The 233,928-nt window shown below is 48.9% G+C and overlaps 72 protein-coding genes and 2 non-coding genes across 74 annotated transcripts; 40 read left to right on the forward strand and 34 right to left on the reverse strand.

Moving 5' to 3' along the window:
* Positions 1–7,537: 7,537 nt before the first annotated feature.
* On the reverse strand, positions 7,538–9,015 carry BKA67DRAFT_574083 (uncharacterized protein; the record flags this gene model as incomplete). Its single annotated transcript, XM_046103403.1, has 3 exons — positions 8,422–9,015; positions 8,003–8,164; positions 7,538–7,950 (listed from the first exon to the last, which is right to left on the reverse strand). Coding segments are annotated over exons 1-3 (566 nt in total), but the record flags the coding sequence as incomplete, so codon positions are not given.
* Positions 9,016–9,290: 275 nt separating this feature from the next.
* On the reverse strand, positions 9,291–10,903 carry BKA67DRAFT_574084 (uncharacterized protein). The gene has a single exon (XM_046103404.1). It carries the CDS (start codon positions 10,550–10,552, stop codon positions 9,506–9,508), a length of 1,047 nt encoding a protein of 348 aa, XP_045954735.1. The 5' UTR covers positions 10,553–10,903; the 3' UTR covers positions 9,291–9,505.
* Positions 10,904–11,511: 608 nt separating this feature from the next.
* On the forward strand, positions 11,512–13,984 carry BKA67DRAFT_522865 (RNA ligase-domain-containing protein; the record flags this gene model as incomplete). Its single annotated transcript, XM_046098421.1, has 2 exons — positions 11,512–13,662; positions 13,745–13,984. The coding sequence occupies 2 exons, from the start codon at positions 11,512–11,514 to the stop codon at positions 13,982–13,984; spliced, it is 2,391 nt and encodes a 796-aa protein (XP_045954736.1).
* A 1,592-nt stretch (positions 13,985–15,576) lies between these two features.
* Positions 15,577–16,555, forward strand: BKA67DRAFT_538283 (uncharacterized protein; the record flags this gene model as incomplete). The annotated part of the gene is made up of 3 exons (XM_046100451.1): positions 15,577–15,707; positions 15,801–16,072; positions 16,134–16,555. The coding sequence occupies 3 exons, from the start codon at positions 15,577–15,579 to the stop codon at positions 16,553–16,555; spliced, it is 825 nt and encodes a 274-aa protein (XP_045954737.1).
* A 358-nt stretch (positions 16,556–16,913) lies between these two features.
* BKA67DRAFT_593917 (glycosyl transferase) lies at positions 16,914–18,169 on the reverse strand (the record flags this gene model as incomplete). Its single annotated transcript, XM_046104994.1, has 2 exons — positions 16,914–17,822; positions 17,876–18,169. The coding sequence occupies 2 exons, from the start codon at positions 18,167–18,169 to the stop codon at positions 16,914–16,916; spliced, it is 1,203 nt and encodes a 400-aa protein (XP_045954738.1).
* Positions 18,170–19,037: 868 nt separating this feature from the next.
* On the forward strand, positions 19,038–19,688 carry BKA67DRAFT_521809 (ankyrin repeat-containing protein; the record flags this gene model as incomplete). The annotated part of the gene is made up of 1 exon (XM_046098314.1): positions 19,038–19,688. The coding sequence occupies one exon, from the start codon at positions 19,038–19,040 to the stop codon at positions 19,686–19,688; it is 651 nt and encodes a 216-aa protein (XP_045954739.1).
* A 30-nt stretch (positions 19,689–19,718) lies between these two features.
* BKA67DRAFT_522070 (ribonuclease P 40kDa subunit) lies at positions 19,719–21,005 on the reverse strand (the record flags this gene model as incomplete). Its single annotated transcript, XM_046098340.1, has 5 exons — positions 19,719–20,215; positions 20,263–20,388; positions 20,445–20,549; positions 20,602–20,809; positions 20,862–21,005. The coding sequence occupies 5 exons, from the start codon at positions 21,003–21,005 to the stop codon at positions 19,719–19,721; spliced, it is 1,080 nt and encodes a 359-aa protein (XP_045954740.1).
* Positions 21,006–21,206: 201 nt separating this feature from the next.
* BKA67DRAFT_356940 (tRNA guanosine-2'-O-methyltransferase TRM11) lies at positions 21,207–23,133 on the forward strand. Its single transcript, XM_046096396.1, has 3 exons — positions 21,207–21,512; positions 21,563–22,407; positions 22,458–23,133. The coding sequence occupies exons 1-3, from the start codon at positions 21,399–21,401 to the stop codon at positions 22,855–22,857; spliced, it is 1,359 nt and encodes a 452-aa protein (XP_045954741.1). The 5' UTR covers positions 21,207–21,398; the 3' UTR covers positions 22,858–23,133.
* A 1,794-nt stretch (positions 23,134–24,927) lies between these two features.
* BKA67DRAFT_522976 (vacuolar import and degradation protein-domain-containing protein) lies at positions 24,928–25,949 on the forward strand (the record flags this gene model as incomplete). Its single annotated transcript, XM_046098427.1, has 4 exons — positions 24,928–25,125; positions 25,215–25,365; positions 25,453–25,813; positions 25,883–25,949. 4 exons carry the CDS (start codon positions 24,928–24,930, stop codon positions 25,947–25,949), a joined length of 777 nt encoding a protein of 258 aa, XP_045954742.1.
* Positions 25,950–26,558: 609 nt separating this feature from the next.
* On the reverse strand, positions 26,559–27,200 carry BKA67DRAFT_593922 (Mago nashi protein; the record flags this gene model as incomplete). The annotated part of the gene is made up of 3 exons (XM_046104995.1): positions 26,559–26,702; positions 26,777–27,062; positions 27,160–27,200. 3 exons carry the CDS (start codon positions 27,198–27,200, stop codon positions 26,559–26,561), a joined length of 471 nt encoding a protein of 156 aa, XP_045954743.1.
* Positions 27,201–28,438: 1,238 nt separating this feature from the next.
* On the forward strand, positions 28,439–31,672 carry BKA67DRAFT_522491 (adaptor protein; the record flags this gene model as incomplete). Its single annotated transcript, XM_046098376.1, has 6 exons — positions 28,439–28,528; positions 28,632–28,714; positions 28,788–28,858; positions 28,933–29,414; positions 29,476–31,471; positions 31,527–31,672. The coding sequence occupies 6 exons, from the start codon at positions 28,439–28,441 to the stop codon at positions 31,670–31,672; spliced, it is 2,868 nt and encodes a 955-aa protein (XP_045954744.1).
* Positions 31,673–31,951: 279 nt separating this feature from the next.
* Positions 31,952–34,276, forward strand: BKA67DRAFT_574105 (uncharacterized protein). The gene is made up of 4 exons (XM_046103405.1): positions 31,952–32,400; positions 32,636–32,681; positions 32,733–33,780; positions 33,828–34,276. Exons 1-4 carry the CDS (start codon positions 32,337–32,339, stop codon positions 34,017–34,019), a joined length of 1,350 nt encoding a protein of 449 aa, XP_045954745.1. The 5' UTR covers positions 31,952–32,336; the 3' UTR covers positions 34,020–34,276.
* Positions 34,277–34,393: 117 nt separating this feature from the next.
* Positions 34,394–35,839, reverse strand: BKA67DRAFT_538292 (uncharacterized protein; the record flags this gene model as incomplete). The annotated part of the gene is made up of 2 exons (XM_046100452.1): positions 34,394–35,409; positions 35,521–35,839. The coding sequence occupies 2 exons, from the start codon at positions 35,837–35,839 to the stop codon at positions 34,394–34,396; spliced, it is 1,335 nt and encodes a 444-aa protein (XP_045954746.1).
* Positions 35,840–38,124: 2,285 nt separating this feature from the next.
* BKA67DRAFT_593927 (fungal-specific transcription factor domain-containing protein) lies at positions 38,125–40,038 on the reverse strand (the record flags this gene model as incomplete). The annotated part of the gene is made up of 5 exons (XM_046104996.1): positions 38,125–38,562; positions 38,733–38,830; positions 38,892–39,284; positions 39,337–39,602; positions 39,659–40,038. The coding sequence occupies 5 exons, from the start codon at positions 40,036–40,038 to the stop codon at positions 38,125–38,127; spliced, it is 1,575 nt and encodes a 524-aa protein (XP_045954747.1).
* Positions 40,039–41,241: 1,203 nt separating this feature from the next.
* Positions 41,242–43,390, forward strand: BKA67DRAFT_522002 (general substrate transporter; the record flags this gene model as incomplete). Its single annotated transcript, XM_046098333.1, has 6 exons — positions 41,242–41,739; positions 41,888–41,925; positions 41,999–42,036; positions 42,079–42,253; positions 42,320–43,097; positions 43,247–43,390. The coding sequence occupies 6 exons, from the start codon at positions 41,242–41,244 to the stop codon at positions 43,388–43,390; spliced, it is 1,671 nt and encodes a 556-aa protein (XP_045954748.1).
* A 422-nt stretch (positions 43,391–43,812) lies between these two features.
* On the reverse strand, positions 43,813–45,342 carry BKA67DRAFT_522195 (uncharacterized protein; the record flags this gene model as incomplete). The annotated part of the gene is made up of 1 exon (XM_046098352.1): positions 43,813–45,342. The coding sequence occupies one exon, from the start codon at positions 45,340–45,342 to the stop codon at positions 43,813–43,815; it is 1,530 nt and encodes a 509-aa protein (XP_045954749.1).
* Positions 45,343–46,114: 772 nt separating this feature from the next.
* BKA67DRAFT_t131 lies at positions 46,115–46,198 on the forward strand. The gene has a single exon. It is a non-coding gene; the product is annotated as a tRNA-Ala (tRNA).
* Positions 46,199–46,994: 796 nt separating this feature from the next.
* On the forward strand, positions 46,995–48,198 carry BKA67DRAFT_522550 (Alpha/Beta hydrolase protein; the record flags this gene model as incomplete). The annotated part of the gene is made up of 4 exons (XM_046098380.1): positions 46,995–47,146; positions 47,203–47,388; positions 47,502–47,565; positions 47,641–48,198. The coding sequence occupies 4 exons, from the start codon at positions 46,995–46,997 to the stop codon at positions 48,196–48,198; spliced, it is 960 nt and encodes a 319-aa protein (XP_045954750.1).
* A 968-nt stretch (positions 48,199–49,166) lies between these two features.
* BKA67DRAFT_593931 (S-adenosyl-L-methionine-dependent methyltransferase) lies at positions 49,167–50,319 on the forward strand (the record flags this gene model as incomplete). The annotated part of the gene is made up of 2 exons (XM_046104997.1): positions 49,167–49,187; positions 49,396–50,319. The coding sequence occupies 2 exons, from the start codon at positions 49,167–49,169 to the stop codon at positions 50,317–50,319; spliced, it is 945 nt and encodes a 314-aa protein (XP_045954751.1).
* A 1,870-nt stretch (positions 50,320–52,189) lies between these two features.
* On the forward strand, positions 52,190–54,562 carry BKA67DRAFT_357503 (kinase-like domain-containing protein). The gene is made up of 3 exons (XM_046096398.1): positions 52,190–52,488; positions 52,584–52,900; positions 52,963–54,562. Exons 1-3 carry the CDS (start codon positions 52,382–52,384, stop codon positions 54,513–54,515), a joined length of 1,977 nt encoding a protein of 658 aa, XP_045954752.1. The 5' UTR covers positions 52,190–52,381; the 3' UTR covers positions 54,516–54,562.
* A 2,182-nt stretch (positions 54,563–56,744) lies between these two features.
* BKA67DRAFT_357676 (uncharacterized protein) lies at positions 56,745–58,447 on the reverse strand. Its single transcript, XM_046096400.1, has 5 exons — positions 58,104–58,447; positions 57,946–58,053; positions 57,508–57,889; positions 56,996–57,421; positions 56,745–56,783 (listed from the first exon to the last, which is right to left on the reverse strand). Exons 1-5 carry the CDS (start codon positions 58,268–58,270, stop codon positions 56,781–56,783), a joined length of 1,086 nt encoding a protein of 361 aa, XP_045954753.1. The 5' UTR covers positions 58,271–58,447; the 3' UTR covers positions 56,745–56,780.
* A 239-nt stretch (positions 58,448–58,686) lies between these two features.
* On the reverse strand, positions 58,687–59,699 carry BKA67DRAFT_357591 (uncharacterized protein). Its single transcript, XM_046096399.1, has 2 exons — positions 59,065–59,699; positions 58,687–58,785 (listed from the first exon to the last, which is right to left on the reverse strand). The coding sequence occupies exon 1, from the start codon at positions 59,567–59,569 to the stop codon at positions 59,150–59,152; it is 420 nt and encodes a 139-aa protein (XP_045954754.1). The 5' UTR covers positions 59,570–59,699; the 3' UTR covers positions 58,687–58,785; positions 59,065–59,149.
* A 7,164-nt stretch (positions 59,700–66,863) lies between these two features.
* On the forward strand, positions 66,864–73,174 carry BKA67DRAFT_648322 (proteasome stabiliser-domain-containing protein). The gene is made up of 3 exons (XM_046105982.1): positions 66,864–67,373; positions 67,434–67,480; positions 67,531–73,174. The coding sequence occupies exons 1-3, from the start codon at positions 67,209–67,211 to the stop codon at positions 72,767–72,769; spliced, it is 5,451 nt and encodes a 1,816-aa protein (XP_045954755.1). The 5' UTR covers positions 66,864–67,208; the 3' UTR covers positions 72,770–73,174.
* Positions 73,048–75,584, forward strand: BKA67DRAFT_593935 (uncharacterized protein; the record flags this gene model as incomplete). The annotated part of the gene is made up of 2 exons (XM_046104998.1): positions 73,048–73,054; positions 73,885–75,584. 2 exons carry the CDS (start codon positions 73,048–73,050, stop codon positions 75,582–75,584), a joined length of 1,707 nt encoding a protein of 568 aa, XP_045954756.1.
* Positions 75,585–76,341: 757 nt separating this feature from the next.
* BKA67DRAFT_661239 (uncharacterized protein) lies at positions 76,342–77,365 on the forward strand (the record flags this gene model as incomplete). Its single annotated transcript, XM_046107777.1, has 3 exons — positions 76,342–76,393; positions 76,469–76,836; positions 76,898–77,365. The coding sequence occupies 3 exons, from the start codon at positions 76,342–76,344 to the stop codon at positions 77,363–77,365; spliced, it is 888 nt and encodes a 295-aa protein (XP_045954757.1).
* Positions 77,366–80,586: 3,221 nt separating this feature from the next.
* Positions 80,587–84,032, forward strand: BKA67DRAFT_522596 (uncharacterized protein; the record flags this gene model as incomplete). The annotated part of the gene is made up of 6 exons (XM_046098385.1): positions 80,587–81,423; positions 81,576–82,402; positions 82,453–82,855; positions 83,117–83,387; positions 83,438–83,744; positions 83,792–84,032. 6 exons carry the CDS (start codon positions 80,587–80,589, stop codon positions 84,030–84,032), a joined length of 2,886 nt encoding a protein of 961 aa, XP_045954758.1.
* A 2,007-nt stretch (positions 84,033–86,039) lies between these two features.
* Positions 86,040–87,403, forward strand: BKA67DRAFT_593937 (concanavalin A-like lectin/glucanase; the record flags this gene model as incomplete). The annotated part of the gene is made up of 3 exons (XM_046104999.1): positions 86,040–87,096; positions 87,166–87,245; positions 87,365–87,403. 3 exons carry the CDS (start codon positions 86,040–86,042, stop codon positions 87,401–87,403), a joined length of 1,176 nt encoding a protein of 391 aa, XP_045954759.1.
* Positions 87,404–87,917: 514 nt separating this feature from the next.
* Positions 87,918–89,957, forward strand: BKA67DRAFT_574173 (mitochondrial cytochrome-like protein b2). Its single transcript, XM_046103406.1, has 3 exons — positions 87,918–88,167; positions 88,221–89,409; positions 89,461–89,957. Exons 1-3 carry the CDS (start codon positions 88,030–88,032, stop codon positions 89,604–89,606), a joined length of 1,473 nt encoding a protein of 490 aa, XP_045954760.1. The 5' UTR covers positions 87,918–88,029; the 3' UTR covers positions 89,607–89,957.
* Positions 89,958–90,329: 372 nt separating this feature from the next.
* On the reverse strand, positions 90,330–90,930 carry BKA67DRAFT_358081 (uncharacterized protein). Its single transcript, XM_046096401.1, has 2 exons — positions 90,730–90,930; positions 90,330–90,666 (listed from the first exon to the last, which is right to left on the reverse strand). The coding sequence occupies exons 1-2, from the start codon at positions 90,741–90,743 to the stop codon at positions 90,411–90,413; spliced, it is 270 nt and encodes an 89-aa protein (XP_045954761.1). The 5' UTR covers positions 90,744–90,930; the 3' UTR covers positions 90,330–90,410.
* Positions 90,931–92,769: 1,839 nt separating this feature from the next.
* On the forward strand, positions 92,770–93,675 carry BKA67DRAFT_661243 (uncharacterized protein; the record flags this gene model as incomplete). Its single annotated transcript, XM_046107778.1, has 1 exon — positions 92,770–93,675. The coding sequence occupies one exon, from the start codon at positions 92,770–92,772 to the stop codon at positions 93,673–93,675; it is 906 nt and encodes a 301-aa protein (XP_045954762.1).
* A 12-nt stretch (positions 93,676–93,687) lies between these two features.
* BKA67DRAFT_648327 (uncharacterized protein) lies at positions 93,688–95,898 on the forward strand (the record flags this gene model as incomplete). The annotated part of the gene is made up of 1 exon (XM_046105983.1): positions 93,688–95,898. One exon carries the CDS (start codon positions 93,688–93,690, stop codon positions 95,830–95,832), a length of 2,145 nt encoding a protein of 714 aa, XP_045954763.1. The 3' UTR covers positions 95,833–95,898.
* Positions 95,899–96,669: 771 nt separating this feature from the next.
* Positions 96,670–98,047, reverse strand: BKA67DRAFT_574178 (uncharacterized protein). Its single transcript, XM_046103407.1, has one exon. It carries the CDS (start codon positions 97,836–97,838, stop codon positions 96,912–96,914), a length of 927 nt encoding a protein of 308 aa, XP_045954764.1. The 5' UTR covers positions 97,839–98,047; the 3' UTR covers positions 96,670–96,911.
* A 2,867-nt stretch (positions 98,048–100,914) lies between these two features.
* BKA67DRAFT_496384 (mitochondrial import protein Pam17) lies at positions 100,915–101,436 on the forward strand (the record flags this gene model as incomplete). Its single annotated transcript, XM_046097034.1, has 2 exons — positions 100,915–101,260; positions 101,336–101,436. Coding segments are annotated over 2 exons (447 nt in total), but the record flags the coding sequence as incomplete, so codon positions are not given.
* A 131-nt stretch (positions 101,437–101,567) lies between these two features.
* Positions 101,568–103,535, reverse strand: BKA67DRAFT_574182 (ThiF family protein). The gene is made up of 2 exons (XM_046103408.1): positions 101,694–103,535; positions 101,568–101,589 (listed from the first exon to the last, which is right to left on the reverse strand). Exon 1 carries the CDS (start codon positions 103,249–103,251, stop codon positions 101,824–101,826), a length of 1,428 nt encoding a protein of 475 aa, XP_045954766.1. The 5' UTR covers positions 103,252–103,535; the 3' UTR covers positions 101,568–101,589; positions 101,694–101,823.
* Positions 103,471–104,455, forward strand: BKA67DRAFT_358453 (ribosome biogenesis protein SLX9-domain-containing protein). The gene is made up of 2 exons (XM_046096403.1): positions 103,471–103,692; positions 103,751–104,455. The coding sequence occupies exons 1-2, from the start codon at positions 103,690–103,692 to the stop codon at positions 104,357–104,359; spliced, it is 612 nt and encodes a 203-aa protein (XP_045954767.1). The 5' UTR covers positions 103,471–103,689; the 3' UTR covers positions 104,360–104,455.
* Positions 104,456–107,015: 2,560 nt separating this feature from the next.
* Positions 107,016–108,439, forward strand: BKA67DRAFT_358257 (uncharacterized protein). Its single transcript, XM_046096402.1, has 3 exons — positions 107,016–107,241; positions 107,301–107,350; positions 107,418–108,439. Exons 1-3 carry the CDS (start codon positions 107,220–107,222, stop codon positions 108,027–108,029), a joined length of 684 nt encoding a protein of 227 aa, XP_045954768.1. The 5' UTR covers positions 107,016–107,219; the 3' UTR covers positions 108,030–108,439.
* A 409-nt stretch (positions 108,440–108,848) lies between these two features.
* BKA67DRAFT_522405 (uncharacterized protein) lies at positions 108,849–110,215 on the reverse strand (the record flags this gene model as incomplete). The annotated part of the gene is made up of 2 exons (XM_046098370.1): positions 108,849–109,817; positions 109,874–110,215. The coding sequence occupies 2 exons, from the start codon at positions 110,213–110,215 to the stop codon at positions 108,849–108,851; spliced, it is 1,311 nt and encodes a 436-aa protein (XP_045954769.1).
* Positions 110,216–112,022: 1,807 nt separating this feature from the next.
* BKA67DRAFT_661251 (major facilitator superfamily domain-containing protein) lies at positions 112,023–113,697 on the forward strand (the record flags this gene model as incomplete). Its single annotated transcript, XM_046107779.1, has 3 exons — positions 112,023–112,306; positions 112,359–112,815; positions 112,870–113,697. 3 exons carry the CDS (start codon positions 112,023–112,025, stop codon positions 113,695–113,697), a joined length of 1,569 nt encoding a protein of 522 aa, XP_045954770.1.
* Positions 113,698–114,388: 691 nt separating this feature from the next.
* On the forward strand, positions 114,389–115,627 carry BKA67DRAFT_661252 (kinase-like domain-containing protein; the record flags this gene model as incomplete). Its single annotated transcript, XM_046107780.1, has 1 exon — positions 114,389–115,627. One exon carries the CDS (start codon positions 114,389–114,391, stop codon positions 115,625–115,627), a length of 1,239 nt encoding a protein of 412 aa, XP_045954771.1.
* Positions 115,628–116,768: 1,141 nt separating this feature from the next.
* On the forward strand, positions 116,769–117,608 carry BKA67DRAFT_648333 (uncharacterized protein; the record flags this gene model as incomplete). Its single annotated transcript, XM_046105984.1, has 3 exons — positions 116,769–116,912; positions 116,994–117,189; positions 117,263–117,608. The coding sequence occupies 3 exons, from the start codon at positions 116,769–116,771 to the stop codon at positions 117,388–117,390; spliced, it is 468 nt and encodes a 155-aa protein (XP_045954772.1). The 3' UTR covers positions 117,391–117,608.
* On the reverse strand, positions 117,179–120,283 carry BKA67DRAFT_693629 (uncharacterized protein). Its single transcript, XM_046109252.1, has 3 exons — positions 119,221–120,283; positions 118,576–119,168; positions 117,179–118,506 (listed from the first exon to the last, which is right to left on the reverse strand). Exons 1-3 carry the CDS (start codon positions 119,790–119,792, stop codon positions 117,677–117,679), a joined length of 1,995 nt encoding a protein of 664 aa, XP_045954773.1. The 5' UTR covers positions 119,793–120,283; the 3' UTR covers positions 117,179–117,676.
* A 2,846-nt stretch (positions 120,284–123,129) lies between these two features.
* BKA67DRAFT_358555 (uncharacterized protein) lies at positions 123,130–125,354 on the reverse strand. The gene is made up of 4 exons (XM_046096404.1): positions 124,419–125,354; positions 123,437–124,366; positions 123,253–123,385; positions 123,130–123,191 (listed from the first exon to the last, which is right to left on the reverse strand). The coding sequence occupies exons 1-3, from the start codon at positions 125,099–125,101 to the stop codon at positions 123,319–123,321; spliced, it is 1,680 nt and encodes a 559-aa protein (XP_045954774.1). The 5' UTR covers positions 125,102–125,354; the 3' UTR covers positions 123,130–123,191; positions 123,253–123,318.
* A 1,169-nt stretch (positions 125,355–126,523) lies between these two features.
* BKA67DRAFT_522322 (uncharacterized protein) lies at positions 126,524–127,495 on the reverse strand (the record flags this gene model as incomplete). The annotated part of the gene is made up of 1 exon (XM_046098363.1): positions 126,524–127,495. A coding segment is annotated over one exon (972 nt), but the record flags the coding sequence as incomplete, so codon positions are not given.
* Positions 127,496–127,871: 376 nt separating this feature from the next.
* On the reverse strand, positions 127,872–129,593 carry BKA67DRAFT_358636 (histone-lysine N-methyltransferase). The gene is made up of 2 exons (XM_046096406.1): positions 129,226–129,593; positions 127,872–129,087 (listed from the first exon to the last, which is right to left on the reverse strand). Exons 1-2 carry the CDS (start codon positions 129,268–129,270, stop codon positions 128,116–128,118), a joined length of 1,017 nt encoding a protein of 338 aa, XP_045954776.1. The 5' UTR covers positions 129,271–129,593; the 3' UTR covers positions 127,872–128,115.
* BKA67DRAFT_358591 (uncharacterized protein) lies at positions 129,556–131,085 on the reverse strand. The gene has a single exon (XM_046096405.1). It carries the CDS (start codon positions 130,895–130,897, stop codon positions 129,917–129,919), a length of 981 nt encoding a protein of 326 aa, XP_045954777.1. The 5' UTR covers positions 130,898–131,085; the 3' UTR covers positions 129,556–129,916.
* Positions 131,086–131,152: 67 nt separating this feature from the next.
* Positions 131,153–132,996, reverse strand: BKA67DRAFT_574220 (uncharacterized protein). The gene is made up of 4 exons (XM_046103409.1): positions 132,573–132,996; positions 132,385–132,520; positions 131,659–132,331; positions 131,153–131,607 (listed from the first exon to the last, which is right to left on the reverse strand). The coding sequence occupies exons 1-4, from the start codon at positions 132,594–132,596 to the stop codon at positions 131,274–131,276; spliced, it is 1,167 nt and encodes a 388-aa protein (XP_045954778.1). The 5' UTR covers positions 132,597–132,996; the 3' UTR covers positions 131,153–131,273.
* A 4,029-nt stretch (positions 132,997–137,025) lies between these two features.
* On the forward strand, positions 137,026–138,316 carry BKA67DRAFT_693634 (acid phosphatase precursor). Its single transcript, XM_046109253.1, has 2 exons — positions 137,026–137,354; positions 137,407–138,316. Exons 1-2 carry the CDS (start codon positions 137,210–137,212, stop codon positions 138,219–138,221), a joined length of 960 nt encoding a protein of 319 aa, XP_045954779.1. The 5' UTR covers positions 137,026–137,209; the 3' UTR covers positions 138,222–138,316.
* Positions 138,317–138,873: 557 nt separating this feature from the next.
* Positions 138,874–141,573, reverse strand: BKA67DRAFT_522700 (P-loop containing nucleoside triphosphate hydrolase protein; the record flags this gene model as incomplete). Its single annotated transcript, XM_046098401.1, has 3 exons — positions 138,874–139,956; positions 140,010–141,170; positions 141,226–141,573. 3 exons carry the CDS (start codon positions 141,571–141,573, stop codon positions 138,874–138,876), a joined length of 2,592 nt encoding a protein of 863 aa, XP_045954780.1.
* Positions 141,574–144,458: 2,885 nt separating this feature from the next.
* BKA67DRAFT_522821 (uncharacterized protein) lies at positions 144,459–146,293 on the forward strand (the record flags this gene model as incomplete). The annotated part of the gene is made up of 2 exons (XM_046098413.1): positions 144,459–145,242; positions 145,296–146,293. 2 exons carry the CDS (start codon positions 144,459–144,461, stop codon positions 146,291–146,293), a joined length of 1,782 nt encoding a protein of 593 aa, XP_045954781.1.
* Positions 146,294–149,778: 3,485 nt separating this feature from the next.
* On the reverse strand, positions 149,779–151,830 carry BKA67DRAFT_522830 (glycoside hydrolase family 31 protein; the record flags this gene model as incomplete). The annotated part of the gene is made up of 2 exons (XM_046098414.1): positions 149,779–150,896; positions 150,945–151,830. 2 exons carry the CDS (start codon positions 151,828–151,830, stop codon positions 149,779–149,781), a joined length of 2,004 nt encoding a protein of 667 aa, XP_045954782.1.
* Positions 151,831–154,859: 3,029 nt separating this feature from the next.
* On the forward strand, positions 154,860–154,945 carry BKA67DRAFT_t132. The gene has a single exon. It is a non-coding gene; the product is annotated as a tRNA-Arg (tRNA).
* Positions 154,946–158,476: 3,531 nt separating this feature from the next.
* BKA67DRAFT_522246 (chaperonin 10-like protein) lies at positions 158,477–159,610 on the reverse strand (the record flags this gene model as incomplete). The annotated part of the gene is made up of 2 exons (XM_046098355.1): positions 158,477–158,724; positions 158,848–159,610. 2 exons carry the CDS (start codon positions 159,608–159,610, stop codon positions 158,477–158,479), a joined length of 1,011 nt encoding a protein of 336 aa, XP_045954783.1.
* A 719-nt stretch (positions 159,611–160,329) lies between these two features.
* On the reverse strand, positions 160,330–160,701 carry BKA67DRAFT_538327 (uncharacterized protein; the record flags this gene model as incomplete). The annotated part of the gene is made up of 1 exon (XM_046100453.1): positions 160,330–160,701. The coding sequence occupies one exon, from the start codon at positions 160,699–160,701 to the stop codon at positions 160,330–160,332; it is 372 nt and encodes a 123-aa protein (XP_045954784.1).
* An 873-nt stretch (positions 160,702–161,574) lies between these two features.
* Positions 161,575–162,474, reverse strand: BKA67DRAFT_608753 (membrane-associated, eicosanoid/glutathione metabolism protein). The gene has a single exon (XM_046105374.1). The coding sequence runs from the start codon at positions 162,311–162,313 to the stop codon at positions 161,819–161,821; it is 495 nt and encodes a 164-aa protein (XP_045954785.1). The 5' UTR covers positions 162,314–162,474; the 3' UTR covers positions 161,575–161,818.
* A 2,847-nt stretch (positions 162,475–165,321) lies between these two features.
* Positions 165,322–166,670, reverse strand: BKA67DRAFT_358777 (uncharacterized protein). The gene is made up of 4 exons (XM_046096407.1): positions 166,473–166,670; positions 166,011–166,344; positions 165,412–165,958; position 165,322 (listed from the first exon to the last, which is right to left on the reverse strand). The coding sequence occupies exons 1-3, from the start codon at positions 166,477–166,479 to the stop codon at positions 165,658–165,660; spliced, it is 642 nt and encodes a 213-aa protein (XP_045954786.1). The 5' UTR covers positions 166,480–166,670; the 3' UTR covers position 165,322; positions 165,412–165,657.
* A 5,808-nt stretch (positions 166,671–172,478) lies between these two features.
* Positions 172,479–174,461, reverse strand: BKA67DRAFT_593954 (uracil permease; the record flags this gene model as incomplete). The annotated part of the gene is made up of 5 exons (XM_046105000.1): positions 172,479–172,681; positions 172,757–173,617; positions 173,693–174,097; positions 174,165–174,242; positions 174,323–174,461. 5 exons carry the CDS (start codon positions 174,459–174,461, stop codon positions 172,479–172,481), a joined length of 1,686 nt encoding a protein of 561 aa, XP_045954787.1.
* A 605-nt stretch (positions 174,462–175,066) lies between these two features.
* On the forward strand, positions 175,067–178,823 carry BKA67DRAFT_574267 (uncharacterized protein). Its single transcript, XM_046103410.1, has 3 exons — positions 175,067–176,781; positions 176,945–177,153; positions 177,219–178,823. The coding sequence occupies exons 1-3, from the start codon at positions 175,425–175,427 to the stop codon at positions 178,689–178,691; spliced, it is 3,039 nt and encodes a 1,012-aa protein (XP_045954788.1). The 5' UTR covers positions 175,067–175,424; the 3' UTR covers positions 178,692–178,823.
* A 1,045-nt stretch (positions 178,824–179,868) lies between these two features.
* On the reverse strand, positions 179,869–181,206 carry BKA67DRAFT_574269 (uncharacterized protein). Its single transcript, XM_046103411.1, has one exon. The coding sequence runs from the start codon at positions 180,836–180,838 to the stop codon at positions 180,050–180,052; it is 789 nt and encodes a 262-aa protein (XP_045954789.1). The 5' UTR covers positions 180,839–181,206; the 3' UTR covers positions 179,869–180,049.
* Positions 181,207–181,528: 322 nt separating this feature from the next.
* Positions 181,529–183,939, reverse strand: BKA67DRAFT_593957 (uncharacterized protein; the record flags this gene model as incomplete). The annotated part of the gene is made up of 6 exons (XM_046105001.1): positions 181,529–182,463; positions 182,515–182,712; positions 182,761–182,955; positions 183,004–183,259; positions 183,312–183,710; positions 183,763–183,939. 6 exons carry the CDS (start codon positions 183,937–183,939, stop codon positions 181,529–181,531), a joined length of 2,160 nt encoding a protein of 719 aa, XP_045954790.1.
* Positions 183,940–185,489: 1,550 nt separating this feature from the next.
* On the forward strand, positions 185,490–186,574 carry BKA67DRAFT_574272 (short chain dehydrogenase). Its single transcript, XM_046103412.1, has 3 exons — positions 185,490–185,955; positions 186,028–186,293; positions 186,346–186,574. The coding sequence occupies exons 1-3, from the start codon at positions 185,619–185,621 to the stop codon at positions 186,511–186,513; spliced, it is 771 nt and encodes a 256-aa protein (XP_045954791.1). The 5' UTR covers positions 185,490–185,618; the 3' UTR covers positions 186,514–186,574.
* A 249-nt stretch (positions 186,575–186,823) lies between these two features.
* Positions 186,824–188,520, reverse strand: BKA67DRAFT_522734 (major facilitator superfamily domain-containing protein; the record flags this gene model as incomplete). Its single annotated transcript, XM_046098407.1, has 6 exons — positions 186,824–187,038; positions 187,098–187,202; positions 187,249–187,910; positions 187,959–188,012; positions 188,067–188,412; positions 188,469–188,520. 6 exons carry the CDS (start codon positions 188,518–188,520, stop codon positions 186,824–186,826), a joined length of 1,434 nt encoding a protein of 477 aa, XP_045954792.1.
* BKA67DRAFT_574276 (uncharacterized protein) lies at positions 188,521–188,782 on the reverse strand. The gene has a single exon (XM_046103413.1). It carries the CDS (start codon positions 188,762–188,764, stop codon positions 188,594–188,596), a length of 171 nt encoding a protein of 56 aa, XP_045954793.1. The 5' UTR covers positions 188,765–188,782; the 3' UTR covers positions 188,521–188,593.
* Positions 188,783–192,119: 3,337 nt separating this feature from the next.
* BKA67DRAFT_593960 (uncharacterized protein) lies at positions 192,120–197,425 on the forward strand (the record flags this gene model as incomplete). The annotated part of the gene is made up of 9 exons (XM_046105002.1): positions 192,120–192,170; positions 192,276–193,773; positions 193,826–193,845; positions 194,004–194,138; positions 194,192–194,316; positions 194,365–195,379; positions 196,123–196,326; positions 196,381–196,521; positions 196,592–197,425. 9 exons carry the CDS (start codon positions 192,120–192,122, stop codon positions 197,423–197,425), a joined length of 4,023 nt encoding a protein of 1,340 aa, XP_045954794.1.
* A 286-nt stretch (positions 197,426–197,711) lies between these two features.
* Positions 197,712–198,374, reverse strand: BKA67DRAFT_538338 (uncharacterized protein; the record flags this gene model as incomplete). The annotated part of the gene is made up of 1 exon (XM_046100454.1): positions 197,712–198,374. One exon carries the CDS (start codon positions 198,372–198,374, stop codon positions 197,712–197,714), a length of 663 nt encoding a protein of 220 aa, XP_045954795.1.
* Positions 198,375–199,676: 1,302 nt separating this feature from the next.
* BKA67DRAFT_522132 (uncharacterized protein) lies at positions 199,677–200,931 on the forward strand (the record flags this gene model as incomplete). Its single annotated transcript, XM_046098349.1, has 7 exons — positions 199,677–199,724; positions 199,773–199,842; positions 199,897–199,920; positions 199,997–200,538; positions 200,590–200,646; positions 200,710–200,840; positions 200,901–200,931. 7 exons carry the CDS (start codon positions 199,677–199,679, stop codon positions 200,929–200,931), a joined length of 903 nt encoding a protein of 300 aa, XP_045954796.1.
* A 292-nt stretch (positions 200,932–201,223) lies between these two features.
* BKA67DRAFT_522408 (cytidine deaminase-like protein) lies at positions 201,224–201,835 on the forward strand (the record flags this gene model as incomplete). Its single annotated transcript, XM_046098372.1, has 3 exons — positions 201,224–201,579; positions 201,642–201,723; positions 201,779–201,835. 3 exons carry the CDS (start codon positions 201,224–201,226, stop codon positions 201,833–201,835), a joined length of 495 nt encoding a protein of 164 aa, XP_045954797.1.
* Positions 201,836–202,469: 634 nt separating this feature from the next.
* Positions 202,470–205,204, forward strand: BKA67DRAFT_574301 (ELMO/CED-12 family protein). The gene has a single exon (XM_046103414.1). It carries the CDS (start codon positions 202,797–202,799, stop codon positions 204,960–204,962), a length of 2,166 nt encoding a protein of 721 aa, XP_045954798.1. The 5' UTR covers positions 202,470–202,796; the 3' UTR covers positions 204,963–205,204.
* On the forward strand, positions 205,196–207,369 carry BKA67DRAFT_574303 (uncharacterized protein). Its single transcript, XM_046103415.1, has 2 exons — positions 205,196–205,629; positions 205,712–207,369. The coding sequence occupies exons 1-2, from the start codon at positions 205,539–205,541 to the stop codon at positions 206,986–206,988; spliced, it is 1,368 nt and encodes a 455-aa protein (XP_045954799.1). The 5' UTR covers positions 205,196–205,538; the 3' UTR covers positions 206,989–207,369.
* A 5,836-nt stretch (positions 207,370–213,205) lies between these two features.
* On the reverse strand, positions 213,206–215,887 carry BKA67DRAFT_522513 (uncharacterized protein; the record flags this gene model as incomplete). Its single annotated transcript, XM_046098377.1, has 1 exon — positions 213,206–215,887. One exon carries the CDS (start codon positions 215,885–215,887, stop codon positions 213,206–213,208), a length of 2,682 nt encoding a protein of 893 aa, XP_045954800.1.
* A 1,743-nt stretch (positions 215,888–217,630) lies between these two features.
* BKA67DRAFT_359560 (uncharacterized protein) lies at positions 217,631–218,115 on the reverse strand. Its single transcript, XM_046096411.1, has one exon. It carries the CDS (start codon positions 218,019–218,021, stop codon positions 217,683–217,685), a length of 339 nt encoding a protein of 112 aa, XP_045954801.1. The 5' UTR covers positions 218,022–218,115; the 3' UTR covers positions 217,631–217,682.
* A 2,775-nt stretch (positions 218,116–220,890) lies between these two features.
* On the forward strand, positions 220,891–222,012 carry BKA67DRAFT_359533 (uncharacterized protein). Its single transcript, XM_046096410.1, has 3 exons — positions 220,891–221,122; positions 221,192–221,337; positions 221,390–222,012. The coding sequence occupies exons 1-3, from the start codon at positions 221,071–221,073 to the stop codon at positions 221,528–221,530; spliced, it is 339 nt and encodes a 112-aa protein (XP_045954802.1). The 5' UTR covers positions 220,891–221,070; the 3' UTR covers positions 221,531–222,012.
* A 1-nt stretch (position 222,013) lies between these two features.
* Positions 222,014–223,786, forward strand: BKA67DRAFT_359429 (uncharacterized protein). The gene is made up of 2 exons (XM_046096409.1): positions 222,014–222,705; positions 222,760–223,786. Exons 1-2 carry the CDS (start codon positions 222,314–222,316, stop codon positions 223,424–223,426), a joined length of 1,059 nt encoding a protein of 352 aa, XP_045954803.1. The 5' UTR covers positions 222,014–222,313; the 3' UTR covers positions 223,427–223,786.
* A 1,070-nt stretch (positions 223,787–224,856) lies between these two features.
* On the forward strand, positions 224,857–227,969 carry BKA67DRAFT_521765 (PX domain-containing protein; the record flags this gene model as incomplete). Its single annotated transcript, XM_046098309.1, has 6 exons — positions 224,857–224,992; positions 225,063–225,292; positions 225,359–225,667; positions 225,718–226,110; positions 226,166–227,263; positions 227,319–227,969. The coding sequence occupies 6 exons, from the start codon at positions 224,857–224,859 to the stop codon at positions 227,967–227,969; spliced, it is 2,817 nt and encodes a 938-aa protein (XP_045954804.1).
* Positions 227,970–228,713: 744 nt separating this feature from the next.
* BKA67DRAFT_574343 (FAD binding domain-containing protein) lies at positions 228,714–231,493 on the forward strand. Its single transcript, XM_046103416.1, has 6 exons — positions 228,714–228,935; positions 229,031–229,085; positions 229,172–229,245; positions 229,337–229,665; positions 229,733–230,956; positions 231,008–231,493. Exons 1-6 carry the CDS (start codon positions 228,891–228,893, stop codon positions 231,225–231,227), a joined length of 1,947 nt encoding a protein of 648 aa, XP_045954805.1. The 5' UTR covers positions 228,714–228,890; the 3' UTR covers positions 231,228–231,493.
* The last annotated feature ends 2,435 nt before the right edge of the window (positions 231,494–233,928 follow it).

Genomic DNA, 233,928 nt, shown 5'->3' on the forward strand with positions numbered 1-233,928 from the left:
CTAGTTCTCGAATTTATTAACCGCTTCGGCTAAGATAAGCTCTTTATTAGCTATTACTTAGTTCTAGCCTTTTATCGTACGTATCCTTTAGTTACGGCTTCGCCGTTATTAAGGATTTATACCCTTTAAGCCCGGTAATTTAAACCTTTAAGCCTAGGTCCCCTTCGTAAAAGATCTTTATACCTTCCGTAACCTAAGCTAAGTCGATAGTTAAGTCCCTTTAGTTATATTTACTCCTTGTTACCTCCCCGTACAATGTTATTAACGTAAGTCGTTATTATTACGCTTACGTTATTACTTTTTTATTATACCTTAACTCTCGCCCGTGTATATCTTATAACGGGTGGTAAGTGTTAAAATCCCTTACAAGTAAGTGCTTTCCTTTAAAAGCGTCTTTGTTAAAGGGTTAACTTAGTTACTTATTTAATTCGGTAAGTAAATAGATTATATCATAACTAGTTTTAAGCCTTTTATAAGTATAATACATGCTTAGTCGTAACTTAACTAAGGGTATAATATTATTATATCGTATCTTTTATATACGTAAAGCGTTACTCGTCCGTTATTATATATTACTTTATAACTCGACTAAAATAAGTAGTAAATAATCCCGTTTTTTACTTATAATTCTTAAAACATAATAAAGTCGTTACTTCTTCCCTTATTTAACATTAATATTACGTTAAACTTTAATCTTATAATATTTTAATAAAAGGTTATAATTCTCATTATGTTATAAAAAGTAATGGTATTCGGCTATCTTTTACTATAATGGTTTATTAACGGAGCCGAGTTACGGACTATTCCCTTCGGGCGGCTTACTTCTTCGACCCGTTTACTAAGCGTCCGCGTTTCGATAATATTATAGTAAAGCCATCTTTACTTCTTAGCTAGCTTGTATAATCGGCTATAAGTAAAGAGTTAAACGGGGTAAGCCGTCCTTTACTTTACGATCCCTCGGTATAACTACGGACCTCGAACTAACGTAGTCGGTAAGTATACGCTCCGCCGCTCTTTTACGTTACTTAATCGCGGCTAAACAACTACGGTCCTACGTAAGGTATGGCCTTATATAGTTAATATAGCGTTTTGTTCCCTTTTCGCCCTTTTAAAGGCACCCTTTTTCCCCGTCTAAGTAAGCCGTGGTTATATAAATGTTATATCGTAATGTCTTTTTATAAAACCTTACGATATAGTCGTATTTATAATAACGGAAGTATTAACGTACCCGGAGCGTTATATCGTATAGTTCGTAGCTAAATACTAACGCTTTTTATATTAGCCCGTAATTATAAAGTTTCTTCGTTACCTTTACGTTATTTACGTAAAGGATTAAAGCTCCGTATAAGGCTTAAAGGGCTTTTAAAAGGCTCCTCTTCGCTTTAATAACGTAGTTATCCACTTCGTTAACTTCGAAGATATCCCGTAAAATCTTTGTTTTATTATAAGCTACCCGTAATAACTTTATTAAGATGCCTTTCGTTAATACCGTTACTTCCCGGCGAGTAAGTAATGCTTTTTCTCCGAAGGCGTTACTTACCTATTATTAGTTAGTAATGGCTGTTTAAATAATCCCGTATTTAAACATAATTACCGTATCGCCGTTATATAATTTACGGATTATTATTATATCGTTAACGTTACGAGCTTTATTTACTACTTTTAATACTTCGGTAATAGACTTATTCTTTAACTAGTCTCTTTAGATTCCTTTTATTACTACCTCTTTCTCGCGGCTTACCGGTATAATTACCGCTTACTTCCACGGGTCGACCCCGTTATATCTTAACTACGTACTCGTTACGACTTTAGCTTAAGTCGTATCCGTCGTGTTCTTCCTCTCCGTAAGGGCCACTTATACCGATTATACGGATTATAAGATCGCTTATTATAGCCCGGCTAAAGCTTTAATTATATCCTCTTTATTAACCATACGGCTCCTATCCTCGAGGGAGCGGAGCTAGTACTATCGGCCCATTAGTTCCGCTAATTCACCAGTCTTTTCGGGGGTAATTAAGCTAGTTATCATCGATTCGACAAGTTATAGTTCGCTGCCGGTAGCCTCATTCGCATTCGCTTCGCTGCTTTTTCGCTGTTTCTCCGTTACGCCCGCGCCATTCGGGGCGTGGGTGCTCTCGTTTACTTAAGGGTGGTGAAAACTCTAATCGAGTCCGCCCCGCCCTTCGTTAATTGCCATCGGCGCCGCCATCGCGTTACGCTTACGTCTCGACGTAAGTGCGCGATCGTAAATAACGGGAGTCGATAGTAAAGATTCGATTACCGTGCCCAGCGTGTTAATTAAACGCGATTTCGTAAAGTTACCGTTCTTTATGTAAAAATCGCTATTAAAGCATAATATATTAAAATAAATATTTTATATATATATAATAATATAACTATTAATAATAATTTATTATTTAATTCTTTTATTATATAAGTTTTTACAAATTAAATTCATATTATTTTACTAAATTTTTTAAAAATATTATAAAAATATTATTTATAATAATTAACATATTAATACGTTTTTCTTCTTATTTAACAGTGATTTAATTATAAAACTTATAAATAACATTAATTATATTTAATATAATATAAATAATTACTTTAATAAACTTTTTTTATTCGTTTTATATTAATATATAATTATATATCTTATAAGTATATAAAACTCGTTATATATTTTGGCTTATTTATAATTATTAATGTTTAGAATTAGTAAATTAAAAATGATTATAATTAACATTAAAACTAAGACTAAACGAGTTTTAGTCTTAATTAAATTAATTTTATTTAAGAAATTTATAATTAACTTAATATTAATGTTATTTATAATTATATTCTTAAGAAATCTTTTTCATTATTATAAAATATAAAACGTATATTTTATTTAATGTTAATTATTAAGTAATAATTCAAAATAAAATAACTAATTTAAAAGTTTAAATAATTATAATAAGTATATTAACACGGCATTTTATTAAGTGAGAAATTAGCGTTTAAACGTATATCTTACTATTAATATATAGTTAAAACTTATATAATTATCCGTTATATAGTTAATAAGAACTTTAATGTTCTTTATACTCTTTTCTTTACTTAAGCGGAACTCCTTTATAATAGTTTCGTTATTAAAGCTTTTTTACGTTTTATTTACTTTTACGGTTATTATAAATCCACTACGATTTATAATCCAAGTAATTATTAATTTAATGGATTAATAAGATTATTCTAGATTATTCTAAGGTATTTTCCTTAGTATATATAAAGAGATATCCTCGATATCTTTAAACGCTTTCTTTAAGTAAGCTTATAAATACATTTACTTATACTCTCTTTACTTTACCTCTAAGTATTACTTCGAATTAAGTGCTTCCGCCTAATTAACGTTATATAATATACATATAACCTTAAATAATAATTAAAAAGGAAAAGAGATAAAAATGCTTTTTATTATTATATTTTAAGTTTTAAGCTTTTCTCCTTTTATATAATTTTTATATTTCCTCGATAATTTTATTTTCTAATTTTTAATAAGGTTAACTATTTAATTATATTATAATTTATTATTTCCAGTTTAAAAATATTAACTTAGAAATAAAAAAGCACGTTTAATAAAGTTAAAATTTAGAATTACTAAATATTAACGACTTATAACTAATAAAAAAATATTTAATAAAGTATTATTTTAAAAAGATTAACGGATTTATTTATAAAAAAAAGTAGTTAATAATATAATATATAATAATTATATAAGTTAAATATAAATACTTTTTTAACATTTAAATATAAATTTAAATAATCTGTTAATTCTTTTCTAATCTAAATAAAATTATAATTTTAAAAGAGTTCTTTATTTAAAGTATTTAAGTTATTAGAATTATATTTAATATATAATTCGTCTTTATTTATCGTACTTTATAATAAAGATAATTCATTTTTAGTTTAATAAACTTAGTTTTAATAAATATAAATAAATATAAATAAATATAAATAAATATAAATAAATATAAATAAATAAATGTTACGCTTATTAAAATGTTAAAACTACTTATAATATAATTAATTTACTTATTAAATTAAATAAATACTTTAATTAACTAATTAATAAAGCTTTTATAAAGCGCTTTAAAAAAGAAGTATTTATTTATAAAGAATTTTAATACTTATTATTTATTATAATATATATATAACCGAGAGTTAAAATATAATAAAGAAATAATAATATAAATATATTAATAATAACTTATATTAATAATTCTTCGTAAAAAATAACAAAGAATATATATAATTAAAGAGCATTTAATTATTAACTTAACTTAAGTTAAAAAAGTATATATATCTTTTATAAAAGGGATTTAAGTTTAAAAATATTAAATTATAAAGCTTAAAAAGTATAAATATTTAATAATAATAAAGTTATAATTAAAAGGCTACGCTTAATAAAAGAATAAATTTAAATAATAATTAATAAAAAGCTTATTTAATTAAAACGGCGGGTAAATTCGAGAATTAATTAAGTAGTAAACTAATTAATTAATAAGTTATAAAAAATAATAAACTTAATAATATTAAAACAAATAATAAATTTTAATTATAAAGTCTTATAATAATATTTATAAGATTATTCTTAAATTTATATATTAATTTATATAATTTTCTTATAATGTCGTTTTAAATTAAAGGCTAATTAAACATTAAATAAAAGGTAATTATAATTAATATTATATTACTTTATCGAAATAACTTAATAAAAGGCCTTATAAAAATTATTATTAATAAAATATTAAAAGTTATAATAAGCTATTTTATAAGATTTTAATAAATATATTTAATAGGCCTTATTTTAATTACTTTAGTCGGCTTTTATATTATTAAATATTATTAATTTATAAATTAAATTAAATAATAATAATATTTAAATAAAGTAAAATAGTAATTTAAAAAATATTATTAATTAATAATAATTAATAATATTATTTAATATAATAAAAATGATTATAAAAAAAGTTATAACTTATAAAATTATAAAAGCGGTTAAAAAAGGGAATATTTCGTTTAATAATTAAATAAGTTATTATAAAAGTTAATTTATAAAACTAATTATATATATTATTAAAAATATAATATATATAATATAATATTATCGCGAAATAATATAATTATTATAATTATATATTAAAAAGGCTTTTAATATAGTTAATTATAATAAATTAATCGCGATTTTAAGTTAAAAAGGATTTTTAAAATAAATTAAAAAATAAATCGCGAGTTATATAAAAGAAAAGACAACTAAATTATACTTAAAAAACGCTTATATATAATAAAGAAAAAAACGGATTCTTCGTTATTAAAGGTTTTTTACTTTTATTTATATTATTTACATTTTATATTTTTATATTATATTAAAATTTAATAATAAATCACTTATTACTTATTATAATAAGGTTTATTAATAATATTAAATTACTTAACATTAATTATAATACGAAAATAACTTATAAACTTTTAAAAGTAATGTAAATAACTTATAAAAGCTAAACGATTATATATAAATTAAACTTCGCGCCCGAAAAGTACGACTTAATATATTTTATAAAGTTAAAACTTTATTAATGTTAAAAATTAACCTTAAAGATATAATTATAATATTAATTATATTAATATAATTCTTTAATATATAATTTAATAAAAAGTTAAATTAATACGTTTATATAAAAAAGGTAAAATTAAAGTTTATTATTTAAAAGCTACCCTTTATAAAGCTTATATAAATAACGTAAAGAACAAATTTCGTAAAAATAAAGCTTTTATACATTATAATAATATAAATAACGTTTATATATAAAGCGGTAACGTAATATATTATTAATAAAGGACTTATAAACTTAGTTTAAAACATTAATAAGCTTTTAAAATAAGTATTTACGAGCGATATATAACGCGTATAAAGTTATATAACGCGGTTATTAAAAGCCGAAATAATAATCTTATTACTCGACATTTATTTTAACGCTCGGGCGATTAAATTCGAGATATATATATATATATAAAGAAAATTAATATGTTATTATATATTATTTATAAAGAATAATGTAAATATTATAAAAAGAAAAGCTTATTAAATAAAGGAAATTATTATTACTTTACTTACACTTTATAATATACTTTATAAAGAAATATAAACAAGCGTTAAAATAAGCTAACCGTTTAAATTTAAGATAACCCTTTTTTAAACATTATAAATAATATATAAAAGGTATTAACGCCTTATAAAATAATTATTAATATAAAATATTAACTAACGAGGCGCTTATAATTAACCTTAACTAATACGAGAAATTAAAAAGGAAAAAAGTTATAATAACCTTTTTAAATATAAATTAAACGGATTAAACTTATAACGTTTTTATTTAAAATCGGCGCGTTTAAAGTTTATACGCCTTTATATTATTATTATAATAAAGCCTTTAAAATAATTAAATATATATTCCTTTATTATAAACTATATAAAAAGGCTTAAACACGCTTTAAAAACGTTATAATATTAATTAAGATAAATATACGTTACGACTTTACTAAAGTTATACTAGTTTTTTTTTTTTAAAAACAGCGAAGATTTTAATTAAATAACTTTTATAAGTAAAGAAAATATCTTTCGCGAGAAATAACTAGTCTTTTTAAAAGTAATTACGTTAATTAAATAAGAACTAACGTTATATTTTAAATATTATAATATAAACGTTATTAAAGCGTAAAGTATATAAAGTATACGGGTTTCGTTTAACCTTTAAAGTAAACACTTAGAAAATTAAATAAAAGTAATTAATTCTTTTAAACGTAAATTACTTATTATTTAATATTTATAAAATTAAATTTTAATTATATAAAAGTGTTTATTTACGTACTTAAGCTTTATATAACAAGCTTAGCTTAGCTTTAGCCTTAGTTATACACGTTACAAAGTATAGCTATTAATTATGTTAATGTAACTAACGTGTTGTCTGGGGAAGGTGTTATATAGAGCATGCCTAATTGCCTCTGTGGCATGAGCATATCCGATGCTATCGCTGGCTAAATGCCAGCGCCATGTGTTAGTCGAGCCCAATGATGGCTCGCACCGCACCTATGCACCGAGGGCCCTGTGGTTTCTAACAGGGCATTTCCAGGTCGACATCCACGAACCACGTTAGGACGCTCTGTCTAATGAACCTGAGTATCAAACGGAATGACCTAGAGATACCCCTGCAAATAATATCCCACTACATGAAGCAACGAACTGTGATAGTCAACGCGCATCTGAGGAAAACACCACGCAGGATGAGGAGGCTGTTGTCGCAAGAGCTGTCGAGCGGACCAGGATCTACGACATCACATTGAGACAATGGGCACCTTCAACTTGAATAACGAGAGCGGTGATATCATGCCTGTCAGCCGTCTGAAGAAGCCACTAGAGGTTAGCGACAGCATTGGGCAACACAGTCTTGTGAAAATGATCAAGGCATTGTAGTGCCTGAGCACTGAATCGTCAATGTTTCCGCAAATTACGCAAAGCGACTCCTAGGTCCCGTCTGCCCACGGCCTGCCTCATGTCAAGCAGACAGTAATCTTTTTGAATATGGGTACTGATGTATCTCAGTAGACAGGGACTCTCTATAGACCTATCGCCTCGGGTTTCAAATTTTGCCTGAAGATACACAAAGAACAAGACCCATGAAGATAAATTCCTTGGTTGTAGTTTGAATGATTTGGATATGAGCATTACCAATGTGCTGACTTCGAACACTTGGATATTAATTGTATCAACACGTAAGTAGATGGGACGCATAAATCACGACGTTGATGCCACTACCAACTAGTCTTAGGTTGGACTTGTACAGAGCCGAAACTGGCCACTACTCATCGTCCACGAATTTACTTGCCAACTGACCAAATATCGGTATTTCGTATCTACACTGCTGATTAGTGGCCACGTAGGTGACGCGATGAAAGATGAGCCCACCTATCAAGAGTATCCGCATCTCGATATGCTTTAAGTGCCATGAATGCTATAAGTGCCAGGTCCCCGAGGAAGATGACCCAGCTGAAGAAGGTCGACCATGAAAAGATGAGGTGAAGGATGAAAATGGCCGTGAAAAGTAGACTCGATTGCCAAGCATGGAACCTTGAATATCGCTGTTAGCCTTGGCCGGCTGAAACCCGCTGAAAGAACTATAAACCGATGGTGCAGAGCGCGCTTGCGCTGAGAGTACGGGGTGTGGTTCTTGACACACCCAGTCCATTCGTAATGCAAGCGGCGTGACCCTCCTATGAAGACGGCGCGGATCCAAATACGAGGGGAGGCACAAGTGTTTTGACAATCCAGTATCATCATCCGAAACGTGTTGATTCGTTTGGCTGATACGAGAGGTACAAACTCACCTGACGTAGTCACTCTTTCTTTCCAATATCAGCAGTATGACTGCACCAAGTGGCGGGAGGGCCAAATAGCTGACAGCAGCCTCATAGTCCAGCCTGACTCCCAAGCTCGTATCAAAGGCATCGACTCCAAAGCCGGCTTCGTTTCCGTAACCTGCTGCTCCGGCGCCGACTTGCGAATAGCCACCGGGCAAAGTAGGGGCCCACTGCCTCTGGGGTTGTGGGTGTTGTAAGGGCGGGGGGGATTTGAGGCCGGATCGCTGACGGTCGTATGATACACGGGGGCTAGGAGACTGCGCTGGCGAGAAGGGCCGCGAGTGCTCTGGTGGTGAGGACTGATAAGGTGCGAAGTCCATGGTGGGCTTGCTGCCAAGTTAGCCTTTGGCAGGTTGCAGGTCAGCAGCTTGTCTGCGCAGTGCAGGGCTTGTCGCAGGTTGTAGCCGATGAGGGAGAGACTGTCCGGGCGAAAAAGTGCGGTCAAGAAGCTGTTGAAGCTACTACTAATAATACAGGTGCCTCGTCCGTAGAGGCACAAAACAGACCAGGTAGAGACGTGGATTGCAGAGAAGGTAACTGCAGCATGCGACACGACAGTTCCTTGCGTGGATCACCCAAACCCGACCGACCATGCAGGGTCCTATTTTAGTGGGCAGGGAAGGTTACGGATCCGTCCTGTGCTGCTGTACCACTGTACGGGTCCGTCCGTAGACCCCCCGTGCATGATCATTTGTTGACTTGAACATGCTACCGTGACAGACATGGAAACTTGGTATAGAACCAGACCGAGTTGCCAAACATCAAGCAACGAGAGTTCACCAAGGAAACTCTAACCTGCCTTTTAGTTGTGCTTCAGTCATGCCAGAATATAATGTAACCGTTGCATTAGTCTAGCTCCGAGTTCCCGCTCCTAGGTACTGTTGGGTCTCTCTCTCAGCTCACATACCCTCATATTCCAAGTCGAATCCCGCAAAACAGTGTTTACATACTCTGCGTTTATGGAATACAAGTCCACGATGAAAATGTGGTATTTATACAGCTAGTTGTTTACAAGGAGCTTAATTTACACCATCGTACATACATGGCACTCTCAGCTCCCTTCCGCCTTGGCCTCACCATCTGCTGCCTTGTTGGGGTTCTGTTCCTCATCCAATTGAGTTCTGCGGCTCTCGAGCGCAAGCCACAATCCCTTGCTGTGGCCCTCCAACGCCGTGGTAAGACCCAAACCAGCACTCTGGAGCATAGACACCAGCTGGCTCCTCAGGCCATCCAGGCCACCCTCTATACCACCTACCCACTTGACACCGTCTTGATCGAATGCCTTGCCCTCGACACGCCCACCGATGAGAATCAGCTTCTGGAGGCCGGACTGGGTGATCGGGTCATGATAGCCGGGGTTCTTCTTCCTCGTGGGCGCAGGGAAGCTCGGCGCGCTGGGTGCGAGGATCCTGAGCGCCGCAGCCAGATGCGCCGGACTGACAGTTGGAATGGTGAGTGCGGCAACGGGGCCGATCAGCAGAGGGCTGATCTGAGCATATGTGCGGCTGGGGTCCTCCAAGTTGGCCTTCTTGATAGCTTCGTAGGCACTGCTCGAAAGATCATGTGTGTATGCGTTCGATTTGCCGGCGGCAGCTTCTGCATCGAAGAACTCGGTAACCTTGAAGGCAACGTCGAAGATGCGTGTGCGCAGAACGCTTAGCTCGATCGAGTCAACCGGATTGACAGGCAGAGTTCCATCAGGGCCAACGACGGGTGGAGGCACCTCAGCCAGAGCTTTCCGCAACTCTCGACGAACAGCGGACCATTCCACTGCTGTGAGGTTGTTGTGCTGGAAGAAGAGAATCAGGGGGGTCGATCGCAGTAAGGCTGTATAGGATCGAAGCAGTTGCGACTTGCGGGTCTCGGGGCGTCGTGCTGACGGAGGTTTCGTAGGCGGGATGTAGTCCTCGGGTAGTTGTAGGCGTCCCAAAGGTATGGGCGAGACTGCGGCGGCGTAACTTCTCGAAGGGACGCTGGTGTGTTGAGTACACGGAAGCGCGGCAGCGGCTGCTCTCGAGAGGGTTGACGAGGATTGTGGACGTATCGCCCTGCTCACGGCTCGCGCGGAGGAGCAATTGAGCCGTGCAGGCATTTTCATGAGTCTGCCGGTGTAGTGTGGAAGAAATACACCCGGATTCTCCTTCAAATCTGATTCCGAAGCAGTCTCAAAAGTCGATAGATCGCGAAGGCCTCAAAGCTCCGGATTTTTTGGATCCAGGCCCCGTGCTTTCATAGCGTCGTTTATGCATCTATTGCATAACTGGCCGCATACACTAGATAGCACCAGATACTGCCCCGTTTGTGCGCTAGCGCTGATGCTAACAAAGCCGACGCGTGACCTGCCTGTGACCTTCGACTTTCGACCTGTGACCTGCAAGGGCGATCAACATCAGGCAAATCGGACCTGATCTCATAGGGCTGCAATCGCCCAGGCAAATCAAATCGAGGGGTTCTTTTGAGAGCTCCAGCTGCAGCCAAATATTTTTATGTTGATTACCGTAGTAATATGCAAGTGAGACCATCTTCAACATCTGCCATTATTGCGACTGCCAAACCACACCTCTGCATTTTGATTTTACAGGTCTTGCTGCGACTCCCAGACAGCCGCCATCATTCTGATACCCAAAAAAATTTGGCCCTTCTGACTCATGCCGACCTCTGCCTATCACTAGGTTAGTCTAGTCCAGACTATTTTCAGTGCAACACAACTGACCAGCGTTCTATAAAGCACCGCCAACATATTGAGAGCACACAGAAGTCCCAGCTTCAGACCATCTCTTCATTCACGGCGAGCGGGGTACTCTGTCTTTTCGTATGTTTGCTTGCCGCCGACAACTGCAAGGCAAGTTTCAACGTCAAATTATCTGGGAAGCAGTAAACAAGACTGCAACTTCCAACTCAGTTCTGTCTCATCGCCACTACGACAGAACACCCAATTTGCCCACCTTGGCTGGCCTCATCCAAGGTCGTCATTACTCCTGCTTCGCCAGAGTTAATCAAATCACCTCCACTCAATCTCAATCCCAATCCCCAGCCAACATCACACAAAACCGCACCATGGCCGCCGAGACCAAGGCTCCGTTCGCGGAACAGGATCCTCAAGAGATCCAAACCCTCGTTGCTGGACTCAACGGCTCCATCAACAAAGGCAACAAGGGCTTCCGGGCCAAGAAAACCACTTTCAAAGTCCACGACTCACCCGATGGCATCACAGTAGACTCTTGGAGATTCCAGGATTGGGATTACAAGAAACCCAATCTGCCTACATATGCCCGCGGCTTGTTCACCACAAAGAACCGTCGAGGTCAGCATGAGATTGCCATCAGAGGCTACGACAAGTTCTTCAATGTCAACGAGACAAATGACACCAAGTGGCCAAACATCAGCTCCAGAACAAAGGGTCCTTACGAGCTTACACTCAAGGAGAATGGGTGCATCATCTTCATCGGAGGCCTAGAGGATGATACCTTGCTCGTCTGCAGCAAGCATTCCACCGGGCCACGAAGTGATGTCGAGTTGAGCCACTCCATGGCTGGCGAGAAGTGGGTTAACAGACAACTGCAGGCCATTGGAAAAACCAGAGCAGATCTCGCACGCGAGCTGCGGACCAGGAATGTCACGGCCGTCGCAGAGCTCTGCGATGATGATTTTGAGGAGCACATTCTTGCTTACGGTCCGGAGAAGGCCGGTCTCTACCTCCATGGTATCAATATCAACATGCCAGAGTTTATGACTTACCCTAGCGATCACGTCCAAAAGTTTGCTGATGACTGGGGATTCAGGAAGGTGGGCTTACAGGTCTTCGATGACATGGACACTGTCCGCACTTTTCTTGAAGGCGTCGCAGAGACAGGCGCTCATGAGGGCCGTGATGTTGAGGGCTTCGTCATTCGATGCCAAATGTCTTATGACCCTCAGCGAACGCCATACAACGACTGGTTTTGGAAGTACAAGTTCGACGAGCCTTATTTGATGTATCGTCAATGGCGTGAGTGTACCAAAGCCTTAATTGCAGGCAGACCACCCAAGTACAAGAAGCACATCAAGATCACTGAGGAATACCTCCTATATGCTCGCAAGCGCCTCGCTCAGGATCATCAACTCGGGAAGCTCTACAACCAGAACCATGGAATCATCAAGTTGCGGGACGATTTCCTTGCCTACAAAAACATGAAAGGCTCTGACGCAGCAAATGTTGAAAATGACGGTCTCGACGATGGTGCTTTGGTGACTGACAGCGTTGTCATCGTCCCAATCGCCACTATTGGTTGCGGCAAGACCACCGTCGCAGTGGCACTGACGCATCTGTTCGGCTGGGCCCATGTGCAAAATGATAATATCACTGGCAAGGGCCGTCAGGCACAAATGGTCAAGCAAGTCATGCAGCTTCTCGCCGATGGCAACCCAGTCGTCGTCTCTGATCGCAATAACTCCGAACGTCGTGAAAGAGAGCAGATCATCAAGGACGTAAAGCTTCAGCATGCACAAGCACGTCTTGTTGCAATGAATTTTGCACATGGCGATATCGAAGAGGTCAGACGAGTGACACGTGATCGGGTTCTTGCTCGAGGTGATAACCACCAGACAATTCAAGCTGCTTCCGATGAGTCCAAGGTCACCAGCATCATGGAAAACTTCCTCCATCGTTTTCAGCCTTGTGATCCTGAAAAATCTCCCGACGACGGATTCGACTTGATAGTTGACCTCGACCCTGCTAAAACTAGTCGCGAGAATGTAGAGATCATGGTGAATGAGCTTCACCGCAAATACCCTCGCCTGGTTCCCGACATCCCGAGTGAAGAGGACATGGATGAGGCGGTGAAAGCCGCTATCGAGCACTATAAGCCCGACCTCCGACATACCATTCCCGACCGGGGCGGCAAGAATAAACAGAATGGTGGCCAACCTCAGCAGCAGCAGTCAAGGGCACAAAAGAAGAAGCCTCTGGAGTATATGTCTATTTCCGTGCCTGCAAAGGATGTGATTGATATCCTAGAAACCACTTTCAAGAACACCGATGCCGAAACATCCAGATTTTACAAGCAGCTTCAGCAGACCCGCCGCATCCAACCACAGTTTCACATAACCTTGATGCATCGTGCTGTCTCCAAGGATTATCCTGAGCGATGGGCTGAGTATTGCAAGCTTGAGGAGGAGAGTATAGCTCAGGGTGGCCGCATTGCCGAATGTGACGTTGAGCTTGAGAGGGTAAGCTCATTTGATTCTCATTTGTTATCTTGCGTTGTTCGTTCTCTCCACACGTGATTTTCAGTTTGCTAATTATTGTTAGGTTATTTTCGACGACAGAATCATGACTATTGTGGCTAGGATATCCGATCCGCAATGGGCGAGCGTCAATCAAGTAGCACATGTCACCATTGGCACTCGTGATCAAAGCGTTAAGCCCAAGGAGAGCAATGACGTGATAGCTCGATGGCTTCAGGAGGGCGCATCGAACGGAATCGGCGAGCGGGCCTTCGAGCCCAAGCCAGTCCTTAGAGGGGTGGTTCGTGGTGTACTGGCACGATAGGAAGCTTGCGAAAAGACTAACCATATCGACGGGAATAGGAGTAATAAGAGCTTCACTAACGATGAGGATCACACGACCCGCCAAGGAAGATTCTGAGCGGGCCGGCGCGCACGCTGAAGAAGGGGCGGCGGAATGGATGTAGGAGGTGCAAGGATCCCTGCCTACAAACTCGACCAGATGAAGACTACAAATAAACATTTGAGAAAAGTCTTCTTAGGGAACTAGCAAAACCTTGTAGCCAGAACATGGCAACATTGATTGTACTTGATTCAAGAGAAGCCATTGTGGCGCAAGCCCAGATAAGGGCAATGCCTTCGATCAAAATAAGGTCAGCCCGAGAACCCGTCAGCATATATTAGGTGTCAGAACCCATACAGATATTCAATGGGGGTTTGCAATATCGTTGTTCCTGGAACCATATGTTGGACGCTTCGATATGTTACAGGCTGCATGGGATATATTGAACAAACAGGTTAATCAGCTATCTATCTCCTGGTTGTCAAAGTGTATGTGCGTTTGCTGCCTCTTGGCGCATCAGAATTGTACTCTTGGGTATTTCCCACATAGTTCTATCCCAGCAGAGTAGGCAATTGGGGTGGCTTGGTGCCATATGTGCATTGTCGATACAATGCGCTGCCGAGTATAATTTCTTGGTTCAAAATCGACGACCCAAGAAAGTTTCGCCAAATATTGCCACTGCTGTACTTCTGATCCTCGGCATTATATAATATATGATATGTGGGAGACCTGCTCCCAATATGACTAATTTGAAAAGGTGCGCATGGTAATGAAGAGAAAGACAACACGATTCAAGCTCGTCTTGCTGACAACGTTCTCGCGCATGCACAACCCATGATTAGCTCGCTTGAGGCGTACGCTGCGCCAATCGGCATCAGCGGCAGCTATGAGAACCTGGTCACTCTTTTGATGCCGAGCTGCAATCTAGCAGAGTCATTTTCTAGACTCTAATGATGCCACATCCGCGTGAGATAATACCCTGTACTTGCCCAAGCTCCGACGGGGTGCTTTTGTTGAGTTGAATGCAAGCTGCCGTCCCCAGATTGTATCTCCCAATGAAGTGAGTGGTTGCCTACGTTGTTTTGCGCAGTTCTCTTCAATTGGTAGACGTTGGAATCGTGAGTTCAACAAAGGACAGCCAAACTATCCACAGACCTGCTTGAAGTTGTCTCGGAAGACTGAGTTGCAAGATGCCAAATAATCTAGGGCAAATACGGACAACTCGCTAACATCAAGGGGTGAAGTAGCTCGTCGTATTATCCGAAGACTTCATCGTCTTGCATATCCAGCAGGAGGAGCCCGACACCTGACAACTCTCACGGCGACCCTGGCAGGAAAGCAATCATTAATTGGATAGAACAGCCAGTATACAGATCTTCCGCTTCCGACCCGTTACGACACAAGAACAAAGCCCAATCCGCAGTCGCCGACTACCACTCTGTGTTCGGGATCTCGAAAAGCTACAGGTAGCTATCATGTATAAAAATACGTCACAACGAATGACATCGCCGCACACGCCAGAGCCGGATTGCTTCCACAGTTTCGAGGGGCAACGTCAGCTTCTACTCAACGACATGGAAGATTACCCATCCGAATATTTGATGCACCTTGCTTGTCCCTTTCCTAGACACGAACCGGAGAAGCATCAGTTCTTCAGAGGAAGCTGTACGGAAGGATGGGGGTTCGAGAGCTTGAGGCTATTGATGTAAGCCTTTACTGCAATCTCTCGACAGCATGTGTCTTAACCGACTTTGCGTTGTCTGGCCCCTTTGATATGTTCTAACTCGGGGTGCTCCAGGGAACATCTCCGGCACGATCATAGCCTCGACTTCGGATGCCCGGTGTGTAAAGAGCGGTTTCGAGACAAAAGACACGCGAAGACTCATAAAGATAGTTCCTGTGAGGCTAAGAACCTCGCCGCCAACAAGCCTGTGTGGATGAGCCAAGCCCAAAACAGAGAGTTCGTCAAGCTAAACTTCAACAAGAGTAAGGTTTCGGTAGAGACTGCCTGGGATATGATCTGCGTGGCTTTATGGGGGCGGAACCACAAGGCCGAAATCCCTGGGATGTGTGAGTGTTGGCTCAAGCCTTTTCACAACGATGTGACCAAGACAATACTGATTTCATCTAGACCACGTGCCGGGCTTCTTTCAATCTCGTCTGATCTACTGCTCGAATGCGCGTGATCCTCACCTGGACCGTCAATTCAGGCAGGTCCAGCGCCTCACTGGTGCAGATATATCCTTACCTGAGACTTTGATGGATGCTTCGTTTTCGGGCGGGTCTATCTACTCCAATAAGCCTCTCACTGCTCTTGCTTCTAGCAAACCTTCAACATTAGACTCTGGCATCGGGATGGGGGAAGATGCGGACGAACGAAAGAATACCACCCAAGGTGGCACCTCAGCGGAAACAGCGTATCCGCCAAGTCCTGGTTTGTATTTACCACGGATGAATGGTTCGCCGCCCCTCGATGACACGGGCTTTCACAGCCTTGGCTATAGCAATCAAGCCGTGCTATCTTTACCATACGATAAGGACTTGTGGCTATGATGGAGGTAACGAGATCGCGTTACTACCTCAACGTATCAGACCTTAAGGACTCACGTGTACTCCACAGGCTGATCAACCATGTCCGCATAAGATTGAACTTGAAGCGAGGTTGGGGTGTATATTGCAGTAGCCCAGATCGGCAGCAGGCAGCCGCTCGGAGAATCGAAGACTAAGGTTGTTTATACTAACATGAAAAGATGGAAACTTGCATCGAGTATCGACCCATATTTCTCTGATATATATCCGTTGGCGTAACCGTCCTCGCTTTTTCCATGCCATGCAAATCGCAAGATGTTTCTATACCTCAGCACCAGACAAAAGTACAGACTATAAAGCTTTCCAAAATAAATCAACAAGATCAGGCTGTGGTGAAGCTATTTGTCACGTCTACAAAATTTTCCCACTGCTTCCAAGCCTCGCCACTCTTGATGGCCCAGCGAGCTCGTCTGACGCCCTCTTTCCAGCGACCGTTTCCGGGGCCGCGTTCCGTGATGACATTGCCATCATCACCAGAGCCCATGTCGCTCGTTTCCGCCTCACAAATACCGCTAGTAACAAAGAGGGCAGCTGTATTAATGAGGACAAACTCCAAGATGGGATCGTCATCAGGCATTTCATTGGCCAGGATCTTCCTCAGAATTTCTGCGTTTTGGTGGGGTTCTTTCCCAGGCGAAACTGTACTCAGTGGATGTCTTGAAAGACCGAAATCCTCTGGGGAAAGTGTAAAGTGCTCAATCTCGACAATCCCATCTGCACGCTCCACCAACTGCCAGCATAGGGACTCTCCGGCGCACGAGACCTCATCCAGCTGTTCTACACCGCACACAATGAGGCCCTTCTTGCAGCCCGAGATGCGAAGTGCCTCGGAAAATACAGGACCCATATCGTCACGTGCGACGCCTAACATGCGAACCTCAATGGCATCGTGGAGAGGGTTGGCCAGGGGCCCAAGCAGATTGAAGATCGTTCGCCAGCCAAGTTCCTTGCGGATAGGAGCCACGTGCTTCATTCCTGGGTGGAATACAGGTGCGAAGAGGAAGGCATAGTTAGTCCTCTCGTAGACTTGGGCAATAGTTTGTGGCGTTATCCGAGCCAGCGGAGCGGACCGTGGGGTCATACACATGAGTAAGTCAGCTGATCCTGACTTGGAGGTTGAGGCACGGTTGCCGTGCTTGCCCATTTGCAAAAGCGTAGAAGCCAGGATGGACGAAGTGGTTGAGATATTGAAGGTGTTATGCGAGTCACCACCGGTGCCTACAATGTCACACTGCATGTCCGTCAGCTCTCGAGCATGCTACAGCGAAAGGGGGGGGGGCTTACGAGACCGCCATAGTAGCGGCCTTCTTTCCTTCCCTTTCTCTCGATAACCTCGTTGAGAGTTTTAAAATCAATAGGCGCCGATGCGTTGCGCATAGCAGCTGAAGCCTCAGCCAAGACATCTGCTCTACGGTCCCACCCAGTAAAATGCAAGGCTGTGAGTAGTGAACCCGACTGCACTGGGCTGAGATTGTTGGTGAAAATCAAGGCAATGGCATCGGCGATCTCCCTTGCCGTAACTTTTGCCGCTGATGGATCTGGCCAGAGCCTCTGTAGCAATGGACGGATATCGACCATGACCGGCTGGTCCTGGACCAAAACGCCTGCAGGTTGTGGCAATGTCCCAGCCATATCGACGCTGTGACGCTGTCTACGTGGACTGGCACTTGGAACGATTGCTCTACGTGGTTTGAGGTTGCCCAGTTGAGTTTATGAATCCATGCAATTATTTGCGAATGCTTGTGCAGATGAGTCACCAAGGAGGTGAGCCTATAAGGAAGGGAAAAAAGAAGGAGAAGAAGAAGAAGAACAAGAAGAAATGCCCCCAAAAAAGGGTAGATATGAGAGATGCAATGATGGACAGAGGGCTTTGGATCTTATACGGGGGTTTGGGGCGATTGGATCCCGTTGTACCTATGCGGCGGCACTTGTGTTATGGGAAGGTGTTTGGTGGGCTGGGAGCGAGTGAGAAGTAGTAAGCTCCAGATTACTATGCTCTGAATTCAATTCAGTTCAGGTCCGCCAGGTATAATAAGCTGCACCCAAAGCCACCAGGTGGCCAGGCCGCAGGAGCGCGGCTGTCTGGTGGGATGGGAGTCATAGCCCACTAAGATCGCGGGGGACTCCAAGGTTGGTTAGTGCATTGGGGCGGTAAAAGCTGGCATTTCAGGGTCTGATCCGTACGGATTACAGTACATGATAAACTCAGGGCTGCGGAATTCTAGCCGCTCGGCGGGGTCGGCGAGGCGAGTGTATCGTCGTCGGCGGGGCAATCTTTTTGGCAATTTCTACAGTACGGATCCAGTGGCATAACTGCGTCATTCGGTCAAGATTGCGTACGATAAATAATACCTTAGACTAGTATTTTACGTACTCTGCGCGTCCCGGATCAACCAACATCTTCGTCCATCATCTTGTGACGTACTCAACGCAGAATTCTCCAAGCATGGCAAGCAACCCCCATCTCCTTGCAGCCGACAACCCGCTGGCTTTGATGACTCTGCTTCGCGAAAACCCCTCCATAGCATCTGCCCAGGACGAGCACGGCTATTCCCTTGTCCATGCCGCCGCCAGCTACAACCATCTCGAACTTCTTCGAGCCCTGATTCGCGAATTCAAAGTCGATGTCAACCTGCGCGACGAGGACCAAGAAACGGCACTGTTTGTTGTCGAGACACATGCGGCTGCCAAGGTCCTTGTCGAGGAGCTACACGTCGACCTCCTGGCGCGGAACGAGGAGGGCCAAACCGCAAGCGACAAGATTGCCGACGAGGCAGACTTCCCTGAGGTCGCTCAGTACCTAAAGGCAGTTGAAGTTACCCGCCATGGCAGGCTACCGAATGGGTCTAGTGTGCACGGGGAATCAGAGGCAGTGCCACCGCTGCCAGAGGGTTTGAGTGTGTCCGTCGGCATTATGGCACCACCGGAAGACAATGAACCTGAGGTCGATACCGAATTCAGAAGACGCATCGAGCAGTTGGCTGAGCGGGACGATTTTCATACGGAAGCTGGCCAAGCCGAGTTGCGGCAACTCGTCCAAGATGCTATCGGTGATCAAAACTTGGATGATCGTCAGGTCCGGCAGAGACAGGCCTGAAGCCTTCAATCAGCTGAGAACACCCCGATCTCATTCATGTCCGTGGATGTCCCATAGAAGGTATTCTCCTGGCATATCCGGTGGCCTCAGTAAGGTGCATTCCGTGCTCTCTCCTCTGACCCCCTTTCTGAAGGATGTGACGCTCAATGAAAACCATGAACGCGAAGATATAGAAAGAATGATCCCCGCCAAGGCCTGTCTCGTCCAGCCCGGCGCTATAAACCCCTGCCAGCTAACCTTGCATAACGTGGCTTGCTCCAGAGTCCCCATCCCCCCCCCCATCGAGTATCGCGACAAGAAGGGATCAATGCTGTCTCCAGTGTAGACCCGTGGGCTTTGTAGCCTCAAGAGCGAGAGCCATTCGTAAACCTCTGTCGCAAACTCGTCCAGGGCTGGCTGACCTTGCTCTGCGAGGGCTTCTGCTGGCATATTCAGAGATGGAGTATTTGCCCTCAACTCCTCCACGAGGAAAGGTGCCGAGGTGTACTTGACAGGGGAAAATCTGAGCAGAGGATCGGGATCAGGGGCTGTGACCGCGTCAGAGATGAACCGTCACGAAACGGACGCAACCTACTACTAGATTGACGATGAAATAGCCACGTGATAGGTTTGTCAAAAACTCTGTCACATGCTCTTAACAACTGGTCGTATCCCTTCTTTCCTGGAAAGTTTGCCTTATTTCGTAAATCATATTCGACAACTGCGTGACTGTCAGTGACCTTGATACCCATGGTTCGTCTTTGGTCGGGAACCCACTCCACCTCGGTTGAAGACCCCGTTTCCCCCTAACCCCATGAGGTTTCCCATTCTGGAGGCCACCTCTTTCGTATGACTCCTTTTCGAGGAACATGGTAAGCGTGCCTGTTTCTGTTGTCAAATAAATGCCCTGGTACTGTTGTGTAGGACGACCTACCATCTTTCAAAGCGAACACATTGTCTTGAGCCGTGCTGCCCTCTGAAAGCATTATGATATTTCCCACTTTAATGTACTGTGTGAAGAATTCTCCATCCAGGATATCACCAAGCTTCATGATCACACGGTGGTATGTGGGTGAATATGCTTCCTGCGCAAGTTTCATCCTGAATTTCTCTGCTGCCTCTTGGGGAAGAATGAGATCAACCTATTGTAGCATCAGCATCGCCATTTCTGACGAGAAAACTGGAATGATTTACTTTGTGGATGAAGTCCTGTTCAAGTAGTGTGCTCCATGGCTTTCCCTTGGCCGGCAACTGTTCTGGATCCGGGTGCGCCATTGTGCCGTGCGTAAAGAAGCATTTCGACGACTGATAAACGCTGGGCGTTGGAAAGGACATCATCTTGGATTGTAGGTCAGCCTACACAGAGGCGACTCCTGAGTGGAAGATCGGGCGTTGGTGTATAAAAGTTTCGAGTTGACACTCTATTTTCTGAACGCAGAAGAAGGGTAAGATTATGCACTAAAGCGGAGTTGATGCTTCTACCGTGGCTGGGCATTTATTGGCCCACAACATAACACACTCTGCAAGTGCAATCCGATTTAGGAAAATTGACGGGTGCCAGCAACATCTTCGGTGTATTCCATATTTGCTGCTGGTATCGTTTCGCTTCCTGCATGGCTCATTGATTTCCTGCGTCAGCACCAAGTCAGGTTCCCATCGAGCAGACGAGTATCTATTTCATTCTTTACCAGAAGTCCAAGTGACACTACCACCCTTGCCCAACGTTGTAACATGGAGTACCTTATCCGCTTTAGTCAGTCGCATGAAACTTTTCGGCTGCCTGAGATCCAGGCCCTTGCAGAGCTGGGTAAATTTGACATGAAAGTCATTCACTATGATCTGGAGGCAAGTAGATAAACAAGTCATGCCACGTTTACACAACTAATCCCTTTTAGTCACCTTTTTGTGTTGTCGAGTTGCCTTCAGAAGAGGCTGCTCGCTTTCTCATGAGCCGATCCATATTGGCGCAAAGCATACATGAGCACTGGGGCACCGGAAATACTGTAGCAGAGCTGCACGAGGATATCAAGCGGCGCACATCGCAGCTTTGGACAAAGTATAAGACATGCAGCTTCAAGTTCTTTCTGGATGCGTATCAAGGCACGCGGTCAAACGTAAAGAGACGCGAGCTCTTTGAATCGCTGGCATTTCTGGAATTTGAAGGCGAAATTAAAATGAAAGACTACGAGCAGGAGTTTTCTCTTTTTGAGCAGTGGGATTTCCAAGCTGTTACAAGGAACCTTCCAGCTCCAATGAAAATACACTTCGGGCGCTTTATCACCAAGTCAGTCAGAGATTTAATCGTCAGATTGGATCTCAAGAAGAGAGCCTACATTTCAACGACTTCCATGGATAGCGAGCTAGCTCTAGTTTCGGCAAACATGGCATTAGCTGGACCGGGAAAACTCTTCTACGACCCTTTCGTTGGTACTGGAAGTTTCCCCATCGCCTGCGCCCAGTTCGGGGCGCTTGCTTGGGGTAGCGACATCGACGGACGTAGCATCCGAGGAGAAAGCGTGAAGAAGAGTTTGAGGGGTAACTTCAAGCAATATGGGCTGGAGCATCTGATGGGAGAAATGTTTGCCTGCGACTTGACCAACACACCGGTCCGTCAAGCGAGAATTCTCGACGGAATCATCGCAGATCCACCATATGGTGTCCGGGAGGGCCTCAAGGTACTTGGTGTCCGCGATCCTGTGAAGTATCACTATGTCATAGAGAAGGGAAAGGCCTTCTATAAGTGAGCCGGTATCCGGGCTCGTATTATTAAACCTGACTAACTGAAGCTAGGGATGAGGACTTCGTGCCGCCAAAGAAGCCATACAGCTTCAACGCAATGCTCGACGACATACTACAGTTCGCGACAGACAGGCTTGTCGATGATGGGCGGCTCTCCTTCTGGATGCCTACAGCCAACGATGCTGACCAGGCTATCGGCGTACCCGTGCACCCATGCATGGACATCGTATCGGTTTGCGTGCAAGTTTTCAACAAATGGTCACGCAGGTTGATCACATACCGTCGCCTGCCGGACTCAGAGGTTGACGCTACAGCTTTGGCACAAAGGCAAGAGCGCGTGCAAGCGAATGGCGTCACTGCCGATGAGCTCAACGATTTCCGCCGACACTACTTCAATGCTTTCCGCAGTCAAGCTCCAGCTGACGCAACGTCAGAAGCAACGCCTAATTGAGGTTTTTACATGCCGTCTTGGCAGGCGTAGCAAATCCGACTGTATCCTGATTGACACCGCTCGGTCCGAGTCGCTGAGATAACAGGACGACAAGTGCGGAGTGACTCCCTCGTGCCGCATATGAACCGACGTCGACTGTTCAAGCTCGCAGATGTTGTGCAAGCCCGAAAGCTTCGTTCTTGATACGCGATTAGTAATTCGTGTGGCACCTATTGTGATCGAGGATATCAAGCGGTAACTATAGTCGTTGATATATCGAGGCACAGTGTTTTGACCATTAAGCTTCGCCATCACAGGCTAGCGCTCTGCTCCCGACAATGCATCATGCGGAAGTCTATAACCATGTGCCACGCTACCCTTGGGGACGAGTTTCGCGACCATTTTTGTTGACTGTTGTTGGTCGATTTCATTTGAATTGAATCGGATGCCTCCAACGACATCGGTAGGCGCTTCGATTCACACGAATCCAACAACGAATTGAGGTGGTCATGGGGCGGAATGTGCGGACGTCAATGCTGCACGGATCAGTTCATTGAGATGACCTCAGGATCATGGATATTTGGCAGTCCATCAGAGACAAGAGTATATATTTCTCTTCATCCGAGCCATCCAAACTTGCGAAGCCCTTCGTCGTTGTTAGGATGGTGAATGGCATGGCCCACTGCACTGCGCTGCTGCTTTACATGCATTGCAAAGCCCGAGTATTGATCGCTAGTTGTGAGTTACAATGAGAATGTGTGATAATATCGTTCTCTTCGCCCTAGGGAGCCTCGATCAACGCCTTTTCTCTTTGGAGGAAATGATGAAGCTGGAATTTGGGCATGATGCATCGAAGTGAACCCGTCAATGTTTCGTGGCTGAAATCATGCATGATTAAAAGCACATTGTATGGCAATACACAGATAGTGTGCAGACTTGTACAGTTGCTTCAGTGGTCGTCTGCCCCAAAAGTGGCACCTCATGCTAAGGAATCCGCAGTCGTGCCCCAGCGAATCAAACTTCTGAGACCACAACGTCAGAAGCGACTGACGTGACTCTAGAAAGCGCCTCTCGGCCCCCCTCTCCCCCACGAAGGTCAAGCGTCATACCCTGCAGCTACTTGAATCATTCCTCCTTTGACCCTTCATACCTGGGGTCTCTCTCTAACCGGTCTCAGCTAAGCACTGCTGCTGCTGCTGCTGCTGCATGCTGGGTTCTTGCTCTCATGATAGATGGACCCATACACTCAATCATCTTCCTCATTTCTGGAATGAAGAGCGCATCTTGACGACAGAACTTGCTGCTAAACGAAACGAGTCGTGTTCTTGTCAGTACCGAACTCTGCCGATCAACCACGTCCCATCAACCCACTATAGAGTTTTCCTACTTCACTTGACTGGCGACGGCCCGCTTGTCATTGCCTGCTTGATTGACCCTGAACAAGCCAAGTTCAGGAGCACGACCTCGTTCCCATTGACCCGTACCAAGCAGCGACCGATCGCGCATTGTCAAAACCTCAATCGACACGACTTTTTATTATTATTATTTTTGATTTGTTTTTATTTAAACACTTTAACCCCCTATCAAATCGGCTGCAATAAGTTTGCTTTTGCATCAGTTGCATCTTCTTCTTGATTGTCGTTGCTGTCTGAGAAGCGGTCAACTGGATCGATCCCAGCAACTGTATTAAGCTTTCAACGCCTAACGCGCCTATCGCGTGCTGCTGTACCGCAACTCATTCGATATCCATCGCTCATAACCAAAGTAACCATGCCGACCCCATCAAGCAATCCACCACCAGAGCTTCCTCGGTCGCATAGTTCTTCATGCCCAGAAGAATTGCGTGCATCGACGTCTGGTTGGCGATCCAACAATGATGGTTTGGAAGAGATGCATATAGACAGCGACTCGTCATCGCCGGAACCTGCCAGCGCTATGCCAGAGGCCTCAGCAGCCGTGACCGAAGACGTGGACATTGATACCAGATCAAATACTGAGTCACCTCGACCAATTTCCCGGAGCGGCAACCTGCTGAGGTCAACATCTGAAGAGACCGAAGTAGACGGCCCATCACAGCCGAGTAGTAAAACTATGGAAACAGACCGTGTCACACCAACCGACGACAAGGGTAAGCTGCGCAGTCTGTCGGATCGCAGCAGCTCGGCTTTCGACGTCATCTCGCCTGCCAGTGCACACCACGAAAAGACGGAGGATGTCGCATCGGCGAACGGCAGATTACATGACGATCTTCTTACGCCGTCCATGGGCTATGAATACTCCAATCTCAGAGTAGGTTATCTCCTAGCCCGCTCATTTTTATCCCTTCAGGGACAGGGTCTCGTTGATCTGCGGTAACAAAAGTGGCTTACGGGTAATAGCTGATCCCAACTACGACATCGTCCTTTCTAAGGCCGGGCAGTAAGTTCCATGGCACACAGCAATCAGAAAGACAGATATACGATGTGCAGGTCGAGATTAAATATGTTGATCTCAGGGAATCCTCCATGTGTGGATATCTGAAGATACAAGGTTAGTCAAGCTACACAACAGCCCCCTTGAGGGCTGCACAAGTCATGCCTTGCTTGCATGATCTCGAACTAACACATGCAACCCTAGGTCTCACGGAAGACAACCCGACACTCACAACGTTTTTTGAAGGCGAGATTATCGGCTCGAAATATGGTTTTATTACCAACCATGCGGACTGGGGCTCGACCGACAAGATCGACGTGTCGCATTGGAACAAATTTACCGCCTTCAGACCATACGCCAAGACGGTACGGAAAGGCGGGAATATCGCCATCCCCAACCTCGGGTCCAAAGACAACATATTCATGAGGTGGAAGGAGCGCTTTCTCGTGCCGGACCATCGCGTGAGGACCATCAACGGAGCCAGTTTCGAGGGTTTCTATTACATTTGTTTCAACCAGAAGCTGGGAACCATTAGTGGCATCTATTTCCATGCCAAGAGCGAAAAGTGAGTGAATGCAAACTTTGGCTAGCAAACGCCTGCATGACGATAGGAAAGGCTAACTTGGCATTCTAGATTCCAGCAATTAGAGTTGAAGCATGTTGAAGATCGGGGCTGTTTCGGAGCAATGGAATTTAGGTGAGTCGGCCAAAGAGTAAGCACTTGTACAAGCAGGTACCCAGAAAAGGATCAAGGACATGTGTTGCAGGAACCGATGTTTATTGTAAGGCCCAGGCCACGTGGACATGAATTATTCATTATTTGTCATGAGCAAGGAAGCATTGTTTGGTGAGAGATACCAACCGGGGCGTTTGTATGTACATTGCACATGATGGCCACGAGAGCTTGTGTGGTGGCGGTGCTTGGGCGGCTGGATCTCGTATACAGGCATAACATGGAACAAGGGACTGGGAGCATCGTAGTTTGATTCATGAATGGCGCTTTTCTTGGGCGCTCGGGGTATATTTTGTGCCCAAAAGGGCTATGGTACCCAGCTACAAATCAAAGTTCCAGGCCAAGCTGGATGAAGCTGGAGTGCAATCTGGCTCTCCAAGGCCCATGATTCTCAAAGTGGATAGACATAAGGCGCAACGGTCATGGCCATTCTCGTCGCACTACTATGCAGCGTCTTCCGTGAATGAGCCAGAGGACCCATCATTCCACGCCTGCCAGTCTCAACTGATTGATTTCGGGCTCGGTTTCTTGGCCAAGCAGCAAGGCCGACCAAATATTCGCATGGCCGGTTGAATGCTCATGAGATTGGCTTGATCTTGAAGTGCAGGGATGTGAGACTGAAGACAAGCGCCTTCAGATCTTGTACCAGGTAGTAGAAGACTCTCAGGCCTTCTGGGTCCGAAGACTCGGTGACATCGATTAGAGAGCCAATCTTTGCGGTCTGGGTTGTCCTGTGGTCAGCTCTCGATTCCACTTGATTTTCTGGATGGGCATGACGAGGTGTGGTGGACGTACCTCGAAGCTGATATGCTCGGTTCCGAATCGAATCTCGAGCTCCTGCCTTCCGTCCTTGTTCTTCTGTGGCCACTTTGCGTCGTCTTCCTTCATGATCTCGGAGCTCTTGACAATGCGCTTGATCTCGTCGACGACCAGACTCGAGACGCACATCTCCTTGCGGATCAGACTGTCATTTCGATAGTTGCTGTTGTTGGCATATCGTGCGACGGCTGAGCGACCGTCCCCGACGACGCGAAAGTCGAATTCCAGGAATTCGTGGCCGAAGCGACCGCTATGCCCCGAGCTGATGGTGGCAGTTAGTATTATCATTATTATTTTTATTATTATCATCATCATGTCTGCTCCATGTCGGACAAACGGGAGGACTAGAGAATTCATACTAGTATCGCAGATAGAACGGCTCGCCCGATGAGTTGGCCATGTTGGCGATCTTGTGGCACGAAGTTACAAGAATCGATCGAAGTGGAAAGGTTCGTGGTATTGTTATGATACGGTAGCGATGTTGGCGATGACGGGGAAGGCGCACCACAGGGCAAAGACAGGGCAAGACAAGACAAGACGAGGTACTTGGTACTGTATTGAACCCACTGATACCTATGTAGGTAGGTATTCGATAGAGCGATAAATGCCCACTACTGGCGGGGAGGGAAGGGGGAGCTCTGGGATGGCGGGGCAGAATCGGCCTTAGCGTTACCTATGCTACAGTCTTGGTAGTTATCTACTACCTACGTAACACACCTGAGCTGAGAAACATCCCCAAGAAAGCGGTCAAAGCTCCTACAAAGACCAAGACAGAGAGGATCGGATGGCCTTTGAGCCCAGCCTCGTGGCACTCATGCTTTGTCGTACATGGGAACGTATGCTGTAGGTGCATAATTGCTTTACTGCAGCTACTGTACCTATTACATGGTATGTAATCTGTACCCATCGGTGAGAGCTCCTTTCCGGAACCGGAGAAACCTCATCACATATTCTTTTCCGAGACGCCCCCCGGGCTAACTTAGTCCTAGGAGAGGGACAGCACATCCACATCTGATTGATATTGGAATGCGTGGCATGTCCATTAGTCTAAGGTTAATTAATGAGTGTGGTGGTTTGACTTGATGCTGGCCATTTGACTTGAATGTTCCAGCGCGCAATTGACCCGTCCCCTTCCCCTTCCCTTTCACCATCAACGTCAGTTTTCCCAGCGTTTATTGACCAACCCACCTTCTTTATTCATTGGAGTGCAAAGACGCATTGCATCCCTCCGGAAATATTAACTCGAAACTGGATCGAGTGAGAACTTCGGACCGCCAAAAGTCCACCACCTACCACCTACCGGTAGTAGATAGAGTAGAGAGGTGTTACTCTACGGGTACCTTGCGCATTCCCACCCATAGCTCCCCCCCGGATTTCAATTTCGATTTCGACTACGACTTCTGCTTTCGATTTATAGAACACGTGGACATAAGCTACGCAACACAGCACGACAAAACATCAAACACAACAAACAGCCAAGCCCATCTACCCTACCCCTACTCTACCCCTACGAGTTGGTCGCCTTCTCCTCAGAGCTTCAACGCTCACGGCGACGATCCCTAATACCCTACCCCGAGGAACGACCATCTGAAGTGCCATTGTGGACGCCGCCGTCGCCTACCGTCCCCTTCCAACACCATGGCGACCTTTCTCGAGAATGCATACAGCTTAGTCCACCAGGACAATGCTGCCGACATCCCCTCTCAGCAAGACCTCAAGAACCAGCTCGTACGTTTCCGACTCAACTTGTCACTTTCTACCCACGAACACGGGTAGAGCTGGGACTAGAACTGGAACTAGAGCTTGAACTCGGGCTGACCTCGTGCTCCAGGAAAAAGGAACGGACGAGAGCAAGGTGGACACCATGAAGCGCATCCTCACCATCATGCTGAACGGAGACTCGTTACCAGGACTGTAAGTTCTCCCCCATCAACCCCCCCCTCCTTGTGCGCGCAGTCTGTACTAATCCAATGTTATCTATATACAGCCTTATGCACATTATCCGTTTCGTTATGCCGTCCAAGTACAAACCCCTCAAGAAGCTCTTGTACTTTTATTGTAATCAACCCTCCCCCCAACACGAACTGCTTCCAAGTCATGTCATGGTGCAAAGAAGCTGACCCTGCAACCAGACGAGATCTGCCCCAAGCTGGACTCGCAAGGAAAGCTCAAGCAAGAAATGATCTTGGTCTGTAACGGCATCCGCAACGACTTGCAACACCCCAACGAGTACATCCGTGGAAACACCCTCAGATACCTGTGCAAGCTTCGCGAACCAGAGCTGATCGAGCCTCTCCTTTCCTCGGCACGATCCTGTCTGGAGCACCGACACGCATACGTCCGGAAGAATGCCGTCTTTGCCATTGCCTCCATCTACATCCACTCGCCCTCCCTCATTCCGGATGCTGCCGATTTGATTGCTACATTCCTCGAGGGCGAGAGCGACGCTACCTGCAAGCGCAATGCATTCTCTGCCCTCGCCAGCATAGATCACGACAAGGCATTGGCATACCTCAGCCAGGTCTTCGACGGAATCGCCAACTCGGAGGAGCTGCTGCAGCTGGTCGAGCTCGAGTTCATTCGTAAGGATGCTGTGCAGAATTCCCAGAACAAGGTATGCAGCCCTACGTGATGCAGGGACCCTGGCATGGTACGTTCGACTAACACGCTCACAGGCACGGTACCTGCGCCTCATCTTCGACCTCCTCGAGGCCAACACATCCACCGTCGTCTACGAGGCTGCTTCCTCCTTGACCGCTCTCACCTCAAACCCTGTCGCCGTCAAGGCTGCTGCTGCCAAGTTCATTGAGCTAAGCATCAAGGAGGCTGACAACAATGTCAAGCTCATCGTCCTCGACCGCGTCGACCAGCTGCGACAGAAGAATGAAGGTATACTGGACGACCTGACAATGGAAATGCTGCGTGTCTTGTCAAGCCCCGATATCGACGTAAGGAGGAAGGCCTTGAGCATTGCCCTGGACATGGTGTCAAGCAAAAATGTCGAGGAAGTCGTCCTGCTGCTCAAGAAGGAACTCTCCAAGACGGTTGACGAATCGTACGAGAAGAATGCCGAGTATCGTCAACTGCTCATCCATTCCATCCACCAGTGCGCCATCAAGTTCTCCGAGGTCGCGCCCTCCGCCGTCGAGCTTCTCATGGACTTCATCGCCGATTTCAGCAACACGACTGCTGTCGATGTCATCAACTTCGTCAAGGAGGTCGTCGAGAAGTTCCCCAAGTTGCGTCAGACCATCATTGAGAGGCTCGTTGCGACTCTCAGCGAGGTTCGTGCTGGCAAGGTTTACCGTGGCATCGTATGGATCATCGGTGAGTACTCCCTCGAGGAGAAGGATATCAGAAATGCCTGGAAGGGCATCCGTGCCAGCCTCGGCGAGATCCCCATCTTGGCCTCGGAACAACGACTGCTTGACGCTGGTGAGGAAGGGAAGGACGAAGAACAGGTCAACGGTCACTCGAAGCCCGCCCAACCCTCCGGATCGCGACGCGTCTTGGCCGACGGTACCTATGCTACAGAAACTGCTCTCACTAGCTCTGCAGCGGCGGCCGCTAAGCTAGAGGCCGTCAAGGCAGCGCAGAAGCCCCCGTTGAGGCAGCTGATCCTTGACGGTGACTACTACCTAGCTACTGTACTTGCAGCCACCCTTACAAAGCTAGTCATGCGCCACTCGGAGTTGTCCAAGGACACCGCCCGCTCCAACGCCCTGAAGGCCGAGGCCATGTTGATCTGCATTTCCATCATTCGTGTCGGTCAGTCTCAGTTCGTCAAAGCGCCAATCGACGAGGATTCCGTCGACCGTATCATGTCTTGTGTCAGGTCGTTGGCTGAGTTCCAGCAGAAGAAGGAGCTCGAGGCTGTGTATCTCGAGGACACGCGGAAAGCTTTCCGCGCCATGGTTCAAGTCGAGGAAAAGAAGCGTGCTGCGAAGGAGGCACATGAGAAGGCGAAATCCGCCATCCAGGTCGATGATGCTGTGCAAATCCGCCAACTTTCCAAGAAGAACCAGGGCGATGGTGCTGATCAGATTGAGCTGGATCTTGAGAAAGCCACCGGCGGCGATGCGCCCGCCGAGGATCTTTCCTCAAAGCTCAGTCGGGTTGTCCAACTCACCGGTTTCTCGGACCCCGTTTATGCCGAGGCATACGTCAAGGTTCATCAATTCGACATTGTCCTTGATGTTCTGCTGGTCAACCAAACCACCGAAACCCTGCAAAACCTCTCGGTCGAATTCGCTACCCTCGGCGACTTGAAGGTTGTTGAGCGGCCCACAACACAAAACCTCGGACCTCACGATTTCCATAATGTACAATGTACAATCAAGGTATCGTCCACAGATACTGGCGTTATCTTTGGCAACGTGGTGTATGACGGTGCTCACAGCACGGATACCAACGTCGTTATCCTGAACGATCTTCATGTCGATATCATGGACTACATTCAGCCAGCAACCTGCACAGAAACACAATTTAGGACCATGTGGACTGAGTTCGAATGGGAGAACAAGGTCAACATCAACTCGAAGGCCAAGACCTTGCGGGAGTTCCTGGACGAGCTCATGAAGTGCACAAACATGAATTGCTTGACACCTGAGGCCAGTCTGAAGGGCGACTGTCAGTTCCTCAGTGCCAACTTATATGCCAGAAGCGTATTTGGTAAGCCGACTCTCTGTACAAATTCAGGTGTGAGAAACGTATTAACAAATCATAGGTGAGGATGCTTTGGCAAACTTGAGTATTGAGAAGGAGGGCGAGGATGGGCCCATAACTGGTTTCGTCAGGATAAGAAGCAGGTCGCAAGGTCTAGCCTTGAGCCTGGGTAGCCTGAAGGGTTTGAACAAGATCGGCTCATCATAAGCGTAACTAGCAGTTTCGTGGTGTATAATGGCGAGTGAGCTTGCAAAATAGACACGATGTAATGAAGTATGGTAGAGAAGCAGCCACCATATAGTCAGCCGACCTAGCGTTTGGCACTGCTACCGATGTAGCTCATTTACGGGCAAATTCGAGACGGTAAAGCTAGCATAGACCACTGCGGAAAAGGGGCCACAAAAGCGTTTAGTTGCGGGCATACTGGTGTTTCCGACTTTGGGGTTGCTAGACCATTACAATGATTATATCCAAATATTCGAACATGGGTGGATTCAGCAAGCTATTTCTCGGTCTGAGGACTGCCAAATGATCACTTCATTGGATTGTAGTCCACCTTTCAGCCACAGGCTTATTCCAGTCAGTTGATCGCATTTGTGCCCATCTTCCCGTGGAAAATCTGAACTAGCTTTCTGGATGTTCTGGTGTCCACCAAGATATCTTGTTTTAAGAAGGACTGAAACCCCTACGATAGAGCATGAGTTGCGATTATAGGTCAAAGTAACATACTCGCGTTTGCAGAACCTCATGCGCTTGTTCCTTGCTCTTCGTGCATGCCGAAGTTTGCCCGGATAGGTCAACGTCATCCCATGGATACAGCGAAGGTCTTCTTCGACCATGTCGCCAGTACGTGCAGCATACCGAAGCAATTATGGAACATTCACAACGAAATCTTGTAGATCAAGGTCATTCGAGAACCAGATCAGGCGCCAGGCGTAAGTCCAACGTTATAGTTCTGGTCCTATTGACGACGTTGTCGCCAGACAATGCTTTCCATCTAGAGAGTGCCTTCCCTCACAAGTCAGCGGCTGCAGTCGTTCATTCCAGCGGCCGCCAAGGGAGGACGGCTTAGTTAAAGCACATTACCTATAGCGTTGTATGCTCTCTTGAGCATAACATTGCATGACATCTGAACGCAAGGAGAAGCTGCTAACATGTTCAAATTTCTAGCTACCCGACCTCGAACCTCCACCAAAGGTCCGCTAGAGGCGGATGAGTAGGTCCGTTCACGCTCCGTACAGTGTAGGTATGCTGACGTAGAGTACAGGGGCCCGCTATCATCGCCGTTGTCGCCAAGAGCGCCCGGAGCACTTCTCGTAGCATCGCGGCAAGCAAGTCCGAGGGCCAGTCCATCACTGACCAGGTCACCGGCTCGGTCGCCTGCACCGCCAGTGCCCGTCTCGTCCCGGGACTTCTCACACCTCCTACGCCCAGAGATTTTCCATCAACTCACACCTCTCTCTGTCCCAGCGCCGTTTCGCGACCCAAACAAGCAACCCTCCCCCGAGACACCTATCTCGGATTTGCTAGCACAGGGCCATTTCCGCGCGGCCGCCATCGCGAGTGTGCAAGCGCTCACCAGCAGTCCTGTATCAGCAACACAGGCGGCGGCCCACCCGCCTGTGGACCCTCACGACCACGAGCGCATCTTCTCGCTTTTGTACACGCGTCTCGCATGTCTCTGCTTGATCGACGCTGTACCGCTGGCGGCGCAGGAAGCGAAGGCACTGCAGGATCTTAATCAGGGCTTCTATCTTGACCCCATTGATGGATCGCACCTCATGCCATGGGAGCTACGTGTTTTGGCCATCCGGCTCCAGACGCTTGGATTTGGTGATCCGAGGCGTGCGGTCATGAGCTTTTATGACCTGGCACGGGAGGCAAGGTTTGAGATTGTAAGGGCAGGCAAGGCGCATGATCACTCAGCAAAGGAAGTGTGGAAGTCGAGACTTGGGGAGCTGGGGATCAGGGTTGCTGGGGCTTTGGTGGAGATGGATGATTTGGCAGGTGCGACAAGTCACTTGGCCAATCTGAAGGAGGAGTCGGGAGATGAACGTCTGGCCATGGCGAAGGCTCTTCTGTGGCTGCATCTTGGAGACGTGGATGCGGCGAGATGGTGTGTTAGAGATGGCAAGGCAGATCAGATATCGGAGAAGGTTGTGTCCGCACTCGCAGATATGGCAGACGGCGGGTACGAGACTGCTCTGGAAAAGTGGAGGGCTTTGAAGGATGATCTAGACGCCAATGGTGTTGAGGACGAGATGGTCGGCGTCAATCTAGCCGTATGCCTGCTCTATCTGGGCAGGATAGAGGAAGTGAGTAATCAATTCAACTCGCTAATGCCATGTGCTAATATATATAGGGACGTGGTATCTTGCACCGTTCAGTCTCAAATGGCCAGAGTTCACATACGCTCCTGTTCAATCTGAGCACGATGTACGAGTTGTGCACTGATAGGGCGAAGCAGTTGAAGATGTCTTTGGCTGAGCAGGTTGCTGCTATGGAAGCGACATCGCAAGGGTGGGAGAAGACCAATGCGGATTTCAAGCTCTAAAGATTAGATTTCATCTCTTCTTGACAAATTGTTTCACCAAATTACATTGGTGTTCTAGTCCTGATGGATTTGGTCCCCACTTACAATTATGAAGGATTGATTTCAATTGTTTCCAATTCCAATGGTAACATGCGAACACCTAAAATTAAGAGTCATAGTGGGAAATGGCTATTCTCGAGGTCCAGGATGTCAGAATAGAGTGGCATGAGCTAGATCTGTATCTCCGTGCATCGGAATTTTGTATCTTATCTTTTTATACCATATAAGACTTTGCGTATTTAATAGGCTACCACTATCAGAAATGATATAGCTTCGAACGAATCACCCGTAGAATCCCATTCTGTTCTAAGAGGCCCGTGTTGCCTTTGCCATTGTTATTCCAACAGTTCATCTTTCAGGTTCCCCTTTTCGTTGCCTGAAAATGTTGGTTTGTTCCCTTTTGCAGCAACACTCTCCTGCAGTCGAATCTGGTTCGTTTCCCATGCTACGCGGCCAACTTCCTTCCAGTTGCCCTTCACAAAATGACGGACCGTATCCTCTAGATACAAACCTGATTCGTCTTTCAGAGGTGTCTCTGGTCGAACACCGAAGCTGGTGTCATCCTCCATGATGATTTTCTTCATGGCGCTTGCAACACAGCCTCGAAATTGTGGCTGGATATCTGTGGGAATCGCTGTCTTTATCACGTCTCGCCAGAGACTTTCCCTTTGGCGCTGCTTCCTGAACTCAAGTATCCGATCTTCGTATACTCTTCTAACGCCAAACTGTCGGAAGGCTTCTTCTCTCGTATCTTCCCTTGACAGACCACGGTTTGCGAATCGATTTTGGTCTTGGCATTTGGGCAGGAATTCCTCGATCCATTTTCGGAAAAGAGGCCGCTGACGCATCCGCTGCCGATCATTCGACTTGAGGTTCTTTCCGCGGTAACCACCGCCGACTTCCTGGTTACCGCCATGGGCGGCAATGTCGTCATCTTCGGTGTGTGGCTTCACCCAGAAGAAACGCGACGTTGCAGCATATTCGAAGACTTCCTCCATGTTGGCAAAACTCACTTCCCATGCAGAACCCTCATATTTCAATCCGAGGAAATCCAGCACCTGACAGGGGTCACTTGTTAACAGAATTTTAGCTTTGTTCCTGTTTACGTTCTCGATCTCGGGAATCCGTAAGTACATGCCGACCTCGTCTACGGTCAGACCGTATGGCCGGATGGTGCTTCCTAGTAGGTTCCAGAGATCTCCATGTGCATGTTTGAAGAGAAACCACTCCAGATTCTGAAGAGATGGGCAGATGTGCACGTCGACTTGGATAAAACGCGGCTGGTCACCCTCAGCGTCAGCCACATCCGCGATTCCGTAGGGTAGAATCTTTGGCCACGGAATGGCGAACACTTTATCTCATGTCAGTACATTCAAAGAAACGGTCCATTAACATGAATCTGTTCATACCAGAGCCTTCATCTACAATCTGGAGAGTGCGCCTTTCGAGGGAGGTAACTTACTTGCCACACTATCTCTTTCCTGTATCTTACGCTCGGCTCCAAGTAGTGCTTGAATGGCCTCAAAGGGAGTCCCACCTTGCTGGAACCCAGGCATCCTTGGAGTAAACGAGTCCCCAAAGTACTCATGCTTCCCCATAGTAACAAAGATGTCAATGTCGCCGAAGTCACTTTTTCCCGGCCCCTCTATTGGGGTTGTAACCACGACAAAAAGCTCTCGCAAGAGTGTGTGGCAATTGTCGCGGACATGTTCGTAAATAACTCTGGGCATGCGTGGTGTGTGAAGAGGGGTAGGACCTTTTGTGAATGCCAGGCCACCCATCGTGCTTTTTTTCTTGTCGGATTGGCAGTAAACAGGAAACAGTCTGGCGGGAGCAAAAGAGGAGTTCTTGAAAATAAGTGCACTCTAACGCCGTGTTGGTATAGGAGGGAGGTTTGAAGAAGTGAAGACGAAAGCACTGCTGGCAACAACGGGTTGCTGGGCAGGGCAGTAAGGACGGCCTAGAAGTGCTTGGAAGCTCCTGCAAAGGTATGTCCTGCAACGACTTGGAAACAACCTGGCGCTAGGGCACCAAATGCTTATTGATCTTGATAAGTTTCGAACAGAACCTGTAATCCTGGGTAGCTTGGGTTGTACTGCATGTACTTACTTGCCTGCGTTGATATAATCAAGTCCAGATCCAAGCCACCAACAATGTGGAATTACGGAGTGGTTGAAAAGAGATGTCCTCCTAATGGCCAGTTAATGTATGGACTATTCAAATACCATGAATGATACATCAAGTAAAAGACACGAATGCTTGATATTGACTGTCCTGGCGTTCATAGAACTGTAAGATTCCAGTGAATGGAAAGGACCAGCTTAGGTTTTTTTTTCTTACTCACTGACTTGAAAACCCCCCGCAAACACTCAATAATGACGGAGCAATCTAGTAGAAGAAGCAAGCAACGAAATGAGGCTTGCTTGTTGGTAAACGGCAAACAGTGACTCATGCCTGAATTTGAGCATTCAACCGCTCCAAGTCTTGGCCGAAATAGAATAAGGAACGAACTAGATTCGACATAGATTAGCCCTAGACTAGTCTAACAACTTGGATAGCGAAAAAAAACTTTGTTGTATGAGAAGAGGCCGCCGTCAATCATTTCGAGGTTTGCGCCAGCCTCGCAGGTAATGAATTGTTGGCGGAACAGCAAGGTATAGATGACTACTGGCTCCGTTACTTGACTACCCCGCAGTCAAACACTTATATCACTATTCGGTGCACGACGATACGCAGACAGGGCAGTGCCTGACGAATGCAGAGCCATAGAATCCAGGTTACGAAAAAAAGAAACACTAACAATATCCAATTTCCCGGGGGCTGTACGTACTGAGATTAACATCTCGTCTTGAAGCAGGACTTGTTGCACAGCCTTTCACGCTACAGTCTTCTTGGAATTGGAAACCAAACCGGTAGATTTTGAATATAGAAACAATTTCAGACTGTAGTATCGTCCTCTGTGTTTTTTCTTTCTTTCTTTTCGCCATGCCACTTTAACCACACATGTATCCAAGGCTTGATGTTATGACTCGTCGCTTCCAGAGCATTTAACACGGCTTTGGGCCCATTGAAATATGTTTTGGGGTGTACTGATGAGATCCTAGACTAGTGGTAACAACCATCATGCTTCAGCATATCAATACCCGAGTTGGCAAAATTCTGTGCATCTCCTGTTTCAAAACCAAGCGACTCCTCTGCTTTCATGTTAGTACGGCACTCAGCAATGGCTACCTGAATACGTACTAGGGCTATTTGGTCTATCCTGCTCGCAATAGAGTACGTTTCATACTTCAGTCTTAGGCCTTATGGATGGTTCGAAATGCATGCTAGGAGACTTGCCGCTGAGTTCTAGTCGCAGCTTATCCTTCTGCTGTCTCTGGAAGCAAGTCTTCCGACGCGTTGCAGCCAGAAGTATTCCAGTTGAGACACCTAGCCCATACTACCAAAACAAACGCAGCGGATATTTTTGAACCCGGTCCGTAGGAAGGAGCGTTGATACTCATGTTTGTTAAATGTTCCATCCGCAATATCCGAGCCAGGGTTTTGGTACGAGGGCAGAATGGGACATCGAGCCGCCCAAGCAAAACCGCCACATCATCGCGTTGTCATATTGGTGGAATGAACGATCCAGAAAGTCTGGCCAAATCGATGACCCCAAAGCATCTTGTGGGGGGCGTTGGTGCCGTGCTACTATGGCGCCAAGTCTGCCATAGACGGTTGGAGAGAAGGCAGCGAAAAGCTCGCCTTGTAGAAGGAATATAACATGGAGAATCAATTTGAGTTTTCTGCTCGGAAAGGAATTTAGAACTTCATGCTCAAGCACACACATATACAAGGCCATCCTGTATTTTAGTTGCCTTCTTGTTACCTTGCAAACCCACATTTCTCCTGCACCAGGTCGTAAAACGAAGCCTAACGTTCTCCCGGTAGCAAACTCTCGGCATCCACGAAACGTTGTCTACTGAGAGTCCTCAATATGTCAATGTGACTCAACGTAGTAGTTCTTATGGCCTCACTTCAGTGAGAAGCGTAGCCATATCTGTCCCGCGATGACGTAACGGCTCTGCTATATGTTCTCAACAGGCAATGAAGACTGATACTGCTGTTCCTTGGAAAGCGACCATAGGGCTTCGTAATGGGGATCCGTTTCACGTGGTTCTGAATCCATATATGGAGCGAATTCTACAAGGAATCGCAATAGCCATTTGTCCAACACAAAGCTAGCCTTATTCCTCTTGAGGCACGTCTGGTGGAAAGCTCTTAGTCGACTCATAGCACTGTCGGCGCTGGACCAGTAAGGTCTCAGCTGTAATAGAATCTCGAAATTACGCTCTAATCGTATCCTGGACAGCCGGATTTGTATCTCGTCAGAAGAAAAGAGCAGAGTGTGAATCTGCACGGTTGACGCTATCACAATGACGTGAGCGACGGCTGCATAGAGCACCTCGCTGCCGGGTGTATCAAATGTTTGGTAAACCATCTCGCACAACTTTGCAGCATGATCCTTTATGCGACGAAACCATTAGTTACCGCTTTTAAATAGGGTGTTCGGAGCTGGATTTGCGCATTTCAGATATCTTCGGAGCATGAAGGGCCGATCAGGACAGTTTTTCAGCTCCTGAGATGGATGACTTTAAAAGGGGGGGGGGGGGGGGGGGGGAGTTGAATACTGACCTTGCATTTATCGGCATAGATATGTGAAGAGTTTACAGACCCAGTGGCTTCGGCGCCCAGGAATTGGTAGTAAAGCAGCTGTCCATAGTAGTAGTAGCCTGTTTTGAAACGATTAGAACTTGCTGCGCGAGAGCCAAAGCAGATGTTCGTTCCACAGACCTAGATACACGGCGGCGAAAACACGACCAAGACCGTGAGACGCAAACCAAGCGAAGTTTTCCGGGGTATCCCGCATGTTGTACGGCAGACTCACTACCCATCGCTCAAGTTCTAACGACAAGCATTGTATTCCAACTTCCAGTGTGGGACCTTCAAGCCGCTGTTCGACGCATTTCCTATTGAAGTCATTGACTTGTGCCAGAACTCTATTGAGCTTGATCATCTGTGAGAGAAGCGGCGACCCGAATGTGGCATCGCTTGCGTAGCTGCTGGGTAGTGATAGAAAAGGTATTTCGTCCATGGGTAGTGGAACGGAATGTAAATTGGGCATAACCCTCGGCAGCTTCACTGCTGTGGAAGACCATACATCCACCATGCAAATTGTCCACCATACTAAAGCACTGGTTAGTCAGTGATGACTGTAGTAACCATGTAAGCTACTCACTTCTAATATTTGTTTCCCTCTCTAGGGTGCTGGAGGCGGGTTTATTGGGAAAGTCCAGAGTCAACGCCATCCGACCGGCCAAGGTATAGTAAAGATTCTCCACGTCGGTATCTCCGTGTCCAGCGGCGTACCCGCCAAGCATAATACAAACTTGGCAAGTCCGTGTTGAAATGTCGCGGACATTGAGCAGACTTTCGCTGGCTGTCCGAAATGGTTCGCCGCGATCCCGCGGGTTGGAGCCTGCTAAGAGCTCATTGGACGAGAACCTGGCAGAGATGGTCAGATATTGATGGCAGACAACGTAAAAGATGTCCCATATTACCTTGCCGATAGCGCAAACATTGCCAAAAGCACGACGGGGGCTACTCGGTCGTTGGCTACGTCGTCCATAAGGCTTGGGCGGTGGAACAATGAATGGAACTGGTCATGGATATAATCAAAATATAGTGTTGCAAGCTCAAGCCTCAACGACATGGGAGGTAGCTGAACCTGTGGACCAGTAAAAGAAAGACCAATCAACTGATTTGGTGACATGGCTTGTTTTTCGTGGTTGGCCTCCTGAAGCCTCGCTTGGCGTCTGTGATAATATCCACCCTCAGGCGGTTCTTGCACGCATTGTAACCGACGTGATGCGCAGTACTCGCAAGCGGTAGCCCCATCGTTGGCCGGCCACGTACATCTTCTCCGACGTGCCCTATCCATGTGCCCTGTTAGTCATTTGTTCCTTCCAAAGGAATTCCTGAGACTACTCACCTACAGGCACCGCACTGCAGCAAACAGGGTTAGTGAGTGTCACTTCAAGATGGTTTTAGGGGCCCTTTGGGAGCGGTACGAAACAGCGACGAAGGGCCCAATGGCCTCTGATGAGCAATAAGCGCTCCTGAGACATGCTATAAAGGGCAGGGAATAAGTATAAAGATTGCTTACGGCTGAGGGTTTGCGCATCGATCAGGCTAGGCCCACCCCAATACCGGGTCGCCGGGTCCAGAGTTGTGCCGGATCTGGTTGGTCTATAGTGCGATTCACTAATCTGGGGAAGCCGGGAATGGCGAAATGGTGTAGCACAGTGCCTTGAATGCTGAGCTCTGTCCCAAAAGGTACACAACGCATCGGGAAACTCGAGATATTTGCCATGGTTGTAGGTGAGGGGCGGAAAACTGGGAGAATATAAGGGTCCTGGAAGCGAGTAAAGTGCGAGAATGTCGCTGGATACTACGAATCGTTTGCGTGAATGTCCAATACGATCTAACCTGAACATGGTAACTGCCCCGCTGCAGGGTCCAGATGGTGGAAGTCAAAACATTTTCACTATACCTCTGGAGATTTAGCGGCGGAATTTAGCGGGAAAGTTCAGCGACTTCCGCGATCCATGAGCCCACCGAGATATGTATTCTTATTCTTCTGGCCGATCGAGACAGTGCCTCTTCCAACGTTTGTTGTTTTCTTATGTCTCGACGCTTGCAATCTAATACTCCACAATCTTGGATTCCACGAGCATGGCTCGGATTTTAGTTCCCGAGCTAACGAGAACATCTGGGCATGCCACCATCTAGCTCCCCATGGGGGACTTACTCGTTGCCTACTCGGGATAGCTTAGCGGCTCCCCGCAGGGTCGGAGGCATTTCCTCTGTTGCGGCTCTCTCCGTCGAAACTTCGCCAGCCGAAATTTTTAGGACCGAAACTGATCATGCTCTAGATGATGCCCATCGGGACTCCTGCGGCCTGCTGAATGAATTTTGCATTGCCAACGACTACTTGTGCAGTGAGGTGGTGTGAACATGTTGATTATGCACAACGTTCGCCGTTCATTTTGATGGCCTTGTCTTGATCAGGAGCATATCTGCAGATATTGGTTGTCACTGTATAAGCATTTCAAAACATTAAATCGACAAACATTGCAAAGCCATGTCTAAGGACGACCCAGAGGCATCCAGGCAAGTAGCCTCGAGAGTCTGCTCCGTGGTGGGTGAAAAGCATGCCGTCGAGGAGACCAACACAGCCCTGAACAACGAACGAAAGATGGGTGTGATCCAGTCACTCCTATTCTGGAGAAAGGCTGTTGCTTTCTCCTTCTTCATCTCACTGGCTGTCATCATGGAAGGTTACGATACTTCTCTCATGAACAACTTCTTCCCTTTTCCTGCCTTCAAGAACAAATTCGGTGACGAAATTGATCCTGATGGTGGAATGCTCGTGTCTTCCAAGTGGCAGACAATCATCCTGAATGGTACACAGATTGGCTGTATCATCGGGCTGGTCATTAACGGATACATATCCGAGTGGCTAGGATACAAGAAGACGATGGTAGTCACAATGTTTGCCATGGTCGCCGCTGTGTTCATCCCGTTCTTCTCCACCAGTCTGGGTATGTACCTCGCAGGTGGCATCATACAAGGTCTCCCTGTAAGTAAATTTTGGAACTATTTTCTGCCCTTTTCAGCATGTCTATAGATCTTATACTGCCTATCCAGTTCTTTACCATTGCAGATAATACCCCCGAATAACCCCGATTCAAGAGGAACGAGGTAGTAGCTGACCCTAAATGATACAGTGGGGTGTCTTCCAGACACTTGCGGTTTCTTATGCTGCGTAAGTGATAGGCTCCTTTTACAGCATAACTCCAAAGGGCAACAGCCTAGTCAGACTAACCCGCCATATACAGAGATTTGTGTCCAACACATCTTCGAGGTAATGCAATGGGTCCTCCGTTTTCTCAATGACATGACCACTAACAACAGGTAGCATACATGACATCGTGGGTCAACCTGTGTTGGGTAGTTGGCGGATTGTTATCTACCGGCATACTCCGTGGGCTGCTCAACATTGACAGCGAATGGGGTTATCGAATTCCGTTTGCGCTCCAGTGGCTGTGGCCTATTCCTATCACTGTCGCAACCCTCTTGTGCCCTGAATCTCCGTGGGTTTTGCGTCTTCAGAAGTAGGACTTGTGTAGATTGGTTTTTTTGCTAATCACTACTTCTAGATGGTGGCTTGTGCGAAAGGGACGCATCAACGAGGCCAGAACTGCGATTCGCCAACTTACCAGCCCTATGCCTGGTATAGACTTCGATGTCGACGCGCACGTCGGGATGATGGTCACCACGGACCAGTTCGAAAGACAAGCACAATCGGGGACAAACTACTGGCATTGTTTTCAGGGTAGTGACCGACGCCGAACAGAAATATCTGCTATGGTTTGTATTACTCAAGCATTTTGCGGTGTTCCTTTCATGGCTTACGGCGTCCAATTTATGGAAAGAGCTGGCCTTGGCACAAATGCTGCATTTGACCTCAACGTGGTCCAGAGTTGCGTCGGATTCATAGGTTGCATAATTGCCTGGTGGGCGATGACATACTTCGGCCGAAGGCTTCTCTACTTGGCAGGTCTTTCGTCCATGCTCGTCATTCTTATAATCATCGGTTTCCTAGGCTTAGCTGCTGAGGCAAACTCGGGGGTGAGCTGGGCCGTAGGCGCTTTGATCATATTCATGCTTTTCCTTTTTCAGATGTCCCTGGGACCTACCTGCTACACCATCTTCGCCGAAATTCCCAGCACCCAGCTGCGTATAAAAACGGTGGTCCTCGCCCGAGCGAGCTATAACAGTGCTGTATTTATCAACAATGCCATCATGCCGAAGATTGTTGGTAAGAATGATTGGAACTGGGGAGCGAAGGGTGGCTTTTTCTGGGCGGGCATTGACTTGTTGTTCCTGGTGTGGACCTGGTTCCGACTGCCTGAATCCAAAGGACTAACATATACTGTAAGTGGTCCAAGATTGTTGTGTATTTGTTCTCGCGTTGTTGTCGAGAGAATGCGAATTCTAGTGGCTTGTATCCGCATTATTATGAAGACATAGCCACTGGAAAGGAGGAGAAGAAGAAGAAGAACTAACGTTTCCGCCGCGATCAGGAACTAGATCTGTTGTTCGAGCACGAAGTTGCCACCCGTCAATTTAGTCAGGCAAAGGCTGATTCCCTGAAGTCAGTATTGATAGGGGTTGCAGATCAGCAGGAGAAGAAATTGGACTTTCAACTGGTAGAGGTCAAGATTTGATGATACAACTGCTGGCTATGGTTCGGATCGAGGAGAAGTCGCGGACCTTACGGCAAATAACATGTTGCTACACAAAAGAGCAATTGCAATATGTGCCGTAGCCATTCTTGCTTGGACATACGCGTTTGATTTTGTAACTATCCCTATAACGAATTTCAGATGTACAGCATATGTGCTGCATATATCGAGTGGTTCCACTACCGCATTGGTGAGGAGAATATTAGGTTGTCCCTTCATGTAGTGGGTTGTCCTATGGAAAATCAATTTCAAATGGCGCTTGCTACTTGCATGTTCGAAGAATCAGGCACGAAAGTTGTTTTCGTTCTAACCCCTCGAAGCTTGTCAGTTTGTTCAGACCGCTAGCTATTTTCCAAACCCTTGCAACCATGACGGACTCAGGATGCGCTACTCAATCAGTGCAGTCATATCTTTCCAACATTATCAGCCCACCATTGCTTCCATCCGAGGACTTTCTTATCCGTTCTAGCCTCTTCAGCCGCGAAGACCATGGCATGGCTGCGAACAACCTCCTCCAAAGTGCACCCGATATATTCTGTTTGAGCTTTCTCTGCTGACCATCCATGGTTCTTGACACGGTCAACAGCCAAGATGAATTGTCTGGTCAAACCAACATCACCGCCACCATGCCCCAAGCTTTCTAGGTGCGGTTTGAACGACTTTGTTTCACCAGTTCGGAAATCTTCAATCGTGATCGTTTTTGAATCTGCGTATATCTCGCCTTCTGTTCCATATATATACGAATACCGGTCGCACTGCTTCTTGGTTTGGGCTATCATATGAAAGGTTGCCTGTTTCGAGCCTCTGGCGCCCAGGGAACCGGCACTTGCGGAGCCTGGTTGCAGGGGGTCGTCATCCCACGTTATCGTAACTACCTGTTCGTCGCAAACGTCATTGTCTGATTCCCATACACAGCGGCCGAACCAATTTCGCTTTTCGATCTCAGATTTTGGTGTAGAGTCATCATAGTCTTCTGCTAGCGCAGCAAGCAGGACTTCTTTGCGTCCACCCTCGTCAAAGCTCTCAATATCTGGCACGACAATGCTCACTGGCCAATGTGTGTTCCCGGTTTCAAGTCCTTGATGCATGGCACCCACATAGATACGCTTGCTCGAATACATACAGTCTTGTTCTATCGGGCAGCTCAAGCAGTTAGTGGCATGGCCCGCAGACTTCGGTTTCCTGTTCTTCTTGTAGAACTGCAGGGAGCCAGAAGACGACAAAGTCGATGGCAAATGCGGTGGAGCTCCGGAGCCTGGCGGCGGTGAGCACAGCAACCACAAGATTATGTCGATGTCATGACAGCTTTTTGTCAATAACGACGGTGCAGTGGTGGATTCCTTCCTCCAGTTGCCGCGCACATAACTGTGGGAGAAATGCCACCAACCCACGGGTTCCGTGTGAACAATGCTCAAAATATCACCAATGGCGTTCTCTTCCAGAAGCAGCTTCCGCAGCATCATATTGTGGGGGCTATAGCGTAGCACGTGTCCGATGGAGAACACCTTGTCCTTCTGGTATGGTGCCAAAGCTCGATACATATCGACACAATCAGCCAGGGTCGTCGCTAGTGGTTTTTCGCACATGATGTGCAGGCCGAGAGGTGCTAGAGCCACGACCACATCGTGGTGCATCTCGTCGAGAACACAAACAAAAGCGGCATCGACTCCCTCGGGAACAACCTCACCAGCTTTTTCTCTTTCTCGACGACTAGTCTCCCAGCCGATGAACTCCTGCCAACCTGCAAAGAGTGAACCTTCGGGTGCTTGCCTGGTGCCATGAATGAAGTTCCGGCCAAATTGATGCCGCTTGTACTGGTCAGGTTCGGCAATGGCAACTACAACACCATTGCTAGACGAAATGGTCGCTCTTGCGTAAGTACGTCCCCGCGATCCGGCGCCAATCACGAGTATCCTCGGCGGTCTTGCGGACATAGGTGGAGGGGGTGGAAGGAGCACCGCAGTACCATCGAGCTCCTGGGTTAAGTCTGTCGGCCCTTCATCAACAACATTATGGGGCGCCATGTTGGAGATGTGCAGACTGTTGAATACAGAGCATATATACCTAGGGAGGAGTTGAAATGCTACAGAAACTGTCTTGTCTCAGGCTCCAGGAGGGGGAAAAAACAAACGCTACCGTTCTGATGCTATCGTTCTGATGCTACGTAGCATGCGATATCAGACATTGAGCTGGCGTATCGGCGAGTTAGTAATTGGCACTAGCGTAGCCACCATTGGCTGGCGAACTTTCCAGGCACCTCATTTAGGTGCGAGATGATTGATATTGGAACAACTGATTGGTTTCGAATGGAGTCACAACCCGACAACCTTTGGAAATACCACTTTATTTTTATTTTTTACAGACCGTCGGTTTGTACACAAAACCGCGCCCGCTTACCCTATTTCAATACTGGCACTGCACGTAATGAGTGTGTTACGTCTTCTTGAAGCTTACTGCGACAGCTCGGCACTACGTTCCTTGGTGCACTAAAGCCTGTATGCCAACCACCAACGTAAAACGGTCCTCCGTCCCAAACCCACGAGGTGACACTGGGTTTACTTTACTTACAGAGTGGGTTCGGAATGCGTAGAAATAGCATTAGACGGAGGAATCAGACAGGCTCGGGCAAGTTCAATTATTCGTCCTGTCTTGAGTGGTGGTATATTATATAGTGCCCATTCCATTGAGCGCTCTTCAACTGTTGATGGGGATATAGCTCAGTGGTAGAGCGCTCGCTTTGCACTTCCAGTAACTTGCGAGAGGTCCAGATTTCGATCATCTGTATCTCCATTCTTTTGCTGATGTCGATCACACAAAGTCATGGCGGCTTTGGATCTCTTATATATCTTTTGCTAACTAAATTTTGGTGAATAGAGAACACCGGTGGCTCTGGCCGAACTAGAATAAAGGAGTGCGGGCAGTTCCTTGGGGACTAGAGTGACAGGCAGATCCGATTTTATGCCGGCGTGCTTTTTAGACAAAAAATACAACGGTGGGCCAGGCAAATGATTCAGGTCCGCAGATAGCAGTACATATACTGTAATCGGCTTGACATCTTCATTCGTCGTATTTATGAGAGAAATCGTTGCTGTTGTACAATTTAAAGAATTCCACGTCTTGACATACCACAGAGCAGCAAGTACGCTAGCTTCCGGTCCGGCGATCACCTACCAAATTCGGGTTCCTTAAACTTCGAGATCGTTCGTAGTGTACGAATTTCAAGGCAATATCTCACCAATTGATAGGAGAAAAGGCACTTTAAAAGTCCTGGGTGTTCATTGGCGGGACATTTGCGAGTGTTCGTTGCATCGGTCTTTCCGGTTTCCTGGTTCCAATGCCATGTAGCTAACCCGGCGTGGACACGGACTTCATGCCTCCGTGGCCGGGCAGTCTAGTCCACGATCGCCGGGTCGACATCCGACAGTTGTACGTTAATGAGCAGGCGAGCCGCAGGCCAAGAGGGACTGCTGTTTATAAGATGGTCCATCTGCGCTGGTATTGGTTTGATTTGTGAACACTTATACTTTGTCTGCAAACTTGCTGGAAGTAGCTCGCCATGGTCCAACTCAACTTGAAGGTCGGCTTAATGTCGCTTCTGGCTCTGGCGCCCGTAGGCCAGGCTGCGAATTTCACCTTAGTCACCGAAGACTTCGGACCAAATCCAAGGGGCGTCGGGTTTTATATATACGTGCCAGACCAGCTTGCTGCGAGCCCGCCAGTATTGGTCAATCCGCATTGGTATTGTAAACCCAACGTTCCAGTCAATCAAAACAACGGCTAATCCCAGCGTACAGGTGCCATGGTGCTGCCAATGATACCTACATTTACTCGCAGTACGCCAACCTGGCCGACCAACATGGTTTCATCGTCATATACCCCGATAGCCCGAATCTGGAGGACAAGTGCTGGGATGTATCATCCAATGAGACGTTAACTCATGACGGTGGTGGCGACAGTTTGGGCATTGTCAGCATGGTCCGGTGAGTAAATTCGCCTCGACCTGATGCTCTTTGGATGTGAAACACATGCCTGTCTGGCAACTGATGATCATGATCTCCCTCTGAAGATAGGAGTCTAATTGAAAACTTTATAGGTGGACATTGGATAAATATAACGGAGATGCAAGCCGGGTGTTCGTAACTGGGGTATCCTCGGGTGTAAGTACATTATGAGACAGCGGACTACCAAGTGCTGGGCAGTTTGAAGGCTCACAAATGCTGACTGGACTTGAGGCTATGATGACCAATGTCCTGCTCGGCGCCTATCCTGACGTCTTTGCGGCCGGCTCTGCTTGGGCAGGAGTTCCATTCGGCTGCTTTGCGGGCGATGGGTACGATGTTTGGAGCAACGCCTGTGCCACGGGGGAAATCACCCATACACCGGCTGAGTGGGCGTCTATCGTTCATGCCGCTTATCCAGGTTACAATGGCTGGCGGCCGAAATTCCAGCTGTTTCACGGCACGGTTGATCAGGTCCTCAATTTCACGAACTTCGGGGAAGCCATCAAGGAATGGACAGCAGTTTTCGGACTGAGCGAACGGCCCACCGGCGTAACGTCTGACTGGCCCAAGACGGACTGGACGAGATACACGTATGGCAATGACTGGTTTGAGGCAACTAGTGCGCTGAATGTGACGCACGATATTGGTACCAACGAAACAGTGGTGATGGACTGGTTTGACCTTGGCTGTACGACTGGAGATTGCTTCAAATGGGGTAGAGGAGGCCCCTCTAACCGCACGGCGTATGCGAGCAAGCAGAACGGAAAGCATCATGTACGCCTCTCCTAAACGCCGCAGCCTAACCAACACCTCTACAAATGAAATGGCCATTGTAAGGCAGAAAGCGCTACTGGCATTACCCGAGTGATATGCTTGATTCCCATCCGTTGCTAGATCTTCATATTTTATTGTTATATTCTTGTAATTTAGGGGTACGGGTGGAGTTTAATGGTTACATGTCTGAATATGACACTCCGTGAATATAAAAGATGCGGGAACACAGGCTTTTACTTGGGTAACCTAGTTTGGTATCCCCGCTATACTGGTAGTAGGCACATAGGTATAGGTAGCTGTGGAGGCAAGAACAACAGATTGTCCGCTGCCTAAGTAACAATATATGTCTCGACCTCTGTAGAACTAAAACCACCAGCAAACCTAGCCATACTTGATGCATGCATGTAGCAAAATTTGCAGCAAGGGACGGCCACAAATGCTGCCTTCCAAATTCATTGACTGTTTCGGGGGATGCCACGGCTGTTAGCGTCATTGACATCGCTGAGCGAAGCCTAGGTCCAGGCCTAGGCCTCCCTATGCCGTTCGCAGGGTGCGGTGCTATGCGGGCTATGGGTGCTGTGCGGCCGCCATGACCGACTCTTCCGGACCAATGTACTCCGCAATGGGTAAAGTGAAATCACACACGAGCTGCGGGCTCCATCGAGGGCATGATTTCGAATTTGCTCTTGCATCTGCGGTCGCAATAACCTGGCAGATTCATCCATACCGGTGAAGGAGAGTTTGTGTGTCAAAAAAACACATCTCTCACCAAAGCAGTAATAAAACACAGTCAAGTGCGGGCCACCAAAGTTGGGAGGAAGACTTCCGTCCTCCTTCTCCCCGCCTGGTCATTACACGTTGTTTTTCTTTATCCCACAGTCTGCATACCAGCGGCATACCAGCGGCACACCAGCCACCAGCCAGCAGCCCAGCAGCCCAGCAGCCCAGCAGCACAGCCGCATGTAGCCCTCCCCGTCGACAAAATGCAGGAACAGCAAGCTCACGTGAGTTCCCGAAAGTCCGGAGCCTTTGTTGGGCAGGTTCGGAGTTGATTGATCCCAGGACCGCAAACCGTCCGCGGCCTCCGGACACTCTACTGCGGCAGCTTCGGCAGCATCAGCCAAGTCGCGAGAGTCGGGATCGAGTCACAGCTCCTTGAGCAACCGCAAACCAACTGGCTACACAATTCCCGACCCCGTGTCCGTCGAAGAGCACGGAAGGACATTCAATGGCTACCGCGAGGGGAAATATTTTCTTCCCAATGATGCAGCAGAACAAGAGCGCCTGGATCTTGCGCATGAGATGTGGCGACTCCTCCTGTTCGGTGATTTGTCGTGGGCTCCTTTCGCCGACGAACCAAGGCAGGTTCTCGATATTGGAACTGGTACCGGTATCTGGGCCATCGAGTTTGCACAACAGCATCCTGCATCACACGTAATTGGGACGGACATTAGCTTGATCCAGCCCCCCGAAGGGAGTATACCGTCCAATTGCACCTTTGAACGCGATGATGTGGAGGAGGAATGGGTCTTTGACCGTCTTTTCGACTACATACACCTTCGAGCTATGCTAACCTGTTTCAACAATCATGTCGGGGTCGTCCAGCGGATTTACGACAACCTGAAGCCAGGCGGCTGGGTGGAATATCAAGACTACGACCCGGAGGTATTCGGCAAGGATCAGGCTAACCAGCAAGCCTTGCTCAAGTCGCCGGTCTGGGAATGGTGTCAGCTTGTGTTCAAGGGCGCCGCGCGGTTCGGTCGTGATTTGATGGTCGCCCGTCGGTACAAGAAGTTTCTCATGGATGCAGGCTTCGTCGATGTCACGGAGAAGATAGTTCTGGCCCCGAATAAGCCATGGCCCGAAGATCCCAGGGAGCGTCGAATGGGCCAGTACATGCAAGCCAACAGCCTCGAGATGCTTGGTAGTGTGAGTGCCAAATTGTTACAAGGAGATGGCATGTCCGCGGAACAGGTCGATGACTTGATTTGCCGATGCCGCGAGTGCTTTCAGGGCAAAGAACTTCACCTCTACTCTCGAATGTACGTCGTCATGGGCCGGAAGCCTAGGGACGACGAGCTGGCAGCCAGATCCCCGGCCTCGGACCCAACAGCGGCAATGGCTCAGCACTTGTAGGGCTCTGTTCGCGACAGGCAGCCAGCGCACGCGGGGACCAATTCCGGAAACGCCCCAGATCATGTGGCATCCGGCGCGGTTGGACAGCATGTGGCTGACATGGGTGATGTAGAAAACCAGAAGACAGTGGCAGCAGCAACTGGAGATGCATTCCATTACAAGCGGATTTCGACTGCTTGCACATCTCTAGCGTCACCCAGTCAAATTGGATCCAGGACAGAAGCAAACACTGACCCAGTGGGGAACCCGCAACCTAGAGCACAGCACGACAAGCCTATGCACGTCACCCCGGACGAATCAGCACAAGTCATGACAGTGCCAGAGATGGAGGAGAAGATGAGTAATCTCGACATGAGAGACAAAGCAGAAGAATCGCATGGGTCAAACGAGCCCCAAGATTTACCAATACCATGAGAGAGAATACTCGGTGCAAACAAGGTTCAGAGAAACCCGGCAGGAAGCTGGCAGTGTGGCAGGTTCGGAGATGAGGGAGGAGATTGCCCGCAGTCCAGCGGCTGGCAGACCTCCGCAGCAGACTTACCAAGATTTGGTATACCGATACCTCAATGAGGAGAGGCTCAAGTCTCTACTATGCAAGAATGTGTGGTCTGACGGATTTTCCTAGTATACTTTCGGCATCATTTGTACATAGATTCACTGCCTTGGCCGTTCTGAGATTTGCCCATAATGAGAAATGCCCAGTATATGATGCAACACGAAGTACTTTGATTTGCTGTGTATAAATCTTGTGGTGTAGCAGTCATTGCTCAGGACGGGAAGTATATATAGATGTGATATCGATCCAAGGTTAGTCTACGACGGAGCTATGACATATGTATGCACATGATGTATCACCCCACTATGGGGGAGGAGGGGTAGTGGCTTCTGCGATCCTACAGTACTCAGTAACTACAGATTACAGTTATCCTGGGAGGCAAGTTGGCGCAAGAGTGTTGGTCAAGCTGACGTGAAGAGACAACAACAGTACATATCCCGTTTCTGGGCCGATCAGGTTGCAGAAAGGTTGCAGAAAGGTTGCATTGCATTGGATCTCGACCAATCAATAGGGTGGTCCTGCATCACACCGCGCCGGGCCCGGGCGGTGGATTGCATACAGCCCCTGGGCGTCACTCAGCTCTTGGACTAGTTCTTCCACAGCTCTCAGCTCTCAGGTTACTGTAGCTCTTAGCTCTTGGTGGTCAACCAACAAAATAGCAATAATAAATTTAGAATAAATAAATAAGACTAACAATAACAACAACAACAACAACAACAACAACACAGTTGCGGAAGGTGGATTAGACTGTGACCCCTCCCCTCCTGTCAAGCTCAACTGCTTGTCCGCAGCATCGACCTTTCCTTGCCGTGTGTATGTGCGCATGTGTGCATGTGTTGATAGTCGCCCATTCCCCGTTCCCCCAGACTCCCAAAGTTACGTTGCCCGACCTGCTGTGTGCCGTTTGCCTTGGCCTCGACGGTGCATTCCCCGGCGAACTCTGTTCCTCTCACTGTCCCATTCGTCCGGCCGTGTTTACCACGGTCAGTGGGTTGTACAGTATCCAGCGCCAGTATCGTGGTGTCCTGGTATTCCGCATCGCAGGGGAAACGCTGTCAGGAGTAACTGACTATTGGATTGACAAGCACCTCCCCGCTCCCGCCTGCAACTCAACCGTTTGATGTCCTCGACCGGAAGGCCGAACGAGTACCGCCAGCGCCTGCGAAGCTTTAATGCGTTACATTGCCCCGCGGGTCTTCAGAACTGCCCGAGGCCCTCCTCTTGCAAACGTGTCCCGATATCCTCGAGGCGCAATTAAGTCAACCCAACCCATTGGCTGCATCGGTAACTACACTATACTGTACCGGACCTGTTATTGGACTGGAGCAGGACGAGACAAGACAAGACGAGACAAGACGAGACGAGGACAGGACAGGACAGGACAAAACGACACCCTGGTCGGCGACAACGACCCCGCGCTGCCGCGATAACGAAAGACACGAGTAACGAGTAACGCATGACGAAGCACCCACGACGGCACGGCACGACACGACACGACTACCAAATATGGCGGACCGTGATTACGACGAGGGCAATGAGGCATTGGACCCCGAACTTCTTTACACGAAAGAGTATTGCATAGGAGGGGGCAGTTTCGGCAAGGTATACAAAGGGTATGTCATGAAATACCACGACATTGCAATCAATTCCTGGGCATGTGCTCATAGTTTGACGCGTGAGTGCTGACATTGACCTGCCCCTCCATCAGAGTCGAGAAGAAAAGCGGTCAGGCCGTAGCAATCAAGATCATCGATATCGAGAGCGCCGAGGACGAGGTCGAAGACATCATTCAAGAAATTGCCATCCTCTCCGAACTACAGTCGCCATACGTCACCAAGTACTACGGCTCCTATGCCAAAGGCGCCGAGCTGTGGATCGTCATGGAGTTCTGCTCCGGCGGGAGCTGCGCCGATCTCATGAAGCCTGGCCACATTGCCGAGGATTACATAGCCATCATCGTCAGGGAGCTGCTGCTGGGCCTCGAGTACCTTCATTGCGACAAGAAGCTCCATCGAGATGTCAAGGGTATAGCACCACCGCGCTCCTTTGCTGCCGCGTTCTACAAGACTAACCATGCACCTGCGTAGCCGCAAATGTCCTTCTCGGGTCCAATGGCCAGGTCAAATTGGCCGATTTTGGTGTCTCGGGCCAGCTCTCCGCCACCATGACCAAGAAGAACACCTTCGTCGGCACCCCTTTCTGGATGGCCCCAGAAGTCATCAAGCAGTCTGGCTATGATCACAAGGCCGACATATGGTCCCTGGGCATCACCGCCCTCGAGCTGGCCAACGGCGAACCCCCTTACGCCGATATCCATCCCATGAAGGTCTTATTCTTGATTCCCAAAAACCCACCCCCGCGCCTCGAGGGAAACTTTACAAAGGCCTTCAAGGACTTCATCGAGTCATGTCTGCAGCGCGACCCCAAGGAGAGACCCTCCGCCAGGGATCTTCTGAAGCATCCCTTCATCCGAAAAGCCAAGAAGACCTCGTACCTGACTGAGCTGATCGAGCGCCACAGCAGGTGGAGGGCTACCCACAAGTCAGAGGACGACGAGTCATTTGACGATGGAGACGACATACGCGAGCGAGAGCCCGTCAACGAAGACATGTGGGATTTCGGTACGGTGCGGCTTGTTGGCGATAGAGGTGGCATAATCAACCGTCCAGGGCTCAACCCCCTAGACGAGTCGACGAGGAACGCAAGGGCCTCGAGGCCGCTGGAAGGCGATTATGGTGAAAGACCCAGAAGCATATCTCCTACTAAGAACCAGGAGCTTGCCCATCCGTCTGCCAGGCCTACTACAGTCAAAGCGACTAACACCCCGTCCATTGGGACCGCACGGCAGACATCGCCACAGCGTAAACCCGTCCCCAGCATTGCCCCATCATCGCCAGCCAAGGTGCCCCTACCCGCCTCTCCGTCCAAGCAGTATGAAGACCCAAACACCCCGAGGCCCCCGAAGCAGATGCCCCCGCCGCCCCCCATGCAGTCGCCTGATTTCGACAGGCCGTTCAAGGAGCAATTGCAGCGAGACATGGGACAACTGAACATATCTCCCGTGACCCAACCTCAGTTTAATTCTCAGCAAGTCCTTACCCCTCGGGGTTCTCAGGCACATTTGCAACAGCGAGTTCCATCCAAGGCTGGACCCTTGGGCCTGCCGGAAATACCTCCTTTCCGAGGTGCACCCCCGCAACCGCTACTACAAAAAATAACAAACCAGCAAGCTGCTTATCAGCAAGCAGCCTTCCCATCCAAGGCACAGCCAAAGCAAGTTCCCCATGTACCCGAGTCCTTTCCGTCGCCCGCACCGTCCAATCCTAATGGCGAGCTCGATGCGCTCAACGATGTTATTTTTCCCGCACTAGAAGAGGCTCTGAAGCGGCGCCAAATACGGCTTCAGCAACTCTACCGCAATGAGAAAGTCGTTACGCCGCAACGACAGCGGGCTGAGGCAGCCCACGACAAGATCCGCAAGCATGTCTACAAACTAGCTAATGTTTGTAAGGAGATCGACCGCCTTGATAAGAGTGAACCTGTGGGCATGGGTCGCGAGGTCGGCACTTTCTTAGAGGGTCTGTTGGAAGAAATTCTTGTCAGAGTTGAGCCGCTGGACGAGGAGGATGTGGCGGAGTAGCGTGTGCGGACTGTGCTTTCTGTTCGATAGGAAACGAAACTCGGGGCGTTAGGGGAGCTATACATAAACAATGGGCGTTTGATGAGGAGTGGTATTATGGCCAAGCCCTGGTTTTCAAGTTTAAAGCGTTGGTTTGAGGCATACCCTCGAGGTGCATTATATATATACCCAAGTTCGATGAATAGAAATCTTGCGTGTTGGCTTCGACCCTTATAACCCTGATTGGCAAGTCTTTCCAAACATAAACACTATAATTCCAAGCTGGTGTGACGTTCCTCATGTGCTGGTAGTCACAGGTTTGTCGTAACGTCGATCTTGGCGACTTTAGCCACGCTGAGACGACTGCATGTCCCAACAGCCTGTATGGTGCTTGAGATGGAAATTAATGTGTGCTTGCAGGATATGAAATGTTCATCGACGAACCGAGTCACCCCCCCCTCTCCCCCCAAACTTGCATTTTAATTTTCCCATTTCCAAATTCGAATACAATGATTTACACACTATCATGGCCGTTCCTCACCATCAAAGGTAAATACAAAACCTGATCAGGCCGGAGCGTCGAACTTGATTTGAGCCTGAGAAGTATTGGCGATGTGGCTGCACAAGCATCGCGATGTCCTAATCTTCAAACAGGAAGAAAAAAAAACTCCCGAAAGTGGGGGAGAAAAAGACAATGCATCGGTACATTGTAAAAAGGTTGGCAATAGCTAAACTTGCCCTCGTCTGCTCATAGGATTCAGCCGCGGACCTTGTCTGCAGCTACATTGGGATCTGTTCCGTTTCTACTTGCTTGTCGTGCTTAACTTATGCTCGTCCATTTCTGTCGCCTTATTCACAGCGAGTACATAGCGCATATCAGCCCAAGCTAAAGAAGTTGCTCTACTCTTAATAATGTCCTAGCATGATTCGGGCTCGCTACTACTCACATGCTCTTCAGGGGCAGTTGTGTGTCGGTTGAGTCCATAATTATATCATACCACATGTTCACTGTTCGGTGCTTTTCTCAGCCCATTCATGGTCTCAAAATTGTCCTTCCTCATAAAACTTGAGCAAATACTTCTGAAGTCGGAGAATATCTCCCGTGGCCAGCACCGTTTGTTTTGGACGTATGATCGGTCCACTCGAAGTGAACTGACTGGCTATAATTGTAAACTTCGCTCTCGATTCGTTGCATGAGTTTGTAGGATATCATCAAGAAACACCAATCGGGCCATAGTAGGATTTCAGATGTCTGTGTTGAAATATGAACGAGTTGGGACGGTTCCACACTGTTGTCTCAGGCAACACTGGTTCAGTGATGGGACGATCGTGTGGTAGCAGAGGCAGCTTCAGATAATAGTGTCAGCAAGCTTTACGTTGTCGACCAGGCTCTATTGCGCCTACAGTCAGTCACCTATCTACACATGATATCATTTCCCTCTAGACACCTCCTAAAATCAACAAGCTTCAAGTACTCGCAACAGGGATCAGTTCATTAGGATTTCAACCTGGTCGGGGTTGGGAATTCAAACATTACACACAATACAACGGGCAAATGAGTACACAGCACGTCGTCGACAAGCCTTTGAGCATATATAAATGCTGGACTGGCTTGAAAGAGTTGTAGGTGCCAGGCTTCAAGGTTTGACACGGGATACATTTTATGTGACAGCGAAGAAAAGAAAAAGCAAAAGAAAGAAGCGATAAGCGAACTTCTCACAGTTCAGATTCATGTGCTATAGCTATGGGTGAAGAGACAACTTTTGTCGACGACCAATCATCATCCCTCGAACGCCTGAAGTGACACCATGGCAGCTTCAACTCAACCAAGAAAGAGAAGCAGTACTTAAGTCGTTTCTTTGGCCCATTCGCCGCAGACTGCCGAGACGCTGCTGCTATGTGGACATAGATAGACCAAGAATATGATGCACACGCCTGCGCCTAACTCTCGCAAATGACCTGGTCACATCAATCATATGACCTCATGCAAATGAACGCAACCGTAACCAGCGTCCTTCCCTCCACCATTCCGATGATCATGAAAAAATACCGAAAACAAGTGTTGGTACGTTTCTTTTTTTTTCTGCCAGATTCGCCAACGAAAGCAGGAACGGACAAGTTGTACCGAGCGCCAACACAACAGACGCAAATGAACGAAAGTAATGCAAGCATTATGCACCACTACAGAAGATACCAGAAAGCCGAAACCGAATGACGAACTTTAGAAGATGACCAACGACCCGAACACCAGAACGCTGGACGCCGGAATGCGATGCGAGAAAGCATTTACTATAATCAAGTTAGTCATTGGTCTTATGGTTGAAAAAGGAGGATATCGGGCTTACCTGAGGACCAAGTCCACCAGGGGGAGGGCCTTGATGACCACCATTCCCACCGAAACCAGGACCACCGAAGCCAGGGCCAGGGGGACCTGGAGGACCCGGAGGACCAGGAGGGAAGTAGTGGGGAGGCGGTGGAGCGGGGCGGTAAGGAGTACCTACACCAGAGTTGTTCTGCGAGCGGCCCCAGGAGAGACGGACGCGAGAGTTACCGATAGGGTAGCCCTGCATTTGATTGATAGCCATCTCGGCAGCGTGTCTGTGCACAAATTGCACGAACCCGCAACCCTTGCCAGGAGGAATCTTGACATAGGTGATTTCGCCGAAGCCCTGGAAGAATGAACGGAGCTCATCCTCAGTTACGTAGCCAGAGAGACCACCAACGAAGACGGTGGTGTTATTCGGGTCGGTGAATTGGTTCATCACCATTGGGTTGAAACCAGCTCCACCAGGCTGCTGTTGTTGGTAGCCACCGAAGGCCTGTGGTTGTTGTTGCTGTTGCTGCATCCACGGGGCGCCCATGCCCTGTGGGGGAACGGCGGCGGGTGGCATCATCTGCTGACCGCCGAATTGCTGAAATTGGCCACCCTGGTGGCTACTGAGAACTGTTAGTCACCAAGTTCGCAGGTTTCAGTTTATAATATTTACCGGTTCTTTGGGGTGGCTGGCGAGACTCGCATGGGTCTATTGCCGCAGTAAACACCTTGCATCTCTACGAGAGCACGTTGCTGGTCTTGTTCGTTGCTGAAACGTACGAAGCCGTAGCCGCGAGATTGACCAGTCTGCTGGTCGGTCATAATCTTGGCAGACTTGCACGACGGGAAGCGTGCCTGAAAAAGAGCAACCAGGACAAATTCATTGACTTCATGACCGAGATCGCCGACGAAAATGGAATACTCCGGACTGCGATCGTCACGACGATCGACTAGTCCACCACCAGAAGCCCAGTTCAAGCGGAAGACACGATCGGTGTTAGGAACTGGAGATCCATTGAGCTGCAGGGCCTTTGCAGCAGCCTCAGGGGTGGAAAACTCCACGAAACAATAGCCGGCGTTACTAGTTTGCATCAGAATATAAATTTTTTTTTCCAGAGGTTGAACAATGACACTCACCCGGAGTGGCGGTCGCGGATGATCTTCACCTGGACATTCTCGTTCATGCTGGACAGGAAAATCGAGCGGATGAACTGCTCGTCCATCCAACCGGCAAGTTCACCCATCCTGCAATACAGTTAGCTAATCATCACTCAATTAATGAAATAACAACGTACCAGAGAGTCTGGCGGGAGGCGTCGCCACCCTGGAAGCTACCGGCATTATCACCGCCGCCCTGTCCGTTAGGTGGCATTGGAGGCATGCCGCCTTGCGAACCACCATCACCTTGGGATCCGGAGCCGTTGGACGGCGGCTGTCCATTGAAAGGAGTGAAGTTATCCATGTTTATAACTGTAAAGTAATAAGTAAAAGTTTCAATAAAAATCGTGGTAAAATTAGATATTTCGTAAAATGACGAAGTTTTAGAGAACGATAAAAAATTATGAAATCAAGTTGTATAGGTAAGACAGTAATATTTGCTTATTCTTTCGAAGAAGCGGGTTCAAAACAACCCTTCGAGATAGAATCTCTAGATGTAGGAAGTTTGGAGATAATCATGTATACGGGCTTCAAGGAAGACTTACTAGCGAGTGGTAACTACTTCAGGCAGGTACGGATGAGAGACCGACGATTGAAAACCTGAAAATTCGGCGAACGAAGAAGGCCTTGTAGTGTGAGGAGAGGCCGCCGACAAGGACTTGTCTTAGTGTGTATTTTGGAAAGACCGACGACAAAGGTATTGGTGAAAGGTTATGGTGAGGAATCGTCGATTGCGTACGGTGAACAATGGCTTGTCTAGATGGCGGATCAATGACCTTGTTGTTTTGCGGAATATGCAGGCTGCAAGTCACAGAAATTCTATGAACAAAGGTTAGTTAATTTATTCACAGTTGCACCTGGTAGGAGTAAATTAAAAGCCTGTGTGTAATGAGTGAAGTTGGGTGGGGTGCATGAAAGTGATCAAGTTAACACTTGATATCTCAAGGGCAGGAATGAGCTCGAAAAGCTCCCCAAATGGAGCGCCTTTCGCAATCGAACCTGGACCATGAATTTGCAAGCAGCGCGCCACCGATTACACTATCCAACCGTTTATCGAACTTGGGATGATTTGTTGAGAAGAATGGAAGTATCGCCGACCATAAAAGCAATGCTCCTATCGCCGACCAAGGAAACGCTGTTGTTTCATCAATTGTGGTCTTATACACAATGCTTGTACAGTCGATTATTGACTTGTGATTATTTGTGGCGATTTGTTGAGCAGACATCTCGCCGGCCATGGTCTTCGTGGCAATGGTAAGCATCGAGGTTTTCTTATTGCAAACCAATATGTAAAGACCAGTGTCGAGTGAACAAAGATGAGACGCTTTGCGATATTTGAGTAGTTGCAGCTATTCATGGGGTTCATGTTCTCCTGTGGACCAGATATCTGCAAGCCCTTGGGATGAAATAAAAATGACCAGCCAGAATCTATAGTTGTTGACCATGGCCGATCGTTGTCATCATGATGTGTGTTGCAAATACGTGACGAGACAGATCCGTGACGAGACTGATCCGTGACGAGACTGATCCATAGACATTTGCGTGTCTGAAAGAAACCACGAGTGACCCCAAGTAGTTGTAAACTCAAGGTGACTGGGTTCATGGTTCTTGTGCGCAACGTTCTGCAGAAATCTCTTCTACCGGAAACAAACGGACCAAACAACCTGGCGTCGACTATGGTATCCCATTATAGCAACTTGAGCTAGCACGTAGGACCATGGCTACAGTGCCTAGAATTCTCCGGCATACCCCTGAGACTTCTGCACTCATGAATGTGTGCTAAACAGTGAATGTCGTACGTGCTATAAGCGACGTGGACCAAGCACGCCGAGATAAATGTTGGCAATTTGGTTGTGGTTGCGGTATGATTGAAATGGCTCGTGCACCAGTGGGGCCTTATTGTCGTGGCTGTATCAGCGCGCATGGTTTATGCAGTAATTTGCGTTCCATGTGCATTGTCGTAAAAGGTGGCGTGGCCAGATATGTAGCCGGTGGCATTATCTCTGAGTATTTCATTGCGTAGCTCATCTCTGCTACACGTCGGATTCGGCCATGAAATGGCGATCATGGAATATCCCAACTCGACACACGATGCCGTATAGCATGAGAAAGTATATAACTCTGACAGTGTGACACCACGCGAGACACAACATGAATGGCCTCAGGTTTTACGGTGTGCCGAGGCTGCGGACTGGCACGAAATACCATCTCTCCTGGGCCGCAACTTATTGATAGTGGCCTGACCATTGTGTATAATGGGTTGGTGACGGCGTAAAGGTCCAGCGATGTTCTTGAGATTCCAAGCACAATAGAGGGTTGACTAGGCTTTAATTGGGTGGGGTGGGGGAATCAATGGAATATGCCGAGACATGGAACTTACCAACTGATATCCAGATGCACAAACTAGAGCAACAACAAACGCCGACGCCCAAGATTCTTGTCTGCTTTCAGAATTGAATGCGAAATGAACACTAGAAACGAGTCTAAAGTTTTTCGATCTCAAGGACAGAATTGACTAGTGGCGTGTGAATGGAAACGTAAGGTCGTAGCGTAATCAAACTCGTAGTTCTCGAAATTCCGAACCTTGAGAACAGTCTTGTTAGCATTTCGAAGACTTGGAGCAGCTGCACTCTGCATGGAATTAGTCATTAGTCAAGATAGCGTTTGATCCTTGCATGGTGGTATGGAAAATGTGTGGTTAAGACCTTGCCACATTATCACTTCGGTCGCACAGTTTCTTGAGACTGAATACATCTCCGGTGTAGTCCAGACACGCGCGAAGCCCCTTAACAGTGCTTTTGTACCAGTCTCGATGAACAAACAAGGGCCACTGTTGTAGATGACCATTAAACGGGCCAGTGTGATTTGAGACTGCCGCCATTCCATAGAAGCGATACAGGCGGAAGTGCTGCCATACAAAACTTGGCCCGTTGCACCCCATGGAGCGCGACAAATAAGCCGGCAAAGTCGCAGTTGCCCACCAAGGAATTCAGGAATATCTGATTTGTTGTAAAAGTTACGTGTTTTCTCTGCATCGAAATCGAAACTTGCAGGCAATGCAGAAAAGAGCGTAAACCTTGCCATATATCTTCTTGGGTGGTGACAGAAATAGGGGATTGCTTGCATTGAGTATCCCAAAAGACCATATCTGCAGTGCTCTGTAGGATACTGCTGCATGCAACCTCCGTATGCTATACCCCATAGTGGCCTCTACTGCGACGGTGCAATTGGACGTCCTGGCGTGTAGCATGGTGCTCGGATACAATTCACATGGTCCTGATCTTGTCGCCAGAGGCTGATAAGAGCGGCCGCGAGGCAGGCCATGGTGAGAACCATCTCCAGTATCCTCACAATATCTCCCTTTACATCACCAGGACGTCCTGATCGCAATCGAAATGTGACTTATTAAACGTGATGGGAGGCGGGTTGAATGATCGTTCCTGTCCACCGGTCGCCATTGTTGGCTTAAGCGATAACAAAACGTCGTGTTTAACATGATTAAGCTTTGAGTTGTTGCTCAAGGCTTAAGCCACGGCCGAGGGCGAAGACAGATTGTTTCGTTCTCGATATTTCAATCGGTCGCAGCTGATCGCCAGTGATTGCCGATGTTGGTGGGTGGGATGCGATGCGGGGCATGACATCAATGTCGGCTTTCAGAAACGTCCAGTGAGGTGTAAATGCGTCTCGCGACATGCTGTACGCGGCGGCGTGCTCAATTGTCCACCAGTACAATTGTGTTTTCGAAGTAGTGATCGAAGAGGGAAGCTTGAGAACACAAGGTAGAGGATAGAGAGCTCCAAGCGGCTGCCAGCTCGCGGCCTGCCATGGAAGGGTGGGCGACATAACTCATATAATTCAGGCGTCGAAGCCAGTATTGTTGAATCATCAAACTCAAGATCAAGCGCTATCTCGACAATGCTGTAACTAGGCAAAGAAATACAACTTACTTATAATGACCGAGCGAATGCTGTTGGTCATACACAGACAGAAAGGCACCAGAGCAGAAAAGCACCGTTACACAAACACCTGCGAGACCCAAGCAGCACGAAATGGTTGACGTTCCTTCAAAACACCACACACTGAGTTACTCGTTATTCTTCGACAAGACCCCAAGCTGGCGTAGTGCGTTATTCGGGAGTGTAGTTGTGTAAAAGAGACCCGCAAGTCTGACGAAACTTTTTTGCAATTGCGCAAAGAAAATTGCGGGAGTCAACGGAGGAACCGGGTTACCGACAATGGACGTTTACGCGCACACAGAAAACACGAAAGGATGCTTCTTGCAAAACGCACGCAACGAATTCGAGCAGCGGACCGGCGGAAGGACTTGGTGTTGACAGAGGTTACAATTAGGGTTGGAGGAAAGGAAAAAGAGGAGAAGGAAGGGAGTGTGTGGGAAGAAACACAAGCAAGAAACAAAAGCAGAGGCAGACAACGATGGTGCCGACTTGGTTTGCGTGTGGTGTGGAAAAAAGATGAGAGAATGGGGTCGAGAGTGGAGGAGACGACTCTTGACTTTCCCTAAGGTAGACTCTGAACACTCTGCCCGGTCCTGCGAGCATCCAATTGGATCATCAGAGGGTCCGCAAAACTCTGAGCGCCGCTAAGACATCACTAACCTAGTACCAGCAAAAGCCTGGCAAAGACCCGGCGTCAGGCGAGGTATAGGCGTCAGGACTAAATGGCACAGGCGTAGGCCTAACAACACATGCTGCCTACAAGTACGGACTAAGAGAAAGGTGAATCCAACCAGAGTCCAGGTGAGGAGGTCTCCGGTGCAGTCTGTACATGCAGCTAGGAATGTACTGTAGGTAGGTACGAACTGCAATGACGACCATCCCTGCAACATGGAACTGTTGTCATAGGGCTCGATGCACGAGAAGAAAAAGTAAAGAAGGGGGGAGGGGGAATTGAAGGGAAAAAAGCGCCCCCGAAGCACCCGTCTCTTGCGGATGGATCCTGGCCTGGAAGCAGCAATCTAGGAGACTTCTCCCAGCCGCCTGGAAACCGAAGGAAGTAGGGTTTGAACTAACTCACGGTTCCCTGACCTGAGTTCAATCTTCCATAACTCTGTTATCATTACTATGGGAAAAGACACTGAAAGTGTCTGTCATCTTAAACGACAAAAGACGCCTGGACAAAAAGCTCAATCAATGCACTTGTCTGCATGTAATATGCGCGTACATATGCACATTGATCTACCGTATGCCAAGTAGGTACAGCGTGCTGCATGAAGCCGAACTTGTGAACAGCTCGCCCAGCAATTGCCCCAGGTAGTTTTAACCTTCTGACGTTTGCTTGAGACGGTAATGACAACATAAGAAGCACTGGCATGACCGGCTCAGAGTGGAGCAGTCACCAGAATAGCTTGCTTCAGAGTGGTTACATGGCCCAAAAAGCACTTCAGATACAAGTAGTATCTTTTGACTGCTTTTACAGTACGCAACCTCATGGGTCAGTACGACTCAATAAACCAGCCGTGCAAAGCAAAGGATAACTGGTAGCAGCAAGACGATAGACCATTTATTTTTATTTTAAATCGCATACTTATAACTTGTCTTGCGGTATGCATGATGGAAACTGCGCTGCAGCTCACTAGAGCTCGGGGCGTGGCTCCAGAGCTGCCGGGGCAAGTTGTCGCCGCGGCCCAAAGCCTAAGGAACTCGAAATACTCCATTTGGCAAAGCCAGAGAGTTCTAACCGTCAATCCCGCCGACGATGGGCGTTTTCGAGAATTGAACTAGGTATTGCAGCTGTGCCTGGAGCCCTGCTTCGAGCTTAGAGCACGAACAGGTACACGGCATGTAAATGCATGGCTGCAAAGGTACCGAGAACCACTAGAGCTCTGGTAAATTGGATATTGAGGCGCCGCCCCAAGTCTCACCTTACCTCGAACAAAGGTATCATACGGCCAGGTACCTGAAAGTTGGTGTCTATGAGGGAAGTTCGCAGCCTCACTTCAGAAGGTCGGCTCTTGGGGGGAGAGCGCTTCAAAAATTAAAGCCTTGAGTTCAAGCAACAGCGCTGAACCCTGGGAACCCAAGTGGGGGAGGGTTATGACTGAAAGGCGCGTCGCGTCATACTCGCTAACCTAGAGTCTGCTTCAAAGAGCTCTCCAACAATAGCGGTACGGGCGACACTGGGGCCAAGCTGGGTTTGCTTGCCAAATCTGCGCATATGTTCTTATGTGTTGGCCATGGGTGATGCGAAATTAGGGGAGAACTGGTTGCCCTGCAAGTCTCGGTTTGAAACGTGCTTTTTAGTAATAAAGCGTGCAATTCCGCTACAGCCCAAACATCAGGAGCACAGCCCTACGTCCCATAGATTGTGTTTTCTATTGCTTGGTGTGCGGCCTTGGAGTATTTGATACCTGTTCCGTCGAATGCTGATCACTAGATCCGCCCAGTAATCATGTTGATGCCATGGGCAAGGAAAACCACTTCTAATGATCAAGATTCTCTAATACGATGAAGAACATGGTTACTGAAGTTTAACTTCATCGTATTCGAGCAAACTACGACATGGTGAGCAACTCGTCGCATGAGAACCAAATAATTGGGTTCATACATTCCAAGATAACCACTTGATGCTAACCTTGAAAACAAATTGCAGATACCTTCGTGCCGCCAAGCCGTCGACAGAGATGGTATCAATACGGACTACGCGGCAAATTATGCCCAGGGCGAACAAGAAACGAAAGGAGCCGCGCTTACTTGCAAAAATGTCGCGTAAGATCTGACCGCAATGCGATCAATACGTGAAGCTCGCATGATACATACTTCGATCTCCCCAATTACCCACAGACGCAACCATGATTCATGCCTTTCTGATTCCACGTGCCAGGAAACTACGACGACGAATCCGGGAAGGAGGCTCGAATCGGAACGTTTGTGCTCGGCCCCAGGAAATGCGACGATCTGCAAAACCCCTGTCGGGCTGGGGTTTGGTTGGAGCTTTTCAGCTGCTTTGCTGACCATGAAAACGGAATTGCATCACGAATACTCACTGATCCGTGCGAAACCTTTCCTTGGTAACAACACTACTACTCCCGCTTAATCCAAAACCCATCGCTTTGTAGCTACTTAGTCATTGTGAGAATCTAGTTATGTATTCACGATGACACTGCATACACTAGGTCAACGAAGCACTGGATGGATGCCTTGGGAGTCCCTTTCAGCTTAGCTACAGTACAGCTCCGAGAGCTTGCCTACCGTCGCATCAAGCGGATTTCCAACTAGGGTATATCGAGGAGCACCTGCATTAGATCAAACGGGGTGTTAATATCATGTACAAGTATCTTCGAGCAAATCTTTTCCACAAAATTCTCCCATGTTCGCCCAAGCAGTAATCTCAACATCATGCAGGCTGCCACCAGGTCAATTATCAGAAAGCCCAAAGATCATTTAGATGTATACTCAAGATTGTGTTTTCATTAAACGATTAAGTCAAAAACACAAGATGGTGCAATGACTGATGGGGAAAAGTATGACGTATACTCCCATGAAAACCTATGCTTTCTTTGTGTTTACATCCATCTGGACTCCACACCTCTGATCGTGACTGATAGGTACAGAGAACGCTTTGAGATTACGATGCAGATTGGCGTTCAGAGAATTTCCCAATCCACCGATATGATTGAACAATGGTGTGCAGGAAAAAACATGCACTACACACCCGCCGTCAGATAGCGCGACTTTTCCCTGGAACCTGGTTTTCGGGTAACTGAATATTGGTCTTCTAATTAAGCAAATGGTTCTGCCGGCTATCCGAGCTCTATATAGCTAACGCTGTGGGAGTATTTGGCTGACTCGTGTTCACTCGACCAATTCAGGAATCGCAGGTCAGCTTTTCAAGTTGTTTTACTATGCAAAAATTTTACTATGCACTAGAAAGAAGCGACCCTCAATACCACTTGTATATCCCATCGCTCCACTGAGAAACAGACAAGGAAGATCAAGTCCGGATCTTGCATTCAGATAGTGCTCTCAGCATTGTGTGCGCCTGGGCGAAATCCTCTCTCAACATTACTCGACGTGTCTGAGGGGTAGGCCCAGATAGCTTGGCATTGCCCTTACAGTTCGATGATCCCTGGATCATTCGGATTTAAACGACCGGCATCTGCTGCAAACCTTCTAAGCTTTCATGTGCTTGTCAACATGAACGCATTCGAGTCAAAGCTCCCATTTTGCATATGCATTCCTCGAGCTTATATGCGAACTGCGTTTTAGGTAGATCACAATGCCCAGGTGGGGATATGCTCAAACGGTATGTACATCTATATGTACCGTACATCATGCTATCTAACCTTTACTGTGTAGTAAGACACAAGCCTAGCCGAAGCCCTGGGCAGGATCGAATCTCCTTGCCTCGTTTCGATGTCCCGAGAATCATTATGTTCTAAGCGCTGAAAATTTATATACATATCATGTGTAACACCAGATCTGAGAGGACTGTGGAAATGAAGTTATGTGCGTCAATGCAAACGATCTAGCACTCCCCTTCTAGTCTACGAGGGAATAGTAGACTCAAGGGGGCCTAGGTGTACCAACACACCACTATAAATAAAACTACATCGAGGGTTAAAGACCTTTGGGGCTTCGCGTAACCCAGTGAAGACTGACTCTATAATCGAAGTTATATATACACAAATTCCGGAGCACGTAAAACTCATAGCTGGTGGGTTTGCACCCACCTCAGCCAGGGGATGGTAAGATACCTACGTAATGTTAGAATAGCAAACGTCAAGGTTCGGAGGTCGGCAGCGGATTTATTGTTTGGCACGAGAGGTGTAGGTTAGTTGACATTGATAGCCATGAGGAACGATCTGCACACTCAGACAAGTGAGATTGAAATGGTTTGATAATTTTTGGCTGAGTGACTTTATTTAAAATAAAATAAATATTTTTTATACTAAAGTGATATCCATTTTACTTGCATCAACTATGGCTCACAATGTATTGCTAAAGCTATGATTTTGATGCCCCGCCCCCCGCCACAGGTGGCGGTCAATTGCTCAGGCACTTGCGACGACGCCATCAGCATCGACGTGGACCACTGCTGGCTGATTCGATGAAACCATACATCAAAACTGATACACGAGCCTACTTGGAATCGACACTCAAAGGCGATTCTCTGCGATAAGACCAATTTCAGCAACCACAATTCTTTCATTCGAAAATGTTGATACAGTAAATCATCGTCTTTGTGCCCACTACCAACCACTCACTACTTACGCCTGCTTTGTAATGGCATCCTCGACGGACGCGGCAGGCCAGAAGGCCGTCGCCACTATCCGTTACAAGATCGCAACGGCTTCAGGAGACGAAAACAAGCTCAGCGAAGTGCTCCAGTCCCAGCTGGTTCCTCTACTCGAAAAGGCTGGCAGTCCCCACAAGAGCGTTCGAGATGCAGTAGGTGTCACCGCCATGTCATAGTCCAATCGTTGAACCACGAACTAAACGTTCTGATAGGCATTTCAAGCGTACATAAGCGTGACTAAACTCATTCAGCCTCCAAGGTAGGGAACAAGACGCTTGTATACCGTCTCTATTCTAATCAGTGTGGCAGTGTCATTTTACCTGTCACTGCTCTACTCGAACAATACAAGAGGGCTGTTTCGCCAGTGGTGAAGCAGCTAGACCTTGGCTTGATCAAAAAGGGCCTACTTCGTTTAAATCAGCAGAAGCGCCGTGAACTCCTTCCTGTGGTGGCGCGCGGCATCTCGAAGGAGACCAATCCATTAAGCGCCTCCAATTTCTTCATCATTCTGCTGCGTCTTCTCCTAGAAATCAAGATTCCGCCCCGAGGAAGCAGAAACGACCTGGAATTTCGAGAATCTATCGGATTTTCTGATGCGCAAGATGCCAAGTACATCTCACAATGGCTGGGCAAACTATTCCTTCTGAGACAGGACATAGCTTTGTTGCCATCTACGAATCTTGAAAATGGTCTTCTGTCCAGTCCAGTCGGGTTGACCAGAGATGACATAGAATTCCTCCGGAGTAGCGACCCAAAGACCTGGAACCCTAAAGAGGCTGGCAGCCTTGGATTGCCAGAATGCAAGCTGAAAGCAGTGACACTCTTGGCAAGCGGTGCTTTTACTGAGGAAGAACGCTTTTTGCCGACTCTTCACGCTGCCGGGTTGGCGGACTCAAGAATTACCTCGGTTGCAGATGATGTTTTAAAGCGATCGAACGTGCAGTTGGAAGACCATGAAGTCGTCCAGACCCTGTTCCAAGCACACCTCAAGCTCCCCGCACCACACAGAATACAGATCCTTCGGATACTTTCCAAGTCAGTGGCTGCGTGCTCTATGAGAACCCAAGTTGTTGAAGCTGTCCGAGCTGATTTCCAGCTCACCTCTGGGGAGACTGCGGTAGTCACCGGTCTAGAAGCTTTGAGATTACACAAGGCCCTTCTGGCCTTCCTTGCATGGATTGCGAGGAATAGCTCAGGTCAATCAGCCAAGGATAGCGAGATGGGACCGAGTCTTGTCTTACTACTTAAAGACTACATTCTCAAACAGGGGTGGCCAAGCCCAATACCTGCGGCTAACCAATCGCAATACCAAGACGAACAACGATTACGTGCAAATGCCTACGAGACAATAGGCACATTGGCCAGAGGCAGTCAGTTCGAGCACAAAGCCAAAGATTCACTATTGAAATGGTTATTTGATTCACTTGTATCGGACCCGAGCTCAGATATCGTGGTTTATATCGAGAGCGCCCTGTCAAGCATGATGGACCTGTTCAAGTATAATAGCGAGGCTGAGCAGCGGGACCTTGAGATTGTTCTCCTCGAATTCATGACATTTCCGGATAGGCAAGGTATTCGAACAGCGAGACATGTCGCCACACGTTTTGCCAATAATTGTCTGCCATATAGTAACGTGAAGGCACGGTGGATTAACGTTCTGGCGCTCGGCAGCGGTGGCCTCGAACGCCGCGATGTTATGGAGGAGGGACAGAAAGGCTTAGATCCATGGTGGGCAACCAAACTCCATCCCGAGGAGGGCTTGACTCTGCCCAGCTGGGCGGAACTGGCAGACGTATTCTTCGATGCCCAACCCAAGGATCTCGGTGCTGATGACATGGTCATAGATCAGAAATCGGCTTACTCTTTGTTTACGAACGAAAGGTTAAAAGCGTTTCCTGTAGCGATCAAGTACGTCACGCGAATTGTTTTTTTGACTGGCTTGAACGAGTCGAGACCGGAGATCGACTGGGAGAGTCAGTTAGATAATCGGCTGGCAAACGATCTTCCCACGCATGCCTCACTGAGAAAATACATGGCTGAAGTTAATCATCAGTCCCTCCGAAGACTGCTAGATGCCGCATTCGACGGTCTTCGTGATCACCCAGATATTGGGGCCGAAGAGTGCATACAGTCAATAACAGACTTGTTGTCATTTTCACCAACTGGTGCTGTCATCACAAAAGTTGCGAACAGAGCACCGGAGCTTCTCGTGTTGGCCAAGTCTCACAATCAAAAGATTAGACAGTTGGCAGCCAAAACCTTTGGCATACTTGCGCCTTGGAGCAATCAAACACCATCGCTTATATCACAGCTTCGCAAGTTTTTGGAGTCATGTCCAGAACCCACGGCTTCTCAAGCTGCTGAGTACCAAGGTTCTTTAGCTTTCCTTGGCAGTTACTTTTCTCGAGCTGCCCTATATGGCAAAGTGCAGCCTGTAGATGCGTCCGAGCATGTGGACTACATCTTTGCGTTGTTTTCATCCATATTAAAAAGACCAGATCAAAGCATCAAGGACACAGCGCTTCTCACAGTCTCGCAGTTATGGGCTGCGAACATGGGGCTGCCTAGAACAGAAGAACTTTTTACGGAATATGCCGATGCTTTACAGACACTTGCAAAGGCGCACAACGAGAAAGCCATCACTGCGCTTGGAAGATTGGCGATACCTTCCGCTATCACAAACGATAATGTTGTAAAGGTGCTAGAGATCTTGTTCGGACTGTATGAGATCAAACGAACTGAGGTGCATTTTGCCACGGGCGAGGCGATTGCAGCAGCAATCGCACGTTGGGAGTCAGAATCTATGCAACTACGTCTTGATGTCGAACCGGTGGATTTGAATAGCACAGAAAGGCTAAGAGGCCTGGGTAAACGACCCGATCACATTTCCTCGACCCTTGAGAGGCTGATCACTGATTGCAAAACTACGAAGCCGTCCCTGCTCAAGGCTAGTGGTATTTGGCTCTTCTGTCTTATTCAGTATTGTTCTCACCTAGAGGAGGTTCAAACTCGGCTGCGAGAATGCCAGGTCGCATTCACCCGCCTTCTCAATGCAAGAGACGAGCTCGTGCAAGAAACTGCCTCCAGAGGTCTATCGCTAGTGTACGAAAAGGGTGACCCTTCCCTTAAAGGAGATCTAGTCAGAGATCTAGTGGCTACATTCACCGGGACTAAGACGCAACTCAAGGTTGACGATGACACAGAGCTTTTTGATGCTGGTGCTTTGCCCACTGGCGAAGGCAAATCCGTTACCTCCTACAAGGATATCATCAGCCTTGCCAACGAGGTGGGAGATCAGAGTCTAATTTACAAGTTCATGGCTCTTGCAACCAATGCGGCAACTTGGACAGCTCGCTCGGCCTTTGGGCGATTCGGATTGAGCAACATCTTGTCCGACGCTGAATTGGACCCAAAGATATATCCGAAACTATACCGCTATCGATTTGATCCCAACTCAAATGTCAGGCGGTCTATGGACGATATCTGGAAAGCCGTTGTCAAAGATCCAGTCTCGACGATTGATAAATACTTTGATGCCATCATGGCCGATCTCTTGAAAAGTATTCTCGATGGTCGGGAGTGGCGAGTAAGAGAGGCCAGCTGTGCTGCGATCGCAGAGTTGATTTATGGACAGCCTTTCCCGAAATATGAGAAATACTACACAGACATCTGGAAAGTGGCACTCAAAGTGCTTGATGACCAGAAGAGTAGCGTCAGGGCCGCTGCTCTGAAAATGTGCATGGGTCTGTCAAAGACGTTGGTGACGCAACTCACCGAGAATAATTCCTCTTCCTCTTCCAAAGCCATGATATCACAGGTTTTGCCCTTTCTGCTTTCGGAGAAGGGCATTGAGAATTCCGTCCAAGAAGTCAAGGTCCTGGCGATAACGACTGTCCTTGACGTGGTGAAGAATGGAGGAGACACTCTGAAACCTTTCATTCCTACAATCATCACGCATTGCCTTGGCTTGCTTGGAACCATTGAGCCAGAGGCCATCAACTATTACTATCAACGAGTCGGAGAACAAGATCGTGAGGAGCTGGATAAAATGCGCAGCAATGCAGCAACTCGTTCGCCGATGTTTGAGTGCATCTCGAACTGTCTACGCTTCGCTGACGAAAGTGTCATGAAGGAACTCGCACCTCAGCTGGCTCAAACAATCAGATCGGCGATTGGTATGCAGACCAAAGTCGGATGTAGCGAAGTCCTGGCCACACTAGCATTGCGGCACAGTATACTGCTACCCCCATACAACGCGACGTTTTTAAAAATAATGGAGGCCCAGGTTCTCGATCGAAATCACGAGGTCAGCAAAGCATATGCACGCAGCGCGGCATATCTGACCCGAACGGCCTCTGCGGAGACTCGTGACCGTTTCACTTTGAGACTCGCCGAACTGTACTACGCGGCCGAAGATGACAGTAGGCGACAGAAAATTGCAGATTCTGTCCTGGCAATTGCAAAGATATCGCCGGATGTGTTCATCGAATTGGAGTCTCAGTTGCTTCCATTTGCTTATCTTGCCAAGCACGACACGGACGATTATGTATCGGAAGAGTTCAATGCTGTCTGGGATCAACACGCGGGGGGTGGCCATACCGTGATGCGTTTTGTCGATGAAATTGTCAGGTTCGTCGCCAAAGCACTGGAAACTTCCAAGTGGGCGTTACAGCACGGTGGCGCACTTACCATTGCGTCTATGGTGTCGGCGCTCAGTAATGTAGTTGGTAAGGGTGGCCAGTTCGGCGAGGGAAATTTGCACAAGATCTGGCCGGTCCTGGAAAAGGCTCTCGCGCTCAAGACGTTCAAGGGCAAGGAGAAGCTGGTGACAGCTTATCCGACCTTTATCCAGCACAGCAGGAAGCTATGGAGCACAGATCCGGGTTTTGCGACCCAGACAAAGAAGATCGCGATTCGCGAAGCAAAGCGCAACAATGAAGAATACAGACCGCATGCTTTCGAGGCGTTGGCTGAGTTTGCTGCTGCGCGGGATGACGTGGACATGTACACCGAGGTTGTCGGGGTGGTTTCCGAGTATCTGAGTCCTGATGTCGATACCAGCCACAGCTTTACGGAGCTGGAGAGAAACACCACTGCCGCAGCACTCAAGGTGGTCATGACGGCCTATAGCAGGCCGAGGATGCAATCAGATTCCCCGGGTGTGCTTTTGGAGATTATCTCTTCCGTTGAAGACGCGAAGAAGGCACCAACAATGGCTAGAGACACCTTCTTCACATGCGCTACGGATTTGTTCAAGGCGGCAACTACCCCTGAGAGCAGCAAGGCCCCGGGTTCTAGCTCGACCGCGTCAAGATGGTTGACCGCACTCGTCGCGGAAAAAGACGTGGTCATGGTGGAGAACCAACGCACAGCTCGTGCAAAGGCACTGATCGCTTTTGCAGAGGCTTTGAACAGGGATGTTTTTGGTGCCGTTGAGCCGTCAACCGTGGTAGGGATGCGTGAAAAGATAGGCAATCTTATTGGAGAAGAGAGATCGTTGGATGTAGAGAAGTTGTTGAAGCAGGCTGTAGTGAAGTTGGACGGGTGATTGGACTGGTAGATTTCAGACTATAGAGCTCAGAGTCAAGTGGTCATGTAGCCTAGAGGCCACAGGAATCGGCGGCCCTGAGGGATCACAATGAACAGGTCTCTCTTGAAGATGCAACCAGCGTTCAGTCTCTTGTGCTGATAATTTTTTTTAATATATATTTGTCCTTCAGGAGGGTTGGATTCTAGACTCCTCTAAGAAGTACATGTACGGGTGAGCAAAAGACTATTTACATACAGGTGCAGCAAGCGAGTCGAAAGGCAACCATGAGCCCCCACATGGCGGGCATGGGGCGCTACATACGCGTAGGGCATCGGGAGTGTTGGGTGCCATTGAGGGGGCGGGGGGCGCTGTGCTCCAGTCCAGGCGTACATACAGTAGGTTAGGGAGGTAGGCAATAAATAGGTACCTTTCATGCTTAGCAACACGGTACAGTACATTCTGTAGCGAGTTTCAAGGTTGGGTTTTGGTTTTGGTCTTGGTTTTGGGTACGGAGTGCCCCCCGTACCTGACTGGTCCCAAAGGGTGGTTGCGTCACTGCATGCCGCCTAACTCAAGTTAGCACTACTGCGAGGAAAGGTCAAGTTTGTTCATTCGTCAGCGTGCTCCGGTGCTCTGCTCAGGGTGCATGAACTTGTGAACATGGAAAACATTTGCCTCAAGTTAATAATTATTGTGTCTGTGTCTGTGTCTGTGTCTTGAGGTCTTTTTGTACTCTCTAGATTCTCGAGCCAGTATTCGCCTTCTGATCGCAACGCGCCACACCGCACTGTTTTTCTTCTTCTGCAAGTTTCAACTCGATCGAGAAGCCACAATCTCAAAGCAGCGCAAACGGTCGCGGAAATCGCCTCTCGACTTTGTACCCCCACCAGATATCGCGATCAAAGCAATCGGTTGCAGGTGCTGCCCCTGCCTTTTTATTTTTATTTTTATTTTTATTTCTCTTTATCGACCCTCAAGCAACAGCTACAACTTCCGACTGCCTACTGTAGCAGCTCACTTTTGATCTCCGCCGAATATTACTATCGCTGGTCATTGCTACTTCCGTCCTTCTACACGCCACAGCCAACACCCTTGCCACGGCCGTATTTCCAACTTGCCCACCATGGATGAAGAGGTCACTCAGTTCATGGCCATTACGGGCGCCGAGGACGAGAGAGTAGCCCGAGGATATCTCGAGATCTCAAGCAACGATACCATGCAGGCCATCCAGCTCTATTTCGAGCAACCAGACCTGGCGGCGAGCTTCACAAACAGCCCAAACGCCGCCCCGCCCACAGCGCAGTCTTCTTCTGCAGCACCCTCCGCTCGATCGAGTCGACCTGGCAGGAGAGGTCCCTTGGGTCGCGAGGACACACGTGGCGTCATCACCATAGATTCCGATGACGACGATGACGTAAACATGCTCCAAGACGACGACGACGACCATGACGACGACCTCGACGTGGACGGTATCGCAGCCGTCGCACGGTCCGCCCAGGAAGAGGACGACGCAGCCATGGCCCGCCGGTTACAAGAAGAGATGTACGGTCAAGGGGCCGGTGCTGCTGAAGACGACGTCAGAGCACCTATGAGCCGGACTACGGAAACACTTGTTGCACCTGACCCCTCTTGGAGTCTGGACGACGACCGGGAAGCTGCCGTGCTGGACCAGATGCGTCGCAGGCGGCTGCCCCAAAGTAAGCCTCTGACTAACATGCAAGTCTCCTTGCTGCCATGGACTCACCGCGCTAATGTCGTACCCAAAGGTCAACCCAGAAATCCATTCAACCACCCCTCCGTATGGGACGCCCCCATCACCCCCGGCGTCGGCGCACCACCCGTCCCCATGGGCTCCCGACCCGGCGGAGCTCCCGGTCCCGCTGGCAGTATGCGCTCGCAAAGATTGGCTGACATGTTCCGACCCCCTTACGATATCATGTCGCACCTACCCTGGGAAGATGCCCGGCAAGAGGGCAAGGATGAGAAGAAGTGGATCATTGTCAACATCCAGGACTCCTCAGACTTCAACTCCCAGACTCTGAACCGAGATCATTGGAAGGACGACAACATTCGCGCTCTCTTGAAGGAACACTTTGTCTTCATGCAGTTCGACAAGGACGATGCACGGGGCCAGGAGTATCTCGGCCTTTACTTTTCCCAGCACGAGAACCAGGATAACTATCCGTACGTCGCCATCATCGACCCTCGCACCGGTGAGCAGGTCAAGTTATGGTCTGGCTTGCCTTTTCCGGACAAGGGCGAGTTCTACTCAGATCTTATCGAGTTCCTCGACAGATACAGCCTGGCCGCCAACAGCAAGAATCCTGTGCCCAAGGCAAAGCCGCAGACCAAGAAGGTCGATGTCGATCGCATGACCGAGGAGGAAATGCTCGAGATGGCCTTGCAGAACAGTATGGAGAATGGCACCACATCCAAGCCGAGTGTCGAGGATCCCGATGCCCTCACCAGGTCCGTTCCAGACCTTGGCAAGGGCAAGGGCAAAGATACCGCCGACGAGCCTGTCGACCATTCGCCCTTTGCCCAAATTTCTTCTCTTGTACCGCATGTGGAACCAGAAAGCAACCCTGCCACCACGACGCGTATCCAATTCAGACATCCAGCTGGTCGTGTCATCCGCAGGTTCGCAACTGCGGATACCGTCCGTCGCATCTACGAGTGGCTCAAGGCTGAACCACTGGACGGCAAGGACGGTGTGGCGTTCGAATTAAAAGCCCAGCCTGGCGGAGACCTGATCGAAAAGCTCGATTCCACCATTGAGCAAGCGGGACTGAAGAATGGAACTATTATGATCGAGTTTCTTGAGGACGAATGATAGAATACAATGATGGGGGCAAATCGTTCAGGGCAAGAGTACATGGCGTAATGGTTTTCACGAGATTTGGCACATGACTCTCTTGCGGGTCTGGCGACCACGGTTTGCATTTGAGCTGGAGTACATCCATAGATATCATCATTACGGGTGCGGCTTATCGCGACCTATACAGGCAGCCGAAAAGTCGGTTTTCAGAAGCATTTGGTCACCTGCCTCGGCTACTCAAGCCGTGTTGAAATGAAAAGGTTGTCGCGAGATGACATCCATGCCAACGAAATTCATAGCCTAGGGATCACGTGCATCCTAACATCATTTCTATTCGGTTTCCTAACCCACTGTTTAGCGGTCGACGCAACATATGCGTGTTACCATGGGCGACATAGTATGTAGGCTGATCTCCCGTGCCAAACGCAAAGGCGTCTGGGGCTCGGCAAGAACAGCAATTCCATGCCCAAAGTGTTCTATCTTCCGGTGCCGAAGCCGCAAAGGTTTAAACCAACCTCGATTATTGATTGGAAGTCCAGTCCGCACATTGCCGTGGGGACGTCCGTGGCGTTCGCGGGTGAGCTAGGCCACAAAACAATGCGCGGCTGACGAAGCTGGATATGGGACGTGTAATATCTTGAGATGGCTGCATGGCAACCTCTTTTTCTTTCCGCTTCTTCATTCTGGAAGGTTGCTCCTCTGTCGCCATCGTTTGCTTCCAATAGGACGTGTTATATTCCCAGGCTCAGAAAGCATCATTCACGTATCAAACATGGTACGTCATATAATACCATCAGCAGTACTCCTCAGTCTGGTAACTTCAGGTACGCATAGATTCCATGTCCAACTAGGGTCAGCTACACAAAACAAGCATGGGACTAATCAAGCATATTCCGCAGTCGACATCGCGTCTGCCCAAGGGCGCTGGGGTGATGACTATGATGGTGACGGACCAAACTACGGAGAATATTCTGGCTTTTATGGTGGTGGCAGCGATGATGGATTCGGCAGGCAGTTTGGAGATGGTGCTGATATAGACCCTGCAACGGCGGCAAGCTATCGTCTAATCCATGGGACACTGGCAGCTCTAGCTTTTGTCGGCATCTTCCCGGTCGGAGCTATCTTGATGAGAGTTGTCCCTGGACGATTTGTTTACCTGGTACATGGCATCACTCAGTTGGTGGCATATGTTGTCTACATCTGTGGTGCTGCGCTGGGCATTTATCTTGTGCGAATGGTCCGCATCCCACCCAATGGGAGAAGTCTGGTGAGCCAACTTTCTTGAGCAGCTTTTGGTAACCTCGGTTGGCTTACAAAATGATGACAAGCTCTCGATTCCAGAAGCAAATGCTCATCCAATAATCGGACTCGTCATTTTGGCAGTTCTCTTTTTCCAACCCATACTCGGTTGGGTCCACCATATACGGTACAGGCGTCTCGGCTGCCGGACCTGGTGGTCATACAGCCATATCTGGGTTGGTCGACTCGCCGTTGTGCTAGGCATCATCAACGGCGGCCTTGGTCTTGGGCTTGCTCAGGCCAATCGCTCAGCTATCATTGCGTACTCAGTCGTCGCGACCGTCATGTTCTTGCTCTGGACTATTGCTGCTGTGATCGGTGAGCGTAAAAGAGGAAGAGCGAGTGTCACGGCGGCGGCGAAGGCTCGCGATTCTGTTGATCGTGAGTCGCGGGCCAGAACGGACGGAAGTAGGGTGGAGCTGAGACCAATGAAGCCTACCCGTAGCAACCGACACAGCTCGGCATCTTCGAGGTCAACATCTTCAGCACGCATTTGAGTCTTACGTTCGAGCAAACTCAACACAGGACGATGCAAGCCACATCGTAGCATCGTCGCGGTGTCTTACGTTAGCGGGAAGGGGAGCCTTTCGTTATGATGTACAATAAGATTCGACCATTGCTCTTCGAATTCGGACAATGGAAAGATGTCATGTAATTCCGCTAGCTTTTTGTGTTGTACGAGCATGTGGATTGCCAAGGTGATTCAAACTTCTTGGTACTTGGCAAGCGTCACGCTTCTACTTCAAATGGGCGCGCATAGACATAAAACTATTAATGGATACGTACACAGATGGAAATGTGGTATTGTACACTGATATGACCAAGAAAAAAATGGTTTCCTGGGTGAAGCTTCGAAACATCTTGTCATGGCTTGTCCGCAACCATTCTCTTGGGCTGGATGTTTTAAAGAACTGCTTACAATCGCAACTCACGGAGCAACGCTACTCAACACACCCCTAGCTGTTCTCGGGCCCTTCAGCCCACTGTCTTTCGAGTTGAATCCTGGAGCTAGATCTTGGCCAAGGATGTGCACGATGTCTGGGGACAAGGAATGATCCACCAGAATTCTGTCACCATGGGGTCAAGGTCTTCCATGGGGTGCCTGAGAAACCCATATTTAAAGACAAGGTGAACTGCCCCCGCCAAACTTGGATTCGACTTCAGAAGAAGCGAGTTCTGGGTCGGAACCGCCACGCCAATCATCCAGATGGTCTAAAAAGACGCGCATAAATTCACCAAAAATATTTTCCCACGACAGTTTGACCGCAGATATGATACTCCCAAGCTGGCCAGGCATGGCTCGCTTCCGGTCCGTTCTTGGCAACCAATCGTCAGATACCAATATCGAGAAGAGAACGACGGATAATGCTTGTGAGACGGATCGCATAAACCATTATTATGCCCTCATCGAGCAAGCCGAACACAACGATGGCAATGACACCATGCCGAGATTGAGTTTCCAAAGCCTACACACCATCGAGCTTTCTCAAGCTCTAGGGTCGAGCCCGCCGATGAACAAGAACAAAAGATCTTGCTGCTTGTTGTCTTGGTTGCAAGCCTCAAAGGGGACAAGTGTGGTTCGATTATACAATTTTGGCCTGCCTGACCAGCGGCCGCAGCCTCGCCTGGTGGACGGGTACCATTGCCCTTGATTGCATTATCTATGACTCAAGATGCATGCCATCTTCTCGTACATGAGAGGTGATCATGAGATGCCAAGGGGCCGACCTGAGGGGTTAGCAGGCGGTTCCAGCGCACACTACCACAATTCACGGCCAGTTTATTAAAACAGTTTGGAAACGACAAATGCGGCATTGGGTGGTACGTAGGCACGCGCTTTACTGGAAGCGCCGTTCTAACCCATGCTTCAGCACACTGCCTCAGCTACGCAAACAAGCGGCCTGACAAAAGCTTGCCTGCGGTTGTGTCGTGCTGTGCGACTTGTGTACTGAAATGAAGCGCGGTTCAAGGCCGTCAGAACCCCTCGGGCCTTCCAGCTGATGGCCCAGCATCAAAGTTTTACCGGGGGGAGGGGGAATGCAAGGAAAGAGGAAAGAGTCGCAGCTTTCATATACCAGACTCATCAGGCGGTTCCCACCAGCCGTATTGGTGCTTTGGAAAATGCCGCAGATTCCAGAATTATGCATCAATGCATAGATGTTTTTCTTTTAGTATACATCCGCCGCGGCTCGCAGTCCTGCAGCAGTCCACCTTCCAGCCCATGTGGACTGTGGCCAGCAGGCGAACTCCAGACTGTCATGCCACGATCCGCGTTGCAGCCTTGAGAACGAATCAGCAGGCAAGTCAGATTCAACACATCGACCCTTGGTTACGACAGCTCGAGAAGGTCAAGCACAATACTGTGATTCGTTCACTTTCGTAGGCGGACCTGGCCGCTTTCAGTCACGGGCATTGCTTGGTAGTATGAACGATCGTTGAGCAGTATGTAAATTTGCCTGAAAAAAGAGGACGGAGGAGCATTCAAGATATGACATGTGTAGACCGAGCTGTTGTAGGTGTCGTTGACCTACATGACTAGTCTAGCCTAGAGTGCGGGAAAGAAGAAATAAAAGACAACAATGGGGGATATGAAAACGCCGTCCTTCACGATAAACGAAAACGGGCGGCAAAATTTGGACGCAATGATTTTGTGATGATATTGATAATGGTCGAAAACAAGAATATGCGGGGGATCTTTCTCTTGCGAGTATGGATACTCGATGCACAATCACTTTTAGGATATGCAGAAGGTCCCTAAGCCCAGTCGGGTACTCAACCCTCAAGGCCCGCAGCAAAATTAGCGGTACCTTACGAGGCTAAACGGTACCTTGGACACTATGAGTCAGCTGAAGCTCAGGGGTCTTCTATGTAGTGAAAAGCGTCTTCTGCATAGGGGCTCCGGTGTATATAGTACGTACTGTGGTACAGATTTAAACCTTCGGAGACCCGACCCTGGTCTACACACTTCACACATCTGGCAGACCTGGGCAAAGGTCTCCTCCTGCGTAGACGGAGGTGCGCGATGAGGGGCATGAGGCTCTGTGAGGGGCATGAGATAGAGGCCAGTGGGTGGGGTCATGATTACCCCAGATCCTCGACGCGACGCGTGCTTTTCCCCTTACCTAACCATTAGGGTAAATTGATTTTCGGCGCGTTGCAGCAGTACACCAATCATTGTCACCGCAGCTGAACAATCTCTCCTACATGTCTGATCACTTATGCTGCCGCTACAATCAATGCCGTAACCTAGCAGACCGATTCCACACCAGTATAACTGATGTGACATTGGCCGAGCCCCACATGCGCCAACACGTTGCATAGTTTTGGTCCTTTGATCGAACGGAACGGAACGGGACGAGCTGGCAAGGCCATATTCCTCGTCAAATCTGTGACCAATCTGGCGCATCCTTGTGACCCTCCTAGCATACCGTCGAATAGTTGCACCATGAATCAACATTGTTCGTCCGACTCGGCAATACCGCCGAGCAGCTCTGTGCCTTCTGTCAAGCCCGAGCCGCCACTGGATCATGTCTCACGCCTATCTTCGCTACCCACGGCGCCTGAACTGGCTCCAAGCCCACCGGTTCCTTCTTGCCCTCAGCTGAAGTCCGAGCCTGACCAAGATACGTCAAGTTCATCTGATGGCAATTGGTCAACATCGGGGGCCCAGGCTCCTGACGACGTCCTTCAACCCAAGCAACAGCTCTCCCACGAGAGTATGACACCGGCAGAGGCAAAACCAGAGCCTGTGGCTGATGAACCGAGCGATGGCTCCTCATATAACACGGACTCTGTGCAGCGAATAGTAGCAACTGGCACTCCGGAAGTTTTGGAGGCAGCGGTCCAAGTCGGTGTGGGACTACTTGACAACCTGACTGCTGCTTTGACTCTAGACAACGAGGATGTTAAGTCATGGGCCAAGTCCATCAAGGATCTCAAGGAACGCGCCAAGCCGACCAAGACTATCGTGGGCGTCGTTGGAAACACAGGTGCCGGCAAAAGCACTGTTATAAATGCTCTCATGGACGAGAATCGATTACTCCCTACCAACTGTATGAGAGCATGCACAGCATCCCCCACAGAGGTCTCGTACAACTACTCCCAAGATCCGAACGAGCTGTACCGTGCCGAGATCGAATTCATCTCGGCACAAGACTGGGAGCATGAGCTCGGCGTCTTGTTCAACGATCTCCTAGATGGCAACGGCGACGTTTCTCGTGACTGCACCAACAGTGACAGCGATGCCGGCGTGGCATACGCTAAGCTGAAAGCCGTATATCCCAATAAGACCAAGGAGATGTTGGCTGCAGGAACACCTGAGCGCTATGCCAAGGAACCCGCCGTGCGTGGGGTTTTGGGTAGTGTCAAGAAGCTCAAAGCCACGACAGCAGGTGACATCTTCCGCAGAATGCAACACTATGTCGATAGCAAGGAAAAGGAGCGAGGGGACAACAGTCGTCGGGACCTTCACATGGAGTACTGGCCTCTGATCAAAGTGGTCAGAATCTACACCAAAGCTGACGCACTGTCGACTGGGGCTGTCATTGTTGATCTCGTAAGTGGCCCACCTTTATTTATGCTACTACAATCTGCATGAGAGAAGGTTCTTCCAAGCAAGGGACGTCGTGATTTGCTACCAAACGTAGCTGTGTTTATATGCCTGTTGCGGCCTGGTATTGCGGACTTTTGACTAACATCTGTATGCAGCCCGGTGTCCAGGATTCAAACGCAGCTCGTGCGGCTGTCGCTGCTAACTACATGAAGCTGTGCACCGGGCTATGGATTGTGGCTCCAATCAACCGTGCTGTGGACGATAAAACAGCCAAGACGCTTCTGGGTGATACGTTCAAGCGCCAGCTGAAATACGATGGTACTTATTCGGCTGTTACTTTCATTTGCTCAAAAACCGACGACATAAACGTTGAGGAAGCCTCTTTGAGCCTGGGTATAGAGAACGAGATTTCCGAATCCTTTGACCGATCAGCCTACCTCAAGCGTTCTAAGCTGGATCTCAAACGAAAACTTGGCGACCTTCGAGACAAGAAGGCGGCCTATACTGATACAGTCGACCAGATCGAGACCAAGTGGGATGCTTGGGACGAGCTACGAGGCAAAGTCACTGATGGCCAGACAGTCTACGCACCAGTAGAGAAGCAGCACAGCAGGAAACGAAAGCGGCAGAGCAAGCCGTTGCCGACTAGGAAGAACTTGGCCTCATCTGACGTTGATGATGATTCCGAGCTCTCAGAATCGGACTGTAGTGACGAGGAAAACTCCCCGCCCGCTGAGAATCGTCTTCCACTGACTGAAGCTGACATTGATAAGACTCTTGCTTCTCTCAAAGCGCAGAAAAAGCAGATACGTGAGGATAAACGGACGCTGGAGAGTGAGATGCGCGAGATTCGCAAGGAAATGGACCGTTTCCAAGCGGAAAGCGATACGCTGCTTGGTGAAATGAGAGCCATATGTGTGAAGGGCCGAAACGACTATTCGAGAGGCGCAATCAAGCAAGACTTTGCAATGGGTATCAAAGAGTAAGTTGCGCCTCCTGTTCTGATAAATCTTGGCCTTAATTTCTGTGCAGGCTTGACCAGGAGAACGCAATCGAGGAAGACGAAACAACTTTCGATCCGGACCACGACCTCCGTGATTATGACGAAGTGGCCAACAGCCTACCTGTCTTTTGTGTTAGCAGTCGTGCATATCAGGCTATATGTGGCAGGTTCGAAAAAGAAAACATCAAAGCTAGCGACATTGGCTTTATGGAGGCAGAAGATACCGAGATTCCTCAGCTTCAGCGTCATGCGAAAAAACTGACTGAGGCGGGTCGTGCGAGCAATTGTCGTCGTTTCTTGAACGACTTCAGCCAACTGATCAATTCCATGAGGCTATGGGCTTCAAGTGACGATACACAATCTCATCTGACTGATGCCGAAAAACGTCGCGAGGAGACCTTCCTGCGCAAGTTACTTCAGGGACTGGAGGATGTAAGTCGCCACTCTCTTTCATACAGCCAAGATGTATACGCCTCACTGCACTGGTAGAGAGATGCGCCCGGATAATTTTGACTATTTCCTCATGGGCAATGAGTTTATTGAAAACAAGTGTTTCGATATGCGGGAGCGAATCTCGAAGTCATTCTAACCCAGACCTGAGGAAGGATGTGCTTCGTTGTGGTAGCTTTTTGACCGACTCATGGATTACCATACGATTCGATTTATGAGCACATGCTTATTCATGTTTGACAGGCATTTGAGAACTCGGTGAAAGATTCAATTACGTCGGTGAAGCAATCCTTGGACGAACATATTTTCGAGTCTTTCAATGCAACAATCCCGAGAGCTGTCCATGATGCGATCAACACAGCAAGCGGTTGGGGCGCACACCGGAGTATGGGCGGTATGTACTGGGCTACCTACAAAGCTACGGTAAGGCGCAACGGCGTCTACTCAGGTGCTTCCGGTCCACGGGACTTCAACCAGGAACTCTTCGATCCCATCTCCAGGGATCTTGCCACAGGTCAGAATTAGATGTCAAAGCCTCTTTCTCATTTACTAATGCGGACATAGGTTGGGAGCGAGCATTCCAACGGCGTCTGCCGATTATCTTGGAACAATTTGCAGCTAATTCCAAAGCTTTGCTGTCAAAGTTTCATCAAGCTGCTGTGGAACGGGCTCAACAACGACACACGAATGTTCATGGCGTAATGATGCTTTCGCAGCAGATTCTCGCTCATATCCGAACTTTGAGCGAGCTCCCGGCTACTCTCAAGGCTACTATTACTGACCTTCAGCGTGAGGCGAGTCGCGAATTTGTTCCTGTGATCATGGAGGCCATGCGTTATGCATATTATACATGTACGGAAGAAAGAGGTAAGTTTGACGGCGATTGAAACGGTACTGTACTTATGAAACCCTAGGAAGCGGGAGTTATGCTCGTATGAAGACTGCTATGGTGGCCCATGTTGAGACATCCAAACACACCATGTTCCGTCAAGCGTGTGACACAGTCAAAACTCACCTGGAGGCTATGTGCCGTGCCGTTCAGCGGCAGATGAATGAACACGTGGAGAACATTTTTGATATGGTATTCCGTGATTACACCACTGTCCTAGGTAAGCAACTCCACATAACGGATTTTATCTTACAAATTAAAAAATTCTGAATTCGAATTGGCTTGTGTATACTAATTGATATGACTAGTTGGAACCCGAGTCGATCGTCATGCCAAAATCACCTTGGAAGAACGAGCCATGCGTAGGCAGGTGAACAACGAGTTGAACCGCTTAGGATCCCTCTTCCGTGATCCTTTTCGAGCACACAAAGTCGGTCATCTGAGCCACAACCTTCAAAATGAGGCACTGGAGAATGAAATGAAGGGAACCGAAGAGGCTGCTGCTGACAAAAAATCAGTCAAAACGGGAACACCACCACCAGAGCCTAATCTGGATGATGAGGATGACCCTTTTGATTCTCCTAAACCTGTCAAGACGGAGACAGACAACGAAAACGGAGTCGTTGTATTGGAATCTACCCACTCACCATCAGAGACTCGATACAGATACTCGAGCGATGACGAAAAAGATGCAGCCCATCAGCTTCAGCTCGAGGCATTGCAGGCGGACCGCATGTCACAAGCGCCTGATGCAAATGCACAACATACGCCACGTGGTGACCAAGTCGTTAGTAAACATAAAAAAAGAAAGATAACGAGAGTAGATGACGACTTTCCAGATATCTTCGATATTCTCGAGGAGTAAGGTCGTTGCCAAGTGCAGATTATCTCATTTGGGATTGGATGTAAGACATGTACAAAAAGGGGGTACAAGCATTGGCAGTCTATATGTGTATCGATTGTCAAGTCGGGGAGCGTGATATACCATTTGCTTTTGTTGATGCTCATCACCCTCCTGTTCTATTTAATAGTAGCGCTGTATGTATAGGTGGTAATAGATTTTGCCCATTATTATTATATCTAGTGGAACAGATCATATCTGCAGCGTCGCACCAGTTTAAATCATTGATGGGATGCAATGCCCATTAGATACTTGTTTTAGAGCTTTTGGTAAGTCGTGGATCCGAGCGAAAATAATTAATAATATGTAGAAAAATAGGGTCGGAAATCAGGTCAAGAGCGGATTTCTCTCAGCCTGCAGACTTGTCTAACCTTATCCAACATTCCTTTAAGACTATCATGCGGGATTATTCTGTCTCATATCACTACCTAATCCTTTATAGCAGCTGCTACAGCTTATGGAGTATCACTAGGCAGTTTCTTAGCAATTTTGCGAAATGGAGCTAATCAAACTTGTAGTGCTAAACCACTAATATACTGCGCAGCACACTTAACATTCTAGGTCAGGGCTCTAATAGCAACATACCAGATCGAGATTCAAAGAAGTAGTCACACATACTAAATACCCATTCTTATCATACTTATTTCTAAAGTTCTCCTCCATGGGTTGAGTCTTGGCATCTGCCGAGATTAAAACTGGTTTCTTCACCCACGGTCGTTGGCTCGGCTGAATACTCGCTTCACTAATCGTTTGGCTCGCTTATTGTGTATATTGAACCACAAATGCCGGCGGCAAAGAACACAACTCTGGGCGGCACAATTTATCCGGCTTCGTGAGTAGTTTCAGACTTCCTTGAGTACTTCTTTACGACCTGATAATCAACCTAATCAAGCGCTACATTCCGTTTGAGCAATATGTGGGTGCACCGAGGATGCCTAGGATCGGCTTCGACCATCCCAGCACTACGTAGTCGCGTCACGGAGAGGAACATCCTATTCATCGACCAGAGAGGTTTCTATTAATGTCGGTATGTACGTTATGTGCCATTTCACCTTAAATGGCGGGCTTTTGCATTGTCCACTTATGGAGTCTCTTGTTTTTAGTCGCCATTGTGCTGTCCCCCTTCAGCTCCTACCTAGCTTTCTTCTTTTTTCTCTTTTCATGCTTGACCTTGATCTTCACTGGACTTCCCCCCTAGAAGAATCTCTACGTCACATATGATAAACATCATTGATGTGCTACAGGAAAAAGCGATAGGTCAATAGTCCTTAAGATCTTATAAGGCAGAGCTCAAAAGAGGCCGAATGTAGTTTTTAACAGCCCTCTCAATTTATTGTTCACACTTTACCAAAGCTATATTATAATCAGGCTTCGAGATGCAAATGCAGCCATTTCAGTGCGCATGGATTGCGCTGGTCGTCGGGTTTATGGTAATATCGTCTGCTTCTGGGGAGTTTCCTACCACAGTGGATGGGAAATGCAACTGCTACCTAACCAACACGACTAGCCAGAGCTTCTTTAGCAGTCACATGTTCTTCGATTTCCGGAACATGAAGCAATATGTCAACGTGACGCAGCCTCTTCAAGATCCTGCAGCAAACAATGAGGCTGGTGTGACGAGTCCATACTTTTCCACTCCTGCATGGAAGAGCTTCTGGGAGATTCAGAGTTGGAATAACAGTGCTAGGCTCGGTGGTGAATCTGGGAGCGACGCAGCTGTGCTGATGGTCAATTCGCCGAACAACATATACTTCGCGCCAAACAATGATACCAAGGCGTCATCAAAGACTTACCTTACACTGCGAACTATTCGGCATGATAATTTTCAATCAGCAGCAGAATTTGACTCGGTATCCGGAACTTATAAATATCTTAGCATGCGGATGCTTGCCAGAACTCGCGGCGCCAGTGGTGCTGTCACGGCGATGTTCACCTACCGTGGCGGTGATGCGAGTACCAACGTGCAAGAGGCAGATCTTGAGATTCGCACAAAGGATCCGGTCAACACAATTCAGTACACAAATCAGCCGACACTTTCTAACAGTACCGGATCGACCCAAAACATCACACTACCTGCGCACCTAGCATGGAGCGACTGGCAACATCACCGAATTGACTGGACGCCGGGGGCCAGCACCTGGTTTGTCAACGGGAAGCAGGTTTCTCGTATCACGGCGCAGACGCCCCGTGACCCAAGTCAAGTCCTTTTCAACGCCTGGAGCGATGGCGGCAGTTGGGCTGGTAGCATGGCTATCGGCTCGGAGGCATACCTACAAATTCAATGGATCGATATGGTGTTTAACAACACAGACGCCGGGAGCGTGGGAGTCAATCCGAACGCAGGACATGGCGGCCGTTGCTCGAACGTCTGTAGCATCGACCAGACAAAGACGATCGGCACTCCGGTGTTGATCTCGACTGATGCGAGAGGAGGTAACTACTCCATACGATCACAAAGCATTGTAGGGAGGCGAAGAACTTTTAGCGGCTGACCATGAATAGGGCAATCCTGTTCCGCTGCCAAATACGGACAATGCGCTGGACGAAATTGGAATGGTTGCATCAACTGCGCCCAGGGCTCGGTAACTACCCCTCGAATTCTTGAATTTTTGAATTTTCTTTTTGATTGTTTACAATAGCTGAGATGCTGGTCCCTTGTATTTGTTGTGCACACGCCAGATTACTGACGCCTGATACCTAGTGCAAATATCAGAACGACTGGTACTCCCAGTGCCTATAGTATGGAGAGATGGTTCGAAGTGGCTATTGTATTCGACGTGATTATTGCCAATATGGTCGGCTAAAATGGTGGGATACTTTACATGGGCTGGAGCAATTCTGGTCCGAAGTTTTATTTCATTTTAAATACACCATTTCATGATGGTTATGATTGGATTTTGAAAGCGATCCTAGCTGAACAAGCTTCCAAACGAGAAAGTTCAACAACAAAATAAAATGGTACTGTATACCATACCTATACTATGGTAGTGTGACTGGCCATGGCTCGGAAACAAGTTCCGCGAATATACGGGTTCCGGGATCTCACGCACGTCTCCCCGCCCCAATTCTTGACAATCAATCCGCAACAGGTCAGTGATTCACTGTGACTCTGTTGGCCCTAGCCTCTCAGCCTATCGGTTGACAAATTGACAGAGTCACGTCATTCCGACTGTTCCTAATTGACAAATGGTAATGGCGTAGGACAGCTGATACTTGACAATGCGGGGGATGACTCCGCACGACCGGCAATGACCCCGGACATTATGCTTGCATCTTTCAATCCGGAATGATAGTTGGACTGCTTGAATATAAACTGCCCTCTTGATATATTAAATCTGTAGAGTTAATAAAGCCTAACCGTTGACCATGGACGGGACTGAAGTAGCGAAACGTAACACAAGTGATTCGTGCTGGATCGTGCTCAACGCCGAAGTGTACGACGTGACATCCTATCTCGAGCAACACCCAGGCGGAGCAGCCATTATTTTGGCGCAAGGTGGAAAGGTGAGGGCCCCCGAAACTTGCATTGCTCATGCTCATCATCTGATTCGGCTCAGGATGCCACCGCAGAGTTCAGCAGGATCCATTCGCCGGATATCTTGCAATACTTGCCGGATGGGAGCCGCCTCGGCCCCATTGATGAGAAAACGCTCGGCGCGCTTAAACCACCACGAGACGAGTTGACCACAATTCCGTCAGGTAAAGAAGACAAAGTGCCTCACTTGTCAGGGTGTGTTGTCACCACCGACTTTGAACATGCCGCCAAGACTGTATTGCCCGCCCGGTCCTGGTCGTACGTCTCCTCGTACAGCAACTCTGGCCTGTCCATGGCAGGCAATCTGGATTCATGGTCGTCTGTTCGATTCCGTCCCCGTGTGTTGCGCAATGTGGAGAAGGTATCTACCGAGACCTCTATACTCGGCCACGCGTCTCCACTTCCATTCTATGTCTCGCCAATGGGTCTCCTTGGGCGGGCCCATGAAGATGCTGAACTCGGGCTGGTGAAGGGACTCGTACGCAGCGGTGTGCATGGGCTTATCAGCACAATGTCTACCCGGCCAACGGAAGACGTCGCTGGTGCCCTGGACGATGAGTTAAAGCAGGCGAGGGGCATCTCAAGGGACTTTCCGTCCTCGTCGCAGTTGCATTTCCAACTTTACACTAGTTCAAACCGTGAAACTACCATCAAGCTCATCAATCGAGTGAAGGCGGCCGGCTTCAGATCCCTCTGGGTAACTGTCGACACTCCCATTTTAGGCAAGCGTACGATAGATCGACGACAAATGGCAGAAGAGGCCTTGGCGCTTGGTTCGGAGCAGCAAGCATCTACTATTGGGCTCGGCATCCAGACCCACGTGCCAGCAAATCGAATCAACGCCGCACTAGAATGGGACGACCTAAAGTGGCTGAAGGAGGCTTGGGGCGGTCCACTGGTCTTGAAGGGGATTCAAAGTGCGGAGGATGCAAAGCTGGCAATGGAGTACGGATGTCACGGGATATTACTATCAAATCACGGTGGCCGGCAACTTCATTCCGCTCCTGATGCTCTCTCCACCCTGGTAGAGATCCGCCAGTACTGTCCCGAAGTCCTCGAGCATGTGGAAATTTTCGTCGATGGCGGCTTGAGAGACGGTGCCGACATACTCAAAGCTTTGTGCCTGGGTGCGAAAGCAGTTGGCATTGGCCGTCCATTCTTCTATGCTCTGTCTGCATACGGGACCCCCGGAGTTGAAAGATGCGTCGATAGTAAGTTTCCCTATCACCTATCGGGGCTATTCGTGCTAAGTGATGACGAAGTACTTGCTGAAGAATTGCGAACAACTATGGCCCTCACTGGTATCACCTCTCTTGATCAAGTGCATCCGAATATGGTCAATGCGAGTCGTCTATTGAGTGAGATGTGGCGACCTATAGATGTTCGGCCAATGAAGAGCCGCTTATAGTAAGTAGTTGGATGTTCTCCAACCCACTTAAATACGTCATCGAGTAGCTTTCCAGCATTACGACTTCTGCAGTATCATTCCAACTTCAATGTCCAGTATTTTTCAGTTATTAGAACGTTATGACGTTGAAACATTTGCCCTCCCAATGGAAACTTACGACTTCGGCGATGAGACCAGTCTATTCGCCAGCCATTGCACGTTTTAATACATGTTGTATTAAGCGATAATGTGTGAACAAGTTCCAGATGAGTCTTGCATGTTAGAAATTCTGTCTCATTGAGAGAAATCATGAGAACAATCTTTGAATGGAACCTCGGTTTGTATCACTAAAAGGACATGCTAATGACTGACTCCTGATGGCTGAACTATATCTATCCATCATAACATTTACTAGCCACTCCTTCGAATGCACACATGCGACTCAAGGCATATATTGGCTGCTGATAGGAAAAGATACACATGACTTTGTAGCAAGGATGCACAGTAACAACACCACGTGATTGCCCATCACATAAGGTATGATAATGACCAACAGTGCTCCATAATCAGGCAGGTATTACCATCCGGATATCCAAATCGATATTTTGCACCATTCTTCTTGTGGGAGCTTGGATATGATAGACACCCCATCTACAGCAGATAATGTAACACAAAAGCTTCTCCCCCAACATGAATCCCTGAAGCTGACAGAGTCTATCTGATTCTCCTTGCCAACCCTTTCCACCATATGTCTGCGCTGACACTCGACATCAACAAACCCCAGAATTAAATATGACAGCACGTACGAGATGTTGTATTTCAGACTCATCGTTGTCGCCACGGTGCTGTTGCTTTTCGTACATTGTCAGCAGCCAACCACAAGCTACAGCTGATAGCCGACACTGCCAAGATCTCGAGTTGGCAGCCGGCGCCAGGGACATGGGAAACCTCGCGTGGCGTGACAAAATCACGGACGATGGCGACGTTGCCACACGCACCGGTCTCGGTTTTGAGGACATTGAGTGTCAGATGGCCGTCGATGTTTAGGACTTTAAGTGGGCTACTGCATGGTTTGATTGCTCTAGTCAGTAGGTCATCAATGGCTCAACGACAAAGACCATATATAAGTTGACGACCATCTTACCTGCTATCTTGCATTTTAATTAACCTTCAAAGGGCGCTCCTCCGTGTGAAAATATGCTATGAGGATACTACTTTTGCGACTACGGTGCCATCACTGATGGAGTCTAGTTCATGCGTGACAAGTCTGGCGACTGTCACGTAGAGGCCAACAAATGCACTCGCGCCAGCTGTTTTTACACGGCTAGTATCTACCTCTGTAACGACAACAACGCCGACATCTGAGTTCCGTGTTCGAAGCCGGGCGATTACACTGATATTACCATTAACGATAGTCCCAACATAACGTCATTGCACAGCCATCATACTGGATGACAACTATCATATTCAGATAGCTGGGGAAAAAACTATTGGCACGCCGCTTTTGGGTTAGCAGCCTACTTGCCGAACCCGTCACCAATGATAATGGCGGGACACTCGGTCATATTGGGTTATCAAGTTATTCAGTTTAGAAGCCCGTCTAATTGACCACCATCTCTTTTTCTTTTTCTTTTTTGATAGGGACTCATCCCGAGATCCGGATATCTTCTGAGGCCGTACCACATATTTTGGCTTCTGTCGTCTATGTACTGCTTCCATGTCTCAAGCATTATAGTATTTTAAATTCACAGCTGCATTTTACAAATGTTGAGATATTAGCGTCGATGATCATATACCGAAGGGTTAGATTGCTTAGGTAGTGCGAGTATCACAACTTTTGAGAATTGCTCTAAGCGAGCAAAGCCCACATTGTGCTGGAGCTTTCTTACGTCACATCAGGTCATGACGGTGCAAGGTGTTCTAGCTAGTTGAACAAGGAGGAGAACAATGACATCGAAGTGGCTTCGCAGGAGTCCATAGGTCGAGCATACATTCCTATATAGGGCTGGTCAAAAAGATATGCACGACCACTCGAAATCACAACTCGTCACTGGTCTCCTGGCGGTTGCAGACCAAATACAGCTTACAAAGTTTTCAAGTCGATTATCCTCCATTAGAAGCAATTATTACAGAGAGGGTAGATATTAGACACGGTATTGAACAAGTAGTACATCATTTGCTGGCTCAAGGAATAAAAAGTAGGTATATTAGATCTACTCTATAAACAAAAAGAATAAACATGCCAATAGTCATTCTCTGCTTTGGTTGTTGCCAGGTATGAAAGGCCTGACATTACACATATAAATCAATTGAGTTTAGTTGGATCGGAAAGTAAGTGAATTAGTAAAGGCATGTGCCACGTAAACACCAAAGTCGAATACCAAGCTTCTAAGCACAAACACGACACCAGAGTATTTCAATGCATAGTTCATGAACACCGGCCTGGATGAAATGACACGGTCCATGCGCCATAAGATGTTTGTTGACTAAACTGGTACCAGCAGGTTTAAATCCGGTCGCCGAACTCAGGGGAAGGTACGAGAGTTTTTGTTTATCTGTTCACTTGGACTTTGAACTTTGAACTTCCAGTGCAGCTACACCCACAATCCTTTTCTTTCTTTCTTTCTTTCTGTCTATCTTCTTCTTCCCCGCGTATTTTGTCAAGTCTCAACCTTCCCTTCATTTATACTTCCTGAGATTGAATGCACACAGCAAAGAAGACAAGACAGTAGCATCTATACACTAGGCACCTTCCTACCCTCAGCTCTTAATTATCCCACGTCATTGCCCGGCTGTGTGTATACACTTGGACTACGTCCGAGCATGTGCCTTAGTCTAGGTTAATCTCAGGACTCAAGGAACATTCATTTAATCTCTTTACCTTCTAGTTCGCCTAAATAAGCGGCAGAGTTGGAAATTGGTTATATCTCACACCACATCCATCTTCACCGCCTGGACGATCTCTCACAACCAACACTTACAATACTTAATAGTGTTCCTGCCGCCGGATATTTCTGCACTCTCTTGTCATTGAGGTCTGGTGCTGGAAATTCCAGCGTGTCACAGCAAACCACCCCCCCCCCCCACACCTCCCAAATCCTGCCTCATCATCTCCAGCTACCTACCTCGGAAGTCCCAGCCACCTACACCATTACCTACAAACAGAAAGGAGCAATATATCAACATGGAGAAGGCACCATACAGACTAGACGACCTTCCATACACAAAGGAAGGTTCTGGACAGGCACTGCCTGTCTTCGGCCAATATGCTGACGGTAGTAGTCGGGTTCTGTCGCAGCAAGGGGAGTTGCTCGCAAAAGTGACCGGCGACGCGCTGAAGGATTGTACTCTTGATGAGCGCAAGCACTACGTAGAGTGTCAGCAAAATATCATCAGCTTCGAACTCAAGGTCGTCCGTGCCGCGTTGTCACAGACCCATCATGGCATTCTTGAAAAATACAAGGCAAACATCGATGCTTTTGTCGTTCATACCGTATGGGACAGGCCACAGCTTGATATCCTCCACAAAGACGATCTGAGAGCAATGGAGGCTCAGCTCCTTGCCAAGCTGAAGTGGATCGACACCATTGACTGGTATCTTAATATACCTGCTGTCGACAAGCAGAGCACCCAGGGTGCACAAGCAGCACTCTTGCCAGCCATGCAATTACCAGTACCGCCGCAGATAATCCAAGCATTGGAACACTCAGAAAGTATCCAGTATAAGAGGACCTTGGTGCAAAGTCCACTTATGGACAGTGCCATGGGTATCGATATTACACCAACTTTGGAGATTGCATCCATTGACCGCTCAGAATTCGCAAATATCAACGCCCTTTCTCTGAAGAAAGATGAAGGTATCTCAGGGGCCCATAATGACCTGCCTTCATCGCAGGGCCCCAGAAACGACACGAAAGAGGCTGTAGCTCACTCCGACAAGATTCACCTTCACAACGCACTTCATGACAGTCTCAAATCTGCGAGGCCTTGTCTTTCTATGCGGGCCAACAAATACTTGACCCCTGACCGTCCATCACTCCCCTGTTTCGCTGCCGAGTGTGGTGACTATATATCCTCTGCTATCGGCTAGAAGCCAGACAACATGAAGCTATCCAAATCATCACAGGGCTCGAAAAAACCACAGATAACAAAATATCTCGGATCAGCAAGCAGTCTGACCGAGTTCGGCGGGCAAGACTTGACTTCTGCTGAGCACAAGCAAACCGAGCTTTCTCCTTCACACGAGGTCTTTGTCAAGAATATATCAGGAACAGATGCAGTGCAGAACAAATACTTGTACCCTAACGATAATGCTGCGGTGCCTGAGGATTTCGGCTGTCGTACCATCATGTTGGCGTCTAAAGGCTCGGTGGATGTTGTCACTCAAACTTGTGCATCCAGCTTGGCCACGAACTCGGATCGCCTTATTGATCTTGAAGCCCCGGAAATTGGTGTCCTTATCGACTTCGACACTGCTTCAGACATCGGAGGAGACTCAGAAAAGAAGTTCAAGCACAGCCAAACCCCCCCATCGTATCAATCATGTGGGATCAACGCAACAGGTGAATCTCTGCATGTGAATGATTTGACTCCAGTATCAGAGTTCGCCAATCGCATCGACGCACGCGAAGCATTATGCGACAATCGTACCCCCCGAAACAAAAGCGCAGAAGTATTACGAAGACTCGAAATGAAACCCTCTCGGCTGGAGCCCCACGTGGTGCGACACTCACATGCTCCCTCCACTGCTCCTCTGATGCCAATCGTTAGAAAGGATAAGCCAGAGGCATCCCAGGAGTCTCGGCGACCCATCCGTTCTATCCAATTCGTCCCAAATGAAGACTTCGTCGATCCGATTTTCAGCAATGAGACAGCGCGTCGAAACGTCATCAGAATGAACCTAGATCAAAACGGCCATGTGCCACTAATGTTCCAGTATGGCATACAGTATATGCCTAATATTAGAACGGCAATCGCCGAACCTGGACATGAGCACATCGGCTTTCAATGTCGGTCTGTCATCATATCAGACTTACCAGCTGTTGCGAACCTGCGTGATGTCATGGCTAGGGTACGAGGTGGCAATATCGTTCGAGCGACACTCGTCGATACAATTTCACTGGGCACCGGTCGCACTGCATTCGTTGTATTTTCGAAATGGCTTGAGGCCGATGCATATGTCGTCTATGCGCAGGAGAACCCAGGCCATATTGATATACTCGGTAAGCAAGCAACGGTTGCGCTCGCCGGGAAGCCCACCTATCCACGAAGACAATTACAGCAGCCTGGTCAGGACCAAACTCGTTGCCTTGAGTTCAGATGGATTCCCAAGCATATATGTAACGGTCTGCTGAGAAATATTGAGCATCTCTTCCACCATGCAGAGGATGCACTGGAGGATATGTGGTATGATCAGACCGGGTCCGCCATTATGCTGTTCAAGAACATTGACTACGCCATTCGATTTCACGAGTTCATATGCAACAGTGATGCTTACATCGACCGAAGTCACAACTTGGAGTACATTGAAGATCCCTGCTCTGGTCCATTAGAACGTCTAGCTGCACCTGCTTCGCTCGCCCGTGGAAATTATGCCAGTTTGATAGAAAAGTGTGTTGCGTGGGAGTGCAGCAATGGCCATAAGGAGCTTTCGGCGAGACTTGGAGATATGCAGTCGTCCCCTCCAATAGCTCCCACCGCACACACTATGGCACATTGCTTACAGCCAATCTCCGATGATCAGGCGGTGTCGGCGAGCATTCTGAAAGAGCAGCATGCCTCAGTCAACGAGACATGTGTTTCTGCTTCTGAAACCACAGAGACTGAGGACGATGGTGCAAACGGTATCCGAAATGCAGAAGCAACAAGACTGCAGGCTGTCAGGCCTATTGTTGCAGTAGCAGCCAGCAATAAGTCGTATAGTGAGGATATATTTATGCCCCAGGGTGAAAAATGGACCGGTTTCAAAATCTACACCATTGAGGAATCCAAAAAGAGATACGACTTGGAGTTCTACCGGGAGAATCCAGTAAAATGGCGTGCTGCCTGGCCTTACGTCGGTGACATGAAAATGTTCAAGCCAACAGAGATCGATGATGAGTGGGTTCCGAAGGCACAATTGCCGCGAGACAGCAGTGTCATACAGACGCTCATCGAGCGAGATACCCACTCACATGTCCGCAAATCAGATATAATTCAGGCCCAATCGGAGGCTAAGAGCGTCGCTGTCCCCCCGAGCGACCTCTGACATCGACATTGGCTTGCTTACCAGGACTTGAGGTGTGCAGAGGCTCGTAATTTCGACGACTTTGAGGACGACTACTGGCCCCCCGACTCGGTCAAAGAAGAGGATCTGCCCAAACTGCCTGATGGAGTTCACTGGCCGCGGTTTATCGATTGCCCTGAGTGGAAGAGTAAAATCCGTGAGATGCTAGCGATGTTAAGGTCAATACTTCCAACCTCGTGAGATCGTCTCTTTTTGATCCCTAAGCCTGGCCGTCTGTTTCCTCTCTCCAATTATTCGGTAATCCGGTATTGTTCGCATGATCTCCAGACCAACTCATTTCAGACATATCTTAGTGATGTGCATGAGTTGAATATGCACAAAAACACAATGGTCGAAATGCCATCGGTGTAGTCTTGTATATTTGTGCATGGCTGGCTTGGGATCGAGACAGTACTGTTCATGGAACTTGGGAGTTTGGGCGCTAATCATTCTTGTGGCTTATATGGGATCGAAGCACTTCTCAGTTTAGGCTTGGAAACAAAGACAGTGGCGCTCTCTAGGTATTGAATGTAGTGGCAGATAGAGAAATGACCGGTACCTCAGCTCAACATATTCAGAAGTGAACCATGTGAACAATGCAGGCAAAGTGTGCCCGGTGAAGGAAGCAGGCGCCACAGGGACGCAGGTAGCCAAGCCGGGCAATATCTTTGTCACCACGATGATGACAAAGTTGAGAGATGAAAGCTCATTTGAAGGTAGTCCAGCTAAAACACACAAAGCAATAACAGTACGTTAATATGTATAGGAATGCACTCAAGGAACCCTTGGACTTAACAAATGGAGCACAGAGTTGGCTAAGGCTGGAACAATGTAATTTCTTTTCATTTGTTTTTGGTCGATTTCATGGATTTCGGCAGACTGCCCTCTTGACAATGGAGTCCCATATATACAACTATAATCTTTGCAACACGTATGGATATACATGGCACGCGTGTGGCTTGTGTGGCCTTTCATCAACTTTGTGACAGCGTCTAAACAAGCCCTTCGTCGTCTTCAAGCTCACATCACACCTCTTTTCGTCCACTAGCTCCAAAGCCGTACTAGAGGTAGGGGTCTGAGTTAGTTTTGGGTTGCCCGTATCTGTTACCGCTACCAGTGTACTCTGCAAAAGGTCTGAGACCTTGAAAGTAGGGTAGATTCGTCCTTGCTGGAGGGTGTGACTGAGCAAGCTCAGCGGTCCTCTCGCTTTCTTCGACTAACAATTTTTCTTCCATGTCCGCGTCCATATCCAAGTCCACATGATCGCTGTAATTAGAGGCGTCATGATGAAGCTCGTCTTCTACCTCCCCCTCAAACGCCTCTGCGACGCTAGAATATTTGCGTGTCAATGGCACGGCGGGTCTTTTCTTGAGCTCCTCGGCTTTCATTTTAGAAGACTTTGCATCGGCTGCATTCCTTTTGAGATAGTCTTTTATCAACTTGGGAGGCAAATTGGACTCGGGCTCCCAGGTGGGATTTTGGTCAGGCGGCCAATCCCCTGCCCACCTCACCTTGAAGTACCGTTGCACCTGGCCGTGGTCATCGACAATTTGATCTTCTTCTAAGCGCTTCACAACCCAGACTGGTTCTTCTAGCGGGCCCTGGTGTTCGCTGGGTTCTTTTCTCTTTCTCTTCCGCGAAGGCTTGAGAGACGCATTCCGGGCAAGATCCTGGACAGACGGTGTCTGAGAACCAGCGGCTGCTTGATGAAAGGGCGAAGGCGAGGGCGAGGCCCACCTGCCTGCACTGCGAGCAGCTGGAGTAAATCCGCCAGCGCTTGCAGCTTGCCCGAGCACTGGCTTCAATGATTTTATATGTACCTGAAGTTGAGGTGAAAACGTTGCAGCAACGGGCCTACTCGACTTGTCTGTCTTGCGTGACGGACTATGCCCAGCACTCTGTGCATTGGTTGATTGATTGTATGGCTGTTGATACGCTGCGTTGCCTTCAACTCCATCCTCAACTTCCACATAGCCCTGTGCATCCATGACCAGTTCGTCAGCCGCAGCATACAGGGACTTCTGTGGTGTAGATAGTGAAGGGCCGGAAACGACGGAGCCGACAGGTGGAAGTACCGATACGTCCTCGGGGCCACGTTCCGTTTCCCTTATGGGGAGGTCCCGTTTTCTTGGGCGCCCACGTTTTTTCGGCTTGGTATGTGTATTCAAGGTGCTTGACGTCCCTGTCCCCGTCCCCGTCCCCGTCCCCGTCCCCGTCCCCGTCCCCGTCCCCGTCTCGTTATTTGTCTCTGTTGCAGCGATCTTCTCGGCAGCAGCTCTCCGGGCGGCCTGGATCCTCGCCTTGTATTCCTCCTCTTGTGCATCTCTTTCTAGGGATAGCTTGTATTCGTAGTCCTCTAGCATCCTCGGGGAAACGTAGTCCAGGATCTTATGGGCTTCAACGAGCACGGCAGCTGCCGGCAAGTCTGTCCACTTCACAATGTAGTACAATTGCAGCTTCTCCTTGCCATCTCGCGTTGTCGTCTTCCAGACATCCTTGGCTGTAATGTAAGCGGTCGAGTCGTTCTCGAGCGCGAGACGGAGCGGGGCCAGCGCGGGGCCACATGCGCGAGCATCAGCATGGCGACGCCGTCTCGTTGGGAGCACGATCTCGATGGCCCATCGTCGCGAAGGGTAGGGTTTTTGGATGCTGTCGGCGTACTTGTCCTGGTCTTTGCTTTTGTCCGTGTCCTTATCCCTATCCATAGCTACGAGTTTTTGCGAAAGCTAACCAAGCGCCGGGCACCACATCTCGCAGGTCTTCAATGGCCAGCTCTAACTCTCTTCCAGACCTTGGAAAGTTGTTAGGACGCTCCCACGACCGAGAAATCGCGTAGGAAAGAAAGACGGAATGGTTATTACTTTAAGTGGCCGAAAGGTGGAGAATGGTAACGTTATTATCCTAGTAAATAAGAACTTGGAGATAAAAGCAAAGTTGATTAAATTAAGTTCTGTACGTTGAATTAGATTATATAAAGGTTTTTGTTTTTATATTCGAAAAAAATATATGTAATAACTTTTAATCAAGTTTTAAAGATTTTGTTTAAATTATATTTATAAGGCTATGTATTTAGATTTCAATAAATTGTCTTATAAGTGTTGTATATTATACATTAATAAAGATTAAATGTGATCTAAAACCGATCGAGCATTCACAAGCATACCAATGGGAATGTTAGGGACGCACTGGCACACCGTCAACTCACCCACGTAGGTCACGACCGCATCCAGCCTCTTACAACTGTGCACTACAAAACTCCTTCCTGGCGATGACAGTAATCTGATGGTGGAAGCCTGCCTAGTAGATCAAGTTTCTTGCAAAATCTTACACGAAATACATATCAAAGACTTCACGATCCGAAGCATCGGTTGAAAGTCTTATCGTCCCTAGTGTATGCATTGAGCGCTTCGAATCTCAACAACTCTTCATAGCTATGTAAATAGTATATGATACTAGCGAATAAAGGCACCTGAATGGGCAGATTAGGCAGCTTACGATGGTATGATCTCGCCCAGTCCCCAGCATATGCCCCTAGTCATAACAGCCTAGCTGTTCGGAATTAAGTATCAAACTTGAGTAAGGAACTCTGTCTTATGTCGGTAAGGGTTTCTTGATGTGCTCTCCGCATTCACTCCCGTTTCACGAGCCGTAATATCTAGTTCTTCTTTGCTACAGGTTTCCACAGAATACCAGTTTCCGGGAGCTTTTTCAGGATTTCAATACCATCGATTTCGAAAATGGGCCCCCCTGATCTCTAAGCCGACGACGGGGGCCATCTGGCTCCGGAGTATATGACCTACGAACCGTGTGAATGTTGCCCGTGGAAATATAAACATGGTCGGTTAGTTATAATTGGATGAAACTGTCTCCGGGATAGCCATGCAATTGAGCCAAAGCCTTGCACCCTGAGAGCGTAAGTATGGGGCGGGAATAGTGACTGTGTGTTTCTATACGACTTCAGCTCGAATGAGCTATGTAACAAGCCACTAGTAAACGAACAGCTGAGCTGTTCATTGCGGACGGAGCAGTAGCTTGTAAAGAAGAAGGGGGGGGGGGGGGGGGGGGTTTAATCAATTAATTAATTTCAAGTTGGGCTCTGAAAACGACACGAAGAGAAATTTCCCAATCGCACACGGCAATCGGTTGAGTACGGATCTGCAGGTAAAACATATGCGAGAAACTGGAGGCTAGACTAGAGACTGATTAAAGCCTACTTGACGATTGCTGTTCCTCATTTACGACAGCCTAGGACAGCGCATGACAGGGACGCACGTCGGCCTTGTAGCTAAAATACAAGGGAAGTTTGGTGCTTCGTGGACGCGAAACGAGCGAGCCCGTGCAATCCGGGAGTTTCTTTTGAGGGGTGAATGAGCCAGTTGGATAGAGAGGCATGTATGTACATACAGGGAATAACTGAGGGCTACGGAGTACTCACGTACTGTAGGCTGCCGTAGGGGTACCCCGTCGAATATTCGACCGAACTCTGGAAAAGTTGCACTTGCACGTCACACTTGCACAAGCTACGAGACAGCTTGGAGTAGTGCTAGCTAGACTAACTCCATTTGACAAGTAGTCTTGTCTTGGAGCTGTTGTAAAGCTTTCCGAAAGCAAAAGTTGGAGCTGTTCACTTATTAAGCATCGAAATTTCACGACAACCCACGACGACAGCATCGCAAGCTCCGAATCCCACGGCAAGCGACGCATCGTAAACTCCCCATACCACTTCGCGCCTAGATACATGCGACCCTCACACACTGCGCCCATAAGTCGATTGAGATCATGTTGACCTCGACAACGCAGATCACGCGCCTCGGCCTGCTGGGCTCGCGTGGCCTCCAGCTCCAGCTCCAGCTGCAGTCCAAGTCCACCATGGCCACCGTCACATCCCGCCTCCAGCGCCAATTCGTCCTCAACGCCCCCATATCTACCTGCGCTGCCGTCTCCAGGCAGGCCGCCAGGAAACAACCCGTCACGCAGTGCCCGTCCGCAATCCGCCGACATGCCTCGACAACCACTTCCACAGCCACAGCCACATCCACGTCCACGTCCTCGGCCACGCCAGGCCTCGACTGGAACACCTTCTTTGCCCTACGCAAGACACGAAGGCGATACCAGCAGGCATGCAGCATAGTCACCATGATGATCGGCGGAAGCTTGGCAGGACTCGTTCTCATCAACATCGACGTAGACTTCCTCGGCAAACTGCCCCTCGACCCGTTCATCACCTTGGGTTTGATCACCATGAGCTCTGCTGCCCTGGGCTGGTTGGCCGGCCCAAGTCTCGGCTCCACCATCTTTTACATCGCCAAGAGGGGAGTCAAGACCCCCATGGCCAACAAGGAGGTCGAGTTCTTTGGCAGGATCAAGAAGAACCGCGTGGACCCCAGCGTCAGCTCCGTCGGAAACCCTGGTGAGCCATGACCCCTTTCATCACAGCCTCCCCGACTGCAAGCCCTTCCCTTATGGCCGACTGACTATCTCGTAGTGCCCGATTACTATGGCGAGAAGATCTCCAGTGTCGCTGGATACAGACAATGGCTCAAGGACCAGAGAGCCTTCAACAAGAAGCGTACCAGCTTCCTCTAAATCGTAGTCATGAGCATTGCATGAATGCGTCATACAAAGTCACTTAGGTTACATACAACACCATTGTCTACCGGGATATGCTAGGTTTCTAACTCCTCCTTCTACCAACCACCCAGAAGGATGCATTGCCAGCTCGCCCAGGTTCAGACAGAGCTGTATACTGTAAGCCGAGTAGGCAAAGGGAGCGCCTGGGGGGTTTTGGTCCTTCGAGATACGAGGAACCATATGGCCGCGGAAAGAATTAATGTGGTGCTTACCAAATTTCGGCGTTTTGAACCTCTCCAATAGTGTATCAATAGTGGCCATGTCCAATGCGGATCTGCCTTGTGAATTGAACTCCTCTTACCAGAGAAGCTTTGCTACATCTATGATGCACCTGCTACCGTGTCAAGTGAATGGCAGTGATGTATCTACTTGGTGCTTCCACGCCCTCATGCCTCCAGATATGTCCCCCACAAACCGAGCTCCGGCTTCGTCCAGGCCCATCTCCTTCAATCGTTGAGCAATTAGTTGCGAATCATTGCCGACTCGGCAGACTACGTAGATAGGAGCGTCTGCTGGGAGAGATTCGGGCAACCAGCCTGGCCTTCCGGGCTTCTCTGAAGGTGCACTTCTCACTTGAAACGTGGAGAAGGGTACATTGATGGCGCCGGGGATGCTGGCAATGTCGAAGTGCTCTCGCTCACGCACATCTAGCAAGATATGGGCTGGGTTCGGCTTCCCGTTCCTGAATGTATCGTAGAAAGCAGCTGTGACTCTTTCCTCCGGTTTTAGGACCTGCACTGGGCTTGCAACGCCACAGAAGGCCACGTAGTCTAGTGATCCAGATTTGAGAGTCTCCAGTGATAAAGTTGACGAGGTGGAGCAGGCAAAGCAGTCCGCTCGCCTACCACGCATTCTCATGGAGCGAAATGTGGTCGTACCTGATGCCGAGAACAGCAGCAGACTGGGCGTGGTCGGCTCCCTTGGTGGCATGCCGATCCCGTTCGCGATCAGCTTGATGGCCTCGAGTGCCTGCAATACACCCATGACACCCACGACGGGTCCTAGTATGCCTCCTTCGCCGCAGCTGACCACGCTGTCGGCAGGAGGTGGCTTCGGGAATACACATCTATAGCACGGCCCGCCCTCTGGGGTGCCCACGGGTGCTGGCGGGTTGTTCAGGACGATGAGCTGCCCATCTGTGCGCAAGGCCGACGCCGAAACCAAAGGTTTCTGAAGCAGCACGCATACGTCCGAGATCAAGTAGCGGGAGGTCGGATGATCAGTGCAGTCCAGGACAATGTCGTATCGGGACACGATCTCCTCGGCGTTCTCCGGTGTCAGATGTGTACCATGTCGCACGTAAGAAAGTTCGGGGTTCAAATCTCGGCAGAAGTTGACCAAGCTGTCCACTTTCTTCATGCCGACCTTGGCAGTGCTGTGCGCGATCTGGCGGTGCAGGTTGGAGGCCTCGACCACATCTCCGTCGACTATACCCAGAGTTCCCGTGCCGGCTCCTGCGAGATATGCGGCGGCTGGGCATCCAAGACCTCCTGCACCAATAATGAGAACGGCAGTGGATTTGAGACGAAGTTGACCTTGTATACCGAAGGTGGGGATGATGAGCTGGCGACCATAACGAGCATATTCTTCTTCTCGCAGTGGCCAGTTCCAAGGCACCTCAGAGGCAAGTTCGCCGTCCCCGTCATGGCGGCCCGAGATGAGTGATGGGGTTTCGAGTTCCCGTAACTGCACACGCAGCCGTTCAAGTTCATGTTCGGTCTGGACAATCTGCTGCCTCAGAAGGGCGGCTTTAGTAGCAGCCGCATCCATTGTACGTCTGAGCCCTTCAATTTGTATTTACACCCAAGACTGAACGTAAAATTGTCGTCCTACAAGAAAATAGATTGCGCCACCCTGGTTTTTTTGTAAGCGCATATATAAGATTCCCTTGTAAGTGGTTTTTCTTTTCTTTTTTCCCCCCGGCCCAGCTGCAGTACCTCCAGAATTGTAGGGGTAACTGACATGCAACAGGGTAATCACCTATGTACTTACTCCTAGCACCAATGTTAGACAAATAGGATCTTACTGACAGTAGCGATAGCGGCAACCTTCCCTTGAAACCCCACGTGGTGACCCCGCTAAAATTTTGAGAGCTTCAACATCGGCTAAACTTCAATACTGTACAAGCAGTACCCGCCTGGCTAAGACTACTTACTTGGACAACAACTCTTGATATACGTCTGTCCTCGCTCAGCCTAGAGACATACAATGGTAAGACAGATTTCAGACACTCTTGATCGAAAGTATCACCTGCTAATCCATCATCAAGGCCCCAGTAGCTCCCACCAAGCGCCGCTCATTGCGGGCAAAGATCGCTGCCAAATCTGAGGGCAGTGAATATGCGCCGCGCAAGGCGCCTCGTCCGGACGCCATCGAAACGTCAGACTCGTTTATCAACTCGAAGAAGGACAAGCGGACAGTCAAACACTCATCGTTCGTATCCCGGATCGAAAAGTCAAACAACAAGCCACTCAAGCGCCGCCGCCCAGGCAAAAAGCTTGTCACCGACCTCGACTCCCTCAAGAAGGCGCTACCAGACCTGCTAGCCGACGGCGAGACGGAGGAGAGTCTGCGGCAACTAAAGGAGGGCAAGGTGCGGCTCAAGAGTCTGAAGAGTCGGAAAGGTGCGCTCAAGAAGAAGGAGAAGGTTGTCAAGGGCGAGGTGCAGCGATTCCAGGGCAGCCTGGCAAGACTGAACGCCGTGGGCGCTGCAGACAACATGAACGTCGAGCCAAGCGAGGACTGCGCTGGGCAGGTAGAAAAAGGCCAGCCGGCGCAAAATGCCACGGCAAGTCGATGGGCTGCACTGCGGGGGTTCATCTCAGCGACCATGGAGCAAAACCCGGCTTTCTTGGGGCAGAAGGACGACACTAAGTGATGCTCTACGAATCCATCGGAAGAGCGGCAATATTTGTACCGATACACCTGTTAGCAACCAACATCTAGTGCCCGCCGTGGAGGATGTGGCAGACATATTACGCCCTTGCCCAAAGCCAGAACCAGCCTAGTCTGGTATGCTGATACCCAGAAGGCCCCCCGTATTGAATCGCTCTGCCATATTCATGCCACGTCAGCAGCCTGTCTGTATTGGACCGCCAGGAGTAGCCAGAGAGGGGTGAGGAGGCTCTTTCACGACGGATGATACCCTCTGAGTAATAGTCACAATCGCAGTTCCCTGACTAGACGGGAAGATACAAATTAGCTCGCCATGAGTTAGGACAGACTGTCGGGGCCAGGCAAACGGGCAGCGTACTGGCATGGCCAAAAGGATTGCTGCCCATGGTGCCGCCAGAGTACAAGACTCGGAAGAGCGATGCCATGTGTCGCTGGGTTTGATCAGCTTAGGGGTACATTCAAGAAGAGTAATTTTAATGTGATTTTCAGGCCCCTCATTGGCATTGTGTATCTATGATGATTTTGTGTCTTTGCACACTACTATACAGTACTGTTCGCTCGAGCAAACTGGCGAAACCTCTAGACATGGACGATTCCGAGTTTGTTGGTAGTTGGACATGAAGGCATGTCAAGACATGTTGGTGAACTTGATATATATATATATATATACACTTAATTTCTTTTTGTCGGCGGCCGTAAATGCCTGCGTACTATGTGGTGAGAGAAGGTAAGGTTATACCATACCGGATGACACGAGACAAGGCTGGGGCTGGAGATAGAACTCATTTACCTGTTTGATGTGGTTCTAACATGGGCGCCAAGAAGTTAAGACAATGGCAGTTACCCGCCAGGTGGAGATACACCGAACTCATTTTTTGTGGTAGGGCAAGTAGGACTGGATTTCTGGAGGCCTGTGACATGGGCATGGGGTATGTCGTGCATGGAGGCTAAGGCTCCGATCACCAGAGGGGTCATTGCAGTGGGCGTGTGTATGACACAGACCGGGGGTTGCTTTCCGAGGGTGGGGGATGGAGTATTAATACCAGTATGCCGGTATGCTGGTGAACATGTGAGAAATCTGGGAGTGGGCTCACGGCAGACCGGTAGAGTTGAGTTGGTATCGTGTTGGCAGCACTCAGCCGCAACCTGTCGTCATCAACCTCGGGCATTGCTTTGAGCACGATACTTGGTTACATGGCTGAGCCCGACAAGACACACTTTGCTTTACTGAATAACTTAAGTTTTCAGCCAGAGAGGCACACATGTTAATGATGCAGACAATGTCCCATCTTGAAACAATGTGCACAGCCAAGGAGAGTTTGTTTGTTTGTTTGTTTGTTTGTTTGATTGTTTATCCAGGATTCAATGTTGTGTTTAAAAATGTGCATGTGCAAGTGCAAGTGCGGGAAGTTGGAAGAGTCCATCTCATGAAGGTGCTGAAAAGGTGGGCTCCCTTTCAGTTAACAGGAGCGCGACAACGCACGAGCAAGTAACCTTAATAGGTTCACAAGTACGTTGGTGCATGTAGAGCAAGTAGAGCGCTGTCCCTGTCCCTTTCTAGCCTTTCCCCCGCAATCTTGACTTTTGCCAGGGACTCTTCAGAAAGTCCGTTGATGTCCCAAATTGATCGCAAGCAATTGAATCCGTCTACACAACTACTTTACATAACATTCGCTGACTGCTCTCGTAAGACGCGACGATCAACAGGATGAATTTCCCTCGAAAATACACAAAAAAGGTTTCTGTATGTCTGAGTTTTTGCCTCGGCGATTGAATCAATTTTGCCGTCGTCGTCGTCGTCACATTGGGGGTCTGACATCCTTGTCCGCCATGGTTGGTTAGCTGGTTAGTTATCCTTACTGGACTAACGACTACCGACTACCCTGCGAAGCGAAAAGCAACTACAGTACGGATCCCCCCGTACAGGTTCTGGTTCGATAGGCAAGGCGATTGATTGATTTTAAGAAGGTAACTTACATCACCGTCACCATCGCCAAGTAGCCTGCTTTCAACCCCTCCATCACCAAGTCCATTCTGCGTTCCAGGTCACAAGAAGACAAGACGAGACAAGACAAAACAAAGCAGTCTAATAATCCCATCCACAAGAAGCAATACCTATACCATACTCGACCACCAGCGACAAGGGCTTTTCCACTTAAACGCACATTTTTCCACAGCGCCCGACCCTCGCCGAAACAGCACGACCACGCTATACATAACTCTCCTGCAACCAGCGACAACACAAGAGACACGATCGCTGCTTCGCGACAAGCTGGTTGTGGCAAGACAACCAATACTATCATACATAGAGACTTCGCAGCCTGGCAGGATTTACTTGTACGGACCCCGTCAGCAGCCATGTTGCACCGTACCAAGGCTGCTCATAAGCGCACTCGTACACAACATGCTAACACAGCCCGAAAGCGTCGCAACATGCCGTTCCGTGAGAAGTTTGCGCGCCGCTTTGGTGACAGTGTAGGCAATGTCCTTTCCCAAGATCCCCCTTCCCAAGAGCATGAACATGAACAAAAACAAGAACAAGAACAAGACAGACACCATAGGCAGGAGCAAGCGCAAGAGCACCTCGTTCAGCACAGTCAAGATCACTCGTCTGTCCCTGTCCCTGTCCCTGTTCCTGTCTCTGTCAAGAAGGAAGTCCTTTCTCGGGGTATACCTCAGCACATACCTCGCTTCCCCGTTCAAAAGATAAGTGGTGCCACTCGCTTAACTTCTTCTACACAGTTGTCCCCCGGCCCCAGAGGCGATCAGGCTTATCTATCGTGTAAGTCCGCTTCAACCTTCCCTCCTTCCTCGGATAACTGCGACAGTTTTGGGCTAACACCATGCTAGATCACGATGTTTGTTGTATGCTCTGGAAACTTGACTCTCCGCACCCATGTCTTCTTTGCTGACTTTGTTTACAGTAACCTACGAAGATGTCAAGTCTCTTAGACAGGACTGGCTCACTGACAATGTAAGTCATGGCTACCCTTCCAGTTGCGATTTCTACTTTACTTGCTCATCACACCAACGTCCTCTAGAACATCGCCTTCTGGGAGGAGTTTTTAGAACAAGAAATCCTCACAAAGTATCCCCAGGCCAACATTGTTCTCCTGCGTCCTTCCATGACGTTCCTGCTGATGAAGGACACCGATACCGTAGGCGTCCGACAAGCCCTGCCCTCATTCAAGCATGTCACCCACATCTTTTTGCCTATCAACGACAATAGGAACGTCTCCATGGCGGAAGGCGGTTCGCATTGGTCTCTGCTCCTTGTGAGTATAATTGACGGTGTTGCTTTCCACTACGACTCTCTTGAGGGAGCCAACAACGACGAGGCTCGACTTTGTCTTCGCCGACTAGAGCCTGTCCTGCAAAAGAAGCTACGTTTTCACTATCTTTCTGAGTGTCCCCAGCAGGACAATGGCAGTGACTGTGGCGTTTTCGTATGCATCATTATGCGCCATCTGCTCACCAAGCGACTTCTTGCCGTCAATGCCGGCGAGAAAATCTCCATGAGCATGGCGCACAAGGCAATTGATGCCATCGGCGCCCGGAAGGAGATGATCACCATTATCAACAACTTGCGCAAGGAGGGAGAGAGAAGACGGTCGACAAGCAGCCACAGTAACACGCCGCCCCGTATTGAGTAGGCCACTGCACCTTTCCTCTATCTCAACCGACCCAACTGCAATGAGAGAAGCTCATATATCCGGCGCGGCTTTTTCCAAACACAGCTTCGGGCCCTTTTTTCTCGTTGTCTGCCCATCGACTGATCCCCGCTTTCTCCCTGGGTAACTTAGTCTGACTACACAACCTGCTAAGGTGGTAACTAAATTATGACTTATGTTTGCACCAATCTCAGTACAAACTGCTGGGTCCTGGATCAGGTTGCACTAGTCGGCAGAATACGGCAAAATACACCGTGGGTCGTCAAATTGGTCGACGAGCGACCGGATAGTCTTGCTCAAAACATACAGCGAGTTTCTCACCATGTTTGCTCTGTAATATATGGAGGTTGCAAGTACCACTCTTACTATAGGCCATGGAATAGCATCCGGCGTTCGATATTGGTGACTGTATTTCAGTTCACTTAGTCGAGGCGTATGCGGTATCAATGGATTGCATATTTAGCGAGGCAAGGTGGCTCATAGATTTTGAAGTAGCTTTATCGATCATACGTACAGGCGATCCTCAGCATGTGTGGTCTCTTTGGCTCAGGTTTACCCTTTTTCTTGTAATTTAAGTGTGGCATTCCCGTGATCTGTGATTGTCTCTATTGGTCAAGCGACTCCTCTCTGAGTTCCATTCCCCCCACTCGCAACTGTTTCTGGCTCTCCAGATCGCTATTTTCAGTCTAATAATGGCGAGAACTGCCCATAATGACTCGACGAAATGTATCGGCCAAGAGGGAAGAGGCACGTCCATTTATTTGAAGAAGATAACCATGCTCTGAGCCATATTGCCAAAGCTCACAAGTCTATCTTGATAGCAACAGCGTTCGCGGAAAGGAATCCTGTCACGAACAACCATGCCCGTCTCTTCCCGCCCTCCTTGGCTGGGTCGATCGCGACCAGAACAGCGGCGCTTGCAGTCCGAACCGTCGTGCCATCGTCCTCGAATATGAGACGTTTCTCCCACTTATCGCCCACCTTCCTAACATACCAAACCAGGACTGGATCCTTTGCAGCCGGATCAGTATGTGTCTGGGCGAGGTCGACACCCCTTGCCAATCCAGCCAAGACGAACCCGCTTGCATCGTAGGAGCTGCTAGCGTATGGGTCATTGAAGTAGCTTGGGTTGTCGATCGTGGAATCTAGGAATACTTCATCCACGATACGGTAAGTGTGGCCGGACTTGGTATCGGCTGGCTCGACCAAGTGCAGTGTCCCTCCTATAGCACTGGCTACGAGCAATTCGGCATCGGTCCGGCCATGGCCAAGGCCGTTGTTGTTGTGGATGCTGTCCAAGGCGATGGCAGCCGTGACCCCAGCTTCGGGGTCGACTGCGAGCATGTCAGTCAGCTCGATGTCGACGGTTTCAGTCCACGTCGCCCCCGGGTAGATCTCCTCAATCTCTCGCATGAAGCCTTCTCGGTAGTGGTGGTCATTGGTGACAAGGAAATGAGTGGGGCCCAGGGCCAAGATGTCGTTTGGGGTCTTGATCAGTGAGTGGCGGACAGATCGAAGGTGCTGGGCGGTGGGCGAGCCTATCTCGTGACGAAATATCTCAATCTGCGATCGTGCCTTGGGCTGGCCCTTGGCGGGCTTTGCTCTCTGCCGGTACGATTCGTCAAAGTACTCCGGATCCGGAAGATGGTTGACCGCGAAAATGTAGACGGCCTTCTCCTCGCCAGCCTTCGGGTCCCCGATCACGTCGATCCCATGTGTGACAAGCGGTCCCCGGAAGTTCTCCAGCTCCAGCTTCTGTGCCTTTTTGGTCTGCGGAGCCATGGTGATTAGCCTACGGTAAGCATGATGAGGTTGGCTAGTCTTACATCGGGGTTGATGGTGAACAAACTCGCGCGGGCCTGCCCAAGCACCGAGGCATTGAACTCGGCTAGTGGGGGAAACCATGAGAACCTAGTGGCGTGAGAGTCCTCGCAGGCAGTGTATAGCTCGTGTGTCGGCTCATAATAATGGATGTCCTCGCAGTGGATCGTGTTGTCAATGATGACCAAATCTCCAGCGCTCGTTGCCTTGAAAGCAGATGGGTACCTGTAAACCCCGATCACTGTGATGAGACGTCGTACAACCGGAGAGTAGGTATTATATAGGTATCCTAAAGATGTAGCCAGCAGCGCGACGGATAGCGCAACCGTGACTGGGGATCTGGCCATGTTCAGTAATTTGTTTTATGTAGAGAGAAAGACAACATGACGGTTCGGGGGAATGAGCGTAATACTGATACTCGTTACCAACAACTCCACATTACAGACATGGATCGGGGCAGAAGCTTTTCGTCCCCGCAAAACCGGGGTCTCATGCCCGAAATGTACCTAAGTTGAGGCGTGACATGGTGACGTGGGGGAAATATAGCTTTCATACATGGATCTTCAGTGATCAAGACCAGGAGTCATTATTTCAGGATTTGTCGCCATGTGATGGTTAAGACATGGAATCAGCATGAGAATGGGGCCCCATCGCAGTGATGGCCCGAGTAGATTTCTTGTGTATAGAGTTCATGACGTAGTTAAGCATTAGTTGGACCTCTATAAATTTCGATCGTTGTTGCACCAACGTTGATGGATTACTTCTCGTCAAGTTCATCCCAACTGGCCCGCCTTGGTGCCGTGGACGACGTATAGCATAGTCGATTAGCGCAAAATACCACGTACTGGACAAGGTACATACTTGTGGAGCCTACCTAGCGCTTAACGTTACCGATGCTGCCGATCCGACAAAACAACGTTCGGGGGAAGAAGGGGGGACCTCTCATTATGGTCACATGATCTGATGGTCTGTGCATCCATAGTATGTTCTTACTAGGTTAGTCTAGGAGATAGCTAGCTGGTAGACTGCGACTGGAAAGCTTTCCCTATCCAGCGCAACAACAAATAAACTTCCTGTCCTTATAGGCGCACCTCGGACGCTACAAACACCAAGTGAAAGGTTGTAGAGCAATATACCGTGGGGCACCAGGAAATAAGAGCAAGACACAGCGATTGATTCAATTAAGAACCAAAGCTCTTATCACCCTGGGTTTGTCCGAAGAGAGCATATTTTTCAGAGTAAGCCTCTATGAAGGCCATCAGCGTCCCCTCACGACAGATTCATAGCAAAATGCGTCATGCTACAAGGCCTAATGGGTTAGCGATTGGTCGGAGTTTACGGGGGAGAAAATCCCGGGGAAGGAGCGCTAGATTAGCGATGTCGGTGTAATCTCCGGCCTCATTAAGCTTTCCTTTCATAATTTGTGCATCCGGCGCTTCTTCTTCATTCCGGTGCTGAGTGGATCAGAACCTCCAGATTATGTACATGCCCCGGGGGTAGTATTGTATTTGGAAAGGCCTCCACTGGCCAGACCGTTCAAAAAATATATCCCCAGAGAACTTGGGCATTTTGTGATGCTCTGTCTTAGAAAGGTAAATACTAACAATATGGACGACAGAAGTTGTGCATGCCACCTTTCCACAGTAGCAAGCGTAAAGTGACTGATATCTTGATGATTGGTACCAAAATTCAGACATTAAGGTGCTGTGGAAAGCTCAGCCAAATGCATCATGAAAATAACTATAGTAGTCAAAGGCTGCATGTAAAGCCATTGCTGTCTCTTAGGTAACAAGACGATGTCCGAGTCTGGTACCCCAACATTAGACAAAAACCCCTTAATAATGTTGCATAAAAACAGGTCCCTCGTAGTACGGAAGACTGTAAGATCCGAACTGCTTTGTACATCACGAAGCAACACAATCAGATTATTTTCCCAAGGCAACACCCATCTCATAATTTCTCTTGCTTGCATTCACTCATGAACCATTTGCGTTTCTACGGTTCCCAGTTTTCCTTGGATTTAAATTTCTTTTGCATGCACTCATTGCATCTTCCGTCCACTTACTTGTCAACACTGATATTTGCAGCTCAGCTGCAAACGACCAAGCCTCGGATCTTACCTAATTCAATTCCCGCATTGTAATCATCAGAATCATGTCCGATGTTACGAGGAAGCAACCTGACAAGCAGGGAAGCCCCGATACAAAGGATCCAGAGAAATCAACCATGGATATCTCATTAGATCCCGACAACTCGACTCTCGAGCCAGACAACGAGGTTGACATCGAGGCCGGTAATGATAAGCGCGAGTCTGCAGACGAGGTTGATCCGAATACCGTTGATTGGGACGGCCCTCAAGATCCCAATAACCCCATGAACTGGCCTGACAAGAAGAAGTGGCTAAACGTGTCCATCTTGTCGCTGTTGACCATCGTCACGTAAGTTTAGTCCCAACGCAAACTCGTGTACATCGAGGCTGATATCGATCAGTCCGCTCGGTTCTTCCATGTTCGCTCCTGGTATTCGTTCGATCATGGTGGAATTTCGCAGCACATCATCCATCACCGCAACATTCCTGGTATCCATCTACGTCCTCGGCTTTGCCTTCGGTCCATTACTTGCCGCGCCCCTGAGCGAAATCTATGGTCGAAGACCCCTCTACATCTGGGGTAATGTCTTGTTCGCAATCTTCACCATGTGTACGGCTCTCAGTAACAGTATCGGTATGCTGTTGGCGTTCCGGTTTCTCATGGGCCTAGCAGGGTCGGTGCCAATCACAATCGGGAGTGGTAGTATCGCAGATATGATGCCAGTAGAGATGCGAGGCAGGGCTCTCTCGGTTTGGGCATTGGGCCCACTGCTGGGTCCATGTATTGGGCCCGTCGCCGGAGGTTATCTGATCCGAGCGGCTGGATGGAGATGGGTATATTGGCTGATACTTATCCTAGTGAGCAACTGCCATGTTGAGCATCTCCAAAATTTCATACTAACGTGCTGCCAGTCTGGACTATTCATCCCGGTCTCTTACTTCTTCCTCCGCGAAACCTTTGGCCCCGTGCTACTGGAGCAAAGAGCTCAAAGACTTCGCATGGAAACTGGCAACCCGGACTTGCACAATAAGTACGCCGGTCGCACCACTCCGACCGAGCAGTTGAGATTGGCTATGATACGCCCAATAAAGCTGCTGGTGGTCACGCCTATCGTTACGCTCAACGCCCTCTATGTTGCCATCACATACGGCATTTTGTATCTGCTTATCGCCACATTTTCGTTCGTTTATACAGGCCAGTATGGATTCGATGAAGGTACGAGTGGACTGACGTTCCTCCCAGCCGGCATAGGAATGATGATCGGCGTCACGGGCTTCGGGCTTATCTCTGACAATATTGTCAAGCGCAACCAGGCAGCTGGAGTGACGCACAAGCCAGAGGTTCGCTTGCCGCCGCTATTGACTATCCCAAGTGGCTTGACCCTTCCAGTAGGACTATTTATCTATGGATGGGCCACGGATAAGGTTGTGCACTGGATCGTGCCCATGATTGGAGTCGTGATCTTCACAGCCGGCTTGATGGGAGTGATGATGTCTGTGCAGAACTACCTTCTCGACACCTATCCGAAATATGCTGCTTCAACAACCGCAGCGCTAACGGTCCTTCGTTCATTGCTCGGAGCCCTCTTGCCTCTGGGAGGATTACAAATGTACAACACTCTGGGTCTTGGTTGGGGCAATAGCCTGCTCGCATTCGTCTCATTGGCGCTTGTACCTATTCCGCTTGTTTTCTTTATCTTCGGCGAACGCATCCGAAACAGGTTCAACCCTACACTGTAGTTGGATTCTTATCATGAGATATAGACTTCCTAATCATCTCGGGTTGCGTGCAGCTGTTTTTGGTAGCTTCAGACGTGTAGTTAGCACAAATTCTTTGTGAGGCTAGTGATACCGACATATACGCACGTCACCTCGAACCTATGCATACCTAAGTGACGACCTGCACATTCTTGCCAGGGGTTCATCTGAACCTATTGTGCTAATATTCGAGTGGTAACGCTCGTGACATGTCGGCTTCGGCAGTCTTCAATGCGATGTACAAGGCAGTGATATAACTGTGACTCCTGCTGTTTGTCTTGAAGACTAGTCTAAATTAGTAATGAACCATATCGGTTCCGTATTTTGATCGCATTGTAACGGTTGCCAACACTGCAACATTTAGGGATGAGGTCGAGTCAAGTTTCGATTACCTTCGATTGGCCGTGTGGGGCAAAGCTTGCCCCCGTCGCAACAGAAAACATTTGCTTCACCAGGCAAACCAGTGCGTTCGACCTATCCTGGGAGAATGAGGTCTCTGCTACGATACTTCAATGCGCTGGCTTTGTTGCCGCTCGTTTTTCTGGCCTTGCGCGCCATTTTCAGGGGGTCCGCTAGCTTTTTCAACAGATCATACCCCACCGCCGCGCAATTATCAACCTCCGCAACATGCACTATGACCCGCGGTGTGCAGTCAGATAAAGGCCATCAAACCATGGCAGCCAGCACCCCCCTCGGGAACATAGCTCGTTCTCTTCTGTCCCAAGAGGACCTCGAGCTGGTTTCATGTAATGCTTTTCAGTCGCTATGGGCGGGCTACGGCCACGTGTGCTCCATTCAAGCGACGCAGGGCAGGGCAGGCTCGCCTGGTTCAGCAAAGAAGGAACCGTTGTCATTGATCCTCAAGTACATATCCCCGCCGCCGACGGCCAATATTAGCGATGAGGGCCACCTACGGAAGGTTCTTTCGTATCAGGTGGAGCAGTATTTCTACACACATTTGGCATCACAGCTCCCCGAGTCCGTCGCGGTGGCCCAGTGTATTGCCAGTATCAGTGATGGGAAGACAACCGCGCTACTGCTGAAAGACCTGAAGGCATCCGATCGCACTTTCAAACCAAACGTGGCATTCACTGTTTCACTCGAGAAACGTGGCGAGCTCAACTCGGTCCAGGCACATGCAGCGCTTGACTGGCTTGCTGGTTTTCACGGTCACTTCTGGGGTAAGACCACCCAGCTTTCAAGGAATCAACTGCTACAACCTCCGCTGAAGGAGGCAGAGAGGCAGACGACTCGGGCAGTTAGTGGAGGGAACCATGGCCCGGGGTTGGGATTCGACGTCCAGGGAATCTGGTTGAACGGTGGCTATACTTATCTAGCTACTCGACGGAAGGAATACGCAACCTTGGTCCGAGACAAAGGGGTGGAATGGTCCGACATACTGTGTAGGCCATCACCCGGCGGCGGTCCATCGCTCGCAGAGCGCGTGGCGGCCTTCTTGGCGCCAAGCTCCGAATCAAGCTCTTCACATTCCATGTCAGGGTACGAGACGATCATTCATGGCGACGTCAAGTCAGAAAATATGTTTGCCTCGGAAAAAGGTGACCAGGTCGCGTTTGTTGATTTTCAATATGTCGGACTAGGCCTCGGGGTGTGCGACCTAGCGAAGTTGTTCACGTGTTCGATACCAATGACAATGCTTGTTGACGATCCAGAAGGCGACCTGCAAGAAGGGGAATTAAGTATGCAACCTGGTGAGAAATCATTACTATTGTACTATTTGCAGAAGCTGGAAGACATTGCCGGCAAGACGTATCCATGGGATATCTTCTTACAGCATTGGGAGATAGCTTTGATTGACTGGTTACGTTTTCAGGCTAGTTGGGGATTCTGGGGTAACACTGAATGGTTGGAAGCGAGAGTAAGATATATAACCAAACGAATCGATATATGATAAATTTAACAGATAATAAATCAGTTTCAGAGAGACACTTGCAAATTTACATGACAGCGGAGAGCTAAGATGATTCTACACTCGCTCGTCTTAGTACGTACAGCCTCACCATGCCGACTACTTCCTCCTGTCTGTCAGGACTGCGAACAGTTCTGTCTTGATGTATAGATTAACCACAAAGATCCGTGTTCAGGGTTACATACGAAGACACACTGGACGTCGTTTCTAGCGCAGTCACTTTCACCAATCTAAACATCTCACGTGCAGGCACGCGCGGTCTCGGTAATTATATCGGGCTTGAACTCAGTTATGATTGGTAAGGTGCAATATATCCAGAATGGAACGACCTTATCTTCTGACTATTCTCACCAAACTAGTTGGATTCATGATTTTACGCGCTGTGATCTGATAAAGGTCTAAGATAATGACCTGTGGCACGCAAGCATTCCCGCACGCGACCCCTGTCGTAATATATGTATTTGATATTAGAAATATGTTTGCGTTGAATGTTTCAAAGAGGACCAAGGAAGGGAGTCGACAGCTATCAAAACAATGCACCAACACGAAGTGTTTTGAATTCGGGGCGCGTTAATAATCCTACCACGAAGGCATCCCTTCGCTTTATAATGATTTCATAAATATATGCTATGCAAAAATATGCAATGAAATCTAGGGAAAATGGAGGCTTACATTTCTCCCTTGATGAGAGAATTGCATACCAGTGGTAATTACGAAAGACGTAAGGGTCGAGCAAGCCAAACACTGTTGAACTATGACTGTAATCATATCTACCCTATTAGATATGAACAATATTCTAAAAGAATTACCTTAATATGTCTTTTTGTTCGCCTAACAAAGTGAACCTCTCTATAAGACTCAAGCGGTCCAAGTACTACATTATTAGTAATGAAAATTCATATTTATTGTTTGATGCCCTGGCACGCGTTCAAATCGTTACAAGGTCAGACCGTTGCACCAACGATGAATGAATTGACAGCAAATACTGCACCAGGGTCTTTCTGTTTTTGCTTCTTAAACCCCGATACAAGGTATAAAGTCGCCGCTCTCCATACGGCTCGATTCCTGCTGCTTGTAGCACCACCGATAAGCACTATGTTAGCTACATACACAAGCAATCACGATGAAACAATTACGGAGCAGGGTCACTAAGCGCATGACAGTTAAAAGGAGGTTACACTACAAGAAGTTCTCCCACAAGAACACACTCCCGATCGTCGCACTTCTAGGTGGCTGTTCAATCGAACTCAACCAGATAGGCCTACCAGTAAGTCCACTCATCGAGCATGACCGAGACCATTGCGTTTGTAACGGCCATCAAACGGCAATCTTGAACAAATACGTACAGCATTGGCTGGTGGCCGATGCCGTCATCTTCCAATTGAACCTAGAACGGGCATTTATGGTCACCTCGCGCTTAATAGAGCTATGTGGGCTCACAGGTTACACAAGCGATGTTGAAGAGGATATTCTGGAGTGGAACGCGGGAAGTGCTGGATTGTCGGCGGAGCGGCGTAATCCATTGTTTTGTATCTTGCCACATGGTAGATTTACTAGGACCATGCCTAAAGTATTGCATTGTTCTTTGTAGACAAATTTATCTTTAACATCAAATAGTTCCTGCTTCATATCGTGGTTCTCCGTGGTTTTCTTTCCCAACACATTTAGACTACGATCAAACGCATGTCTCCTTTAGAATTAGATCCGCTACTGGCCATACAATTGATAGTCATAGAACTGAGTGATGCAGAGCACAAGATATACTCTAACGAGTTGGTTTGCCTAAGTGAATAAAGGAAACCAACAGGACATTGTCAGACGAGCTTAACTGGCGATATTCACTTGGGCACGGCTCACGCTCCGATGCTCATTTGTAACTCATAGATCATTAGCAATGAAACCGCGTGCTCAATTTTGCATATTGAAAGCTCGAACAGAAGAAATACACTTCAGATATCGAAAGTATGTACAAGAATCTAATGGCACCTATGAGCCAGTGATGTTTTGCCTCGACGGACACAGTAGAGTCGTCTAAGCCTGACGCTTCTGCGAACCGCACGAGCTCTTTTGGCCTTGGTTTCCGGATCCACCACGGTGTCCACCGAATCCTGGGTATGCACTAGCACTGGGCCATGCGCCCTGGGAGTGTGAAGATCGAGATCCGGTGGGGAAGGAGAAGCCACTGGAAGCGTTGGATGGGTATGCACTGGGGACGACCTCAGTTGCAGACTTTACGGGTGCCGAAGCAGTCGGGGCTGCGTCACTCGCCGTCTGGACTGGTACCGAGGCGCTGGATACCACCTCGGTGGCAGACTCGACAGGAGCAACAACGACCTCAGTCTCGGAAGCGGCGGTGGTGCTAGAGACCTGGAAGCTGGATTCAACAGGGACGACCGTAGCGGTGACTGGAACCGTAACCTCAGCTTCGGCCTCAGTAGTAGCGGCGGCGGTGGCCGAAGACGATCGGATTGAGGTGATGAGGGTAGAGGCAACAGCCGAAGGGCTGGTAACAGCCTCTGTGGCTACAGTCGAGGAAGCAACAGCAGCGCTGGAGGTTGCTGAGGAAGTGGTGTTGCCACTGGAGGCACCGATACTTGCGCAAGCAAAAGACATAGAGGTGGTGCTGGCGGACGAGCCTCCGTACGCAACTGCCTCGGAGAGATCCCATGTCATGGAGACATAGGGCCAGCAGATTCTGCCGTCGGACAGAGTGACCATGTCACCAGCGACGTAGGTATCAGTCTCGACGAGAGGCTCACCAACCTTGGCACCGTCGGTAACGAGCTGGAAGCGAGAGCCGGTAAAAGTGCCCTTGCAGCCCATGGCGATGAACTGACAGTCGGGGTTCTCAATCTCCTCCCCTTAGAAAATGGTTAGCAAACACTTTTATAGAACAAAAATGTTTTACGTCTTAAAATCTCCAAACTTACAAGTAACGAGGGCGCTCTTGCTGTCGAAAGCAGCAACGTGGGCGTTGGAACAGTCGGAAGTACCCGAAGTGATCCAGTTGATCTGCGAGTCACCATCGGTGGCGCCAATGGTGGATGTGGCCACATCACCAACGAGAGTGTTCTTGTCACTGAATTGAGCGATGGCGACGTTGCGGCCGTTGGTACGGTTTGAGCACTGAGTGTTGCCGCCACCCAACCAGGTGTTCTCAGTGATGTCAATAGCACCACGCGAGACCCAAGCAAGGACATAAGCATCACTGTCGATGAGTCGAGCCAATCCACTGTAAGAGCCGCTCATACCGCCAAAGGACTCTCCACTCGCGCCATTGGTGGTGTTCTCATTGGAGACCTTCACACCACTCATGCTCTGTGTAGCAGTGTTAAGCCAGATATCACCTTGGTCTTCAGCGCAGACGCTAGCAAAGGGCGCAGCATCGGCGGCTTCGAACGCAATACCGGTGTTGTGGGAGCAGCCCCAAGAGCTTGATGCCCCGGAGATAGTTGTCAGCGTGCCGTCGTCCTTGATGTATTTGATACTGTCGCCATAATGGCCTGAAGCATCGCCAGTATAGCTGCACATGTTGGTCAGTAGTGCAGTCGAAATTTAATCAAGAGAGTACTGACTCAGTAACAACGAAGTAAGCACCATACATGCCAGCAGCTTCCGAGTAGACTAAGTCACCGTTCAAGTCAGGGGAGGCGGCGAGACCGAAGTCAGCATCGACGCCAGGACCACCAAGGAATGTCTTCCATGTTTGTTCTCCGCTGGTGTAGCGATATAGGACGGGAACAGGAGTGCTGTCGGCGGGGGCGTTTGCCGTGCCGGAAGGCAGAGCCTCGTTGGTCAACAGAGCAAATCCATCATCATGGGCAACGAGACCTCCTGCCTCCTTTCCACCAGTGACGGTAACGGTAGTTCCGACGGCGATGAACGTTGAGGGGTCAACTTGTTGAACATGGACATCGGTCTCACTCGAATCGAGGTATGCCAAGTATGCCGACTTGCCATCGGGAGAAACGGCGAAGGGAGTGCGGCGATGGTGGGGGAAGCCAGTCCAGTAAGCCTCCTTGACGGGTCCGAAAGAGTGATCCAGAGTCAAAGAATTCTCATATTTGGTGAGGGAGCTCTCACTAAGGCCCTGGGCGAGCGTGGTTGCGAATGCGCACGACAGTGCGGTAAGCGAACGGAAGTTCATGTTGAAGGAAAGGACGTCGGATCTTATGACCCGCACAAGAATATGACGAATGAGAATGAAGAGCGAAAAGAAAGACGGATGATTATCCAAAAGCGAAAGATCTACATGTCAGCGACACCTTATGGTTAAATTTATTTATAAGACAGTGGTGCGGGATCCGGATATGCCTTTGGCGAGTAGCGCCCTAGTAGGTCTAGAACACTAGGCTGCCAGCCTGGGTCTGGTTTATAGTGATCTGGATTCATGATGAGCTTATTTCTCGTGATGCATGGGTGGTCAAATTAGAATTAGAGTGTTTGGTACCAGGACCACGGCCGCCAGGAGGTTGTACTCAAGTCAAAGGGCTGGTCTAGTGTTTCACAACAGAGAAACGTGGAGAAGTCAGGGGTATTGCATGGGACGGAAAATTGTAACAAACATGACCATAATTTCCGGAGCTTTTCAATTTCATCGGCTCCATAATGTCAGCGTAACCACCTATCAAGTGCTGTACCGTACCATGGAGATAGTGAAAGCCAGCTTCTCGTTGACTTGCCGTTGCAACCGGTCGCGCAACACAGTGCGTCAGACTGTGTAGCAGTGTCGTTCTAAACTGTATAGCTAATAGTATAGGTACAGGTATATTGCTACATCTTCACTTCCAATGCGAGATTGCTGATCGGAAAGACCCTGGACTAAGATCTAACGTGGATTTCATCCCTGGTTCTTGTGTTTCCTTGCCCTCTGTAATAGGGGATCTCATCAATATAGGTAACAAAGGATGGCTGTTGCGCTAATTATGGCGCTATTGTGGTTACCCAACAAATGGCGCATGCAAAAATTCATGAAGGCTACAGTTGATTCCCAGCAGACTTCGACCAACAAAAATGTAATGACCTCAAATGCCACTAGATCCTGTATACTCCTTCTCTGAAAAGCTAGCAGTGTATTGTGACATTCAAAAACAGTGGGCCCACCGTCAATAGAACGATGGTAATCTCAGGGTATATATTCGTTGCCACATGTATTTTAGGACATAATGGGTTATCACACGGAGACCAGTGCATGATTCGAGTTTACGCGACTTCGTGAATTTTTAACTTATTAGCTTGCTCAGCTAACCATCATTCAACGAAGCACAACATAATTTAGTGGCGCCCATCATGTACAGAGGGGGTGTGTGTTGCAAGATTTGATATGGAAGAAATTTGTGGCGAGATTGAAGAGATTGAGGACGAGTAGTGCGCGATTCACCTGTCTCACCCGGGAATATTCTATTGATATTGTTGTCGTATATTGCAGTCTTTGCCTTACCTTTATGAAGCATTTATTACCATATTGCATTACCATTTTGAGGAAATATAGATAGATAGATATAAAAGCAGTCGTGGCTTTGGAACATCTCCCATGGTTCGTCATCAGGGACGCATTACACCACTCGCTTCACTCAATTCATGGTGTCTTTGCTCCAAAGTTCTTTCTACATTCCCGTGAAGTAATGCTTCCGGCCCAAGATGACAGGCTCTATCAACCAAGGATGGTCTTCGAGTCTAAGGCTAAGCCGTGATGAAGGCTTTGTACGAGCATGATGAATAAACGCTGCTCTCCGCTGACTACCTTGGGGGGATGGGTGCCATGGGTTGTGGAAGGGTTAATGTGACTTACATTCCTTTCATTCTGACAAATATTGTTTGGCCTGTTTGACATCTTGATTATAGATAACAAGGAAGACATTCCATGGATCGTCGAACGGTGTGATGAACGGCCAGACTAACATAGTAGGCGTGAAAGCGAGGACTTCTGTATTTTTGGTAGGCCTTTTGAGGTGCAGAGGGATTCAAAGACAAGGGAAGCAAGGCGCCTGGCTCAAAGGAGCATCACCCGCCAATATGCAATAACGGTGGTCATGACCAAGGCTACCACCCATTTACGTGCCCATAAACTCACCACAACGCCGCTGGGGGCCAAAACATAACCTTTTCATAGCGTAGTTCGAAGTGGTGTTATCAACCAGAGTCCGTCAATTCGGAAACGTTACTGTACCACCGGTATAACAAGAGTCATACGCCATGTTCGTACAAGCTACCTGTTCGACGTCGTAAAAGTTGTTCCTCTGTTTTCAAAAAGTCATAGGGCTTGTACTGCGCCGGTGCTTTGAGCACTCAACCCTTTGAATTCCAGCAAGTATTTTGCTGCTTGTCACGAGTCTTATTAGGAAAGTAGCTACTGACTTTTCTTATTAGTTTGACAGAGTCAACACTAAACTCCATTGCTAATTTTCAAGCTACTAAAAGTTTTAAATAAAATCAATACATTCTAAACACTAAATTGTATTACCAGTCAAGAGGCTTCTGGAAGCTGAAGGATATTGAAAGCAAAAACCAAGCCTAGTCTTTACCACGACGTCACTCTACTTTACAACTTCGCAAACATATAAATAGGTGCCTACCCCCAATTCTGTGCAAGAACGTATCATGTACTTAAAACATGAATCGACAATAAATGTGGTATGATATGAATTAGACGCCGGATAATTCAACAATAACTACTCTCTTGTATAGATCATCTGCGTTTTCTGACTCGGAATGTCGACTCTAGGTCGTGCTTGGAGGACATCGCAATCATGAAAAATATGGACTGGATTAAATGGGCTAGATACGTTTCTCAAAGTTTTGATGTTAGGCAAGCGCTCAGACGGAAGATAATTTGTTGATCGCTTCTCAGAATTTCTGTCTGTTTATGTCAACTTTTCCACATCGAGGATCGGACTTGGCATCTGCAAAACAAGAGCTTTGCAAGCGGCCCCGCGCATTGTCTTCCAATATCTTGTCCGATAGAAGACCACAAGTACGCAAAGTAGCCGACCATTTTCATAAGCCATTCTTCATATCATCTTTCAACATCAGAGTGACTATCGCGACACTCTTCCACCTATTGCAGCTCTCCGCGAAGCTAGTCTCGTAGGCCGCCGACCTTCAATCGACAGGTCTTCGGCAACCGTCCAAGGCACAATTGCTGCACATGATGGCCAAAAGCAATGGCACCGTGCAAAACTTGAAGGTGCCTTCGATCCTGACACGACATATCTGTCCAGGGCTCATGTAAAGATAGCTGTTCCCCTCGAAGTTCCCATCTTCGTTGGCAGTGGAAAGAGTCCATTATCATAGCGTGTCTTGGGCATCGTCTGGCGAGTCTTATCCGAGAGGGCGAGAACATTCCAAAAATAACCATGTTCTGCGCATGGTGAAAGACATCATGACTCTAAAGCCCATGCGTGAAATGGAAGGACAACTTGAGGCACAGGTGCATTCTTCTTGCTGCATGCAGCTTATCGCAATTAACGTTGAGTTGTTCCCAAGTTAACCATAATGAGGCACCTTTGACGAGATCGTCATGGCTTTCCCACGGTCTTCATCGGTCCTAGTTGTCGGTCGTATCTATAAGTGTTTGGCTCTGTACTCAGAACAACAGTAGGTAATACCCCTGAAGCAGATCCTACCTTCTCGGCCGAATGCCAGCGTTTCGGTCGACTTGATGAGCGAGAAGACTATTCACTGAAGAAGGCAGCAATAGCTACTAAACCCCAATCGCTAAGCAATAGCATGCCTTGAATCCTATACAAGGTTAGCGTGAAAAGAAGCATTGGGGGTATATCTATTTTGTACCAACTGACTTTTCCTTCTATCAGAAGGAAATTGAGCAAAAGAATCGCGGCGAAGAGACTGACGACTTCGAAGCCGTCGAATACCAAAGTCATGCCATCTACTCCCATGCCCCAAGCTATTAGCACTACTAGCGGTGTGATGAATAGAGCTGTCTGTAAGCATTTCCCGATCGTAAAGTTCATGGCGTTATCCAGTCTATCCTCGATGGCATGTGATATTGGCGCAAGATCACAATTTGGAATTGGCAGCAGAACGAGGCCAATAAAAGTCTGCGATAGTTTGGCACCAGTACTCAGCGCGTTGATGCTATTGACGGTATAATCAACGCAGAGGGCTGAAAGGCCCGCAGAAATGATGAATGTCGCGACTGCCACTCCTAGATGGAGGTTCGGTGTTCTCGTAGTGGACGTGTCGTCTTCTGACTCACCAACGGTATGCCTCACGATATCCTCGTCACGCAACATGGCATGCGCTATAGGAGCCGTGGCGATCACTGTCCCAGTCTGTATCGCTGCAGCAATGCCTCGTTCTCTGGTCCTTTGCGCCCATTTCTCTGATTTCTGTGTCTCCTCCCTAAAGGTCGCCGTGTGCGATCTGAATTGATAGTACATATAGCAAGCATATACCCATATCAGTATGAAAGAGGCACCACGTGATTGCTTGGGTATCTTATCAGGCGCCATCTGATCGAGAAGTTTTGATGCCGTCGGTATAAGCAAGCTGGTTGCTGCCAACGAAAGAAGGTTTGCGCTCGTGTGTGCCACCCCCAAATTGAAGTACTGATGTTCTCGCTGGTGACTGCCTGCATAGATACTCAGCCCCAGAATCAGCAGCAGGTTCGCAAGGAGACTTCCGACCAATGATGTCTGAAGAAGCACAGTTTCTCGTGCCTGTATTAAGATTATAGATCCAACCAGCTGGACGAAGTTACTGCCAAGATGTAAATGTTTGTGAATTGAAGTGGAAGATCTGGACCGACTACCTTGTGCTTACGTAGAGGAGACCCATTATCAAATCACCAACCCTCAGACTGATCTCGTCTAGTGCCATCTCGCACATGAAACTCAATGGAAAGATTGCGATGAAGTTGATGATGAAGGTTGCTACGGAATCCCCTAGTTTCGCATGTAGTATTATACCGGCTGGCACACATGGTAGCAATACGTTGACCCAAGAGCTGAAGAACGTCCTTAGGACCTGATTCGTGACTGTGAAGCGAGTGGGTCTCTTATAGAGAAAGGACTCAATTGCAGAGCCGCGTTCTATACTTGCGGGCTTTCGGTTGCGAACCGTCAGATTGTTGAGAACCGCAGCCGAGTGACTCCTGTCGTTGAACGAGATGCGCCGCCGGTCCCCAGTTCCTCCATGAGAAGCCCTTGTCTCCAGCTCAGCCGGCGCTGAGCTTGCCTGCTGCAACGGAGGCAAGTCAGTCCAGTCGATTTCCAGGGGTGAGTCTGCCTCGCCTGCTCTCCGACCAGCTTCCAGATCTGGGTTTGATTCCACGGCCCTTCGAGGCGCATCCCAACGATAGATGGCAAAGGGATTGAAGTGTCCTGCATGGCGCTCGCGTTGCCCAACCATTCGCAGAGGACCTAACGGTCCGGATCGTCGAGCGTTCCGCCGTGCCAAGGCTTTTACCCTGTGGTTAGCGCTGCTACTCATCATGCGCCAATATTTGACGCGGAAAAACCACGTAGCGTTCTATCACGAAAAGCAGGGCCAACAACGGGAGTATTGTGTCTCGCGTTCAGTGAAAGAACTGTCTCTCTCACACTCTTTCTTCTAGGGTCTACAATGTGCGAGAGCACAGATGATCTGACCATGCCCACAATCGGCTAGACCTAAAGTAACTTAAAGCAGAATTTAGTCAGAATCGCATCTTGAAATCTTGACAGGGGCCATTTAGCACGGATCATATATTTGCACTTACGGATCTGTACTCGGTTTAAGCGTGCAGATAGCTGATTGAAGGCGATGGTCAGCTCACTTATGTTTTCATCATGTGCAGATGGTAACTCTGCAGAAGGGACATATGTCTCCTGTCCTGGCCAACAAAATCTAAGCGGACTATTGCTACCGAGCGCTGAGTTGACTGCAGGGGGGGTGTGGTCGAAGGATCAGGCAAATTGGGGGCGGAAAATCGTGAAATAAGTGTGAAGGAACAGGTGGTAGACCATGTAGCGGTATATAAAAGGATCAACTAAGCAGTAGACAAGGGTCTGCGCAGTCGTCAGCGTATTTACCATGAGGAGAGTAGGAGCGTCCCACCTTGCTACATATTAACTAAGAATCCCAATTCCACAACTTCATCCGGTGGCGTCGTCACTTGAACTGTGGACCTGAAGTCTGCCGCACCGAGCCGTATCTTGTTTTCAGTTCCACCTTGAACTAGTTGTCCGCCATCTCGTCTTTATTGATTATTTCTTTCCGTTTGGACCTTGTGGCTGCTCGGTTAGGATCTCTAGCTGGGCTCCCTCTTGCTGACATGGCATAGCCTTTTCCCCCTTTTTTTTTTCTTGGTGGGGGGGGGGGGGGGGGGGATGTTCTGGAACCAATCGTAATCCTCCAGCGCGCTTATGTATCCCTACTGCGGTGTTACGTCTAGAGTCAGAGCTGAACAAGGACATGCGTATGTTCGGAGTACAATGGCGTCCCGTCGCGAAGTAGCCAGAAGGTAAGGTAGGTCCATCAGATGGTTGATCTGACCAAGCGAATCTGTTCCTTCGAAGCAAGGTTAAGTAGCAATGCGGTGATGCTTGTTTGTGCGCATTGTCATGTTTTTTTTTTTTTTTCATATGCGGAAACGGAATATAGCATAGCCAGTAATTAACTTATTAATCAAGCCCTATAATGGCAAATTAGTCTAATCGCATGATAAAAATTGCAAGTGCCACGATATATGGTACGGCCATTCTGTAATGACATCAAATGGCGCAACAACTCCAACACCCGTGAACTCCATAAATCCAAGCTTGCCACCTGAGGTCTCTTGGAATAGGGTATAAGTCGAGCCGATGCAATCTGGTGAGCTGGTTGTAATCCAAAGAACAGTTTGAAGAAACAGAGGGCAAAGATTTCACGTCGCGCCTATCTGATCGTGTTGATGAAGGCATTGATAACATGGTCTTTGTGATGACCTTGTGCCGCAAGAGAGGCATCCTCCTTCAGCGTCTTTCCGAGATAGACGAGACGAATTCGCCTGGAACTAGGATCTAGACCTGACTGCTGCAGAGCCCTTTGCGCGACGCCCCGTACACTCTCCTCGGGGGAGACACGGACGAGGATATCGCGGGCAGTCTCACTGATTCGTATCCGTACCATGGTGACGGATTTCGGTTCGGCGACGGCCTTGCCCTTTTCCTCTCGCCGACGCGCTGCCTCGGCTTCATCGATATCTTCGGTAGATTCCTCGCCGCTGGCTTTCTCGACCTTGCGATCTAGCTCGGGCTCCGGACTGCCAGTGAGCGTAATGTTGATGGGATCTATGACGATCCACTCTGGCAACGCATAATACTGGCCGAGAGAGTCATAGACGCCGTTGGCCAAGTCACCGGTCGGCAGGGTGACCTCGGCAGCCCTGAGCATTCCCTGAGCAGTACCCAGGGCGGGATCGTCATCGGAGGCTTGCTCTCGAGCGGTCGGATCGGGGCTCTTTGCTGTCCTGGCCAGATCGGCTTCCCATAGTTCCCGGAGGGCAGCGTGTACAATCTGCCATACCTCGGCCCTCCCGGTGACTCGTGTGTCGAAGAAGTCTTCCCTCTCTTTGTCGAGCTGGGCTCTTGTCCATGTCCTGTTTTTGGACTGCCAGACGTGCCACCTCAGCGGCTTGTCTATGTGCTGATCGAGGGGCCGCTGCTCCCTGCGGCGCCTGGATGAATCGGAGGAGGATGTCTGGGCGGGGGGTCGTGTGGTTTGAGCGACATCGGGCTGCCTCGAGCTGCCCTGTTCGGCCGGTGCAGGTTGTAGTCGAGGTGAGTTGATGGCGCGGGAGGATCCACCAGGGGCGCCGCCGGGATAAGGCGCGTTGGGCCCGGCAGGTTGAGAGAAACAGCAACCCTGAGAAGAGACGACAAGTTCAGCTGATGCTAGTAGGACGAGATGGTGGGCGGTCAGTCAGCAACTTACCATTGTAAGACCAGGCCTAAGAGCTGGTGTGATACATGGTACACATGGAAGAGGCAACTAAGATATTTCACCCTGTCAGACCGACTGAACAAAGCCAGTGAGAACCACTTGAAGTGAGTTTCCTAGTGCCAGGGAGCGAAAGAAGGAAAGTGAGAAAGAAAGAGGTTAGCTATTGATTTCGCGAAGTTGAGGCTCATCAAAAGGTTAGACTAGACTAACATTGGTAGCTTCTTGATCTGATCTCTTTCGTCTTGGCGGCCCCCGCTTCCGAGGCTGACTACGGTAAACTAACCCCAAGGTTAGTCTGCATGCTATGTATGTAATGCAATAGGGGCAAGGGGGTCGGGAGCACCGAAATAGAATCAGAATGCCGTCGGGTTACAGCTCATCACGACTTGCCGATAGATACCACGAGCAATTTCATACGACTAAAATTCGATTTCTAGTTTTTATCTTCCTTTTCCTTCGCCGGCTGTTCTTCCTTGATCCTTGCAATCTTTCTTGTACATTTGTCTGCCGCATGATGAGCTCTGCAGACTTGGAGACACATCACTTCACCACAGAAACCCACGGCATTTCGCGGTCCCGCAAAGGCAAATTGCCATGTCTTTTTTCTTGGCCGGGTCGAGAGCATCATTGACCATGTCGTCGTCCTTGACTCCATCCACGTAGTCGAACGTGAGCTCGTCACCTTTCGGGATGTCCCGAATCGCAAAGAATGCCAGGTCGTGAAGGTGCTTGTCTGCGTGGTCCCCAACTCTGGCAAAAATGCGCAGGTTCGGGTCGCAGGAATGGTTTATGAACCGGGAGGGGCCGGACATGAATTCCCCGTCGACTTCCAGGGGCGGGCCTCTGAGCCTCTCGTCTGGGGACTCGGGATCCGAGAACTTGTCGAGGGCGAACAGATATACGTCTTTCCGCGACGCGATGTCTGATAGGGCCCTTCTGCGGTCTGCCTCTTCCGGCGTGATGACCTCCCCCATGTACGTGTCAACGAACTGGCCCTTCTTGAGGTCCACCGTGCTTCTGACACCCCAGCCTCTATTGGGGGTCCTGAAAATCTGAAGGGGGATTCTCCTGCCCCTTTCCACCACACGATTTGGGCAGTCTGGGCCGCAGGCGCATCCGTCGTGGCACTCGTAGATGGGCTCCCTGGATTCGAGAACCTTTGACCTCAAGTGCCCTCTCTTGATGCCATGCGTGTGGTAAGCGTAGGCCTTTTTCGGTGATGCGTCGCCGTGCGTGCCGTATTCCATTTCGGAATCGTCGCCCGAGTCCTCCAGCTCCTGCAGACAGTGGCAGGTATCGTACTGGCATTGCTCACCGTGATCACAGTCGCAGCCGCTACGGAACTCATCTCTAGCAGGTTCGACGCCTCGGCGATAGACGGAGTGGTCGGTGAAACGAAAATGCGAGCTGGGGACAGTGTTGTCAATGTGGTTGATGATGGTGACAGGGAATTCGTTGTGATGTTTGAAGGAGCGAATCTGACACCAGTGGCAGTCTTTCTTTTCCGAATCATGGCCCTGAGTTTTGTGTTTGTAAGTATGCTGTGTAATACATATCACTACTATTAAAACACAAGGGAATGGAATTGAAAACGAAAACGAAAACGAAACCCCCCAAAATGGCATAAGAGGGTGGGACGAGAGGTGTTAGCTCACCTTCTTGCCATGGAAGAAGAAATGTCGCTTGCTCCATTCCTCCATGTTTGATTCTGGTTCTGTTTCCGTTTCTGTTCCGATGATTGTGAATTTGCGCTCAGCGCCGGGGCCAAGAACAGTTTGCGAAACCCAAGGCCATTGCAACACGCATTGGCCGTTTGGTTGCTATGCTTGCTGCGATGTGGCGGCAAGTTCAGGACTTCTGCCGGTGCTTGCAGTCGCTGCGTAATGTCGCTGGAGGCCAGACGCGTTCTGGCGCGTTAATTGAAGCCCCGCCACCCAGCCTCCGCTCACCACCAGGCACTGAGTAATTGCACAGTGGGGTATCGAGTAGTTGTACCACAAAGCAACGGCCGCATCCCCGAACCCAGACGGAATGAGATCAAGTTTGTACAGGGCCTTGTTTTGTATGGTGAATACAAACACACATATCAAATCAATGATATGGTATGATTTACGCGACCAAGGTTGTTGAATCTCGTGTTTAACCTTGTTCGCTGCCTTTTATTCTCTGTCATCTAATTCCACCCCTGACATTGTTTGCCGCCAAGACTTTGTGAGTTCCTTTTCCCATCACCTCGACAGCGCTGCAGAAGCCCGTCATTGTCGGCTTCAGTGGCACACTCGATCATGAAGCCTTGTTGCCTAAGCGGCGCCGTGTCAACCGTTGCGACTGGCAGATGTGAAGATGTTATGTCATGCGACAGACAGAAAGAGCCCTCAAGACAGACTCCACAACTTGTTCCGTTGAGGAGCACGTCTCTCGTGGCACCAACGGGAACGGTATGCATGCAGGAGAGTCTTGCCGGCAAGCCTTCCCATGAGACAAGCCGGAGTATTTGCTCGCAGTGCTGGGCGGTCGGTTGAGATGAGTTGCTGCGGCCTGCTCGACTTCCTCATCACGAGGTTCTCGAAGCCTCGACATTGACCATGACTGCTGGCCAGTGTTGGTGGCTGGCTGGTTGGGGAGAGCTGTTGCATCCTGGCCAATTTCCTCGTCACAAGGTTTTCGGAGTCTTGAAAGCGGCCAGGACCTGCGTTTAAGCTCGTTTTGCCCATCGCGTATAGGTCTTGGAGCCAAAGGTTCAGACCAAACTCTACGGCTCTGTTGATAGAAGCTCGATAAGGTATTTGGGGATATGCTTCCGCTATCGGCACCAAGGGGACCACGGTCCTTCGGAGGACTGTACGCTTGTGAGCGCCACGGGACCTGACAGATTTTTCCCAGGGAGGATCCGAACCCGGAATATCCAATGAGTTGCTGGTATGACGCTCTTGAGAGCGTAAAGTCTTCCTCGGGTTCATTGTAGGGTATTAATGAGTCGAATCTGACAGTAAGTGGTTCACTCGTGTCAATCCACCCATTCCTATGCAGAGGAAGAGACAGGTCCTCGAGGTATAGGATAATGCCGTTATCAGGGTGAGGGCTAGCAGGAAAGACCGGAAGATATGGTCGTCGTTTTCGTGCATGTTTGTGTCTCTCCACAAGGTCGGTATCACCGAACGATGTCATGGTGAGAATCACAACTTTGCCAACCGTCACTCGCGGTGATAGGATGACGACTGGATGATCATAACATCCGGGGTCGAGACTTAGATCGATACCCGGAGTATTCATGCGTGGTAGCCATGCAATATGGCCTGCAAGCTGTGTGCGAGCCATAGTCTTCATCTGTCTTGATCGGTGTCTATGAAAAAAATGCTCAAGTTCACGGATCGCAAGAAGATATTCAAGTTCAACGATGATAGAAGAAGTTTGGAATTTGGGATGGGCGATGCACGTCAAGAAAAAGTCCAAAACTTCTGGGCTTGCCTGTATTTGTAGTCATGACCCAACCGAACTAATTTTCTCGTACCATGGTGGCTGTGTTATTGGGTTTAGCCGATTACCAAAGAGAAAAAAAGAAGAAAACCTTTTCTTTTAGAGTTTTTTTCAAGAAGCATTTTCTTTTTTCTTTTGTGGAGCATTCCATGTTGGTCATGCTCACAGTGAAGACGCATATATACAACTGGCAAAGATCTGGGTTCATGTCTATGGCATCCCTCGTCTACATCTTAAAATGTGTCGGTTGAGGTATAGCTATCTGCCCGCGCTCTACATTCTCAATGAGCATTACCTCGGTTGATTTCCAGGTTGCTGTTGAGCCAGGTCCCGATTTTGAATCTTGGTTAAAATGAGTATAGTTTTGAGAGGTTGTGCCACCAATATGTCTCGCACACCGAACCAATACCAAGCGCATCGTAGGCATGCAGGTACACATGATGCCAACGGTAACCTCAACCGTTGACCACATGACCACATGATAATAATCCCATGTCAGGTTTGTTGAATTTTGCATTTGAATGAGCGCAGCAAAACGGATTGCACTGATGATCGTAACACTAGACATATTAGACCAGACATATCTTATTGATTACCAGTGCAGCACTTACAAAGATCCAACGCAGAACATCAGTGCGACCCCGACCTTTTTCCACACGCTTAACTGGAGTTTCCGCAGTTGATATAGGGGTATGGCCAACAGCCATACATCTAGGGCTACACTGACAGCCGCATTCGACCAAGCCGCCGCACCAATGTTGATGCACTTGCCTTCTTTTCCTTGGAATTGCGTCCAAAAGAAGTTAAGTGGTATGCATTGACCGAAGACGACGAGGATAAACGCCGCCCCGAAGAGAACATCAAACACCGCCGTCCATAGCAGAAGCTGGCGTGTGTTCTTTCCTGGGAAGATTTTGGCATAAAATGCGATCATGGAAAGTTTGAGAACGGAAACTTCGAAAAAGTAGAACGGCTCCATGAGCCAGAAGCCTAGGGCAAAATGCGTCAGAGACTCGGTCGGTAACGTCCAAATGTCCCTTCCGAGACCATTGCCCATCAGCAGCAAGTGGTTGGATACGCTGCTAGGAATACATGCCAGCCATGTGAGGAGGATGAGCCAATCGTCGAGAGTGATGCCATTTGAAGTGAAGAGCCTCTTGAACGCCAGCCGCGTGAGCACAAGGACAGTTGCAATTCCCATCAAGCTGACAGAGATGGCCAAATAGTTTGCAGGTTGGTGTCGTATTGGAGCACCACAAATTGTCTGGGTGATATTCTTGGTAACTGCAAATGTCAGTACACCACCACGTTTCGGAGCTACGGCTGGTGAGGCATACACAAAGCTTCTTGTAGCGTGCAACGGTTGAGCACACACGTTTCCACGAGAGAATTGAGCTCCTGGTTGGTGCACTGACAGCTGGTGTCTGCCATGCTACAAGACGAAGCTTGTATGGCAGATACAAGACATGTCAGCTTTGGAATATTAGTGTAATTCTCTGTATGGTTCAACGTTTCCGCGGCTTACTGCACAAGTCGGAAGCTGATCCATGGCTGCGTGGAACCCTGAAAGAGCACAACCAAATGGTGCAAAACCTAACCACAGAAAGTTGCTCAAACGGAAAAATCGTTCTGGATTTTTTTCTGATATCCGAGTAGTACTAGGGGATGGTTGTCGAACGTGGCGATGGCCGCATTTTATCTCGTTTCAGTCAAAATGTGCATCTACTGCTGGATCATGCCGTACTATCAGCTTGATGTCTAGTATTGGTATAGTATTGGTATTAGTGCTCAACTACCGGGGTGGTGAACGGTCCGACCGAAGTGTCTGCATTGGCTAAAACTTAAAATCTGCAGAGTACTGTTCATCCATGTGTAGATCAGTAACAGGCTTAGGTATCTCACTATCGACGGTATGATGATTATTGTTCAGGGATGTCATTCCTAACAAGACGATCCGGGAATTGATCTGCCACGTGCGCTTGGACACTACGGATGCCGACTCAGTCGTACACACTTTGAATGACACTTGGGAGTCCGTGGGGTCTCCATCTTCGCTCTTGGCACTGCGGTGATCTACCCGTGGACGTAGCAGTTGAGCAATGACTGGGAAACATTGTCCCGAATGAGATGTTCTCATGGACCAGGCATATTTGCAAAGTATACACTCCAGGCGCCCAATAATCCCGATTGTGGAGGTGCTTGGGAGTCTTCGAGATGATATAACATGACGACGATGAACGCCCACTCTAAGATGATACGATTTTCACATTATGAGAAACTTGCGCAAACACTATATTAGAGAGTCGTTACTTCCGTCTCGGCAAACCATTCGCTAAAGCTTGAGTTGTCATTGCAGTAAATGGGTGTTAGTTTGTAGTGGTTGGGGCTTATATGCGGAGTTGACAAGTGAAAGCGTCCATACCTTAGTCTAGTGGGAATGCCGTTGATGCGGTAGTCCCACGTTGTGACGGGACAAACAGGCATTTTTTGACATATGCGTGACTCGGCCTCTAAACCATTTCAGTGGTGATAAATGCTTCTGCATCACATGTCGCTGATACTGACGCTTTCTGATGTGAACGTCTCCAGAAGAGCATGGTTGTCGCGAACGACCTCAAGGACGACCAGTTCAGGTTAGCTGCATAATGCGTTCGTCCGTCCCGTCTTAATGATCTGCGTTGGAGTTGGACACATGGTCTCGAGATGGTGCTACTTCCGCCGCGTCGGTAAGGTTGCCGAAGTTGAACAGGGCCCTGATGTTAAACGCAGGTTCAACCCCACTACTAAATCGTACTATCGACTGGTCTGCATGATTCAGAGAGAAAGGGTGCGATGAAGTTAACAATGCGCTCGCAGATCAGTTTACTTCGACATCTATAGCCGCTATTGAAACAAGAGCTATTGCTTCAGGTTGATGTCACATTGGGTCGTAGGTGTTTGGAAGAGACGTAGGGCTTGGTTCTGACTATCCGCTGATCGCTAACCTCGGTTAGTGCGCTCAGACGTCTAGGAAGGCCACTCCCACTATCACCCAACCTTATTTTCAAAGGTGGCGGGATAGGAGCAAGTATTTGTTTTTGCGCGATGGGGTAAATGTGTCCGCTCAACAGCAACAGGCAACCGGAAGTTGAAAATGTCGCACGATGTGATCATTCTTACGAAGTGGCCCTAAAGCAGGCTATATACTCATGAAGCCCGATGCCTGTGTCATCTTGCTATTGGGGCAGAGCCTCGGCTGCTATCGAAAGCATGACCAAGTAAAACAATAGAGAAAAAGACAGTAACATGTCATATTCTAGCACTCGATTCTTCAACTGTCTATTGAGGGTAATCCTAAAATCAGTCAGATTCTACTATTATACAAACTCCGGAACGAATGCCACCAGAAGGTGTGGAACCTGAATCCAGTCAGAACTCGTGCCGATGGACGGAAGGCAATATCCCTTGACCGCAATGGTCTTGGTGTTCTATATAGAAGCAGAGCAACTGCTCTCGACAGCTGTGCGCATTTATGTTGAATTGCGCTCTCCGAATGCGTGATTGGCGAGAGGTTCCGGTAAGAAACTTATTCTTTTGCTAGAGGCAATTTGAGACAGAATGTAGTGGAGGAGAAAATGAATAAATAAAGTTATGGATAGGTCGGAGATGGGTGAACCTCCCATATTCATTTTACCCCTACCATGTCAGATCACGCTTAAATGATATTCGCTACTGTTAAAGAAGTCCAAACTGGTATTGTGCACATTGTCGCTCTATCTCAAACATAAAATGAACACTACATCTCCTCTAACATACCCAAAGCCCTGTCTATTCTGGATGGATAACCCATTGTTGCTCAAAAAATTACTTTCAACCGGCCATCATCCATGCGTTCTTCCGACTTAACGCCCAAAGTCACAAACTTGGTCCATGGAGAACCAATGGGCTATCCACGTCTGAAAAAGCGGGGTGTATCTTAAAGGAAGCTGGCCAGACACATTGGGAATACAACAATATTGACCAATTTACGGAATTATTCTGCGGGCTTTTCCCGAAGAAGTTTCAACATTGGGACTTTATCAAAGGCCAGCTGGAAACATTATATACCCAAGAAGCCCTCCTCCAGAATCCGGATCGCTTTAACGGCATTTTCACGCAAAGAAAGAGGCTTTAGAATTGGACAGCCTTGCCGATGGCTTTTCTGCTTGATTATTGCGACAGAAAGCTTGTCAAAGAAGGAAAGGCAAACGCACATACTAGAATATGCAAACAGCCACCGTCACGGAACCAAACCGAAACTTACTTTAACAAATATTTCAACAGGGTGCTAAGGTTCTACGAGGATTGGCTGAATACGAAGAGAGTGGAAAGTATGGGGGGTTAGGGATCAAAAGCATGGGGGCGATAAATCAGAACGATACAACTACTTAAGACGGGTGTGAACTCGTGGTATTTCCTAAAATGTTAAAGAGAAACTATTGTTGCTATACATCTCTGGATAATGTACTAGCTCGTCATATTGATGTTTTCAATGAATGTGATTACTGTTCTATGATCAACGACTTGCCACTTAAACCTAAAGGAAAGCGGCACGTTGTTCACTGCATGACTAATACCGGCATAGCCTTTTCTTGCCACGTTTTAGTGGATTCCTGAGAAGCAAGTCTTCGCATTACCTGTATGCCTAACGCACATGTGCTTATTATACAAGAAAAATGTTCCACGCTGTCAATTCTAGCACATGAGGTGTTAGGAGTCTGGGATTCGGTGGTCTAAGAATACTATCTTCTAAGTCCATATGGCCTATGTAATCTAATAGCTTTTAAGGCTGTATTGTATAAATCGAATCCATGAAGTTGGAGACTGAGGCCGCCAGAATGTATTTTCATACAGATACGGTAATGCAATATAGGGCTGGACATAGGACAGATTAACACCTGGGCCACAGCAAGGAACGCGTCGCAACGCTGTACTCTGAAATGCATTCATAGATGTACTTGTGGACATTCCAAAAAGCAAACAGCCCCGAGTAAACGTTGTACTTTTTATTAAACTATGCGTACCCCCGATTTCACTAGACTAATCTGTGTTGGATCCGGCGTCTAAACAGCAGTGAGAACCAGTATTTGGCGAGTTTAGAAAAAGCAACCTCCATATGCGTTGATATACGATTTGTCTCAGATGATTAATCGAATGTATCCTGGACTGGTTATCATGATAAGCTACACAGTCATGCCTGAGTTCCTGTACATTGATTCCCATGGCCAAACAAATGTCTCTCGGGGTGAGGACAAAGATTTATGTTGTGCCCTGGGTGCATGAATTCATCGACGGTAGCCTTTGCGTCATGCTTGCAGCCATCGCCTCAGTCGAACGCGGGAGCGTCTCGATTATCCGCTCCTTGACTCAAGTGTTGACTGACGCTTGAGAGATGAGGAGCTCTAAATCATAGAACTTGCAAGCATTAGGAACTAACTCTGTATTGGACGAGAGATAGGCCAAATGATATTCTTCATTCTTCAGTGGATGGGTTTGGCGTGTACTGGCCGGAGAAAAAAGAATTGAAGAAGATAAAAAGAAAAAAGAAAAGGACGATACAATGGGCGTCGTGGGCTTTCAAGCATGAGCAATTGCCAGATGAATTGGCCACCTATGATAGTGCTTGAACGTAAGAGCCGGAGAAAATTAAACCTGCTGACTCAGTCCAACCAGCTACCTACCGAGCCTCATGCAGCAAGACGAATAGTTAAGTTTGTTACGCATCACTGTTACTTTGGACCCAGCGATCTGGTTCAGGTAGCAGTAATCATATCGTAACGGAGCACCGGCGGACGCCGGCATTGTAGTCTTTAGCGGTAACTCTACCCATGTGCTACTTATCAGCTCACTAGCTTCCCCGGGCTGGGCACTGCATGCCCAGCCCTGCCTTGCCCAACAGGGAAGGAGATACGGTGCTAGCAATCTATCGGGACCAATACAACTGCTTGTTCCTGCATACTGATTTGACATTGTCGCGTGCCTCGCTACCCAGTCTGTCAGTTTCCTTCCATCGTATAAGAAGTGTGGCCGTGGCAACCTGTCAAGATGCAATCTCGTTGTCCTCTCACCCTCGATCGCAGCCCTGTAAGGAGACAGACAATCCCAAAGCTCATCAGTTGCTGTTCGTAGGTTCACATATCAGCCATGCGTGTCTCTACACTCTGTACTGCGGCCAGCGTCTTGCTGAGCTCTGCCAATGGTTTGAACATCTTGATGAACAATGATGACGGTTTTGGAAGTGCCAATCTTCGGGAGTTCTACAAGGTGTTGAAGGCAAAGGGACACAATGGTAGGACAAAAAGCCCCTCGACTGTCCGCGCATTGGCTAATAGGTACTCCAGTCTGGATCGTTGCGCCTGCGCTCCAGCAGAGCGGACAGGGAGGCCGAACCGACTTCACGACCTACCCTAACCTCACTTCGCCATCACAGTATGACCTGATCCCAACGGGTGCCCCATCAGTCGGGTCCGATCCAACGGACAGCCATATCTGGTACTACAACGGAACTCCCGCGGCATGCACTTTCGTCGCACTCGACTATGTGCTGCCCAACTTCGCCAACTTCAGCGTCCCAGATCTAGTCGTCACGGGACCGAACTATGGCACGAACCTGGGCGCTTTTGTATGGACGCTGTCCGGAACCGCCGGTTCCGCCTATGCAGCCACCTCCCGCTCGATCCCGGCTATTGCTTTCTCCGCGTCCAACTCGGCTGCTTCCTACAAGACCATCACCAACACGACAAACGAGTACACATGGATCGCCCAACTTTCCGGCGAGATCGTGGATGCTTTCGTTTCCAGCGCACCCAAGGGCGGCCCTATCCTCCCGCTCGGATACGGGGCCAACGTGAACTACCCCAAGCTCTATTCCAACTGGAGCTCCACGGACATCGTGCAGACTCGCTTCACGGGCGGCGCCGAGACAGATGCCGCCATTGCAGCCACCACGGCTGGCACTTTCACCTGGGCCAACGTCAATCCTCAGGCTGCGGGCGTCAACACTTGCATCAACGGTGACTGTTCTCTGCCCGGTGAAACAGCGACGGTCAAGGCCGGGAAGGTGTCCCTCAGCTTGTACACGATTGACTATTCCGCACCCAAGAACTGCAATACCACCGCTGTTGTGCAAAGACTCAGGCCGCTGACAGAGGACTAAATTGGCAGTTGCCTTTGCTGTCCGTGCTTTGGGGCCAGAAAAGCAAGGCTTCTGTTCTGTACCTATAACCTATAATCAATAATCATAATTCAAGCATATAACAATACTTCTGTGCCATGCATACTGTTGTGTAAAGTCCGAGTAGTTCACATGCCATGGAGCTTCGCACGCTGCGGTGAAGCGGGGATTCACCATGTTCGCATTTCTGGGAAGAAACTCGCCAAAGGTACGGGCACTACAATATCTGAAGAGTACAGTCCGACAAAACTCCCAGAAAACGCGACTTGAGATTCGTTCACTTACACACAGCGGAGGCTTGGTGGTATTACCATACTGCTGACTACACATCGAGAGACTGCGCCATTCCCTCCATTTCCTTGATAATTCTATACAGCCGGAAACATCTCGTAGAAACTCACTTGTCCGAAGCTAGGTCAATGAGGCCAACTGCCAAACGAATCTCCATTCATTAATACAATCAACATGAGTTATCGAAGGTGAAGAAACGACCAGTGAAAACAAGGGTATACTCGCGTCATATATCCACAGCAATTGTGTCCTGTTGCTTCCCATCATCATTACCCAGTCATTATCTTTCATATACTCAGATGCCATGCTCTTACCATGAGCAGATACCATGAACGCCTTTCCCTCAAAACAAGTCATCATCTGCGTCAATGTTCTCCCACTTCTTTGCGGTCAGCTTCCTGACCTTCTTCGTGGGACTTCCCGTGCTCCCGGGCTGTGTTTTCCTTCCACTTCCCTTGCTTTGTTCATTAACGTCACCGACCCTCAGTTCCTCCATTTTGTTGCCCAGACCTGCCATTTCATTCTTGACGCCCACAAAGTCACCTCTTTCGCCCAGTGGTGTTCTTCTGCTCGGCGTTCTAGAGCCGAGCTCTCTCTTTAAAACCGCCAACTCTCTCCTGAGTCTCTCGTTCTCCTGCTCGAGGTTCTCGATAAGGACGTTCTCTTTATCCTCATCCTCTGATTCCGCACCGTCGCTCGGCGCCGTCAATGTAACTCCTACACCCCTAGCCAGAACTTCGACCTTCTTGTCCCAGTGCTCCTCGCTCCGCTCTTGCTCAAGCCCCATGTTGACCTTGATGCGTGCCATTTCGAGGGCAAGGCGCTGTTCAAAGTCGGCATAGCACTCTTCACGAATGTCTTGCTCGAGGTCCACGAGCCGGTCTTCCATAGACATAAGGTGTGCCTCCGCTGTCATACGTGCTTCCGACTCCCGGGCGAGTTCATCGTTAAGCTGATCGATGACTTCGGCCATTCGTGCGATTTCAAGAGCGGCATTCTCCATCGTTGAGCGCTCCGTGTCCGAAGCGGGACTGAAGATGCGACTGCCATTTTTCGTAGGCGAAGATGGATGGAAGAATGGTTTGTGGTGGTGTGACGTAGGGGATATGGGAGACGACAAAGGTGGACTACTGCTTGGACTGTACCGGGACTGGGGCAAGTCAGGGTATGACGGCTGTTGGTTGTTGAGGATAGTCTGAGTAATCGACGGCACCCGGGGGACCGTGACCTCACGAGCGAGGGCGCTGTATCGCAAGATCTGTGATGTCGCATTGTAGTCGCCCAATGGGTCTGCTGTCACGATCATTACAGCCTTTTGGGGAGGTTTACGATGGACTGGCTGAGACTGAGCCAGAGAGGCTGAAGGGAAAGAGTTGGAAAACAACAATTCGGTCAACTTGCATTGCCGGAAAGGTACGAGATTTGGCTGTTCTTGTCAATGTTGTTCTGGAGGGGATAGGACGACGTGGGACTACTGACCTTGCTGGTGTTGCCCATGTCACTCTGCATCTGCAAGCACTGCCCGAGGTACATGAGACTCTCGTTGATCTTGCCTGCTTCAGCCAAAGTTGCGCCGTGGGTCTTTGCATCTCGTGCTCGCTCGCTTCCTGCCAAGTCGACAATACTTAGTGTACTGCCGCCCCAGGCTCCGTTCGTTCGTCCTTTGCGGCGCTTCTTGATTTCGACGCAGAAGAAGCCGTGGCTTCGGGACGACACACTGTTACTTCCAGTACCGGCGACCCTTCTCTCGTGTAGACCTGCCTCCAATACCAAGAGAGCCTCTTTCAGGTTTCCACAAATGACTTTGCGCAGTCCTGCCACAACCTTCCGGTCGGGTGATTGTTCAGTCGGCTTGAACAGAAGTGGCCGCCGGCGATATTCTTTCGTCGCGTTTGATCGGATTGGTGGTGTCAAGAGATCGAAGATGCGATCATTGTATACCTCGTACATGGAGATGAGGATTGCGTACTCTGCTGAAGGGTCGCAGGATGCCCGGATTGAGTTGATGTCGGGGTTATGTGGCATAGCAGACGGCCTTGTCATTCGCACTTTGGGCGTAGGCGGCGGGAGCGCATAGTCACCCTTCACAGGAGATTTGTTAGATTTGGTCACGTTCTTGGACATTGCAGCAGAAGTAAGAGACATGTAATGGTGGTTTTTGCTCGGAGATCCCAATGCCAACTTTGACTTGTTGGAATTCGTGTTCGTCCGGGAAGCGAGCAACTTGCTCTTGTCCATCTCACTTGGGGGCGTGGACAGTTGAGTGATGTTAGACATCTCATCCTCTTGGCGAACAAGGCGCACGCTACCAGGACTTTCTGGAAACATGCCCGGCAGTTCGGGGAAAGCCGCTCGCAGAGAGGGCCGAATAAAGTCTTTCTTTGGGGTTTCTCGTACCACCATGGGTGTGCCCGCCCTTGATCCTGCCCTTGAAGGGCCCGCAAAGTCGCTGTAGACAGTCTCGAGGAAAGCTGGTGCTGAATATATGCTTGCTTCAGATGCGTCGGAAGCCGAGATGGTCGCCTCGAGAGTTGGCTGCTTGATTGAATCGACGATGTTCGGCTCAATCGACCGGAAGATAACATCCAAGGACAGCTGTGTGAGACCACGCTGGGTTTTCGACCCCAGCATGGTATGGGTCTGCAACGCCGTCAGCCACAAGACCACGACAACATTCTTTCGAGGTGTAACGTACCTTACCGGAGCCAGTCACTCCCAGAGTAGCCAGGAGGCCATCTGTACCATCTCCTCCATAAGGCGCAAGTGTACCCTGCACTAAGGGCAAGACTCCAGTGCCCTGAAAAAGATCGAGCTGGGTTGCGTCTTCTTCGAAGACTTGTGTGAAGGCGAACTTTTCGATGGCACGGCGTCGGTCGTTCGGAGGGTTCAGTGTAATATGTGTCAAGGTATCGGAGTTCTGGGGTTCCTCGACGAGCAAGCACCTTTCCGTATTTGCTGAATTTGCGAGACCCGTTGTTGCTGGCCGCAGTCGCAGATAGACCTGGAAGAGGCTCGCCTGCGACTTGGGGGGTGGCGGGTCCATTGTTGGAGGGGTTTTTTTTTCGATGCTGTACCACGTCTCTTGAAGCAATATGGAGTCAATTAGCAACGATTACGTGCAAGAGTTCAGTTTGGGGCAACTGGATGGAGTATCAGGAACTGCCATGTGCTACTCTCCTCTGCTCGACTCCGTTCATGTACGGATACGCGCTTCACCAAATTATTATTCACGGCCAAGGTCAATGTTCCGAATGAGCACTAGCGCTGTTGACTTTACCGCCCGTGAGTTGTCAACAGCAACAAGGTACGAGAAACAGTGTGGAGATGATAACGATAAGCATTTTTTAGCGGGTCTCTCCCCGCTGCCCACTGCCTGCAATACATACTGAAGGCAAGCAATGGAATGGATTCCGTGCGCCGGGGCCACCGCCTGCCCCGTCAACGTTGTCTTGGGAAGCGCTTTTGAGTAGTATGTAAGCATGCATAGTTTCAAGATACTGGCCGCGGCACGAGGAAGCTCGACGTCTTTCCTGACCAGTTGCCCAGACAGAGAGCTCCGAGTCTATCAGGGTTGTCTGCTGCTTATTAAGGTGCCTCTGGGGGCATCGGGCATTGTGATTGTGTGGTGACAGCTCCGTCTCCTTTTCTAGAGTAATCGACAAACTCAATAATTGCAATGGACACCCTCCCATTGGCGTACTATGGTCCTGCCTGCCATCCAACGCGGAATTGTGAGTCAAGAGCATTGACTCAAAACTTTTATTCCTCCTAGACTAGCGCACCCTGATGCCTCGCTGGCCGGTCGGTCTGGCAAAGATGGGGGAGGGGTCGGCTTGCATCACAGTTTGAACTATGCTTGCAACGATGCAGCATGTCAGATTGAATGTTGCACACACAAGGTTGTGATGGTAAATGTTGTCTTATGCCCCCCGAGTCTTACCTGCATATTGTGGAACGCAACGAATATCCATTGAATCGTCTACGGGAGAGGCTCATCGCAAAACACTCTGATGCGATAGCAACCAAGAGAATAGAAAATAGAACAAAAACCCCCCATAGCTCCTAGGTTAGGTACGTACTTAACTTAGTTCAATTTCGCAAAGTGGTAAAAACACGTCACAGTTCGGCATCCTCCAGGTGAGGGGCATTCGATTGCGGGTCAGGGTCCTGATCCATAGAACATGGCACTTACCACGGTTGGACACAGACCAGCAGGAGGAACCGACCACGAGGTCACGGAGATCAACAGTAGGGATTGTACTATAGGATAATGCATAGACGCAACTACATTCATGGCAACAGATTTTGTCAAACCTACCGTATTGCTGTTTGCCTCATGATACTTGGTGCGGCCGAGCAAGAGCAAATGCATAACGGGATAGCAACGAATGAGGTAGCCGCCATCATTTCCTCCATCGCAATAGGGACGGCACCGTCCGCCTATATCATTCGCTTATGTACTCCGTAGACCTGCATGTCAAACACGTAGATGTACTGCATAAATGAGATGAGCAGCCTGCAGACCTTAAAGTACATACGACCTCTGGATGAGATCAGCACATATCTGGAGAATGTGCATGTTCCATCGTCTTTCCCAACTGCGCATCTCAAACTCTACATGGTTTTCATGTGTCACTGGTCATTTGTTCGGCGGGTATGACTCCTCAATGTGGTGAGATGGTTCGTTACCGAAGACTGGACAACCGTCGATATAGCTGGTGGAGACAATTTGGCACGCGAGACTGCAGAGGCGCAAGAAGGGAAGGAAAAAAAAAACGGAGCATACCCGCCGGCTAGAAGATTTCTGATGTGAAAGTTTGAACGCCTGTGCCGGGCTATTGACCAAGAATTATTTGTTGGATCCCGGTTTCGTTCATGTTTTGCAGAATGATGAGGGGTGAGGAAAGAGTCAAGTGAGTAAGTGTAAGTGGTATTCACTCTTGGCCAGGCCGAATATCAGATCATCGGCTGGATTGAACAGAATGCATTCACTCGGTACTGTGTAGAACAGAAGAAGGAAAATACGAGGCTTGAAATGGCGGTGACGCATTCCCTATTCTGGTAAGGTTCGTCTCAGCTTCTACGGATCCGTTCTCCGTACCGAGTACCAAGTATTGTGGCAGCAGGCATTTAGCGAATCAGAGCGAAGCCAGAGCACCAGAGCATTAGAGCCGGCAGGACCCACCAAGGGAAAAAAAGTTTGGAGCAATTCGACGCAACTGCCAATATCTACTCTAGCAGACGCCCGGACTCACTCTTGGGTCCTTTCCTCCCCTCCTTCTTTCAGTATACCAAACGTCCATCACCAACCCAAGACAACGAAGTCGCACGACCAGTCCCCAAGGAACCACCCAGTCAATCAATACCAACTTCGTCGATATCATGCCTTCGGCCATCGCTGAGCTGTAAATCCCCACTGCGGGACACGTCGAGCCTGGCGTGTCCCGTAGTCCTTCAGTTCTCCGAGATATTCAACACAATTCGACCTCGACGAAGTTACATACAGACTTTCCCGCTGTATCAGAGTCCTTTTCTCATCAGAATCAGGGCCACCAAAGTCTGAAACAAATTACCACGACTGAGCATCCGGCCCATTGACAAGGGCTTGCACCACTACCAGAATAATCACAACATTTGCTACTGCAGCTAAATATCTCTTTATACATACTTGAACACCCCAGAACTCACCCTTCTCCACACATTCCCTGGATATACACTAGACCGTCACCGTCACCTTCGACGTCTCAGACACTATTGCTCAGAAAGCATCAAACCGCTTCAGCATTCCTATTGTCAGGTAGAAGCCCATCTGTTACAGCAACCAGGCTTGACCGCCCGTTTGTCTAAGAGCCTCGAGTCGAGAACCCCCTGTCCACCTTTTGCATAACCCCAAATTCTATAGCGGTTACCATTGGCTACACATACACAATGTCGCATAAAGCACGTCAAAGACCACCCGTCACTCCTGTCAAGCCGACCAAACGTCGGGGATCTGACTCTTCATCATCCCTCGACGATCTGTCCGACTTGTCCGACAGCGATGGCTACTCTGCAGTCGGTGGCATTAGCGACTCTGATGAAGATGAGGAGGATGTGATTGCGGCCGAGGAAAGCTACCTACTCGAGAGTGATTCACATGCCAATCCAAGCAATCATGGCTCTCCTTGGCCCACAACTGAAGAAGCAGCAGAGGAAGGCGATGATGAAGAAGAGGACGACGAAGACGATTCAGATGACGATGAAGACGAACCCGTTGAATACACCGAATGGGAAGGTTTCATGTCAGAGGGCAACGACGATAACGCTAGCGACGTTCCCGTCAAGGCCGAGGAAGTCCCTGAGCGAAGAGTCCGCTTCGCCGGCGTACCTGAATCGGATGGTGACACCACTGAGACAGATGATGGTATTGAGACCATCTTCCCGGATATTTTCGTTGATCAAGGTTCTCTCGACCCCTCTTTTCGCAGGGAAATCGAGAATGACAACGACAACTCGTCTGATTCGGGATCCTTCTGGGATTTGCACGGAAGCCTAGGGGATGATCTCTACGTGGCCGATTTTGAGGGCCTGCAAGAGGTGCCCTTCCTTTTCGAGTCCGACAGCACCCCTGTTGCCACTCCCATGACTGGTCAAGATCTTTCCACCACCCAGTCAACTCCAGTCGCCTCTCCGCAGAAGCAACAAGACGAAATGTCTACAGATGGATATCAGAGTGAGTTGCATGAGTCGTAGTGGCCCATGTTTGTGCTAACCGAGGACCCCCAGGCGATGGCGAGGATGGTGGCGATACCACGGACGAGGACGAGGAACCAGCCAAGCAACCACTGCCACCAAGGACCAACCGTGAAACGCTTGGTCAGTCTTCGGACTCGGACGTCATCACTTTCACGAGACGCCATCGCGGCAAGCCTCGCGTCGGTAGATTCAATCTCGATAGTGATGGGAAGAAACCCATTGCCGTCGTCAACCCTCGTACTGGCAAGCTGATGATTTTCACCCCACAACGACTCAGCCGCCTCGATTTGTCGCCCGAAGCGTTCAACTTCAACTTTGGGCTGGACTTTCCCTTCACCGAGCATGACTTTGCCCAAAACTCTCCCATTCTCAGCAACTCCGGCAATCTGATGATGGGCGCCATGGTCTCTTCCAACACTTTCGGCGATTTCATGAACGGTACTCAAGCTGTCGGCCCGGCCGAGGCCTTTGTACCGCCAGTCAATGGATTGGAGGACATATTTGAGGAAGACGAGGAAGACGACTATGACGACTATGAGGAGGATCAAGACGAGAACCGTCTCCAGCTCGATGACTTCCTCGAGTTTGAAGGGTTTGATGCGGAGCCTGAAGCTGCTTTTGATGAGGACTCGTACTGGACTACACCCTCACGCCCTGATACCCCCGGTGGTGACGTGAACTCCCTACTCGACCATCACAGCCATCTGCTGAGCAACTCGCACCTTGCCGGCGCCTTCCGTCGCGACCAACAGACCCATCAGCTCCTGCGCAGTGGCAAGGCTACGCGCGAATCTCTTGCCTTTTCGGGACCTCTCCACCATGGCACGCTTCGAGGCATCAAGGACGGCCGCATTTCTAATACGAACATTCCCATATCACCTATGCGCAAGCACAAGAGGACAATGTCCGATCTCGCCAGCAGTCCTCTCGCCAATGCGTCACACAAAAGGAAGTCATCTTCTGAGCAGCACTTCGGACACAAACGGCAGCGTAGTATCCCCGATGTGGAGCTGCTGACTCTACAATGATCTCCATCGCTGATTTAGCTTCTGTCCATCAGCTTCATAAACGTTTTATGGACGGCATGACCTGAGAACGGTCATCCCTGGCCAAAACCATTTCATACTATTTCTGTTCACAAGCTTGATTTTTTTCTCATATTTTGCAACACAGTCTAGACTGTCGACGGACTAGATAAAAATGCTGGATGGTGGCATCTGACACACCGACAGTATACAAAAGTGTTTTTCCTAGACACGTGCAATTTCGATGTAGTCGTCACACCAAGCGCGCATTTGGGGGGTTTATGAGCGATGATTTAGGAGCACAGGGAACTATGCCAGAACCTCATCGCTACACGGTTTCCGTGGCTACTAGCGTTGTTCCTGGCGCAAAGGAGTAAATGCTTGGAGGTGTTGTACTATCATGCTGGAAATTCGAGAACATTTTCGTAGCGCAATGAAAACATTCAGTCATAATAAGCATCTCTCCACTAAATGATCGTCACTCAGAATACGCCTTAAGACACAACCGATTCTTGAATCGCAGAACCCGCTCCTGCTTTGCAGTGATGGCGTTTCAGTTATCCGGTCGGAAAACTGCAGGGACGCGATGATGACGGCATTTATCTCAAGCGCAAACACCGCTTTGTTATCGCGATAGGGTATCAGTCACCCCTGAAGAATGTCTTTCCATTTTCTTGCATTCCCAGAGTGAATTCAAATAAGAACGTTACATGTTTGTTATGTAGACTAGTATTCACAACCAACAGTTGTTGCCTCGTATGAGGGAGGCTGTGTCGTTTTTTTATCAGTACCAGGTAAAATATTTCGATTGATCAACTGGAATCCCAGCACAAGAACGTGGATATGTATACTATAATACAGGCCTACCAGCTCATGGTTTTCTATCGGGGTTTCTAAACCCCTGGTCTGTTACTTCCCACGCCAGCCCCGAAATATTAGATTCACTGCAGCTGTCGATGCATTTAGTACCGGTATGTGTCACTTCAGTTTTGGCCAAGCTCACTGTGGAATTACTTCGCAAGTATCGAATGAGGCGATGTACAATGGGGTGGAGATGTTTGATATTAGCCAATGGTCGATTCTAGGGCTCTATTCAATGCTTCCAAACAGTCTTTTCAAGTTACACCACAGGCACTGTATTGCCAGTGATTATTTGATTGATCTATAGCATAGTCATATAAGCTTCGTCTGTCCTCACTGCCCCTCTATGTATAAATTAAAATTATTTACAATGTGCGAACAAGTGCTTCAGACACTTCTTGTGCTCAGCCTACAACATGTACAGCTAATTAATACAACGAAGAAATATTTGGTACTCAAAACCTGGGAACTCGCAATGCTGCCGGTCAGACAGCCAAATTACAGGAAAGGATAATGGTCTTAGTCAGACGCTGGTTCCAAACCCTTTGGAAACACACTGAAGTGAACTGCTAAAAGTAAACAGAAGAGTGAAAAAAATACATAAACTGCTCTAATTCAAATAACATATCAACTGCTGAGGTAAAAGAATTTATCACCAGCTGACTCTTGGTTTCTTACACTTCAGGTTTTGTAATAGAGCTTTTGGAGAGTTAGCTACCAAAATCCAAAGTTGATAGCTCTTGCGAGTGCGACATCCCAGCACTTGTCTCCAATGCGACGAGGACAATACTCGTTTTCTGCATATGACAAACCACACAGAAGCATCAGTAGTATCGTGTCTTGGGAATCGCAGCAGCTTCCAAAGCATGAGCTTATGGCCTGGTATCTGGGTATCTTCCCGGCAGATACTCTTATGACAGCTGGTCTACCAAATCCAAAGGCACATAAACACCACCGACAGGGCACTAGAACCGACTCTGCAGAAAACCATAACCCCACTCCGTGAGATCGAGTAGAATTGGATGGACCTGCAGCGGTGGAGCGCCGCGTGCGTGGATGTCAAGAGAGTGCAAGACATTATACTGGCAGCCACTACTTTGTCCTAATGGGCGCTTGTATGCCTGGTTCAGACGACGAAATACTGACAACCATCGAACCTCTCGCAGACCCCAAAGACTGCCAGCCGGCTATCCACAATGGAGATTATGATCTAACGGAACTGGGTCGCGGCAACCGGTGTGTCTATGGGGAGTCATAACTGTCTGGCCTTGACCAAATTGTTTGATTAAGGCCAGATCAGAAAGCAGTGTTCTCTACCCGTCTGATACACATTAAAACCACAATAATAGGAGAGACCAATGCAGCTTGTGTGATGTTCCACGCCAACAGCCTGGATAAGAGTTGCGAGATTTGAATGCCGGACTCCTGAGCCTGTAATGTGATCAGCTGCGAACGGTGGCGGAACAGGTTTCCAGGATGGCTATTGAGGTGGACATTCGGGGGAGATAAGGCCGATGGCAGGGACGCGCAGCTTGTTTTCATTTATTTATAGTATCGGGTTTTCTGTCTCTTATTGTTTTGGCCTGCATTTTCAGCTTGCTATCCGTACGCCTTCCCTTCGTTATTCGGCTCGTCATTTCCGGTTACTGTTCGGTGTTAGTGACTTTCACGGTTCGTTAATCAATTAGAAGCTATAGGCAATATGGAGCGTAGTAACGGGAGCGGCCAGAGGAATAATGCCTAGCGAGATGCTCAATTTCATGGCTGTTTACGGTTTATTCAAATTTAACCCCAGCATCATGATCCTCAGTTCAACGCAATATTCGTACAGAACCTTATAACCATTATACACTATCCTATACCCGACCGATTTCCGTTACTTCTTGGCCAATAAACCTGTACTATAGATGCAGATGGCTTCCGTTAAAACTAGCAAGATTAGGGCTGTTTTACACGGATAGATCAGATAAGAATAGAGGACCCATGTCCTGCTTGAACAAGTATTACGTGGTTATTACCGCGACTGGCATAAGGTTTCTGAGCATAGCTTAGAATCAATTGAGCTGCTAGCATATGCAACATTTGACGCTGGTGTACGAAATAGATGCCACTCTGCACACGGCGGAGAACCCGATCCTCAGTATTGAATATCCAATAAACAGCGTAGTATAAGAAACGCTCATCGGGATAATAATCGCTCGACTTGGGTATCGACAAGTACTTGTCACGAATCTGCGCGGAAATCGAAAAAAGCGCGCACTTCAGCACCCAGTATCGCCTAGCTAGGTTTTGTGATATGGTACCGCATTTGATGCATTTGCTGCATTCGATGCGTCAAATTTCTGTGACTGGCATTCGTATAATGGTGCCAGACTAGTTGGAGCCCATCCTCCTAGATAACTTTACGGTCGGCAGAAGATGGACCATTCACGGAGTACCACAGCTGAGGCATTACTAACCTCCTGGATCAGCTTGACTGCTTCGAGGTTCACCCTCGCCTGAGACGGCGTGTTTATTGGCAACACGCCAAACAGGGACAGCAGGAGCATGGTATACCTGGAATAGGGTCACAACAAGTAGGAATCAGCAGCCCTAGAATTGTACGTAAACGTCTCCGACCTTGGATTTTAGATTCTTTCAAGAACAGGCATATAACCTAACGGAGCTGCTATTGTCACAACGGTCCCTCCTTCCAAGATTTCGTTCTCGACATTGCCTTGTGATGACAGTTGCCGCCACTTCGAATCTCGAGGAAGATTGATCTTCCTTTCTCGCTGTCCAGGTTCGAGAATAGGAGCCACAAGATACTTAGGGCCAAACATGTACTCCTTAGTTGACTTCCATGCCTGAGGATCGTTAGGGAAGTCATAGAAGACTGGTCGGATGACAGGGTCACCGTGGACATGCGCCTGCCGCATCACATCTCGCACATAGTCACGAAGCTTCTCGCGCAGAGCGAGGTATGTTTTGCAGATATCGTAAACCTCTTCACCGTAGCACCAGACTTCGTTAGGTGCACCAGACAAACACCAGCTGCCGCCGCTGCTGCCAAGCTCGGGTTGTTTTGGTTCACGGTCACCATGCAGACGAAAGACTGGACAGAAAGCCCCCCATTGAAACCAACGAACGAGAAGTTCGCGGAATGCTGGGTCATTCGGATCTCCTCCATGAAATCCTCCGATATCCGTTGTCCACCAAGAAATACCAGAGAGACCAGCGTTCAACCCGGCTGCAAGCTGATTACGGAAGCTCGACCAAGAGCTTGCAACATCACCAGACCACAGCAAAGCACCGTACTTCTGGCTGCCTGCCCACGCGCATCGAACAAGATTAACAATCTTGTCCTGGCCAGCTTCTTTCATGCCCTCGTAAAACGCTTGAGAGTATCGCAACGGGTAAGAGTTACCGACCATCAAGTTGGGGCCTGCATGGTATCGGTATATATCGAAATCATATATCGTATACTCAGGCTCTGCCTCGTCAAGCCAGAATACCTTGACGCCTTTGTCATAATAGTGCGCTTTGACTTTATCCCATACATACTTTCTAGCCTCAGGGTTAGTGGGGTCGAAGTGAATACAATTGCCAGTGCCGAAGTCCATGGAAATGCGCCAGCCTCTATCTTGACGGACGAGGAGACCTTTTGAGAGCATCTCTTCGTAATTCTCAGAGCGGCGATCTACGGTAGGCCATATAGATACCATAAGTTCAATGCCGAGGGACTTGAGTTCTTTGATCATTGCCTCTATGACGAATTAGTCTTTGCTTATCTTGCGCCCCGTTGTCTGCTTACCTGGGTCTGGCCAGAATGTTGGGTCAAACTTCCATTCCCCTTCCTTTGGCCAGTGGAAGAAGTCGACAACAAGAACATCCATGGGCAACCCCCTACGCTTATGCTCTCTTGCGACCTCCAAAAGTTCATTTTGTGTCTGGTAACGCAGCTTGCATTGCCAAAAGCCCAAACCATACTCGGGCATTTCAGGAACAGTGCCAACCGCTCTGCCATAAGCCCGGACAATTTCAGCGGGCGAATCTCCAGCCACTATCCAATAATCCAGAACACGTGTAGAATATGCTTCAAAGGTGGTAATATTCTTGCCAAATACGGTACGACCAACTGCGGGGTTGTTCCACAAGAAGCCATAGCCCAGTGAGGAGACGGCAAAGGGAATCGAGGCCTGAGAGTTTCGCTGTGCAAGCTCGAGATCTGCTCCCTTGAGGTCGAGAAAAGGCTGTTGATACTGTCCCATACCAAAAATCTGTTCATCCGGATCTGCCTCGAATCTTGCTCTCAAGTGCCATGAGTCTGATCCGAGTCTTGGCTGGAACTCTCGAGCTTCTACATTCAACGCACTACATTTTGGATCTGTGACATCCAAACGAATGCGACTGAATTCCTCAAGCAGTGTCTTCCCTTTCCCATTCGTGATGGTCAGTTTTCCGAGTTTGGAGATTGTGGCTGTGATGGAGCCATTTACTATAGATGCTTCAGCATCTGAGATCTCAACAGATGAGTTGTCATTTCCCGGCAGAGTCTCCGTCAAGGCCCAGTCTTCGGCTGGCAGGGTGGCTTCGTGCGTTGCTCTTATGCGTAGAGCGTTGGGACCCCACGATTCGACTAGAAGGGTCTCTGAATCGTAACGAAAGACTAGATGGTTCTTCTGCGGCGAGCTAAACATCTTCAATGTCTAAGGTGAGTACGGCCGTGATAGACTAGGATATTTCGGAAGGAGAAATGACCTCTTCCACGTTTTGTACTCAGATGCTCGGCCGATCTGACGTTTGTCTAATTCCAGCACGGATGCAATGGGCTACAGTTAGACATTGGCGCTACAAAAACCAGGTCATACGACATGCGGGAGTTCCCCTCATTTGTCTTTGCAGAATTTCGCACGAATAGGGTCTTTGTCTTGTTAGCTGCAGGCTTGGTTGACACAGGTTTGGCAATCGCTTTGGCAATCGCTGCCCATTTGTAATCTATTGTGAGCTACAGCGGAGTATGGGGTAATTACTATACAGCACTAGCACTAACCAAGTTATAAAAAATCCGGCACCTAAAAACGCGAAATCATCAATTATTATAAATTTGACGTAAAGCTCTTATTATGCCCTTATTACTCAATAAGAGCCGAATTGTTGAATCTAAACCATAAGTGCGAGATATTATTTAATATCGCATTCATATACTTAGAAGATATATTTAACAAAGCAAGGATGTCAGGATTGTTTTGTCCTTGAGTATATTAAGCCGAATCTTGGTTGAACAATATCTGATCACTACTCCTCCATAGCCAGGGCCATACTATGCATATCATTATCAGACCATCATCCAAAGCTGAAGCGATTTCGATCGCATCGATACCGGTGTGACCATGGTTCTTAGTACATTCACTCCTTTCATGGCCGTGGCATTTGAGCACTGCTCAAAGTTTCATCGGACCTTTTTTCACGGTGCATTCCACGATATATGTTGTGTGCCTACCAACGACCTTGATAATAGAGTTGGATAGTCTGTTGGTAAAGAGCGAGACTTAAATATAGGGACTGCCACGCCGGGATCAAGAATGGTAATCTCGTGTCCAGGACCATCATGGCTCTTGTCGTCTACGAATGTGACAGATTGAGAGTAAATAAATGGTTGTTGTCGATGCGATGTTGGGGAGTTTGGGGGGAGGGTGGTGCGGACTTTGAGAGAGAGACTAAAAAAGCAAGAAGATCGTAAGTAGGTCAGCAGACATATTATAAAGGACTGATTCTATCTATTCTTCATTATATACTACTTGCATCGAGCCATTCAAACTGTGACGGGAGCAAGAACTCATAGGAAACCAGGGTTTACATCGATTTGTTACTGCTGTCACGTTTGTAGAGCTTGCGGTTGTGATTGCTAGTGTATTATAGACTTTGTATGCAACGTGAACAACTGTCTATTGCTGAAGTATGGGATAGCCCGAGCTTTATACCACTTTGTGTCTCTCGTTTTTGAAATTATTGGCAACCCTGAATGTCCAGAGGGACAATTGGCATATTATTCGAGCCCCCGTAGCATCGCAACGTCATATCAAGCAGTACAGTATTATTTTTTAACAATAGAATTGAGACCGAACCCTGATGATCTGGTCTCGGGCTCCGTCTAAATCCACAGGACGTCGATGGCCTCAAAACGACGAGACAGTGTCTTGAGATTATTGCTACTATCACTGACTAGACTGGGTGTAAATAACTTTGTTTTAATCGTACGACCCAAGCGTACGCCGTTGGCAGACTAAGTTGCTGCGAGTCCTGATGCTGATTTCTCTTTAGTATTTGATGTAGTCGCTGTTGTTGCAGTTCTGCTTGTTCAAGCAGCTTTGAAGACTCGACCTCCCATGTTGATGTTGGCTTTGGCGAGCGCTTCGAAATATTGCCGCTGTATTTGTGACTCACGTTGTGAATCTTGGTCTACCATCTTGCACTGCACTACTTTCCATGTGTTCATAATGCTTTTTGAGACGACTAAACAGAATATGTTCGACCTTGTACATTAGCTACTGGTGTTGAGAAACCGTGGGGTAGTTGGCGCCTGTGAAATAGTCGCAAGCTGTCCTGCTCGTACAGGAAGCTACAGTCAATGTAAAATAACCAGTTGACGTTCCAACTAAAGAACTGAGAGAATGACCTAATTGAACATTCGTGGATCATCAACTGAGATTTCTGCAAGCATAGAACTAGAATGACATTGGTATTGAGCCTGTCACTTCTAAGAGATGCTCTATGAGTGCGTTTGTGTAAAATAGATGTGAGTCCTAACTGATATGATTGTTGTCTCCCGCATGTTGTTGATAACGGTTAGCAGAACGCCTGGCAGGCGGCCATTGCTTGTGCAGTGCCTGAGAGTGTCCAGGTCCTGACACTCCACAAGTGCTGGCTCTACAAGAGATACGCCTTAGTTGCCCTATTGTAAGACTAGCCCGAACCAAGCAAATTGCTGTTTGATGATTCATGAACGAACAACTACATAGTAGGGCTCCGATTTACTTTACTTCATCAGGTCCATCTCTGTGCACTCCTCTTCTGGCGCATCGTTGCGAACAGGGCCCATGTTGTCTCACTTTCCGAAGGGGAGCAGGGAACGTGGGCATTACAGTATGGCTTGTTGTTCATGTGCTTTCAACGACTTCTTCTTCCTCTTGATGCAATGACTACCGATGGAAGAGCAGAGTAGTCTAGAAGCTCTATGTGAAGCAATGTCCATACATTGCTAGTCAAATCATCTCTGTATGTAAATGTATAGTTCCGCTCACACTGGCTTGCCACAAATTGTCTGAGTAGAGCCCGTAGACATACTGTGGCGACGCTTAAATCGCAACTCACAAGTACGCTGGCATCCTAGAACTAGATAATAGCAACTAAAATGGACAAGAAGCATGTGCAGCGCAAGGCTGGCGAGACTTCGAGTTAGTAATGGCTAGAGAGGCTAGCACAAGATGGTGGGGGTTATGATGCTACCTATGGCTCCGATGGGGGTTGAACGCTGTGTCGGGTGGTCGGTGAGGATGCAGTAGAGAAGCTTAGTGGTCGCTGTAATCCGTTAATGAATTAGCAAACATCGATTCTATAACTTTTATGATCCTGGGAATCTGCGTCTAACCGGGTTATTGTGGAGTAACCTAACGCTACTAATATGTAGCTAGTTAGCTGACAAACGAATATATCAACTTAGGTTATAGGAGCCGTAGCGTAATGGTTAACGCGTTGCTTTCCGGTCCACTTGCTGATTGGCAAAGATTCCAGGTTCGAATCCTGGCGGTTTCGGTGTAGACTTTTGTCTCATCTTTGAACATACCTTTTTATTTTTCCCCCTCTTGTAATACATCGTGTATGACCTTTGATATGCGACGTCCCGAATAAGGTTTTGGGACAGCACACTTGATTTGATATACGAAGCTGTGCATTGCATATACATTGCTCCATTTTTAAGCTTTGTCCAGGTGCACATTCCAGTGGTCTGTATGTGCCGACCATGTGCGGGAACAAAGCATTTCTAGGGATGATAATAAATGAAAATGCTAAGCTACTTTTGAATCGTTCCAGTGAGAGATTGAGTTACATGATAATAGCAACGCATCATCTACAAATCTGTCTCTTCGGTCATTTGACTATCAGGTAGCACAACTTGAGCTTCTGGTTCATTGCCCAACGTACAAACAGCCAATCCATCACCTTGTTCTAATGCTCTCGTACGCCTAATAGCTGTAACGGTGTTTAGGCAAAAACTCAGTACCACATAGGCAACGAATTCACTTTTTTCGTAATGGAATATTGTGGATGCATGTGATCGGAATGGATCAAGGAATCAGCGGCAAGGATAGATGCATTGAGAACAATGACTGCAACTAGATAAGGCAACGGAATAAGTAGTTCTCTACCTTCAGTCATTGCCTAGTTGCATCGGCGCCTATGTTTTCCTATGATGGTGTCTGAACCTTGGAGCTTGTTGGTATTACGTCGCGGGCCGTCAGAGTTTGTGGCATACGCAGTCGCGCTGGAATAGTAAGCAGGGAGTATATAAGGAGAATACAGAGATATCAAGGAGACAACGTGTTAAATTGTACGGATATCTAGCTTGATGTAACTTGTTCGTGGCATGGATAGGTTTGTGTAGTCGTAGCCGAACATGTGGTGGGGAGTACGTTAATTGGACTGGATTTGACTGACACTAACTCACTGCAGACCAAGCTCAATGGGATCTGGTCGCTTGCAAGGCTTCCACTAGTTTAGGTTTAGATTACTTCGGCTCATAATATAGCAGCGTTTACTATACATGCTCCAAGCTGATTTCGTGGCGCCTCTCAAGTTCTTTGCATGGCTAGCTCTACTCTCTTGGCCATATCTATTTTTCTACCCTTACTAGTGGTTTCATTCACTAGACTATCGATACCAAATTTCCAATAAGTCTAAATATAAAGTGCCTAAGGTTCACGCTGTTTTCTAAGCGTGGTCTTTCTTAGTTGGAGTAATATGGATTAGAAGACAGACTTCTTAGTATGGAAGATTTACTGAGTAGTGGTTTATAATATAAGGATTTAAGGCCGAATACTCTTAATAAAGTGCTTAATAATACAGCTTTAATACCCTACGCGTAATATCGAGTTAGCTATTAACCTTATACATAAATATTTATATCAAAGGTAATAATATTAACTTAACGCGTAACATCTTTAAGAGTTAAGATTTAAATAAAATCGTTTAACAAGAGTGTAATTATAAATAGATAATTTAATTAAATAATAAAAAGAGGGCGTTTAGAGGTTATAGTCATAATCTCGCCGTTCTTTATAATGTTTGTCCGAAACGGTGTAATTTAATGTTATATTTGGCCTTGTGGTTATCTCCTTTAAGTTAGGCAAGAAGTATAGAATCGAAACAACCTATTGTTTCTACTAAGAGGGTGTACTACGATATCTTACTTTGAAGTCAAAATAATGACCCGAGATACACCAATTTGGGTTGAAAAGAGTGGTGAACAGGACCACTGTCTTGTCCCTTTGGTTATAAGCCTCGCAACGAACTCGCTGGTTCACTTGCAGACTGATCACTAAAGAAATGAATGGAAAGAATGAACTTGGTAACCGAAATAGTATTAATTATCGACAACGAGCCATTCTCGTTGTCTTCCGAATGCACTGCTGCAAAAAAACCAACAACTTAACTGTGCAAAAGTGTGAAAAGCATGCCCCAAGAGACTATCTGCAAGTTCCATCCCTTAGACCTTATAGTGATCAGGCCGTGAACAACTCCGACGAAGGTCGTACGACCCACTTAGCCCCCTTGCTATGATAGTACAGCCAACACTCACTACTTCAGTGGTTATAAAGGACTTGTCTAGTAATATCTATATGTAACCCCCAAAGTATGGAGAGCTCTGGCGTTACGCTGCTAGGATCTAAAGGCTCTGGCAGAAATTTTATAATCTAATATGAGGTTTCTTCTAGAGTTGACGGGTTAGTGACTCGAAGGTGTTGTTAGAAGATCTTAATGGTTTTGAATCCATAAAGAGGGTCTTAAGGAAGAACTTACTTGACTGCTTCTTTATATAACACGTTATTAATGCTGTCAAAACTCAGGTTCATTATTCCACGGCTTAGACAAACACCTTGTTGTTAAATTAGATCAGAGATACGCAAAAAAAGGCATGTAGTAGAATAGAACAAGCTATAGCAATTGTTTCCTAGAGTATAGATACCTTTTGACAATTGCAGAGATTGGAGACCTCCATGTATTAAGCAAAATTCATCATTGCTTGCTTATTCGGGACTCATTGGGGTCTGAGATGCGCGCAGCTTTCCAATCTGCTTCAACGATTTGCCAAAGTAACCCCACCACCCGATCTGCTTTACAACCACCTACTTTCGTGGCGTAGCAGAAATGGGACGAACGAGATAAATTCACGCAGTTAAGCTACTTTCCGCACAAATTGTTTTCAACTAACAATCTATATCTACACTCCAAGTCCATCGAATAGAACTTCTTTGGTCAATGTAACACACGGAACTTACAGCACCTACTAACAGTCTCGAAGCGCATGCCCGAGTGTCTGCAGGGTTTCTGGCCGGCAGCATTGACGCGTATGAGGATAGAGAAAGACGGTGTATAGAGGAATGCGTGTCTCCGTCATGAAACGGGCAAAGCAGCTATGTTGCATGTCAAGGGGCTGGCAGCACTGACAACATATCCTGACCGCCAGTTTGATTACGCCGCGCAAACTCGATTCGGTATCAATGGAAAAAGTCCTGCCTACAGTCATATTTTCACAGATAATCGCAAGACAGAGGCAGAGATGCCTTATTACCCTTTTGGTAATGAGTGTGTTCTGGTTCTGGTAGAAGGCAAGGGGGTCCTTATAGCATGTGATAGACGAGATTCTGTCTGTTAGGGACGAGTCAGATCAACAAAAGGCTTCGATCACTAGCAACTGAAATAACACCTGGCCTTGGGGTTAGGTATGTGGTTCTTATCAGACTATTCGCTGTGTTCGGAATGTATATCGTCCAGGCCAGAAATATTTTACGAGCAAGGTGAAGGCTAATATGAGCTTTTCGAGATATAGCAAAATACGCTGTTAGAAGAATAAAATGACGATTCCGTAGAAACCGATAATATGGCGCAAGACTACCACAACGTGAACTCTGTGGTGGTCAAGTTAGATCAAACACTAATTCAACGGCACAAGTTTAGCAAAGGGGGTATTACCATTCCGTTTAAACGACACACGCTAATCTCAAATTAGACCAGCAGGAAATCTTGCACGAAGTCTATATACTTACGACCAATGCAACTTATCCATTAACTCTGAATCTCAATTACAACCTTGCCTCTGGCTCTCCCGGTGCTCAACTTCTTGAATGCCTCATTGGCTGTGCCAAACTGAAAGACGCTGTCGATGACAATATCTTCACTCGGCAGTTTCGTCGCTTCTTGTAGCCATTGATTGTTCATCTCAAACAGGATGCAATCGTAAGAATTGCCAAGACCGATATAACCGAGCAGCCATCGCAACACCATTCGAGGAGAGATTAAGTAGAGAAATTTTCCTATATGGCAATCAGACGTTAGTATTACTATATTTGAATTAGGACAAAGACGGCTTCATGTCGCCCCCAAGACGACAAGGGAATAGCTAGGAAGCGCAATGGAAGATTCTGATAGTTACGTACCACCCACAGAAGACCGAAGAATTTTGTCGCCAACTATTGTCACGTATCTCTTCGCTAGACCGATACAATCCGTTCCGCCTACACAATCGACAACTGCATCGGGCTTGAAAGCATACACTGCAGAGTAAACGGCGTCGGGTGAAACTGTATAGTCAACGACCTCATTCGCGCCCAGATGACGGACAAATTCAGCATTGCGACCGGAACAAGTACTGAGTACTTTCCAGCCACGCTTCCGAGCCAGTTGTACCGAGTAGATTCCGGTAGCAGAACTACCCCCGAGGACGACAATTTTGTTCTGGCCATTAATACCCTGCATGTACGGCGCACACCTTTCGATCGCTGTATAAGCCGTCAACCACACAAGCGGAAGACTGGCTGCCTCGTTCCATGACATATTCTCTGGCTTCTTGACTATTGCACTGCTCCTGATATCAATATGGGCAACTTCGGTCAAACTACCGGAGCCATCAATAGCCATTGTCAACCCCATGACCTCGTCTCCTTTCACGAAACCTATGCCGGGTGCCGCGTCTAGGACTATTCCCGCGAAATCTCGGCCAACGATCTTGGGCCCATTGAGACCGGGGATGGAGTTGATAGGCAAGTTCATCATCTGAACATCCACGGGATTCAGCGCAGCGGCCTTGACCTGGACCAGGATATGGTTTGTCGCGGGCTTCGGCGGTGCATCAATGTCCTGAAACTGCAACGTTTCCGGGTATCCCGCGTTTGTGTAAATCCATGCTTTCACTGTCGCCATTTTTGAGATGACTTGGTATGATTGTCAGATAGTCCAGGTAACAATATCGTGAAAAAGGATGGCGTTGAGAGTTCGGTTGCACTATAGAAAACAATCTCTGGATAGGGCTAAGCTCTGAACAAAGTCGTGGAGGTTAATAATATCAAGCGCAAGAATTTATAGATAGAATTAATGGATCATCCACGCATAGGCTGATTATAAATGTTCCAGCCGGATAGTTTTCCAGAAATCCCTCCGATGTATTGTGGGACACCGAACAGTAGGGACTGCGGTTTGGAGTAGTTCGCATAGGTAATTCGTGTATCATGACTTTTATTACACAAAGTGGGCAGCGGCGGTTAATTGCACCGCATGTTTAGGTGCATCGGTAAGAAATCCGTCCGGAGGTACAATTATGATTTTCACAGTGTATCAGTATCGCCTGTATTGCTTTTGTTCGTGACCGCTTTTTACTCCGGCCTCCATCCAGCAACGTAGACAATTCTTCGTTCCAGCGATGATGTTTCTTCTCAGCATCATCCTCGTAATAATGGTATGCTCTAGCCCCAAGTCAACACCAAGTGAATCTCAGTGATTTGCTCATGAATGGAGTACTATACATGTCGAACTTGGCCTGTAAAATACTGTGGACCTTCCAAAATGGTCGCGAGAACATTCACAATGGGTGCAACATACTGCTTAGTCCGATAAGTGGTGTAGGCATACTTGGGAGGAATGTCCTACGACAGGCTTAAGTCTTCGATCTGCTTCACTATATCATGTCGGTGATTGATGGCATGCGTCACACCCATCTTCTTAGAGACATCCGAAGCCTCTTTTCTTGAAGCTGTCGTGATAGCAACTGGTAGCTTAGGCGAATGCCGCGTAACCTGAGATGCAATTGAGACCGCCCATGCCGCCGCTTTCGGTGATGATAAGAATACTACAGTAGCACGCTCCACTTTCTGGATACCAAGGCGGTCTAATAAAGACTCGAAAACAGTCGCATACGTCAGTGGCATTCCTGTAGACTGGACAAAATCCGGTGATTTCGGTTTATGCCCAGCGTGCCGCTCGTCTACAAGTTGCTTCTTTGCGCAGGTCCCGTACATTAGCGGGCTTCCGAGATAGTAGATCTTATCGCCGGTCCTTGAAGTATTTGAAATTTGGTCCAACCTCCTTCACAATGCCAGCACCATCATTGCCGATGATGTGGAAATGAGATTTCTCTTGTGTAGGAGACTTGACACGTTCATAGAGCTCGGGAGAATTGTCGTGTATTCCTTGGCGGAGCCTCATGTCAATGGAATTGATTGATACAGCCTTGACGTCTCCCTGAAGCTGTCGGTCGCTTGGGTCGGACGCCGGGGAACTTCTCTCGACGGTAGATTCCCGACTGGGCCATGTTTGGCTACGCCGATACCGTGCATTGCATTGCAATCCGACTTATTCTCTGTGTGTATACTATCTATAGAGGCCAGATTAATGAACCCTGGGAATTATGTATTATAGCATTCCAACATTCAGACTACGGATCCTACTATAATGTCAGGTGAAGTTCAACTGCCGCCACCGTATCTCAATCTCCGCAACATGTAGCATGCCCACTCTACTCTAGGTAATTGCTCGAGCTAACTGCAATACTCATTCTGTACGTTTACTCGTGTGGTATCACTACAGTATCAACCTTGGGTGCCATACAGCTGCACTCGATTTATGTTAATGATACGCAACGTTGGCGAAATTTACGCTAGCATCAAATAGGAAAGTTATGGGGGCTATAGCGCCTTCCTTACCCTTAAACCAGGTTACTGCGGACATTTATATAGTCTAGATAGACATCAAGACCTTTCTGTGGCGGGCTTAAGACTCTTGATATAATCATCAAAGCCAAATATCCAATATCAAATCATAATACTACGGCAATCACAGTAGCATAGCATTGCATTAGGAATTGTTGACGTATTAACGCCACAATAAGGCATATGCGAGAGCACACTTCAGAAGTACTACCATTCCCCACGAACTATGTCTACAACTGAACGGACATGTAGTTGCTAAAGATGTTCGCGAAGCTCATAAGTCGAGCAGTACTAGATGCATAGTTATGATTATCCCATGTATTCTCCCACGCTTGTGACCAGGTAATCAGAAGCGCTATCTCTGCCGCTCCTCTGTCCCTCCGACAAGTATAATGTACAATTTCGTGAACAAATCCTGAAGAATGACCTAGCCTAAGATCTGCGCTGCCTTGTAGATCTGATATCCTGCCAGCCCACTGCCAACAGCCCACAGTGCACTTCTGAGGAAGCTCTTGCTGCGATCCGCGATTTGAATATATGCCACATTGTACAAAGCGCGTACAATAAACCATGTTCCAATAAACGCCAATACGCCCGTGGGATCCTCGCCCCTTACACTCTCCCCAAAGCCTTTCAAAGTGGCCCTCTCTGCGATGATGCTCGCTAGCACAGCAGAAGCGAAAAGAGGCAGTTGCTCCATGTTGTTGGAGTGTGCATTCTCGGCGCGTTGGTATTTCTGGAAAACGGCATCTGGCACCTTGCCCTGCACTGCAGATGGGGATAAAGATGCCTTGGGGTTTGCATTGTTGACTCTGTAGCCATTGGATCGGAGGAGCACGCCCGTGTATACGTGCGGGACAAGCGAAAATACGTAGTACGCCGGAATGGCGAGAAGGGGGTAGTTCAGAGAATTTGATGACATTTTAAAGTTAAACCTGGGGGACTAGAGTTACTTGTCTAGGTCAGGGTATTGTATTGTTTGTCCTTGGGAGTGTTGGAAAAGCTTTTGGAGGAATGAGACAAACTACTTATTTATTTGTTAGAACTTTGGAGTAATGTTGTGGCGATCGTTGAGACTCGAGGATGATGACGTACAACTCGGGACGCTCAGTGCTGTCAAAATCTTTAGCGTTTGTTGACCCCATCCACGGATGTTTACGTTGAACGCAAAATGTGGGGAAATTCGTGTAATGCTGCAGGTACGAGCTGTACCTACTCAATGCGTTGAGTTCTTATAGTAGCTTCTATTGACCAGGGTACGTCTAACCCTAAAACGCCTTGCGAAGGAGCAGCCAAGTCCTACATTCATCGATATGGTGCGCCGATAGACGTCTGTTCGCCATAATTGGCCATGGTCTTTGATTATCATGGCTGAACCACTCCTTTCAACCACGAACTTCACTATGAACGGCTGCGATGCGAACGCCACGGAGATAAACACAAGACGATTCGTACTGATCGCAGTAGAAAAAGTGTTTGAATAGTTTCATAAAGCCAGAGCAACAGCGCATGGCAGTTGCTCTGCATTACGTTTGATTCAAAGTCTCTTTCGTGTAGGGACTGTTTACGATGGAGAATATACTGGCTGCCAACTAGACTACACTAACCTTAAATTCGATATCATAACAAGCAGCCTAGCAGCCTAGCAGCAGGCAGACACAAACACAGTGGGGAAGAAGGTTTGCAGCTAAGATATGCGCCGCATGAAGCGTTGACGAGGCAGCATTGCGTTCGGTTAGTCAAATTCGTTCCACTTGATCGGTGACTGGCTTTCTTACTAACAGTCATGTAACTTAAATGCTGTCAACGTTGTTTGTTTTCTTGAGGCGGCCGATCCGCACTGAGGTCTGCAGAAGACGTTGTCCCTTCAAACAAGAATAATTATCATTGATATATCCAAGGGCTTTATTCCTGACACTCGTTGGCCCTGACGCTCGTCGGAAGTTCGTTGGGTACGCTTCAAAGGCACCAGTAAGAAGACTCTACGTACCATCACCAGCGTTACAACGGATATTGCTGGTGGTGAAACTGAAACAAGTTTGATGTGCGTCTCAAGACTGCGCAACTCACAACTTGTTGATGTCGGCAGGCTTAAACTCGTTCATGGTAGTGTTATAGGACTGAACAAAAAAGCAGATTACTGCTTAAAACGTGGCATTTTCCCCTTTCGCCCCTCAATTATGTCACATCAGCACGCGGCTTTCTTCTGGCAGATCATACCTGTATAGCTTGCCAGACGCAATACACTTGTCGTGGATGCGTAAACGCACGACATACTGTATTGAGTCATACCGCAATTGGATTGAAGAGAACCTCGACCTTTTTATTTTATTTCTTTTACCAGAGGCTGCTGTTCGCGCATCATATGACCGGGTTGTAACATTCCATTGATACGCGGAGCGTCCATATCTCAGAGTTGAGGATCATACCTTGCGACCCAGTGACTTCTAACCATGCTCCGCGTTTTGTGCCTAAAGGTTTTAGCATTCCTTCAATATCGCAGTTCGCCTAATTATCACTGACCACACGAACAAGCGACAGGAAAACATCCACGGTGGCGTGGATAGTTTCCGTCAACCTCATGTTGTCAGTCGTCCTTGGAATGTAGGCAATATTGCCACGGCTATATCATGACTTAAAGAGGCGAACTTGAGTAGAACACTTCCAGTTAGGTTGTCAACTCGACAGCGAGATTGTTATTCTTGTAACATTTCGCAGATGCCGGCACCATAGCTTGTGAGATGGTAGTTGCGCTCCGGGTTACAATCTGAGAACTCGGCAACTATATGCTGTGTGATCCAGCTTCTCATGTCTTGAAGTACCAGATTACATCAAACGAAAAATTCTTGATTTCTGAGTATACCCAAGCTTTAATACGATAAACTCGCAAAGCTCGCCGTGATGTTACAATTTGTCAATTGTGTATGGTGAAGACCCATTCACACCGAATGCAGCGAAACGTTGTCATCAGCATGAGTCCCCCGACGTCTTTAAGGATAAGGGAATCTAAGAGCCTAACCTCCTCAGCTTCTATAACTGTTGGCCACCTTGTGCTGAATAAAAGTACTCTACACCCAGCGGTTCACTATTTTAGACCTAGCTGTCGTGGTCAAAGAGTTTCTGCACCAGACAGCGAGAATCGACGCAGACGTATAGCTGCTTACGAGGAAAGACTATAGTGGGGCGCTGACAATGTATAATATCTGGTGAAAATCAATACGCTTTTGAATCTAATCGTCGGCGGCTTGGGAAGCGACTGACCATCCACGAGCGTAGGTTTTGCGCGAGTTACCCGGCACTCACAAAATGATATCCTAGCGCACTTTTTGGATTATGGTTGCTATGAATTCCAAGCGATACGACACAAAATGTCGAGCCTTTGAAATAAAAGGCAGCTGACTCACTTCGCAGGCAATGCAGCTCCCGCCGAGAGAGAAACAACGAGTTGATTCCTGGTACACACGCCTAATACGTCGGCATGCAGGGCGACATTCCACGGGTGGGAATTTTACCCGTCCGTAGTTGAGCACGGCATAGGCGCTGGTGGTTTTGTAGCCCCTCACGTCGCACCACAGTTGTACTTCTTTCGCATCGCCATGAGAAATACATGGTTTACACGTGGACCGTAGTATAGACGGATAAAATTGACATCCGAGCTGGCAAAGCCCATCCTTGAATGGCATCGTTACCGTAGTGCAACCGAGGTACAAATCAAGATTGAGTACATGAGACTACATGCTGTCGGCTTGAAGCTGAATGATGTTTAGACATTCATTCCAACATTGACAAGTCGAGCAGTATTTGTTCCATTATGTCCACATAGAGGTTGGTCGGAGCAGAAGTAAAATAGATTCCTTAATTCCATTAGAGAGCTCCTGCTTAAGCTTTCGGGGTATTGGTATAGATGATATCCTGGGCAAGTTTTATCGGAATTTCCAACTCTTGGTAGAATGAAAGCATACCCGAGCGACCAAGTGTCGATTACCGTATAGACACTCACTTGAAAACTCCGCAACCAGAGTAAACCATTGTTACAGCATTAACAAAATAAAAATAAAAGGCTGCCCCCGAACCCGTAACGCCGTAATGTTGATGCGTAACTCGCCCTGATGTTGTACTCGTAGGTTGTCTATATGCCAATAAGGAAGAAAACAAAAACAAGAGGCGATCGCACTTGGTCTCGATCGGTGCGTATGTCGTGTAAAAACAAACAAAAAAACAAACGTGTCGATGTTCGCTTGGAAATATTGGCAGGGCAGGGCGAGATTAAGTTCGCTCGGTCACGTTCCACTTCTTCCTCCCCTTGTTTGGTTTTTCGGCGTTTACAGCACTACCAGAACCAGACATGAAAAGACCAGGCTCATCACCTGCTTTGGGGGCTCCGGGGCCAACGAGCTTTCCTTGAGCATCGACAGCAACAGTACTCGGTAAGCCCTTGCCGAGTTCGTACATACGATCCTTCTTCTTCAAGTACTTGCGGCGCCAGATGCATGCGCCAATCCAGATACCGGCGATTCCTACAACGACGATGACGATCATTATAACCCACCTCCAGTGCGTGGATAGCCTTGATGGGTATGGTTAGATTGGTGCAGGTAGGGGACACGATACACACTTACCAGTCACCGCCTCCAGAACTGTTGGAGTTGCCGCTGGAGCTGCCACTGCTGGACGATGCCGAGCTAGTGGTTGCTGTCGCGGCTCCATCGGCACAGAAACTGGTGAACCAGCCTTGGATAGATGCTAAACCGTCGCCTGTACACGCAGCATCACAGACACCTGCGGTTGTTGAGCTGAAGGGCGCAAGGGCGCCGTATGCGCAAAAGCATGAATCATAGGTGCCCACGTCGGCGGTCGCTGCGGCTGGTGGCACGCAAGCACCGTTGGCATCAAACAGAGGGCCGCATGAAGTCGCACACGACGGCAGAGCCGTGAAAGGAACGATTGTAGTTTCTTGAAAGAGGCCAGTTAGCACTAAGCAAAAGGGCCCGCAGTGTATGATGGCACGAGATGTCCAAAGAGCAAGGGCGGGGGAAGAGGGAATGATGGAAGATGGGATGCCAAGGGACGAGGGATCGTACCCGCCATGATGTGTGTAAGCAATCCAATCAGTGAATGGGCGTTGAGCAAGGCCTTGACAAGCAAATAGACAACAGGCCGACCCTTCTTGCTACTGTATGTGCGACCAAGTTACGCTTCCCAAGACTATGCACTCCAAGTACTCGCGTGGGTTGTCGAACCACGGGCGATGGTCCAAGCACTGTCGATTGATTTAGGGATTGGCCCCTGGGCCTTCCACGAGCGGCACTCAGCGACGTGGGTTCGTGACTCGATCGGATGTGCACCACGAGATGCCCGTACACCGAGCAATTGATGGGTAAGCTACGCACAGCAAGGTTGGTCGAGATGGTGATGGTTGCTGGCGTCGCGTACGGATGGTGCTGACGGATAACGCAGTGGAAATGCCCGATCAAGGACGGATGGATACCCAAAAGTGTTGATTGGAATGCGTCTTGGCACGGCTTGCTAGATGCTCGACGTGTAGTGTAGTGATTGTTGTTCCGTACCGGCCGTTGGCGAACCCGTTCAGTGGTCCACTCGGGGCGTTCTTGAATTTTTGTAGGCGAGTTTCAAGTCGTTCTGTAAACGAATGTGGTGATCGAGGCCTGTACGTTGTGCTGTGTTGTTGTGTTGGCGATAGATAGCGTGCGTACGGATGGGATGGATGGAGCGGGACGCCTGGAAGAGGGAAAAGCGAAAGGGAGGGAAGAAAAAAGAGAGGGTCAGCGGGCCTCACTTCAGAACACGAACACGCCTGGGCTCTGAGGGGGGGGGGGGTGTACTCGGTAAAGTTCAAATGATGAGCTGATTGATGATTGACTCGGACAGCCCAGCCGAGCGGAATATTGGGCCAAGCTGGGAACAATCTAACCGTAGCTTGAGGCAAGCCTAGGGTGCATTGTGCTGATGGTGCCACTTTGACCATCCTACCTTAAATCAGCACCCATTCACCTGCGGTAGGCAAGGTATTTTGGGGCGTGTTCTTGGGGCTTCGGTCCCTCATGGTAAACAACAAAACATGCAGTGTGTAACGTCGCGCGCACACTTTACTTGGGGCGCACCTGTGTTGCCATAATGAGAGCAAAGACATATAATAGCCAGGGGGACGCGCCATCATGCATGCAAGCCATTTGTTCTCTACTCTAGTCTACTGTAGACTAGGCTATGGATTAGTCTGCAATTCCAATGGGTAACGGCCATCTTCTCCACCGTGCGACGCGGTGCCACTTTGATCCCCATCTCGAAAGCTGCCTATTATCCATACATATTTCTACCACGCCGTACGTATTGCCTAGCTACAGTGCTGTACATGGTATTTTGTCCATCCCCAATTCAACAGTTGAAGGCTCAGCGAGAGTCTGCCCTGCAGCTTGAACAGGTTACCGTGGTAGCCAGAAACCAAGATCTTGTCGTGCTGCGGCTGGATTCTGCAGCATGTCCAAGCCCATGATACTTCGTAATCACCAAATTGCGACGCATTGCAGGGCCGCCCTAACCACAACGAGATACGGTAAGTTAAGGTTAGATATTTACCCAGCCGCATCGTGTTTGCTTCAAGCACCTGGTTGCCGTCTGTGCAATAATCCTCAATTGATCAATTGATTGATCGATTGAATTGGAGATCCGGGCCTAATTCAAATGGCCTTTATAGAATAGAATACGTGCTACGACATTGGGCTGTCGTCTGTTTACTATACATCAATCACATTATGCAGCTTCTTTCCAATGCTGTAGTACTGGTTTGTTTGTTGCACTTGAGAACCATCCCTGATGGCCGGAAGAGACGGGTCTTTGAGTCTACTCAGCTTTGCATGGCCCAGGATACTTCATGCTTAAAAGGTTAACAATCTTTGGTGGCACCGGCGCTTGGGAATGTTAGCAGCACATTCAGCCAAGCACGGCTCTCGGCCGATTGAACGCCATCAATCCTTGGCCAATTCTTCATGATTTCCCCTGTAGCCAATTTCCGGATGATTTGACGTCATGCAGAGAACTACTACTTACAACTCGTGTCGTGCTGCGCAAGTTTAACGTTAATTGATCCACGGATAACAGTAACATATATGTACCGTGTACGCAACACAGCTTCGTCGGCAAGCGCCTTTCAAGTGTGGAGCAGAATTCTATTCTTGTCAATCGACGACTGCAAGGAACTGGATTCATATTATGGGGACACATGGCAGATCCTCAGATTTCCCCCTTGTGCCATGGCAAGTATGGCTAGGATTAAAACTTCTGATCACAAGAAATCTCTCTCGTAACTTTGGTGTCTGGATTCGAGACACATTGTCAGGGGTGCTCGGACTTCCGGTCCTAAGCCAAATTGCACGGGCCAATACCTGCAAGTCGCAACTTCAATGCTTCATACCAGGGAATGTGCCATCGTTTCTGCCTCGAGAATGAAAAGCGAACTCTAAGTGTCCTCAGTGTCTCTTGTTGAAACATCAGAGCTAAATCTTTGTCAGATATACTGAAACTAGGCGGGATACATTGCTTAGAGGAATATTCCTGGAATGCACTGGGGTGTGATGTGATCTTGTAAACATGATTTGGGATATTTCCCCATATTGTATGAAAGAGGTCATCACTTGTGAGCCCTCATTGCGCCTTCTCTCCCACATTAGCTGTCACATACAACTGATAGCTGTGTGTTACTGGCGAGCAAAACTAATTGTTGAAGGAAAATAGGCTGAGAACGGACGTGATTGGACGCCAACGCTTTGGGTTGTTTTTCTCAGTCCTGAGCTTGGAGATCTAGACTTGATCGAGTGATGATACATATTTGTTTTCATCTTACTGGATAGGAGAGAAGTTCAACAAGAACCATGCTGTCAGTCTCGAAGAACCCGAGTATACTTGAGGGGCATCGTGGTCGAACTAGGCTCCATCAAGAACCTTGTTTTTGAGCGATTGGGAGGTAGACTTGCAAAACCTCTCGGGAGGCTGCAAGACTTGTGAGCGCCGAGATCATGCGGCACTGCTTGTATGCGGCCCATTGTATAGGTCTACAGGACAGTTTCCGGATACAATTACCACATGGTCAGATGGCGAAATGGTTCGCAAAGAGTGGTGTAAACCTATTACCTCAAGACAACACCGGAAAGAAGGTTAATTGTACTCGCATCCCATCTAGCTTAGAGGCATCTCAACCCTTCGACAACCCTTCAACGCCACCGACACCATTTCCTGGAAACATCACAGGTTTTACGCTGTAGCAAATCCAGCATCTACTTCTTGCTGCTGGACTTGTGCTTCTGCGACTTGTGCTTGGCAGAGCCTTGGGAAGCTTGCACAGATGCAGCATCGAAGGAAACGCTACCTGCGTCTGGAGCAGGCCATTCGCTTTCAACACCATCAATTGGGTCCCAAGGACCATCGACGGCCTGCTGATCCATCCACTGCACAGTATTGGCCGATTGCTTTTGGTCCTTGGAGCGCTTAGAGCCTAGAACTCGTTAGTAGGGACTGTGTCTGGGTGAACAACATGACTCACGAGAAGAGCTGCTCAACTGCTTGCTAGTGGGAGCCATCTCGGATGTATTGGTTTGTCTCGATGTCAAAAAGAAACTTAGATTTTTTCGTTGATATAAGATTGTGTAAGTACTGAATTATTAGGGATTCGATGTGCAGCAGTTGCGTGATACCTTAGTCTCTTCTGGGTTGAGTTGAAACTGTTGCTGGTGATTTTCAAACAATATGCTCTGGACCAGGGGATATATGAGCTTTTATACACGAGGAAGCATGTCGAGGACATCGTGAGTTGGTGTCCCCGAGGATGTTGTAACCCACGCCTTCGCTGTTGCGGTGCCGTCGGTATCACCAGATTCACGATCAGGCTGATCATTGTGCTAACTCAACCCAGCGATTGGACCGTACGATGGGGCATTTGAAGGCTTGCTTATTGTGAGCTTGAATAAATGAGAGAAGGAGATATGTACTCAGCTCGACAAGGTCCCAGATTCTGTATCACGGGCTATGGAGTGTTAGATATGGGCCTTAGAGTCTCGGACTTCTCTGGCGCGGTACTCATTGGCCCGGGCTCCTGTCTCACAGGTCGGCCCTGATGATGGGTACCTCTTCCGCTGAAAGTTGGTGCAGATCAATCATGCACAATCTTTCGATCGATCAGCGTTCATGGTCAACATTAGCTACCATGTTTGAACCTAAAGGTATATGTTGAAATTGTTCAAAGCCGTTAGTCTGCAGTTTGCCCCTCCCTGTCTCAGCAAATTCCCCGTACGAGTTGTCTCAGTTTATTGACAACGTCTCTCTGTGGGTATACCGGTGTCGCCAGATACGCAGCTAGATGCTGCTGAATTCTTTGGTGGCTGGCGAGCGACAGTGTTGATTGGAACTGGGACTTTCTATCTTCATTGCTTTTTTGAGCGCCACGGCGGATCCTTGGAGGGGTATTCAACAGGCCTAAGTCAATCTCTTCCCCCCCTGGGACATGGCTATGTCGTCGTAGCATCATCATTAATTGATGAACAAAGCTCAAAGCAAGTAATTAAATGTTCATATGCGCAGACGAAAAAAATCGTGCAGCACGACCTAACATTGGACCCGTCCCAAGATGTGTTGTTCAAATACCTCCGAACTCGAAACAAATATCTCTTAACAGAGGATGACACGCCGATTCTCTGAGTTGAGCATGTAAGGAGGATGTCGTGTACTATGCATACACTTGATCGGCGGCGGATTATGTGTGACGGGCGGTAAGCTGCATGGCACTCGACGATTATTGGGTCCCTACAGCCACAATAGGACGCTGAACCTTCCTGTCGGTATCATTGTGAGTCCATGCACCCTTGCGAATGTACGTCCTCGTTCACACAACCAATACTCGGGAACCTCCCGTTGCAGCTACTGCGGCGACCACCATGAGGAGAAAAGAAGTCGTTACCCACGAAACTAGTCAATTGCTTAAGACAACAAAGCCCAAGTCGCCGAAGACTACGGGGCTGTCGGCCACAACACGCATGATCCATAATACGATCGTTATAGTAGCATTGCAAGAATGCGCCACTCTGGAGTCTCAGCCTGATATGTGCGCAACAAATCGTTCGACCATTTTCGTTCGCGGGCAATAGCCTCACAGACGCACCTATGCTCAGACCAATCGGCACAGCCGACCTCATTTCCCATTGTTTCAGTGGACTATGAGCTGATGTTGCTGACGAGACTTGTTCAAGAGCACCACTTTTTGCACGGTTCTGGAAGCACTACCTCTTTCTAAAAGGAGCTGGAGCGTTCCAAACAAGCCTTTGTCAAAGCCAAACCGTTGCCATCTCCACGTGGCCTTTCTGCCACCTTAAAAGATGGGCTGATGGAGATATGAAGAGAAAAGTATAAGTAAAATGAGGCCATATCGGCCGCGTGACTTGCTACAATCGGCCAGAAATTAGTGCAGTTCGCAAAGCATGTTTCCAAGCGAGGTGTCAGCCATGGTGGGGGTGAAGCCGATGTGTGGATTTGGGCTTCCACGTGGGAGGAAATTCCCATAGACATCCCAACAGCGTCATTTTCGGTAGCAAAAGATTTTCACTGAAATTGCCAACTACGGCCAACTCTTGACCATCGTTGCGAAGCGGTACTGAGCAGCACCAATCGGGATGACTATGAAGTTTCCGAGGCTCAGAATCCCGCAACACTTCTTGGATTATCCAAAGTTACCCCCGTCCACTAGTGACAGCAAGGTCAATGCTCTATGAGCACACAGGACCTCGATCACGGTTGTACGGACCGATGTAAGCCAAGCTCATCGGCTAATAATGGTCTGATCGGCAATCGATTTTGTCAAGTGGTTGCCTGTTTATGATACAGGCTGTGGATAGCTGTATCGGATGGAATTATAGTGGCGTCTTCTGATGTTGAGAAAACTCCCAAGAGATGATTTGTCACAAAGATCAAAGACGTTCTTCTCATGTTCAAATCCATTAAGAGTACAATTTTGCGAGACAAATTATGCGTGTGTTACAGGTATATTGGCTTCGACAACTACATGATGCCTACAACTCGGCAAAAGCCTACCCCTTCTGGACCATTTCCCGAGTTGCACAGACACTGTTGGCTCCGTGAGTCCTGCACCTTTCCGACCGCACAACTCCTAGCTTGGCTGCTTCCCGAGCAGTGAAAGTACCATACACATCCGTATCTTCAAACTCTCCAAGCCCCCCGGGAGGGAAAAGAAAGTTGAGCACATAGAAGATGCCGGCACTGATGAAGAAACCTGCGTGAGGTTAATCGAGCTCGGCTAGCCATTCAAGAGCACAAGACTCAATATCGGAAGGAAATCAAGACTAACCGAGGAAGAAAGCCATATAGTACAGCTCTTGAAGAGCCTTTGAGGGCTCCGGATCGCCTCGAACGCTGACGACGAGGCCGCCGATCGTTGGTGCCCACCCGCATAGCCAAGCAGGGACTGCTCGCAAGTTAATACCGCGCCAAAACCAGTAGGATGTATCATATGTCCTGTAAAGGTGAGACAACTGTATCTTTTGCTTACGCAGTATGAAGAAGTCGACCGCCATCATGCCAATGATAGGAGCAAGGAACACCGAAAATGAACTTAGAACTAAGATAAACGTCACAGCTCGGTTTACCAGCTGCCACGGCTGAACTACCCATGCAACAACAAATGTAATGATGGCACCACGACGGATATCGATGTAGTGAGGCCATAACCCTGCGAGATCAATACCACCGGCTACTGCATTGCCGCACACATTCTCGAAGACATTGGTCAAAGCAAAGCCAAAGGCTAGGAAAAAGACTCCAACTCGAGCGGCTGATGTCCCCTGGCCATCGGCCATCATAGTGAGTAGAAGATCGGGGGGATTCCAGATGACCTCGCCATAGATCTGCTGTGCGGCACTCGTGGTTACCAGACCAATAAGGCACACCAGGATGCCTGTCAACCACCCTGAGGTTACGGCTCCAATGACATAGGATTTCCAGCCCTTGGCGTACCTCGAGAAGTCTGAGCCATTGGTGATACCCGCCGCAATACCCCCAATCACCTGGTTGATGCTCGCCAAAATAAGCCAGCTGTCATTCCACCTTGAGGTGGCCGGAACGGATGCTCCGGTATACAGGAGTGGACCGACCCCCTTGGCAGTCGCCAATGCCCACACCATCATTGCAAACATAGCAATGCCGCAATATACTATAAAGTATAAGCAAGTATCAATCCACACCCCGTATCTTGGTAAGTATTAATCGAGGGAGCGACAGGACTTACTTGATGTAACCAGGAAAGGAATTCTGAAATTCTCAGGCTTTATCCACAAAAAGGGAACTGATACTACCCAGAAAATGACGAATCCCACAAATTCGGGCCCATTCGTTGGCATGCTTGCAGGTAAAAAATTGTTCATCATGGCATACGAGGGCCAGACGGCGGTCAAACATACGGCTACGAGCCGCCCACCATTCCAGCACTGAACAGCATTCCAGATAAAGTTCAGCAAAATCCTCTGCAGTAAGGGGATGTAGCTGCCTCGCATACCCCAGGTGTATCGATTCTGTATTGTAAAGCCAATATGCCACTGTATACCACACCATGCTATAAGTGTGGAAAAGCCGATGATTAGAAGGCGTCCAACAATGATTATCATCATTGATTGGCCAACTGAGAGACCTTGCGCTGGGACTAAGTGAGTATGATTGAATATCACGATTTGCTTCACAGATGCGTTTTTGGTACGGCTTACTGAGAAATGAATTAGGTGTCTGCCAGTTCGTGATATTCAAGGACCCCAGAGTCCAGAAACCAAAGAAGTGGAACCATCCTACCAAGAAAGTTTTCGTCAGTCTATATTGTCTTGCGAGTACGATTGTGGCCGTTTGCATCTCTCGTTTGTAGACTTACCCCACGTTCTCCGCTGTGGGGGAAGAGGTATCAGATCTCGATTCGCCCAGTGGTCTGTCTGTTCGTGCTGGGCTTCATCTCCATGAAGACGCAGCCTTTCCTTTATCTTACTGAAGTGGAGTCTCGTGCCGGTTGCCATGATGTTTGATGTTGATTTCTGATTTGTTGTGGCGTGTGTCGTGACACGATGTGAAGGAAAGCCATTAAACTCGAAACTGTATTCCACTGGGATAATCTTATCCAGATCAAATTGTTCTCACGTTGGCAGGCGGCCAGATCCGGATGTATGGCCTGAGGCAGGCACTGCAGGATGCTGCTGGCTGATAAGATATCGGTATCGATTACTATTACAAGGCTCGGTGTTGCAGTTAACCAGCAGTGGTTGGATGGAGTTTGGAGGTACCTATCACTTGGCGACAGATTCCTTACTTTGTGATACCATGTCTGTTTGACAACCCCGAAAAAAGCAAGCAGCAACTGAGCCGTTAAGTGACCTGTGTGATTGCCATTGGCAAGAGTGAAAGCCTTAGACAAGTTTCGTGGTTAAGTTCAAGCCTTTGAGCTGGACCAGCACATTAGCAGTAGCAGACCCATTTGAGTACAGATGATACGGTCATTTTGTGCTTGATAGCAAATACGCGGGACCCAAGGGAGTGTGCGTTTCGGCCGAGATCTCCCCATGTCAGCATTATGGTAAGCTAATCACCTGGTCAGATAGCTATCAATCCTTGCATGATTACAATCCTTCCTTTTTGTTTGACTTTCAGCTAGCAGCAATCATACTACTCCGTTAGAACTATCCTGCATCGTTGTTAAGCATTTATCTTATCAGATCCGGATCTGATCGCCGAGCTAGCGGCGTCGACCTCCGGCTCAGGCACTCCACATCACCCACTCTTCCACCTATTCCGAACGCTAATGTGCATCAGTATTCAATTTCAACTGCGTCGCGAACACAGCCACAAGAATTCAAAGCTTTAAGAGAGTCATAGTATTCTATCCTTCCTTGGGGTTGATTGAGAACGTCACTCTGTCACGAAGGCACTCATCGTAGTCTGACAACCCCTCCTTCGCATCCCGCAACCTCCGTCCACCGTCGAACATGACCGTACTATCACAGAGACGTTTGCGTATCGGCGTGGATGTTGGTGGCACAAACACTGATGGTGTTATTCTCGATCCTACGCGGGCTTCAGAGCCAGACAAGGGTGTTATTGCATCTCATAAAGCACCAACGACCACAAACCCCAGCCAGGGCATCAATGAGGCCATTGCTACTATGTTCAAGTCAGCAGCTGGTTCCAAAATCAGTCCGGATGATATTGTGAGCATCACCATCGGCACAACGCATTTCGTCAATGCCGTGGTAGAGCGCGATGCCAACAGATTAAGCAAAGTTGCAGTCATTCGTATCTGTGGACCATTCGCTAAACATGTGACGCCCTGTATCGACTGGCCAAATGATATGCGAGACCTTATCCTGGGATACTACGCTCGCGTAGCTGGTGGGCTAGAAGTGGACGGGTCATTGATATCAGATATTGACCCAGGTGAGATCAAGATCGAATGCCCCAAGATCAAAGAACTCGGCATTCGCAGCGTGGTCGTCATCGGAGTATTTAGTCCCATTGACACTGTACAGCTGCAGGAGGAGCGCGCCGCTGAAATCGTACGTACCGAGATTCCCGGTTGCGACGTCGTGCTTTCCAAAGACGTTGCAAACCTGGGGTTTCTGGAACGAGAGAACGCGGCTATACTGAATGCGAGTATCCTATCGTTTGCTAAAAAAACCATTCAGAGCTTCCATAAACCTATCAAGGATCTGGGGCTTAAATGCCCAGTTTTCATAACTCAAAACGACGGTACAATCCTGTCTGGTGAGCTGGCAGAAAAATTGCCAATTAGAACCTTCTCCAGCGGTCCGACAAATAGTATGAGGGGAGCAGCGTTCCTCGTTGGTAATCGGCTGGAGGAAGCAATGATGGTGGTCGACATCGGTGGCACAACTTCCGATGTAGGGCTGCTTCAGGCCAACGGATTCCCTAGACAGCAAGCTGCCTATAGCGATTTTGCCGGAGTCCGGTTGAATTTCTCTTGCCCCGATATCAAGAGCATAGGTCTTGGTGGTGGTTCGATTGTGCGAGATGGAGAGCATCTGACCGTGGGACCGGACAGCGTTGGCTACAAACTGACACAGGATTCGTTGGCATTTGGTGGCAGCGTGCTTACTGCAACTGACTGCACGGTACTTGCAGATCCGAACCTCAAGATCGGTGATGCAGACCTCGCGAAAGGGGCAATAAATGATGCTGGAGTAGGCAAGTTTAAGGCTGTTGTCAAGCACAAGTTGGAAAAGATTATAGACACAATGAAGACGTCGCCGGAGGATATACCGGTTATACTGGTCGGAGGCGGTGCTATCATTGCCCCCACCGGTCTACAAGGGGCGAGCAAGGTGTGTAAGTACTTCTCGATTTCTTTTATTTCAGCCTTTTCTACCATATCCTCGGAGCGCATATTGCCTATCCAACGCAGGCAGGCTATTTGTGACTGTTTCACAATACTCCCGATGACCCTCATAGTCGTCTCAAAGTGACAGTTACTGACTCCGAAATGTTGTAGTGAAGCCGAAGCATGCTGAAGTTGCCAACGCGATCGGAGCGGCAATTGCGAGAGTGAGCGCAGTAGTAGACACGGTGAAATCAACTGAGTCGAAGACCACAAAAGAACTCCTGGAGGAAATCTGCAAAGACGTCATCGAAAGAACTGTGGTAGCTGGTGCATCGCGTGAGACTGTCAACGTGGTTGAGATGGAGACCTTGCCATTGCAAGTAGGTGACTAAACGCTACAAGCGCAGTGCCCCTTGGAGAGTTAAAGCTAACCTCACTGACATAGTACATTGCAAACAAGACACGTTTCATAGTTCGTGCTGCCGGTGACTGTGACTATCTCCGAGATGATATCGTGAAAATGCCATCCGAATTCACTGAAGAAACCGATGACATAATGGACGAATACGAGAAGCAAGCCAAGGAATCAAAGAATATAGACAAAACCGTACCCAAAGACGAAATTAATATTCTTAGCTACCACCCCACCGTCAAGAACCGCACATGGTACATCTCTGAAACTGACCTCGCCTGGATCTCGATCGGGTGTTATATCCTTGGCACCGGTGGCGGTGGAAGTCCGTACCCTTTCATGATCCAACTCCGAAAACAACTCCGCTCTGGGGCCGTCGTCCGCGTTGTGTCTCCTTCTGACTTACCTGACGATGCGCAGATCGGATGTGGCGGCGGTGTCGGATCGCCCACTGTTGGTATAGAAAAGCTCGCCGGCGACGCCATGATCGAAGCGCAGCGCGCGTTGTATGCTATCTGCCCTCCTGAAAGGCGCGCGACACATATGATCTCCATCGAGATCGGCGGAGGGAACGGCCTGCAAGCTATGATTCTAGGTGCATCCGGTGAAGGTGGAATGGACCTGCCCGCTGTTGATGGTGACTGGATGGGTCGGGCATACCCAACAAAGTGGCAGACCACACCCATCGTTTTCAACGAGCGATCACCCATATGGAGCCCAATTGCCATGACAGATGGTAATGGGAATACCATCGTCATGCCGGAGGCCAAGTCGGACATGCATGTAGAACGGATAATGCGCGCTGCTTTGTCGGAGATGGGGTCTGCTGTTGCCGTGGCAGAAGCTCCTGTTTCAGGCGCAGAGTGCCGTCGATGGGTTGTGGAAAATACGATCTCACAATCATGGCGCATCGGCAGAGCAGTCGCCCGCGCTCAGATGGAGAACCGAACCGACGGTGTTGCAGAAATGATCTTGGAGGAATGTGGTGGCTCGGAAGCTGGCAGAGTTTTGTTTAAAGGCAAGATCATTGGCGTTGAGCGCACACTGAGAATGGGCCACGTCTACGGAGAATGCATCATTGAGGGTGCGGACATTGTGGATGCTGATACGATTGCTACCGATGGAACGACGCCCCCAAATCGCGATATACAATTTGAGGGTCTTATCAAAATTCCATTCAAAAATGAGAACATCGCCGCAATCAAATTCACAAGGACCGAAGTTGACGGGAGAACCATCGATGAGGAAGGGGAAGTCTTGGGTGTGGTGCCCGACCTTATCGCTGTCATTGATGCACATAACGGCGAAGCCATTGGTACACCCGAGTACAGATATGGACTTCTTGTCGTGGTGCTTGGGCTTGCTGCATCTGACCGTTGGACAACGGAAAGAGGAATCGAGATCGGCGGACCCAAGGGTTTTGCTATGAACCATCTATCGTATAAACCACTAGGTAAATTTGTCAAACCCGTCAGTGTCATTGACGAGTACAACACCATAGAATAACCAGTAGATTCGAAGATATATGCGTTTCTCTTTTTTTCAGCCAATAATACTTGCATTTGGCAGCCAAAGCGGTCTTCACAAGATGCAATGAACATGGCGATAAATAAAGATGTCTGCAAACAACGGGGGCACGTTAAAAATGCTTCCCGAACCTAACTCATTGAGTTTTGGCCTCTAATGCTGCTATGATCAGAAGAAACTCTGCCTATGTCTGAAACACATCTACATAATGTTGACTTATGTCATCAAGAAGCCAAACATAAAACTCGCCACTGCCAACACCCACCAGTAACTTCCCAGAAGTACTAACGCTATGACTGAAGCCGCCGTATCGGACCCCTTTCGAATGGCGCTCGTCCTAGAGGCAGCTGCTGTCGAGGCACCAGATGTTGCGGCACCACTATTGTCCGTAGATTCAACAGCAAAGTCATAAGAAAGCCCGCTGGGTGTGCACTGAGTGCCTGCAGCACATTGCATGACTACGCTCCATTGTCCGGCGGCACACCGTTGCCAAGAAGTCCCCATGCAATACCATTGCCCTTCGCTGGAGCAGGAAGATCCAGCTGTCATATCTCGTCGCAATATTGACAAGGTCTCCATCACTGGTGTTGTGCTCGTGGGAGAAGCATGCGTGATGTTTAAGACCAAGGTCAAAATAATTGCAAACGCCGAGGCGAAGCTGAAGTTTGGCTGTTTTCGAGACGTCATGAGAACTTTTGTTTTCCCTGGATTTTGAAACTCGAGAAAAGTTACTTGAAGAGTATAATAGCGGTAAAATAAAATAAAAGTTCTCGTAACACTTTTATTTATTCAATTGAGATGTATAAGTAGATTTTCATCCTCGGTGGTTCTGACTGATTTTTCATGCTTGTCTACCTACGGGCCCAACAGCATCCCAAGTCACAAGCACCTTGAGCCTGAATCACAGTCACACCGTAACTTTCCTTCGCAGTTCTTCTGTCCTTGTGGATTAGAATCCATATTAATCACCGTCTCTGAGCTGTTCGCGCGACGTTTGTGCGCCATCGGCATTGGTGCCCAGTGTGGGGACACGCCGAACGTGGGCCGGTGTTACTGGTGCGATGTCACACACTTCCTATTCGGTTATACTGGAAAAGCCACAGTATAATTAACTTGCCGAGTCCTGAAATCCAGAGTTTTACTGCGTCGGGCTATGTTTTAATTTTCCCAATTTTTTTTATTTACTTCCAGTGATACATGTAATTGTTTCCGCCGCTAGATAATTGAGCGCCATAACGGCCTATACCGCCTTCGAGACATGGACGCCAAAACCACCCATAAAAGGCTCGAGAAATGATGTATCAAAGATCCAGCTGTGGACAATTACCTACGTAATGCTAGTTTCCACTCTTCCTAACCTCGTCTCCCATCTCACCGTAATCCTCGTCCAGTTTCTTGCCCTCGTGATAGACTGGCCCGCTCTCCTGCAAGAAGTACAGCATGCGGTTCCATTCCGTCTTGCTCGGGTTCCGCCACGCGTGCATGGTACCTCTCTGCACCGCCAGGTCGCCCCTCTTCAACAACCGCTTCTCCCCGGAATCCAGAATCAGCTCCACCTCGCCCTCCACCACCACGCCGTAGTCGATGCTCACCGTCCGGTGCATGGGGCTGATCGATTCTGGCGGCGTATCGACGTACCGCGCTACTGTGCCGCCAGGGATCACGATGCCGGGAGGGTTCTCAATCAGGGGCTTGTATGCCTTGATATCCTTTTGGCCGTCAAGAACCACGGGTCGCTCGGTCGTTGCGTAGCCCAGGCCGAAGACGACGCCATTAAGAATGGTTTGTGTGGGTAGTGCTGCGGGAATCTCGTCGGAGAAGATGGCCTTGCCTTGGGCGTTGTGGTCGGTGATGTACCGCTCGACCTTCGGGAGGTCGTTGGCCTTGTGCTGAGATGTCATGTCTTGTGCTGGATCTCGTTGCGCAGAAGAGGGTGCAGTTGGTTTATAGAAGTCAAAGCAAAGCTGACTTGGAGTTTCTAGTGCTCTGTGCGCCGGTGTACGTTCGTGTGAAGAAATTTGACTGTGCTGAACGATCGACTGTGTGCTTGGGGATATGACAAACGAGATTCCAAATATATTTCCCGATAATTTTCGGAGGTTGCCTCGGCCCTGAAGAAACAGCATTCGGATTACAAACCGCCATTTCACCCCGCAACCCCGCAGTCGTATGAGAAGTGTCTTCGACGGCCAGTATATGGCTTCTGGCGTACGGCATTTTTGGTGCTACTTGCGATTGAGTATAGCAACCGGCAAGTGGGGTGAGGGGCCGGTGGGTGAGGCTACTTTCGGTACGCTTCATGGTGGAGTCTAGTGTGGGAAAAGGAGATTATTGAGGTCGAAGCAGGCTCAGTCATCACATTGATGTCTCGTGTGGTGGTTGAGTACAATATGATAATACATTGGGTGGGCAAAAGCATCCGTATACAGGTGCTTTCCCCTCAAAAGCCTATCACTTTTATAACATTACAATAAATCAAACAAAAATGGCAGCGATATCTGGTCTTAACAAGTGTATCAGTATGATTGGTCTTATCTTATCTGCTCAAAGGTTTGTGGAAAGCTCCCAAAGTAAGGCCTTCTATACTCCCCACATATAGGCACTAGTCTAACGTACAGAGACTTTTGCTCGATAACTATATGTTAAATCAATCGTAAAATACGTAGGAAAAGACTCAGGGTAAATGTCGGAACATATAGTTGACTGTTCCTCATATCTGTAGTATCCATACTAGCTAGCTTCTAGTAACAAAGAAATCGCCGCTACTACTGACTTCATGCTGAGAATTTAAACATTTGCTCGGAACCAAGATTTCCTCATTCTATCCTCCTGCATGCTGAGACATCCGGGACACCGGTGCCTTCAACCACCTTTGCGCTGACTATTTCGTAGATGGGGATCTCTGCCAGCGCTGCTGTAATATGGTGTAGCGTAGGCAAGCTCTTCCAGTCACCTGCATCAAACTTCAAAGTCGGCTTTGCAGAGCGCGCGACCGACCTCACCGTCGCAGGGGCATACTTCGATTCCTCTTCATGCGGCACCACACATGCATACTCGACATCGGCTACACCGGGCTTGCCCACGGCCGGGATATACTTGTACGTAAGAATGCCATAATCGGCCTCGCCTCCTATCGTACCATGCTCACTCTTCGGGTCATCCTCTTTGAGGTCATCAAGCTCAAAATCTAAGAATTTGGCTCCCCTCCACGAGCATTGTGCCTTGTATGTGTTTGCGTTCCGCTTAATATCAACGTCGCAGAACACCTTGTTCATGCCGAGTTCGTCACGACCAGAGACAATTGGATCGCACAAACTTTCGAACAACACGGGGAGGTGTGTGCCAATCATTGAAGTCCCATCCTTCTTCGTATACTGAACGCCGTGGATGTAAAGACCGCAGTGGTTGTATCCGCCACCGCCTAGCCAAGACATGTTGCCAAGCTGTGTTATGGAGATACTTGCCTGACAAACGGTTGCTGGGCTGGCAAATTTGTATTGGGAGTTCGGGAATAACGTTTCGAGATATGTTCGTGAAGTTTTGAATTTGATGGAAGCGGTCTTGAATGTGCGTTCGAGCGTCCCGTCTCGAAGACGACCAAGATGATCCTGACGCGGTCCAGGGTATGGGCCAAAACCAACAGGCATCCTCCAATACATGTCCGTTTTCTGTGACCAAAGCCATCTCTTGAAGATATTTGCAGAATTATCAATCTCATCATGGCCGAAATTGTAAGCAGTGTATGACATCACTAAACATTATAAGCACGAAGTAAAATCGACCATGGTGCAGATGTACTCACTATCAATTTGGGGCTTTCCGCCAATCCAATCCCTGCCAGCTTGTCTGGAGTACTCCTGGATGGCATGTCCTCTGTCGTACCTGATCTTTTCGTAGAGCTTCAAACGCTCAGCCACATGACTTGGTGCTGTTCCAGCCGGCAAAACAGTCGCTAGCGCGGCAGCATCCTCCATCGCCTGGCCAGCTCCTTGTCCTTGATCTGCTGCGTGTTAATAGAGTAATATGTGTTGAGCATATGAATACTGACGCGGTGTGAATGGGTGTGCTGCGTCTCCTATAAGAGCTAGCTTCTCTTTCGTCCAAGTGGGGAGTTTGTCCATATCCAACAGTTGCCACACTTTCAACTCGGCGGGGTCGACTTTGCTGATCAATTGCTTGAGGGCAGGATCAAAATCTTGATACACCTTCAAGACCTGCTCGATGGACCCTTGCTTATTCCATTCTGAGTGGTCGTAAGCATAGTTCTCTGTTCGGTCAATATATAACGTACCATCTCCGGGAGTAGCGTGTGATTCACTATCTGGGTGTATCAAAACGAAGTTGAGTGTCTCGTTATCATTACACGGGTACATGACAACTCTCCTGTCTGAGCCATACCACATGGACAGAACATTTCGTTTCTCCACCAATGGTTTTGTGATTGGATCTTCCAAGGCAACCTTACGGTCAATTAGAAAACGAAATGCTGCCTTTCCTGAACCAAAGAGCTTGGATGCTCCGCCATCGACTGCGTTTCTGGTTTTGGACTGTCGACACGTTAGTAAACCGACGTGTAATGTCGAATGTAAAGTTACATACGTAAATACCATCGGCTCCCACAATGACATCCGCCTCGACTATCGTTCCATCTTCGAACACGACCTTTCCGGCCTCTGGATCAACCTCGAGTACCCTGCTTGACAGTTGCAACGTGGCGGCAGGGCCAGGCTCGTCCTTGCTCGTGGCAGCCTTCTTAAGGTTGTCGTGTAGAGCGACTCGATGAACGAGATGCCATGGGTGCTGCCACATCTGATTAGGAATGCTGAGGTCGACTTCCTTGACCAATCCACCAGTCTCCCTATATTCAGCCAGCGTTTTCATGAGTGTCCCACCAAAGTTCTCGGCAAATATGCCCCAGTGTCGAAGAAGGCCATTTGAATTAGGAGCCAAGTGCACAGCAGCTCCTGTTTCATTGGCAAATCTTGATTGTTCATAGATCTAGATGATATGTTAGTACATGAAATGTCCTAATACAAAGTACTTAACATACCGTCACTTCGTGGCCTTGGCGACGTAGTGCAATCGCAGCCGAAAGGCCACCCAGACCAGCTCCAACAATGACTATCTTGAGTGGCTCGGGATAGTCATGTACGAGCGGATTATGTGAGGTACCGTTTGTGGTACCGTTTGTGGTCGGGTGCACACCATTCACACCATTTGTCGCCATCTTGAGTTGACCGACAATGGAGTGGAGCGTTGTGCGGTGCACGATAACAGATTAGTGTCACGTAGATGGTTCTACGACCGAGAGTGTAGCACTTGAGATATTGGCGGATTTTCCAAAAGGGTTGAGGTTCGTGGAGAGTGATGCGCAACACGTAGTGTGCGTAGACAGTTATGGCCAAGTCAACGATCTATGTCTGAGTGGGAAGAGGGATGAGTATGGGGTAGTTACCCATGGGCACGTGTCATTTGCAGTTGTTGATGTGCTTTATGAAGCAATGAGATGGGTGAAAGGGTATGATAAGCAGCATAGCTCCAACCCACCTAAGTAGGTTCCGGTTCCCGGAAATGGGCACCTATTCGTTGCCCGCCCGGGGCAGGTGAACGGTACAGTACAGAATCGAGGCGTCGCCTCTCTGCACCATTACGGAGTCCTGATCCTCCATTTCGCTCATTTTAGCTTGCTTCCCCAAAGCAAGGCCCACAAGTGCATACACGGGGCCGCTTCGAGCCGTCCACAATTAGTAGCTTGGGAGACGCGTCTGCAACTCTGATCGATTGAGGACAAGACAGACCAAGATGAGAAGTTCCACCGCTCCAGCCAAATCATAATCGCTTCCGACCGATTCCACCTGAAGGCTAGTCTTTGATACAATTCTACGGTCCTGACATATCGCCAACCCCAAGGTAGATGGGCACTGACACACAAGTCGTCCACTGTCGGACCGTTGTGGGCGTTGATGGGGGCTCGTAAGTGCTGCTTACAAGTTACGGACAGCCAAGGACAGAGGTTCCGAGGTGGGGTCCCGCAGCTGCCACACTAGGCCACGGGACGTGCTACGCATAGCAACGCCAATATACTCGTTGCTACATGTATTTTCGTGCCGAGACACAATACCCATACGAATCGAATGCCGACAATTTCGTATATACGAGAGTGCCTACGAACAAGGAGTAACACTACCCTCACTAAAACCGACAATTTCCGATTGGTGAAAATTCTTACATAGCGCTGACCGCAGGTTCATCCTACACTCATTGGTGGTGCGGCAGTGGCCATCCAGTCTTTGCAGGGCTTTGCATCGGCCCAGACTTGTGCGCTGTGAGCAGGCACTTGAGCATTGCTGATTGAAGCTCTGCATGGAAGGAGATATGATATCTCTCCTGCCTGATAAGACGATATCTAAATGAAAGATGCACTCTCCTCTTCATGTTTTACAAGTATCGTTTACTATTGCTCACCTCTGACGCCGTACTATTATATCGTGAAGCCATCTTGTAGCACCCGACACAATTCTGTCCGACTCCAAGCTGTACAGCACAGGCTTCTGGCAAAGTCTCTCACCAACCAAAGCTGCCCCTGCATTGATCGGCCGCTCGATCGGCTCATACTGCAAAGCCTATGGAATGTGGGCGGTCATATTACCCGAAATGCTTCCCGCCGACACAATGCTATTGGATGCCCCGCGCGGCGATCATTGGCTCGCTGCAACCCCGGGATGCGATACAGCATGATAGCTCCCCGCCCAGCCGCCTCCGCACTGGTCCAACCCCAATGACCATCCCCCCCTATGAGTTCCCCAACCCTGCCTGTCGTATGTACTGATACCTGGTGTACTTGATGTAGCTGATGAACGTTCAACACTGAGGACGGCGGTCTGTATGTAGGAGAGTCTTTTGAATATGGCTTCGAAAGCAATCCCCGTTGTACTGGTCAGCGCTGGCAGTGCAGGCCTGGGCGCGGCCACCGCACGGCTTTTCTGCAAGAACGGGTACCGGGTTGTCGTGAACTACAGCAGTAATGCCGAGCGGGCTGATAGGCTGCTGCTCGAGTTCAAGACCCTCACAACGCTACCGCCGACAGAGCATGGCAGTGCGTTTGCCGCGATCCAAGCTGATCTGACGAAGCGCGAAGATATCAAGCGACTAGTCGACGAATCTGTCCACAGGATGGGCCGATTGGATGTGGTATTTTCTAACGGCGGATGGACTAGAATTAGAGATATGACGAGTATTGACGGTATGACTCCCCGATCCTTATTGATAGATTGTATCAAAAACGTGACGCTGAATTGTTGCTGCTGGTGAGCAGATAATGTGCTTGAGGATGATTGGGACAGATGTTTCAACATGAACGTCAAATCGCATCTATGGTTGATGCACGCAGCTCGGGAGCATCTCGATGAGGCAGAGGGGACTTTTGTCACCACAGCGTCTGTAGCCGGCGTCAACCACAGCGGCAGCTCCTTGGCTTATTCAGTCACCAAGGCGGCCCAGATTCATCTAGTGAAGGGGTTGGCTCAAATGGCAGCTCCCAGGGTCAGGGTAAACAGTGTTTCCCCTGGATTGCTACTTACGGTGAGCTCGCCTGACGGGTGAAATATTACAATCGTGGCTGAATGTACTTTAGGAATGGAGTGATCAGTTTTCTGATGAGGCGAAGGAGGCGTACGCACAAAGGACGAAGCTGAAGCGTCTGCCTACGGTCGATGATGTTGCGGAACAGGTCCTCACATTCGCCAAGAGTCGAAGTCAGACGGGCACGAATGCCATTGTCGATTCTGGATACAGCTTATAACGAGCATCGCGATTTGGATGATAGCAAATAGATAACCAGATGTGCTTATTCTCTTGAAACCAAAATTCACATCGCGATGACTCATGTATGTGTCTCTAATCGTAAATCAAGTCTTACGAACCAGCTTTCCCACGGCGTAAGTCCCTCGTTTGAAATGATCAATTCCTGTTACGTATCAGAGCATAACATGGCGACGGAGCATTGTAAACCCGATTTTGACATTAATTGCATTGAGAGAAATACATTTTGCTATGGCCAACCGTTGATCCATATAAATTGCCTTCAACCATCCCGTTCCCCTCTCGGCTATTTACTCGCCCACTTCTCTATCATCATCCCAATGAATGTAAGATAGCAGAGGCCAGTGCCAAGTAGTGTGACGGATAGCCTTACCCCATATATAGAGAGGAATCCACATCAATAAAACGGCAGCAGCAATTCCGGCCATGGCGCCATACGCATTCAGATAACCCGACTGCTCGACCCAAGGATTGGTGTAGAAGGAAAGGAGAAACCCAAACATTGCTGTATGACCGTAAGCTTGTGTTATTATGTTTTGCTGTGGAGTGTTGGGCTCTACCTACATTTGAAGCCCATGACTGCAAGCGTAATCTCACCAGCGACTGGCCGATATGCATCAATGACATAGACGAGACAGACGTTGGTGCCTTGGGAGATGGAGAAGTTGACTAGCTTTGTTAGCATTTGTATACTGTCGTGTCACAATAAACTTACGTAGACCAAGCCCAATAGTGGGACAGATCCAGTGCAATTGCTTCTCAATTCCCACACCATATAGAACCAATGAAAGGGGCGTTGTTATAAGGCAAAGGGTCATAGCAGGAAGACGCATCTCAGGGTCTCTTATACCCCCATTGCGCTTAGTGAACCAATCCGCGACCATGTCAGCCAACGTGCCTCCAGCAGGTATACCAAGTAACGAGCCTATCACGGCCGCGAGGAAGCAGAGACCGATCTGCCAGGGCTCGAATCCATATGCTGTTTGATATGCAGATGCCACATTGGATGTAACGGCGACCACAAAGCCAATGGTGACAGATTGCACAAGAGCAGCCCAAAGTACGGGTGGTAAAAGAATTAGGCCAATAGGCCGCACAAACATCTTAAACAAACTCTCCTCCGTCCACACCCTGTGGAAAATTTTGAGGCTTTGCAAATATGTTTCTCTCTGCAGCCGCGGTGCCGACGTAGACTCGATATCCGAGTTGGAAGTTTGTACCTTATCTGACGTAGTGCTCTCAGCAACACGTACTGATGGTATAGATCGGATATATGCCGTCTCTGGAAACGTAAAAAAGGCCAAGACGAGAACAAAACCAATAAGACCAGCGGCAACTTGGTAAATAACCCGCCAATCATTGTGAAGGACGATGAAACTACCATGGGTCAGACTTGCCATTGCTTGTGACTATCGAAGAACTTACCCGTCCACGAAAATACCAAGGGCCACTCCTATCGAAAGAAAACAGGTGTACATGCTGTAAAACCGTTAAAACACCTATTTTGGTGACACAAGTTGAAACTATACTTACGACATGACGAAACCACGCTCATGCAGGAAGAAGACATCGGCAATTGACACGGGAGCAATGGTTTCAGCGGCACCAGCGCCAACGCCGATGAGGATACGCCCTGCGAGGAACCCCCCATAACCTTTCTCGAAGATCAGCCATACAGTGCAGGCAAAGTACAGTGCGTAGCTGGTGATATATATTGGTCGGCGTCCGAATTTATTCATAAGGGGCACCCAGACAAAATTGCTCGTTCCCTGTAACAAAGCTGTCGTTGTAAAGAAATACGCCACTTTGCTGATGGCAGTAGGGACGGGTTCTGTTGGAAAGAAATCCATAGCGGTCGACACGATAGCAATCGTAGGCCCTGGGATTTTCTTAGTATCTATCTAATGATCATGGTGGCTGGGGTTCGCGTCATACCTGCAGCAAGGAAGTTGCACATCAACATGGCCAAACAGATGACAGTGGCCATGTAATACTTGTAGGCCTTGGACCTAGTTCATCGTTAACAAGGCGTGATCTTCAATCTTAGCGCGGTGTGTATATTACCAGTTAAGGGGATCGTTTGGATCATTGGAGGGTGTAGGAATCAGGATGATCTCGTTGGTCTCGTGATGTCGCAGCCGCACCGTTCCAAGAGTCCTCAACCTTACATCGTCTGCTACAGACTCTGCCTTATCCGTGCCTGTCGCCGTTGTCACGCCCTTGCCGTCCATGGTGATAGTTTTGACTATAATCGCAACGTGTCAGTGGATGAACAGTGTGGGAGTCCGTCCGAAACTTGTGTGGATCTGCAAAGAGTAGAAGGAATATGGGGTAATCTGGGGTAATCTGGGGAACGTGTAATACCTATGACTTGTGTGAAAGTATATGTACAAGATCAGAAAGCTGTACACGGGTATGTGGGGGGCCGGAAGGGAGTTTCTGGAGTTCTGTAGTTCTTGCAATCTCGGGAGATCTGCTACAGTGTTGAAGCAGCAGAAAACCTGGGCACTAACTGAGTAGGTGCAGTTCTTGAACTATTTTCATGACTTAACCACGTGGAGGACAGTCAATGTTATTAGTCCCTACAAGATTGCGGGGAGACGAACGCTGGTTGTAATAATGCAGTCGGCCTGGTGTTGGTTCTCTGTAAAGTGACGCGAGCCGACCCCGGGAACCATGACATGAGCGTGTGGCTTGAAGCTCAGTTTGAAGCTGTAGCACCCACACCAGATGGATGGGTTATGCGAGACCTTTTATGCCTTGTAGGTCATGTAGCAGTGTAAGCAGCAGACCCTAATCGTCAAGTACCCGTCGGTCGTAATTGGACCATCTGGTTGGCGCTGTAACATAGACTGCGTTGAGTCCACGATGAGCTCCAAGGAGAGGGTCGAGATATTGTGACACAAAGATCTGGCATGGGACGGAGAGCTACTGAAAAAGTCTTGTTCTGCGGTAAGATCTATTGGGCCATTGGTCGATGTTTCTGGCAAACCTTGTCGATAATGATGTTGCATTTAGTGGAAGAAGCATCCATGATATCCGCCCCCTGCTTGCTTGCACAAGGATCTAGCTCTCAGGACGCTACTGTGTACGGGAATACAGAGGCGTAGAAGTTGCTGGATAATAAATTTGGATTGGGTGGCTGCTTCCGAGAGAGCATTGATTGACGATACGCATGGGACACGCATGGGAGATGGGCGGGCTCTCACAAGATTTGCTAGCTTTGCTAAGTAGGACGCTAACTTGTGTACACGGTACACAGTACCATGTAATTAGAATCCAAGGCTGAATTAGCGGAGGATAGTGAAATCTGGGGTCGTCGGGTACACCACCTCCACTCTATCCGACCGACTACAGATGACAAAAACTTGTCCAAGGAAATTAGAGCCATGTCAGCGACATCCATGAGGATTGATGAAGACAAAGATTGGGAAATGATTGTTCAATCCTGTCACAGACTAGACAGCTACTCATCCAGCGGCCTGAGACTTAGAGCAGGCATCCTGATTGTGCGACTTGCATATCATATCATTGTGCAGAGCATGGACTAGAAGTTATGACATGCATTTTATTCAGCCAGAACTCGGCGTTCGAAACATGGGTCCGCAGCCTCCACTTTCCGGGCCACTCCTCATGCACAGAGGAGACCATGAGATGCAAATTGACCGAGAGCTATCCTTGGTAGTCTCCATTGCAAGCACACCCGGATTTGGTTAACCTGCATCTCACATCGCACATTGTTGACATATGCTTCTTCGTAGACTTACTCTAGTTCCGATACTCTTTCTTGCATACGTTAGTGCTCCAAGGTTGGGAGTATTTCGTTTTGACCTCCTTTGATGATAAACCAGTCCTCAGTAGAGGCACACATATGTAGTATCCATTTAGCGAGGTCAGATCTGATCTATAGCCATAAAAAGTGGGATAGTGATCTATGTAGACTCATAAAGGTCACAAATGAGCTTTGGGAAGAGTAGAGAACGACGCCGTGGTTTAATTGCCAATTAGAACCCCAACTTGATCGGTCCGTCTCACCATGATCCATACTCATATCCTCCAAGTTCAAGATTCAGTACCGGTGAAGCTCAGTACCGGTGAAAAACGATCAAGTCTTCCAGCCGCGCAGTCGGGCTTCCCGCCGCCTGGGCAAAACTAGATTTCTGAACTCGTAAAAGCACCGGCAGTACCTAACGATTTGAGTTGAGCATCAAATACCAGAGCATAATACGCATGATTCTCTTACGACTAGTTTGATCAAATCGTCAAAACTGCAGTGTAGTATGGGGTGTAACTTCAATATGCGGGCGGCCGTGTCTGTAACAATCATATGCGAATGGGCTTCGCTGGGGAGAAGAGACGAGCTCCGGTTTCATGGCAACCTCACACTGAATCATGTTCAAAGTATGGGTTAGAAGATATCTCGTGCAGGTGTGTTGGGTCATGAACATGGAGCGTTAAGAAGAGTGGTCCTGTCATAGTTCTCGTATTTAACACGTTTACTCTGCCCTCACTCTGGTTTCGTCTCCTGGTATTTGTTCAGCGCAGCCAACAGCCACACACTAAGGACGTGTTCAGAGGGCCTCAGCACTAGCATTGGGAGACTTGGCAGTGTGCGTGACCCAGTCTTGAAGTCGCAGCTTTGCAGCTGCAGGGATAAGGCCGCGTCATGGCAAAGATGACCTTTATTCCACCTTCCATTTCCATGTTCATCATATGTCTTGTTACCAAAGGAGCAAATAACTTGGGTGTTGCAGAGGCCTACACGGCAGTCAAATGCGCAAAGCTTTGTTAGGCAAGCCGTCTCCGTCCAATTAATGAGATGGAAGTTTGTTTTCTTAGACTTTGCACCAAAGAATCTTTACCATGTACGTGTAAACAATAGCGCCGAAATTGTGATGCGGAAGACAAGCTAGAAGCTATGGGTATTGGAAACCTGGAAACTAGGAAATTAAGCTCGTTCGCTGCTGATCTCAGCGATCACCCGGCAATCTCTTCCATCCGTGAACAGTGACTCTTAGACTGTTTCTCAAGCCTCCCCCGCGAATCCACTAACCTAGGTCAGCATGCATACATCGATGGACATGACACTTTCTTGACCCTTCAATTGAGGCCACAGCTACTGTACTAGATAATGGCCCTCGGACCCCTGGCATACTGACCTTGACCTTACACGCATAACACATTATCAAATGAGTCTTGCTTCGCTCTATCAAACTCTAGGGGGTACCACGAGTTCATTTGCGACTCACGCAAAAGACCCCAAATCTTTGCTAAAGATACGTCGTCGTTGAAGAAAACCCTGGGCCAGCCATCTATCGGGCAGAAGCGCTGTAAGCTGGAACCACATGGTAGCGAGTGATCTAACCTACAATAACAAATACCGCCCGGGCGCGAGAGACAGCTCCCACCGCCCCGAAACCATTCCATGTTTTCCACTTCCCCTTCCGTGAAGCACTCACCCACTTCGGGTTCACCCTGAACATCAAAATCTAAGACCTTTTGCAGGATTCACTGTGCCCATAGCGGATCAAGCCTAGTTGGCATGGTCCCGTCCGTCTGGATCCGGGTTGTCCTCGAGCTCCAATAATGTCAACCAATTCGTTGAGCCATCTTCTCCATGCGAATGCCGGTCCCGAAGTCCACCAATTGCCCACTGGGTCGGACACAAACTACACAATAGCTGCACCAAACGGCACTTCTGTTCCACCCCTACACCTTCATCATCATCAACAACAACAACAGCAACAGCAGCAACAGCAGCAACATGTGCCCTTGGGTCATATAGGCAGTCCTTACTCTTCAGCTCCTCCACCCCCTCTGCTTCCGCCCACTTCGCATCCGATACCACCACCACAGCCGACTACGCCGCTACCCAACCCGCAGAACTTGTCTCCCGGCGGCTTGGGGCCTCAGACTCCAGCAGGACGTAGCCATTTGCTGACGCAGAGCCTATACCAGTGCGCCGACTGTCAGAAAAGGTATTCACGCCCAGAGCACCTCGCTCGACACATACAAACCCACACCTTGGGCAAGCGATTCTTCTGCCAGGTTTGCGGTAAAGCCTTCGCCCGAGCCGACCTGCTGAAGCGGCATGCTGCGAATCATGACAACGATGGCGATCCCAACAAAAAGCGTCGGCGGACCGACACACACCCCAACGCGGGCCGTGTGTCTCATGCCTGTAAAGCTTGCGCAGCAGCTCGTGTCAAGTGCGAGGAGGTTAAGCCCTGCACTCGATGTCGCAATCGCAACTTGACTTGTGAATACAACTCGAACGAAGCCGGCTCCGCTGCTGCCATGCATCTTCTTCACTTGTCACAAGCGCACTCGAATGGAGACGAGGTTGGCCAAGCGAGCTATCAGGACCATGTCACGACTGCTAGCCCTTCAGGTTCTGGCAGCATTTCTGTAAAGCCAGAAGAAGTCCATGTTCCGGGCCAGGCACCAACTCCCGAGACTATGATGGAATCGGTTGGTCAGATACAGTCATTCGCCAATCCGCCATATGCCAACGCCGCCGGCATGGTTGACATGACAAGGATGCCGTTCACAGACTTTTTGAGGGATGTTTTGTACGACGGGTCCCTCAATACAACTCGACCCGAGGAAGCCCAAGGTCTAGCCGTGCTGGATTTCTGTGACGATATGAATTATGAGCTCACGGACATGGATTTTGGACTACTGGACCATTGGAACCTGGATGAGATGAAGAACGGCCAAACCGTCACCCAAGCAGCCACACCACAGACGGACGACTCTACTGTGGATATGTCGTCAATGAGACAGAATCTTGTCAAGATATGGACCAACTCCCCGTGGCGCTGGATACCCGCTGACAGGGACTCGGTCTATGCCGAGTACGGGAATCTGCCAATTCCGCATCGCGATGCAGCCAGTCAGCGTTTTCAGGAAAGCCAAAAAGAGATGGATCGCGTAATCAAGGAAAGGCTTGATGCAGCAAGTCGGGACAAAATACTCAGTATTGTCTTGCAGACAGTGAAGACTGATGCCATGAGACTCCGTGTCGCTTCATCGTTCCCGTCGACGGACGTAATGGATACCTTAGCGCACATCTATTTCGCAGCTCATCTCTGTTCAGTTAGTTGTTGGATACATTGGGGCACATTCAATCTCAACAATCAATGGCCAGAATGGCTTGGTATTGTATCCGCAGCCGGTGCTGTACTTACACCCGTGGCAACGTTGAGGAAGTTTGGATTTGCGGTGCAAGAAGCTATGCGTGAGTATATATGACCTCCACATCTCAAGCCTATTGATCTAACATGTAGTAGGTATTGCTATTCCAAATAGAGTAGGTGTCCTGGTAATATCCTCAGCTGTCTACACCATCCTGTCTCTATCCAACCGTTAGTTTGAAGTCAACCAGTTTGTTGCCAGCATGGGAGTGCGACTGCGGCAACTGGTTAGGGTGGCCGTTCGTTAGTAAGCATCGCTGACATTTTCGCATAGTTTGAAGAAAACAACAACAGAACGCAAAATCTTGGCCTCGTGCAGACGCTTGTGCTGGTACAAGACATTGGTTTATGGAGTGGTAATCGACGCAAGATGGAAATCGCCGAGTGCCATCTTCTGGTGCCCATCACTGTATGTTACACCTTCATCACTATTCATGAATGTTGCACTGACAAAACATAAAGATGATGAGATACCGAGGTAAATTTCAGCGATCGTCTTATCCGTTGATTGCCGTCAATGCCGCCGACGAGGGAGAAGCTCTTGAAGACAAATGGCGCCGGTGGTACGAGGCAGAGAGTTGGAAGAGGTAGGTGTTGATCCCCGGTGCATATTACTCGCTTGCTGACCCAAAAAGACTTGTATTTCATTGCTATCTGAGAGATGCCGAGGCATCAATGACGACGCTTGCGCCTCCGACAATATCGTACTCGGAACTAACTCTCCCTTTGCCAGAGGCGAAGGAATTATGGTTTGCCAGAACCGCTACGGAGTGGAAACGACATTTTCTCGCAAGATCAGCAGGTGAAAGCCGGAGGCCGCCTTCATTGCCGGACTTGATTCGTGATGTCAACTTACTTACCACAAACTACCAAAGATTGGATGCGCAATATGCAATCTCCATCTACTTACATTGCTTTTGGAATCTTATCCTAGAATGGCGACAACTGAGTGCGGTACATCGTTCAAACTCATTTGCGAGCAGCTACCAGGCAGGGCCACACCTGATATTGAGTGGACGTCACCAAGAGCTATGGAAGTCTCTCCAAACCTTCCAAGTTGTAACGTCGGACTGGCACGCTTCACTTTCAGCTCAAGAGAGCCTGCTTCTGAATCTGCTTATGATGAACCTGCATGTTTCCATGGATGACCTACAACTGTTCGCAGGCAAAGAGGGGGAAGAACAGGCTCGCCGAGTGTATCCACTTCTACAACAGTGGTCGGAAAGCCCAGATGCGCGTCGGGCTGTATGGCATGCAGGACAAGTCTTACGGCAAGCGAAGCTTTTCCCAAGCGGACATTTGAAGAATTTCTATGCAGTTGCCATCTTTCAAGCAGCGCTAGCATTGTGGTCATTTGGGGTCGTGGCAAAGGTGTCAAAACACCAGTCAACCCCAAACGAGCACCAAAGTACTGTACTTGTCGATGGTCTGGAGTCGAATCAAGTACAACGATACATCGGTTTCGGCCAGGGGCGTCCAAGTATCAGAACAAAAGACGATCAAAGGATTGAGTGTCTGGAGGAGCCGAAGGCGTGCATGGAGATCGTGGAGGGCATTTTCAGAGGTAACTACACGAAGGGTGATCTTCCGCCACCTATCGTTGAAAATCTCTGTGGTCTCCTCAAACAGCTGGGAGGCGCAGCTTGGGCGGTGGGTCTGGGATGAATCAACATGGTAATGGTCTAAATAAGGGTTATTTGAACGGCGTCATATGAAGAGGAAGAAAAAAAAAGGACGGGCATAGGGCTGGCAATGATACCATTTGCTTTAGTATTTCCCAAGCATTTTGCGCATTTCGGTATACCAAATCTAGTTCTGCGAACGTTGGTATTTGTAACTGATCATATGCTATCTCATCGTGGTGTGGTTCAACATAACAATGTGTAGATACTATTCCTTACGCATGCTCAACCTCTGAAACAGCTAAACTTGTTAACCTCGCGGCACGAAACCACAAAGGTGTCTCATTTCGCCAACAAGCCATTGCCAAGAGCAGTCTCTCCTCTACTTCACTTTCCTTTCTAATAGACAAGATGCGAGGTGCTGTGGAGGGGCAGGCACGCAGTCTGGTATCTTCGCGCTGACTGGATATATTGGATCTTAAAAGGCCATTAACCACTACCCCAACCCACGTGGGGCATGGGTGATTCAGCGACACGGCCCACGCTGTGGAACCACAGCGCACCAACATAAACAGACTCTAAAACTGGTTTCTCAGTCACTGGTACTCCATATGCACGATTAGCAAAACTAGGATATATATCGTAACTGAAATAAGTGATTTCTCACGCTATTTAGTATCCAGACCTACCAGACCTCTACACTGCTGATTTATAACTGCCATAAACGGAACCATGGCAGTTCCCGCCGAAATCTGCTCTAGCCCTGCAGAGACAAGCACCGTTGCCATCATAGTCACAACTGTTGTATCAACCATCACGCTTTTTGCTGTGACCCGATGGGCGTTGAACCCCCGGCGCCAGCCCATTCTTGCTGGGCCTCTGACAACCACTATTCCGAAGCTTTCCAAAGAGGAATTAGCTCAAGTGCCGTACCAACCCAACCACTTCCCTGGAGCCCGCGATGTGGTCACCCCGGTGAGGTTCCTCCCCCTCATATTCTCCGAAGCATGATACTGATCGTTCGCAAAGTACGGCAACATCCGAGTCTACGAGTTCGGCCCAGAAGATGGACGCAAGGTGTTATTTCTCCATGGCATAAGCACATCTTGCATGACTTTGAATGACATTGCCCTGGACCTGGCGTCCAAAGGCTGCAGGGTCATGCTTTTCGTTCGTCGCGCCCCCTAACTCTCCTTGTTCTCGTTCTCGCGAAGTACTGATCTTCTACGCCCAAACAAAGGACCTCTTCGGCCGCGGCTTCAGCGATGGCGTCGGCGACCTACCCTCCGACACCCGTCTCTTCGTCACCCAGATCCTGCTGGTGCTTGCATCATCGCCTCTAGCGTGGACCGGCAGCAACGCCATGAGCATCGTCGGGTACTCGCTCGGCGGCGGCATCGCGGTCAACTTCGCCGCGACCTTCCCGCACCTCGTCGAGTCGCTCGTGCTGCTCGCGCCGGCCGGCCTGATCAGGGCCGAGAACATCGGCCGCGCCAGCAGGCTCGTGTTCACGTCCGGGGTCGTCCCCGAGCGCCTGCTGGAGTTCCTGACCAGGAAGCGCCTGCGGACGCCGATCGCCGGCGCGGTGGCCAAGAAGCGCAGGGCGAGCAGCGCCGCCGCGCCGGAGGGGTCGCTGGACCCCCTGGGCGGGGGCAAAGAGGGCTACGTCGACGCCGCCGTGCAGGAGGCCGTCGACCCCGACGGCGAGGACGACGACGCAACCACGTCTGTCAGCCCCGTGGAGGCCAAGATCGCGTCCTACGTCCGCTGGATGCTCGATGAGCATGCTGGGTTCGTGCCGTCGTTCATGTCGACAATCCGCTACGGGCCGCTGCTCGGGCAGCACGGCTACTGGCGGGAGCTTGCGAAGCGGAAACCAGGCACCACGGCTGTCATCATCGGCAAGAACGACGACCTCGTCCAAAAGGGCGACTACAAGGAGGACGCGTTGCCGTTGATGGGCGGGGAAGAGAACGTGTTCTGGCGGATAGTACCAGGTGGTCATAACATGCCGTTCACGAATTCCCGAGAGGTGCTGCAGGCCATCCATGAGTTTTGGGGGATGAAGGACTGAACAGAGAGCTTCGGCTGCACCGAATTGTGACTTTTAGATCTGAGCTTGAAGACGGAGTTGGGAAGCCAATGGATAGATGGAGCGATGTTTCAAGCGTCAGGCTATTGTTCCCAGTATTTACACGTACGCTGACTCGAGTTGCTGAGATAATAGAGCAAATCCATGTCAATTAGAAATATTCTCTCCGAGTGTGATATATTAAATTTCAAAGTACAAGCCCAATACCACTCCGATGCCCTTTTAACTCCCATAAACCTCATAATCATGCAATCGTGGTAAACCCAGTCTAATAGTCAATAGCATCCTTTCCGTTCAGCATGATGATACAAGTCGCCATGGCGACCACCTCGTCAACCTCCTTGTCGTCAAACACCAAAACTGCATCCTTGCCCCATCCGTAACCCGCAACCATACCGACCTCGACGCGCTTCTGGTTGAGCGCCTTGTGCAGAACGCCCTGCTGCTCGCCGGTCAGATCCCAGAAGTACGGGACGCTGTGCCGGATGAAGCACTCGTGCCTGTCGGCCTTGCCGCCGTTCTTGATGGTGCCGCCCTCGCCGACGGGGTACAGCTCGATCTCGTGCCGGCAGTGCTTCGAGCCGGGCGGAAAGCGCACGGACGAGTTGTCGAACGACACGAAGGTCATGTTCAGGTCGCACACCTTCTCCCCCTGCTGGTCCACGATGCTCTTGATGGTGCGCATCATGCTGCCGGAGCTGTTCAGGCTGTACTTGGGCGGGTCGTCCTTCACCTCCTCCAGCGCCTTGCCCACTTCCCGCATCCATTTTTGCGAGAAGTCGTCAAATGGTCGCTTGATCTTGTCTGTGAGGTCTATGACTTGCGCCTCGTTTTTGAAGTGGATTGTGCCCTTGAGGTAAAAGATCTTGGTCGGGTTCACCTCAGAATCCTCATCAATGGGGATGTCTTGAGGATCAAATGGGTGAGGCATGATTATTTGTGGCGGTTTGGTTATGAGATAGCTTATGCTCGGCTTGAAAGGTTGGTATGCTAGACTTTACGCTTGCTCGATGATATTGAATCTCTTGAAAATCCAATTCTCACGCAATGGTAGGTGGATGTTGAGTATAAAGGTAAACTCGGCTGTACGAGGCCGGGTCGGGTGTGACGTCACGGCATCCCGGTATTTCCTGTTTTCAGGACCCATGATGCCAGGTTTCAACGGTCCCCTCCACAAAAACGGCTTGGTTTGCAGGCATGGTGCTTCCGGGGATAGCCTAGAATGATCTCGATAGAAACCAACGTCGAGCGACAGGTACCCGGCGTGAAATGATGAATAGTTACCTGCCCTTTCTCCCCACGCGACAGTGGGCTGGGTAAGGTATTTTGGGGCCAGCGAGGAGCTGAGACTATCCTCATCCTCCGGTAAAGCCTGAAACCTATCTGTTCAAAGGAGGGCTGTTATCCTTGGAGTTATGTAACTTTAGTTCTGTTGGGAAATGAGAATTACGCTTTTCTTGACACCTCTAAACTGTATCCGCACACAATACGTTCAATCACTATAACCCGTAAGTTGGTAAAGGCTGACGATGTTCGATGAATGAGAAATGGCTGTACTCCAACACAGGATCCAAAGGATTAGACTTTGAGTTAAACACGCACTATGTATGCTCAAGCTTTAATATGAGTACTTTAATTGATAGGGCCTTATAGATCGGGGGTGCATCATGGGAAGCATTGTAGTTCGCGAAGACTTATTGTGAAAATGACGTCTCCGGATCATGATGGTGGGGTAATTTCAATGCCCCGCGACTTTCCCTCGCCCAGAATATCAAGTTTGGAAGTGGTGGGACACACTGCTTGGGCTGAGCGTCAATATGATGTGTGATGTAGTCCCGGAATAAAAAGAAAGTCGTACAAGGTCGAATACAGGACGATACCATTTATTCCAGCTGCATGATAATCATCAGTTATTTGTCGCGATTTACCTAGAATACGTACCCGCTTATCGGGCTGGAGTGGTCTGCTAGCTTTCCCTCGGAAAAGCACGACTCGCAGACACGGTAGCGTGGTGCCATCTGCCATGATAGGGACTGAGGTGTAATGGAAACGATTGTAATGCGATTGGACAACATCCTCTGTTATCCGGAGATAGTGAAAGTTGCGCCTCTACTTGTGATGCTCTCAGCTCAACTCATACAAAGTGCTGGGATTGCTCAAGAGCATTTTGTTATCTTGCAAAAACACACATCAAGTAAGAGGTTTGATATCGTATCAAACACGGCCATCTGAAATGGACACCACTGAGGATTTCAGCCCCTACCGATCCGATGGAAAACTTGTAGGTTGCCCTCTAGCACTCTGATATCGAGAAACTGAAATGTAGTAGTATGGCTTCGTCTGTGTCGTTACCGGAGCAGCTCAGCCCGTTGGACAAGCTATCATCCACGAGTTGGCAGGTCAGTTCATAATTGTGCCATGTGGACTGTAGTGGCATACTAACACATACTCAGCCCACGGTGCCGCGTCTATATTTGGTGAGAGCCCTATTCATGCTAAGCAGCGTGTATGGTGAGTTGGCGGAGGGAGGAGCGTACCACTGATGGCAAATAGCTTGCGACAGAGTCAACACTACAACCGGTTCTTTTGACAAACTAGTCGAAGATATCGGCAAAGAATTCCCCAACAGCAAGGTCATACCATACCCGTACAATGTTGCTAGTCAGGAGGAGACTTTAGTCCTGATCGACGATGTCCTCAATGCCTTTGGCAGGCTGGACGTCTGGGTATCCTCTTCGGGGCTCCTTGGTCCGCCCTCGATTGCTGCGACCACCCCGGATGATCTGCAAAAGTGCTTCGAGGCGCACTCAATGGCGCCGTTCTTTGCTCTCAAATACGCACCTGCGGCAATGGCCAAGCTGACTGCGAAGGGGTCCTATCCGAACGCTGCTCCGAAGACTCAGAAATACGGTTCCATTATTGTCATCAGCAGCGTTGCTTCAATCCACGGAGGCTGCTGGGGGCCTTGCTACACTCTAGCCAGTCATGCTGCTCTCGGTGTTGTCAAAGCTGGTGTTGCAACCTTGAAAGGTACTGGAGTTCGTATCAACTGCATTTCACCCGGACAGATTGATGTCGGCGTCAACCTCCAAGGAGTAAGTGAGGTTCTTCTCGGTTAGTTGGCTGCTCGCTGATTCGCAGAACAGTTCGACATGCAAGGCATGACTTCGCAGTTCCCTCCAGCCAGTCTTCAAAAGTCCGAGGTTAGTTATATGGGTTTAGGGTGATCCTGGAGTTCGTCTGGTCGCTAAATTTGATCTATGTAGATGCAGAAAACGACAATTGGGCTTGAGAGAGCAGGAACAGCACAAGAGGTCGCGCGAGTGGCTGGCTTCCTGGCGTCCGGTTTCTCATCATATGTCACGGGAGCAAACATGATAGTAGATGGTGGCGCATCGTGAGTTTCCGACGGTCTCCGGGGACAAGTTGTGGATGTAATGAGCTCACTGATTTGCAGCGTTATGAACCCATTGACGATTCCGATTTAAGATGCGTTATCACAGCAAAGTGCCACAAGCCATTGGAGAATGGACGGTGACACATAGTATCATGGGTCCTATCTTTGGTGGGAGTCAGTATGGAAGGTCAGTTGTGTCTTTTGGGGAGGGGGATCTGAGCAAGATGGTTTGTCGTAGGATAGCGGCGCATTCCAGTCGCCGACTGCCCCGCATGCGGTAGCTGATAATTGGAGCATATCCCTCCCACCTCGATAACTGTTCTGCACATAAGTGAGATTTTTTTGGTTTGCCCTTGGAAAAGCATTTGTTACATGCTTTCAATATGTCCATTTCAGTAAAGACTTATTCCAGCTCGAGCTCGCAAGATGTGGAGTCAACATGCAGGACATACGGGTTGACTACACAAGAGTTCTCGGAACTGCATAAGGGTAGTGTCGCAGCCAAGTCTACTGCGTATTGCCCCTACAGTCAGTTCCGTGTTGGCGCCACCGTGCTCTCAGGCGATGGAGCCTTTATCAGTGGTGCAAACGTTGAGAATGCAGCATATCCTGTAGGAACATGTGCTGAGCGTGTGGCGTTTGGCAAGGCTGTCACGGAGGGGTATAAAGGGTTTAGAGCTGTGGCCGTTGCTACAGATATATCTCCCCCAGCTAGTCCATGTGGCATGTGCCGGCAATTGTGAGTGCAACTTCAAACTCCAGTCGTGGTTCAAAAGCACGCCTACTTATATATGCATTTAGCATTCGCGAGTTTTGCGACCTCAAGACCCCGATTCTGATGTTTGACAAGAACGACGATTATATCGTGCTCCGGTTGGAGGAGGTGAGTACTCTCAAGTCAAGCTTTTTCTAAATGCTCTGAATATTGACCTGTGTAGTTGCTGCCGCTTTCGTTCGGGCCAGAGGCACTACCCCCGCCTAAGCATATCATGTAACTATAGGTTCCGATGTAGTTAAATTAAAGAAATTGGGGCACGATCAACCTCTCATATGTGAAATCCCAATGTCTAAGACTGCACGACGGACATATCCCCAACCCAAAAAACATCATGCCTGTAGGCAGCGGTGGCTGAATCCACCCGACTATCTGTGACTTGGTCATGGTGTTTGGGGGAGGTTGGTTGAGAGCCTCAACGCCACGTGAAGGCATGTAGAACAGCGAGCCGCAGCCAAGATATACGTTACTCAGTCTAGTACAAACAAGCTGCCACCAGAGTAAGCCGTGCGTGCCGTCTTGTAAACAAAACTCCCGCGACTGCAACTTTGGAAGCAAGCTTGCCAATATTAGGGATCGTCCATCCCGCCTTGCTTGGGGGTGGAGCCGCACGGGCAACAAGCAAGCACTACAAGGCCTCACAATTCTCTAGGTTATATACTCGGATATACTGGTCTCTATCGTGGAGTCAGGGGTACAGAGTACGTTGATTGCCAAAGATGCGCAGCCTGGGTACTGTGCAGGGATAATGCAGTGGTGTGTCGTTGGTGTCCCGTGCCCCCGGACTAGAGTTCTCCTATAAGTGGTCGAGCCCCTACAAGCCCCCCGCAAGCCCCTGGAACCACATCCTCGGCCGCCAACAGGAATGTACGAGGGTACTCTGTATCTATGTAGAGAGTCGGCGACTTCGAACTCCCAAATTTTTGAACTTTTCACCACGGCCCCTTCACCAAACGCGCATTCTTCTGGACGCTTTTCCTGCGACGGATGGGCGCCGACGAACACCATCACGAATTACGATGATACGACAGTAGTAACACGACCGCGTCTATAATACCAGAAGCCCGCAGGAGGACCGGCCCAAGCTGTCGGGAAAGCCCTTCGGCGCTTGAGCGCGTGACCAACATTTCCGCGACATTTCCCCTTCTCTTGCGACAAGATTCTTCAATTGAGCCACAGACATGGATCAGGCAGACATCCCCGCGCTCCTGGCGCGCCTCGCCAGCGACGAAGATGCTGCACGGAAAATGGCTGTCTTCAAACTACAATCCTCCATCAACGATCCCGCCTTCGCAGACGTCTTCATATCTTCGGGCGGACTGATCATATTGCGCCGGTTGATCATGGGTACGGGAGGCAATACTCTTGCCTACTCTCTACAGAGCCTGACAAGACTGCTGGAAGTGGACATGGGCTGGGATATCTTCGAGGGCCCCACCGCGGGCGACCTGGTCGAGCGTATCGTCGAACTCATTGTAACAAATCCACTGGTCAACATCCTGCGAGGCGCCATGTCCATATTGGTCGCTCTGGTAAGCCACTCGCAGTCTACACCCGCTGGCCAAAGTCGGATACCTGGCACCTTTGGCTTCCGAGCCTTGAAGCCTGCCGTTGCCGTGTACCCCCAGTTCTTCGACTTGGTCATACAACAGCTGCAGTCGGCGGATCACGCACTCTGCGCCAATGCACTCATGCTCATAAACGCCTTGATCAGAGACGCCGTGTCCAACGAGGTCGCCTCCTCTACCAACAGTAAGCCCAACGGCGCCGGAGAAGAATGGCCCAAGTTCATCAAGCGACTACAAGACCTGGGCCTCATCAAGGCCGTCTATAATCTGATGCAGAGTTCGGCTTTGCAAGATCTTGCGCATCCGTTACAGGAGTTTCAGAGCCTCACGAAGGTGCTACTACGGAAGTGGAGAGAGGTACGGGTAGATCTCGAGCGTCCGGAGCACAGAAGGGCCCTCAAGGGACTACATCTAGCAAGCGCGCCGAGCAAGGACCATGCGAACGGGACAACAAAAGCCGAGGATGGACAAGGGGTCAGCAAGAAGACGAGCAAGAGGCACAACCCGGAAAAGTGGCGTAGGCTGGGATTCGAGACCGAAAGCCCTGCTGCAGAATTCCAAGATGCAGGCTTCCTCGGCATGATGGATTTGATGGACTATGTCAGAAAGACCGAGGATGGATTCCAAAAGCTACTGCTCGAGCAGTCCTCGAGGCCGCTAGCGGAGCGATGTCCCGTAGCCAGGGCCAGTCTGGCTGTCACTTTGATTCTATACGACCAGTTCGACTGCGACAAGACCGAAATGGAGGATCTCAGGGGTTACCAACTATCAGATGGGAAGCAGCAGGATAAGCTCTTTCGCCCTCTGCTGCTACAGTGGTCTAGACTACATACCGCCGGATTGGTCTCTTTCTTTCGGCTATGGAAAGCCACTGGTGCCGAGCAGAATGACTTGGACAAGGTAGCTGAGCTCGTGCGCATACTAGTCGACCAGGTGATAGGTAGGGCCACCCGTACGAAGGATGTCGCTGAAGTGGAGGAAGACCTACTCGAGTACGACTGTGCACGGTTGCGCGAGATCCAAATGGAACTTCTCGAGCTGTCATTCGAGGACAATTGGGGTCAACACTTATATCAAGTCAGAGACGATCTGAGAAAGGAGTCGCTGTCCTTCGTCAAGGAACAGCGAATCCGATGCCTGCTAGCGGGAGCATGGTTCTCGAAAGCGACACCGCGAAAAGAAGGCGAATCCTCTCAAACCTCTCTGAGCCGCAGGCATCCAAACGGTACTTTGTGGCGCTTTGCGAAGCTATCACATAACCGGCGGTACTTGCACTACGCAGATTTCGCCTTCAAGGCAGTAAACCAAGATCCAGGTCTCGATGCGTTGCACGAAAAGGTCGATCTTAGCAAAGTCAGTTCTGTTGTTTCGAATGTGTCAGTCTCCAGCGAAGACGCCAAGACTGAAGCAGAAAACATGACTCTCGGCGCCGCTGGCCACACGAATTCCAAGTCAAGCACAAAGATAACCATTTTCAGCTTCACGAGCCTGGAGGAAGCGGCGAAGCCCGACGGCGACGGAAATGAACAGCCTGTCCTCACCCTACATCCGTTGAACCATAGTGTGGCTTCGGAGTGGCTGGATGGCTTGTTGATGCTTCTCGATCAGAAGCCAATAACTGCAGAGACTAATAAGCTTGTGTCCCTTGTCGGAGATTATGGGCTGAAGATCAGGTTGCTGAACGTGCGGATGGAGGCAGCATACCAGGGACCGCCGGCCGGAGCTGGTGTTGTGCCAAGCCGGGAAGGCTTGGATGATGATTATTGGTACGAAGTTTGAGATGGCGATCTGCGCGCTCTCATGTGGAAAGATAATACCTGTTTTAAATACGTGTGCGTGAGCGTTTAGATATACCCCGATGCGCATGGAGGGCTCTGTAACCAAGTTTGAATGGAGCAAATCTACGTATGCCTGCCCTCGACAGATGATAATTTATGCTGGTCAAGCAATATGTCAATAGTATGGAGTAGTGTCTGGGAAAGTCAGCGTGTGGGGGGTGTGTCCTGTTCCTAGTCAGTTCCATGCAAAAGCAAATGCTGTACTTTGTATACACAGCCCCCGGGCCTGAAGGCAGGCTCTCCACATCCCCAACCTCCCGGACTTCAGCTCCCCGGCTTTCAGCTCCTCACGGCACAACAAATACTTGAGTAGGAGCTTCAGGTCATTGCTTTGTTCCCCTAGACTAGAAACAATCGGCGTGCACGTTGCTGTGGGTTGATTTAACGATTCACAAAACTTGACAACTGCACGATCAAGTGACTAGAGCTGAGGCTTGGTGTAGCACCTTCAACTGCATATGTCCAATGGACAGTTTTCAACAAGAACTTTCGCTTGTCCACATCCGCAGACACCAAGATGCCATCAACCAAGACGACCACCTTCGGCATCTCGGACAGCCCAACCAAGAAGCCCACAAACGGACATTTCACCAAGGGACAATGGCTTTGTACGTGATCTACGCATCCGTTCCACATCCCACTGGGCCCCCTCCTTCTTCCCAAGCTGACATTTCTATCCTATGCCAATAGGTAACTGCAAGCCCCGCCTCCCTGCAGTCCAATTCCAGGTGAAGCGCGAGAGCCGCAACAAGGGCCGCTGGTTCTACACGTGCCAGGTCGACCGGACCAAGGGCAAGACGGGCGAGCCCGCGCGCTGCGACTTCTTCCTGTGGGCCGACGACGCCAGGCTACGCGAGGAGGGCGCCGTGCTGATCAATTCCACGACCGAGCCTGGCGGCAGCAGCCAGGATGACGGGAAGAAGACGTCTTTGAGGACGCCGCGGAAACTGGTACAGACCACGCTCAGCGCGAGGGTCGAGCCTAGGGAGGAGGGCAAGCGGCACTGGTCGCACCGCACGGAGATCACGCCGATCGACGAGCTGGAGCGCGCCGTGGGCGGGAGCCAGAACGAGCACGCGCAGGGTGCGGCGCTGGGGGGTGGCAGCGGTACGGCGCAGAACGTTTCCACCATCCAGGCGACACACAGTACGAGCGATACCAAGACTGTCGACCACGACTACGGCACAAGCGATATGGACACAAGCGACGAGGACGAGCTGGGTCGTATCGCCGAGTCGGCAAGCAAGCCGACGCCTCATCCCACGAGAACGATCCGTGAGGAGCAATTCCAGACTCCCTCTGCGGCCGCAAAGCGCAAACGGGACGTGGTTGACCTGGAGGATGATGATCTGTTCGGCGATATGAGCTCAGACGAGGAGAGGCAACTGGTTGCTGTCACAGATTCTACGAGCCAGCTTAGCCGGAGCCGCGACGCCTTCACGACTCCAGCAGCACGAAGAGTAGCCGACGTCGCAGGTGGCATGCCGACGCCGTCTCTAACAGACAAGTCCGTCCGACGAGTGCTGTTTGCTGAGCCCGAAGCTGGCGGGTCCAGTAACAGCAACAAGCGACAGCGCAACGACCACGCCGGTGGATACACACCAGTCGGCGGGCCTACGACCCCTTCGTCCTCACAGCAAGCGGCTGGCCCTTCCTCTTCACCGGCTACACCCGGGTCCGGCGCCGGAATTGCAGGTATCACGGAGGAAGTAATGGCTCTTCTCGAGGGCCAGAAGATCGACGAGCAGGCCTTAAAGCAGGTGAGGAGCACATTGAGCAAGTTTGCAGCCAAAGCAAGGGGGCTGGAGATGGGCCGCGACGCCAGCCGGCAGGCGCTCAAGAAACAGGATGGCAAGATCGCGCAGTTGCAATCGCGGATCACTGATCTCGAGAACAGGCAGAAGTTGGATAGAGAGGTGAGGAAGAAGATGAAGAGCGGCTTGATGCATCTATACACTGAGACTTAAGCTGGTCCCTGAAATCATATTCGGGGGCACAGGCTGGGCTGAGGCCTGGAGCCGAGCACATGGCTAAAGGGCAGGCGCTGCTCGATGGTGATTGCCACTCGAGTTGTGTGGCAAACTCAAGATGAAAAGGTTTTGATTTGGGGCGCTGTTACTGATGATATGATGACACATGATGATACCCGGGTTGTTTTGGTTTGGTCCTTGTTTCATTCGTCTACTTTGAGAGGCTGGTCAATCAAGTTTGTTTATGGCGCAATTATTCCCAGTAGACTAGATGATGCTGAACGTGAAAACGCTTCATAATCTCAACGGGGAATTGGGGGCCAACTGTATTGTACTTCTATGGAGTGACTTCCACAGATTTAATCCAGCAAATTTCATGACATGCGATACGGTTTTTTGTGACGATTCAATACCTTGGGCTGGACCGGCCATCACATCCCACCCCGGACCTTGACCTGCCTACGGCGTGGTGGAGTCCGGGAGACCTACGGAGTCATGCCCGCCATCTCCCTCTCGGTGTTCTTCTCTATATCGCTGGCCAATCCGTCTGGTCCTTGATAGCGACACAACTTCTAGCAGTGCTGCAAGAACGGTAGTTGACGGCTGCTCATCCGTTCCAACGTAACTTTCAGGGCGCTCCTTCCAGTAATTAAGTGCTTGGATAAATCGCCGGGTCGCTATTTGAGTTATGTGAAGACAACAACAACAACAACAACAATGCATTACTGCCCTTGATTTTAAAGTTCTACGATGTGTTATCATATATAGTATATAATGACCGTGTTCAATGATAGCGGGGTTCTCCGATTGACTATACTTGGAGTTCTCTGATTGACTATACTTGGAGTTCTCTGATTGACTATAATTACTTGAATATGGCGGCAGCACGTCATTGGTCGGCCAACGACTGAGACGCAGGGGAAAGCACAATGGTATAACAAGGGATGTCTGCCCCACGTCATTGAGTCGTGAATCACAGTTCATCTGAACTTGTGATTTACAGCCGCAGGCACAAAGGAAAGGGCGAGCCTAACATTTACAACCTTGATGGCATCTGACGTCCACAAAAGGCCCAGTGGCCGTCAAGGTTCACACGGACAACCACTCCCGCAATAATTACTCAACATCATCTAGACTAGTTGTGAAGACCAGTCGCCGATTTTACTTCTTCACATCACAACACCACTCCTGCAACATCATCTATGCATTATGGTCTACTTGTGAAGACAAATCGCCGACCCCCTTTATAGCAGTCGCCTACTTTCTCATTCACAACAAATACCAACTTTCCCCTTCACAGCAATCGCCGACCCCCTTTTTTCACTGCTGCTCTATACTCTAGTCTATAGTCTATAGTATCCTTCACAAGCACACCATGGACATCCCTAAGGTACCTGGCGAGGTCGTTGTTGCAATCGCCGAACAAATGGAGGTTGCGACACTACGCAACTTCATGGCGGCAAACAAGGTGTGTAATAAGCCATGGCACTATCTGTGTTTGTTCCTAATTGTCCTGCAGAGCTATCGCTTGCTCATCAACACCTACCGTCAGTCGATTTGTAAGACAAAGTTGGGGAGCTTCCCTTTACGACCTGCTGGCAACGCGCTGTCATCGGCAGGGGTGAAACGCCAGGTTTGCGAGCCCGGAACATTCCCATTCATCGAAGAACTAGAGTTACGAGATATCCGGGTTGCCAAAATTTTGAACAGTGGCTATGTCGATCTATCGTCGCCTCCTGGACTAGATCCTCTCAACCCCGTACAGCAACGCCGATTTGCAGCCATCCTTGAACGCGCACTCTGGCGCTGTGACGCCGTCGCCGACGTCGCTGCCAATGTCAAGGATGGCCGTGTCCCTGAGCACAACTACACACTCATCAGCAGTGGTTATTGGAACCTCGCTGGCAGCCTCCCCGACGAGCTTCGACAACATGACCCCTTTACCAACATCAACGCTCGCGGCGCCCAGATCAAGTATCTCAACTCGCTAAGCCTTGAGGACCTGGCCGGGCTCTACCTGCTGATCATATCCGTATCAGTTGGCCTCATCAGAGATCGCCCCGCCATCCAGGGCGACCCGAACTTCGCCGAGCGAATCACCGTCTTCGAGGAGTGTACCCTCCGCCACGGTACCTGGTTCTTGTGGCCGCAGGTCTCAAACGACACTAAGAATGCAAAGGCTAGGTCCACCGATGTCACGCTGCGGGAGATGACCGGCCATATGCTCCTCGCTGGGTTTGCTGAGCTGATCGGCTGGGAGACTGGAGTTGAAGATCTGCCGCCGGGTTTACGTATGAGCTTGCTCGATGCGGCTAGGAAGCATTTCGAGGACAAAGAGACGTCGGCGGTCCTCCAGATATGGCAGGTGATCAGGAAGTTGATCCTCGGAGCTGACGAGGCGGATGGTGGAAACGACGACGACGACGACGACGGGCGTGGTGATGATGTTGACCAGGCTGTCTAGTGGCGTGTCAGTGCATCGCTAGTGGTTTTACGAGTGTGACGATAGGTTTTGTACGGCGGGAACGAATATCGGTAACACGGTATGGGAGTTCAATGGCATGGAATAGTTGTGCATTTTTAAGGAGTCGCTGTAGGTTTGGGTGACCAGTATATCCGATGCATTGCGGGGCGTTATTGTGGTTAGGGGAGCATTATACCAGCACATTTCCAGCTAAGAAAGATGAATAAATCACTAGATGACATGGCTAGAGTGTTTTAAGCTGACTTGTACCTCGAGTTACTACGGCGATGACATGTTGCTCCATATGATTCGTCCTTCCATGTGCATATTTGCAGTCCGCACTCCTATTAATACTAACTCGCCCCGGCGGTTAAAGTCACATAAGATTATTCATTCACGGCCCAGTCAATCCATATCTTGCAAGCACATCTAACGATTTAAAATTCGTATAAATCTAGGCCATAGTAATGCTATAGCCTGGGCTAACCATTTGTTTTCTTTCATTCATTGAGCTTCTATTTCTTCGTAGTTCTATGAAATATGTAGGTGGTTTTCAAAGTTCTGTTGCGGGAACCTCTATAATATAGAATATTTCTCTCATCCTTCTTCGCACACTTAGTGTGTGATTTTTGAAACTTGTCTAAAAGGACTTTTTCGGCAAGGGAGGCGTGCTAATCCAATCCGATGTTTTTAAGGGCGCGGCCGGCTCGAATGATCACTGCTAGTCTTTACGAACCCCAAGCAGTCACACATGGCAAGTGAGCAATGCGACCGTAACGAGGCCATCCGTATACCCTAATGCTACGTTAACCGAATATCTTTCTTTAGTACCAGGCATGTCAGGATCCTGCTCAAGTTACGCGTAGTAATAGGACGATAATATTACCACAAACTCCAATTCGTGCGATTCGGTCGCGTATGTGCTCGAGAATACTTCCCTACGATCGTCGGCTGTTCAGATGGACAACTCTTTGAAGTGCATCATATGAACCGTTCCGAAACATTGTTATACTCGAAATTCTTTCAAATGACCAGGGCCTTGCTGCTAAAGACTTGAACAAATTGTTTTCCATATGATACTCCATAGGCCTCACCTACTATCGGGGTATAGCGATCAATTTTAGCAACACTCCACGATGCTAGTTCGTATATATAACAACTCAGATGCGGGCTAGCCAAGAGGACTTGATATTGTCAGGCCCTTCAAACAAGGCACGAGCCCGCCTCGTTTATCTGCAGATAATCCCTCGGCTATGAGGTGCGGTGGATCAGCGCCGGTGTGATATGCTGGGCAAGGGCACTTTCGGATCCTGCGCAGACACATCATATTAGCTCAATATGTGGTTCCCGGGCAAGATGCATGAATCATATTTGGGGTCAAGGATGATGAAATGGTACACAGAAGCAACACACGATGATCGGACTTACTAATAAATCGGAGGATTCTTCTTGGATGGCCTTGGACCTCGTCCCCCAGTCTTCGCTCGTGGCAAAGCCAGTGTTATGAAGCCAGTCGGAGACTTCGGGAATAGGGGCCATAATTTCTCTCTGAAACCTTGCGGGGTCTCTCTCGTCTCGTCAAACTCATGATCGACGGCTCTAAGCAAAAACTCATCTTGCCAGAAGTCCGAGTTCATAAAGGGCTTAACATGAAGCAAAACCCATGATTTTATGCGCGATTCGCGCAAGATCTCGTCATGGACAATCAGGAAACAGTCCGTCACAATTTGACGAGGTAACTCAGCTTATTTCTCATGGCCTTGAAGCGAGCTCGCAAAGTGCCAATATCGGCGGATTCCAACGATCCATCATCTGCCCACAAGGGCTTATTGCGATCTGAGCCACGGGGCCACTTCCTGCCACCCGGGTCGAAGATTATCTCTGCACGCCTTTCCAAAGAACTTCTTGAATAGTTGGAATCTCCGCTGAGTATATTCGCCACACGCAATTTGGAAAATGACGAACCCCCTATTGCGACGGCTTGGTGTTGGCTATCTCCCCAGCGCAGCGAGGCATATTGGCCATGGTGTTTGCTTCCATGGCCTCGTGCTTTTCGCGCTGTCGTTGTGGCTTAGTGGCCTCGAGCACAACCTTACTCTCCTCAGCGAAGATCCTGCTTTGAAAATATGCCTTCTGTTATTTTTTCTTCTCTTTTTTTTCTTTTTCTACAGCCCGGTTTCGTAGTCATCAGCTATGAGGCTGCGGGCCTGGCGGGCAAGCTAGTTCTCTACGGGTAAGAGATCATCCATCCGAAAAGCACTCACTCGATATGTCTCAGTCTGATGGTTATATTGAGCGCCAAGCAGTATGATGTCGGTGTCGGCTTGTGAAAGGGTGTCGGGACCAGCCACGACCGCTACAAGTATCAACAGCTAGGAGACTTCTGCAAGTACCATGCTCCGCGAGGAATCATAATAGAAGCAACTGGTCTGAGCAAGGCAAAGCCCATAACTGAGTCAACTCACACGCTTTTCGACTACCTCTAGGATGTCACATCAAATCGTTGGGGTTGGACTTTTGCTAAATGTCAGTTTGCATCGTGCAACGCATGATGCAGCGTCCCAACTCCCGAACATCACCCGCATGTAAAGATACCCAGACACTCACTCTGCTGAAAGTTGAATCTACAGAGGACATTTATCCCGAAGTGTCCAGGGAGACCTGGGTCAGCAATTCGACCACGTTGCGTTGTTGCTCTGACCGGGCCCGGCGACTTGTCTCTCTTTCTCATAAATAACAAGAACCTCAAACTTTGAAATCATGTATATCAACATCGCGGCCAGAACGCCATCCAAGGTACGGATGGTTCTCCGGATGGTATGTTTGTACGTTGAGGGTATTTCCCAATGGCTGCTGTTGAGGCAATTCGGTCATGTCAATACTACGCAAGCAGTTGCATCCAAAAGAAATCTATTAATAAAAGAACATTAGAAAATTAAAAAATAAAGGATTCCCGACTAGCAAGCACAAAGATATGTGCAGGAGCTACATTCTCCATTCTGACGTTGTACGATTTCAAATGTGTTTTTCTAGTTACAAACAAGCTCTAACATAACCGCGATCTGGCTAAATCCCGTCACAAGACAGGCACGTCGCACGGGAGACAAATTAAGTGATACAATATGTTCATTACTATATGTCTACAAGCAAGATCGAGCATGTCTCAACATCTGTAGATGAGGGTAGCCCCCCACCCCGGCAGAACACATGACTTGAGACCTAGCGATAGTAGATTCTATCTAAGTGTCAACTCCTTCCCTTCTGGTTACAAGTGTTTCATGTAGTACCAGTGTCATAACATTTACTTTCTTCGGCAACATATGTCCGCACAATCAAATGTAGTTACCAATTCCCGCCCTTCATGGGGCCAATCCATTTCGCCGGAAAAGCAATGGTGGAAATCAAGAAGGGCTGCGGAGATCCGGTCCATTGATCATGCAATAGTTGCTCTCTTCATGCTCTCGTAAAACGCCAAATATGTGCGATGAAGCAGCAAGCCCATAGATCTGGTGAGATCACCTAGGCTATACTGAAATTATTAGGAGTATATCGATCATCCTTCAGACTCGCTATTGAGACTCTTCCAAGCTGATCAAGCAAACACAGGGCTTTGACGGTACTGAAAGCAGCGTCAATGTGCTATGCTCAATTACTTTGTGGTTACCTTGTTCCTCAAGCCTTGAGCTTTTGATCTTTCGAAGATCGTCGTCGATGCAGTATGGTGACCAAGAAGTAAGTTCGAAACACTCGCTAGGATGCTGCTGACTCCTTCGGCTTCCAAAATTGGATCATTCGACTGAGTCTCTTCGCTGTGCTGGCCTTCGACTTCTTGTCGGACTCGTTGTCGAGGGGCACTTCCATGCTCAATTTGCTTCTTTCTCCGTGTGAAGTGCTAATCAGACGACTGAGGCTTGCCAAACTCGATCTACGACGTCCAAATGCGGTAGTCGTGAAAGATGCTGGGCGCTGTTCGTGGAAGGGCATGCCTCGTGGTCGTACACCGGAGAAGTTGCTCTCGCGTGTTATGTTCGAGGTACTTTCGGTTAAAGACGGAACGTCGACGGAAATACGAACCACTTCGGGCCCCGGCTCTCCCATGAGCAGCGACTGGAAATTGTTTTCCTCAGTCACAGACGATGGCGCCGTAGAAACGCGGTGAGCGTCGTAAGACATCGGAGAGCGTGGGGATGGAAAGGACGACGAGTGGCTCATGGAGTAAGGACTGATACCCGTCAGCGGGCTTGGGAGACTGATTGGGTGTATTTCAACCGGCGCAAGATCTTTGCCAGTGATGATTCTTCGTGGTGACGGTGCCACGGTGTCCGAGTCGAGGTAAGTCTCGTAAATACGCTCTTGGTCAACTGCTGTTGTAGTGTGATGTACAGGGGCTTCCTCACTAATCACCTCTTCATGAAGGGAGCTGATCGAAGCTTCGGTTCGGACTCTTGATCCCAAGGGTTGGAGGTCCAGACTGGAACCACTGCCCTTGCGCTTGATTGAAGACGGAATTGAGAGCGCACCAGCCGAGTTCTTCCGTGCGAAGTCGATTTCTTGAGTAGGTGTTGTAGCAGACTCGTCACTCGTCGATCTGGCATCGAGATTGGCCCCAGAGACTGTGCTGGTATCGGGTATGGAAGCTTGAGATGCACTCTCTGCGCCGGAAGTATAATCATCGTCTTCCTCTTCATCTTCTTCGAAAACGTCCGCCATGGTCGAAGAGCTGCCAAACCTATGAATGCCACCAAATCTTGCTTCAAACGGAGGCATTTCTGGTGCGCTCTCAGCGCGACGATGGTAGTGCATGCCTGGACCCGAGAAACCTCGCATTCCTGCTGCGCTGTGTAGCTGACGTTTGGGTGGTGCACCGGGTTTCTGCGCAGCATCCCATGCTGGATCGCGGCCCGTGGGTGTATTAAACGGGCCAAGAGCGGCATCCAAGTCAATCATGGGATATAATGCATCATCCTCAGACTTTCGCCGTGGTCTTACCGGCTTAGCTTCGACGGTTGGAGAGGAGGAGTCCGTAACCATAACCATCGGTGCAGTCAACGGTCCCGACATATCCAGGTCGTCTTCATACATGCAATCATCTAACATCTCCTTGGCGGGCGGAGGTGTATGAGGACGACCAGAAGACTTCGACTTCGACTTGGCTTTGCGAGTTAAGATTGAACCAGCCCATGCCTTGACCTTCTTCTGCTTCTTTTTCTTGCTAGCTTTCTTTGATACGTTCTGCTCTTCAGCCTCATCATCGGATTCTAGATCAGCGTCAAATGGCGCGTTGATCGTCTCAACCCCCTTGGCAGCCGTGTCAGACGAGCTTGAGCTATGAGGCCGCTGCTTGTACGGCGAGTTGGATGACGTGAAAGGCTCAAGGCCAAAAAATGACCAACGCTTGGGCATTTTTGTAGGACTCGGAAGCGGTGACGATGCGGCATCCTCTGTAGTGATACCGGGCAATAGTGGAATAGAGTTTCGTCTGCGAGGTGAGGTCGGGGTCTCCTCAAAAGGGTAAGAAGCAAGCAAACTCGGAACACGCTCGAGAACAGCACCTGCAGTGCTAGGTCGAGAGTCGCTGCTCTTCTTGATCGGGGAAGAGAGCACTGGCCGCTCGCGGTCAACTATTGTTGCGCTGCCTAAAGAAATGATGGACGAAATGCTGCCGGATACGGAGTGTCCGGGATAGCCCGTGACTGTGCTTGCGGTATCTGTCGAGACCATGGACAAAGGTCGTGGAATGTATTCGAGAGTATCAGAGAATCCCACTTTTGCCCGTGCAGGCTTGATTGTCGGGCTTGGCTCTGCAGTCTCGTCTGTTGAACTAGAGGCATCTGGAGCTATTCTGACCTCCTCTGGCATTTCCTCTTGCTTTGGGGCCTCTTTCGACACCTCCGCTGCGGGTTCTGGAAAATGCCTCATCCTGCCCTCGAAATCCGCAGGGCTTGAAGGAGCACTGCTACCTCTAGAGGCATTTGGGCTGCTCGGCGGCTTCAGAATCATGGACAAGTCATGGCTCGAAATTGCTGCAGAGCGGCGATGTTGATGCCTTCCCCGACGTTGGTACGGATCGACTGGTGCCAGAGATGGGGATGGAAAGCCACTTTCCGACTTGGTGGGACTGGTGCTCATTATTGTAAGAGCATCACCCTGTTTGAGTTTCCCACCAACAAACTCACTGGCACCGCGCCTGTGGCCTCCACGATTCGGAATTGTGCGTGGGGACGTGGGTGACCCCGGAGACAAAGGCGGGCTCATGAGCGAATTGGCAGAGTCGAATGGGCTGGGGTTGAAGGTGAATTCCGGAAGAGCAGGAGATCGCTGAGGGCGGTCGTTGGCACTTTCGGGACTCAATCCAGCGCCGGGATTGAAGCTGAACGCTGGGAGGGCTGGAGAGCGGCGTGGTCGTGCGCTAGATGAGCCCAGACTACCCATGCTGTCGCTGCTGTTGTCAAGGAAATCGGCGACAGATTTTGAGCGCTGGCCCGTGGCCCTGGAAAAAGACGGAGGCGCAGACGAAGGCAGCGATCGGGCGGGAAAGACGAACGGGGGGTTCGGAGGCGGGCCTGTTGAGCGAGGTGAAGGGTGCGGGCTGGAGTCGCTTTCATCATCGTCGACAGGGCGCTGGATAGATATAGGCACGGGTATCGAAAGATGTCGTCGTCGAGAGGCAGCCAGATCCATGTCGACAACCCCCATGTTCCCCAAGGCAGAGCCTACCGGGCTGCCGGAAGTAGCATATGCGGTTGCCATCTTCCTACTGTGGCTGTCTTCCCACGAAGCCGCGCTGCGGCACCAATTGCATCAAATCCTAGAGCCTGTCGGATATCATAGGTGTCTCAGTAGCATTCGTCAGGCTGCTGTGATGTATAGGGCTGGTGCTGGCTGGTTCCTACGGCGTTGTTAGATGTCTTGTCTTGTCTCGTCTTGTATTTCGACGATGCGGCAGGCGGGAGAAGAATTGCGGAACAGAAGTGACGAGAAGACGAGAGTGAAACGGCGGGTTGATGCTTTCTTCTATCTCTGTCCACGTCTGGTTGCGGGTGGTAGGCAGACGACAGAGGTGTCGCAGGAGGAGCGGGAGAAAATCAAGGATGACGATGAAGTGAATGATTGGTATTACCTCGTGAGCGCGGTGCGAGTCGATTGTTCTGTAGTTCGTGTGCCGCGACGTGACGTGACGTTGGCTGCGTGACAAGTGTTATTGCGTTGTCGTTTCCCACGGGCCAGACCAATATCGAGATACGGGGGGTGCGAGAGAGAGAGTGAGAGAGAGAGACCGGGAGGGGCGACAATGCAAATGCAATGCAATCAATCAATCACTCAAAATAACGGCAATGCTAATAAGAAATTCAAAAATGTCTTCTCGTTGGGAAAAAAAGAGAGAAGAGGAGGAAAAATGAGCGGACGGCCAAGACCAGTTGCAAATCAACGAGAAAGAAGACTTGCGACTGGAATTGAAGCCAAGGTTTGGTGAAGTTGAAGCCCTTCGTGAATGGAGAGGTGAAGGAAAAGGTGAGTTGAGATGGAGGAGGGAAATAACAGCCAAATGGAGGAGAGGAAAGAGCGCCAAAACGACCAGCACACCTACAGCAGATACTACATAAAGTTGCGGTGCGTTTCGTTGCGTTGCGTTGCTTAGACGGGACGGGCGGCGGACGACGGGCGCGGTGCGCAGTGCGCTGGAGACAGAACTGGAGCAAATGCACTGGAGGACTGGGAAGTGCCCAGGGATTGGGGAAGCGTCGGGTCTTTTGGTACGTAGTAGCCCGCTAGTCGCAAGCCCCCAAGTCGCAAGCAGCCAAGTCGCAAGCCCCCAGTCCCCAGTGACGCATGTACTTTCTGTGCTATCCAGAGTGGCAGTGGACCCCCCTGCAAGCCCTCGCTTTCATCCATGAATGGCATACTATGTACAGTAGGTGGGCGGTAGCGGCAGCAGTAGCTTTGCCTTTCGCACTGGATGGAGTACAGCCCCGGGCAACGTTGAGCACGCCCCGAGGTTGTACCTGGAAAACATGGGCCCCCGATTTGGAGTTATCCGTATCGTCAACAACATTGGTCGACTCGACCAAATAAGCCCATCTAGCACAGCAGCACCTCTCATACAACGGAACTCTCAATATTAAACCCTCATTTCAGCAAGACACAGTGCTCTCCCCCCTCCAAACCAGATGGTTCTGTCCGTCTCGTGCTATGCCGCGCATGCTCTGCCTCGCTTACTCGGGATACTTCAACCGCCCCGAGTGTCCTGCGTCCTAGCAACTGCACTGGCAGCCACCGGACCAGGCCTTAAATGCCTAGGTAAGGTATCCATGTAGGTACCGTTGAGTGCACATGCACGCATGCATGTACGTGCTACGTGTGATGTTATAGCCCAGCAATACTTTCTCTCCCGCGGGCGGCTTTCACATTGCATTTTGCACAAAACTAACGCTGCTGTAGACACTAGATGACCTTTGTAGCCGTAAACCAATTCGAGATGGGACACTAACTTCCTTGCGTTCAACTTAAGCGTGTACGAGTGCCCCATGAGTAAAGTACATAGTAGTAGGTATTTCAAGTGCTCCATCGCAATCCCCCCATCTCAAATCTCAACCCCCTGCATCATTCCCCCTGTCCATCATCTCCAGATAATAATCTTAACAAGCCTGTACTTAAGCAACAATATGTGGTTCTGTATATCGACTTATCGTGTTTAATTATGGAAACATGATAACTCAATCCATTGTGACCGAGACGTGACCTCATGACTTGCCCATGACGATAAAAAAAACCAGCTCACAGCTCGCACCTTGGAACGGACGGAATAATTACTGTGGTAGCCATTGCTTGATTGACAGCCATTTTTCGGACGAAACAGCGGCTAATCATTTAGGTCACGGCCCAGCAAGGATGAGATGGTTGCTCAAGTATGTGTTGTGTCTATGGGCCGCCACGGCGCCGTTACGACCAGGCTTTTTGCTTTCGACCTTTAGACGAGCTAGGTACGTGTTGGGATAGCCATTGAAAAATTAAAAATTAAAACAAAAAGGAAGAAAAAGATTGATCGAGTCTCATGAAAATGCGATCGTGGCTTTGGTAGCACTCGAAGAGGAAGAGAGAGAAAACCCACTCTCAAGCCCGATTGCTGTCCGGCTTTTGGCGCTGGCACATCGCGTCCTTTGAGAGTAGTTACTGACTGCACCAGCTTTGACCAGCATCGTTAGATGGGGGTTCAATAGATCGACGCAGGTTACGCGTACCTGCTGCGTAACAGAACATTGCCGGCGTGGATACTGTGATGGGCAGTTACTTGAAACCTCAGTATCAATATGCGTCTCACATAAGTATCCCCTTAACCGTGGAATGCACTCAATCTCATCCCGCGATTTCTGTAACTCTGCAACTCTGCAATTCGGGTGGCAGGCAGATGGGGGAGCCAAATTGCTGCTTGGTACAGTCCTCGGTTCCTGGAGCCCCTAGCTAGAAGAACCCGGTCCAAACCTGTCAGTCTCAAATTATGCCGATTTCCATTTCGGGACATGAAGATGGGGGTTGCACCTTGTCGATTTCCCATCCACTTGCGGCTTCTACAGCGCGCGACAGTCAAACAATGCCGGTCACAAGATTCGTTTCACGGCCTCTGCGAGGATCGACCATGTGGCCGTACCATCAAGGCCAAATGAGATCATAATCTTTTCATTGCTTTTTCCTCGCTGAGCCGTAAAGTATTGTCTCAACCGAGTTCTTGACTCGAGGCGACGCATTAGGTAGCCGAGGGTAGGCCCGGGCAACCAGAGTTACTGTGTGTACAACGCCCACCACGATCTGCACGTCCCGCAGGTCGCAAGCAGGTCGCAAGCAGCAAGAGGCCAGCTGATAGGCGCACCTGGTTGCATACTTGCTCACCCTGAAGCCTGCAGCAGAGGCCTAGCTATAGCCACTTTGGGCCTGGAGGAACGATTCCAAGGGCCGCATCAGATTGGTCGCATTTGTCGCGTCCAACCACAGTAAGCGAATCTGAAGCGCACAGACGACGATGCATAACACTGTGGAGATCCGAACAGGCTAATCCATAGCGAATGCGATCTTCTTGCATCCAATTGTTTGTGGTTGCATATAATGCGGGTCAGATAGAATCGTGAAGGTCGGCTCCTCTTTCACGACTCGGTAAAGCACTTTGGTTCCTGAGGGCGATAATTGTGCATGGTCGACAATGTGATCTTGACGGGTTGCTACTGTGAGCAATCGATATATATACTCCGTACGCGAGTAACGCAACCGTCCGCACCTTGCATAACAGTTAAGCGAGCCTAGTTCTTAAACTATGTCCAAGGTTATCCCTAGGCGAAAGGTAATAATACGCCTTCATAAGTCGCTAATGTCCGACTTCAGCTACAAAGTTTCGTCGCAAACGAGTGTAATCTCGCCTGACGGTGCGAAAGAGTGAACAACAGCCGGCATTGGTGTGGAAACAAAATTAGCGAAACAATTCATGACAATCTCGCCGTATTTGCTGAGCTAGACAACTACTCAGCCTCACATCTGATCCCCATAATCCAGGCTTCGGCCAGTTTCTTGTTGATCTGGTTAGGAATCCACAAGCTCCGGTGGTCAAATGATTGATTGCGGAGTGAGGGCTAGGATATTTCCAGGGCCAAGGTCTCATTACCCACGGGTGCAACGCTAACCTGATTACATCAAAGCCTCTCAAACGACAAACCGAAGTGATGATCGCGGGGTTCATGATAGAATACGCAGATTGCAATCGTTGGCTGGGGAAAGCAGATTGCGATAAGGTGCTACCGAATGTTGAAAGGAAGCCGGGCAACAATGGTTAGGACAGGACGGGATCCGCTCAATCTTGAGAAACAGCATTTATCTTTTTCCGGCTCGGTAGTCATGTCGCAATTTGGCGAGCCTGTTACACTAGCCGAACGTCCGCAGTGTTTATTATATTCGGCCGGTTGCTGACAGACCAAGGTGGCGATCGACGTTTTGGGGTTGACCTCCAAATTACTGACGTTGTTACACAGCCTGCTTGAGTGGTAGGTAATGTAGGTAAATTGTCACCTGAAGATCTGGAGCAACTTGCTTTAGAGTATGCACAAGTCCTTTGTCGTCGGGCGTTCTGAAAAGAAAAGGAAAAGAAGAAAAAAGAGCGATGCCGGATCTAGGTCTGGCGACCCCTGAAAGCTTTCCGCTGATGCACGTTTTGGAAGCCCTGTGGACTGAGTTTGATCGAGTCGAGGGTGTCGCTGTTGCAGATGTTTGACCATGGGAAAAGAGTATTAATTGAGAAATGAAGTGAACTTGGGGGAGGCCGTCGAAGCCAATCAATGCTTCGCATTTGCATGTGGAGAGGACCCTGAAATTGAAGCGGCATGGCGGGCATGACGGGCAATGGCGGGTTCGGTCAACGGAACAAAGCACAGACCAGACGAGATCTTAGTGGAGACCCGTTATCTAAATTTTTAGCAAGATCGTCTTCAGAAAAATTCATGGATAGCACCGAATGACACCGACATTGGAGAACAAGGCAAACATCAAGACGACACGAAACACCGAACGGCGAACCGGCAACCCACTTGACAGAAACCCCAAATTGTTCTGTAGTTCGTATTTGCGAGTTCGAGATCATGTCGACTGCGACGGCAAAGGTACCGCAGCCTCAGGGCATGCGCAAGAATGGTATGCCTTCTCGAGGAGCACTCCCGACCGCAACACGGACGTAGAGTAGAGGCTGACCAGTACTTGCAGGCAAGCAATGGCTTCCACAGAAAAAGGCGTTCCGACCGACCTCTGGCTTAACATCTTTTGAGAAGCGAACACAGGAACGGACGGCCATGGCAGCAATGAAATTGAAGGAGAAGGAGATGAAGGACGAGAAGGAGGAAGATCGCCAGGTGAGTCGGACTTCTGGTCCACAAGAACAATATACTGACTGAGCCACCCCAGAGAAAAGTACAAGCCATCAAGGACAAGCGCGCCGCAAAGGAAGAACGCGAGCGATACGAAAAATTGGCCGAAAAGATGCATAAGAAGCGAGTCGAGCGTCTCAAGAGGAAGGAGAAGCGCAACAAGCTCATCAACTCTTGAGGGACCGCAATCATGCGACTATGTCGCGCTTTCGGAACCATCGAACTGAGTCCTGGGGCCAGGTAGAGGAGGACGACGAGAAGGGGTCTTCCGCAACCAGGATTTCCAGCTTGAAGCCCGTATGGCGCTTCAATCAGCTCATTACCCACCGCCACTCAACGCCAAACCATACAGCTTCCCGGCTATCCCGTTCCAGGTTCTGGGGAAGTGTAGTAGGTTCGCTTTTAAACAGCTGGAGAAGCGTTCGACGAACCATGTAGATGGATAACGGCGGTAGCTTTTAGGCATGAGACAAGGAGCATATAGAGCACACAGAGCATGCAGAGCCAGCAGAGCATACAAAGCATACAGAGAGCACATTCAGTGGAGTTGCTTTTGGCGCAATTCGTAGAAACTGGTGCAAGGCCGGACACATTACATTACATCACATGACTTGTCAAGGCTTAATACAATAATGCTACCGAACCAATTTTACGTGCATAAACTGGACAGCTAGTCTAGGACGTGGGGTTGGTTGTCTTGTCTGCTTGTCTTTTCCTTTTCCTGACGCCTCATTCTTTTTCACTTGTGACACTAGGCGGCAGGGCGCTAAACGGCTTTAATGAATCCGAGGTATGGATCCGTACGGCCTCAACGTCTAAACGCAGTGGGGGGAGCTGGAGCTGGGAGCTGCTCTCTCGCGCTGCGACGTGGAATCCACAAGTTAGAGGTCGAGCCACCAAGCTATTCCGCGTTCCATTTCACATACAGTAGTTCAACGTCCATGCTCACGAGCCGGCATGAATGATGACTGATCATGTCGTCGAACCTACCAAGTCAGCCCATTCTTTGCGGCCTCGACATCGACTAAGCCGCTCGGTGACCGAGACGAACACATCCAAGCTGCATCGGCATCACGGTCACTACCTCCTGCAACGCCGACATCAGGATCGCAATTCCGACCGCAACCCTCAGTCTGCCGCTCCTTCACTGGAGATGCCGCCCCGTGGCTCTCTGGATCTCCCACGCTCCGAGGGGATGACGCCCTACATGCTGAGCAGCGCCGAACAAAGCCGCAGAGCAAGCATGTTGCCGTCGGGGGCAGAGGAAATTGGGGCAACCATATTGCAGACCACAACTACAAGTCGAGAGAAGCGCATACAGGTGCAAAGGGAACAGGCCGCCCAGCGGACTACGTAAGGCGCATTAATCCATCGCGTACTTGGAGGATAATCTAACTCGCTTCGCAGTGGTCTCAAGAAGTCTTTATCGGAGTTGAACGCATTCTCGCTGGCAACGACGCGCCGGCTGGACGACGCATACTATGCTGTTCTGGAGAAGCTGAGCATGCTGCAAAGCACTATATATGAGATGAAAGGACTGGCGACCATGTCGCAGCAGGCCAATGAGTCTTTCAAGTCCGATGCACAGAGTCTGGTATCCGAAATCGAGTCGCAACTTGATTCTGTCGGCCAGTTCGACCAGCAGCAGCAAGATATTGAAGAGTTACAGAACCGCATACAGACAGGGCGGCAGAGAGTGCAAAAGCTCAGCGAACGAGTGGATCTGGTTCGTGAGCGCGTGGAGCGCTGGGAAAGAGCTGATCTCAACTGGCAAGAGAGGACTAGACGGCGTCTGAAGGTCCTCTGGGTCGTCACCTCTGTGGTCGCACTAGCCATGGTCCTGATGTTTGTCGGCACACAATATGCCTCTGTTGAAGTTGACACGATAAAGGACAAGATCACCGAGGCCATGTCCAGCAACATTTCTGGCACGACATTCGGTGATGAGCTGACCAACCTCAGCAGAATCTCAGACCATTTGAGCGAGGATATCAGAGCAGCACTGAATGAGACGAGGGGATCTGATCCTGCCGTTGCTAAAGACGAGCTTCTTCGCGCGTTTGATGAACTCTGATTGTTGTCACCGTTTTTACATTACCAAAGACATTCTTCTCTTTCCTTTCTCTCTTCAATTTTCGTCTATTCCTTTTTTCAAGGGTTTTCCATTTTTTAATTATTTTTGTTCTTGTCTTTCCTCTCCATCTTTCCTTAAAGATTGCGATAAAGCATTATACCCCGGAGTTTAAACAAATCATCACTGTTATGGCTCCTTTTCTGTTTTGGGGCCGCCTAGACGGAAATCCGGCACTGTGTTATTTTCCTGCTCAAATTCTACGAAGCATAGGCTCCATTTTCAGCTGATCTGGGATTGTTTTAAAAGTATTCGGCAAGGTTTATCCGTAGTCATGGAGGCTTGGCCTTTAGTCTAGGTCAAGAATTCAGCAGATTCAATACGTCAAGACCACGAAAGTAATTGTCCGGTTTCTTCTTCTTTTCATTCCCCCTAAGTAAATGGAATAGTTATTGTGCGCGACAAAAACTTGAAGCGTTTGGCCTGCGAGGACGCGTGTGCTACCTTAGAACTTAGTAGACAAGTCTTGGATATAATTAAGCTACCTAACATGTTCGCCTTACCATATCTTGGCATAACTAATGGTAGCTTTGCGGAAGAGCTGGCCAGGCCCCGACTCCTTGTTTCAGCATCCGACGTCATCCCTTCGCTCAGCTGCCCCTCCAAAGGCGTTTTGCAGGCTCATGTTCCTCATCAAGTGTAACGTGAGCTATCCCATCACATCATGGCAGGAACCAGAGACTTTCAGTCACCTGGCAGGTCCTCTCTAGAGATGGACGGCCCTCAAGAACAGGCGAGAAAGGTGCATGAGTAAGGGCCATGGACAACTGCCAATTGCACACGTGGAAAACGGCATTGCGGCAATGAAAATGCAATCTAACAGGAGCTGCCAGGCCACAGCAGGACTCGCAGTGCCTTTGGGCGCTAACCGGCACGCGCCAATGTGCTGTGCAAGTCATCCATCCTGGCTTGTGAGCGGGCGCAGCTTCTCTGCGGGTGGGCGGCATAATCACAAATACAATTACAATTACAACTCTCACCGGGGTTTACGTTTGTGTTTGATCTTGACCTTTAGTCCTAATTAACCCCAACAGATCGCAATCCTCTTGATACGTAGTCAACTGTCTCAGCACCACAGCGGCTCTGCACCATAGCATTTATTTGAGCATCCCTCTCTCGCTGTGCATATCATCCAAGCCCCTCGAAGCTATCGCGCTGTGCTGTACCCCGCCAGCTGGGCCAGGTACTTGGTACTCGGGACTCCCTGCATCAGAATTGCGACTAATATAATACAATTGCCTTCAAGACGTCCCGTACTGCATACATAACCGCCTCTCACAGCTACGCTTGTTTGTCGCATTGTCCATATCTCTTTGGATCGTCTGACACAGAAGAATAAAAGACCATTCGGTAACTGCTGCATGCTTGGAGATATGGCGACAACCGGCGCCGACGTTTCTGGGCAACCAACTAACGAACAAAATGTCCTCCCTCCGAGCAATCTTCGAACCAAGAGCACACAGTCTATACCGCCTCCTGGCCAGACCTTGACGGGAAAGCAAGAGCACTGTGAGTCAAGTACCGCACTTGTGGACGTCCGGCTTGATATCTGACCAGTACCGCCTGTTCTCTCTCATAGATCTCAAACGAGAGCTCATCTCTGAACAAGCAAACTGGGAGATTTCCGAGCTAAACTCGCCAACCGCCCTGCGCAGATTCGGTGCGCCGTTCAGGTCTGACTTTGGTGAAGTCTCGCCTCTGGATTCCGAACTACCTATCCTACGATACATCTTCGTACATCATGTCCGCGAATTTCCCTTCTTGGACAAGGCCAAGGAAAAGGAGTTCTGGCAGGACAAGCTGCAAGTGGTACGTACAAGTGGCTGCAGGAAACAGGAATGCTAGCCCAAAGTGACTTACACAGACTACACACAGTTCCTCGAATCTTTCGCAAGCAAGAGCATATCCTCGTCAGAAGATCGACTAGAAGAAACCAAGAGGCGCAAGCTGGCCATAAAATGCCGGAAGATGGTCGAGCTCATGATGGTCTCCGGTATCAGGACAGCCTCCGGATACGAAGAGCGCATAAGATTCGCCGAACTTGAGGTTGTCGATGCCAGTGCGATTGATACTGGCCTGCTCAATACTCTGCCTGAGGGCAACTACGTCAATGGCTGGGACGTCAACGTCGCTGGTGTCAGGTTAACGTCTGTTAAGAAAAGGATACGATCACACAAGCATGCGGTGAGTGGGAACGGACAGCTAGCATTCCCTGTAGTACTAACGGGTACCAGGAGTTCTTGTTGCGCATCAAGAGGAAAGGAGACCTTGAGTACTTCCTTGGTCGCCGGTATGGTGACTTTGCCCGGCTACACAAACAATTACGGATCGAACTTCCGGGCAAAGTTCTCCCACCCTTGCCCAAGAAGAACAAGTCAAACACCACTGCAACCGGGCTATTTTCGCGTGGTGGCGATGGTGACGAGTCAGATGCATCTTCGGTCAGTAGCATGTCTACCATGCCTCCGGCTGCGTCAGCAGAAACGGGGGGCTTGAGGGAGTCCATGAAGAATTTGACAGTCAGGGGCCATCGTCGGGATCTGTCAACAGCATCCTCGAGGAACGCCTCTCCCCGCCCCAGCTCGGATGGACTGAAGAGCCCAGTCCCGCCGAGTCCGCGGCTTGACGTGAGTCTCAAGAAAGGTGGCCCGCTTTCCAGAACATATGCTGACCTTTGTGAAGACCACACTGCTGTGGCGTGAAAGCCAGCGAATTTCCCTCAGAGCATTCCTTCGCTACTTGTTACACAATCCTCAGATTGCGCAGACTAAAGCAATGCAAGAGTTCTTGACTCAAGATCCCATAACGCCAACCGACGACGACGTCGAGGACATAATGCGCCGCAAAGCTGTTGATGAAAAGCGCATAGAGGAACAGAAGCAATTCTATGAAATCGCCAGGAAACGAGCCGCAGAACTGGACATTTATATGGAACAGTTCAGACAGGATATCGTGGAACGCCATGGTCTTACGAAGCTGTTTCAGGAGATCAAGGAGAAGGAGACGATTCAGGACCTGAGTGTGCAATACCAGAAATTCGCCGAATGGTTACGCATCGAGGTTGCTGCAACCGTCTACCATTTATTCCTGGCCGAAGACAACTCACCTGAGCTGTTCGCGCAAGCCAAGAGGATTCACTCTCTCATTCCTTACACTGTGTTGAAGAATGTCATTCGTCTAGCCAACCCAGCTGCAGTCATGTCCGGCGTTCTCGACTTGTTCCTGGCGCAGCCTTTCGGATCCCGCTCGCTCATGCAGAGGGTATTTTCCGCTACGCTCAACGACGGTATCCGCACCTTCCAGAAGAACATTGACGCAGTATCCTCTAAGATTGGAGACGAAGTCTTTGTAAACAAGTTGCAAGCGTTCGTCGACTCGGATGAACACGTCAAGGTGGCCATTCGGGAAGAGGCCGTTGCTGATGATATCGACATCATTGTGTCTATTCTACGCTCCGACTTGATAGAGCCACCACTGGTGTCTGGCCAGGTACAGCGACTCTACAATGCTTACGTCGCATTCAACAATGCGGTGGAAAACGTCGACGAAGAGTTCAAGCAAGGAGCTCAGCTATTTTCTTACCTGAAGCAATTGCTGAAGTTGCTGATAAGACAGCGGGACAAGCAGATGATGTTGCAAATGATCGAGGAGCCTGTAACTTTGCAGCTGCTGAGGGATCTTTTCACCATCTTCTACGAGCCGCTTGTGCGAGTCTACAAGTCTGCCAACATCTACAGCAGTATTACTGACTTTTCCGTCTTCATCGACGATATGATTCAGGTACGCAATACTAGGACAATCCGTGATGAAAGTCGGTGCTAACACGGACAAACAGGTTGTGGAGAAATGCCGGGAGGAGGACGCTTCGGCAGATCCCAACCAGACAGTGCAAGCATTCATTGATCTCTGCGCGCGCCACGAGCACAACTTCTACAAGTTTGTGCATGAGGTGCACACCCATGACAACGGCCTTTTCACGCAGCTCATGGGTTGGGTCGAAGGTATTTTAGACTTCCTACGCCAAGGACCTGCTGCTGGTGCACTCGACATCAATGCATTGTTCGAGGGCGGCGTTGGTGCGGGAGCTCTGGACAAGGAGATAGCGATTCGAGAGATCAACCAGCTCATCTCGTGGCAAGAAGCACGCAAGAAGTGGCATCAAGACAAGACGAGACAGAAGATGGCGGCGGAAGGCAGCGCTGGTGTGGATAACCCGCTGCCCGGCGTGTCGGGTTTCAAGAGCAGCGACTTTGGCTTCAACGACATGGACTTTCAGGACATGGCGTATGACGACGAGGAGGAAGAGGAGGAAGAGGAGGAGATCGAGGACGAGCTCGACCCTATTGAAGCTGAGCGGCGCAGGAGGGCCAAGCGGCAAGACCGTCTCCGGCGCAATGCGGGCGAGCCTGTCAAACCGGTCGTGACAGAAGTACATAAGCTGAAGGACAACTTCCTGGAGATGTTGAGGCAGGTTCTGGCAAATTAGAGGGCTGGTAGTGGCGGCAAAGGAAATCGGGTGAGGCCGCGTAATCAGATTCTTGACTTGTTGGGAGTTGGAAAGCATGGTTTGCGTCTTGTGGGAGGTACACATGCGCATTGATTATCCCCGAGTTGGTCGGAAACAGTGGTAATAAATGGAGCATTGGCTAGGTTTCAATTGCATATTGTTTTGGTTGAAACTCGTTGCCCGGAAGGAAAGAAGGTCTTGTTGTAGACATGCGAAGCAGAGTAAAGGATGAAGAGAATTGAAGATTGCAGCATTTAATCATAGATTGCAGGTAGAGTGAGCACATGTGCGCGGGAGAGGTGTTTGGATGGCATCCTCACGACATCGCCGAGGTTAGAGGTCCGTCCAAGCTGTGATACGATTCCCGTGCATTAATAATAGCGAAAGACAGTATATGGTGCTGGATCTGCGCATACGACGACCAGACAGTGTACCTATTCCCGTGAAGTTGTTCTGGCTCTTTCCCCAAGAAACAACATGGACTGCTTTATTTGTCTAAAACAAAATGAGAAGAATAAAAGAATAAAAGAATAATAGCAAGAAAAGGTCTGCTGCTGGCAAATGGGGTGGCAGCGCCCCTTGCCCTGCCTTGCCTCGCCTTGCCCCCTTGCCCCCAGCTTTTTCTCCAATTCTCGGCAACTTGAGCTCGCGAGAGATCCCGACGAGAGGCTACTGGACCTCGAATCAGCCAATCAGAGGGTTGGTGATCCAAAGCACCAGCTCGGTCCAATTCTTTCGCTTCGACGGATCATACACTCTCAAGGCCAATTCCACACATCCAGAGCGGAACTTGCAGGACAAGAGCCTCATAGCAAGCCCGTCGTCGCATCTCCTCTCCTTCCCTTTCCTCTTGGCTCTGTTCGGTTCCGTGCTGTACTGTATTGTATTGTATTCAAAAACATGGCATCCTCAATGGCTATGAGGAGACTGACCACTGGGTCAGCCGTAAGTTTCCCTCCCTTCTGCTTTCGCAACACCTCGGCTATGCCCTGCCACGACCAACCTCGAAGTATGAAGGGCTAACGGTCATTGGAATACAGTTCTCACGTACTGCGAGATGTCAAGCGAGGACATTTTCTTCGACGCCATCTGTTTGTACGTCTCCGTGCCTCCCCTTCCGAGCCCGAGTCCGCCCGTCTTGACGTCTCATGTCATCTAACCAAAACCGCACGTGTGAATAGCCCGCATCTTCGCCAACCAACCCCTACGAGCAAAGGAAGCTTCGGCACACGTTAGCAGCAAATACCCCGTCATCGTACGTTCACCATCTCTCTCAGTCCTGCAGTCTCTTCAGTGGGCAAAGTATATGGAGCCCCCCAAATCATTGACACTTTGTCATGTAATAGGACCACGAGTACGATGCCCTCGTTGTCGGCGCGGGTGGCGCGGGTCTGCGAGCCGCCTTCGGTCTCGCAGAGGCCGGCTTCAAAACAGCCTGTATCTCCAAGCTTTTCCCGACGAGAAGTCACACAGTCGCCGCCCAGGGCGGTATCAATGCCGCGTTAGGAAACATGCACGAGGATGACTGGAGATGGCACATGTACGACACCGTCAAGGGCTCGGATTGGCTCGGCGACCAAGACGCCATCCACTACATGACCCGTGAGGCTCCCGCTTCCATCATCGAATTGGAGAACTACGGTTGCCCCTTCTCGAGAACCGAGGACGGCAAGATGTGAGTCCAAGTCCACCACTCATACCCGTGGCCACGATGGATCGTAGCGGCCGCTTACATTACACAGTTACCAACGTGCCTTCGGTGGCCAATCGCAAAAGTACGGAAAGGGTGGCCAAGCATACCGATGCTGCGCTGCCGCCGACAGAACTGGACACGCCCTTCTGCACACCCTCTACGGTCAATCGCTACGACACAGCACCGAATACTTCATTGAATTCTTCGCCCTCGACCTGATCATGGAGGACGGCGAGTGCCGTGGTGTCTTGGCCTACAACCAGGAGGACGGCACCCTGCACAGATTCCTCGCACAAAACACCGTCTTGGCTACCGGTGGTTACGGCCGTGCCTACTTCAGCTGCACATCCGCACACACATGTACCGGTGACGGTATGGCCATGGTTGCTCGTGCTGGTCTTCCCAACCAGGATCTCGAGTTCGTCCAGTTCCACCCTACTGGTATCTACGGAGCTGGCTGCTTGATTACCGAGGGTTCCAGAGGTGAGGGTGGTTACCTGCTCAACTCCGAGGGTGAACGTTTCATGGAGCGTTACGCCCCTACCGCCAAGGATCTTGCCTCTCGTGATGTTGTCTCCCGGTCCATGACCTTGGAGATCCGTGAGGGCCGTGGTGTCGGTCCCGAGAAGGATCACGTCTACTTGCAGCTGAGCCACCTTCCCCCGGAGATTCTAGCTGAGCGTCTGCCTGGTATCTCCGAGACTGCCGCCATCTTCGCTGGTGTCGACGTTCGCAAGCAGCCCATCCCTGTCCTGCCAACTGTCCATTACAACATGGGTGGTATCCCTACACGCTACACTGGCGAGGTCCTGACTGTCGACGAGAAGGGTGAGGACAAGGTCGTGCCTGGTCTGTTTGCCTGTGGCGAGGCTGCCTGTGTCTCCGTCCACGGTGCTAACCGTCTCGGTGCCAACTCTCTCCTGGATCTGGTCGTCTTTGGCCGTGCCGTCTCGCACACCATCCGTGACAACTTCACCCCCGGTACCAAGGCTAAGCCTATTTCTGCCGATGCCGGTGCTGAGTCTATCGAGGTCCTCGACCAAATCCGCAACTCCGCGGGTCCCAAGAGCACAGCTGAGATCAGATTGGCCATGCAGAAGACCATGCAGACCGATGTCAGCGTCTTCCGTACCCAGGAGTCTCTGGATGAGGGCGTCAAGAAGATCCACGAGGTCGACCAGATGTTCCCCCAGGTTGGTATCAAGGACCGCAGCATGATCTGGAACTCCGATCTCGTTGAGACCCTTGAGCTGAGAAACCTGTTGACCTGCGCGTACGTATACCCACACTAAAAATTTCGTATCATCAGCTAACACCCCTCCAGTACCCAAACCACCATCGCTGCTGCCAACCGAAAGGAGTCTCGTGGCGCTCACGCCCGTGAGGACTACCCCGACAGAGATGACGAGAACTGGATGAAGCACACCCTGACCTTCCAGAAGAAGCCTCAGGGTGATGTTGAGCTCGGCTACAGACGTGTCATTGGCACCACTCTGGACGAGAACGAGTGCAAGGCCGTCCCACCCTTCAAGCGTACGTACTAAGCCATCGGAGATTGTATGTAAGAGAACAAGAGAACTATATGAAATAGTCAATGATACCAGCTTCGTGGTATGGAGCAAAGCACCTGCATCTGGGGCCATGAACGTTCTTGGGCAGGAAAAGTTAGCTGTGCGGAAGTTTGGGGTGGCACACTATGGTTAATCTGCGGTCCGGTGTAAGCCGCGAGGGCCCAGATCTGTATCTTAACTAGGCGCTATTATGTTGCTTTGTCTATACAGGAAAGAATGCATTTGCGATTTACGAGTTATTCTTTAATGTTCTCCCTTTCGTGCCATGTCGATGAACAGTGCAAAATGTGCCTACGTATGCGTGTCATGTGGTCAGTGTTGCTCGACCATGGTAATGTGCGGTCTGCAAGAAATGTGACCTCTTTTCAGGGAGGCACGATATCGCTCACACAGTAACTACAAGGGACTGTATCGGGTAATTAGCTACAGTATTCTTTCCTAGCGCCAACGACTTTCTTGTTGGCACGCCATCTAGAGACAGAGACTGACAATGGCTGGCATCCGGCAGGTGTACCGGGGAAGAGTGAAGCAGAACACTGCCGAGTCAGCATTGATATTCTAATGGTAGCTCCGGGGGGGGGGATGCGAGCTGAGCTGGCCTTTATGGTTTTGTTCGGATGCCAGCCGACCCAATCAATTTCGAGTTTTCTCAATTCTTTGTTTTGTTCGGAGAGGGGTGTGGCGGAGTATGCTTTGGCCAGCTACGAGTCTCTTCCCGGTTCGTTGATCATGACGGGCCCACATGTATTTGTCTTTTCCCACGATACAATGATATGCGTTCCGGGGCCAATGTGTGTTGGCGCCTGGGAGATATAAAAAGCCATGGTAGTAGGCACATGGACGGGTTACCAGCAGCCGAAGCAGCTGGCCGCAATTAGAATGGAGGGTCACAATTCGGGCATGGAAAGAAGTCGGAGGTAACATAATCGATATCTTATTCAGAGTACAGAACTGCGACGAGTGCTATCGAGGTATCGCGGTCTTCCACCGGGAACGCAGAAGAAAAGAAAGAAAGAAAGCCTTTTGGTTTCAAAACAAACCGAAATCCTCCTCTGTGAAACTCCTCAATCTTGGTGACCTCACAAGTAGCCTCGGCCGAAAAGAAAAGAGAAAGAGAGAAAAACGGTCAGAGAAAAGACAAATCAAACAATGGTATTGTAACTCCCAATCCCTTTCCATCCTGGCTATTTAGCCTCTAGTGCCGTGTTGTTAAACAAAAGAGCACAAGTAGATCGGAGCAACCAGAGTCCCCCCCCCCCATCATGGGAGGACCTCTACTCTTGATCCAGCGCCCGAGTTGTATGGGTTGTCCCATTTGAAACTGATACATATTCCCTCTCCACTAAACTGGTATTTTTTTTCCTTTCTCACTCTCCTCTTTATTTGTTCATCAAATTCTCGAGGGCGGCAAGGCTGGGATGTTTACGTATACCGGCCTCGGCTCCAAGCCGTGCTTCTGCTCATATCGCGTCGAGGGGTGCTCGCCGATGCTTGACAGGGCGCTCTTGACTCTCTTGCCGAATGTGCTTTTGGGCCTTGACGATGAGTCCGTCTTCAGAGCGTCGACGGAGTATGTGGTATAGTCTGAGTAGACCGAGGAAGCGTATGATGATGATGATGGGCTCGGCATTGCGAATGTTTGTGTGTGATTGTTGGTCAAGGTGTTTATAGCGGTGCTCATATGAGGCGGGACTATGTTATTGTTTTGCTGGTATGATAATGTGGATGATATGATGCACGATGTGTGATATGATGCTTTGAGATGCTTGTATCAAAGAGTAGAGCGTACTGGATTGATGCGTTGTGAAAGAGAATGCCTGAAACCCAAGGAAGGCTTTGCACACATATATATATGTATACGTACGTATATACTTTTCGACTTCCATGAGAATCGGGATAGTTCTCACAGATACCATGGCCAGGTTGCCTGTTTGTTGCCTACCTTAATTTTCTACTTTATTTTTATTTTCATCAAGGCGTACGTACGCGCATCATGCAATGTACACTAAGCCCTGCCAGACCGCTGCGTCACTATCGCTCAATACGTCAACAAAGGTACATACTTCCAACACCGACCGTTCGTTTGACTCACGGGCCGGAAGCCACTCTGCAGGCACCCTGGTCGGAATTTGCTTGGGTGGAGTCCATATTGGTACATAGTAGCTGAATCTTAAGTGCCTGACTGCCTAATACGCTTCGGACAGCCAATACCGGCAAAAGTTCCAGTTGGTTAGTGCAACCAGCCTATGTGTATGTCGTCCCAATACCGAACTCCGCTTGGCTCTGCCATGTCCAAATGAGTTTGCCATTTCGCGTGCCAGATGCCGAGAGATGTCGGTCCCAGTGACTTGGAAGCGGATTTCCTCATTCCCGTAGTGTCCTACAAGGTCGCAACCCAAATTTTGCTGCCTGGCGCCACGGGTCGAGAACTTGCCCAAGCCTTTGATTCTTGGGTACATGCTGCTATGGATGGTACTGTCTTTGGGGTTTCCGTTCATGTGGGGGTGGCCCAAGTGTTCATATGAAGGTGGTCTGAATTGGCCAATAACGACCGAAGTTCCCAAGTGATCTTCTCCCATGCCATAGTCGTTATGCTTGCATAGTACCCCGGGGGGGATGGACCTACGCGGCATTTCTCTGCCTCTTCGAATTGAAGACAAAAGTTCCTCCGAGC

The sequence above is a fragment of the Truncatella angustata genome (assembly GCF_020726525.1).
Source record: "Truncatella angustata strain MPI-SDFR-AT-0073 chromosome Unknown BKA67scaffold_7, whole genome shotgun sequence".
NCBI lineage: Eukaryota > Fungi > Ascomycota > Sordariomycetes > Amphisphaeriales > Sporocadaceae > Truncatella > Truncatella angustata.

Coding starts and splice junctions, on each gene's coding strand:
- BKA67DRAFT_574084 (XM_046103404.1), bottom strand. CDS start 10,552: ATGAAAATGCCTGCACGGCTCAATTGCTCCTCCGCGCGAGCCGTGAGC.
- BKA67DRAFT_356940 (XM_046096396.1), top strand. CDS start 21,399: ATGGAGTACCTTATCCGCTTTAGTCAGTCGCATGAAACTTTTCGGCTG. Junction 21,513..21,562: donor TCATTCACTATGATCTGGAG/GCAAGTAGATAA, acceptor AATCCCTTTTAG/TCACCTTTTTGTGTTGTCGA. Junction 22,408..22,457: donor AAGGGAAAGGCCTTCTATAA/GTGAGCCGGTAT, acceptor AACTGAAGCTAG/GGATGAGGACTTCGTGCCGC.
- BKA67DRAFT_574105 (XM_046103405.1), top strand. CDS start 32,337: ATGGAACATTCACAACGAAATCTTGTAGATCAAGGTCATTCGAGAACC. Junction 32,401..32,635: donor AACCAGATCAGGCGCCAGGC/GTAAGTCCAACG, acceptor TCAAATTTCTAG/CTACCCGACCTCGAACCTCC. Junction 33,781..33,827: donor ATCTGGGCAGGATAGAGGAA/GTGAGTAATCAA, acceptor TAATATATATAG/GGACGTGGTATCTTGCACCG.
- BKA67DRAFT_357503 (XM_046096398.1), top strand. CDS start 52,382: ATGGCGGACCGTGATTACGACGAGGGCAATGAGGCATTGGACCCCGAA. Junction 52,489..52,583: donor TTCGGCAAGGTATACAAAGG/GTATGTCATGAA, acceptor CCCCTCCATCAG/AGTCGAGAAGAAAAGCGGTC. Junction 52,901..52,962: donor GCTCCATCGAGATGTCAAGG/GTATAGCACCAC, acceptor GCACCTGCGTAG/CCGCAAATGTCCTTCTCGGG.
- BKA67DRAFT_357676 (XM_046096400.1), bottom strand. CDS start 58,270: ATGGATAACTTCACTCCTTTCAATGGACAGCCGCCGTCCAACGGCTCC. Junction 58,054..58,103: donor GCCTCCCGCCAGACTCTCTG/GTACGTTGTTAT, acceptor ACTGTATTGCAG/GATGGGTGAACTTGCCGGTT. Junction 57,422..57,507: donor GCGGCAATAGACCCATGCGA/GTCTCGCCAGCC, acceptor AGTAGCCACCAG/GGTGGCCAATTTCAGCAATT.
- BKA67DRAFT_357591 (XM_046096399.1), bottom strand. CDS start 59,569: ATGAACCCAGTCACCTTGAGTTTACAACTACTTGGGGTCACTCGTGGT.
- BKA67DRAFT_648322 (XM_046105982.1), top strand. CDS start 67,209: ATGGCATCCTCGACGGACGCGGCAGGCCAGAAGGCCGTCGCCACTATC. Junction 67,374..67,433: donor ACAAGAGCGTTCGAGATGCA/GTAGGTGTCACC, acceptor ACGTTCTGATAG/GCATTTCAAGCGTACATAAG. Junction 67,481..67,530: donor AAACTCATTCAGCCTCCAAG/GTAGGGAACAAG, acceptor TCAGTGTGGCAG/TGTCATTTTACCTGTCACTG.
- BKA67DRAFT_574173 (XM_046103406.1), top strand. CDS start 88,030: ATGGACGGGACTGAAGTAGCGAAACGTAACACAAGTGATTCGTGCTGG. Junction 88,168..88,220: donor TTTTGGCGCAAGGTGGAAAG/GTGAGGGCCCCC, acceptor GATTCGGCTCAG/GATGCCACCGCAGAGTTCAG. Junction 89,410..89,460: donor AGTTGAAAGATGCGTCGATA/GTAAGTTTCCCT, acceptor GTGATGACGAAG/TACTTGCTGAAGAATTGCGA.
- BKA67DRAFT_574178 (XM_046103407.1), bottom strand. CDS start 97,838: ATGGATGCACAGGGCTATGTGGAAGTTGAGGATGGAGTTGAAGGCAAC.
- BKA67DRAFT_574182 (XM_046103408.1), bottom strand. CDS start 103,251: ATGGATGCGGCTGCTACTAAAGCCGCCCTTCTGAGGCAGCAGATTGTC.
- BKA67DRAFT_358257 (XM_046096402.1), top strand. CDS start 107,220: ATGCTAGATCACGATGTTTGTT. Junction 107,242..107,300: donor GCTAGATCACGATGTTTGTT/GTATGCTCTGGA, acceptor CTTTGTTTACAG/TAACCTACGAAGATGTCAAG. Junction 107,351..107,417: donor AGGACTGGCTCACTGACAAT/GTAAGTCATGGC, acceptor AACGTCCTCTAG/AACATCGCCTTCTGGGAGGA.
- BKA67DRAFT_693629 (XM_046109252.1), bottom strand. CDS start 119,792: ATGAACTTCCGTTCGCTTACCGCACTGTCGTGCGCATTCGCAACCACG. Junction 119,169..119,220: donor GCTTACTTCGTTGTTACTGA/GTCAGTACTCTC, acceptor CAACATGTGCAG/CTATACTGGCGATGCTTCAG. Junction 118,507..118,575: donor CAAGAGCGCCCTCGTTACTT/GTAAGTTTGGAG, acceptor CCATTTTCTAAG/GGGAGGAGATTGAGAACCCC.
- BKA67DRAFT_358555 (XM_046096404.1), bottom strand. CDS start 125,101: ATGATGAGTAGCAGCGCTAACCACAGGGTAAAAGCCTTGGCACGGCGG. Junction 124,367..124,418: donor CTCCTCTACGTAAGCACAAG/GTAGTCGGTCCA, acceptor ACATCTTGGCAG/TAACTTCGTCCAGCTGGTTG. Junction 123,386..123,436: donor ATAGAAGGAAAAGTCAGTTG/GTACAAAATAGA, acceptor AACCTTGTATAG/GATTCAAGGCATGCTATTGC.
- BKA67DRAFT_358636 (XM_046096406.1), bottom strand. CDS start 129,270: ATGGAGGAATGGAGCAAGCGACATTTCTTCTTCCATGGCAAGAAG. Junction 129,088..129,225: donor TCTTCTTCCATGGCAAGAAG/GTGAGCTAACAC, acceptor CACAAAACTCAG/GGCCATGATTCGGAAAAGAA.
- BKA67DRAFT_358591 (XM_046096405.1), bottom strand. CDS start 130,897: ATGAAGACTATGGCTCGCACACAGCTTGCAGGCCATATTGCATGGCTA.
- BKA67DRAFT_574220 (XM_046103409.1), bottom strand. CDS start 132,596: ATGGATCAGCTTCCGACTTGTGCA. Junction 132,521..132,572: donor ATCAGCTTCCGACTTGTGCA/GTAAGCCGCGGA, acceptor AATATTCCAAAG/CTGACATGTCTTGTATCTGC. Junction 131,608..131,658: donor ATGTTCTGCGTTGGATCTTT/GTAAGTGCTGCA, acceptor TAATATGTCTAG/TGTTACGATCATCAGTGCAA.
- BKA67DRAFT_693634 (XM_046109253.1), top strand. CDS start 137,210: ATGCGTGTCTCTACACTCTGTACTGCGGCCAGCGTCTTGCTGAGCTCT. Junction 137,355..137,406: donor GAAGGCAAAGGGACACAATG/GTAGGACAAAAA, acceptor TAGGTACTCCAG/TCTGGATCGTTGCGCCTGCG.
- BKA67DRAFT_608753 (XM_046105374.1), bottom strand. CDS start 162,313: ATGTCATCAAATTCTCTGAACTACCCCCTTCTCGCCATTCCGGCGTAC.
- BKA67DRAFT_358777 (XM_046096407.1), bottom strand. Junction 165,959..166,010: donor AGTTCTGGAGGCGGTGACTG/GTAAGTGTGTAT, acceptor ATACCCATCAAG/GCTATCCACGCACTGGAGGT.
- BKA67DRAFT_574267 (XM_046103410.1), top strand. CDS start 175,425: ATGACCGTACTATCACAGAGACGTTTGCGTATCGGCGTGGATGTTGGT. Junction 176,782..176,944: donor ACAAGGGGCGAGCAAGGTGT/GTAAGTACTTCT, acceptor GAAATGTTGTAG/TGAAGCCGAAGCATGCTGAA. Junction 177,154..177,218: donor TGGAGACCTTGCCATTGCAA/GTAGGTGACTAA, acceptor TCACTGACATAG/TACATTGCAAACAAGACACG.
- BKA67DRAFT_574269 (XM_046103411.1), bottom strand. CDS start 180,838: ATGCTGTTTCTTCAGGGCCGAGGCAACCTCCGAAAATTATCGGGAAAT.
- BKA67DRAFT_574272 (XM_046103412.1), top strand. CDS start 185,619: ATGGCTTCGAAAGCAATCCCCGTTGTACTGGTCAGCGCTGGCAGTGCA. Junction 185,956..186,027: donor AGATATGACGAGTATTGACG/GTATGACTCCCC, acceptor GCTGGTGAGCAG/ATAATGTGCTTGAGGATGAT. Junction 186,294..186,345: donor CCCCTGGATTGCTACTTACG/GTGAGCTCGCCT, acceptor AATGTACTTTAG/GAATGGAGTGATCAGTTTTC.
- BKA67DRAFT_574276 (XM_046103413.1), bottom strand. CDS start 188,764: ATGGACGGCAAGGGCGTGACAACGGCGACAGGCACGGATAAGGCAGAG.
- BKA67DRAFT_574301 (XM_046103414.1), top strand. CDS start 202,797: ATGGATCAGGCAGACATCCCCGCGCTCCTGGCGCGCCTCGCCAGCGAC.
- BKA67DRAFT_574303 (XM_046103415.1), top strand. CDS start 205,539: ATGCCATCAACCAAGACGACCACCTTCGGCATCTCGGACAGCCCAACC. Junction 205,630..205,711: donor CACCAAGGGACAATGGCTTT/GTACGTGATCTA, acceptor CTATGCCAATAG/GTAACTGCAAGCCCCGCCTC.
- BKA67DRAFT_359560 (XM_046096411.1), bottom strand. CDS start 218,021: ATGGAGCACTTGAAATACCTACTACTATGTACTTTACTCATGGGGCAC.
- BKA67DRAFT_359533 (XM_046096410.1), top strand. CDS start 221,071: ATGTCGACTGCGACGGCAAAGGTACCGCAGCCTCAGGGCATGCGCAAG. Junction 221,123..221,191: donor TCAGGGCATGCGCAAGAATG/GTATGCCTTCTC, acceptor CAGTACTTGCAG/GCAAGCAATGGCTTCCACAG. Junction 221,338..221,389: donor AGAAGGAGGAAGATCGCCAG/GTGAGTCGGACT, acceptor GAGCCACCCCAG/AGAAAAGTACAAGCCATCAA.
- BKA67DRAFT_359429 (XM_046096409.1), top strand. CDS start 222,314: ATGATGACTGATCATGTCGTCGAACCTACCAAGTCAGCCCATTCTTTG. Junction 222,706..222,759: donor CAGGCCGCCCAGCGGACTAC/GTAAGGCGCATT, acceptor CTCGCTTCGCAG/TGGTCTCAAGAAGTCTTTAT.
- BKA67DRAFT_574343 (XM_046103416.1), top strand. CDS start 228,891: ATGGCATCCTCAATGGCTATGAGGAGACTGACCACTGGGTCAGCC. Junction 228,936..229,030: donor GACTGACCACTGGGTCAGCC/GTAAGTTTCCCT, acceptor ATTGGAATACAG/TTCTCACGTACTGCGAGATG. Junction 230,957..231,007: donor AGAAACCTGTTGACCTGCGC/GTACGTATACCC, acceptor ACACCCCTCCAG/TACCCAAACCACCATCGCTG.